At 39.4% G+C, this 248,914-nt stretch overlaps 7 protein-coding genes and 1 long non-coding RNA gene across 14 annotated transcripts; 3 read left to right on the top strand and 5 right to left on the bottom strand.

Moving 5' to 3' along the window:
* Nucleotides 1–5,323: 5,323 nt before the first annotated feature.
* Nucleotides 5,324–14,054, bottom strand: tspan7 (tetraspanin 7). Its single transcript, XM_047352601.1, has 8 exons — nt 13,825–14,054; nt 9,812–10,000; nt 9,658–9,732; nt 9,482–9,577; nt 9,219–9,371; nt 9,042–9,125; nt 6,011–6,089; nt 5,324–5,913 (listed from the first exon to the last, which is right to left on the bottom strand). The coding sequence occupies exons 1-7, from the start codon at nt 13,909–13,911 to the stop codon at nt 6,021–6,023; spliced, it is 753 nt and encodes a 250-aa protein (XP_047208557.1). The 5' UTR covers nt 13,912–14,054; the 3' UTR covers nt 5,324–5,913; nt 6,011–6,020.
* A 2,820-nt stretch (nt 14,055–16,874) lies between these two features.
* srpx2 (sushi-repeat containing protein X-linked 2) lies at nt 16,875–32,293 on the top strand. The gene is made up of 10 exons (XM_047353132.1): nt 16,875–17,133; nt 22,420–22,494; nt 23,157–23,348; nt 25,353–25,529; nt 27,069–27,192; nt 27,273–27,394; nt 27,487–27,666; nt 29,252–29,385; nt 29,468–29,589; nt 31,405–32,293. Exons 1-10 carry the CDS (start codon nt 17,085–17,087, stop codon nt 31,583–31,585), a joined length of 1,356 nt encoding a protein of 451 aa, XP_047209088.1. The 5' UTR covers nt 16,875–17,084; the 3' UTR covers nt 31,586–32,293.
* Nucleotides 31,996–47,172, bottom strand: sytl4 (synaptotagmin-like 4). Of its 4 annotated transcripts, none has more exons than XM_047353127.1 (18): nt 47,031–47,172; nt 46,898–46,946; nt 45,604–45,796; nt 43,844–44,059; nt 40,467–40,576; nt 40,265–40,376; nt 39,993–40,160; nt 39,344–39,455; nt 39,172–39,262; nt 38,997–39,097; nt 37,857–37,949; nt 37,357–37,523; nt 36,904–37,006; nt 36,395–36,556; nt 33,606–33,711; nt 33,410–33,518; nt 33,124–33,332; nt 31,996–32,725 (listed from the first exon to the last, which is right to left on the bottom strand). In XM_047353127.1, exons 3-18 carry the CDS (start codon nt 45,720–45,722, stop codon nt 32,577–32,579), a joined length of 2,127 nt encoding a protein of 708 aa, XP_047209083.1. In that variant the 5' UTR covers nt 45,723–45,796; nt 46,898–46,946; nt 47,031–47,172; the 3' UTR covers nt 31,996–32,576. The 4 variants fall into 4 exon arrangements, with proteins under 4 accessions (XP_047209083.1, XP_047209086.1, XP_047209087.1 ...); XM_047353130.1 differs by having other exon boundaries at nt 39,003–39,097; XM_047353131.1 differs by lacking the exon at nt 39,993–40,160.
* An 18-nt stretch (nt 47,173–47,190) lies between these two features.
* On the top strand, nt 47,191–51,057 carry LOC124860137. Its single transcript, XR_007036277.1, has 3 exons — nt 47,191–47,328; nt 47,742–47,906; nt 50,933–51,057. It is a non-coding gene; the product is annotated as an uncharacterized LOC124860137 (long non-coding RNA).
* trmt12 (tRNA methyltransferase 12 homolog) lies at nt 48,497–57,100 on the bottom strand. 4 transcript variants are annotated; one of them, XM_047353134.1, is made up of 8 exons: nt 56,863–57,100; nt 56,507–56,586; nt 55,768–55,933; nt 53,846–54,044; nt 53,615–53,744; nt 53,427–53,536; nt 51,807–51,964; nt 48,497–51,282 (listed from the first exon to the last, which is right to left on the bottom strand). In XM_047353134.1, the coding sequence occupies exons 1-8, from the start codon at nt 56,911–56,913 to the stop codon at nt 50,929–50,931; spliced, it is 1,248 nt and encodes a 415-aa protein (XP_047209090.1). In that variant the 5' UTR covers nt 56,914–57,100; the 3' UTR covers nt 48,497–50,928. The 4 variants fall into 4 exon arrangements, with proteins under 4 accessions (XP_047209090.1, XP_047209089.1, XP_047209092.1 ...); XM_047353133.1 differs by having other exon boundaries at nt 53,615–53,765; nt 56,863–57,094; XM_047353136.1 differs by lacking the exon at nt 56,863–57,100 and having other exon boundaries at nt 53,615–53,765; nt 56,507–56,600.
* Nucleotides 57,101–60,687: 3,587 nt separating this feature from the next.
* Nucleotides 60,688–103,332, top strand: zdhhc9 (zinc finger DHHC-type palmitoyltransferase 9). The gene is made up of 9 exons (XM_047354010.1): nt 60,688–61,519; nt 75,383–75,543; nt 83,856–84,014; nt 90,468–90,605; nt 90,890–90,938; nt 92,179–92,281; nt 97,396–97,499; nt 97,593–97,689; nt 99,270–103,332. The coding sequence occupies exons 1-9, from the start codon at nt 61,356–61,358 to the stop codon at nt 99,444–99,446; spliced, it is 1,152 nt and encodes a 383-aa protein (XP_047209966.1). The 5' UTR covers nt 60,688–61,355; the 3' UTR covers nt 99,447–103,332.
* Nucleotides 103,333–108,632: 5,300 nt separating this feature from the next.
* sash3 (SAM and SH3 domain containing 3) lies at nt 108,633–119,933 on the bottom strand. Its single transcript, XM_047352780.1, has 8 exons — nt 119,717–119,933; nt 116,773–116,868; nt 114,040–114,174; nt 112,981–113,116; nt 111,206–111,357; nt 110,700–110,912; nt 110,463–110,607; nt 108,633–109,380 (listed from the first exon to the last, which is right to left on the bottom strand). Exons 1-8 carry the CDS (start codon nt 119,771–119,773, stop codon nt 109,121–109,123), a joined length of 1,194 nt encoding a protein of 397 aa, XP_047208736.1. The 5' UTR covers nt 119,774–119,933; the 3' UTR covers nt 108,633–109,120.
* Nucleotides 119,934–125,968: 6,035 nt separating this feature from the next.
* On the bottom strand, nt 125,969–156,166 carry xpnpep2 (X-prolyl aminopeptidase (aminopeptidase P) 2, membrane-bound). Its single transcript, XM_047354521.1, has 21 exons — nt 156,045–156,166; nt 155,491–155,552; nt 155,169–155,279; nt 155,004–155,067; nt 151,031–151,135; nt 148,419–148,505; nt 148,095–148,238; nt 142,397–142,498; nt 142,228–142,309; nt 141,894–142,095; nt 141,718–141,807; nt 141,514–141,623; nt 135,160–135,237; nt 133,397–133,468; nt 133,255–133,315; nt 133,099–133,168; nt 132,820–132,924; nt 130,062–130,121; nt 128,592–128,668; nt 128,393–128,482; nt 125,969–126,469 (listed from the first exon to the last, which is right to left on the bottom strand). The coding sequence occupies exons 1-21, from the start codon at nt 156,088–156,090 to the stop codon at nt 126,272–126,274; spliced, it is 2,016 nt and encodes a 671-aa protein (XP_047210477.1). The 5' UTR covers nt 156,091–156,166; the 3' UTR covers nt 125,969–126,271.
* Nucleotides 156,167–248,914: the final 92,748 nt, after the last annotated feature.

Below are 248,914 nucleotides of genomic sequence, written 5' to 3'. Positions count from 1 at the left end.
CATTTAACTGTGACTCAATTTTTATGTTTCCTCGGCCATTACATTTAAACCCAAAGAGTTGTAAAATTACTTTGTTATACATTACTTATGCTTTACATGTTCAGTCAATATAAGGTGATTAGGTCCAAAATACAAATTTCTATCAATCTTCAAATAAATGGTAAACAGGAAGACATATTCAATGTTATTGCTACTGGCAAAAAAGAAAAGAAAAACCAGCATCATTTAGTATAATAATAGTAAAAATAAAAATGATAAAGCCCAGAACCATAAGTTATAAAACAAATTTAAAATAATTAATTATTTCAGTGGTAACCCAGATATTTCATAAATAAGTTACTACCATTTCTCCTTAAATTTGAATATAATTAAAAGTTAATTTCAAAAAGTGAAACTCACATATTAATCAATCAATCAATAATCAATGTTATTACTAATAAAACCTTCCTCATACTTTACACACAGTGATATATTTCCAGTGTTTAAGACTTGAAGCTACTGAAAACACAAAATTCAGTTTTTCAGGAACATCGAACATCAAGCCACCAAAAGGTCAATGCTACAGAAGCTGGCTGTTCACAGAATGCTGTTGCCAGGCATTTTATTGGAAAGTTTAATGGAAGGAAAATGTGGTAGAAAAGGGCACACATGAAACAGGCATAACCACAGCTTTGAGAGGATTGTGAAGCAAATGCTGCTTAAGAGTTTGAAGCAGCTTCACAAGGCGCGCACTGGAGCTGGGATCAGATCTTCAAGAGCCACCATCACACAGATGTCTCCAGGACATGGACTGTGACTGGCACATTCCTTCAGTCACTCCTGAACCAGAGACAACATTAGAAGCATATTAACCAGTGTTGCTTAGTGGTTGGTCAACTCAAATTTAGAATTTCATTTGGAAACTAAGGTCCCAGAGTCTGGAAGAAGAGGGAAGTTTTTATCGGTCCTATGTAGTACTTTTCTAAGAGACTTTAGGTTTTTATTAGCTGTAAACAAGTTTCACTTCCTGAATTGAATTGCTGAAAAAAATTAATTTCAGTGATATTCTAATATAGCGAGTTAAATACACAGTTAAATAAGGCAGCCTTATTTGTACAAGTGCCTGGATTTTCAGGCAGTTTTTTGCAAATACCCACCAACACTTACTCCAAGATATTTGACAAAAACATTACAACAAATGTACAGGGGTTGGATAATGAAACTGAAACACCTGGTTTTAGACCACAATAATTTATTAGTATGGTGTAGGGCCTCCTTTTGCAGCCAATACAGCGTCAAGTCCTGCACAGTGGTCAGAGGGATTTTAAGCCATTCTTCTTGCAGGATAGTGGCCAGGTCACTACGTGATTCTGGTGGAGGAAAACGTTTCCTGACTCGCTCCTCCAAAACACCCCAAAGTGGCTCAATAATATTTAGATCTGGTGACTGTGCAGGCCATGGGAGATGTTCAACTTCACTTTCATGTTCATCAAACCAATCTTTCACCAGTCTTGCTGTGTGTATTGGTGCATTGTCATCCTGATACATGGCACCGCCTTCAGGATACAATGTTTGAACCATTGGATGCACATGGTCCTCAAGAATGGCTCGGTAGTCCTTGGCAGTGACGCGCCCATCTAGCACAAGTATTGGGCCAAGGGAATGCCATGATATGGCAGCCCAAACCATCACTGATCCACCCCCATGCTTCACTCTGGGCATGCAACAGTCTGGGTGGTACGCTTCTTTGGGGCTTCTCCACACCGTAACTCTCCCGGATGTGGGGAAAACAGTAAAGGTGGACTCATCAAAGAACAATACATGTTTCACATTGTCCACAGCCCAAGATTTGCGCTCCTTGCAGCATTGAAACTGACGTTTGGCATTGGCATGAGTGACCAAAGGTTTGGCTATAGCAGCCCGGCCGTGTATATTGACCCTGTGGAGCTCCTGACGGACAGTTTTGGTGGAAACAGGAGAGTTGAGGTGCACATTTAATTCTGCCATGATTTGGGCAGCCGTGGTTTTATGTTTTTTGGATACAATCCAGGTTAGCACCCGAACATCCCTTTCAGACAGCTTCCTCTTGCGTCCACAGTTAATCCTGTTGGATGTGGTTCGTCCTTCTTGGTGGTATGCTGACATTACCCTGGATACCGTGGCTCTTGATACATCACAAAGACTTGCTGTCTTGGTCACAGATGCGCCAGCAAGACGTGCCCCAACAATTTGTCCTCTTTTGAACTCTGGTATGTCACCCATAATGTTGTGTGCATTTCAATATTTTGAGCAAAACTGTGCTCTTATCCTGTTAATTGAACCTTCACACTCTGCTCTTACTGGTGCAATGTGCAATCAATGAAGACTGGCTACCAGGCTGGTCCAATTTAGCCATGAAACCTCCCACACTAAAATGACAGGTGTTACAGTTTCATTGTCCAACCTCTGTACATTGGAGTTTAAATGAAAATAACTGCCTTTTAGCTCTAGTCAAATCAGTCATTTTTATTAGTGAAAACTGGCAGTTTCTCAGTCATTTTGTATTGTCTTAATAAACACATTTGTTATATCTAAAGTCTTGTGCGCATGCAGTTATTGGACCTGCAACTTCACTCTCTGCAGGAAAAAAAGCCCCAATCCTGAAAATGTGGGCATATTTTAAATCCATAAATAAATTACTAAATCTGTTTGCAAAATAAATTACTAAACCAAATGTTATATTAAATTTGCTTTCACACACACAACAGAAAAATCAATCCTTTTAATTGTGCAACATTGTGCAGTTTTAGGCATTTCTACCAGTGCACAAGTCATTCTGGAGTCTCTGCACGTTTCGCAGCTTGTGTCGGTACTGATGTTTATTTTGCCAACATGTACACAGAGAAATCTCCAATGTACTGAGTCGCTTAGAGTCAACAGGACAGGAAATACAGGTTGGAGGATTTCCTTATTTCATGTGAAAATGTCATGAACTTTGTCTGAATGTTTGACTGGAATAAAACAGGATAAAACGTCCCCAAGATCTTTTTTTTACAGATAATTTAGTCGCCATAAAAACAGGGCTTAGACATTGTTTAAAAAAAACAAACTTCATAACTCTTATTGTTTAATAGCATTCTAGGCATTTTGAGTATAAAAGCTGGCCTGCTTACTAGTGGGGTTTTATAATATACAGGTCCTTCTCAAAAAATTAGCATATTGTGATAAAGTTCATTATTTTCCATAATGTCATGATGAAAATTTAACATTCATATATTTTAGATTCATTGCACACTAACTGAAATATTTCAGGTCTTTTATTGTCTTAATATGGATGATTTTGGCATACAGCTCATGAAAACCCAAAATTCCCATCTCACAAAATTAGCATATCATTAAAAGGGTCTCTAAACGAGCTATGAACCTAATCATCTGAATCAACGAGTTAACTCTAAACACCTGCAAAAGATTCCTGAGGCCTTTAAAACTCCCAGCCTGGTTCATCACTCAAAACCCCAATCATGGGTAAGACTGCCGACCTGACTGCTGTCCAGAAGGCCACTATTGACACCCTCAAGCAAGAGGGTAAGACACAGAAAGAAATATCTGAACGAATAGGCTGTTCCCAGAGTGCTGTATCAAGGCACCTCAGTGGGAAGTCTGTGGGAAGGAAAAAGTGTGGCAGAAAACGCTGCACAACGAGAAGAGGTGACCGGACCCTGAGGAAGATTGTGGAGAAGGGCCGATTCCAGACCTTGGGGGACATGCGGAACCAGTGGACTGAGTCTGGAGTAGAAACATCCAGAGCCACCGTGCACAGGCGTGTGCAGGAAATGGGCTACATTCCCCAGACCTGGGCTACAGAGAAGCAGCACTGGACTGTTGCTCAGTGGTCCAAAGTACTTTTTCCGGATGAAAGCAAATTCTGCATGTCATTCGGAAATCAAGGTGCCAGAGTCTGGAGGAAGACTGGGGAGAAGGAAATACCAGAAGTCCAGTGTCAAGTACACACAGTCAGTGATGGTCTGGGGTGCCGTGTCAGCTGCTGGTGTTGGTCCACTGTGTTTTATCAAGGGCAGGGTCAATGCAGCTAGCTATCAGGAGATTTTGGAGCACTTCATGCTTCCATCTGCTGAAAAGCTTTATGGAAATGAAGATTTCATTTTTCAGCACGACCTGGCACCTGCTCACAGTGCCAAAACCACTGGTAAATGGTTTACTGACCATGGTATCACTGTGCTCAATTGGCCTGCCAACTCTCCTGACCTGAACCCCATAGAGAATCTGTGGGATATTGTGAAGAGAACGTTGAGAGACTCAAGACCCAACACTCTGGATGAGCTAAAGGCCGCTATCGAAGCATCCTGAGCCTCCATAAGACCTCAGCAGTGCCACAGGCTGATTGCCTCCATGCCACGCCGCATTGAAGCAGTTATTTCTGCAAAAGGATTCCCGACCAAGTATTGAGTGCATAACTGTACATGATTATTTGAAGGTTGATGTTTTTTGTATTAAAAACACTTTTCTTTTATTGGTCGGATGAAATATGCTAATTTTGTGAGATAGGAATTTTGGGTTTTTATGAGCTGTATGCCACAATCATCCATATTAAGACAATAAAAGACCTGAAATATTTCAGTTAGTGTGCAATGAATCTAAAATATATGAATATTAAATTTTCATCATTACATTATAGAAAATAATGAACTTTATCACAATATGCTAATTTTTTGAGAAGGACCTGTACATGCTCCATGAAACATCTCTGAAAGTGGCTTCTGATTGGGCAGGGCGGTTAAGGGCTGCTTCGCTGTTTTTTTTGTGGCTTCTGAACAAAAATGTTTTAATTCCTCCAGTAACAACAAATTATTTAAAGATACGGCTGTTTTTTTTGTTTTTAAAAAGCTGTTTAAAATACTTGCATCTAAACTCCTTTTGATGCTTCGATGAGAAACCAGTTTGATGTTTTGAGGACATAAAAGAAGGGACATGATCCCGTTTGTTCTCATACAGAACAAAATACTGATGGCTAAAATGCTAAAGTCAAGCTAAGTTAATCCATCTTTTAAGAGACTTAAAAATAGACCCATGGTTCTGGTTCTTATTGCCATTTGTGGAATAACTGAGCGCTTACCAACCATTTCATTACATTTAAATGTAAGTTTACATGCAGTTATTAGGTCACCTCTTCCATGTTCTTCTACTAATAAACTCAGTTAAATTTCACACTAGAGAAACCAGAAGTCTTTCATAGCTTATATTTTTCCACCGCGTTCTTGATGAACGAGGACTGTACCCCCCAAGTGTTTACGTGAGATTTCACTTTTTCACAACCTCGGTAGCAAACAGACATCCTGAGACAACAAACGCTCAAAGATTTCATCTTTATTTTTTTACATGCATCCACCAAAGAAAAACACTAACACTGAAGACTGTGAAATGGAGTCATCTGAGCTACAGGAATTGGCACATCATGGTTTTCATCAAAAATTGGCCCACAGACCATTTAAGGCTAGTTTCTTTCTAACTCATCCATCACAGAGCAACGACCTCTCGTCCAGCTCTTTGGCTCCCATTAGTTTCACATATAAACACACAAATGGTGTTGGAAGGTTTTCTTTACACTACATAAAGCTTATTAACGACAACTAAGGCAGCTGCAAGACAGGAGACACAAATACTGACAAGTTAACTTAAATGAAATCATAACTACATAGTAACAACTATACTTAAAGAAAATCCCTTATGAAATCAGTGAGCAACAAATCTTTGAAATATGTAGGAGCCTTTGTTTGAGTGTAACAGCACCGCAGATGTTGTCCCTTTACCGTATTCCCTTTCTGCTCGGCGAGAGAGTAAAAGTAGAAGCTCAGTTGTGCTCCCTAAAATGACGCTAACACATATATAACATTAAAATCTGAGCTCAGTTTGCATGTGGAGCTGCCCAACATCCGCCTGCAAACAAAGAAGACAGACAGTGACGTAAAATCACTCAGTAAATGAGGACGACGTGGTTAAATGAAAGGGGAAGTGAAGCCAATAAAAGCCTCACCTTTGAAAGGTTAGACCATCTCATACTGGTTGTTTGTTATGTAGCGAGACAAGCAGCAGGCCAGGAAGATCCCGATGAGCTGAGGGGGAAATTAAAAACAACATTTATCCGCTTTCCAAGCAAGAATACACACAGCGATATGATGAAGCTTCAGACTCATTCAAAGTTCCCCAGTGGCCAAAGTTAGTATTACCTGCTGTGTTCTCTGCACAGCAACATTGAATTTTAACCCTGCTGCTGTAAATTTACAACCTGATGACTGATTATCAACATTAGCGTCAGCACGCTCACGTTTTAACTGATAACACCAGTACTGATCTGGGTTATTGTTACTAGTGTCCATGATGTCCCACGCCCTTTTGTCAATTTGAACCATTATTTTCTATCCATTTATCACCATTTCACACCCCATTGCCCACCAGTTCTCTTATCCTGTTAGTGCCATGAAATCATATTTCCCTGTTCAGATGATTTATGTTTTTAAATATGTTGCCCATTTGTTTTAGTTTCAACAAATCAGACAACCTGGCATTTAAAAACAAGTTTTTAAGTGTTTATTTCATTTATTTAGAGGGAAAAAAAGCCTCTCAACCCCAGCTGGCCCAGTGTGAAACAATAATTACCACTAAACCTAATAACTGGTTATTTCAGCCACACTGGAGGGCTTTTAGTTATGAATGGCTCGTTTAAGGACATGACACAATCACATTTAAGTACGGACTTTGACTAGGCCACTCCAAAGCCATTATTTAGGTTTTTTTTTTAGCCATTCAGAGGTGGAATAGCTTGTGTGGATTTAGATTGTTGTTCTAGTGCATAACCCAAGTAAGCTTGAGTTTAGATAGATGAGTGTGACCAGATTTTCACAAGGCCAACTGGACATCCTTAATGTACGTCGTTTATGTATCACATATTAAAAGACTTAACAGCTCGTGGAACAAATGAAAGTTTTTTTTACCTTGTTGACACACACGCTCCTTGTAAATACCCTCAATACTGGGTAAGACAATTCTAACAGTTTACCTGCTGTTATCACAGTTTTTCTGACAGCTTTTTCTGGGCCTCAGAAGAATTTCCAAACCACCAGAAAACACAGAAGGATAAAACACCTTCAATAAAAACATATGAAGCATCATGCTATGAACACTAAAGGAAAACCGCTTCTTTACAAAGTACATTGTTTATCGAGTCTGTGTACTGATGAAGTCAATCCATACATCCCACTTTAATCTGTGGTAAAGCACAACGCTGAGTTATTTAAAACTTGTGACAGACTGTCAATAGTTGTCCAAGTCATTTCATTAGTTGTGTTTGAGTTTAGCAGATTTTACTTTTTTACAGCAGTTAAGAAAAAAAAAGTCTAAAACTAGACAGTGCTCCTCTTCTTAAATAAAAGACTGACCAGGGCTGTATCACCAGCATACTTAAAGTGGAACTAAACTCCGTGGAAAGAATAACTCCACCCCCAGACAAATGTTGAAAATTGCCACCAAGGTGGGCAGCGCCAAGGGTGGGGATGAAAGGAGGACTGTGGTCAGGAGGACGAGGAGCAATACCAACTCCTGACTCGCTACGGGGGACGGGTCTGAGTGAGACGGTTTTATACCTGAACCGTGTACCAAGCTGTACCATTTGACCAATGGGAAAATTCAACTGCAGTAACCACTGTTCAACCCTAAGAGGTCAGCACTAAGACAGTTTAGGACAAATATTGCAGAATAAGATGAGTTTACATGAAATTAAAGCAATAGCTCAGTAACATGAAGATAGCACTATTAAGGCTCAGTTTACACAGTTTATAAACTTCTTTAAAGTTAAACTTGGTTTAAATTCATAATGACAGCGTTATTGCTATAAAATGATCTTCTCAGACAGGTGACGGTAATCCCGATCAGTGCCCTGTTTTTTTCCTGTCTCCAGCTGCTGGAAGTCAGGACTGACGCAGTTCATTTAAAACCCATTCAACCCTTCACAGTTTAGGGCCGTCTGCGTTTTTAAACGTTAACTGCTATGAAACAAACCGGGATTAATGCTATTTTGGTCTGATTTGACTGTGTCTCCAGATCACAGCAAAGACCCACTTACTTAGCATCACAGTATCCGATCTACACACATTAAGGTCCCTAAAGTGGAAATGCACACAAGAAATGGCTTAGGTAGATAAAAAGGTTTTGGGAAGTTAAGATGAAACAAACTTACAGTATCAATGCTGGTCAGAACTGAAGCAGAAATCAGTCTGAATGCTGCCAGAAGGCTGGCACTTTGTGTCTAAGCTGCTTCCTTCAGACAGCATTTCTCCTGACCTCCTCCTTACTGCATAAATCACCATAATAATCTTCACTTCACCAACTCAAACTGAAGCTGGAAACCTGCTCATCTCCTCGTTGGCTGCTGCTGTGTTACGCACTGATGTCTGAGTTTGGGATGCTACACTTGGCACTGTAACTCTTTACTAACTTTCGGCTGAAACTGAAAATGAAAAGTTGTAAAAATGATGAAATATGTCCTGTAACTGCTCCACCTTCAAACACGTCTGACTCAGAGGATTTACTTGCAATTTTTCTTTTAAACAAATTCAAACACAAACATCAGGTTTTTTTGAAAACATGCTCTACGTGTTTAACAAAAGATAAGTGAAATAACCCTTTAGAGCATTCGATAGAAGTAAACGTTGAACACTTACTGACCAGCGGCAGGTAGACCCAAACCATGTGAACATGTTACACTTAAAACAGTTTTATTTATCTAAAAAAAAAAAATTTTTTTTTTTTTTTTTTTTTTTTACTTGTGACCCCTTAAAATACTGCAAACAAAGTTTTTAGGACTATCCAGTAATGTGTGAGTTTAAACTGTTTTTATGGCTACCGATGAAAATTATTATAATTAAATTAGTGTTGCTTAAGGATGACTGCGAGGAGAAGATGATTGTACTTGTTACATTCAGCTTTAACCCCTACATTGGTAAAAAAAAAAAAAAAAGACATGCTTAAGTTGATATATTGTCTAATATTAGGGAGATGAAGCAACAAACCTGGAAGAAAGCAATCCCAAAAGAGACCCCGGCAATAACTCCTAGGTTGGCTTCCAGCATGTTGGTCACCAGTGAAAAGCAGCCCTAACAGCAAGAAAAGAAACATTTACCATCAACTTAAAGCTTCCAACAAACGTTTAAAGTTGAAACGGATCACCCTGATTCGTCCTAACCCACCGTAGTGTATACTTCTGTCTGAGCCTTGTCCAGGTCCTTCAGGGTCTCCGGAGAACATTTGTCGGTTTTACAGCAGCTAACAGGGATCCCGTTCTCCTTAAAGTAACTGGTGTTTTTCCAGTCCGTGAAATTCTGCTTGCCGCAGCAATGCAGCTGGAAAAATGCAGAAGAAAATCTTTATACAACAGAAACTGATCATATTGGACTGTTTTCTCATACAAAGTCATACAGGAGACGAATCTTCGGTGTGATGTAGCACCAACCTTTCTCTGGAGGTCGTCGACTGCGGCGCTCTTGTCGTCTGTGCCGCTGTACGACGTCACTGCGCTGTTATAGGCAATGCCGATTTTAGTCTTGATCTGACGGATACAAAACAAAGCAAATTAGGCATTTATTTTCACAGATTCTACAGGAAATGTGTCCTGTTTTCATGTTTTACCTCATGTCTGAAGATGAAACCTGAAACCCCGGCAACCAGCTCAGCCAGGAAGACCAGAGTCAGAAACATAGCATACTGGAAAACAGAGGGGAACAACAGTAACACCAGAGTAGAGATGTGAAAACGGGATGTGTCCTCCCACGTCCTCACTCACCAGTTTGAGCATCCATGGACTTCCTCGGCATGTGGCGAAGCAGCCAAACAGTCCAAAAATAACAATGATGGCTCCGGTCCCAATCAGGACATATGGTGCGTTGGTGCCCTTCTCGGAGATGAGGGTGAAGTAGGCCTCCAAGCTGACCTTCCCCCAGACCCCAACAGCCAGCAGGATCACACCTGTGAACTAAGGGCGGCAGCAACGTTTTAATGGCTGTGACTTGTTGTATTTTTAGTCAATTCAAAATATACAAATAATAAATGTGGCTCTTCTACGTTGTTCTGTAGAGATGCACTGATCAGACTTTATGGAAGACACCGATTTCTAGTTTTATTTGAGGTCGGACCTGACGATTCAGATTATTACACATAAAAACCTAAAAATGAAGGAATTAAAAGAGCAGATCACCAACCTTCATCTGAACACTCAAAAACGTTCAAAGTACGTGCTGTTGGTTGGTTTATAGGCTGAAAATAGCGAGTTCGTTTTAAGCCAATTGGTGAATAAAACAAAAAAGATTTGTTCTGCTTTTTAAGGTTTGGAGTATTTGGTAATCGAAGCTAAAATATAAACTGAATGAAAACGGCCGCTCTCCTCACAGTTCAAGTGACCGATCTGCACAAAAACTAATATTTTCATGTGAAATGATCTCAAATGTGAAGATGGCGCACTAAAGGCAAACACTTTTATGAGTTTCAGACATCTGACAGATAAATATTCAGCAGTCTGATTAACAAGCCGAGTTCTTTCATCATGCCGAGCATCAATTTTAGTCCAAAAATGTGTTTCCTTGAGCAGCAAACAGGACTTGATTTCATTTCTTATTTAGTCTGAGAGTACCTCTGATGTTCATCAAGTCTGACAGGGATATCTGGGATCCTTTCATTTAACCGTAGAGCCCAGCATCCAGGGTGAAGGAAACAAAAACTATTTCCGACATCGATTTCCTCAACCAAATCCACACCGTTCCCATGGGAACAAATGCAGATGAGAAAGAGGGAAGATCGGATTTCTCAGACTACAGACAAAAAGGATAAGGTCACCTGCACTGCAAGACATCTGATAATAATGTGGTCCGTTTATCCAGCTGTCAGATATATTAAAACAAGGCCGGGACCGGCTCTAACCTCAGCCTGTAGTTCAATCATCTAAATGTTTTCTTCTTTAAAGCGTTGAGTCAACGGTGTGAGCGGGGACAGCTTAAAACTGCCGGCAGCAATAAATGGCCAGAAAAAAGCTCTCTGACCTGAACTCTGTTAGCAGCAGCTGGTTGTTTGATCAGCACAAAGATTAACACTGGGAGCAAAAACAGGCCCTTATTTTCCTCTAAACACATGGATGTTTTTATCCTGTGTGCATGAACAAGTCATTTTGGCCATAATGGTTTTAAATCAACTGGTTTTGATGATAAAAAGAGGAAATATTCATGTTTATACCCACTGGGTCTCCCTTTAGCAAACAGTAACATCATTATTCTTTTTAGTTTGAACATTAAAACTAGTTAACTACATCATTAGTTAATATAAGAGGGAAAGGTTAATATTCCAGTGACCCAACCACGTCAAACACTTTGTTTCTGCAAATAAACCAGTCATTTCATTCTAATTATGTCTCTCCAAACTTTCTCAGTAATTTCAAAAGGTAATGTAATTAAGTGTTTGCTGTTCTGGAAAAAGAAAAAAATCAGGCCCTAATCATGATAACACCGTCCTTGTGTTTTAAAAATGGGATAAGGCTCTAAAGCTGGAATACGGAGCTCAATTTCCCACATTTAAATTTCTGATTGTTTCCACCTAAATATTTATTCAGGGTCCATCCAAAAAACACGAGCCGTCTTCTGTAATAATCTCCTTTTCTTTTCACCATTCCTTCAGTTTGGTGTTTTCTTGATGGTCAAAGGACTAAAAGGTTCTCCTCCTGGACTGATCTGTACAGGTTGACTAGTTTGATATTTGTCTTGATTTTTCTTTGCTTGTACGTAAGCTCAGACTTACAGAAAACGGGACGCACACACAGAGCTGATCTGCATGGTTGACTGCTGATATTCATCTCACATTTTTTTAAATCAAGCTCTGATCTTAGAGCTTCATGCTTTGACAACCGTCATGACCAGACCAATGAGCATACTAGGTATTAGTCAACCTTTAAGACTTGTGTAAATCAATAGTACATTGTTTTAGGATGTTTAAAGAAAACAAATATTCTAAAGCGGATGTTCTGGGTCGTGATTAAGAGAGGCATTCCGATCTATGCATCCTGACGCTCTGCGTTACCCCGACGCTACACAAAAATCAGCCTGATATTCTGGCACTTTAGAGCCAACTAATTCATGATCAGCGACCTTAGAAAACATGTCGAGCAGACGTTATATCCTAAAATCAAAAAGCTGAAAACTCTTTGGTTTTGTTGTCGTAAGACTACGTTATTCTGCACAACTCACTTCATTTATTTCACCCGTTTACACTTCATTGACTGCTTGAAAAAAAACGTAAGCTTGTTTTTGTAGTTTTTCTGATAATGTGTTAAAACAACAATTGATTATCAGTTTCAAAAAGGCGCAAAAGATTAATGCAAGTTAGCTTTACAATGACAAAATTCTCTGTTAGGGAATCAATGAACGTTTTAATTTTCATTGATTTGATTTTAAACAGTCCCGTTGCTCATAAGAAAAGCATCTAGTTTGATAGTTTCATGCATACTGTTACTTTACATTATATGTAATGCTCTGACTTTTTTTTTTAACCTAGATCCGTGATCTCAGCATTATTTGAAACTTTGGTTTAAACTCAAATGAAGATGATATATATTTGATACAAGCACCAGAACAGGAATGTGAGAAATTTGTTTTTAATTTAACATTTTTTCCACTAAATTGATGTATAGGTTGGGAAAAAAGAAAAACAAACAGAAGTTTTAGGTTTGTTAGACGTATTTAACATTTTAGAACAAAGAATAATCCATGCATGTTTAGAAGAAAGATTAAAACTGACTCAACTAGAGTTCTCTGTCCTTTCTACTCATTTTAAAATATCAAACAGTAAAGTTCTGACATTTGTACAGACTGTAAACAGTACCCAGAAAAAAACAGGAACAAGGGAAGGAAGGAAAATGAAAGGGTGGTATAGAACAAGGAGGGACAAAGGAAGGAAGGGGACAAGGAAGAGAGGACGGACACAATCAGGGAAAGAAGAGGAAAAAAACAGAAGGAAGGAAAAAGGAAAGGAAGGAACTTAAGGAAAGAATGAAGGTAACAAATGAGGAAAGCAGGAAGCACATAAGGAAGTAAAGACAGAAGGAAGAAAATATGATTACATTTAACCAAATGTTTTAATTATAATTAACCATAACAAAGAAGTTACATTCTTTAAAAAAAATTATTTTCAGATTTCTAAATAGGAGTTTTTTAAGGAACTATTTTTGTAGCTAGTTATTGCAAAGTTATCATTTTCAACTACTGCCTCCACTTAACCTCAAACTACTTTAAAACTGTAAATGATCCAATTACATTTAGCCAACAGCAATCTATTTTCATGCGAAAAACTACTTTTCACCCAGCAAAGCGTTCATATTAGGGTTACATTTACATTTTGTACAAATATTCCGAATACATTTGGGTTTTATTTGCATTAAAATGAACGGGTTCTACTTATCTGCAGCTAAACGATCTCCTGTTTTCAGTTAATTACTCGGTTTTTCTATCGCTGCTTTGCGTTATGTGTGAATTTAACTGGGCCTTTTGCAGCTGTGTTTTATTTCCCAGCAGCAGCCGCTGATAATCAACAACCAGTTCCTGCGTCCTCCAACGGTACCGGAGTTTCCAACAAGTGGTTCTTGCGTCGAAACCAAGACAAATAAAACGTGACTTGTTTGATTTTATTCAACATATTGAACTCCTGCAGTGATTTTCGTCTTTCCCCCACCACCCTCTGCGGCTCAGCGGCCGCTTTCACCCCCATTGTTGCTTCTTTTATTCGCCCTCCGTCCGCCGCTCTCTCCCCCCAACGACTCACCCAGAAAATGAGGCTGTAGGAGATGAGGAAAGTCTTCAGGCAGGTAATCACTGGCTTCGTCTGAAGCCGCCGAGACGGTGGCGACATGTTGGAGTTTAGTTTCACAGATGGAAAATGCGAGATAAAGGGGAGAAACAAAAACAGGTTTCCTTCTCTTTGTCCCGACGCCGAGATAGGGGCAAAACTTTTAAGGATTCCTGGGAAAAGGGGGAAGTGTCGTCACTAACACAGGAATCACTTTCCTGAAGAAACAAACTGCTTCTTCCGACTGCGTCAAGGCAACGGCAGCCATATTGGAAACGGCTCAGAGAGGATGCAGCTGCCAAAATAAAAGCCCCGAGCAAAAGAGGGTTCCCTCTGTCTCCATGAATTAGAACATCACTGACAAGTTATTTTATTGAAATAACTCAGTTCAGAAAAATATTCATTACGCACACTGTGATATAGTTCAAGCATTATCTTGTCTAAATGGACTTAAATGTTATTAAACAAGACCAGACATGTTACTCGATAAAGCCTGCCCAATCACTGGGAAACTACAAAGTCTGGCTGTTCACAGAGTTTTGTATCCAAGCATATTGATGGAAAGTTTAGTGGAAGGCAAATGTGGTAGAAAAAAGATGCTCAAGCAAAAGCAATAACAACAGCCTTTTGAGGATTGTGAGGCAAAGCTGTTGAAGAGTTTGGTGGAAAGTTCACTAGGCAGGGACTGTGGCTGCTCCTCACAGATGGATCCAGGACATGGACTACAACTGTCACATTCCTTGCAGTGTCACTGATCTGCCTGTCTGTCTTTCACTCACATGTATAGTCTGTCTGTCTGTCTTTTTTTTAACTGACTTTCATTGTTACCTGAGCCATGCAGGCTCTTCTTCTCCTGTGCCCTACTCTCACCACAGATTACAATATCTCATAATCTTTGGAGATCCTACCTGAATTTAAATGTCAACCTGCCCATCACAACTGCCCAGAGCCACAAGAACTGTCATAGAGCTGATTCCTGATGTCATTCCTAACACACACCTCGCTATCGTGTTTTTTCATAGGTCCAAAAAGAAACCCTGTAACTCAATGACCTTCTCCAACAACACTCCTAAAGCAAACATTGAATAGTGCTCTTTCTCTCCATTAAACCATATGGCTGTTAACTACACCCTCTACACCCACGACTGCACCCCCACCCACCCGAGCAACACCATCATCAAGTTTGCGGACGACACCACGGTGGTGGGGTTCATCTCAGGAGGGGATGAGACGGCTTACAGGGCGGAGGTGGAGCATTTGTCAGCATGGTGCATGGACAATAACCTGACTCTGAACACCTCCAAGTCAAAGGAGCTTATCGTTGACTTTCGGAGGTGTAAACAGGACACACAGCCCATCACCATCAGCGGGGACAGGGTGGAGATGGTGCCGGACTTCAGGTTCCTGGGCACCCACATCAGCGAGGATCTGATGTGGACCACTAACTCTATGGCGATCCTGAAGATGGCGCAGCATAGACTGTACTTCCTGAGGACTCTCAGGAAGAACAACCTGCGACCAGAGCTGCTGTTGTACGTCTACCGCTGCTCCGTGGAGTCGGTGCTGAACTGGGTCATCAACATCACTCAGAGACTGACTGGCTGGCTGCCCTCTCCCCTCCCTGGAGTAGATTTACTCCACCCGCTGCTTCAGGAGAGCCTGCAGCATCATCAGGGACTCCTCACACCCCGGTCACCATCTTTTTCAACTGCTCCCCTCTGGGAGGCGTTTCAGGGCAATAAGGACAAAAACAAACGGACTGAAAAACAGCTTTTTTCCGAGAGCTGTTGTTGCCCTGAACGCCTCATGTGCACTGTAACAACGGTTACTATCAATAACGACATAAACCGTGCAATTTCTTCAACACTAACTGCAATATGCTACCTCATGTGCAATACTGGAACAACCTGTCAATATTCTTGTATATATATATTTTCCACCTGCACAGTCCTTCTTATAACTTTTTTTTATAACTTTTTTAACTTTTTAATATTTATTTTCTTTAATTTGCACTACTTGCCTGCACTGTTTCTGTTCTGTTTTGAAAATTTCGTTGCACCCATGTGGAGCAATGACAAATAAAGAATTCTATTCTATTCTATTTTATTCTATCTATTCTAACCGTCACCTCACTCATTTTGCTTACATACTTACAGCAAGGCTCATCAACATCATCCTTGCTCTAGAAAAGGCTGATTCAGAACCTCCAGTTGTCCCCAGAAATGGATCAATGCATCAATAAAATTATTTCCAAATCATTAAAGCTTTAACCTCAGCTGCCCAGGGTATTGTTCTACTACATTTTATCAGCTTTTTCAATTTCTTTCTAAAACTGCGGCCTATATATGTAGTCAAAACTTTTGGGGGCTAATAGAGTAGAATACAATATACAATGTTTGGTTTTCGGGATTTTAAGGTTACGTATTTTATACAAAAAACAAATTAATTTTAATTAACCACAAATTAGCATTTTATTGCCCTGTGGGCAGGCGCTTTTATTTTGAAAGTAGCATCACTGTTTCCTGTGTGACGAAGCGCGCCTTGACGTCTAGGCTGCGGTGAAGTGACCAGTAAATAAAGTGATTACAACGTGGCACTTCGTGAAACATGGGCATAAAATTAGCGGTTTTCCTCTCTAAGTTTTTATTTGGACCAGTTTTATCCAGCCGGATGTTTTCCAACTGAATAATATCTAAAATAACAACAAAATGTTTCACGAGTTGCTGATTATTGTTACGTCTAATTAGTGTTTATCAACTGCAGATTTTATGTTTGAGGAATTTGTGTATAAATAAATAAATTCATGAACTAGATCATGGTTATAATATTCACGATTTTAGCAAAGTTTAACAGCCTTGTCAGTGTAATTCAGAAGATTCACTTTTAATGTTGATAAGTTAATCTCTGTGCAGACTGTTTATGTGTGGGGTTATTAACGTGCTTCATCATGTTTAATGCAGCAGGTGGGAGGAAACGTGTATACATGTGAAGCCCGATAGCGCCACCTACTGGTGCTACATCCTCTTTACTCTTTTACTGGGAGACTTTTGTTTCTTCAGGAACCTCTTTTTGTCCTCAGCGGGTTTCAGACTAACTCAATATTTCTGAAAGCTTTTTGCCAAACCTTTTTTTTTTTCTTCTTTATTGATTTCATTTAAGCTCTGACTGCCATCCTGCACAAAACACAAAAAAGGGTTTTTATTTTCCGGCCGGAGTGTGATCGTTGTGGTACTGCCATGCCAAACAGCCGCTGTGTTGCTGTGTTCATATTGGTATTCTTCACAGGTGAGTCCAGAAACTAGAAGCAGAAGAAGGGAAACCATCTCACAGCAGATGTACAGCTGCATGCATTGCTTTTATTTATTTCAAAATGCACGAACCCTTTTAGGAAGTGAGACTTTGTGAATAAATAACCGTATTTTAATCCTACAAGAAGCATTATTTTTTTTACTTTGTCTATATGACACAAATACTGAGTGAAGAAGCCCAAATTAACACCTTACTGCCTCATTTCACTACAACAAGAATTTGTAACGTCTCCTTTTCAAGAAAAAGAAACCAGAAAATCTTTTGAAAATGTATATTTTTTATTGGATCATGAACAAAGTTACAGAGAGTACAACTGGTAGGAAATCCAAAAAACATATCAGTAACACTTAAAATGAAATAAGTTACCCATTTAAAAAAAAAATAATTTAGCGTTAAGTAGTTACTGAATAATGTTCTGAAAGTTAAGAAACTGCCAGCTTCTTTTCTGACACAATAATGTATGAAATTCCTAAAGTTCATTATATCTCTCATATAATTTGGAGTAAAAAACACAAATTCATATATAGCTGAATAAAATATGAGTCTTTACGGGTTAATCAAAGCTTTTGTTGTGTTTAAATATGCAGGTTTAATGACATATGTTGTGTGTGGGATTTCTGGATGTAATTAAAGCAACTCGTCATTCATCCCTTGCTACTGGAGTGCTGGAACGCCTTCATCTCAGCAAAAACAACATTTGTATTAGACACAGATGTGCTGACTGCAAAGTGATCTTCCTCGCAGGAATGAGAAGCTGCTCCTCAGCATCCCCCAGCATGCAACTTGCCAGGATGAATTAAACATTAATCCAAATAACATCAAACATACAGTGAAGCCTAAGCCTAATTTAAAAAAAAATGTATACCCTTCTAAATATTCAGTGGAAATAATCTCTATTGGCATTTACTGACCAGCCTTTTGTATGTTTTTCCACTGGTATTTTAACCATTTGTCTTTGGTGATGAGCTCCAAGATGGCCATCATCCTAATCCACAGATCTTCTATCAGATTCAAGGCATTACTCTTGGGGAGGTTGCTTCCAGTCAGAAGAAACACGCTGGTTACACTAAAACAGGGTTGTCCAAGTCAAGTCCTTAAGAGCAAACATCCTGCAACTTATAGATGCATCGCTTCTTCAACAAACACGAATCAAATGGCTGAATTTCCTCATCACCAGTCATTCAGCTCTGCAGAGGTCTGGTAGCCTGTCGTTCATTTCATTTGGAGAAGGGCTGCATCTAAAAATTGCAGTATAGTAGCTGTCCAGGGCTGTACTTGGGCACCTACCTCTGCATTAAAATAGTCCTTTAAGCCTCAATCTGCCAGAAGTATGAATAGTTTTGGGCTTATTGTATCATATTTTAATAAAATATTTCTGGGCAAAAATATTAGTAAACATGCTTGACCTGTTCTCTGTAAAAATGCTGGGTGTACAATAATTCATTTGAAAAAAGAAAAGAAGCAAGCAATGTTTACAAACATTTGAAACTTGAATTTTCTTCCGATTATTTCTTGTTTCAGGCTTTATCGGGTTAATCTGTAGCCGAACCTCCCTGCCTTCCTTCCTCCTTCCCTCCCCCTCTCATCCTCAGGTGCTCCTCTGTGCTTTCTGGCCAGGTGGTTTAATTACAACCCTGCTCCAGTCACTACCAGTTAATTACTGAGGAGCCCCATCTGGTTCTCTGCATTATTTGAGTGCCATGAGAATTTAGGGCCTGTGTCAGTGCTGTTAAAGTTAAAGGATGTGCAGCTTTAATGCCCTCATGCATGATGATGCACACCGCTTAAGGTCTGCTGCTGCTTGAATCTTGCAGAGTATCAGACTGATGAGTGTTTATTTCCTGTGTGACTAATTCTCTGTGAGGAAGAGGGGGGGTATGTTAGGCTAGAGGAAAACGTTACAGAGAGGAACACAGAGCTCATTATGAGGAAAAATGCTGATGACAGCTTTAATCTAAAAATCTTCTGGAACAATTTGCTTCCAGAGCAGGAAGGCTGGATGTGTTGCATCCCTATTAATAGAACATGTTGTTGAAGCGATCTTGTAGCTGGTGAGGTAGAAAACTGACAAAACTCCAACTGAGTTTGCGAAGGAAGTGGAGCAGGAATGAGGCCTGAGACGGGGGTGGAGGGCGACAGTCTGGAAACTCTGGCTTCCAGCTCCAAACATGGAGTCAAAGGGGACCGAAGAATACATGAGCTGTTGTGCAACGAGACAGAAAAGTGATGACTCCTCAAGAGAATAATGAAAACATGCTGAGTTTCCACACGACTGAAGCATTTCATAACACAACAGGCTTCCCTTTATTCCTTACCATCATACAAGTAATACAGTCATATTCAATTAATTAGAATATTATAGAAAAGTGTATTTATCCCAGTAACTCAGTTTACTAAGTGAAACATGTTATATAGATTAATTACACAGAGATTGATGTTTTCAAGCCTTTATTTCTGTTATTTAAGATGATTTTTCACCTCCGGCTTATAAAAACACAACATTTAAGATGAAAATATTACATCACACCAATGAAACAACATTTTTGATAGGGAAACTTCAGCTTAATGAAAAGTATGTTTAATAGTTGCTTAAAGGTTGTGATTTTCAAAAGGATTTTTCAATGTCACAACGAGCCTCAGTGGAATGTACTTTCTGATTTATTGAATATGACTGTACATTTTCCTATCCTCCATGCCTTCAGTGGGATTTAAAGCTCTCCTCCTTAACAATAAACCACAGAGAGTTGACTCTCTATTCTTTAGTTTCTTCCAGAGATTCTGGTTCTGGACTCTTGCTGGGTCCGTCAAAAACTTACATATTAATCATTTCTTCTCTACACTAGTTCTGAGTCAGTATTTTACCCACTACATCAGTGTTCATTGAGCATTTCCTTAGTAGCTGGTAAAAATATTCATAACCCTTGAACATTTTTACATTTCAGCACATTACAACCTGAAACTTCAATGCATTTAACTTGGATTTCATATGGCAGGAGGACATTAAATGTTCTTTGAAGGCCTTAAAGGTTTGTTGGAGAACATTAGTGAAAAAACAGCATCATGAAAACCAAGGAACACAGCAGACAGGTCAGGGAGAGAAACATCACACCAAGAACTGTCCATCATCTAAAAATAATTCTGTACTATATTGTTTGTAATTTTGTTCACTTTTTATTGATGTTTACTTGTTGCTTTTATTATTTATTTATCCTTCCTAATATTACCTTACTAGAGGTGCACCTTTTATCTGTCCTGCCTCTGAAACTATTTAATTTCCCCCTAGGGGGATGATAAAGTTAATCTTTTCTCTATATTAATGATTGTATGCTTGTTATAAAGGTTTATGTGTTCATTTACTCGACTATTAAGGGGGTGGATCCCTGTGCGATCGAGCCGGTAGCGGTTTATTAATTCCCTGTTGTTAATTGTAGGAGAATATCTCTCCGTTCCCTTTGTCTTTCCGCCATCTTTTCTGCTTAAGACACTCTTAAACTCACTAAAATTTCTCCTCACTTCTCCTAACATTTCTTCACGCTAGGAGCTCTCTTAGGGCCTAAGATGCTTAGTGAATCACGTTCATCTTACGGAGGGAATATTCTAAGAAAAATCTTATCATTTGAGAAGTTCAAGTTGAAAGACAGCCATAAGAACTACTGTTTGCAGTTTGCCACACACCGTGTAGGGGACACAAAAAACATGTAGAGGAGAGTCTGGTAAGATGAGATCTAAACTGAACTTTGTGACCTCTACACAAAATCTTATATACGGCGGAAAACTCACTGCCTTGAAATGTCCTAAACCCACCATGCGATTTAGATACGCGGAGGTGGCAGCATCATGCTGTGGGGGTGATTTTCTTTACCAGGGGCAGGGAAGCGGTTTTGTTGGCTGCCCCCAAAGCTGGGCTAAATCCCAGAGGGGAACAGAGACTTTTCTGTGGCAGCACCCAGACTGTGGATCAGTCTCCCTCTGTCTGTCAAGTCCTCTCTGTCCTTAGGTCAATTTAGGTCCAGACTGAAAACGTATCTCTTTTCCCCGGCCTTCAACACTAGCTGAAATATAATAAAAACTATGTATTTTATTGGTCCCAGACTTGGGAAATTCTTTTAATTTAATTGAAATTGAGTATATTTTGGTTTGTTGCTTTTACTGTTACTGTTATTGCTAATTTTATTAAAATTTTTATTTTATTCCCCATTTTTATTTTATGCCTATTTTTATCCGTGATGCAGTAACTGTTGTGCAGCGCTTTGGTCACCTGAGGTGGTTTTAAATGTGCGATATAAATACATTTGAATTAAATTGAAAAAGTAGGTAGGAGTTGATGGTAGGATGGATGGATACTGGTCAGTCCTGGAAGAAAGCCTGTAGGTTCACCATCTAGCAGGACAACAACCCTAAACATACAGCCAGAGCTACAATAGTTTAGTACAGTTGTTTATATCAAAGGATATTAATGTATTAGAATGGCCTAGTCCAAGTCCAGACCCAAACCCAGTTGAGAATTTTTAGCAGGACTTGAAATGTGATGTGACTAAGCTTGAGTTATTTTGCAATGATGTGCAAAGCTAGAGAAGACGTTCCGCATCAGAGTAGTAGATATAATACACAATAAAATGTAATGTAAAGTTTACAGGGTGGGAATACTTTTGTGCATTAAAGTTATGGTAAAAACCATGAGAAAAGAAAATTGATGCTTTGCTCAGACATTCAAGGTCAGGCTGCATGGGACCTTCTCACGAACCATGAAATGTATGAAGCAATGTGGTCAAGAAATTAATAAATGTCCGGATCTCAATTTCATTAATTTTTCCAAACAAATAAATCACCAGTGATGGCAAGAAAGCAATTATAGGTTAAACTCCCAGAGAAGTAGCAAAAGTGGATGTACTATTAAAATTTGGTGACACAGATCCCCAATATGTTAATCTAGGCAGGAGAAACCTTTAAATGAAAACAAAATTTAAATTAAGGTTTTAGGTATAAATATAATAAGGCACTTAGCATGCACATTTATTTCTGTGAAAATGATCTTGAAGCTTTTAAAGGTTTTAAGCATCCATCAGGCTTACTGATTTGAAAACCAGACATTTCCTAACTGGAATTTCTCCAGTAAAGGAACAGGAAATGAGCCAATGTGAGGGAAACTGTTTACCAGCCTGTCTCCATGTTACTCTCATTTTTTTGTTCTCCACTCTGACATGTATCCATTTGAAACATTTTAGACTTGTTAAAAATGTATTTTCTGTCTCCACGTTCCAGCTGGAGCCACCACAGACTACGACAGCTACAGTGACTTCATAGAGGAAGATTACACTCCCCAGCTGGACTATAAAGGTGCGCATGTGAAACAAACTCATATCATTTAAGGCCACATAGTTCTGTGGTACTACACCTCTTCATGCCGTATGTATTTGGTGAGCAAGATTAAAAATGTGATGTTTATGATGGTGTTCACGTCTTAATAAATGCTTTCTTAACTTAATACTGCATTAATCAAACAGTGTCACCAAATGTATTACAGGCATAAAGAGCCTGAATACTTGGGACTAATAAGCTAACATTTGGTTCAGGCAGATCTTCGCACTGTACAACATCTGAATTTTCTTAGAAGATTGTCTCGGTACCATAGTTAGAAGAAGTGTGTGCCACATTTATGCTTTCATTTTTACTTTTTTAATTATAACTTTTTCATAAATTGTTTTGCATAAAACTGAACTTGGCTTGTGGGAAACATACAAACTAGCATAAAATGTGAGTATTTTAGCACTTTGTTTTCTGCAGTTATGTTGCACAGGGATAATGTAGTGCATTGTGCATGTATTAAGACAGTATTGCAAGTATTAAGAAACTTTTTCTTTAGACTCTGGCTGCTTTTTCTGTCATGTTCTCTTCAGGGTTTTTCTTAAATATGGATTTTCTCACCTTCAAAAACAGCAACAAAAACCTTTGTTTTTGTGCTTTTCTTTTCTTTGTGTGCCTTTCCTCTTTCTAAACAGACCCAAATTGGTGTCGTTCTCCGCAGCTGACCAATGGTGAGGTGGCCTGCCGCTCCCCTCAGGGCGGGGCCCACAGGGGCATGCTGGGCACCCTCTGCGAGATGACCTGCGATCGAGGCTACCGACTGCAGGGCAGAAGGTCCATTCAGTGCCTTGCCAACCGTCTCTGGTCTGGGACGGCTTACTGTCGCAGTACGTGGAACAAGTGCAATCTGCATCTGATAGAAATGTCATTATGTTTGCTGAGATTTTCACGATCAAAATCATCGCCCATGAACTACAAATGCTTCTCTTTACAGGCTTTTAATATTGCAATGTACTGTTACTGTTTATTTTACCCTACAGTGCCACAGTCAGCCCTTAAAAGCACAATTATACTGAGCACAAAAATAGGAAAGTTGCATTTGGTTGATTATTTCTTTGTTGTAACAATTCCTCGGGTCAATAAATCTCTTACTATCAGAAAGCCTATGTATTTCCCTTTAAATCATGCCACATTTGTAAGGCAAACACATGTGTGGGTTGAGCAGCAGAGTTGAGTTTGTAGGTTGCACCCAGGAAAATCTTGCTAAATCCTCTCCGCCTATGCCAAACAGCTTTTGTTGGAGGCTGCATGATGGTCTGGGATGATTCTCGCTCACTGGAAAAGCAAGGCTCATATCTCCAGATATTTGTCTAGCAAGATGTCAATGCTCACCCCCAGAGATCGGGGTTTATAAAATCTCCAGAATTTGGGACTGGAAAGGATGGAACAACCTGCCTGCTGTCCAGATAACAACCCTAACGAACACTTGTGAGACATGCTTGGACATGCAGACTACCACACCGGCTGACATGCGACAAATGCTGGTTGAGGAATTGGATGCCATCCCACAGCAGTGTGTGACCAAGCTGGTGACCAGCATGAGGAGGAGGTACCAGACTGTTGTGGCTGTGAATGGTTCTCCCACGCACTAGGCCTGAGCACCCTGTTTGTCTGATGTTATTTTCAAATTGTTAAATTGCCTGTAGCACTGTTTATTTAGAGTTTAATCGTCCAATCCGATAAAAGATACCAAACAAGAGTCAATAGCAGAATATGCCATTTGGCATCAATGAAGATTTGATACGGTTTTCAGGGACACAACCCAAATACTCAACTCTGCTGCTTAAGCCACAGAAGAACTTTCCTTACCAAATGACACATTTTTACAGAAAACAAACAGGTAAGATTTATTACCAAGAAGCATCATTATTACAGAGAAGTAATCAACCAAATACAAGAGTCCTTACTTTGGGTGCTAAGTTTATTGAAGCAAGAACTAAGTAAAAACAGGAGTTTTTTAATTTTATAGGGAGGAAATTCTCAAGTCTACCATTCCAAATACTCTTAGATACGTTTCCTTCAGTTTTATCCAAGTATGCGGTTTCCAGTACATACTGGTGCTTGTCCATGCAATGCTCTAAACGTCTAAACCTGAATCCTAAAGTGGACGCTGAAGTTAATGAGAAACCAGAGCAATGAAATCAACAATGGTGTGACCTGTGACTAACAAGTCAGAACAACCTGCAGGCGTTCCAAGGAGGATAAGTTGGGACAAGTGAGGGATGAATTTTAATCATCCAGATGTGAAAAAATAAGGCCGTGATTTACAATTTCCTCCTCAGAGAATGACATGATGAAACTCATCTCAGCAAAGAGGGAACCAGAAGTTTGACATGTGGGAGCTGATTAGAGAGATCTAGGAAATGAAGCAGCTTAAAGAAGGGTTTGAACTACCTTTGGCACTGAGACAAGGAATTTAGTTTTCTCCTTATTAAGATAAGAGTGCAATGTTTACCAGAGTCACAGCAACTGTGCAGCGTCTGTATCCCAGAAGCATCCATCTGAGGCTGTTTGGATCAGTAGCTGTTAAATTAGATCAGATATTATTACATCAAACCTCAGTGTCTAAAGTAGGTTTGCTTTTCTTTAGTTTGGTTTTGTGAGCTAGAAGAATTTGTAATTACACAATGTTTCTGCTATGAGGAGCTTGAAATGATGAAATCAGCATTAATCACCAAGACAATAACAGCTTTTCAGAGATGATAAGAGCTACTGCAGGGAAATAACGTCTGGGTGTGATTCCATCTGTAAATCAGACGAAAAGCCAGAAACGTGACTGTAACGAGTACTCTGTCATAGTGTTGAGCACATGTTTGTTGGTGTTTCTGCAGGGATCCGTTGCCACGTGTTGCCCCTCATCCCACAGGGCAGATACACCTGCACTCATGGCTTCTTCGTGGACTCCAGGTGTGACTTCACCTGTAGCCCCGGCTATCGCATCGAGGGGGAACACTCACGCACCTGCCAGCATGGGGGGTCGTGGAGCGGAGTGCAGCCGGTGTGTTCAGGTAGGGTTTAATTAAAAGGAGAGATAATGTTCACATTTCAGTCTTTTAAAAATATTCTGTGAAGTTCGGATTGGATCCATTTGTGCTAGTGTTTAACTTCCTGGGATTTCTTTCACAAAACAAATTCAATATGTGTTTGCTCTCACGGTTTCACAGAAACAGACTCATTTCCGGTTCCCTGTTGTTGTAGGAGTGGATCCAAACTGCAGCCTGCTGTCAGTTCTCATATTCTGCTCCTACAATAAAACCCATCTCTGTTCATACCAGGAGTTTTTGTACTGCTTTACAACAACGCTGCTCTTATAAAGTATGGACAGATATTTCAATGGTGTGGTTGGTGATGAAGCTGTGAACATATTATACAACTTTATCCATCAACAGCATTTGGATTATGGTTAGTTAATTGAATAGTTGATATTTATCTGTATTTGTAAGTCTTGTTGCTTACTTATAGCACTTTGTTCTTTAAAGGGGCACATAATGTATTTTAGAGCCATAAATCCTTTCTTATTGAAAGCATGAAATATAAATAAAGCATATTTAGGTCTTGATATTTTTTTAAAAGCAGATAATTAATACTAAAAGCATTTTTTAGCCACGATAAACCTCTGCAGCCCCGCCTCTCTTAAAAACGGGAAGTGCGTGCCATATATGGATGATGACATGTTATCTGGATCTGCAGTTGCTATCGGATTCATTATCTGTATAAGGGACGTTTTATAATCAAAGAACATATTGTGGGGAAACTAACTGCAGGCAGACGGGCAGAAAGTTTAAGTAGGGAAACAGACTCTTTGTACAGACTGATTATGTGGAGAAAAGTGAGACTTACACAATCACTGCATAGCTTGCTAATCTAAAGGAGGCTTTTCTGCCACAGTTGTTGGGAGGAATACTGCTGGTAGAACCTCAGCAGAAATTACATTTTCTATCTGAATGCTCTAAGAATTTGTTTGTTTCCAATCACTCTAGTGAATCACAGGTAGACTGGGCTCACCACAAAGAGGCTTTAAGTCTTAAATCTATCCAAGGATTGGATAGGAATCTGGTCTGTTAGGTCTCTAAACTACAGCTCCAAGACATCATTTCTCCTGACTTCCTCCTTCTCACAGGGTCAATCACCATACAAATCCTCATTTTATGAATTCAAATTTGGGTTAGAGACTTTGCCGTTACTACTGTTTTTGTCTTTGGTGGATGATGTGCGATGCATCGATGCCCGAGATCATCATTATATTTTGGCTGCATTCTACTGACCTTTTTGCATATTTCTCAGACGGTTCTTAGCTATACGCCTGAAAACTACTGAAAAGAAAAAGTTGGTAAAATAATGATACATGCTGTTTTTTAGCATCTTAACGCATTAATGTGACAAGATGACTGACAAACAGGAACAACTAGGCAAGATCAGCAACAAGCTAAATGTTTACAAGATTTACTTGAACAAATAAAAGTAATAAAATGTATAGCCGCAGACCTTGCAAAATAAATGGCCTACAACAGTGTATAAAAAGTGTGGTGATTCATAATTTAATACAGATACTGACCCGCCAAAGATCAAGTGTCCACCATCCAGACTGAAGCTGGCTGATCCTGGAAAGCTCACAGCCAAAGTGAGCTGGGACCCCCCAGCTGCCACTGATACTGCAGACAAATTCCTTAAGTAAGTGGATTTTCTTTTCCTTGCTTCTCCTTCATCTTTTAAATAAATATCTGACCCTGCCCTATCTTTCTGCTGTACAGTGTAGTGTTAGTGGACCAGGCGCCTGGCACTGAATTTAAAGAGGGACTGCATGTCATCAGATACAAGGTGTACGATCAAGCCAGGAACAGAGCTACCTGCAAGTTTCTTGTACGTGTAAAGGGTAAGCAGCCAAACCTCAGAGAATTTGACTCATGTGGTTCTTTGAACTACTACATGTGGAGCTGAGACAGACATGTTTCCACTGTGTCTCAGTAAAAAGGTGTCTAGAGCTACCTCCACCTCTGCACGGTTACCTCAGCTGCTCCTCTGACGGGAATAACTACGGTGCAGCGTGTGAATACCTCTGCGATAGCGGATATGAGCGCAGGGGGACATCTAGCCGTGTCTGCCAGTTCAACCACAGCTGGAGCGGAAGCCCTGCCGAATGTGTCCGTGAGTACAAAGTCACACAAACCTCACATCACCATGTAAAGAGCTAAAAGGTGGAGCTGTATTGCTAAATTCATTGATATGAGTGTTTATCAGAGTTATCAGAGAAATTATTTAGTAACTAATTAAAAATAGTAGAAAGGAAATATTGTTGTTACACTTAAAACATGAGAATAATCAACTGGTTATACAGTCTTAAAGCTTTAACAATTTCTGGTAATCTATCTATTCACTTCCTTGCAAAGGTTTTCATAACTTTAAACATTTTCACATTTCTTTAAGTTAATAACAAAAACGCTATGATATTTTATTGGGATTTTATGTGATCAACACAAAGAAGAACATAACTGTAAAGTGAAAAGTGGAAGTGGAAGATACTTTGAAGGAATACCTTCTATTGTTGTTACAGCTTTTTGGGATTTTTCTCTACCAGATCTTGAGAATGGGATTTCTTTCCATTCTTCTTGGCAAAATAGCTGGAGCTCAGTCAGACTGGATGGAGAGCATCTGTGAACATAAATGTTCAACTCTTGAGAGTTTCTTACATTGATTTGTAGTTGGACTTGGACTTGGCCATTCTAACACAAGACTTAATTGCAGCTGTATGTTTGGGGTCGTTGTCCTGTTAAAAGATGAACCACAGCTGCCGTCTTAAGTTATTGCAACCTTTAACAGGTTTTCTTCCAGTATTGCACTGAATCTAGCTCCCGCCATCTTCCTATCAACCAGTTTCCCTGTCCCTACTGAAGAAAAACATCCCACAGCATGATGCTGCCACCAACATGTTTCACAGCGGGGGAAGGTGTGTTCATGATGATGTGCAGTGATATATTTCCATCATACATGTTTTGCTTAAAAGGTTAATGTTTGGTCTCACATGTTTGCTGTGTCCCTTAAATGGCCAGTGACAAACAAACAGACATGCAAGTCATGCAAATAAATTACTTTGCACTTCTTTCAACAATGGCTTTCCTCTCGCTACTCATCTTTATAGTGCATGACTTGTTCTGTTGACAGATTCATCCACCTTAGCTGTGGATCTCTGCAACTCCTCCAGAGTTACCATGAAGCTCTTGTCTGCTTCTATAATTAATGCTCTCCTTGCTTGGCCTGGCCTGAGCGTTTAGGTAGACGGGCAGATCTTGGTTTACAATTGTGTGATAGTCTTTATCTTTAACAGCTGGTGGCTTGAACAGCTCTCAGTGAGATGTTCAAGGCTTAGGATATTGTTTTATAACCTAACTCTGCTTTAAACTTCTCTACAACTTTATCTCTGACCTCTCTGCTGTTTCTTCTTCTTCAGGATGCTGTTTGTTCTCTGTTGTTCTCTAAGAAACCTTTGTGGTCTTCAGAGAACATCTGGATTTACACTAAGATTCAATTAGAAACAGTCAGACTACTAATTGAGCTCTAAAGAAAATTTGTTGCACTGTTTTAATGAAGGGTTTCAGAGTAACAGAGGCTGAATGCAAATTTTAGGTACAAATACAAAGTTCGAGGAGTATAAATAATTTTGAAAGCTTTGGTAGAGTTGTGAAAGCAAATTATTTGCATACTGTCGGTTATCATTTGACTTATCATTTTGAAGCGATGGAGTTTAAATTCAGTATAAAGACAGCTTCAGCTCTCCTGGACCAGTTCTATGAAAAGAGGAGGCTGCTGATCATGTCGGCGCCCAACATATCCGACTCGGACTACCAGCTACAGAACATCATGATACAAGTGAGGAAACATCGCTTTGCGTTCATGATCCTTTCTACTGTGATTTACATGGGTGTAATGAAAAGACGCTTCCCTTTCCCAGAAATCTGATTGTGGATTGGACCTTCGACATGTCACAGTGATTGAACTCCTGGGCTCTCCGCCTCGTGAGACGGGACGCATCAAAGAAAATCTGCTTCAGTCTGAAGTCATCGAGGGTTTGAGGTGAGGCTGGTTGTGGTTCATTCTGAGAAACCCAGCTTATTAAGAGAAAAAAAAGTTATATGAATACTTGTTTTGTTACAAGTAAGGAGTATTTTTACTTTACCATTTTAATGTCAGGAGACTGCTCCTTTAAAGAAAGAGTCTGAGTGTCTTTAAATGGAAAAAATAAAGTTTTAATGTATGGTATCTACAAAGACACATCATTAAAAACAAGTTTCGGTCTCCTGATGTTTTTTTCTCCATTTTGCACAGAAATACCCAAAAACAGAAGCTTATTCCTCTTAGAAAAACCACATGCACAAATTTCTTTCCAACAACTGTGTAAGTTGAGAATGGAGCCCCTCTCAATTTTTCCAGACTGGAAAATCTCTCTACATTCAGTCTTTACCCTGACTCAGGACTGAACACTGAGAGAGTGTGGTAGTTAGGGGAAGATGCTTGAGAATTAGGAATCATAAAAGGACTAAACTCTGTCTAACATGTCTGAATTGGGGTCATGGGGTCATCAACAAGAAGATACAAGTAGATATTAGGGATGCACCAATATCAAAATTCAGGCCGATATCGGTGTCAGGTATTAATATCGCTTTTATGGCCAATAACTGATAGTTATATATATCTCACAAGCTTTTCAACAAGGTGAAAAAATGACCCCACAAACGACGGTGCCGTGGATGCTTTTAAGGGTTATCTGGGTCTCAAATGCCCATAGGAAGTTCTGTTTACCGGGCTGTTCCTTGTCACTGATCATCATAGAGAGGAAGGCGTCTGGTTTGGGAATCACGGGGTCTCATCTTTGCTTTCTGCAGATTATGCAGGTCTGTTTATGCAGTGGTTTCAAAAGCTTGAGAAGCAGATTATGTTGAGGGCCAAAAAAGATGAACAGGATAAAGGTTTATTCTTAAAAGTAAACTGCGCACCATAAATAACTTTTCCCTAAAGAATGTACCGCTGCAGCCAAGATGTTCTACGTTGGTCTCATATGACTTCAAACCATTTGTTAAATATTGCTTCAGCTTGTTTGTAGGAGCTTAGTCAAATAAACAGGCAGCAGCAGGTGGTGCATTTCTTTTTGCAGCCCTTCCATGCACAGTAAAGCAGGTCAAATTGCAATTGCAATACACAGCACGTGTTCAGGTCATGGTCTTTAATTTATGCGACTGTGAGGATTTTACCTAGAGAAAGTTTTTTTTTTTTTTAAGTACTTATAGAGAGGGTAAAGTTATACAGCATTTTCTCTATTTTCAGTTTGCAAGACTTCAGTGTAAAATATTTAGTCTGCCATCTTAGAGCTACATGATTTCAGGAAGAAAATTTGAGATTCAATTACTGAAAACAGCAAGAAGGTTTATGATCAACTTTAATTTTCTGGACTCCCCATCACCAATTAAAGAATACCCACCACTCTTTGAGCTTTAGCATCTTAGCCACTAAAGAAATACACCCCACGTTGGCCTTAATGGTAGAGATCATCCAACTAAATATATTATTCATATGCACAGCTTCAATACCTGACTGACACTTGTACAATAGTATTCTACTAAATATTGCACCCAAGCAGTCCTTTGCCTTGTGATATTGCAAAGATGATTGTGAGCTCTAAAATGTACACCAATGTAAACAAATGCTGCATCATTAGCAGCTAAATACTCTGCACCAAATAGCTTATTTGCATTTCTAACTTAAATGGCAGGTCATCACCTCCTCCTGCAGCAACTATTTTCTAAGCTATGTCTTGAAATAAGGTGAGACGGATTTCTCAAATCATGAAACTAGACTTTGCTCGTTAACTTCTTGCATTGTTTCCCTCTATAGGCAAGCATACAGAATCTCCCGATCCTATTTCAGCATGGTGCTGCTGGACGAACTTGGTGTTGACAGAGAACGCTTCATTGTCCCGGTATCATCGGAGGAGCTGTTCTCCTACATAGACAGTTTCGTGCTGGAAGAGGAGGAACGGGAAAGGCTGGAGGTCCACAGAGATTTCTGTGACTAACTTATTAAAGCTCTCTGGCTGCCACAGCAACACAGTCATCTTTAATAGTAAGATGAGATGTGGAGGGACAAATGTGAAAACAGCCCAGAGGGAGATTAAAGACGAGGGCAGCTCCTCATGTTTAAATTTGCACAACACTGAAGTGCCGGCACTATTTGCTCAATGTAAAAATCAGCTGAGGGGCATGAAAGAAAGAGCTTATTTTTACCTAATTTCAGCAGAAAATTCAGGTCTAACATTAGTGAAGTAACATCTTTTATTGCAAGAAATCTAGAAAATGAAACCTATTCCACTTTTATGTCATGTTCACATATTAAATCCCAAAGGTAACTCCAGTTTACCAGTAACTGAAGCTCTAAAAGAAAAAAGACCAGTTGGCTACTAATGGATAATAAAAGTGGAGACGAGGACATGATGGGTTTAACTTTTATTGGCTCAACAGATTATTCAAGGCAACCTTGAGTTTAATGTGACTGATAATGCTCCAACACAAAAGTTTAACAAACATTTAAAACAGTCATTTAATTTCTTCAATAAGACCTTTAATTGAATTTGTATAAATATAAGTGTATTAAAGCACAGTTGTGCACATTTAGTATAACAGTTTTATCCAAACCCAGAATTCTCCATATTACCAGTTTATAATGAATTGTTTTCCTTCATAGTGTTCTTCTGTAAACTATTATAAAGACAAGTGTGAAAAATTAAGACACATCTGTGCTGTGCATGTTTTTAAATTGTAATAAGACATGGTCTCAGTTTGAAAAGTGACTTAGTGTTAAGCTTTGGCACATTTTCAAAAGTAACACCAATCAGGAGTCGGCAGGTTGAACTGAATCCAGTACAGGTAGGGAGGTGTGAGCAGACTGTGAATATAGCAGCAGAAGAGCTTCTGCTCAGATAAATTTGGGCTAAGCAGTGAATCCATAGACTCATGTTTGTCTCTGAAGCCAGAGCTTCTCAGATCATTTTCAGCTTCTCAGTTCTGTTCTCATTTAGCTTTGGTCTTTCCCATTGTGGAACGCAGTGGAAGAGTGCCCTCTGCCCAAGAGTCGGGGTACTGCATCATCTTCTGCCACAGATTGATCTCCTCTCCGACAGATTCTGGTTCCACTTCTTCTTTTCCTATTTTTACAGTGCCTGCAGTGTGAAGATTACAGATTGCTGTTATTATCCATGATAGAAAAATTCCTTCAACTCTTCTTATGTTTACTCAAGTAAAACAGCAGTGATGTGCTGCAGAAGTGATGATTTGAACTAGAATGGAAAATTTGGACCTATATACAATGTTCTTTCCATTGTACTAAAAGTAATAAAAAAAAAGCTTGTCTTTAAAAAATGTTCAGGTCTTGGTATGAATCATGAAACAGGTTTTGCTTGTATTAATTCTCTTTTTACATCCTGAAATCATTTGCAACAATGTATGCAACAGTTAATCTGAAGTCTGAGTTGGTAAAACCAAATAAAAAATGAAACAAAGTTCTGGTTGTTTTTCCTGAACTTCCTTGTTGAGCTGAAAACAAACATCAGTTTTTTACCTTTTCCTGAGCTGAGGCAGACTCCTCCCAGGAACTCATTGCTCAGCATGGCCTCTCTGTCCCACACAGTCAGCTCCAGGCACATCCCTCTCAGCTGCTCCAGACTCAGCTCTTTATACACAAACGTGGTGTTATATTGGGGATTCAGGTTCTTCTTCACTATGGCAGTCTTCCTCTTTGTGCTCTTTGGCTTAGCTGGGAACAAGTGCCTGCAGAGCCACGAATACAAAGTCTGTTTATAAAGAAATGTTTGTTTCAAACAAAGTTGTAAGGGCGTATAACGTACCCTTTCACAAAGCTGTCAGATGTGCCTCCTGGTTTCATTGCCATCAAGTTCTTTGCTTCTTTAATCAAGACATGCAGTTCTCCACCTTCTTCAGGTGGCGCCATTTTGCCTGAAGATAAAAAAAACAAACTGATACTAAGAATGTTGAAGCATATTGAAACAGTCTAGAGCTAAAGGCAAGCTTCTGACACTTTACCTTTGACTTTTTCTGCTGTTGTCTTTTTAGGTGTAACATATTTCAGTGAGATCACCAGCTCTCCCTTGTACTGAGCAAACGGTGAAGCTTGTACAGCAGAGCCCATCTGTTCAACAAAAGTCAGATACATTTAGGAATCAGGACATGAAAACAGTCAAACTAAAATATTAGGTTCATCAGCACTGGGTGGCTCAGGCTGGTACAATTATTATTAAACAGAAAAATACACAGAATAAAAACATTAAGTATTAAATATTTCATGTACACAGCTTTACGTGAATTCGGTTGCAACAGTTGAATACTAAATATTCAGTGTTTCTCTGTTAACGCTGTCCTTAAAGCTGATCAGTAGCTTTAGCTTGTTTTTGCTACATTCACTTTACAAGTTAGGTTGTTCAACTCCTGGACTGTTGAGACCAGAGGTCAGTACTATGAAGACAGATCTGGTTCAACCAACCCAAACTCTAAAGATCTCAGTGAGATTACAAAGCAGGTTCTAGAAACTCCTTTAAAGATTCATTTTCCTCTTTTAAATCTTCTGCTCCACGGCTAAATAGCATCTAATAAGATTATATTATGACAGATTTATTTCCAAGGCAGATAGGCCCAAGACTGCGCCAATTCAAAGCGAACAAGGGTGGGATTACAATTAAGAAATTATTTCTAATTGGTTTATTTAAAATAAATGATCTAATACTTTATAAAGACTTAGGTTTGATGGCAGACATTGCTCCATCTAATTGCTCCATTATTCTGCTGCCTGTGATGACGAGCACAAACATACTGAAGGTTCTTCCTCTAACGGAGAAATTAAGCTTAAATCTCAATTTTGTAGTCATACTCTTAACTATTTAAGGTCATATTTACACCAAATAACATGCAAAGATAAAAACAATGTTCAAGTTTATTCTCTGTCACACATGCTCTCAAATATAAAGCATTGTCATAGGTGGCCTATAATTTTAAAGATCTTGGAAGAAGTCTAAATATAACAAAAAAAAAAACTATGGCTGCAGTGAGGAATGGATCACTGGCAGGAAAACCTTGATTTCAGAAGCATTTAATAAGGCAAAAAAAGTACCGTATTTTCTGCACTATAAGGCGCACTTAAAAACCATTAATTTTCTCAAAAAATGACAGTGCGCCTTGTAATCCGGAGCGCCTTATATATGGATCAATTGGTTAATTGGTTGATCCATACTGGTTGTACACGGCGCTCTGTCAAAATGTTTCAGTACGACTGGTAAACTACAAAGCCGCACCGCTTGCAGCATTACGGCTACCGTAGTCAGGGGCGTCGCCGAAGTAATAGCGGTAAACACCTGTACTGTGCTTACTCCTAGTCCAACACCACTTGTGTTTGTATAACGACCCCAAAATTGCACCTTTCAAGAGACACGCTTACGATGCTGAGTTCAAACTCAAGGCTGTCAGCTACGCAGTCGAACATGGGAATAGAGCAGCAGCGAGAGAATTCAACAGTTAACGCTACTATATTGTGAATGTTCTAACGTTTGATTTAGTGCATCAAACTGTTTCTTTTACGTGTTTACTGAATCAGGGAAAAGTTTCCTTTCACGTTTTAACTAACGTTTGATTTCAACTTCAACTTCATAGACTCCAATGCATTCCTAACGTGTGGTTGGCTCTATTCAATAGATTTCTATGTAGAGGAGACCTTACCATGAGAGTGAATGGAGTTATCAGAACGCTGGTTTGTAGTGTATTAATAAAGTTTGACTGACTGACTTATCTGACTGTTTTGTTGATATTCTCTTTAGCACAGCTCCATCTAGTGGATGCATAACGCAACCCCAGTCAAACGTTTGACTGCAGTAGCTTCTATTCTATGCGCCTTATAATCCGGTGCGCCTTATAGTGCGGAAAATACGGTACCTGGTAACCTGGTGGTTAACATGACTGAATTAAAGTCTATGCAGGCATATCTAGAGCTATGATCTCTTCTGAACAAAAGTTCTGTTAATGAGTTAACTGCAGTTGTGTAACTGAGGAAGCTTCGCATCACTGATTTAGTGTTTTTTCCATTTACTCAGGGCAGCATCTGGTTTAAGACAGCAGTTTGTGTGGACATTTTATCTGGGAACCTAATCGGAACCAGAGCAGGTTAGGTCTCCACATACATTAAAAGATTTATGGACTCAAGTAAGAAGTGTTTACTAAGTACTTAGAGCTCCTACCCATGTTTCTTAAGAATATTCTAGACTTTTCCAAACTCAGATTTCCAAATGATCAGACTTTTTTCAGGCAGTAAAAAACTTGACAAAATATGGCAGGTATTTCTACAGTGGTCAGGGTTTGAATAGGAATCGCAAAAAACCAGAGGATGAATGAATGAACGAACAAACGGATGGAACGGCTGGTGAATGGATGGATGGATGGATACAACATTTAGATCAGATAGAATAAGAAAGCCTGGAAATGCAAATCTTTTTTCAAAACTAGTATTATAACCAGACCTGGAAATGTTTTTCAATCGGATTCCATAACTTTCCAGACTGTACAGGAAACCTGAGTATAGGCCTCAGGTCAGCAGCAGGTTTTAGAGCAACCTTAGAAACGGTTGCCCTAAAAAGAGTTGGAGGCTGGTTTCTGGACTTCAGTTTCTTTTGCCACGGGTGTTTTGAGTTACAGGTAGGATGTGAGTTTAAGTCTTTGAAAAACACTTAATTTTGTTGAAGATAAACATTACATTTAACTACATAAACAACAACAACACTATCATTCACCAGAAGATAGGTTTTCGGGATAAAGTCAGTATTTCCGTCTACCTTTCCCATGAGAGCCATTTGTTCCTCACGTCCTGACTCGAGGTCTTTGCAGTCCAGAAGGACTTCCACCTCTCCCAGAAAGGCGTTCCGGCTGAGGCGACCATTATGCCAGACTGATATCAGCAGGGTGCGGGTGACCAGCTGAGAACGGCTGATGGAGTACTGACAAAGAAAAATGCGATAAATAAAGGCTTGTCTGCGGAGGAGGAGATAACAGATTGTGCATATAGAATCACCAATTAAGAGCTCATAAACTTGCACTTAAAATTCTAAATAATTTTTAATTCAAAAACGATTTCTATAGATCATTTCCCTGTAACCAGCTCTGTTTGTGTTTAAGCTGCCTGCAGTGGAAGCTGGACAGAAAATCAATATTTGACAATAGCTGTACTTATCTGCAATGTAAATATAGATTCCAAGGTCACTGTGGGTGCGGTCATTAGTTGAAGCAGGAACAGTGTAAGAAAACTAACCAAGGAGTGTTACTCAAACTACAAGGCAAGATTCACCTTTATAGTTTCATTGTAGACTGGGTTGATGGTGTTTTTCTTTACGCTGGTTTTCCTCTTGCTCTGACGTGATTTGTGTGGGAGCAGATAACATTTCACATAACTGAAACGTAAAAAGAGAAAGGGATAAAAGAAGTTTATATTTTACCAAGGTACAACTACTGGTCTTCTGCATTTCCTGACTAAATGCTAAGACTGTTGACATACAATTTCCTGTGAAGTTTAGCTAATCACCAGTGGGATGCAAGAATCGAGGCTGTGTAAACAGAACAGCCTCTTATCTAAACTGATCAAAGCTGTGTGGGAACATCACTAGGAGGGGTGTGTGCACATCAAAAATGTACAAAGACGCCATCAGTCTTCCTCTTCAACAACTTAGGATAACATTTCTTACATTTTCTGTGCGATGTAGACACACAGCACAGCAATACGTGGCAGAAGTTTAAAACTCACGGGTTGGTAAGCAGCCGTGATGCGTCGCCGTAGGCCAGACCCTGGCACTGCTTGATGAACACATGGAGGCTCTGTGTGTGTTCATCGTATTTCACAGAGAAGATGACATCACCGCTCACCTCCACGCTGTCAAAGTCTCCAGATTCGCTGTAAATACTCATAATGCTCTGCACATACAGATGTGAGGAATCATTAATAAAGTCTGCATTTACTCCAAGCACATTTTAAAATAAACGTTGATTTTTTGATCAGACCTTTCCTAAAGGCCTAATATTTTTTTCTTATTGTCCAAATCCAGTTTAGACATGTTTGAATTGGCCATTTAAGAGTCTTTGTTTTAAAAAAAAAAACAACAAAAAAAGTCTTTGATGACTTTCTACATCAGTTCAGGACTTCTTAACTTGAGACAGGAAATCCTGAGATGAAAGATGCTCATTTAGATTAGTTGAAATCATTAAAGCAACAAGCTGCTCTGCACGCTGTAGGAAATGCACGGATACCTTTGAACTCTGCAGACTGGAGGTACTCATAGCAATCGACATTTTATGAAAGTTAACCAAGCGATCGATATCTTCTTCCTCCTCTTCATCCTCCTGTGTAGCCATAAAAACATTCAAATATACAGAACAGTCACTTTACACTTGATGCCATTATATGTCAGTTGCAGCTTGTATGACCCAGCTTGGGTTGAGTAAAGCTTGAATTTGTGTGTTCATTTATGCTTCAGTTCTATCGGTTAATAAATGACCTCTTAGATTAGAATAAATATTCAAATGACCTTCATCAAGTAAAACAAAACAAATGGGAATGTCCTAATCCAATCATAAGTATTCCATGGCTAAGAAGAAGGCCTTTTTAAATGGTTGAATCAGAGTCCCTGACCAAATTAAACTCCTGATACTTGTTGGAGGACAGCTGTTAGTATTTATGTGAGCTTCAGCCCCTGTGAGCCAGCAGTTAGTCTTGAGCTGATTCATTCATTTCTTTTCAGATACTCTAATCTATTGTTGCTTGAACGGATGGTTTTCTTGTTTTAGATTTCTGTGTTCATTAATGTTATTTACACGTCTTAATGCATTACGTATAATCTTACATATTTTAATACTGGTGTAACACTGTGTTGCTAACCTATTGTGCCATCTCCTATTTTGTTTATGCTTTGTAAAAGAAGGAGAAGCAAGCTGCAAGCTTATTGAGAATTTTTACCCTACTTTGTGTTGTCAGAACACAAAGTCATAAAAGTGGAGAAACTGAACCAAAATGTGGTTAATCAGTCAGTTTGATCTAAGGATAGGGGAGAAAGACTATTTTCACAGCGTCAGCCATGTTGGTTTGTTTACCTTTTTTCTCTTCTTTTTGTAGAATATATTTTAAAAAATGTTTGATCTAAAGCATTTAAATATTACAAAAAAAAAAAAAACAACAACCCAAAAACCAAAAAAAAATAAGTCTGTAAAGGAGTAATTACTTTTTAACAGCACTATAAACCTCAATGAAGACTTGGCAGCAAAAACTTAATTATCCTAAATGATAGAGACTGGTATCATGAACAGAAATACCTGATCGAGACATGCCTAGGATAGAAATTCTATAAAAATGATTCTATTAATGTTGGTAATATTCACATTAGCCTCACTCCCCTGTACCTGCACGTCTAGGCCTGGTACTGAGCGGCTTCGCTTGCCCATTGAGGCCGCGGATTCGTCACATCCATCGCGTAGGTCAAATGTCGATAAACATTCTGCAGAAAACATATAAACAGCAATGCAATAAAAGTATTAAAATCAACAATATTTTTTGTAAATAAAGAAGAACCTGTAGGTTTTGGGGGCAGTCTGACGCTTTTCTTGAAGAGTCGTTCAACTTCCAGGTCTAAGCTCACATTGAGGGGTTTCACGTCCACAGCCTCCAGAGACAAAAACAGGAAGTACTATTAGAGACAGAACAACATCATCCAATCGTTTAAGATGAACAGAAAGGTCCTTACAGAGCTGGTGCTTGAGCTGACGCTTTCTGTGATAACAACGTCTGCTTTAACTGGCACCATCAGACTGGAAGCACTGGATGCTGCTGGGCTGGAGGGAGCTGAGCTGTGAGCTCTGAAGGTAAAAAGAAATCTATTGAAAGAAATACTTTTAAAATGTGCAACTTTATTTTACTCTCTAAACACAAAACAACAAATAAAAACGTCTGAAGTTAAGCATCATTGGTCAAACACTGGGGTTTGTGAGCTCTACTAATAATAAAAAAAATAATTAACAGTCCTGAACTTTAATTAGCTTACCTAGACATTCCAGAACTTTAAGCCTTACTTGTTGTTAAATTTGGGAAATGTGTTGTAGTTGAACCCAAAACTCTGATTGGACTTGTTTTTATGATTCAGCTTAAATTCATGCATCGTAAAAATAGCAACAGTTGTTTGTCACCATCCTTACATTTCAGTGGTAAAATACAGTATGATGCCCTGCAAACCACTTACTTGTACGCCTTGTGGCAAGGCTTCACTGCCACATGTTTGAGTTGCAGGTTAAATCCTATTACCTAAAGTACATTTAGGTAATACGAGTTAAGACTTTAGTTTCTACTTCACGTTTTATTTAGAGGCTAGTCTAAACAGTGTCAGATTGTGAATTTACCTCAGTTGCTCAGGAGTGGCCCGGCCAGATTCAGTCTCAGTTTTACTGCTAATGATACTGACGTTTTCTGCAGACTCTGTGTCACTGTGGGGAGGCTTTGTAGAAACATTATCCTTTGGTTCAAGAGATTCCCTTGAAGCAATAGATCCTGAATGATCACTTGACTGACTGTCAATGAAAATGTAACATAACTGTGAAATATTTCTGTGTCTTCTGAAAACCTTGCTCCAATCCTATAAACAGAAATAAATTGATAAAGAATGAAGACTCACTCTGTGTTAACATGCAGATTTTTCTGTCTGGGCAGAGGCACAGGTTTAGGAGGAGCTGCCAGTTCTTCAGTACTTCTCAAGAGCTTTTCTCCTGTTGTTTCACGCTTCCTAACTATAAACATAAAATGAACTGTTCAGTTAACTCAATCAGAAACAGTCACAGCCATTGAAGCTCATGCCTACTTCCTGTTCTTGTACCAACCTGCTGGTCTCTTTTTCAGGGAGACCCTCACAAGATCATGTCCAGGATTCATAGAGAAACGATTAAGTTTTTGGTCGTAGAACCAATCACTCGTCCTCTTCTTCACCTCCCTGGAATTTATTACAAATACATTTACAGAAGCGTGGAAATAAGAATTTAAACACATTTAACATGAATATAATGTTAGTAAAACAATAGCAGCAAGGCTTCCAATACTAGTAGTGATTGACTGAAGTGCAGCAGTGTCACAATTAGACAAGGAAAAATAAAACATTTCATTAGAAATATGGCAGCAGGGATTGATGATACAACTTCCACCCAACACTCTTTTGCTCTAAACATCCAATAATATCAATGCCGAGTTGCAACATAGCAGCACCTTCTTCAGTGGCTGTGACCAACCATGCTTCCAATTTTTATTTTTCCAAAGATTGTGCTTCTAGCTCAGGCCTCACCTGTTTCTCTCCTAGATGAAGCCACTGACACCTATAGCTGCCTTTAATTCTTTGCTTTTAATTTAACATAGAAAGTACTCCTGGACTAATACTTTATTTTGTGTGTGTTGTGCGTCTGGCTCTGTCCTTTAAATCCCTAAGTCGGGTTTCTTCCTCTTCAAAAGGGAGTTGTTCCGCTCCACTGTCACTAGATGCATGTACCAAAGAAAACTCACCCATCAGTCCTCAATGACTATAGACCTGTTGCCCTGACATCTTACATCATGAAGGTCCTAGAGAGACTCCTGTTGGCCCACCTGAGTAAGCAAACAGTAAACCATCAAGACCCCTTTCAGTTTGCTTATCACTGTGGAGTTGGAGTTGAAGATGCCATCATACACCTGCTTCAACAAACCCACTGTCATCTGGACAAAGTCAGTAGCACTGTGAGGATCATGTTCTTTGATTTCTCCAGTGCATTTAATACAATCCAACCTGATTTGCTTTGTCAGAAACTCCAGAAGACTCAGGTGGAGGCCTCAACAATCTCCTGGATCAAAGACTACCTGACAAACAGACCACAGTTTGTGAGACTGAAGGGTTATGAGTCTAACCAGGTAGTCAGCAGCACAGGAGCACCACAGGGGACTGTACTCTCACCATTCCTTTTCACTCTGTACACCTCAGACTTCCAGTACAAGACAGACTCTTGTCATCTGCAGAAATACTCGGATGATTCTGCAGTCGTGGGGTGGATCAGAGATGGACAAGAAGCTGAGTACAGGAAGGTGGTGGACCGCTTCGTGGCATGGTGTGGAAACAATCATCTCATTTTGAACGTGACTAAAACAAAGGAGATGATTGTAGATTTTAAGAGAAACAGGAATAAGTCAAAAACTATTTCTATCATGGGAGAAGAAGTGGAGGTGGTGGAGGAGTATAAATACCTCGGTGTTCACCTGGACAACAGATTGGAGTGGAGATGCAACTGTGAAGCCATCTACAAGAAGGGACAGAGCAGACTGTACTTCTTGAGGAAGCTTAGGTCCTTTGGTGTTTGCAGCAAGATGCTGCATATCTTCTATAAGTCTGTTGTGGAGAGTGTGATCTCTTCTGCCATCATCTGCTGGGGAAGCAGCATCAGAACCAGGGACTTAAAAAAGCTCAACAAGCTGATAAAGAAGTCTGGTTCTGTTCTGGGGACTCCTCTGGAACCTCTGGAGATCATTGTGGAGAGAAGGATTCTTCATAAAATGAAGAACATTATGGAGAACCCTGAGCATCCTCTTCATGAAACTGTCCTACAACAACAGAGTGTCTTCAGTCAGAGGCTTCTTCAGATCTGCTGTAAGACGGAGCGCTACAGGAGATCCTTCCTGCCCACAGCCATCAGCATCTACAACGGCTCTTTGAAGAAACCTTCATAATATGAGCTATAACAACATTTAATTTCCCTTTGGGATTAATAAAGTATTTTTGAATTGAATTGATTGAATTTAGTGTCAGGGACTAATGGAAAATGAACAACTGGATGCTGTCAGCTGGCCTCCCTTCGATAGAAGACATTTTACCAACTGAGATTACAAATTGAATTTGACTGCGTTGTAATAGGATTGCATTGGAAAGTACCAGCCAAATTTGAACCTGTCCTTATCACTGGTTTGATATTACTTGGATCTTTGTCCTACCTTGAGATGGCATGTGATGTGAAAAGGCGTTATACAAATAAACTGAAATAAAAAGGTAAGACACTATGCTCTACGTTTTTTCTACAGTAATAAAATCTTGTGTCTACAACCGTTTGTATACACATTTAAATATTTTTCCAAGTAAAGACAGATAATACCAAGAAGTAAACACCCATATAAACAGTTACATAACGCCCATCACACTTTGCATGTCAGACTTCATTCCAGTGAATCTTCCTCCACACACAGTGGTAATCAAGACGATAGACAAGACAGAGATCTGCAGAGTCCCAGTGGCTCACATAAAACATGAGGACATTTACTTAGGGTGTATTCACACTTGCCACTTTTGGTCCGCTTTAAATGGACCAGAGTTCGTTTCCCCCCTTAGTCCGGACCTTTTGTGCAGGTGAGAATACACTCAAGCTAACCCTGGTCCGGACCAAATAACCGGGCCGAGAACCACTTTTTGAGGTGGTCTCGGTCCGCTTCCAAACGGACTCTGGTGCGGTTCGCTTATGGTCTGAATACAAACCGGTCCCAATCCGAACCAACTCCAAAAAGCGTACGTCTCTTTGGACATAAAAAGCCACCGTAGCCGGTAGCAAAGCTGTGTGTTGTAAGGTAATCATATCTGATAAGCTGTGTGTTGCTTAGCAACGCTACTGGCTTGTTGTGGGACAAGGCACGTAGAGAACGTCGGCGTTCAGCACGTATTCCCCGACGGGGTTCGAAAATTATAAATGGAACGTCTCAAAGTCTGTGTTGAATGAGCTGCTCTTCACCCTCACAATAATATTGCAGCTTTAATAACGGCACAAATATGCAGAACAGAGGAGCTGCAGGCAGCACGTCTACAGCTGTTTTCCTACATTTCTGGGTCTGTGCTATGTCCCGCCCCCGTCATTTCTGTCCAATGGGAACAATGATTGTCGCCCGCGTGGCTTTGTTTACAAGTAATAGTTCACTTGCAAAGAGTACAATGTGAAAACAAACCGCACCAAATGAAAAAAATAAAGTTCGCTTTTGGTCCGGACCAAACAAGCGGACCAAAGGACTTTCCTGGTGTGATTACACCCTTAATGCACACTTATGCAAAAAGGAGTTAGGTTTATCACTGGTGACACGCCAGTTGGCTAAAAATGTATGTCTTCTCAAATCTTGAGAACGCTGGATGTGTTTTGAACAAGTGCAGTAATTGTAATGACTGCAGATATGTTACAATAAGGGACACTATGAAGAAAACATGTCTTACATTTCTTGGGTGCACACGCTGCACAGCCAGGATCCATTGGACAGGAATGTCTGGCAGTTTCGGCACACATAGTGATTGCACATTTTACACTGGTTGGAGAAAACCGGCAGACGACTCAGAGGCTCCTGGCATCGGCCACAGCTCCGCTCACTGTAATTTCCACTGCCACGTTTGGCCCCTTTCCTTTTGACTTCCAGCAACTCTTTCTTCAGCTTCCTAAGATAAAAAAAAAAAACCTTTAGCTCAACATTCATGGATATGCTTTCAATAAAGAAAAACTAACTATAACGGTATGGGTTTAAAAAAAAAAAATTGTATTACATCCCATTAATAAAAATGACCGTTTCATGGACAGGGAAAAAAAGTACATCCTTTAAAAAAATTGGAACATTGTGAAAGAGTTAAATATTTTGTTAGTCATTTTTTTGTTGTCATTTGATGATTATGAATTACAGATATTAAAAACCCCAAATTTAGGGTCTCAGAAAATTGAATTGAAAAAGAATAAAACAAAGAAACTCATGGTGTCACACCCAAATCAGCTGATTAACTCAAAACACCTGCAAAGGTTTCCTTAGCTTTTAAATAGCCTCTCAATTCTGGGTCAGTAGGCTACACAACCATGGGGGAGACTACTGAATTGTCTCATTGACTTCCTCTACAAGGAGGTGAGCCACAAAAGACCATTGCTAAAGAAGCTGGTTGTTGACAGTATCTTAACATATTCATAAAAAGTTGATGGGAAGGAAAATTGTGGCAGGAAAATTTGCACCTGCAACAGGGATGATCGCATCCTTGAGAAGATTGTCAAGCAAACTTCACAAGGAGTGGACTGAGGCTGGAGTCAGCACATCAAGAGCCACTACACACATCAAATTCTACACACGGGCTACAAGCATCTCACTCGAGCTAAGGAGAAAATGAACTGGACTGTTGCTCAGTGGTCCAGAGTCCTCTTTTTAGATAAAAGTAAAGTTTGCATTTCATATAAAAATTAAGGTCCCAGAGTCTAGAAGAAGAATGGAAAGGCAGAATCACTGTTGCTTGAAGTCCAGTGTGAAGTTTTTACAGTCAATCTTTTTGGAAAGCCATCAACAAAGCCATCTACCAGGAAATTATAGAGCACTTTGTGCTTTCTCCTACTGAAATGCTTTATGGAGAGGCTGATTTTCCAGCAGGACTTGGGACCTGCCCACACTGCCAACTGTACCAAAAGCTGGTTCAGTGACCCTGGTGTTACTATACCTGACTGGCAAACCTGGGATTCCATTGCACCTCAGCAGAACCACCATCCTCAGCTCCTCATCCCATAGCTTCATGCCACCCTGCATTAAAGCAGTACTTCATGCAGAAGGACCCCCAACCAAGTATTGAGTGCAAAGAAATTAAGATACTTTTCAGAAGCCTGATATTTCTGTTGAAAATATAGTCTTTTTACTGACCTTATGTAATATTTAAAATTTCTGACACTCAATTTTCATTTTTTAATTATCTGTAAACCATAATCGTCAAAATTACATGAAATAAAGGATAAGATAAGTTAGACGTTATTGATCTCACAATGGAGAAATTCACTTGTTACAGCAAGCTGAATTAAAAGGGGCTTAAAAATAAGAAAACCATGAACATGAATATTTGTTATGCAAGGTGAAGTAAATATACTAATACATATTATTTCCATGGCAATCTTTAAAATATAATTTATTGTGTTACAGGTGGAGCACAACACTAATGTTTAAATGTCCTTATACTCTTCTCACCTCACTCGTTGGTCTTCCACCATCCTCAGCTCCTGATCCCGTCGCAGCACTTCCAGGATGAGCTCTCGTTCCGAATCGGACAGAAAGCCCAGGTTGATCAAATCAGGAGCCGCCGGCATTGTGTCTTTAACCAAGAACCGTCAGCTCGGGAGAACTTGCTCGACCTTATGGATGGCGCATTGGTGCAGGAACCCTGAAGATAAGATGTACAGAGTTCACTGAAAGTTTGACTGAAACCTGCAAGTCAACTCAGCAGGATGTGGTATAATTAAGTCAAAAAACAGAAAAACAAAATGGAAGGTGTGTTTCATGCTATGAAGATTTAATCTCATTTTAAATTCCAAAAATATTTGTTTTCTGAGAAAATCTTGATATACCAAGACAGATTTGCCCACAACAGACTTGGGTCATAAATTCTTAAAAAGGGTCATACAGGCACACCGAAAAATGTATATAAATTAGTAAAAAGAAGCAGGACGCAGGAGGATTTAAAGATCCCACAGACATCGTCTGCTGAGGTTAAATGTTTTGACTAGTGAAGGCTAAAACAACATGAACTTGGCCATCATGGAGGGTTCCCACCCTTTAAGGATACAGAGAGCAGGGTGGAGTTCAGCAGCTTATCCATTAGTTTAAGCTCAACATCAGGCTTATAATAAGTCATGTCTCCATCTCAAACCAGGAGCTCCATTTAAAGTCTAAATTAAAGTAACAGAAAATGTGCTTGTTCTGTTTTTATTTTAACTGCATTAAAAAAAAAAACAACAAAAAAAACAGACGCCTTTTTCCTCATAGTTTGAATGCCAGCAGTTAAACAGTACCTGCAGAGCAACTTCTACAAGATAAATAAAGACTTTCAGGAACTGGTGGTTATAACAAAGGACAAGCAGCACTGCTGCGATTAATAAAGTTTATCAAGGTTTACCGTGATGCATATAGTACGTTAATACAACTATTGGCCTGTAAATAATGCAAAAAGAAACAGATTTAAACTCACAAGTGATTAAAAATGTTCGCACGGCCTTTAAAACTCGCCGGTTTAGGGTAAACATTTAGAAATGTCTCGATTAAATCCCGTTTCTGAAGCCCACCGTTAGCTTTTAACCGCAACAACGGTCGAATGTTGACGTAAGTTACGTTAGCAACTTAAAACCCAATTTAAGTTACAATAACTGTCCCCAACGACGTCAGGATCGAGTCCCACAGAAACAAGCAGAATCAAAAATCACTACAGTTACATCTCAGCGGTTAGAAAATGTCTAGAGTCGGGATAATTAGTGAGAATGAGACACACCTGTTGGTAAAAGTCGACCACAGTCCGCTGGCAGCGCTGACTCGGGTTACTATGGGAGACAGCGACAGGTCATTAAAAAACGGCTAAAAGCGAGGAGATAATCAGACAGTCCTGTAGCTAAAGGTAACCTTACTCTGCTTCACAGCCACGGTCATAACCGCACCTCCAGACTGATTAATATTCCTTTCTGCTCCAATGCCCCCCCCTCCTTGTTCTTCTTCTTCTCCTTCCTGCGCTGCGGGATCCGAACCACTGCCCGGAAGGTAAAGGAAAGTTTGCTGCACTCCGGTTGGAGCGTCTCTCCACATTTTCCAGGTCGCATTTCTGTTACCACAGAAAGAAAGGCTGAATCGGCCCAATTAGCTTTGTTCCCATATCCCAGCTCTCCTACTTCCTTTTGTTATCCCCTTTGGCTAGAAAAGTTGGAACGGGTAAGCGCTCCCTTCACCTCAAATCACACAAAACACTAAAAGCTTGTAACGGTCACAGCAGAAGCAATATAATTTAAAAAAATCATTCCAGCAATAAGTTCAGTTATTTGGAAAAGTATTCGTCCTCCTGCAGATTTCTTCTGATTGTGCTCTTTTGTAAACGTTTCAGACCATTAAAGTCATTTAAATAACAAAGATACCCTGAGTACACACACACAGTGGCTTGTGCAGACTTATTTACTGACAACTGCTTTTAAACTCAAACATGCTTTTGTCAGTTGATCAAAAGTTTAAGACCACAGCCTTTAAAAGCCAAACTCTGCACAAACATTTGGATTCCCTGTCATTTTCTGTCAAGTATTCACATTGTCAGGACCTCCTGATGGCAAAGGCCTTTTTTCCCTTGCCATCAGGAGGTCACTGTCTTTGAACGTGGTTGGATTGTTGACCTGCATAAGTAAGCCTAATGACTGCCAGACCGGTACAATCAAGGGATATCCTGTCTGACAACATGAAGTAGGCCTAGACATCTCAAAAGCCAACACATCATGCTCTGAACTAAAGGAATTCAAGAACAGGTGAGAAACATTAGCATCTATCAGTCTGGACAGGGTTCTAAAATCATTGTTTGGACTTCAGAGACTACATTCACCCTGCTGGGTGTTGTTGCCTCTCACTAGCAGTCATTGGGCAATTATATTCATCTGTCTAAAACAAAAAAAAACTAAGCTAATCACAGCTCTGTAAATGTCAGAGCTTATTTTGTTTGATAAAACATTTTGGTTTTATTGATCTGAAACATTTAAGTGTGACAAAACCCCCCAAAAGCAATCTGTAAGTACTATAACCCACTGTCAAACAAATAGTCATTGAAAATACTTCAGCAGTCTCTTCAATTGACTAAATGTATTCATTTTTACACAAGTATTATTTAAAGCGTATTAAATATATATATAAAAATAATTGGGTAATCATGTTACAATTTTTTTTGCTCACCTTTGTTTTTAGTCTGGTGCAGTTATAAAAAAGCAGGCGAACATTGCATTAAGAGGAAAATAAAAGTCAACATTTTGAAGAGGGAAACATTCAATGAGAAACTAAAATAAAATGGGCATTCTCAAAAAGGCTGCCTCAATGTGAAGTAAGCAAAGGGAAAGGAGTCTTGCAATTCAATTCAAAAATACTTTATTAATCGCAGTTTAACAGCAATATTATTAAATATACACTGTTTTGTAAAAATATGCAATATTATAAAAAAATCAGAACATTGTTAAATCTTTTTAATAACAGAATCTTAATGCAATAAACTAAAACCGTTCAGTTGGGGCCAAAGAAAATTACAGCAACTCTTTTAAAACCATTTGTTTTAATCCAATTTCATCTAATCATGCTTTGGGTTCTGTGTGGGACTGAAATGATCTGTTTTAATTAAGATATCTTTACAGTAATTGTGAGGTTTATCTAGATTACACATAGTCGAAGGCTTTGTCATTTAGAGATGTAGAAAACTTTGTCATTTTCTCACTTTAACGGCCAATAACAGTTCTGGCCATAGGTTTATAAACAATCCTCACTGACATGCATATCATGTACATTTTCTGGAACTGTTCTTCCAGAGTAAGATAGATATAAAACATTTCACTTTTTTTTTTTAAGCAAGACATGGTTGCACAAATCCTCGTAGGAAGCTGCAGGAAAACCCAACGGTTTATCTAGCAGCTAACGAGCTTCTGGCACAATTTCATTGCTATTTCTTACCAGAAATGATTAAGCTCATTTGGAGCTCAGGAGAAAAAGTCTTGTCGTTGTATGAGAAGGACTGAGATTTTTGGCCACAATGACAAAAAGTATGTCTGCAGGAGTCAAGGTGAAGCTCAAACCAAGTAACACTATACCAACAGTGAGGCATGGTGGTGGAAGTATCATACTAAGGGTCTCTTGCTATCATTTGTACTGGTACAGTATTTATTAAATACTGTTATTTAATAAATAAGAAATAAGCTTTCCAATGAGCCTGATTTGTCAGATTAAAACTACAGTTTGAAAACTACCTTGAAGCAGGTTTTAAACATACTTTTCATTAGGCCCACATTTCAAAGTTTTTTTTATAGATCTGATGTAATATACAATTAAATTCAGTTTATTTATATAGCGCCAATTCACAACACATGTTGTCTCAAGTGCCTCAATATTCTAATCATAAATGTGTTTTCAGTAGCTGTAAGTGGAAAATTATATTAAGATAAAAATGATTTAAATGTTCAGTCTTGTGTAAGAAATCTATATAATTTGTCTCAGGGAGTTACTGAAATAAAGACATTTTTTCGATTATATTCTCAGTTAAACAGCTAGATGGTTAAAACATGGACACACTAGAGTCTACCAACAGGACAAAGATCCCAAATAATTCATAAATCAAGCTAAAACTCAGATTCTGGACTGGCTGTAACCCGAACCCTTTGGAAAATGTATGAACTTTGGTTTAAAGCCATGTTGGAGTCAAGCAACAACCAATTTAAATGAAGCTGACCGTTCTGAATAAGATGAGTGGTTGAGTCCTGGAAAGAACTATGGCAGAAGGTTTATGATTGGTACAACAAGTGCGTGGTCAACGTGCAACTTGATAGGGCACATTTGACGAAATATTAGTGGTGCTTTATAATACAGTGTGTATGTATAATTCTGACCCTGTTTGGATTAGAGAAAATCCACAATAAAATACGCCTGATTCTTCCTATTCCACAACCATTTCACCCTGAAAAACAACAGCTCAAATGCATCAGTTAAGACCCAGAAACAATATGTACATTTCTGTCCACCTGCAGACGAATAAAAAACAAAGATGCCAACAAAGCTTCGTTCTTCCTTTGAAACAATCCCGACTTTGTGCTTCAGCAGATAAACCTTAATCATCGAGAAGTAAAATCCCTTTTTTGGAGCAAATCCTCCTTTATCTGCTCAACCAAACTCAGATAGGATTATTGTGAAGGTCACACCATGTGATTCACATTATATCCACTCTAATAAAAGCATGCAGAGAATCCTCAGTATGGAACCACCACCGCTGATTCTCCTTTCTTTTTGGTGGGCTTGTCTTTGAATCGTCAGTGATACCGGAAACTATTTTAAATATACATAAACAAATTGTCTAAATAATTCTGAGTTTTTAACAGATCTTCACTTCTAGTTCTGCTTAAATATTTGAACTTTTATTTGTAACTTTATTGGAATTTGGAAAGGCTTGGGTACTTTCTGTAAACAACACATGGATTGGTCATATCTCAGTCTGCAGATGGCAGACCAGCCATCAGATATTTGTGGCAAAGTCAGTGAATATTCCAACAATGATGTGTCTTTGTATGAAGGCTTTGTGGGGAGCAGCAGATAAGATTGAAGCTTTCCTTGGGAGGAGCTCATTTTAGCTGGAAGAGTAAGTCTGAGACAGCGAATGTGCTAAGTCCACCTGCCCAGGTTAAATGAAAGGGTTCTAAACTTTGCAGAATTCGGTTGTGTCTGAGCGAGTTTGCACTGGAAATGTTTATTTCTTCCAGAGTAAGAACATTTTCAAACTGTTTTCTTACAATATGTTTCTATTTTAATTCAGAAAGGTCTACAGTCCAGATCCAGGACAACATGGTGCACATGAGGCGCATAAGACTTCACATGCTCTATGTGCTGAATATTTATTACCCACGGTGCACCGGTGAGGTCCCTTAAAAGAGAAGCTATTCGGTTTGCAGTATCATCGGCCCAGGCCTTCCACACCTCTCTGTCAGCGTTCTTTGCAGAAACATTTTGAGGAGCACCGTTCTGTAACGAAGAGGTGATGTTCTGGTGAATGTGCAAAACGCCGCCAGTCGTTCTCTTCAGCAGCCGACATGCGACGGGCCAGCCGTCCTCAGAGCTCGGGATGAGACCCAAGTTCACACGGTCGGCGATATTACACAGCTGAACCTGGGAAGCAAAAAAAGACTTCGTGTAAAGTAAAGCAGTTTTTTTTTCCCATGTTTCCCTGTGCAAAAATATAAAGCAGGCCAGCCAGATTTACATCCAACCTTTCCGTTGTAGACTAAGTGATGCCAAACTACAACCTGGTTATTGTAAACATCTGTTCTAACTAAATGGAATGCCATAAAATGTTGAGTAACCCTAAATCAAATAATGTAAACATTTAAATTCAAAATAATGTATTCTACAAATAAAAGAATCGTAATAAATAAATACGTTTATTTAGACTTGACCCCCTGTAATTAAAACCATTATTTAATTATTACTATTTAATTTTATTGTATGACTTTTTCCCTCATTTCATAAAAAAGTTTGTTGAATTCACTTTTTCTAGATTTACAAACTTATTTAGTCACATTGGGAATTTTCTACCACTAGAGGGTGTTACTGAGCTGAGTTGTAAAGTTTTCTGCACCTTGGAGACAAATGTGAAAGTACAAGAAATAACACAAGAAATGAAGATTTATTACTTGACGGTTGTCTCCTTGATGGATGGTGCAGTGGTCTGACACCCCGTTTACTTCCAGGTTTTTCTGTAAAGCAGCGACAGCGTCAGGGTTCCACTCACAGGAGTGAACATGGCTGGCCTTCGCATGCACCAGATAGGGGAGGGTAAAGTATCCAATACCTGAAAAAAGAAAAAACAAATGGGACGATTACACAGGAGAACGGCAGAACAATTAAATTTAGAGTCAAACTTGCATGAGGCACATATTCTATGAGAACATAGAATAAATAAGCACAAAGTGTACAGATCATTATGTAAAAAAAGTTACCTCAGAATAAAAACCTAGTTTGCAACCTATTGATGAAAAAATTACTTCATAAAAACAATTATTCCTCATATTATTAGTGCCAATCTTTGTGGAAATATTATGCATATATTGCATAAAAACATGTGGCTCTGGACCCTAGAGCAGGTTGCAGACCCCCTAGGGCAGGGGGTCTGCAACCTATAATGTGACACACAGACCCATTTCTCTTTGTCAGTCTTCAAAACAGAAAAGACAAGAGCACATGTCATTAAAGTAAGGCAGATGTTGATGCTGATACTTTAGAAAAGCCCATCTTCCAGTTCTACATATCTGCAGTCAGAGTAATAATAAACACAGGTTTTAAACATGACAGAGTGAAGAGGATGGTAATGTTTATAAAAAGATCTCCAAAGCTTGCTGCAGCATCTTGGGGTCTCCAAGTCTCCATGACAACCATTTATTTAAAGGCCTCTGCAGACATCTCTAACAGGGGTGCCAATAATTTTGAAGGGTGATGTTAGCAGGTAGAGCAACTTTATGGTTTATTGAAATGTCAGAATAAGTCGCAATATCTCCCTGGAAGCTCACTTTATTGTGAGATTTACCCTGAAAGCAAAGTCAACATATGACATGGACTGCTTGTAAAATCTCAAACACCAAATATGAATTTATAAACACATCTTTTCTCAAAGCTTTATCAGAAATAAATTCTTCCAAACTAAGTCACGGAAATACTTTCAAATGTGTTTTCAAAGTTGTTGACTTAAAATGTGATTATTTTCTTTCAGTAGACATGTACATATATACACATAAATATAAGGATGACTTAAATCCTCCGAGTGTGGGAACATGACCTGACTTGATCTTAGTTGTGGCATCTATTATATGTTCAGCCATGACCACTTCCCTTGTTCAAAACCTTCCCATCATTACCTCACACTTCCTGTTTAACTCATTTCTATTCTACTGTTTTTTTCTTCTTCTAGAACACATCAACAGCGGTCTACATATTTAAATAAGTTTGATTAACAGACCTTTTTGCTTAGATACATGTGTTTGGTCTGGTATGAAGTACTTCCACATCAGTCAAAATAAATGCTCTAGGTATAAATGAACCCATAAAATGAATTCACAGCATTCCAGACTAATTTTCCAGGGTTTTCAGTTCTTCTTCCAAAGTGCAAAATGTAAATGCTAAATTTCAAAATGGAATCATTGCAGATATTTCTAGTGATCAGACTTTGAATATGAAACCGAAAACTTGCACTGAAAATACATAATGCTGTCTTCTATACCTCAACATTTCTGCTGAAATGCACAACGTGCTTTTATTACCTGCATATAAGTCAACTACTGTCTCTCCTCTGCAGTCAAATCCGGCCACACGGAGCTTCTCTGTGATGTTCCCCGCTGAGAACATGCACTTGGTTACATCAAACTCATAGCTGAAACAAAGATGGATTATTTATTAAAGGGCATGTCAATAAAATATTAGGAAAGCAAACATTATTATATATATGCACCTAATGCCATTGTCCACATGTTTGACCCAGCTGTTGTCACCTAACAGCATTGTTACTACAGGAGACCTAAATCCATCCTTGGATATTCGACTCATCTTTGCAAGCCGCTTTGCCCCCAACACTTCGGCAACTGCAACCCATAAATGACCACCTATATCGGTGACAGAAAAAAACGTATGTCTTTTTGATATGATTTCTGCATTTTGTACTACTAAAATGAAAAAGTGGTACCTATTTTCTTCCATAGTGGCAGGGTAAAACAGTTGTCACCCAGCAGGATGAGGTCTCCATGCCTCTGGAAACTCCTAGGAAGATCTCTCCTCAACTCAACCATCCACCTTTCACCCAAAGACTCCAACAGATCCTGAAGGGTTCTCTCCATTTTATTTCCACCTGTCCTCCTCTTCTCTTTTTTCGACTGCAGTGGAGACTAAAGAGAGAAGAAGAGAGACTGCTGGAGGCGGAAACCTTAAAGCGACTGTTACAGTTGTGGCCAAAATTTTGGGACCAACAGAAATTTAGCTTTTCGCTCAATGTACTGCTTCATTTTTGTTAGATCTTTCAGCCAGATGTTTCTGTGGTATAATGAGGGTTAATGATAAATGTTTCGAGGGCATTTGTTAAGAAATATATTAAGAATCATCAAACAAAACAATATTTACAGGGTGGAACTTTTTTTACAAGCCTTCAGCGATCCACTCTGACATCCTGGATCTCCGCTTCTGGGCTAAATATGATAGGACTGATAGGTACCAATTCTTGCTTCATCAATGGTTCAAGTTTATCATAACTTTTTGGTGTACCCTCACTTTTTAAGACTGATCACAAGCCCTCAATATGATTAAAATCTGGTGACTTTTCTGGCCTCGGTGTAAAAATTCCTTTGTTTTTAATCAATGGGCCTTCTTAGACATCGCTTTTACTTTATACATGGTACACTATTGTGCTGGAAAAGGTATCATGCATCACTACAGATGCTCTTTGAGAACAGGAGTTACGTCTCTATCCTGGTACGTGTTGGATTTTCTTGGCTCCTCCTAAAGCTTACTTTAGAGAAATAAAGGATCACTTCTTCGAAGTTGTGGATGGTTTATTAAGTGGCTGATTTGAGCGCAACATTACTAGCACAAATATGCTTGCTTCTGGACCCCTTTTGATACAAACAAACAAGATTTCCCAAGAGGTAAACATGGGACAGTCTTTATAGTGAAGCATGAAGGTGAAATGTAATGATGCCTGGCTACATGACTGACAGGGGATATATTATTGGCACAATAAATGTCTCTGTATTTACCAAAGTAGTGGCTGATAGGGGGTCTGTTAATCTCTAGAAGAAGGGTAGAGAATAAAGGTGAATGTAAAGTTTTAAAGTGAAGCCCATAGTTGGAAGTATCATGATGCATGACTAATAAAGAAAATGATAAGCTATTACCAGCACTATACATTCCTCTGTATCTACTGACATAGTGGATGAGAAAGTGACTCCTAATTTGTAGATGGATGGCAAAGGAAAAGTCTTTATAGTGAAGCACAGAGTTGGGAGTCTAATTAGGATGACACCCAGTTTGTAGAAGCATGGCAGAGGATAAAAGTGAATATCTCGTCTTTACAATGAAGTGTGGAGTTTTAAATGTGATAATGCCTGGCTGACAAAGGAAATGACATCTATTACCAGCTTTATAAGGCGGTCTCTGTATCAAAATAGTGGCACAAAATGTATCATCCTATAATAAAGCACAGAGGCAGATGTGTTATAATGGGAGGCTAGGGTAATGGCCTTTAGATCTGCCAAAAATACTGGCTTACAAGGCATGACAAAGGAAGAATGGTTTTAAGCATCTCCCTAAAAGCACCAATTCAGCTCCTCTTATTCAATCAGTGAGACAGAGAAATCTGCTCCACTGTCCTTGTTAACGTGTCCTATCCATGTTATATCTGTTATGTTTGTAATCATAAGACCAATGAAATTATGTTTGAAGATAATTTTGTAGTAGAGCTAAAAAAATCTGCAACTCATAAGATATTTTTGAAAAAAATAATTTAACCTTTTTAAAACTTTGCAATTAACTGCATTCCAACCGATCGGCCTTAATACTAAACATACAATCAACATCTATCCAGATAATAAAATGTGTGAAACCCTTGGTGGTTACCTGACTCCAGGTTAAGTCACAAACATCTGAAGCTAAAGTGTTGCTGAGAGACAGCAGATCCAGCTGTGAGAGGCAGGATGATAAAATGGGAAGAAGGACTGTCCCGTCTGGATGTTTAACCAAGTTAAAACGCTGGTCCAACATCCCTCTGGACTGGAGATATCCCCTATATAATAAAATTTAAAACACGCAGTCAACTTCTGACATTTCGCCTCCAGGCTCGGCTCATCAGATCATTTCTGCTAACTGTTAGCTTATTTAGCTAAGAGATGACGCTGTAAACAGATCCTTACCTGAACTGCTGTGTCTGACAACGAGACACACGAAGACAAGGTACGCCATCCATTTGTGAGCAAGAAAATACACCGCTTGCATTTATTATTTAAAGTTATTATTTTGTTAAAAGCTACATGCAACCAATGGGGTAGCTGCCATTGAATACGGTTTTGTTTCAAGTCGGACTGCTATAAAGAACGGACATTAAGCTTTCTAGTAATAAAATTATATTTCTTTATTTGAAGCGTTGTTTTAAGTTACAGTACAAAACTCAGGATAAGATATAAGAAAAATATAAAAAAAGGGTATATAATTGGCAAGATAGACAATTTCTGGCTAATGCTAGATGGCGACAAGGTGTTGTTTAACATATTTAAAACTAAGGTTAGGCTCGCTATAGCAGCTTTAGTCAATAGAAAATGAAGCAAGAACTGAAAGGCTTTGGTTTAAAAACAAATCCTACCTTTGGTGTCGGGGGTCTGGTGTGGGTACGGGGTTTGTCGGTGTCTGCTCTATTGCGCTTGCGTGCAGTGACCGGGGATGCTAAGGGAAGAAACTTGTGCCATCAGAAACTGAATTTGAATTTCTCAAACTGATTCTGTGTTTGTGTAATTTGAAATTAAATGCATTGGTTTGAAACGAATTTCACTTAATTGAAACTGAATGTAATGGTTTGAAACTGAATTCATTTGCTCTGAAAATGTATTTTGTTGAATAGAAAATTCAGTTTCACTACTTTTACTTTCAGTTCTAAAATTCAGTTTTTTGTGTCACACATCCGGGTCCTTGAAGCCACAGATTAATCAAACACAGATTCACCGATTCACGGATGTCATTCACTATTGCTGTGTCCAAATTGAGGGGCTGCATTCTTTGAAGGACGCATTTGTTGGTCGATTACGTCATTCTGAGGCAATGACGTCTACAGCTTCGCAGGCTCCTCCAAATAGGGCCGACAAATGCGTCCTTCTTTTCCCCAGATATGAAAGATGGGTCCGGTGTATCCTTCGTGGGCCACCCTATCCCATGATTCATTGCGGGTCACAGTAGATTGCGCTAACGGAAGTAGCAAAGCCTGGAGGAGAGGGAAAAGCTGTGAATAAAGTTGGATATATTGCGCTCTCTGTGAAACAAAAATGAACTTGTTTTTAAACTAGAATGTAGCTGTGTAAACCTGAAATATCTGCTCGGTTTATCAAGATTTCGCTTAATTCCACACGTGCGCCGACATGTTCGTAGACGTCTGCTTCTGCTGCCCTGACACCGGGCTCACAGCCGGCTCGCCTCGCCAGCACACAGCTGACCGGGGGGTTGAGGGGCTATGAACCCCGAGAGAACAGCTGACTTCCGGCACGTTGTTTTCAGGCTCCTGCTGGGTTTCCCCAATGGATGGAAGTTAAACACAGATATAATTAAGTCAGATGAAATATAATGTTCACATCGAGAGGAGCCAGTTGAGGTGGCTCGGGCATCTATACCGGATGCCTCCTGGACGCCTTCCTCGGGAAGTGTTCCAGGCACGTCCCACCGGGAGGAGGCCCAGGGGACGGCCCAGGACACGCTGGAGGGACTATGTCTCTCGGCTGGCCTGGGAACGCCTTGGGCTCCCCCTGGAGGAACTGGAGGAGGTGTCTGGAGAGAGGGAGGTCTGCTGAGTCTGCTGCCCCCGCGACCCGGTCCTGGATAAGCGGAAGACGACGAACGAACGAACGAACGACGAACGAATATAATGTTGATGTTTGGTTCTTTTATTTTTATGCTCTACAAATAAACTGATTTAAACGTTGTTCCTAAAGTTAATATGTTAGTGTTTAAATTGTAACATTTTTACAAATAGATTTTTATATATTTTTTTATATATGAACACAAAACTTTAACAATTTAAATGGCTGAATAATGAACAAGATTATAAAACAAGAAAATAAGCCATTAGGGCTCCATTTGTTCGGCTTCACAGCTCTGTGCTTCACGCTATCACTGTTGCTAGGCAACATAAATTACGCTGAGGTAAAGGCAGCGGAAACGCAGACCGACATAACACCGGCCACACCATGCTGATCTGGCATGTTTAGCTAATAGCTACAGGTAGCATAAGTGTTGCTGTTCGACCATCATTTGTTTACATGATTTCTTATAGATACTCATTTGACTTGGTGATGGACATCCGCCAAGCTCATGTATGCTGCACTGCTCCAGCTCAACATGCCGTAAAGGAAGTTTAACCTGATGTGAAACGTAAATCGATGAATCTGTGTTTGATTAATCTAAGGCTATCCCCAAGGACCCGGATGTGTGACACAAAAAACTGAATTTTAGAACTGAAATTGAATTTTAGAACTGAAAATAAAAGTAGGCCAACTGAATTTTCAAAACAACGAAATACATTTTCAATGCAAATTAATTCAGTTTCAAACCATTAAATTCAGTTTCAAATCAATGGATTCAGTTTCAAATCAACAAATTCAGTTTCAAACCATTACATTCAGTTTCAATTAAGTGAAATTCATTTCAAACCAATGCATTTAATTTCATATTACACAAATACAGATTCAGTCAGAGAAATTCAAATTCAGTTTCTGATGGCACAAGTTTCTTCCCATAGGATGCTTCGTTGCCTGGCTGTTGCAGCGGCTGTGTGGTCGGGAGGGCGGGATGCGGGGCTCGCACTGTGTGTGTCTGTGGGTGTGTCTTCATCTTGTGGGGAGGGGATTCATGGCATTTGTGCTGGGGGGGCATGAGTTGATTTCTGTGTCCTGGTTGGGGGTGACCCTGTGGGGGTGACCATGTTGGGGTTCATGGAAGTGGGATGGTTGTGATTGGAGTTCATTGGGGGTTGGGACTGCCCTTTCGACTGGGTGGACCCCTCCTTTTTTTATTATTAATTAAATTTTTTATGTTGGTGGCCCTGTCTCTGGATGGGGTGGGGCAGGGGGTTGGGTTCTTGACCAGGCTCGTTTGGTTTTGGGTGGTGCCAGCTAGTCTGGAGTGGTGGCTTGGGCAGGCTGTCTGTCTCCAGTCTGGAATGGAGGGGACCTCCTCCTGGATACTGGGGCTGGTTAGCCCTCGGTTGTATTGGTACCTGGACCTGGGAGTATAGAGTGTGTAGGGGAGTGCAAAAGAGTGTATGGCGAACATTCTTGTGTGCCTATACATTGGGTTATTGGGTGTGAGTGTTTGTATGTGTAGGCATAAGGGTGGGAACTTCTAATTGTGACCGTGTGTGTGCCTGTTTTTCTGTCAGGTTGGGTCTGGGGCTGCCCCCTCTTCTGGATCATCTAAAGCTCCCCATCAAATGTGGACCTATTTCCCTCTGTGCGTTGGTGATTGCTTCATCAAAGGTTGTTGTGGGTCACTATTTTCTTGCTAAGTCCTCTGCATCTATCAAACTTGCAACTTACAAACTGCTGGGTTGGGGGTTAAGGGTCTATTTTGGGCGCCACTACTTCTCTGCAGCGCCTGATGTGACTTCTCTGACTGTGGACAATGGAGCAGTGAACAGTATTTATGTTTGTATATGAATGCTTGTATTTCTTTAAGTATTTGTTTGTTAAAAACAGACACTAAAAATAAGAAAGTACTTCTCAGCAGACAACAACAAAGAGCAAGTGGACTTTTATCAACACCAAAATAAACACAGATGGACTTAATATGTATATATGGTTAATACAAGTTTTTTTTTTGTCTTTTTAATCCCCTCTCTTCACACCATCTGTCTCTTCACCCCCACACCCCAGCCCACCCCGGAAATAAATAACTAATAATGAAACGGTTTTCTTATTCAGTTCAGTTTATTTTTAAAAATGGGAAAATACATATTAATGAACATTGGCATTTAAATACGTAACATTATAGCTAATTTTCATCTACGTGCTCATCCAGGAGGAGTGAATGCTGCAAATCACTGACTGGATGCAATCTGCTGGGTTTCCTTAGACAGAAAAACTTTTTATCCAATTTGAATAAATAACTGAATCCGACTGCACTGTTCAATGGTTAGGATTAATTGGAATGTATGTACCTGACTTTTGTGAAGTGCCTTGAGACGACATGTGTTGTGAATTGGCGCTATATAAATAAACTGAATTGAATTAAATTGAATTGAATCTCTAGTCCTACTGGCAGGTTGAGGTCAACGGCAAAGAACAATAACAGGAAATAGAACAGGCAGATATTGCACTACTTAGAAAATGTATAAAATACCAACTATTAATCTGTAGTATTTAATTGTAGGGCTATAAAGGAAAAATAATTTTGTAAATCTAAATTTTCCTGTTCATGAACTTTTGATTGTGCTGAATTTGTACTTCCATTTAACTGATATAATCCAAGTACAAACTGACAAATACTTCTTAAGTGTGAAATCTCGGTCAATATAAAATAACTGATTAATTTGAGTAATTAATATGAATAAAATAATCTAATATATTAGAATAAAAAACTTTATTAAAGTATATTTTGAAATGTTTTGGAATTTAATTGATTTAAGTGTTTTTCAGTTGTTAATTTTACATAATTTCTTCTCTGAAATGTTGATTAAAATCAATCTTTTACTTGCTTGAATTCAAACGTATAAAATGCGATAATAAATAACTTCTCAGTCATTTTGCGTGTTAATGTTTAGAAAGGGGAGCTGAATCTGTTTCTTTGTTCCCCTGTTCCACCTGTGCTGTCCCTTTAAGATTAGACATTTCAATCTAGGCGTGTTTCCTGCTGCCATTGACTGAAACCAAGAGCTCATCCTACAGGAAAAAAAAAAAGAGGAGCTCATCACACAGCGCAACGCATTTCTGTCCCACAAAGCCGATAATTCCTCCATTTTTCCTGTGATCTGGTTGATGAGGTTGTCCGTCTGGGCTGCAGCATGGTTTCAGTCCGGGGTTTGTGACTGCAGTGGGGCTGTTCCTGCTGCAGCAGCTCGCCTGCGCGCTCCTTTATCATTTTTCTTTATCGAGATGATATGAACGTCAAGCCCTCAAGGTTCACTCTACCACAGCCACGGGTGGATTTTGTTTGCCTATAGTGGGAAACATCTGTCACAGTCGTTCGGATGGATTTCTAATCATCTACAGCTCTGAGCGGACCGTGGAGGGATTAAAGACCTGCCTGAGGAGAAGGGGGAGCGTCGCTGTGGGAATGAAAACACGCTGCAGTCAGAGTAGGAAGCAATAATGATGTGACCGCGACAATCCTAAAGGAAAATGCAGCGGAAGTCTTTAATACCCGAGCAATCTGCCTGTTTTTGACCGAACATCACTGGCCCTATCGGTTTGTTCCAGTTTAATCAAGTGAAGATATTGGAAAAAGGAGCCACCATGTCGGCGGTGATGATAACGCGAAAGGTGCGAAAATGGGAGAAGCTCCCCGGCAAGAACACCTTCTGCTGCGATGGAAGGGTGATGATGGCCCGACAGAAAGGGATCTTCTACCTGACCCTGTTCCTCATCGTCGGGACCTGCTCGCTCTTCTTCGCTTTCGAGTAAGTCATAATAGTTCACCTGCTTTTGAAAGAGCTCAGAGGTCACTGAATGAACCCAAACATTCTTTGCTGACAGCATATATTTGGAGTTTAACCGTGTCCGACCTTTATCACTGGTAGACTAATGGATTACTTGACAGAAATCTTTGAGTCTTTCGATTATGGATTATTTATGGCACATTTGAAGCCATAAATCTAGATGTGTCTGCTTAAACATAACAGTTTATTGACTTAATTTGGACATCAGACTTTTTCTATAATGTCAAATTATCGTTTTTAATAGGAGGATTTTTCAGACCTCTATCTCTTTTTCAATGGTTTCCAGTTGCCAAAAGAACCTGTTTTGTTGAATGTTTGGCTTTGTATATTTGACCCATTTAAATTTTTAAACAAGTTATTAATATCTTTATAAAATATCTTTAAGTGTGACATGTGTAGCCTACAACATGTATATTTTAATTTTTAATTACGTGTCTGAAGACTTTCTGAGGCTTTAAACAGTTAATCTTAACAAACATACCCTTGATGATACACATATTTCTGAGACCTCTACTACCTTAACGCAGTTAGTATATTGATCAAGAACATGACTAAATATGTTGCTAGCTAGCTGTATTTTATTTTACATATTCTTTGTGGTATCATTATAATAAAGGTAAAAATAAAAATGTCTGCCATGTGGTTTTACAATGCGTACAAAATGTATATTTCTGCTTAATAATTAGATAATATTAACAGGCTAATGTATCACATGCAATATGAAAATAGGAAAAGCACGCAATGTCTCTATTTTTTGTTATGACAATAATAGGACGATTCTCTTAATGTTTGCAGCGTAATCACTATAAAACCGATTTATATCCAGTTGCAATTAAATTTATGTTTGTTCTGCTTGAACCAAAAATATATTTGGTGCTTTGCATGGAAACTGAAATATTAAAGATTGTGTAAAATCATTGAAATTCATATTTTAGTGTCAGTGTCAGTTAATTGCAATTGTCTTAGAATTCAGCACACTGTAAAACTATATTTGTTTATTCAGTATCAGTTGTTAAAATTAGCTGCATTATAATCAAGCATATTTGTTCATAGATGTAATGTTCAACAACATGAACCTATTTTATTTGGACAAAGATGCTACCTAAACATTTTTATTAGAATTTAGCTCAATTGGTGGTTAAGTCAACAGCTAGCTATTCTTTGGGGTGCCTAGGAGAGAACGGTAAGGCCAATATTTGCTTTATATTACAATTTACAATATATAAATGTAATACATGCTCAGAATAGCCATAAGACTTTTTGTTTTAATAGCTTCAGTTTTGAAGCAAGAATTTCAGCTCGTTTCCAGCTTTAACTAGTTTAGCGAGGCTGCTAATGCTAAATTTAAACTTGCTACCAAGCTGAGCTTCTTAAGTTTGAGGCAGACATTTCCAGTTAACAGCAGATCTTAGCTATGATTGTCAGGGAAAACATTTACATGCCACCTTCATAGAACAGATTTGTAGTTTTTAAATATTGTTTCTGCAACGTTTAATGTTGTAATCATAATCCAGTTCAGTTTTTCTTTGGTTCATGTATAACAAAACTGCTGAGAAAATAATACCTCCATATTTAGGCAGAGTTTAACAAATGTATTTAAATGTATTTTAGCTGTTAAATTTACATAATGTCTACTCAGAAATATATATTAAAATCTACCAAAATAAAAAGTGTCACATTTTAACACCAATTTAATTGATAATTTCTAACAGTTTGTTTTAACAGTGCACTCATTTTGTTACTTCTGAATAAAAAGCAGTGGTTTTTATTTTTCACCACTGAGTTCATGTTTTTGTGTCTCTAACTGAGTCAAGGTTCACAGCTGAATAATATTTAATGAGTTGCGTGGCAAACCTTTACCTTGCTTTAGATAAAACCCTCCAGCTTTAATGTCTCAGCAGTTCTGTTTGGCAACATGTGAACCCTTTCCCCATCAGTTCAGGGTGTGTTTATAACATGAGAAACATGAGGCTTATTACTCAGTGTCACTTTTACACTTAATTTTTCCTGTTTCCTGTCAGTTTTTAACCAACACACACAGCTTGATGACTTAGCACAAAATCCTGCAGTGCAACACAGTCTTCCTTCTTAAATGTGGGTGTGTATGCTGCTCTCAGGCCAAATCCATTTGCTGCGTACAGCAAAGGTAGCTGCTCTCTTCCAGAGCCAGGCCCTTCCTATCTTTATGCCCCGATCGTTTAATGGCCTCCTGCTCTCCTCTGAGCCTGGACAGAAGGAGGTCTTGTCTGGCTGGGAGCACAGGGTGGAAAAAGCTGATACCGCTTGCAAAGTTTGCTGAGCGCTCTGAGGAGGCGTCAGGATAACGACTGGTGGGTCGTTAGCTGGGCATGTTCATATTACAGAGGAACATAATTATCGTTTGTGGGTGGGGGGTGATATTAAAAATGAGATAAGGCATAAACAACATGTTGGAGATTTGAGCTGACCGCAAATAGAAACCTCAGTCTCCAATGTTTCTGTAAAACTTGAGCATTTAGATGTTTAATGTTGTAAATGTCCTTAATTTAAGATTGTATTTCCTGATTGGGATTTATAGTTGTTCAGTGAAAGAGTTACATTGCCATTTAAATTTTTTTTTATTTCTTTAATTACAATGTCTAGAACCTAAGATAACTCATTTAGCATCTTTTCAAAATAAGGAAGCCAACACTCTTCAAAATAATAGATTTAGACCTATGTAGGATGTTGGATTAAAATGTGACTTACAAAATAAAGCTTACATGTGACTAAAAATAAGATATTACTAAAAGGAATTTAAATTATTTTACGAGAGCAGGTTTCAAACACCTAATGCGTCAAAAGCATCTTTCAAGGGTTTCAAGAATTAAATAAAAGTAGGTTCCACAGGAAGTTACATGGAAATGTAGAACCCACATTTCAAAATAATTCTTAGAGATTAGATTAGTCCTATGTATGTTAGATTACCATTTGAGTAGGTTTTATATTGCTAAAGAGCCTATAGCAGTGGTAAACAAACTGACTTTCAAAATAAAGCTTACTGATACTATTCAGATTTAGAAAGTTAGTCTTGAATGTGACGGAATAAGACAAAAGCAAGCTACAAAATACATAATGATCCTAAACCTGCAATTAAAAGAGTTAGTAATCTGGATTTTGAAAATAAAGCTTATTTTTCAAAATAAAATAACATTTATCAAGTAGATTGATGCAATGGTAGATTTTACATTACTAATAGAACTAAACTAGTTATGAAAAGGGACATTCAAAGTGCACCTCATGGTGACTCATCAAAATAAAAGTCTTGTTTTTTCATAACTACATCATTACAAAGATTTAACAATGTTTTTATACTGGCTTCAAAGACCGACGCTGATATATATATGGTCTATATACAGGTCCTTCTCAATATATTAGCATATTGTGATAAAGTTCATTATTTTCCATAATGTCATGATGAAAATTTAACATTCATATATTTTAGATTCATTGCACACTAACTGAAATATTTCAGGTCTTTTATTGTCTTAATACGGATAAATAATTTTTAATACAAAAAACGTCAACCTTCAAATAATCATGTACAGTTATGCACTCAATACTTGGTCGGGAATCCTTTTGCAGAAATGACTGCTTCAATGCGGCGTGGCATGGAGGCAATCAGCCTGTGGCACTGCTGAGGTCTTATGGAGACCCAGGATGCTTCGATAGCGGCCTTTAGCTCATCCAGAGTGTTGGGTCTTGAGTCTCTCAACGTTCTCTTCACAATATCCCACAGATTCTCTATGGGGTTCAGGTCAGGAGAGTTGGCAGGCCAATTGAGCACAGTGATACCATGGTCAGTAAACCATTTACCAGTGGTTTTGGCACTGTGAGCAGGTGCCAGGTGGTGCTGAAAAATGAAATCTTCATCTCCATAAAGCTTTTCAGCAGATGGAAGCATGAAGTGCTCCAAAATCTCCTGATAGCTAGCTGCATTGACCCTGCCCTTGATAAAACACAGTGGACCAACACCAGCAGCTGACACGGCACCCCAGACCATCACTGACTGTGGGTACTTGACACTGGACTTCTGGCATTTTGGCATTTCCTTCTCCCCAGTCTTCCTCCAGACTCTGGCACCTTGATTTCCGAATGACATGCAGAATTTGCTTTCATCCGAAAAAAGTACTTTGGACCACTGAGCAACAGTCCAGTGCTGCTTCTCTGTAGCCCAGGTCAGGCGCTTCTGCCGCTGTTTCTGGTTCAAAAGTGGCTTGACCTGGGGAATGCGGCACCTGTAGCCCATTTCCTGCACACGCCTGTGCACGGTGGTTCTGGATGTTTCTACTCCAGACTCAGTCCACTGCTTCCGCAGGTCCCCCAAAGTCTGGAATCGGCCCTTCTCCACAATCTTCCTCAGGGTCCGGTCACCTCTTCTCGTTGTGCAGCGTTTTCTGCCACACTTTTTCCTTCCCACAGACTTCCCACTGAGGTGCCTTGATACAGCACTCTGGGAACAGCCTATTCGTTCAGAAATTTCTTTCTGTGTCTTACCCTCTTGCTTGAGGGTGTCAATAGTGGCCTTCTGGACAGCAGTCAGGTCGGCAGTCTTACCCATGATTGGGGTTTTGAGTGATGAACCAGGCTGGGAGTTTTAAAAGCCTCAGGAATCTTTTGCAGGTGTTTAGAGTTAACTCGTTGATTCAGATGATTAGGTTCATAGCTCGTTTAGAGACCCTTTTAATGATATGCTAATTTTGTGAGATAGGAATTTTGGGTTTTCATGAGCTGTATGCCAAAATCATCCGTATTAAGACAATAAAAGACCTGAAATATTTCAGTTAGTGTGCAATGAATCTAAAATATATGAATGTTAAATTTTCATCATTACATTATGGAAAATAATGAACTTTATCACAATATGCTAATATTTTGAGAAGGACCAGTATATGGTCTAATCCAGTCATGAAAAGGCAAGTTAATCAAGGTGGCAGCCATAATAATTATCTTTTCAGGAATTATTTGGTTACTTATTACAAGGTATAGAACATGAAATTAATTACCTATTAAGTATATTAAGTCAAATTCTTGGCATACACCCCAAATATATAAAAAGACATTCATAGGTTTAAAGAAAATGTAGTAAATTTTTATATTTATACACAACATTCAAGATTGTAATTACAGAAATAGTTTTCCATTCGTCTTCCAAAGAAAAAGATTAGATTTTTCCCCTGAAATCTGACATCAGAAATAAACTGTTGATGCGGGAATTGGAGTTTTCCAAATGCAATGCCAGAGAAAAGAAACCTGAGACCTCGATCACGGAGCGGGGTACACTTTGCATCGACACACTGAAAAGAGCGTACCACTGATGCTGCGTCAGCTACTCCCAGTTACATGTAGTCACGCTATGCAGAAGGAGCAAGAAGCCCGTCTTCAAACCCAAATTATCCTAAATTATCCTAAAATATTAGGCACAGGAGTGTTTACGCATAATTTTAAAATATGTCTGCAGCACTTTGGATAAAGACAAAATAATTTAAGAAGCAGATGGCCTTTCTGAGCAGATAAGTGCTTAATATTGACAAAAAAAAATATTTTTCTTAACACCAAATTGTGTCGCCTGTATTGTATAAAGGCATTTTTTTATTAGTGTTGATTTAAACCTGAATTCCTCCATATGTTGCAAATGTGTACAGAGGTTTACTCCTTGCAAAGTGAGTTTGAGGCTGAGCAGCTGTGATGGCAGAGCAGTGTCCTGTCTACATGTCTCAGTTTTTTTTTCCAGGCGTTGGCAATCCATGCAAGGAAACCTTGCTGCGCTTCAAATTGCAGATACGAGCAGCAGAAGACACAAACGGAAAGGAGACATTAGACACGTGTAAACAGATTAGTCAGTAAAGAGGTGGGGTCTGCCTCGCTGTTGCAGGTTGCTCGGATTATTTCATTTTCCCATTGAATTGAGTAAAACATGCTGTGAAACACATCGTCTGTGTTTGCAGGGCTTTGAAAAGCATACATCTGTAGAGGCTTTCCTGCGGCTTGATGCTTACTGGATTTTCAGGGTAAACATGTGTACAGTATATGAGTGTGCATGCTCGCACACAGCCCCCTTCAGAGCTTGGATGAAACTGGACCACAAGGACAGTGTGTCATCTGTTTGTCCACCGCAGGACACTTCGCTGCAAGCCCAAGGAAGCATATGGACACGCAATGAGTTTTCCTCTGTGTCTTCGTCTAAGTGCAGTGCAGGGCAGATCCTGCAGAGCAAAGTGACTGCAGTCGGAGAAGATTTTGTAACCGAAATGCGAGCCTCCCTCAGCATCCGACCCCACCCTGTCTCCCTCTTCGGCCAGTCAGGAGGCAGCATCCAGCTGAGGCTAAACGAGCAATAACATGATTTATGCCCTATTCAGAGTACATGCTCCATTTACAGTCACAGCGACCCGCAGGCTTTGTTCTCTGGAAGTTTCTGTACCAGGAGGAGAGTGGATGAAGTGATGCATTTTTACCCACATCCTGTTCTCATACTGGGAGATATCCTGTTCTCATACTGGAAGATTTCCTTTTCAAGTTGTTGAAAATGCTCCTCTAAGAAAAATCTATTAAGATGGATGGCTGTTTCATCATTATTATTTTCTCCAATGTCAGATTTTCTCATCTCACTGAGTATTCAATGATGCGACAGCTGTGAATATAGCTTTAATCCCAGTAAAAAGTCCATGACCCTGCCTCTGATGTTTTTGTCTCTGACATATAGTATTAAAATCTTGCGTAACAAGCGAGATTGGCTTAAATTGTTGACCAGTTTGTCAAAATTGGCCCAAAAAATATTTTCATGTAAGCAATTTAAGATCTAAAGAATCATTTTAAGATGTTTTATTTTTTATATCCAACTGATCTGATAAACATTTAATGGTTTAAAGAGTACAGTAAAGATGCACTGTTTAGCTTTATCCTGACTGATGCAGATTTCTGATTTTTCTTTGGTGTCTGACCCACAAAAAACAGAAAATATCTGCTGTAGATAAGAAATTTAAACGTATCCCTCAGAGGTAAGAGATTTGAATCTGGCAGAAAATGAATTACAATGTTGTCCCCATTTATGTGCCAAAGCACCATTAACTGATTTTTACTAAACTCAGAATTGTGTTTGCATCCAAACACAAGTTGTTAGTTGACGCGTTTATAGACTGAAAATGGTGGGAGGACTCAGGTGTCACGAATTGAATTTAAAGGTAAAAAGCAGATTTCTGTATCTGATCAATGCCAATCAAAAAAAACTTGTTCAGTTCAGATTTTTTTAAGCTTGATTTTTTTTTTGCATCTCTGATTAGGGCTGTGCAACTCAAATTGGTTAAGTCCACTTTTTGTTCCATAAGGGATCTGTCAGGTTGAGGCTTGATGTCCTACTAACAGCCACTGAGCTATCTGCAGCCGATCATGTAAGCCCTGCAGGTTCTAACGAAGAGCCTCAATTGGTCAGACCTTTTGTAATAATGTATACATCTATAATGATTTACATAAATACCATGCATGAGCACTCAGGCTGGAGGAGTGTGAGTGGTTTTAAAGAAAAGCATATCAGTTTCATGGAACCGCCGCTGCAGAGGTACATATTGAAGCTCTTCACATATTGATTTTTGCCCCTTTTGTCTCTATACGGTAAAAGACAAGAGGCCAGCAGAGTGTGTGATCTTATATTTTATCTGGCAGCACCCCAGAAACCTAGCAATAAGATACCCAACAAGTGCATAATTCATTTTTAGTTTAATGCATGCAGGGCCACAACAACTTACAGCTGTTAAGTATTGATAAGAAAAGGGCATAAGAGGTTCAATAAAGAGAAAATGTAATGAGTCACCATGTGTGACTCAGTCTTGACTGCAGCAACTGTCTTGGTGAGACCTTTAAATGGATTTTAATTCTACGGTATCCAAATTGTAAGACTTTTTCATCTGGAGCTTATGCCGTCCTGAAGCGTCGAGAACGAAGTTTGCAGCACCCCCCACTATACACACACACCTCACACACAGATGCGTGAGCATCTTATCTGGATCTGGTGTGCAATGGGATGTCATTATTTTATGGACTGTTATTTATGACCTGAAGGTTCCCCAACATTAAACAACAAACATCCACAATCCTCAGGCATGATGTCGGCTCCTCAATATGTTTAAACAGTTTGAATGTCTTGATTCTGATTCTAAGGAAATTCAGCTACTAATGGAGTAAAACACTGAGAGACCTACTATTGTGTTATTAAATATTTCTTCAGATTAATACTTTTTTATTTTTATTCATTTGGAGCTAATTCCTTATTAAAAAACATGTTTACTGATTTAAAAAATGTACTACTTTGAATAAATGGTATACAGATTTTCATACAGTCATACAAAATCGTGCTTTACACGAGTTTGTAAACAAAGAGGGAAGACAAATTACACCGTTAAAATAACTGCTTGTTTTAAAGCAACACGTCAAACCTGTTTCTGAAGAAATCAGCAAGAAAATGGTAGACCTCCACCTCCAAGTTCAGGTCCTTGGGTACAATTTCCAGACGCCTAAAGGTGCCACATTCACCTGTCCAAACATTTCTAAGCATAAAATCCATGGGAATGTGTAAAAAGGTCACACACTGTAATATTTCGTTGGATCGCCTTCAGCCTTGATTACGGCACACATTCGCAGTGGCATTGTTTTGATAAGCTTCTGCAATGTCACAATATTTATTTCCACCAAGTGTTGCATTAATCTTTCACCAAGATCTTGCATTGATGATGGTAGAGTCTGACCGCTGCGCAAAGCCTTCTCCAGCACATCCCAAAGATTCTCAATGGGGTTAACGTCTGGACTCTGTGGTGGCCAATCCATGTGTGAGAATGATGTCTCATGCTTCCTAAACCACTCTTTCACAATTTGAGCCTGATGAACCCTGGCATTGTCATCTTGGAATATGCCCGTGCCATCAGGGAAGAAAAAAATCCAGTGATGGAATAACCTGGTCATTCAGTATATTCAGGTAGTCCACACACAGTCCACACACACACAGTCCACACACACACACACACACACACACACACACAGCCCTGCTCCAGGCACCCCTGCCGCATCCTGCCCCCATCACACAGCGCTCCGTGACGGGCCCTGTGCAAGGCTTCCCCAGCTCCCGCCGACAGCCACTACTGCTGACCTCAATCTTTGAACACATACTGTTGCTGAACCCAGACCTGACCAACTGCTGCAACCCCAGATCATAGCACCGCCTCCACAGGCTTGTACAGTAGGCATTGGGCATGATGGGTGCATCACTTCACCTGCCTCTCTTCTTACCCTGATGTGCCCATCACTCTGGAACAGAGTAAATCTGGACTCATCAGACCATATGACCTTCTTCCATTGCTCCTGAGGCCAATCTTTATACTCCCTAGCAAATTGAAGCCTTTTTTTCTGGTTAGCCTCACTGATTAGTGGTTTTCTTAAGGCTACAAAGCTGTTCAGTCCCAATCCCTTGAGTTTCCTTTGCATTGTGGTTGTGGAAATGCTCTTACTTTCACTATTAAACATGGCCTGGAGTTCTACTGTTGTTTTCCTTTGATTTGATTTCACCAAACATTTAAGTGATCGCCAATCATGATCATTCAGGATTCTTTTCCGGCCACATTTCTTCCTCGAAGACGATGGGTCCCACTATCCTTCCAGTTTTTAATAATGCGTTGGACAGTTCTTAACCCAGTTTTGATAGTTTCTGCATTCTCCTTAGATGTTTTTCCTGCTTGATGCATGCCAATGATTTGGCCCTTCTGAAACAGACTGACATCTTTTCCACGACCACGGGATGTGTCTTTCGACATGGTTGTTTAAGAAATGAGAAGCAACTCATTGCACTGGTTGGGGTTAAATATCTCGTTGCCAGCTGAAACATAATTGCCCATGCAGTAATTATCCAATGGGAGGCTTGTACCTATTTGCTTAGTTTAATCCAGGTGGCGACTTTTTTTTTTGGCCAGGCAGTGTATCATTCTATTTAGGAAGGGAAAGAAAATGCTGTGTGAAGATGGTGAGTGTCAGTGAAACACCCATGTACCAATACGGGCTGCAAAGCCACTCAGCGAGGAAGAAGCCATTTCTTGAAAAGCAACATAAAAACCTAGATTACAGTTTGCAAATGCACTCGGGGATAAAGATCGTTTATCCTGTTGTCTGATAAAACTAAAACGTTTGGTCATAATGACCATTGTTATATTTGGAGGGGAAAACAGGCAGCCTGTGTCACAGATCATTTTGTAGGGATGATTTGCTACAGGAGGGAATTGCACACTTTATTGTAAATATAAAAGCCACATCTCAAGACATCAAACTGGCTTTAGGAGAGCAAAGTCAATGTTTTGGAGTGGCCATCATAAAGCCTTTAGAAAATCTGTGGGCAGAGCTAAAAAGGTGTGTCTGAGAGTGAACCCTGACTCAGTTGCACCGCCTTGTCAGGAGACATTCCTGCAAACTATTGTAAGAAACTTGTGGAGTTTGAATGCAATTCTAACAAATACTCAGAAATTGTATGTATATGTTAGAATTTGAAAAAAGTAATAAAAAAAATCACTAAAATATTCTCTCTCTTCTTATTTTGGCAAATAGAAATTTTGGTGAACTAAACGGACAAAAAAGGAGAAATTTAGTGTTTCATTGTACATAAATAAAAAAAAATGGCTGTGTCTTTTTATGCAGTGTATGTAAATGATTGGTTTCAGTTGTTTGTTTTAAGGTTCTTGTTAACAGTCGCATCATTTCAGAAAACTGCTGAGGTTTTTTTGGTTGAGATTCGGATTTTGAGTTGAACTATGTAGCGGATGAATGAATGGATGAATGGATGTCACCTACTGAAGTGGATCATCTTTTTTGCAGACAACTTGGATCATTCCTGCTTTTTCAGGGCCTCTAATGGACACATACAGCTATGGTTAATGGACAGTTTGGATCAAGCTGTTGCTTCATTTCCCAAGTATGTCATGTTTTAAGTCTGCCGTTAAGTCGGTGAAAGAAGGTGATCTTTGCCTCTTTAAAACAATCATCTGGTGGGCTTTACCATATCTTACTTTCTGGACATTTGTTTCTAGAAGAGTTTGAAGTATGACGGAAGGATGGTTGAAAGGTCAGAGATGCCTTGTGCCGAACAGAGAGATGACGATGTCAACCTGACAGATTTTGCTTTGAATATGAGAGTCCCAGTAACTCTTGGGTACATTTGATCGTCATTATTTAAAAATCAATCTTCTCAAGTTACATTGAAAAACATGCCTGAAGCTCTGCTAAGACTCTAAAAACAACAGTTATGAAAAAGTGTTTCTTGTTTCAGGTTGTACTCATTTGTCCAGCTACCAGGCCTTGTGGAGCTTTACATTTGAAATAGGAAAGTAGATATTTGCAAAGCAAATGATCCATTCAATTTACTATTTGTGTAAAGCTTCCCACTCTACATGGTATAAACAAAAACCGTGTTGTTACCCATTTTGTGTTAAAGTTAATGGCGCTACACACAGCAGCAGCAGCTTTGTTGTACTTAACACAATGAGTGGAAACTGGAAGAACCAGTGCACCTGGTTCTCCAGTAGCTTACAAAAACTGCCCAACAGCTCCTTTAAAGCCTAGCAAATGACTCTAGGAAGCTACTCAGCCCGCCAACAACAGTCCAACACATCAAACTGTTAAGTTAAGTTGAAAATGAGACAATTTTACATGTCCTGGTTGGAAGGTTTGAGGCACAAATAGAGTATAAGTGGAGTGTTATCTGATTGATCGGCTCTGAGAAAGTTTCCACTCATAGTTAAATAAATAGATTAAATCCAGTTTTTCTGGTGTTCCTGTGTTGGGTGATTAACACACCGTGGCTCCTGCAGCACCACCCAGCTCCTCAGCAACTGAAGGAAGCAGTCACACTCAGGAAGGACATGAGGGTTTGATCGGAAGTGAGGATAGAGCGTTACACAAATTCCTGATGGTCATTATTACAGGAATCACCCACTTCGATGTCCTCCTCTCTGCCTCACAGTGGACATTTCTATTGATCTGAGCTCTACTGCTGTTTTCCATTAGTGGTGGGGAGGTACTGCAGAGAAATGGCTCAGACCGGTGGAGCTGGTGGTGTAGCTGATTGTTTCTCAGGTATGTTGACGTACCTGGTTCACAGTGCAGGAAAAAAGATGGACTTAGTTGTTTATGTTGTGGTGATGACTCAGGCCCTTCCTGCCAGCTCAGTTTGTGGTGAAAATGAAAATCCTGTCCAGTTGAGACTGAATATAGGCTGCAGCTTTATCCGCTGTAGCCAGACAGGTATACTGACTAGCCGCTTTATTAGATACATCTTGTCAGTACGCAGTTGGACCCTCTATATGGCATTCTGAACTGTCTTTGCAGCAAATATTCAACAAAGTTTTGGTAACATTCCTCAGATATTGTGGTCCATAATGACTGATGGCTGCACGTCCATAATGTGAATCTCCTATCTATTGGATTGAGATCAGGTGCTGGTGGAGGGCATTAATGTACAGTGAACTCATTCTCATATACAATACAGATTTTGTGTTAAAAAGATTTTCATTTGGTACCAAGGGGGGCAAAGAAATGTACCCATACCATTATATTCTGAATGTAGGCAGTTAAGCAGTTAGATCCTTGAGATGCCGTACAAATGTTTTTCTTCTTCAGGATGTTTTTCCATCCTGTGGAGCATCATTAGCGTTGCATTATGAATATAGAATCACGTCTTCATTGAAGGAAAATGAAGCCGCCTAGTTTAACTATTAATAACTGCATGCTGAAGGCTTTGTAGGTGCTGCTGAACAGCTCTGTTGCAGCACTTTGCTCTGCAGCTCACATCTGTTACTAAGCATCAGGCGGGATCAGAGGAGTCCTGCTGGTACTTAGCCCGCTAGGACTGACTTACAGAGCCGTGCTTATACGTTCCATCTTTTCTGCCAGGGAAGAGGAGTGTGACCTGTTTTTACATAGCTGTGAGGTCCTGTTAAAGGTTCATGGCCTCATGCTTAAAGCAGCAGCTGAGAATATGTTTGCTTCTGTCATGGTGATAAGGGAAAGAGTACAGCACAACTGCAAACCTACCAAAATATGGGCATCCAAATAAACTAACTGGCTGGGCAGGGAGAACATTAATCAGAGAAGCAACCAAGAGATTATTCTGGAGGAGCTGCAGGGATCCATAGCTCAGTAGGGAGAAACTGTAAATCTGGCTTTTATGGAAGAATGGCATAAAGAAAGCCTTTTTTGAAAGAAAGCAATAAGAAGTCCTGTTTTCAGTTTGCCACAAGACGTGTAAGGGACATAGCCGATATCTTGAAGAAGATTCTCTGGTTGGCTGAGACAAAAATGAACTCTTTGGCCAACATGCAAAATGCTATGTGTGTCAGAAAAACAACACTGCACATCACCCTGACGACACACCAACTCTATGATGAACCATGGTAATGGCAGCATCATGCTGTGGGGATGCGTTTAAATTCATCAGGGACAGGAAAGCTGATCTGTCACGTAAAATTCTAATAAAATACATAATGGTTTTTGGTTGTAACGTACATAATTGTGAATAAGTTAATGGGTTATAAAACCCTTTGCAAGCCGCTGTATAAATATTTACTCAGAATTTATTTTTATTGTCAATGAATCTTCCAAAGTATCTCTTTCTCTCCATATCAGATTATCTTGTTTTTTCCAATCCCAGATTTAGTTTATAGCTGAAAGTTAAAAATTCTCAAACTCAGAGTTCATAAATGCACGTATTGTAGCGATTTAAACTAGAGCAATATTTCATCTAATTCCTACTTTTTGTGAACATCCTATTCTGTGCAGATGTCCGTACCTGGCTGTCCACCTGTCTCCTGCCATCCCAGTTTTTGCTGTGCTTCTCTTCCTGTTCGTCATGGCTATGCTGCTGAGGACGAGCTTCAGTGACCCCGGGGTGCTGCCCCGGGCCCTTCCAGAGGAGGCCAACTTCATAGAGATGGAAATCGGTCAGTAGATACATAGAAATTTAAAAATAATCATCTGAAGCTGAAGATCTGCTTAGCTAAAGCCTTTTTAGTCATCTGACCTGCTTGTTTTAAGTCTCGTCATATTTTACCAACAACACACGGGTTTAATCAGTGCTGGATATCGCTTCAAGTCTTTTACTTATAAAAACATTTTAATAAGGCCAATCTGCTGTAACTGATTCAAATTTGCAGTCAGATCCGCTTCAGTCCATTATTAAGCTCTGCTAAAATGTCAAATTCAGAGAGTTGTTATTCAATAAAAAAAACAGTTTACTCAGGAGCTGTGTTTCCAGTCTGCCACAAGATAGGTAGAAAGGAGTGTATGGCTTTGGCCTACATTCAACAGGGCAAAACAAACATGAATAAGTGATTAATAATCTAACTGTTGGATGTGTGACTAGAGACACAAGCCTGCTAATTATTAAGCTTTTAAGGACAAATAGCAGTGAAGTCCCAAGGTAGCAGAAAAATAGCTGTAAATCTAAACAAATAGGCATGTTTAGGCATGTCTTTTCCTGACTATTTTTTGAGTCAAATATACAGGGGTTGGGCAATGAAACTGAAACACCTGGTTTTAGACCACAATAGTTTATTAGTATGGTGTAGGGCCTCCTTTTGTGGCCAATACAGCATCAATTTGTCTTGGGAATGACATATACAAGTCCTGCACAGTGGTCAGAGGGATTTTAAGCCATTCTTCTTCCAGGATAGTGGCCAGGTCACTATGTGATACTGGTGGAGGAAAACGTTTCCTGACTCGCTCCTCCAAAACACCCCAAAGTGGCTCAATAATATTTAGATATGGTGACTGTGCAGGCCATGGGAGATGTTCAACTTCACTTTCATGTTCATCAAACCAATCTTTCACCAGTCTTGCTGTGTGTATTGGTGCATTGTCATCCTGATACATGGCACTGCCTTCAGGATACAATGTTTGAACCATTGGATGCACATGGTCCTCAAGAATGGTTCGGTAGTCCTTGGCAGTGACGCACCCATCTAGCACAAGTATTGGGCCAAATGAATGCCATGATATGGCAGCCCACACCATCACTGATCCACCCCCATGTTTCACTCTGGGTATGCAATAGTCTGGGTGGTACGCTTCTTTGGGGCTTCTCCACACCGTAACTCTCCCGGATGTGGGGAAAACAGTAAAGGTGGACTCATCAAAGAACAATACATGTTTCACATTGTCCATAGCCCAAGATTTGCGCTCCTTGCACCATTGAAACCGATGTTTGGCATTGGCATGAGTGACCAAAGGTTTGGCTATACAGGTCCTTCTCAAAATATTAGCATATTGTGATAAAGTTCATTATTTTCCATAATGTCATGATGAAAATTTAACATTTATATATTTTAGATTCATTGCACACTAACTGAAATATTTCAGGTCTTTTATTGTTTTAATACAGATGATTTTGGCATACAGCTTATGAAAATCCAAAATTCCTATCTCACAAAATTAGCATATCATTAAAAGGGTCTCTAAACGAGCTATGAACCTAAACATCTGAATCAACGAGTTAACTCTAAACACCTGCAAAAGATTCCTGAGGCCTTTAAAACTCCCAGCCTGGTTCATCACTCAAAACCCCAATCATGGGTAAGACTGCCGACCTGACTGCTGTCCAGAAGGCCACTATTGACACCCTCAAGCAAGAGGGTAAGACACAGAAAGAAATTTCTGAACGAATAGGCTGTTCCCAGAGTGCTGTATCAAGGCACCTCAGTGGGAAGTCTGTGGGAAGGAAAAAGAAAACGCTGCACAACGAGAAGAGGTGACCGGACCCTGAGGAAGATTGTGGAGAAGGGCCGATTCCAGTCCTTGGGGGACCTGCGGAAGCAGTGGACTGAGTCTGGAGTAGAAACATCCAGAGCCACCGTGCACAGGCGTGTGCAGGAAATGGGCTACAGGTGCCGCATTCCCCAGGTCAAGCCACTTTTGAACCAGAAACAGCGGCAGAAGCGCCTGACCTGGGCTACAGAGAAGCAGCACTGGACTGTTGCTCAGTGGTCCAAAGTACTTTTTTTGGATGAAAGCAAATTCTGCATGTCATTCGGAAATCAAGGTGCCAGAGTCTGGAGGAAGACTGGGGAGAAGGAAATGCCAAAATGCCAGAAGTCCAGTGTCAAGTACCCACAGTCAGTGATGGTCTGGGGTGCTGTGTCAGCTGCTGGTGTTGGTCCACTGTGTTTTATCAAGGGCAGGGTCAATGCAGCTAGCTATCAGGAGATTTTGGAGCACTTCATGCTTCCATCTGCTGAAAAGCTTTATGGAGATGAAGATTTCATTTTTCAGCACGACCTGGCACCTGCTCACAGTGCCAAAACCACTGGTAAATGGTTTACTGACCATGGTATCACTGTGCTCAATTGGCCTGCCAACTCTCCTGACCTGAACCCCATAGAGAATCTGTGGGATATTGTGAAGAGAACGTTGAGAGACTCAAGACCCAACACTCTGGATGAGCTAAAGGCCGCTATCGAAGCATCCTGGGCCTCCATAAGACCTCAGCAGTGCCACAGGCTGATTGCCTCCATGCCACGCCGCATTGAAGCAGTCATTTCTGCAAAAGGATTCCCGACCAAGTATTGAGTGCATAACTGTACATGATTATTTGAAGGTTTACTTTCTTTGTATTAAAAACACTTTTCTTTTATTGGTCGGATGAACTATGCTAATTTTGTGAGATAGGAATTTTGGGTTTTCATGAGCTGTATGCCAAAATCATCCGTATTAAGACAATAAAAGACCTGAAATATTTCAGTTAGTGTGCAATGAATCTAAAATATATGAATGTTAAATTTTCATCATTACATTATGGAAAATAATGAACTTTATCACAATATGCTAATGTTTTGAGAAGGACCTGTATACTGACCCCGTGGAGCTCCCAACGGACAGTTCTGGTGGAAACAGGAGAGTTTAGGTGCACATTTAATTCTGCCGTGATTTGGGCAGCCGTGGTTTTATGTTTTTTGGATACAATCCGGGTTAGCACCCGAACATCCCTTTCAGACAGCATCCTCTTGCGTCCACAGTTAATCCTGTTGGATGTGGTTCGTCCTTCTTGGTGGTATGCTGACATTACCCTGGATACCGTGGCTCTTGATACATCACAAAGACTTGCTGTCTTGGTCACAGATGCGCCAGCAAGATGTGCCCCAACAATTTGTCCTCTTTTGAACTCTGGTATGTCACCCATAATGTTGTGTGCATTTCAATATTTTGAGCAAAACTGTGCTCTTACCCTGCTAATTGAACCTTCACACTCTGCTCTTACTGGTGCAATGTGCAATCAATGAAGACTGGCTACCAGGCTGGTCCAATTTAGCCATGAAACCTCCCACACTAAAATGACAGGTGTTTCACTTTCATTGTCCAACCCCTGTAGAGCCACTGTTTGACTGTAGTATTGCTAAATTGTAATGGTTCTACTAAAAATAAGTAGAGATGCACCGATTTAGACATTTGTCCTTGATTGCTGTTCCCTATTTTTATTTTTTTTAAAGTTTTTTTTTTTTTGTAGAGAGCTGCTAATACTGATTTTAGCCAATTCTGACTTTTCTCTATGAACTTCAATATAAGAACACTTGAGATTAGTATTCAAAATATGTTTTTCTAGCATTGCCTAGCGATCATTAATTATTTACAAGTGGAGTGCAGTCGACACCACACCAATGTATGTTAGATTGGAATCTGTAAAACAGGGTTTTTATTCATTTAAATGAAAGAGATCAAAGATTTTACATTTCAAACTCTTTAAAGTTTTATATTAGAAATTAGCACAACTACTAAAACATCGTCAAGGTCTATGCCCAATAAAATGTTGAATTCTGTTGTACTCTGCTCTGCCTTCCTGTTATCTGCTAAAAGTCTTGCTCTCTCTTGCTCTCTTACTGCCTGAATGAATCAATATTTCACAGAAAACACAGTTTACAGTGCTTTATCTGACTTCTTTTTTTAAAGACTTTACTGATATTTACTATATTGAACATTGGGTCTTATTTACTCAGTAATAACTTCCACACTAAGGAGATCTGGTGTTACCACGAACAGGCAGCACTTAGATACGGATTTAGAGATATAAGTTTTTTGTCTCTCACTAGCAGGACATGGTTCAGGGCAGATTGAGCTCAAAATCAGCTCATGCCGGCTGCCAGACAGATTATAAAATAAGATTTTGCAGCAAATTGAAGTAGATCTTCCCCAGAAGTATGAATACTCAGTCAGAGCACCTCCAGAGTTCAGTTTGATTACATCCAGTTTTTACATAACTAGTTTTTAAGTCATTCTGTTGTAGTTCAGTGCCCCTCCTGGAGTTTGCCCACTGTCAGTACTGGTAGTACCACAGGCACTGCATGCATTTAAAAGGTAGGACATCTACACAAGTGATATTTTGTGCTGTTACATCATCTTCACCTGGGGAGCTGTCTGGACGGCAATGACAAGCGGAGATGTGGGCAAAACATTTGGACTGTAGTGGTTACAACTAAAAGCAGCTATGAGAAATGAATATTACAGATTGGTTCTTTAGGCAACAAGCAGGCAGAGCCAAGTCTTTTCTTTTCACTTCTTAACAACTACGACATACTCCAAACTAAGTATATGCTGTTGATAAACATACGTGACTCTGTAGTATTTTTGAAGCATCCGTTCTGCCTCCGGCTCTGTTCCTGTGTAGCCCTCTGAACCTCACAGAGACCTGAGTGGAGTCTGGTCTCTGCTCACGATGGAGGAGGGCGGTAAAAGAGCAAGCGGAGGCATTTAGTCCTCCGAGGATGGATTTGCTGCTCTCATTATGACTATGACTCACTCTGCGTGTAGGATGACAGTTCTTCGGGGGTTGAACGCTGTAGCTGTGACCTTGATGACCCTTATGGAGAACGGTAGTGTGTTGCAACTGGTTACATGAACGTTGCCTGCTGCAGGAATTATGACATAAACTGACCTGAGATCCGAGTTGAACCTAGAACTGGAACAATTAGTTTGTTAGATGATTTAAATTATGGATTTTAGGAAGTTTAATTAACATACATTCTTTAATAATCCATCAGTAATTTAAGATGTTTTCAGGCAAGCTCCTTTTTCCTGGGATATGAAACTTGGCTTATTTAGATTTTTATTGTTTTTATTTTTGCATCACAGAAGTGTTATTTCTGCCTTTGTTTGGGATTATTTTATTTTATTGAATAGAAAACATCTTATCCTTTGCACTTTGTGTTGCATCTTAAAGTGGCCAAAAAAGTAAATTTCTTCACTTGTCAAAAAGTGACACATCTTCTAACCTACCACTGACAGAATATTTCTGCTTTGAAAGGACTTTATTTTGTTCCAACATATTATTTTTTACGAGTTAGTAGACACTAGATTCTATGCAGTCTTCAGCAAAAATACAAGTTTCACTAAATGAGAGGTATTGTTATTTTTTTCGGTAGTTACATAAGCAAAAAGTGATTAGGGCTTCAATGTTAACTCTAAAAGTGTATTTATGCCTTGAAATTCCTTTTTTTGTATTCAATTAGGATTCATTCATTTCGTTATTTATTTCTTTAATCGTTTATTAATAAGAGTTTGCATTCAGTTCAAGTGCTAATGTTGCCCTCTGAGTTGTCCCTCAGCAGCTCTTGAAGGTTTTAGGTGAAGCACAGAACAACAGAACAACAGTACAGCTCACATTACCATACCCAGAGGTACTGTCTGTCTTTCTTCCTTACAAACAAAGCCGTGATTATTAGTCACATTTTCTCATAATAATGGGCAAGCTTTCCCATTGGCCAGTTGCTGTTTAGAGGGAATAAACTTCTAAAATACAGCGGGATAAAGTGTTTTCGTGGAGTCTTGTGCACCTGATGCTGTGGTAGAATAATTAGGTGTTATGCTAGTTACCTCAAATTTGCAGTGCAGATGAGGAGGCAGACTGTTGTAGAGTGCTGTGGAGGGTAAATTAATTAACCAGGTCATATACTCGGTAAAGAGTTTTTTTAAGCAACTGCTAAATGGTGGAAAATGGAAATAGGATGACTTAACTATAAATGTACCTTGCTCTCCACCTAAAGTGTTAGGCAGGGCAAGGAGAGAATTAATCAGAAATGCAGCCAAGGTCACTGTGGAGGAGCTGCAGAGATCAACAAGTAGTAGAATGACAGGACAGCTGTTAGTTGTACACTCCACAAATTTAGTATTTATGGAAAAATGTCAAAAATATACACATACAACAAGAGCTATAATGGAATAGTTTCAATCATAGCAATTTTTAGTAGTAGAATGGCCTACTCAAAGTCTGGACCAGAACTATCACAGAAAATCCCAATAAAATACACTGAAGTTTGTAATGTGACCAAATATGAAACGTTCAGGGGGTATGAATACTTTAAAAGGTGCTGCACATATTATTCAGTGTTTTCTCCAGTTCGGGAGAGTGTGCTAAAGAGGATATTTTTAAAGAAGATGACACCATGGTGTTTTTTTCAGTGGCCATTGGCCGAGAGGCAGGGTACACCCTCAGAGGGTCGCCAGTCCATCACAGGGCAACACAGACACACACACACAGGACAAACTACCATGCACACACCCATTCATACCTAGGGACAATTTAGAGACACAAATTGACCATTAGAGGTAGGAGGATAACCCGGTCAGAACATGCAAACTACATTGGAAAAGACCGCTGAATACATAACGCCACCAACAGATCCAGCCAGGGTCCCCCAAGGGAGTGGCATCAATCGCCGTGAGAGCATGGTCACAAATTTATTTCCGCTGGTTTATCCCAAACTCCACTACTCCAGTTTTCTTCGGATGATTAATATCAATTATCTCGTACTGTCAGAAAAAATCTGTTCACCATTTTCATGCCTTATGGATGAGTTTGACTTATTTGTGCAGAAACCAATTTATATCACAGATAATCTCCATTCAAGGCTATAAACAAATGGTAATATGCTATTAGTTTAAATTAGAGTCACCCTTATTCTCTTGTCTGAACACTTTCTCCAACTGAGATAATTAACTTCCCACAAATATATTTTTTCATCTTAATGCATCCCCAGAAAATCGAGTAGGCATGCTTGCTCTTTCCCATTAAGTGCTCCTTTTTGCCTGCTCACTGCAGCATGTTAATGGTTGATTCTCCACAGCAGTTTCTCTCCTAAGGGATCTGAGCCTCCAGCCTTGTGATCATTTGTCCTCCTCTCAGCTGCTGCAGCATAACATAATCAAAAAAATCTATTCTGTCAATCACAAAGAACATGTGCTCCATTAGTTTTTCTTTTTTGTCAAGCTTAAATGTTTCAGATCATAAAACAAATTCAGACACAGATGACCTAAGTAAATAGTAAATGTAGTTTTCAAATGATGTTTTAATTAAGGCAAAAAATATGTTCAAACTAACCTAGTCCTATGCAAAATAATAATGACCCTCTCTTGTTAAATCACAAAATAACTGAGATTAACCACATTTTTTGACAAGCTGAGTTTAATTTCCCCTATGCCTGATTAGTGCCAGACCTGTAGAATCAATAAATTACTTAAATAGAACCTGCTTAACAACATGAAGTAGGCTGAAATTTCTCAAAAAGCAAGACATCAGGCCCCCATCTAAAGAAACTCCAAAAGAGATGAGAGACAAAGTCACTGACAAATATCAGTTTGGTAAAGGTAAAAATGACCTTTCTAAATCTTTTGGATTCAATGGAAAATAATGGATAAAATAATGGAAAAAAACATGGACCAGCGGTGAACCTTCCTAGAAGGCCAGCTTACACAAATTACTCCAAGATCACATCGACAACACATCCAGGAGGCTATAAAACAACCTCTAAAGCTCTGCAGGCCTCACTTGCCTTGGTTAAGGTCACCTTTTATGATTCGATAAAAGAAAGAGACTGGACAAAACGGCATCCATGGGAGAGTCCAAAGCAATTGCCGACCTCCCCAAAAAGCACTCCTGCCTCATATTCTCAAGAAAAAAAATCTTGTTATATTCTTTAGACTAAAGAGACACAAAAGCAAGAACAGAACAAATCTGTAAGACAGACTTTTTTTACAGAGCAATAATTTGGTTGGTGAATGCTGTGCAGAAAGAAAACTCCCGTAAACATGGTAACTTTGTAACATAGTCATATAGTCTGAAGCAACATTGCTCTGCAAATGAATTATATAGAGAACTCTGAAATGATTAAATTCACCATCATTAATGCTGTATAATCTTGTTATTCACCGAAATGAAGGTTTCAAAATTAACACCCTCAATTTTCTTTGTTCTGTGTCATTTAATCCACAGAGGCTGCTAATGGGAACGTCCCTTCTGGGCAGCGACCTCCACCTCGAATCCGCAACGTCCAGATCAACAACCAGATCGTCAAGCTCAAATATTGCTACACCTGCAAGATCTTCCGACCTCCACGAGCATCTCACTGCAGCATTTGTGACAACTGTGTTGGTATGTTGTCTCAGCAGTGTAGCAGAAATCAGCTGCTCTAAGTGACTCTGAAACCAACCAGCCCCCACTGGTTATCAAATTTCAAATCAGTCTCATAACTTGTCAGTTCTGTTTAATCCATCTTAAACATGAATGACACTTGTCTGTTGAGGAAACATTTGCACTGATAAGGAAGAAAATAATTGTTATACTTTAGGGATATTTATTTTTTTAAATGAACATGAAAGGTAGCAATTAATTAAAGTCTGTAAATGAAGTCCATAATGAACCAAGTCATGTCTATTCACTAATTATCTAGAAGATAAAAAAAGCCTACCTCCGAGCTTTACACATAACTGAGGAAAATAATCAAAAGATGGATGCTCACTTGTATGTCCAATGGTGTGTAATCCGATGGATCAGTCTGGGTTTGTGTCAAGTGTAAAGTTTGGTGCAGAGAAGATTATGTGAGGTTGTTTTCAGGAGTTTGGCTCAGACCATTAGTTGCATTGAAAGGAACACTTAATGCTTCAGCCTACAAAAACATGTCATGTTCCCTACTTTGTGGAAACAGTTTGGAGACGGCCGCTTCCTGTTCCAACACAACTACACAGCAAACAAGGTCCATAGAGAGATGGATGAGCGAGTTTGGTGTGGAAGAATTTCACTGACCTGCACAGACTTCTGACATCAATGCAATTCAACGCCTTTGGTATGAATTAGAGTAAAGACTGCGGGCCAGGCCTTCTCGTCCAGCATCGGTGTCTGACCTCATAAATGCACATCTGATAGATTGATCAAAAATTCCTATAAACATGCTCCTAAATCTGGTGGAAAGCTTTGTCAGATCAGAATCAGAATCAGAAAAGCTTTATTGCCAAGTACGTTTTTGGACATACAAGGAATTTGTTTTGGCGTAGTTGGTGCAATACAATAGAAATTAAATTGTATAAACATATCTACAATATAATATAAATATATGTGCACAGTTTTAAGTGAGTGAGAGTAAATATAGAGCAGTATTGGGTGCGAGAGCAGTACAACAGTGCAGGTGATCATTGTGCAAGTATGGCAGTGCAAGTAAAGCAGGAGTCCAAGCTGGGTGAGTCCAGATGAGCTGAAGGTGAGATTCAGAATGGGATCTCAATTAAGTTCATTTATGTGTGTGAAGGCAGATCAGCAAATGCTTTGTGTACAGGACGGAGTATTTCTGATCAAAATAGAAAACTATATTAAACTAGACTGTCATGTCCGTCTTCTTTGATGGGTGAAAGGGTTCTAAAGACTGCTCTCCGACAAGGACTTCTACCTCCGCCCAGACGAGATTAAACAGGTCCATTCAGGACTGGGCAACATGAGGACAGTTTCATTAATACAGTTGGTGAGTTAAAGAGAGTCTAAAAGTGAGATAGTTGCAGAGTTCCTCCTTGCTGGCCTTTGAGACTTTCACAATGAGAGATTTCACCCTGATAATTTAAAACAAAACAAACTCTCTACTAAGAGCTGTTCATGGCATTTTACTCCTTTCACTGAATTAAAACAATTTTACATGTAGAAATTTGACATGAAGATTCAGTATTGAACATAAATTACTTCTGAACTACTCTAATAAAAGAAATTAGATTGTTAGCTTTCCTGATCTTATGTTTGGGCTCATGGAAGAGAATAATGGAGCTGCTGGTGGATTTTATACAAACAAAACAGCTGCGTTATTTTGAGAAAGCTGCTCTACATTTGTTTTGACTAAATCATGAAATCCAGCTGGCTAGCTGAAGTGGGTAGGAGATCATAGTCTCTGGAGATGAAAGGTCAAAATTTAAAGGTTGGTTCACACTGTGCAGTTTTAATAGAGTGAGATAAAATGGGTTTGAGTTAGAAATAGTTTAAGGAAGGAAGATTTGTGAGAAAAACTCCCTGCAGACATATCTAGTTGCATTTATAAATAATTTCAAAAGCTTAAAAAATAAACATTGAAGTGGAAGTATTCAGAGTTCCAGTATGTGCTTTGAACGATGACGGCGGTTTGAACTGTGAAAATTTTGAGTTTGGAGCTGTCAGTGTGTGTCACCTCCTGGCCTGTGGTATAAAAGCAATTTGGCTGCTGATGATTGAGGGATGTGTTTGAAGGAAGCCTTCGAGTCATGGGTGATATGAGAGGAGACAGCGGAGCCTCAGTGAAGGAATAAATGCTCAGTCACTGTGAACACTGGTTTGTCTGTGTGCACCTGCTGTAGAGAGGCCTGGCATTACACAGCGACATGCCTCAGTCCCTCTGTTACTGAAGGTATCAGCTTTATGCTTAATGTTTGTCCCAACCTATGAGGTGCAAATCATTGGCTTTTGCAGTCCAGCCCTGTCGGTTTGAAACTGAATAAATCTTGGGTTTAAGTGCAGGTGAATGTTTAGTCTGCTGGGTGCAGAAGAAATCCCACCTTGGCTTGGTTAAAAAGCAAGTGCAGTGCTTTCAGCTTCAAAATCACCCAAACAGAGTAAATGATTACAGTCCTGCTGCTCGGCATGTGCATCTGTGTAACACAGATAGACACGGCATCAGTCAGCAACCATGTAAGCTGCTCTGTTGGGCTCAATCTTTAAATGACCGCTGTTGCCAGGCGCACTGGCACTGGAGGGCTCTGAGTAAATTAATATTAATGCAATACCAAATACATAAAATAGGTCTTGAGCATATGTTTCCGTGATAGTGCTAATGCTCTAGCTTTTCTCAGTGTTGCTCCTGTCCAGATTCTTCTAACATATCACTCAAACTAGATTAAGGTTTATTTTGATGGATAAAACTGAATGCTACTGAACACACTCAAGTTTTCTGCTTAAATGGCAATAAAATAACCTCCTGCTTTCCAACCTCCGGTTGTAGCTAGCTGTGCTACAATGCTAACGCTTTCTCTTGGGATCCCTATCTGCAGGTCCTTCTCAAAATATTAGCATATTGTGATAAAGTTCATTATTTTCCATGATGTAATGATGAAAATTTAATATTCATATATTTTAGATTCATTGCACACTAACTTAAATATTTCAGGTCTTTTATTGTCTTAATACGGATGATTTTGGCATACAGCTCATGAAAACCCAAAATTCCTATCTCACAAAATTAGCATATCATTAAAAGGGTCTCTAAACGAACTATGAACCTAATCATCTGAATCAACGAGTTAACTCTAAACACCTGCAAAAGATTCCTGAGGCCTTTAAAACTCCCAGCCTGGTTCATCACTCAAAACCCCAATCATGGGTAAGACTGCCGACCTGACTGCTGTCCAGAAGGCCACTATTGACACCCTCAAGCAAGAGGGTAAGACACAGAAAGAAATGTCTGAACGAATAGGCTGTTCCCAGAGTGCTGTATCAAGGCACCTCAGTGGGAAGTCTGTGGGAAGGAAAAAGTGTGGCAGAAAACGCTGCACAACGAGAAGAGGTGACCGGACCCTGAGGAAGATTGTGGAGAAGGGCCGATTCCAGACCTTGGGGGACCTGCGGAAGCAGTGGACTGAGTCTGGAGTAGAAACATCCAGAGCCACCGTGCACAGGCATGTGCAGGAAATGGGCTACAAGTGCCGCATTCCCCAGGTCAAGCCACTTTTGAACCAGAAACAGCGGCAGAAGCGCCTGACCTGGGCTACAGAGAAGCAGCACTGGACTGTTGCTCAGTGGTCCAAAGTACTTTTTTCGGATGAAAGCAAATTCTGCATGTCATTCGGAAATCAAGGTGCCAGAGTCTGGAGGAAGACTGGGGGGAAGGAAATGCCAAAATGCCAGAAATCCAGTGTCAAGTACCTACAGTCAGTGATGGTCTGGGGTGCCGTGTCAGCTGCTGGTGTTGGTCCACTGTGTTTTATCAAGGGCAGGGTCAATGCAGCTAGCTATCAGGAGATTTTGGAGCACTTCATGCTTCCATCTGCTGAAAAGCTTTATGGAGATGAAGATTTCATTTTTCAGCACGACCTGGCACCTGCTCACAGTGCCAAAACCACTGGTAAATGGTTTACTGACCATGGTATCACTGTGCTCAATTGGCCTGCCAACTCTCCTGACCTGAACCCCATAGAGAATCTGTGGGATATTGTGAAGAGAACGTTGAGAGACTCAAGACCCAACACTCTGGATGAGCTAAAGGCCGCTATCGAAGCATCCTGGGCCTCCATAAGACCTCAGCAGTGCCACAGGCTGATTGCCTCCATGCCACGCCGCATTGAAGCAGTCATTTCTGCAAAAGGATTCCCGACCAAGTATTGAGTGCATAACTGTACATGATTATTTGAAGGTTGACGTTTTTTGTATTAAAAACACTTTTCTTTTATTGGTCGGATGAAATATGCTAATTTTGTGAGATAGGAATTTTGGGTTTTCATGAGCTGTATGCCAAAATCATCCATATTAAGACAATAAAAGACCTGAAATATTTCAGTTAGTGTGCAATGAATCTAAAATATATGAATGTTAAATTTTCATCATAACATTATGGAAACAAATGAACTGTATCACAATATGCTAATATTTTGAGAAGGACCTGTATATAATTTCCTTTGCTGTTGCTTGTGTAAAGTTTGTTCAGGTAAGTCGCTAGTACCCTTTAGCCACCACAAGCTGGCGCTGTGACTCTGGTGACGCCCCACTTCCCGTACTAATAGTTGTTCCTCTGAAGTTAGAGTTCAAATGTGTTTTCTACTGGCACACATCAAGCAAACATTATTTCTGTGATGAGTTTTAGCTGGGAAAAAAACCAAGGCGCGTCGGGAAAAAGCGTTTTTAAAACATCTTTAAGGACTCAGCTTCTGTGTCTGTCAACTTGCTCTTGATTGATTGATCGTTTATTTTTTGTTGTTTTATATTTGTCTGAAGAATAAAAGGCTTTTATAAACAACTTAAATTAGAATATAATAGTATAAAGCTGTTTATCGTTATCGTAAACATTTTTTTTTTATCATCATAAGAGTTTTGATAGATGGTCATAATAATAAACTTTGCTTGATGATGTTGGAAACCCCCAGAAAACAAAGTATTGTTGGGATTGATGGTTTCAATATTATTTCCTTTGTTAGTCCAATAAGAGCATCAATAAATATCTATATTTTACAAGATATGATAAAATGCATTTATTTTGGGCTGTTGGGCAATGAAACAGATTTACTTAAGGTAACTGGAGTCCTAAAGTGGCCAATTGAGCAACTGTTAAGTCATGTTCTATTTGGGGAGTATTTGTTTGTGGGTCTTTGACTGCAGTGACGAACAGACGCAGCCACAAAGTCTATTGCTAAAACAGACGATATTTAAATACTTTTCATCACCACTTCCATTGTTGGGGCAATTAATACCAAAGAATATCAGGGTTAAACATTTATACATTTAAGTCCATATTGGCCATTCCTAATAACTGGTGTAATGTCGAGGCCAGTATGGGTATTATAGTATAGTATACTAAATAAGAGTGTGGACCAAAAAATGTATTTCTGGACTTTATTCTTTCCCCCATTTTTGTTCTTGATGTCCTTGCTTTTTTCCTCGTCCTTCCTTCCTTCCTTGTATACTTTCTGGTGCCCTTCCATCATTTCCTACCTCCTTGTGTCTATCTCCTTCTTTCATACCTTCCTTTTTGTGACATTCCTACCTTTCCTCATGTTGTTTGCTCTTTTCTTGCTTGTATCCTTCCTGCCTTTATTTTGTCCTTCTTTCCTTCGTTGTGTCCATCCTTATTTCCTTACCTATTTCCCTCATTCCTTGTTTCCTTCTTCCCCCATTCCCTTCCTTCCTTCTTTTCTTCTGCTGCTCTCTCCTTTCTAATGTCCTCCTTTCTGTCTTGCGTCCTTCTGGCCTTGTGTTCTCATGTCCTAACTCATTTTCTCTTTTGTTTCTTACTTTCCCATCTACCTTGTGCTCTTCATGTCTCTCCCTCCTTCGGTCTTTCATTCCATTTATCTTCCTCTGCTCCTTTCTTCCCTTGTTGTGTTGATTCTTATTTCCTAACCTCTGTCCTCCTATATTTCCAAGGGTCCTTCCTGTCTTTCTTCACTTGTGTCCTTAAATTTGGGGTTTACTTATATGTTTTATCTTCTGAAAATTATAACTATTCTAAATTCAGAAAAATGTGTAAATTCTTGAGGGATGTTCAAAAATATTTGGCTCATTTAGCTCCTAAAAGCCTTTTCCCTGTCTTGTATATTTCAGAGTTTACTGTAATGTGTTGTGAGGCTGTATCTGGAGAGCACATGTGAGTTTGAAAAATAGCTGTACAGTCATGTTTAGCTGTGTTGTTCATTTTGACCCTGCCCTGCTTTCATCTGGCTTCACTCCAGAGCTGGAGCAGGAGAAACGAGAAGGAAAGGAGCTCTAAATTTAGACTCCAGGTTTACAGAAACCCATCCTCAAAGCCAATGTATTTTTTACACATTGGATTTCTATAATAGCACCTTTGTTTTTCACATATTAATGCGTAACACTGTTGTTGTTCTTATTCAGACCGTTTTGATCACCACTGTCCATGGGTGGGAAACTGTGTGGGCAAGAGGAACTACAGATACTTCTACTTGTTCACCCTGACCCTGTCCCTGCTCACCATCTACATCTTCGCCTTCGACATCGTCCACGTCGTCATGCGTGAGTATGGCGTCACTCATTGAGCACGGCTGCAGGCATGTGACAAAGGACGGCGTAAAACACGAGCTTAAAAGTTCAGATGTAAATGTATGTTTCTGTGCTTCAGCTGGCACTCTCAGAAGCAGCCTGATATGATTGGGTTGCTCTTGTTTTACTGAGAGACGGAAGAGATAGTGATGTTTTCTTGTCAGGATGATTAGCGTTTGGGCTCCTTGGTTTTATAATGTTCACCCTTTAGTACAATGAACTCACTGTTTTTTCTCTCTGTGTCTCTTTGTGCTCAGGCTCAGTGGATCAAGGCTTTTTGAACACCTTGAAGGAGACACCTGGAACATATCCTTTTAGATCTGAATACATCTTGAGTTTGTGCGCCATGTTTCAAGGACATCAGGAACCATGGAGATAAAACATCTCATTACTGCTGTGGATAGCACTGACTCATTGTTTTCCTACTTCTTCTGGGCATCCTTTGGTCACAGATGTTTAAAGCACATAAAAGGAAGAAGTTCCCAATCACTGTTTTCAATTACCTTATCTATAACAATCAGTATTAAAGGGTTATTCTGGGATTGATTCATTACTTTGTTTTTTGTTTTTCCATTACAGCCTTCCCATTTTTCTCGCCTCCAGGAGGCTGGAGCTTTACTTGAATTAAATGATGTGGTCCGCTCTAAAATCAATGTTTTGTCAACCTGATGATTTTTGAGTAACCAAACTATATTGCAGGTGCACTCAATATGTTAGATTATCATAGAAAAGTCTTTTTAATTTCAGTAAAAAGTGAAAATCATAAAAAAGTGCCTGTTTGACTTGTGCAGATACACAATGTTCTGTCTCAGGTTAATTTCCCCATATTTGGGTTTATTCTTCACCAAAGTTGACTCTTAAATCTAGTATATATCTGATTTATATCCTACAGTCCTACTGACAGGTTGATCTTTTTTAGACTTCAGAGAAATCCTCTTAGGAAGTTGACATGTTGTTTTGGGGACTCTGTGCCCTGTTTAAAAGTTGCAGCTCCCTTTTTTCATCAATCTGTTCACTCCAAACTGGGCTTTTTGCCTGAAAATAAAGTGGTAAGCATAAAAAATCAATTACAGATGTTTAAAACTACTTGGTTACCACCAAAGGTACTGGGGTTCTTTACAGGTTCTACCATGCAGCCACAGCCACTTGAAGAGGTAGAATATGTCCTTGTTGCTTTAAGTCTTGATGGAAAAAAGTCATAATGTCAGACCCTTCAAAAGTTCCCAGTTCCTAGAAAATAACAATTTAGTTAAAATATGGTTTTAGTCTACCATAGCTGAAGGATCCATTCAATGTTTTCTCATTAGACTGCTCTGAACCCTTCACAAATGTGTCATTTTATTAATTTTCTTAAATTTAATCCAACTTTGTTTAAAAGTATAAACAAAATAGTCCATCCCTTCACTCCTCTTGCTTCTTCCGCTGATGTTCACTAGGCTTTAATCACATTATATAACTTCCCTGCAGTTAACATCACCTTCTGTTCACTCTTTAATCAGCGTCCATAAGTCACACATGCTGTGTTATTGTCTTAACTGGAGCTCACTGTACTGGAGGTGCTGGTGTGCTTCTTCACCTTGTGGTCAATGGTGGGACTGACTGGCTTCCACACATACCTGATCTCTCTCAACCAGACCACCAACGAGGATGTAAGTGCATTTCTTGATTTAAAAAAACATTTTTTTAGCCCTATTGTATTAAAACAAGGAGGTTTTTGAGAAAAACTGTTTCTACGGGGATTTCAGTCAGTCAAGAAACAGTAAAATCTGCATAATGAATAAATGAGACAACAAAGAAAACTCAGCTGCTCTATGAAATATTTGGTTTTGCCTTACAGCAAGATGGTCTTGGGTTTGAATCCCGGCCTGGGATTTTTCTGCTTTGGGTTTACATGTTCTCCCCGTGCTTGCGTGGATTCTTTCCGTGGACGTTTTCTCCAAAAACGTGACTGTTTGGTCAAGTGGCTACTCTAAATTGTCCCAAGGTATAAGTGTGTGCATGCCCTTTGATGGCCTGATGATATGTCCGAGGGGAACTCCGCCTTTTGTCCAATGATCGCTGGTGATAGGCACCAGCCCTCCCATGACCCTTCAAGGACAAGCGGTTATAGATGACGGATGGAACAAAGAAAACCCATAAAAACTGACAATATTAGTCATTTACTATACATTTTGAAGGAGGAATAATGCATACATGTAAAACATGACGGCACAATTTATGAATAATCATATCTCATTAGGAGGTATTAAAAGGGTCTGTAGTTTATAATTTCCTGTATTAAATGTGTCATCCTTGCAACAAAGAGCACACAGCTATCTCTTGCTAAAATGATTAAAGTGGCTAAGACCAGACACCCATCATACGGTGGATAAATGTTCAATATTGTTCCAGGTTTTGGTTATCAGAGCAGTTTGTGGAGATTTGAAGGAACAGAAAAGATAAAAGATGGTTTCAGTTTGTTTTTTAAATGCAGGCTTAAGTGGGTCATTTCTGACTGCAACCTATGAGAGAGTTTTATGTTGAGGGCTGGCAGCGTTTCTATAGATGGCACACAGACTATGCCGAAATAAACAGTAATTCACTGACTACACAGAAGAGCATGTAAAGACACGAGGGCCTCTGTGTTCCTGTGTCATGACTACAGAGGGTCCTTGTTTGGACGCATGGTGAACTCTGTTAGGGGGTCAAATATCAGACACTGCGTCATGCTCGGTACGTCTTTATATTAATAGGTATAGTAATAGTATAAACCCCTATAGTAGATATAGACTTTAAGGTCTGCTATAACTCTTGTTTTTGCAAACATAATAATAATGATCAGAAGAATGAACATAATCATAAGTAGAAGTCTGATTTCTTCTTAGTTAACCTGAAAGGTTTATAAATTATATTTAAAAAAATCTTTTCCAGCTTGATCTTTAAGCAGTTTTTACCTCCTGTTTTTTTTTTTCGCCCAAGTTAAAATGCTGAAACAAAGCATTGGCTGTTATGAGATCAAGGTTTTAAATCAGAAATGTGTGTTTTTGCTTTTTGCTCATATTTGAAATAGAAAAAGAACAATTATTGCTACTAAAATATTATGAAATATTGTTTATTAAAGTTATAATAATGTTATCTACAACATATGTTTACTGTTATTTAGATTTTGATACATATATAAAAAAACCAAATACTGCTCTCAAAATAAAAGCTGATATATGAAGTGTAGTTCCTTTAAGTGAACCACTGTGAACACTGGGGGCACTGTTATGCTTCTAGCCAATTAAGATGAGTTAATTGGTGGTAAAACACAGTAAGTGTGCAGAGACAAAGCAGATTACTGGACTCAGCCTTGCATAGTTTTAGAAGAAACCCAGATGGTTCTGAACAGAACAGGTATGAGAATGATCACTGAGCACAATGCCCTCCAGTGTGGATAGTTTAAAAGCAAATAACAGAGCTGTATTTTTGACGCGCGTCGTAAGCCTTCAATATTTGTTGCACTTTCTTGCAACTGTAAGATTTCCTTCCTTGTCAGCGAGGAAAAAAACATGCCTTCTGTCAGCCAGCTGACGGGCAGTGCACATGAACCTGTGGGGTAGGGAAAGCAGTGCACTGGTGGAGAAAACTACGTACACTAGAGCACTTTCTCTGGCATCCTATTAAACAATAGGAACAGATTTTGAAGTGGTAACTTTTTTTAAACCCGGAATGTGCTTAGCTGGAGCCATAAATGTAAAAGGCTGCAGACGATCTTCAAAATCTACATTAATATTTTATACACATTTATTTGAAGACTTGTTTAACATTTGTTATTTGTGAAATTTCCCTGACAGTTAAAATAATTATTTATGATTCTGAAATCTTGCCTATATGCGTCTGAGAAGGCAAAACGGACACAATCGAGGTGTGAACACTGCAGCCTCTAAGAGGAGTAGCAGTTACCGTGACAACTGCAGCGCCTCGTTCACCCCTGAAGGACAGAGGTGCTTGTAAACTGTAGCTTGTACAACAAGTCCACTGTGTTGTAAAATAAAGTTGTAAAAAAATACGGTTATGGAAGAAATGGAGCTCTAAATAAGATAATAATTTAAAGTAAAAACATCCACATTTGTCTGAGATGTCTCTGCAGTCTGGCCTCAGCTTCTGATCCATTTCACGTATTTTTGCGTAAATCAGCCTAAATCTAAAATGGCTGTTGCTTCAATGTTATCTAATCCTCTAAAAATACATATAAATAGCTTCTATTCTTAGTAAAAGCATAGACACATCTGAGGGGCAAAATAAACTCATCTGTTTATTTCTCTGAACCTCTCAGCTACATTTAGAAAAGGCTTCTGAGGCCCAAATCAGGTAAAAATAGAACAATTGATCACTTTTATTGTGTTTTGTCATTAATTACACACAGAAGTGGGTACAGACTTTGAGGGAGATTTAAAACAGATGATAAGTGCTTGACCTGGTCTGTAAACCTTTATGTTGGTCTTTTAGAGCCAACATCTGACTGCAGGAGCAGCAGGAATAAAGATGTTGGTGGTTGAAGCTTCCAGAAGGCTGAAAGCAGGGGGCTCTTATACTTGGTTAAAGTGATTCATTTATAGTCCCCTTACTTCTTTCCAGTGGGATGTCTGGCCTAATTTTTTTGTTCATTTATTCAGTAATGAAGCATTGCAATGTTCACCTAGTGTGTGATTTTTACTGCAGGAGATGAAGGGATGGCTGTCAGCCCGGTCCTTTCATTGTTTGTGATCGGCCTAATAATAGATGCATCGATACCTGCATGGACTGGGAGCACAGCCAGAAATACTGCTTGGGCAGAGAGGAGAGTGAGAGTGAATGATGGAAGGCACCTTGAGGGGTACAGCTTCTCTGGTTCCCATAGATAATTACTCATAGAGTCCTACAGATGCACAGAAGCATGCAAAGCTGAGGTGCCTTGTTCAGCCTGATGACCTACATATATACCACCCAAAGCATTTTTCTTTCTTCTGTGTTGCCAGGAGGGTCAGTCAGGTCATGCTGTGCTGTACGAGTGATGTTACAGACTACAGATGTACTTCATGCTGGTTTATCTCCCTTTTTATATCAGTGGGCATACAGAAGTGTACATGCCTTTAAAAAGTATTCTTGCTCCTTGAACTCTCATGTGACATCTTTTATTGTTCAATATCAGGGTTTTATGTGACTTACCAACACCAAGTAGTAAATAATCATGATGTGGAATGGAAAGGCTGCAGGGTTTCTTACATTTTTTACAAATACCAATATGAAAACTGGCATGGGTTTATATTCAGCCTCCTTAACTCTGATAACCCTAAATAAAATCCAATGGAACCAACTGCCTTCAGACGTCGTCTACAAATAGCCCATATGTGTGTAATTTAATCTCAGTATAAATCCAGCTGTTCTGTGAAGGCCTCACAGGTTTGTTAGAGAACATTAGCAGACAGTTTAGGGAGGAAGTTGTGGATGAGATGAATTTGACTTTTGTGTTTTGCATGTAAGCCAAATATGTGGCGGAAAACTGACACTACACATCACCATTAACACCACCCCGTGGTGAAACACGGTGGTGGTAGCACCATGCCAAGGGGATGCTTTTCATCTGCAGGGAGAGGGAAGCTGGTCAGAGTTGATGGGATGATGGATTGAGCTAAATGCAAAAAGAAAACCTGTTGGAGGTTGCAGTTGGGGAAAGTCTGGTAAAGTCAGTAAGAAGCTACTTAATGACTTTACCAGACCATTGTGTTGTCCTCCTAAAACATTTTCTACAACAAGCATCACCAAATATATTACTGGCATAGAGAGCCAGAATGCATAGTACTTGTGTACTTTGCAGTCCAAGCAGTGCTTTGTAATATTCATATTGCTTACTGTGATATTTTGATACATGTGCGATATATATTATGTAGCCTTGTTGCAATACACCTGAGACTGGGCCAGAGGTTTACCTTCCCACAGCACATCGACATCAAGAGCTTCAAAGGAATGCCTATATCAAAGCATATGCTTGATTGTCTAGTCCTAAATCCAGTTGAGAATCTGTGGCAAGACTTGAAAATTCATGTTTACAGATGATTTCCGGCTAAAAAGAATGGGCAAAAACAGTCTCTAAAGCTGCAAAGCTGGTAGAGACATTATCCAGAAGATATGCAGCTGTAATGGCTGCAAAAGGAGGTTCTACAAAGTAGAGTTGGGTCTGAATACAAGTGCAGGTCATACCTTTCAGAATTTATTTAAAAGAAATGTTGAAAACCATGTGATATATCCTTCCATTTAATAATTTGCCACTTTGCGTTGGTGTATCACATCAAATTACCTTGAAATTTGTATTTATCTTTAAAATTAGTCAAGCGTTTTCCACCACATGTTCAAATACTGCATTGCTCAGTTATTTGCATCTTCAACAAGGTTTCCTGAAATTAACTTGAGTCCAGTTTTAAACCTCACTATGTAATCAGTGGAGAAGCAGCAGTGATTTTCTCACCTTAAGCATATTCATGAATTAACAAGGTGTTTTTAATCTTTTGACGCTCTCCTTGTTTGTCTTCGTTTGGAAAACAGAGTTGCTGTTAAAGCAGGAATTATTTAATCCTGCAAGATGGATTTTAGTAGGTCAAACCAAAGCCAGTGGGAATAACATCTAAAAATGGAAGCATGCTTTTGAATAACGTATAAGTCGAAGGAGGGAATATGGGAATGAACTGGTTGACTTTTTAGGGTGGGTTTGGATGTTGTTTGCTGCTGTACTGATTGATGTTGTGATGCATTTTGTTTTTCTTAGATTAAAGGCTCTTGGTCTGGAAAGAACAGAGGCCAGAATCCTTACAGCCACAAGAACATCATCAAAAACTGCTGTGAGGTTTTGTGTGGCCCCACATACCCAAGGTAAGTACCTCGACTCTCCTTTTTAACTTTCTTCCAGTTTTTATATGTGAATCATTTCTCTATCTGTTTACTCCATTATTTCTTACCCTCCAGTGTCTTGGACAGACGAGGCCTGATGCAGGAGGATTCGCCTGCTTTTGCAACCAGTGAAGGCCCTTGCTCCTTCGACAACCCAGTGGCGCAAACTACGGTGAGCGCATTAATTCACACTGCAGCCTATGCATCCGCACACACTCCTCCTGTTCAGGATGCAGCTTATAGCCAATACTTAACGGTTTTTTGCCACATAAAGTACGGTAGCTAATTTGAGTTTTGATGTTTAAATCATGTTTTTATTAGTGAACTTTACTTTGCTATAGTCATTTTTAATCCTCCATTGTATTTTTACTGCAAGCAGTAATAAATCATGTATTTTCTGAGAAATAGATGTTCTGAAAGCATTTGAAACTGCTCAAAACAAACGAATTGTGTCCTGCAAAGAGAATTTCTTATTTTAGTATTTCATTTAATTTTTGTTTATTTTTAGGACACAAAACCTTACTGTTGACAAGACAATTGTTGTGAAGGATTTTCTGAGTATTGGTCTAATAAAGAAACACAAAAGATCTAAATGTTGACAGTTTTCCATTATGACTTTTAAGATTTCAGGTCAAAAAAGTTTACTATTTTCTTGATTAGCTTACTTTGTCTCTTGGAACAGCTGGGTCTCCCAGTAGCTGATAAAATTTTTTGTTTTTGTTTAGCAGCCAGATGTTTGTTTTATAATTAGTTTGTTTGAGAAATTGCTCCAGAATTAGTCTAATTTTGTATTTGAAATTTAATTGAAATTGAGATTTAGAAAATACTTTATTGTAAAATTTCTTGCAAAAGTATTCATACCTCTTGAACATTTCCCAAATTTGTCCCCTAAACCCACACGCAATATAGGGGAAGATGGTGCTCTTAGAGGTGAGACGAACATTAAGCTCTTTCATCTTCATGTAAAATGCTATGTGTGGTGCACTAGCACTGCACATCACCCATAGTGAAACATGGTGGTGGCAGCATCATGCTGTGGGGATGGCTTAAACCTGCTAGAAGCTGGAAAAGACTTAAGACTGGGGGAGAGGTTTACCTTCCAACAGGAAAACCACCTTAAACATGCAGCCAGAGCTGCAATGGAATGGTTTGGATCAAACTGTAATATTGACGTTCTGATGCTCTCAATGCTATGCAGAGGAGTCGAACTCCAGTACTCCAGGGCCGGTGTCCTGCAACTCTTATATGTGTCCCTGCTTCAGCACACCTGAGTCAAATAATTAGGTCATTAGCAGGACTCTGAAGAACTTGACTGCATACTGAGGAGGTTATCCAGCGACCACATAAAATCTGCAGGACACCGGCCATCGAGGACTGGGGTTTGACTCCCCTGATAATGTGACTTAGCTTAAGCTATTTTGCAAAGAAGAATGGGCAAAGGTTTTAGTGTCTAGATTTGCAAAGCTGGTAGAGACATCACCTAAAAGACTTGGAGCTCTAATTACAGAAAACGTGGTTTTACAAAGTATTGAATGAATACAAATCCGTGTAAATAACACCTTCATTCCTTTTTCTCCAGACTCACAATTATATGATGTAAATACTTAGTGTTGGTCTACCACATAAAATTAAATACACTAAACCTTGGAAATGTTAAACAGGTATAAATACTTTTGCAGAGCAATGTAAATCATGCACTTGTTTTTTGTGACACTCTTTTCAACAAGTGCTTTTACTGCATGTTTTCTACAGAAATCCACAGCTCCACTCATCCCCAACGAGCTCACACCTGATGATGTCAAACTGAGCTTTGCAGCCTCAGCAGAAAAGAGTCCCTCCACTAAAGAAGATCAGCCCCCGGCTCCAAAGCTACCACCTTTGGCTTCCCCCGAGACGGACGCAGACGCATCCATCGCCAAAAACCATTAGCTGGATGAAGTGGGCGGCCCCGGTCAGAGCCACTCTTCCAGCATTCTGTCGACTCATGAACTAGAAAAATACTAATAATCAACATCTGATGCTATGAGGGTGACTCTGTTAATCTTTGACTCTCATCCCAACTTCCCCAAAAGGAGTGGAGCTCTGGCTACCTCTCCCACTCCTCACTAGTCTTCCCAGCAGTTGCTGCAGAGAAGTTTGATTTAACTCCTAGAGGAGAAAGACTGATTAGATGGAAAATCTGCAACTTCCAGTCTCCTGAACACTGCATGGAAAAGACATAAAGGAGAGACACTGCTTGGGGATCTTACTCTGATTGATTTATTGTTCATCATTTGAAATTGTAAAATGAAATTTATTGTCAGAGGCCAGTTCAAATATACTCATTGTGAACATCAGAGACAAAGGGTTTGATTTCTGAACATCTGTTAAATCAATAGTCATCTTTGTTGTACATAAATTACATACCCTATGCAAACCATTATGAAGCTGGACAAGCAACTTTGTGAAAATTGGGTATAAGCAGTTATGACCTCTGTGAGTAAATGTTATGTCCAGGCAGGAGGAGGATGTGCAAATCCTTAACTGACCAGACTCCTTCCAGGCAAAGTCTATCTTGTCTTTTGATATTGCTGCATTCAGTACTGTTCTCACATATGTGCATTCGTGCATCTTTTTTTTTATCGATCTCAACTGCTGTATTTCTTTTTTTTCATATAACTAAGGATGTAGTATGATATTGAGGCTCCTAAGAGGAGGAAACTCCAGCTGGTGTTGAGCTTCTGAGTCTGAGAAAAGAAAGAGAGGGCCTAATGAGCGCAGACACTCGAATTAACAGTGCCTTATCAATGCAGCTGCAACTCGACTTCGATAGCAGGGAAGCTCCTCTAACAGTGTTCAATAAAAAAATTATATTTAAAGTGTAATTTGACTTTTTGCCAGAAAAAATAGCGACCATCTTGTAGGTTTTTCAGTAGATTGAAGACACTAATAAACCTGGTGGGTAAGGCTAGTTTCTCAGCTTAGCTTTGCTTATTTTAGCTCAGCTTACTTTACCTTTGTGTGAAAATAAGCCCCTACTTAGAAAAATTACTGCAAGACAATGAAAATAAGTTTTCTTTCTGTAAATTTCTGAATGTTTTTTTATTTGAAGGCACTGGGAAGGTGTTTTTTATAAAGAATAAGTAAGCCTTATTTGTATTCTGTTAAGTTTAAGTTAGGCTAACTAGCTGTTAATGCTGAATCGGGTCGATGTAAGGGCATGAATTTCCTCATTTAATGCACAATAAAGTAGAAAAAGGTGCAATAAAAAATAGAAACTGAAAATATATAGTTTGATTTATAACGCTTTTAAAAACACTAAAATCTATCCAGAAGAATTGTTTTTGGCTTTTGTGACTGAGAAATCAGGTTAATTTAATTGCTCATTAGATATTTAAAATATAATTTTAATTTTTATAAATAAATCATTTTTCTGGGAGTTTTTTTTGCACATGACACCACATCTGATTAAAACTTGATGGGACAGCCAAGCGTCTTGGCGTCAATTAACTTAGTTTAGGCTAGTTTCTCAACTTAGGTTAGCCAAGCTCACCCTAGTTTATTGCCTAGCTCACCTTTGTGTGAAAATAAGCCCCTTCTAGAGAAAACTGCTCACAACTCAATTAAAATAATTGGATATGGGTTTCTGTAAAGTAAAAACTAAAGAATTTTTAGTTGCTGGAAGGTGTATTTTTTTGTAAACCCTTTTCAAAATAAAACAAGTTTTTTCACTTTTTTACTAAGCTAAGTTTAAGCTAAGATTACTAGCTGCCAAGGTTGGATCTGTTCTGTCTAGTGGCATAGATTCCTTGATTTAACTCAGTACAAGATCAAAGTAGTGTTTATAATTTCCTTTACACTAAAAAGGGATTTGATAAAATAATTTCTTTCTTTATAATGCTTTTAAAAACACTTTCCACAGAAGTAAATTGAACATTAATTTTTGACAATGTTAAATAAGATGAATCTAATGGTTTTTAAAATATTAAAAAAACTATGTTGCTGCATGATTTAAATTAGATTAAAACCAGTTGTGTCTGATTGAAAATTAATGGGACATACAAGATTCTCACCCAGCCTAGCTTTAGCCTAGCCCAGCTTCTTAAGCCCCTGCTTAAAAAAAACAACTAATAATACCATCAAAAATATTTTCCATTTCTTTAAATTTAAAACGTTTTTGTTAACCTTTGCAGATGTTCAGATGTGTACTTTTTATCTTTGACCAGAATAAATCCGTTTTTTCTGTTTTCTGCTAAGCTAAGTTTAAGCTAAGCTAAGTAGCTGCTAATATTGGATCGGCTGAGTCTAGAAAAACTAGCTTCTTCATTTTACAGCCGAAATACTTAAAATTAAATAGAAAATGGTGACTAAAATTGTGTTCCTTATACAAAGGAAACTGCAAAAATTAGTTAACTTAATAATGCTTGGAACAAATAAATACATACATTTTCACCAGAGGTTAATTGATCCGTTTTAGAGATACAGTATTCCATCTTTGATTTGGTCTCGGAAAAAATCTGATAAGCCGATGTTCCTCTGTCACGGAGAACTGGGAATGGAGTCTATGATACAAAATACAAAGTAAAACCATTATTTAAATGTAAATTGTAATGGGATGTAGAGCTACGATGAAATATTTTAAAGTAATGGATAAAGAAGCGTTGCTAAGGTTTATTGTTCAGCATGTTCTGCAACATCATGGCAGAGGTGTCTTTCCGCAGCATATTCTCTCCTCTTGCCATCCTCTGCCTCTAAAGTCAACTCTTCCTCACATGTCACTGTATCTTTGGTGTGATGGTTGCTCCTGCAGCGTCCCTATGGCTGAAGCACCTAATGCAGCAGACAGTTTTGATGGACTTGTTATCACAGAGAGAAGAACAGGAAGATGAGCTCTATCTTTTCACTCATTAGTATTTAGAAGGTGTTAGCTGATAGAGAGAGTCTGTAGTAGTGACTGTGTTGTATGCAAGACAACAAGTTTGTGTTTGTGAATCCTACTTATGTAGACATAAAGTATTATATGAGACAAATCTGCCGAAAAGAGTTAGATGGGGTTTAGTTTTGGCCTAAACTCTGGAAATCTTAAAGGCGACACTCATGAGAAGGAAACAACTTTTAGGAACCTAAGGATGGAATTTTGTGTAAAACCTGAGACAAATGTAAGAAAGGCACATAAATGAATAAAAAATAGGGCCGGCGTGTAAGCTAACAAAATTTCTTCACTTTGTTAGTTACAAAAATGATTTAAAAGAACAGAGTTGGCCACTACATATTCGTAAATACAATACTAAAAAAATCTGTTGACCTATACAAAAATAGAAAAAGTTTACATTTTGATAGCAGCTTGCAACTCTTGTGTAATGCCAAAATGTTGCCATGATGTGGTTGTATTGTTTCCGCACTCCAATAAATGTTAAATTGCCAGTAAAAAAGTGCTTAACAAAAAGCTGAACTTCTTTACTTTGTGGAAAGCATTTTAAAATGGCTTGGTGTTATCGAGAAGCAAGAATGTATGTAGTTCATATCGGAGAATAGGGATGTTTGTGTTCTGAAAGCACATTATAAAAGGACCGATGAACCTTTACGTTTTATAGCTGACGGTTTGAAGACCAGTCTTAGCTGTTGTATTTATAATTCCTGTGTTTAAAGAAAAATCAGATCTGAATGCTCTGATCAGTCACTGCTTTATATTTACAGATACTTTGATGAAATTATTTATGTTCTCTTTGTTTGGTATCAACACTGTGATTCTATGTATTTCATTCAAATTGCTTCACTTCTTTTTACATGATCTGTGTGTTCGTTGAATAAACCTTGTTGTCTTACTATAAAGGGACATTTTTAAAGACTTTTTTCCTTCCCCAATTTAAATATAGTTTTGTTTGCATATGTGCATTACTGGGTGGAGAATGTCTCTGGTTTTCTGCTGGAGGCTTTCTGTGTGGAGTTTGCATGTTCTTTATGGGCAGCAGTGGGTTTTCTGTGGGAACTTTACCTTCCTCCCCACAGTCCAGAAACCTGCAAGGCTAGGTTAGTTTAAATGTGCGGCTGATCCAAGATGTACTCTGCCCTTTCCCCTGTTCATGGCAAAGATAGTCTTCATCCTTGAACAGGATTAAGTGAATACAGAGAATGAGGGAGGAAGCTTGTTTTACTCTGTAAAACACATACAAAATATACTCCTGGGTGCCTGCTGTGCCACCCACTGTTTAACATTGCCTTTTGGATCATGTTGGGAATTTATTTTAGCAATTTAGAATTGCTTGTTGCAAATTGTAAATGCTGTACATAAAGTTCTGCTGCGTTCTGTGCTCAATATTTCTGTATGTTTGTGATTTAGAACTTAAAATTTTCCTCTTATCTCGATACAAACACCTGCATGCAGAGAGCAAAACTAGCACTGAATCTGTCTCAAATAAGAGGCCGATTGACTGACAATACTATTCTGCTCATTACTCTGATACCCCTAAATGAAATCCAGTGGAACCAAATGCCATTGGAGTTCACCTAATTAGTAAACAGCCCACTGGTGTGTAATTTAATCTCAGTATAAATCTAACTGTCTCATGAAGGCCTCAGGTTTGTCAGAGAACATTAGTGAGCATCATGAAGACCTAGGAACACAGCAGACAGGTCAGGGATAAGATTGTGGAGAAGTCGTAAGCAGGGCTAGGTTATAAAACTGTTGGGATTATGAATCTGAGAATATTATTTAATATTTAATATTAATATTTTAATATTATATCAAATAATATTTCGGTCTGTTCAGGGTTATCCTGTGAATACCAGCCCAGTAAGGTGATGATATTAGGACAAAATAGAAAGGTGTGAGACGAGCTCTGACATTATTGAACAGCATGAACTCTGCACAGACATGGAATTAATTCACATAATTTCTTAAAATACAAGAATTTATTAACAAAAATAAATCAACTCAAAGTCAAACATATTTCAATCAACAAACTCTTTACTATGCTAAAACAATCCAACTAAACTACCAAGCAGAATTAAAGAATAGGGAAGATTAATGGGGTATGTACAATATAAACAAATTGATTAAAGATGATTGAAAATCATGACCAAAAAGAGTGATGCAACATTATCATGCAATGTTATTTATTTTTGAGAACCAAGAATTATCTTGAAGAATCTGGAAGTGAAGTTAAATTAGTCTTGGAACTAACTTAGACAACCCTTCACAATGCAAGATCAGATAAAATATTATTTTAAGAAAATAATGTACTCGTACTCGTCGTCTTACGCTTATTCAGGACCGGGTCGCGGGGGCAGCAGACTCAGCAGAGACGCCCAGACGTCCCTCTCTCCAGACACCTCCTCCAGTTCCTCCAAGGGGAGCCCAAGGCGTTCCCAGGCCAGCCGAGAGACATAGTCCCTCCAGCGTGTCCTGGGCCGTCCCCTGGGCCTCCTCCCGGTGGGACGTGCCTGGAACACCTCCCGAGGAAGGCGTCCAGGAGGCATCCGGTATAGATGCCCGAGCCACCTCAACTGGCTCCTCTCGATGTGGAGGAGCAGCGGCTCTACTCCGAGCCCCTCCCGGATGGCCGAGCTCCTCACCCTATCTCTAAGGGAGTGCCCGGCCACCCTACGGAGGAAGCTCATTTTCAGCCGCTTGTCTCGTTCTTTCAGTCATGACCCAAAGTTCATGGCCATAGGTGAGGGTAGGAACGTAGACCGACCAGTAAATTGAGAGCTTTGCTTTTCGGCTCAGCTCTCTCTTCACCACAACGGACCGGCACAGCGCCCCCATTACTGTGGCAGCCGCACCGATCCGTCTGTCGATCTCCCGCTCCATTCTTCCCTCACTCGTGAACAAGACCCCGAGATACTTGAACTACTCCACTTGAGGCAGGAACTCCCCTCCAACCTGAAGAGGACAAGCCACCCTTTTCCGGTCGAGTACCATGGCCTCGGACTTGGAGGAGCTGATCCTCATCCCAGCCGCTTCACACTCAGCTGCGAACCGCCACAGCGCATGCTGTAGGTCTTGGCTAGAGGGGGCCAGCGGGACCACGTCATCTGCAAAAAGAAGAGACAAAATCCACTGGTCCCCAAACCCGACCCCCTCCGGCCCTTGGCTGCGTCTAGAAATCCTGTCCATAAAAGTTATGAACAGGACCGGTGACAAAGGGCAGCCCTGCCGGAGTCCAACATGCACTGGGAACAGGTCCGACTTAGTGCCGGCAATGCGGACCAAACTCCTGCTCTGCTCGTACAGGGACCGGATGGCCCCTAGTAAAGGGCCCCCGATTCCATACTCCTGGAGCACCCCCCACAGGGCATCACGAGGGACACAGTCGAATGCCTTCTCCAGGTCCACAAAACACATGTGAACTGGTTGGTCAAACTCCCATGAACCCTCGAGCACCCTGTAGAGGGTATAGAGCTGGTCCAGTGTTCCACGGCCGGGACGAAAACCACACTGCTCCTCCTGAAGCCGATTAAATAATAATCTGCTGAATAAAATCAACCTTCTGGATGACTAATTCTCAACGTGGTCTCATTAGCTGCCTTTATTTATTAAAATAATATTTAAAGAAATATTATTAAGGGAAATGGTAAAATATTTAAGGAAATATTTAGGAAAAGAGCCAAATCTGTCTGGAGAAATGGGGCTTAATGGTGTTTTTCTTAGTTATCAAATCTAGTAAATGATGTTCAGGGACTATTATTCACTAGCTTGAAAACTAACAACCTTTCTCTTAAATACTCTTTAGTATCAAGCACGTGTTCTCACCGGTTAGCAGTTGAGCTAACAAAAGAAGCTGATAGCTTAGCACCAGAATCAAACACATACCTTTAAGGGTTAAAATGCATAAGCGCGGACGGCGCGTTATGAGCAACCTTCTGTTTAAAATCCCCCTTTAAATAAAGTTTGTCTTAACTTTAAAAACACACTGACAAAGAACACAAATCTGAACATGTGTGCTGCAGATATTCTGCTAGAACCAAGATAGATGAGTTCAACACAAACAAAACCAAACTTCATATAATGAAAAACGTTTAGGTCATTTCTATCTAAATCCTTCACTATTATTCTGCCCAAACCTAACCTCTTATGTGTTGAGGAGTTGAAGTTTGAAGAAACGTTCACAGTCAACAAACGGTTAGCTTTCAGCTAACCTCCGTAGATGTGGATGAAAGACAGCTCGTTGTGTCCGCCAACCACACTGCACGTTAACTCGGTGATGCGGTCTCTGCTGTCTTCCTTCCAGACTGGGAGACCGAGTCTCTGGAACACCGTTAGCTTCTGCAGGCCTCAGAGAGAGTCAGGCAATGCTTATACCTTAATTTCGCCTTTTTATGAATGAATACTGGGTACGCAAACAGTTATTCACTCGTACTTAACTTGTGCATATGATCGCGTGATGTTATGACACTCTTGGATCCGCTTGAAGAGTTATATCTTTTTGCCAGCAAAGAGACATCAGCATGCTGTTCCTCTCCGGCCAGTCTCTCAGCAGAGTCCCGGGTGGTAGAGGTCGGCTTGTTGGAAAGGGGGTGCTTTCATTTGGCCAGTGATGTCACAGGAAGTCCGCAGTTACCCCGTTTCCTGGCTGTGCTGGAAGTTGGTTAATGCAATTTATTTTGAAAGTTCCAGGAACGTTTGTACTGGCCTTTCACGTTGTAACTCATGGCTGTGGGTCCCAACAAAACAATATCCCAAATGATGAACCTCTCACAGAGCTCTGTTCAATCATAATCTGAAAATATAGCACAGCTGGAAACAAACTGAGTGAAGTTGACCCCACTGCCTGCCACACTCTTCATTTCTAATAAATATGGTGACAAATGATTGTGCAATGTTGAAGAATTTAATTTGTGCCACCATTATTTTAAAGACATTAATAAAAGTTTAAGAGTAGGTCATTATAGGTCAATTAGGCTCCCTTACATCACCAGTCAATCAGTTGTGCTACGTTCATGCTGGTTCGTACTGCTAAAATGTTAATTTGTGTCACTGTCATTTTTGGGCAGAAAAAAGAAACAAAGTTTGTGATGTACCTTTTGTTTGTGGCCACTAATGAACTTCATGATGGTACAAACAAAATGATAGCAGCACAAACTGAGCATAAACTATTGTGGAATGTGAAGGGGTCTAGTTGACCTTTGATGGCCCACCCATAAACCTTTATTAATATCTTCAAAATGATATTGGCAGTATTGAATCAGTATTAGCTACCACTAACAAATATATGACACCTTTTTGTTAGATTTTAAGAGTGCAGGGTGGGGCTGAAGGTAAACTGCACTCACATCTGTAAACCTTCAAAGACATGGTGGCCTAAACCTATAGGACTGGCAAGCAGAATGTTAATTAGAGTAGCAACCAAGAGGCTCTGGAGGAGCTAGCAAGAAGAAACCATTAAAAGAAAGCCATAAGAACTCCCAGTTAAAGTTTGCCACCTTCAATGAAAGCAATGTAGAAAATGAATAGATGAGACAAAAAATTTACTATCTGCATGTCTACACGCAAACACACAGCACACCAACCTGGACACGTCATATCCGTAGTGAAACATGGTGGTGGCAGCATCATGCTGAGGTGATGCCTTTGATCAGCACAACCAGGGAAGCTAGTCAGAGTTGATGGGTAAATGGATATAGCTAAATGCAGGAAGAAAACCTGTTAGACGCTGCAAAAGATGTGAGACTGGAGAGGAAGTTCACCTTCAAACAGGATGGCCACACTGACAATCAGAGCTACAATGCAATGGTTTCAGTGAATGCAAATCCATCTTTTAGAATGGCCCAGTCAAAGTCCAGACTGTAATCCAATGGAAAATGTATGCAGAGACTTTCGATGTTTATATATGATATCCATCCAATGTGACTGATCCTGAGCTCTAATGGGAAGAAGAATGGGCAAAACGTTCAGTCTCTAGAAGTGCAAAGTTGGTAGAGACATACCATTAAAGACAGGAAGCTGTAATAGTGCTGAAAGATGGTTCTACAAAGAATATTGCAAATAAGGGGCTGAAAAAATATTGCAAAAAATATTGAAAACCATGTATCCCTTTAATCACCCTAATGGAAAATAATGCATGCAAAACAAAGAAAATGTTATCCTAAAGTGTAATGAAACACCTAAAAATAACCAACGTTAGTAACACTCTACTGGTTTAAGTTTATTTAATTTATTTACAGTCACAGAAAACATCATACCAATGATATTCAAGATACACGAAAATTGTTAAGATAGTTTGCATTCATGAAGAATATACACCAAAGCATGAGAACAAACATAGTAGAATCCAGAGTAAAACCATTGAATGCTTTAGTTGAAACATTATAATACACCACAACATGCCTCTAGTAAAATAACATATTTTACAATGCAAGAAGTTCATTCAAAATAATGCTGCCATCTGTGGCAGCTGGTAACAGTGTATGCTGCTGGACTGCTCGTGTAAGCAAGCTGTGAAATCATTGTTATCATGCACATTCAGTATTTCAGCCTTCAGCTAATGGAGAACATTTTTGTTCATTATTTTAGCATTAAAGTGGCACTGTCTGCTCTCTTTTGATAAAGAGATGCTTTTATTGGCATCCACAGTCTCTCAGAAATGAGAAGGGAAATGTTTGAGCATGTTTTGCATCACCAATCACTGTCCATCATCCACTGTCAGCTCCTGCAGCTGCTCCTGGACAACCTCAACTTCCTCTGCCTGGACCTCGTGTGTCTCCTCTGACTTTTCTTCTTGTTTCTCTGTTTCCTGGTTTGACTCGTCTTCCTCTGTCTTTGGCTCCTCTCGGCCGCTCTCCAGGTTCTCTGAGCTCTCAAAGCAGCCTGAGTCCCTCGGCTCCTTGGAGTTTTCAGCTAAACTCTCCTCCACCTCTTCCTCTGGTTCAGACTCGTCTTCAGCTAAAAGAGGGAGAATCAGTCATGTTTAAGTAGAGAACATTTCAAATAAATCCTCTTATGTTTGGCTTAGCTTCAGAGAGAGATGCTATCATTGTATCATGTTCACATTCAGTGCTTACTGGCTGTTTTAAGACCTTTTCATTTCCATCAGTTCATTTCAGTTCAGTTCATTTGGACAGGTCAGACTGAACAAGATTTCCCTTTATGCTGACGATCTTTTACTCTTTATTTCAATTCCCCAGATTATTTTACTGTTTGTGTTACGTTTAGTTGCCCAGTTTGCTCACTGTTCAGGTCCAAAATAAATGTGTACAAAGATGAAGTTTTTATTTAAAATCAAGAGGCCCTTACTAAATTTCTTATTTTTTATTAAGTGCCTGTTTTTAACTTCAGGTCCCTTTCATTCTATTAGATTATGATCTCCTCCTCCTCAGTTAAAACAGCTCTCATTTGAAATCCCTGAGAAGGAAAACTGAAAAAAACATTCATCTAACACTTCAGAATTTAAAGACATTTGGTTGACCACACCTAGATTTAAACTAGAATTACAACCAACAACCAAATCATGACGAATGCTATAATAAAATTTGTACAAAAATTTACCACCGACAAAAACATGGAGTTTAAACCAACTTGGGGCCCTTTTAGCTACCATCAGCCATGACAGCTCAACTATTATTCGCCTTTTATCATCCATGTTCAAACATTCATGCATTACACAGTTAATCTCACATCAACCACTATTATGGAGGTTTGTTAATGCCTTAAAAAAGGTTTGCCTATTTCTATAACATTCAATTAATCAACAGCAAAATAATTTACTTAGTCTTTATAGTTTGACTTTACTGATTTACATAGCATTTTAAATTAAGTATCACAAGTTCTGTTTGGCTGATAAATATGTCTAAAACCCACCTATTTGTAATGTTCTTGAGGGTCCCCTGTAAGTGCTAGTGCCATAAGCAGCAGCTGAGTTTGCATATGCCTTGGCCTGGCCATTGCTAAACTGATTTTTTAACGAACAACCGAATCCTTTGCTAGACAGTTGTTTATATAATGGGTTTTGCAGTGTTTAGACCTACAGTCTCTGAGCAGGTCAGCTGCGTTCAGGATCTTGGAGCGGTGGTCTGGGTTTGTGATGTTCAGGTCGTTCAGGTGAGACTCCTTCAGTCCTGTGAAGTCCTCCAGGCTCTGGAAGCCATGCATGGACAGTAAGGAACTCAGCTCCTGAAACACAGGAAAAATGAAAGTCTTAGCAGTCTGTGATTACTGTGCAGACGGCAATCAGTGAGGTGAGTGCTCAGTCCTGTTCATCTTACCGTCAGGCCTATGCTATCCAGGACTTCCTCCAAGGTTTTGGGCTTGGATTTGGATCGGTTGCCCTTGCTGTGGCAGCGTTTCCTTCTGGTTGGCGGAGTCTCATCAGGGAGGAGGTTGACATAGATGAACTTGAAGGAACCTACTTTGTTGTTGAGCTTTCCTGTCCAGGTTCCCACTGGAGGCTTGTCGATGATGTAGATAATGTCGCCTTTCTGTAAAAAGAGACAAAGCATCAAAATGAGAGTTGGTGATCATCAAAGATCTGAAACCTTCATTAAAAACTTTCCTTTTCCCATGTTTTTTTCCTTTTAATGAACCAGAGTGTTTCAACATGCAGAAAGCAATGGGTCTTACAGATTACATTCTCCTCTCGCAGAATGGTAATCAGACTGAGCCGTCTTGCAACATAGAGCTAACAAGCTCCCAGGAGGATGACACAACAAGACAGTAGACACAGCTGAAGGCCAGATAGGAGACACTAATGAAGACCTTCTGTGAGACTCACTTGGAGTTTCAGTGATTCCACATCATAGGGGCTGGGAGTGAAGTCAGTGTGAACCACTGCGCGGCCGCAGAAAGGCCCGTTGTAAGAGCTGTCTTCCAGCCTCATGCTGTCCCTCTGGCAGTATCCACTGTCCAAGCTCTGCCTGTCGCTGCCTGAGGAGGACACACACAAAGCAGGGTTAGATCCTGACACAGAGTCCATTTATACAGATACAGCTAAAACCAGATTTGTACATTTACCGTGTGAAAAGACTCATATGTTTCCTTAACTGTCTGATATTAAGTCACTTTAAATGTTTCCTGTTTTACCTAATGCTTTAAAGTCAGGAATGTTTTATTGCTATGCCTTTAACAAAGTCACAATTTAACAATCTGAAGAAGAGAAGTGTGGATCTCATCAAGTCTGGTTCATCTTTTGGTTCAATATTGAGATGCCTGAAGGTGCCATGTTCATCTGTTCAAGCAATTATACACAAGTAAAAACACCCTGGCAATGTCCAGCCATCATACTGTTCAAGAAGGAGACAGCGGATTCAGATACAAAATGTGTGGATCAACCACAGAACAAAAGCAAAAGACCTTGCGAAGATGCTGGCTGTAGAGTTTGGCCATAATGATCATTGTTTCATTTGGAAGAAAAAAGCGGGAAGCTGGTAAACCTGAGAACACTATCCCAAGGTAAGGGGGTGACAGGATCATGTTGTGGGGTGATTTACTGCAGGAAGGACTGGTGCACTTCAAAAAATGAGCATCATGTGGAAATATTGAAGCAACATCTCCAGACATCAGTCAGGAACTGACAGTGCTTGAACACCGATGAGTCCTTCAAATGGACAATGAACCATGGCATACCACCAAATTAGTTACAAAGTGGATTAAGAAAAACAAAGTCAATGTTCTGGAGTAGCCATAACAAAGCCATGATCTCAGACGTATAAAACATTTGTGGGCAGAGCTCAGACTAAATTACAGAACGTCTGTCGGGAAGAAGGGGGCCAAACTTTCAGCAAACTATGGTGAGAAGTTTGTGGAATACCGAAATGTTTAAACTAAGTCATTGAGTTTAAAGGCAATTCTACCATTATACTACGGAAATGTGTGTAATCATCCCAATCTGAAGCAAGTTTCAAAATGTACCTCTTTTTTTTTTTTTTGCATTTAGCAAATAGAGATGTTGGTAATCCTAACTGATCCAAAGCAGGAAAAGTTTAGTCTGATTTAATGTCCGAATGTGAAAGAAAAGAAGGTTTTCTGCTTCTTTATATAGAGAATGTAAATATCTGGCATCAACTACAAGCAGGATAAACTTTTCACAAACAAGCTCAGACAGAAGGCAAAAGTTACATCTAAACATTTTTATTTAAGAGAAGAAAAGATGAGTTTGGGGGCTTTAAAATAGGGGATAAAATGTTTGGTAATTAATAGATGTGACTGATCAAATAAAAGGAGATTTCACTCACAAAAACTCAGCAAGTAGTTCCCTCTTTTTTCATTCATTGTAAATTTATTACAAAACCATAGCTTTAACCATCTGTCTGCAGATGGCATTTAATTTTCTAATGTTTCTAATCGGTTTTGACTTGACGAAATGATGGCAGCTCCAATTATTTCTGAGCACACACACTGTATTTTAAAAGCAATGAAAAGTTAAATAAAACATAAAAAACTGTGAAGAGTCACATTTTATAAACTATTTTCTTTGAGCAATTAAACTTGACCACATAAGTGTTATACATTTGGGGTTTCTGTCAAGGATTTTAACATTCACAGACTTACTGGCAGAGAGCTGGCGGCTCACTGGGCTGGGAGTTGTGTCCTCTGAGCCAGTGGAGCACACAGACGTCCTCTGTCCCGCACTCAGATCTGGAAGAAAGTCAGAGTAGACAGGGGACAGCTCCTCCCCGCTCTCCACCTGGACACAAGGAAATAAAAAAACAATGCAGTTCAAATAATGTCTTTTTTTTTAGTTAAACTGAATGATAACAAGGGTCTAACACTAAAACTAATATTTAATAAACAACCTGACAAGTCAGAATATATTAAACTAATCAGTTTTAATTATTTGAACAAGAAAATCACATTAATTCTCTTTAGTAACTTCTTGCAAAATCTTTTTTGCGGTCACCTAACTGAACTGTTGATCAAATTTACCATATAATAAATTTACCTAGCGTTAGGTCAGGTCAGGTCAGGTCAGAATCTTAATTAATCATCAGTCAGACTTTAAAATCATTACTGGCAGAAGGGAAGATTTATTTATTTATTTTACATTTAAGGAATTCATCATTGTTATTTGTTTAAAGTAAGTGAAATTGCAAGTGAAAACAGTAGTACAAATGCTATTTTTCCAAACACATGTATATTAGGTATAGCCCTGATAATATATTTTGTGTTTTAAACAAGGCCGCAAATGTATGTGTACAGCCATTGTCATTGGCTGATCTTAAATTCTGTGGTTTGCTTTAATAATTGTAGGTATTTTTCTTTATTTATTAAACTTTTAATAACCACGTTTTGCAGAAGATCTGAAGATCTGAACACAGAATTATATAAAGATATTTCTTAGGTACAATTTATAATTCTAATCTAAGATTACATTGTTGAATTATTATCTGTTAACTCTTTGTGTGTTTTGTTGGAAGATAATTTTAGGTAAAAAGTAACTTTATGCACAAATGATTTATTTGAGATTAATGCAGTGCACATTATGTCCACAAGAAGGAGACAGATAGGTCATATTTACAAGTTTTTAAATATGGTATGATGGTAATGTGGAACAGCAGCTGGTGTATTGTGGGTAATATTTTACTGTCAGGTCGTGTGTGCCATGCCTACCCCTTCCTCAGCAAGGGCCTTCTGCACCATCTTGGATGTTTTCCGGGTCATCGTACGGGAGATGACGTTGCGCCATTTTTTTCCCAATTTGCTGCCACTTTTCGCTGCTTCTTCTACTGCCACAGTGTCTCCCACCTGATATGAGAGAGAGAAGCACCAGAGCTATGTCAACACCTGTTAGGTTGTGGGAGGACAGATCATAAAAAGTATAAAAAAGTGACCCATTATTTTCTAATGTGACAAATGCTGGCTCACAACTCACACAAAAAGGGTTTGATTCTCACAGACTTGAAACCCTGCAGGTTTGTGGTCATGATATTTGAATACCCACAGAGTAACACAGCAACACCTGCAGCCTGGTGGTTCAAAGCAACTGAGGCTTTCACAGTTTCTACAAGGTAGGTATCCAGTAGCATTGATCACACAACATATTTACAGGGCAGCAGGTGCAGTCACACATGGAGGATGCAACAGCTAAGAAATGCTGAATTGTAATTGATCCCACTGGTGGTTATTGGAGGGTTAGTTTTCTCAACCCCAATCTCATATATATGTAGATATATGGTTATTTAATAGAGGTTTCACAAATAAACTGTTTTAAAGAATCTAAATTCAATTTTGAATTGTTCAGTCCAGATTTAAATGCTCTATTTATTGTGGTTTTCACAACTGTCGCAATCTTAGCCAGTTCTAATGTCAAGAAAGTCTTCATTTGAATTTACTTTTTTGCCAAAACTTAAGTAGCCCCCCTCTCTCCTACCCAGGCATTGCCATTTCATCCCATCCTACTGTCATTTTGTTCCTGCAACAAACCATTCTGTGCCCATGTAGTTAAATAACAGTGTATCAGTTTATTTCCTTAAGTTAGGTTTACTAGTTGAGTAGTTTTAGAAATTTCGTAGATGAATTGTAATAAAAATGATCCAATCTCAAAGATAATTTTATTTAATCAAATATTTTTTCTGAACGTTTGTATTCCCCCCTTTTTTCACTTATCTTTGTTCTGAGCCAGTCAATTCTTTTGATATATAATGGATTTTGATGCCTGTTTAAAACAAAATAACTCTAAGCGACATTTTGCAGGTGTGTGCTATTTATTTGCAGCACATAACCACATTTTCTTGAAGTTGACTATGAGTTATATATATAATTGCTTTAAAATACTTGTTGTCAATGCGAGTGTGAAGCGTCCCACTGGGGAGTATGAAAAATCATGCAGTGGATGGCTCCATTTTATATCTATAAGGTGTGTCCAAACCTTAAACTGGGTTTTAAAGAATCTCTGTTCAGCCTGTTAATCATGAAATTTTGAAATACAGATGATCAAATGCAGTCAAGATTTGTTTAAACTGTAAAATTGCCCTTAGGTTTTTCACCTTGTTGGAAGATTCCCATTAGATACCAACTTAAGCTTAATTAGCCAGCTGCTAATGGAAATTCTTAACTACAAACTACCTTGTAAGAACATGGGTAAAAACATGGCTTGTTTCTAGGAACAAGATGGAAGCCGGAAGAGAGGCAATGGCAACCTGTCGGTATGAAGTGAAGGACAAACTGGGGCAAAATGACCATGAACTGCCTGTGCTGACCCCTTACAGGATGACGGCTGTTCCCTGGTCACTCACTATTTTCACCTTTCTGTCTTTCCCGTCTTAATCTCTCTTTTTTAATATTTCGAAGGCACTTGTGGCCTTTTATCACAGTGTTTCAGACAGGAAATGAGCAGAAAGACAAGGAGGTAGAGCAAAGCAGCAAAGCCCTTGGGTGTCAAACCCCAGACGATATCATTAGGGACTAATGGCCTCTGTATACAGGGCGCCAACTCCACCACTACCCCACACGACGCCCTATGTTAGTCTCTTTGTAATTTCCATGGCCTATCTAATTTACTGCCTGAGCCAGATACATCCTGTAGTTACATTAATTCAATTATGTCAATTATACAACAGGAGGAGTATCTAATCTTCCCTATTTTGAAGAGTAAACTGGACCTGACACTTTAAGGCAACCAAACCCACAACACTGTGTACCTAAGTTGCCCGGACAGGACACAAACCTAGTGGTTATGAACTGTACTTCATCAAATTCTTCACTGAATAGATTCACATGTTTCCTTGCTGGCTTAAAATCAGCTGCTGCAGAGACAGAGGAAGTGTAAAATTTGAATCCTCGATCAGATTTCATGCCTAAGTTAATTCGTAGGATTAAAAACTGATAACGCTGAGTCTTAAATGCAGTTTAATCTCCAGGGAAAGGCCCATCAGACTCCTGGGTTAATGATTTCTGCTTCTGCTCAGCCAGTCTGACGCAAAGGCTCTCTGCTTGACTTGCTGTCACCAGAGGACATCCTGTCTGCTCGGTGCTGTCATCTGCACCGCACTGTTTCTCCTTTTTACTTCCTCTCTGTTTCAGTACTTCTGCACGCCTTCGTCCTCCAACTTCTACTCGCTCAACGCTGCTGAGAAGTGATTAACTCATTCTGCGAACTTTACATCAAATGTGGAGCAGACTTTTAAAAAAAAGGAAGCTCAAATAGGGCAGGTGGTCTTTCTGGATGTGGTGTGATTTTAAAGTGCTGGATTAAATTCAAGAGAAATGAGGAACATTATTAAAAATGGTGCCTATTGGAACAACCATTCAGGAACTTAGACAGACAAAGATAAAAGCATCTACTTCTACTTCCCAACCTTTTGTTTTTATGCTAAATTTGGGTGTATGAGAGGAACAACTCACATGCTCCTCTAAGTTGAATTCCTTATCTGGCACAACAGGGGAAGTGGGTTTGTGCTTCATGAAATCCTTGAAGCTGCTGGACCTCTGCAAGGTGAGCTGCAAAACATGAAAAGGCAATGAAGAAAAATTACAAACTGCAACAACAAAAGACCTAACAAAGAGGTGAAAACACAAGAAAGCATCAGTTAAGAGACTGTTGGTGCATGGTGGTTGTTGATTGGTTTTTCGTTGCAGCACTGATAACACTAAACTGTGCACACATGTGCCTTTATCTCATACGTGTCAACACTATGAATCTGCAAAAAACTGGTTTGCTCATAAAACTGAACTTTAAACAAACTCTCCCGTAATTTTTATACATTTCACTGCGATTTTCCTTAATCGACCAACAGAAAGTAGCGTATATATGTGAAGTGGAAGGAAATGATGCACATTTTTTCAATTATTTTGCAAATTACATCTGAAAGGGTGGTGCAGATTTGTAGTCTACCCCTCTGACTCAGTTTGTCAACTTTGTTAATCAGCTTTTGCTGGATTACATTTGTTGAAGGATCTTGCTGGAAATGTACGCCCGTTCTTTGCAGAATAGCTGAAGGTCTGTAGGACTGGATGGAAAGTTTCTGTGAACATCCATTTTCAAGTCTTCCCACAGATTCTTAATTGGATTTAAGTTTGGCCTTTGGGCTATTTTAACATAGATATTCTTTGATCTAAACCATTTCATTGAAGCTCTGGTTGTACATTGGGGTCATTGTCCTACTGGAAGGTGAACCTCCTCTCCAACTGATCATTTTTCATCCCCACAGTAAAATGCTGCCACCACCATTCTTTACTATGGGAATGTTTTGTTCAGGGTTAGTTTTATGCATGTAGGCCAAAAAGTTCAATTTTGGTCTTTTCTGACCCCCCTCCCCCTACATGTGTTGTGTCCAACAATGCCAGACTTGTGGAGTGCTAGACCTCCCCTACTGTCAGTTGGATCTACGTGGCTCCTCTGGAGTTATTGTGGCACTCTTGGCTGCTTTCAGATTAATGCTTGAGCATTGTCTCCATGTTCACTGATGATACATTTTATTAAATTCATTTTCAAATAGGTGGATTTTGTTTACCAGTAAGGGGACTTCTTACAGCAATTAGTTGCACTCGACCTATTAGACCACAGGTATCAAACTCGGATCCTTGAGGACAGGTGTCCTGCAGCTTTTAGATGTCTTTCTGCTTCAACACATCTGAATCAAATAATACTGTAATTAGCAGGACACTGTGGAACTTGGCTTCATGCTGAGGAGGTCATTCAGCCATTTGATTAATGTGCGTTGGACCAGGAACACATCTAAATGTTGCAGGACACCGGCTCTTAAGGACCAGAGTTTGACAACCCTGTATTAGAGTGATTAGTAATTTTTAGTTGCTCTGCTCCTCGGGAATGTGGTTTCTTGCCAAAGCTCAGTAAAAAGCATCTGATGAGATGGAAACCACACTGCATAAAAATGCCAACACCACGTATGGTGGTGATGGTATATTCATAGTTTTAGGCCATATAAAGCATTCTGCAAGTAACCCAGAAAGTTCAGCTTAGTGGTGGGCTTTATTTAGGGGTATCAGAGTAAAGGGGGCTGAATACATGTGTATGGTTTGCTTTTCAGAAATGTATTTGCAAACTTTTAAAAACCAGGAATCTTTTTCCAACCATGACTCTGTGCTCCTTTGTATTGGTCTGTGATAAAAATCTCAGTAAAATACATAGAATTTTGTGGTTATAATGTGATGCAACGTTCAAGGAGCCTGAGTACTGTTGCAAGGCCCTGCAGGTGATGGAGGGAACGACACCATCCAGGTTTCTTCCAGGTTGAATCTTTCCTGGTATGATTTCCACCGTATAGTAATCAGGATGTCAGAAAATAGGAAATACTGATCTGTATACTTCCTCATCATCGATGTTTTACATTTTGTGTTTGTCCAATCCCTGAAATTTATTTTTGTAAAAAATAGACACTTTTTGCATATAATCTAAAATTAGGGCCTACTAATAACCAAAACAGCTGCGATTTTCACTCCTTTGCATAATTTTCCACAAGCAGAGTTTCTTCTAGCTGTGGTGGAAATTCTTAGTCTAAATTTCCATCGAACCGTGTCGCAACGCAAAAGCCTTATCGTGGCTCATCCTTCTGTCTCTCTTTGTTGAAACCACAGGAAATGGGCAAAGCTTAAGCAATTGTTGCCAGCCAATCATTGCAGAAGTGCACTCAGTGTCTGCAAAGTTAAAGCCCTGAAGAAATAAAAACCCCAGTGAAGTCAAACGAACCCAGTGACCTTTAATATCTCGGGTTTTGCTGCAACACATTCAAGTAAACTGAAAAGTTCTGAAAACTGAAGCCACAATGATGAGGTTCTCCAGCCTTGATTGCTCCCTGTGATAACTGTGTGTATGAAAATGTTTTCCGAGAACAAAAATGATGAGATGTGTAAAGACAAGGTATCAATCAGACCGCAGGAGCAGAGCTGAGGATGGAAAATAGGGGCACTGGTGTCGTGTGGGAGGCTTGCTGAGTTGGTGACAGCTGGAGATGAAGCCACCAGAAGCCACAGAGCTTTTTCTGACTCAATCTGCATCTGCAATGAATCACCAGGCCAGATAAGAGGAATTCACGAAACATAAGCTGCAGCACGTAGTCAGAAAATATAGAAAATTACCTACTTTAATAAACATATGAGAGATTTTAAAATTGTGCGGTTGTGAGTTTTTTCAGGTTGACCGCAGAGCTCTGCACTAACTTGAGCTGACATCCTGTGTTTAAAAGACATGTAGACAAAGCCAGTTGAGTGTGATGGTGTTTACTAGAGTTTTACAACAAGAGAGTAAAAAACTTAAAGCTCAGTTTTGTGGACACCAGTCATGCTTTGTTCCTACTTTCCAAAAGCAAAGTCAGAACCAGAAACTCACCTTTTTCTTCTGTGTTTGCTCCTTCTCCGAGGCGTTTGATGGCCTTCGCCTCAGCATCTTCTTCCGCTGTGATCCACTTATTTCTCCAGACAAGAAAAGATGCAAGAAGATCTGCACAGTTTTTAATCACTTAAGGATATCTGTCACTGTGCTGTCTCAAGCCAGAGCGAGGTGAAGAGAAAGAGAAGAGGCTGAGGTGCACTCTGTTGCAGAAGAGTGAAGTGCACAAGTCAGGAAGTCACATGGGTGCGTTGAAACCAAAAAGGCAAACCCTATTTCTGCTGCTCAGGACCACAAAAAGGCTACTGGGTTGGTTACACACATTACTCATGATTGTGGGAGATGTGTCTTCTTCAAAAATTTAACTAACACACTTAATAGCTTTAAGACACCATTACGACAAGTTCTGAAAAGATTTAAGAGTGAATGCAGTTTATCAGAGAAGGTTTTTAAAGTGTAAGTTGCTCAGAATCAGTGTGTTCAGTCAGATAAAAGCTTCATGACATTGTTTAGAGGGTGTTGTATTTATTTCAGTAATAAACCCCTCTTAACATATTCCCCACCTGTTAATTCCTACCATTCAGACCAAAGGACAGTTTCAGGTTTACAGTTTTACAGTCAGGGTGTCTAAATGTAGTCATAATGAGCACATGTGAAGTGTGGAAGTGAAAGACATCCAAAGATTACATATCTGGAAACTGCAACGGCTGTGCAGCTGCAAACCACTGCGGCTACAAGACCCAAAAAATCTCCAGGCCAGGCCAATCCCAGCAGGAAATGTTTGTGCACCAAATAACTTGGGAGATAAATTTGTCGCAAAGTCAGTCACAAGTTAAAGTACTCAAAGTTTCCATAAAAGACGTCCTTTAGACAAAAATACCCGGGTGACTCAGAAAAATGTGTGTGCTTTTTTTTGCAGAAGGCAAAAACAAGCTCTGGTGCAGAGAGGGAAGTTTGGTGCAAGGCAACTTCAGCTTGTTATTTCAGTGGTGTAAAAACCACATGATAAAAGGATGCCCTGTTTGAGTTTCCTGTCACTTGACTGCAAGTTGGCAGCAAACTCCTGCATCTGCCTTAATGATCACAAAGGTATGAAAACAATAAACAGCAGCTGAGTGGAGTTCAAAAGACATATTCACCGTAAAAATATCAAAAGAATGACAGATTACAAGTAAAGGCTCTTCAGTCAAATGTTAAATGTCCCTGTGTCACAAAAATTTACTTAATCTATATGATGTGAAAGTGTATTATACATAAATACCTGTCTGAAAATACAACCATTTCTTCTTAGTTTTGTTGATTTATTGAAATGTTTAAACTGGTTATGTATGTTTAGGTTCATATCTGCAACTAAAACCAACCGACACGCATGGTGTTGACTACAGCATTAATAAAAAATAGAAAATAAACGAAATAATGTAGGTTCAGCCACTAGTTGTGCTGTGGAGCAGCATTTTTTTTTTACTATGCTGTGTCCCCACTTTATTTACATTCTAGATGTAAACATTGATGCAGTTATAACTCAATCTATTTATAGATGAGTGAGGTTTCTCTTTTGCTTCTGCTTTAAACAATAAGGACTCCAGGGTGTCACATTCAGAAAGTTCTGACAGGAAAATTGTCCCAAAACATACAAAACTGGTTGTGGAATCAATGAAGCAGATTTCTCAGCCCCAAGATCAACTCTAATGAAAAATTAATTGACTGACTGGTATTTGTTCCAGGACCAAGCAATTCAGAATTGTGCTGCAAGCTTGTTGATGGCCACAAAAAGCAGATTTAACACAAACCTCTCCAAAAATGTAACATTCAAGCTTGATTGAAATTTGCTTCTGCTGACACAGAATGAGAAGCAGAGAACCCTCCAAACCCCATTTAGTGCAATATATAATGAAGTAGTGGACAGTATGATGACAGGGATAAACACGTGTTTACATCATTACAGAGACAAAAAAGCATTTTGTTTGATTCATTAAGAAATTCTACTTTGACAGATTTCAATCTCTCTCGATTCTTTTTTTTAAGCATAAATGCCTATTTACTTTAGATCTCCACAACAACAACTGTAAGTGTAAGTTTCTTATTCTTTCATGGGTTCCCTACATAATACATCATTTTACACAGAGTAAACTTGTTAAATGGAAACAAGAAGTATGTTGATGCACTACATAACATTATCATACATACACTTTTATTTATAATTCAATTCAGTTCATTTTAATTTATTTAGTGCCAATTCACAACACATGGCACTTTATAAAGTCATTTCAATCAAATCATACAAATTTCAAGTCAGGTACATACATTCCAAGGAATCCTAATTAGCAAACAGTGCAGTCTCATTCAGTTTATTATTCAAATTGGTTGTAAAGTTTTTCTGTCTAAGGAAACTCAGCAGATTGCATCGAGTCAGTGACTTGCAGCATTCTCCCCTTCTGGATGGGCATAGAAAAACAGTTGCTTGCATTGACTTTGCAGCAATCCCTCATACTGAGCATGCATGTAGCGACAGTGGAGAGGAAAAACTCCCTTTTAACAGGAAGAAACCCCCAGCAGAACCAGGCTCAGTGTGAGCGACCATCTGCTACCACTGACTGGGGGTTTGGGAGAACAGAGCAGAGACACAAAGAGAACAAAGAAGCACTCATCCAGGAGTACTTTCTATAGGAAAGAAAAGTGAAACATTAATGGTTGTAGCTCCTTCAGTGGCTTCATCTAGGAGAGAAAGACTGTTAAGCAGATAAACTCTAAGCCAGTTTTCAAGTCTAGAGTATGAAAGAGAGCACATACAGTTAGTCACAGTAAACGCTCAGTCAGTAGCTATGTCTAGGAGAGAGACAAGGTTAAACACTGAAAGACAGGGCCAAGTGTATAATTTGTATAAGGTGAGCATTAAGTTGTTGGCAGCAGCAGCAACTCAGCCCATTTAGAGAAAAGCATCATCACATACTAGTTGTTCCTTTTGTCAATTTACCAAGAAAAAAACTAGAAAAATGCATGAGCAATGCTTTCTAAGCACCGTCCAAGTCAGTTTTAAAGGTTTTTGGTCACAGGACTGTGTAAAAGCGGGGTGGGGCGTGTTTCACATTTACACCTTTAAGATGCAAAAAGAGTTTCTGGAAACGAGGCGACCAGAGCTGTGCAAAGCTGCTGCATGAAGATTAAATATATCTGGCACAACAGGCTGAATGGTAAAAAAATAAGCTGTGAACCAAAAATCTATTCACTGATGCTAGAAAGAAAAATATGAAAGAAAACTATATATTGTCTGTTTGCTGGAACATACTGAAACAAAGCCTGGGTACAACGCGGGCAACTAAAAAATAGGATTTTGTGGTATTTGAAGGAAATTAGATACGTTTTTGGCAAAAAAAGCTTATTTACTTTTCTCATAAAGAGTTTGGGTAGAGTAACTAACAGTGGCTCATCAAGTAAGCATTTCTGATTATGTTTAAATAATGTTAAATAGGTATGACACAAAATTCAGTTAAAAGAGGCAGACAGAGATTATTTGAAACTACAGGATGAATATTGTCTTTGGGAAGTAGTTTAATATTGACTAACATAATCTCATTCTGGACATTTTAGAAAGCTCTACTTTCTAATGTTACAGAGCACTTAGGCCAAACATTACTCCTATCACTGGCAGGTTTATATATTTATGTTTTGAGTGGCCCAACCCGGGTCCCATTGAATCTAATAAAAAAAGTTGGCAGAGGAGTTAAAGATTAGGGATGATAGCAAGGAGGTCTTCCAACCTAAAAGACTTGGAGTTCATATCCAAAGATCAATCACCATTAACCGGTGGAAACATGCAGAAAGTATTGGTACCCTCGCTGTTAAATCTTGATAAACCAGCTTTTTGTCAATAGAACAGTGGTTAGTCTTCGTTTATACATTTAAAAAGATTTGAGCTTTCACGGGAGGTGTTGGGGCCATTCATTTTGGTCGCACATTTTGACACACGCAGCTCTGACGTCACTGGGAGCATAAACTGAGATGCAGAGTTTCGTTGCCATTTCCCACGTGTCTCACAGGACAGCGCACCGGAGGCGCATATCTGGATAGACAAAAGCTCGCAGGCAGACTTTTGCTCCACAAGGCCATTCCCGGAAGAGCTTTAAAGCTGCAAATATGTCTGATACAAGAAGGTCAGAAGATTTATTTGCCAATCGAAGACCACGCCGACACCCGGCGCAGGTGAAAACCTACAGAGGTTCTATGTCCAAGGAGATGAGTTTTCCTCCTTGCAGTCGACTAACGGTTCATCTTTTCCCCTCCTGGACGGATAAGAAATTACAGTTTTTTCCTTTAATTTGATCACGGACGCGTGGTCCCCCTCCCCTCCTTTTTCTTCAGAACTGATCCATCCTCAACCAGTGGAAAGCAGAAATCAACTTCAAAGTAATGTCGTTCTTTTCATATTAAACCATAGTTAGTCTCAGGGATTAACTTGTTGCATGCAATACTGATTGAAGTGTTTTATGCTGAGCTGTGTTTTGATTTGCTACGCAAGCGCTGCTGAATTGTGTGTGGTTAATGTTTTGTCCGGCTGATCTCTAATCTATAGATGCAAATCGTTACCATATTTCAAATGAAAAAGCATTTTCAGAAATGCTTTTTCATTTTAAGAATGTGGTTGCATTGTTTGACCCATAAGTAAAATTAGTAATCAATAATCCTATTTGCATCTTAAAATGAAAAAGCATTTCTGAAAATACTTTTTCATTTGAAATATGGTAACGATTTGCTTCCATACTAATCAGAAGTTGGACTTTTAAAAGTTTTTCATTCAAGGCAGCTGCGGTCTGGGCCTCACCCGACCACTCTTTGTTCCAGTTTTATTGCTGGAGTTTTTCCACCTCAGAGTTTATGACTCTTTGTCAAGATTTGGGGCGATCAGCTGGTTGTGGCTAAAGGGGTGTGGCCCCACGTTTTATCAGCTGATCGCTGCAATCGAGACATCAACACAACAGGAGGACTTCTTTCCATTTAACCCAAATTACACATTTTGACCATAAAACTACTGGTTTGATCTTCATAGACACTAAATGCGCATTTATGTTTTTCTTTTATTACTATTGTTAGGTAGTCATTGTTATTCCCTTTGTGTAGAACGGTGCTTGTTAGTTAGGTGAAGGTTTTTGGACCAGAATAATGGTATATCAGGAATATTTGGCTTCAATAAATCTTCATATATATAATTAAGAGAAGCGTTTGTGTTTATTTCGTGCAAGAGTGATTTATCTGTCAAAACAAGGTCGAAGTTCCCCCAGCTTAAACAGTGACAGTTAGAGGTTTTGGTAATTTGTAAGTATTAAAGAGCTTTGAGCCCATAATCACAACACCAGAGGATATCTCTGATTTCTATTCATAAGTAATGATTTTTGGTTGAGAAATACTCGTACTCGTACTCGTACTCGTCGTCTTCCGCTTTATCCGGGACCGGGTCGCGGGGGCAGCAGACTCAGCAGAGACGCCCAGACGTCCCTCTCCCCAGGTTAAGAAATACATTTTTTTCAAATTATCATTTTAAATTATAATTCTTGATGAATATTAACAATCAATAATCATAATCCTTACAGAGGGTACTTTGATCATTCATCTTTGAACACTCTCTCTAGGTATTCCAGAGTCCTGAGTCCTCTCTTATGCTTTTTTCTCTTCAGCTGAACCTCTGGGTTAATGTTGTCCCGTCTGAAAAGATTCCTAGGGCCATAGACGGGAGGTGGAAAAACAGGCCCCCATCATCATAGATCCTCTACCACGCTTCAGACTGTGCAAGAGGTGCTTTTTCCACATTTATGGCATATTTATTGACGTGTTTATGGCAACTGGAGTGTTGTTGCTAAAAAGCTTAATCTTAGTCTGATTTCATGACAGCACACAAGTAGGGTTTAGCAAACTGGCAAGACATAAAAAGGACTCCTTATTAGCATGCCCCCTAAATGACTGTAGATAAACAACATGTTTAAAGCTTGCAACGGTGACCTTTTGACCCCAGTGTAGATTTCTTTGCGGCAATTCTCTTATTCTGACATTTAGAGATTTTTCTTACTCCCTCTCCCTTTCAATCCTGCTCTCTGTGTTGTGGCAAGATTTACATGCGTGCTCAACCAGTCCATCCATCCATCCATCCATCCATCCATCCATCCATCCATCCATACATCCATCCATCCATCCATCCATCCATTTTAGGTTACATAAAATTTTTAAAAGGTTAAGCAATCAGCAACAACTTCATCCACATCATTGTTTCAAAGTGTGACACTTTATTATTAAAATATCCATTATATTAGCTGGTCATAATTGCCTAGTGTAAAAACTCATAAGCTATAACATCAATAATCAAACAAAATATATTTTTAAACACTGAACAACACAAAATCATACATTTACTCAAGTATTTAAAATAATTAAATATATCTTACAATTTAAATTGAAAATTAAAAAATTATAAATGTCTGTGTGAACCTGGTGTAGCTGCTCAGTAGAGACTGCATACTGGTAAATTTTGAGTGCAAGTCTGTTGAGAAGTGTGATAGGATGTGGTCCTCAGACAATGTTGTGCAGAGCGAAGACCAGAGCGATGAGGGTCAGGGAGGAGGAAGAGACGGAGGCAGAGGATCCAGCTTCGGTGAAAGGCTCTGTGTTTCTGAGCATCCAGTCCTTCTCCTCATGCAGCCCCTGTTTGTCGAGCTCAGGGCCCAGTAGCTGCCGAATTTTCTCATAGTAATTATTCAACCACTGAAGCTGGAGACAGAAATACAAAGTGCTGAACTACATTTGCAAATACACTCAAAGTGTTGTCTTAACATGTTTTTTGCTGACATCACAAACTAACTTATAGCATTTTGTTTCTACCATTGTTTGTTCTGATCAGGTAACTAAAGAACTAGGGAAAATATCTCACTAATAAAAAATGTTTATTATTGTTGCAAAAAAACAACTGGAATATAATGGTTGGTTCATTCTAGATTTGAAAGTTTGGTTCTTGTTCTCTCTTAACAAGAATAGACAATTTTGCCAAATGCTAACATCTGCAACAGGTTTGAACTGTCTACACAAACAAATGGGCAAATTTACATTGCATCTGTTTTTGTAGAACCAGCTTCTTAAAGGAACATGCTATTTCCTAGCTGATCATTTTAAATGCTACTTCTTCTGATAAGAGTATCCTAGGGATAGCATTGGGCATGTGTGTAGGACTAAGCGTAACACTAAACCTGCTGTGACATAGTTTCTGATCTTACCACAAATGTTTGTTTATAAAATAGTTTTTATGTGGGTCAAAACATGAAATCCTGTGACGCATTTAAAGCATATGTGTTGTTCATAATGAGCTGTTGTTTCATGTTATTTTTGCTGTGGCATCCAGACGTGTTTTCTATAATCTTCCTTGTGATCTGACCATCTTGGGATGAAAGTCAAATTCAATTCAGTTGATTTCTATTCTATTCTATAGGTCATAGTCCCCTGTTAAATCAGCCGCACCAAGTATTTGGCATGCTGAGGTGAGTGAATCTTCATTAGAGCAGATAAAGTGTCAGCACAGCAAAGCATAAGAGTAAGAAATGTACTTTGGAGAATCAAAGATAATTTAATTTTGGCTAACAGCAGAGTACATTTAAGAGACAACGTCCGTCTTTTAAAAGAAAAGTAACTCAAAACCTTCTTAAACATTTGTGAAATAGTACACAGAGTTTTTACACCCTGACAACTTTTATATGAGACTGCTGTTTTTTGGTGTTATTTTCATAACTGGAACAAACCAAGGCTGCAATGCTAACGGTGTGTGAAGTAGCTAAATTATCCTGCCATGAACAAGGTGACCCTGTAACTAACAGTTTTTCCTCTGGATAATTTTTTTTTTTTTAACTAGAAAAACAATAGCAACAGCCATAGCAATCTGTCTTTTGTGGCAGTAATAAAGGACATGATGATAGCAATTATTTGAACATCAAGTAATGTTTTGAAATGTAGTTTTATATGGCAACATTCCACTTTTTAATGGAGCCTTTTATAAGCTTGGGTCAACTATTTGAATTTATCAGTCAAATTTAGACAGTCAAACTGCTGGTATATTGCAGGTAAGGTACTCTTGACTCTTAACTACTCATCATAGCTCCAATTGAAAATCCTTTCTATTAAAAGTCAAAACATGTTTGATCTAATTGTAGCACTGGATGCAGAGTGGAGTGAAAAACTGAACTTTGCATTGTGTATGTTGAAATATTTGAATGCCTTTTTTAGCTGTTATTATATATTTCTACTTACGATACCGAAGACAAAAAGATGATATTAAGGCTACCTAAATATAGATTTGTAAAAACATTGACCAGTTAACAATACATTAAAGCTTGAAAAAAATATGTTAGGTTAAAAAGAAACAAAAAAAGAGAAGCTGATTTCACACATGGTTTTGTTTTCTTTTACTTTGTTTCGATCTTAAAGCTGCAGAGAAGCTCACACCACAAGTGTGAGTGGGGGATTTTAGGAGGAAGCTAGAACTCTAGTTTCAGGAAAAAGGAAGACAGGGTCCATGTCACACTAACGTATACCCCAGAGGTATTTACATTTTAAACAGGAAACCGATGCCAGCACGTTATAGTTCATGAGTCTGCATCTGCCTGATGTTTTGTAATTGAGAGATTGCTTCTGTAAAATATTTCTTACCTGTTTTGAACTGAGGAGCAAGGTGTCAACAAGCTTTCTGTCATAAGGGACCAGTGACACAGTGTCAAATGTGAGGAAGTTATGTCCGTACTGATAGACAGAAAGGTCCATTAATGAAAAAGTTACAATGAAAAACATGCGGCGATGCAGAATCACCAACATTTTCCTGATGATCTGCAAAGTTCTGTTTTCTCTCTACCTTCGTGTGAACAGGTATGGTCACGGCGATATCTTCAATCCGTATGCCAAAGTCATTCTCTTTGTAATATCCAGGTTCTGCAACAAAAAAGAAACAGATAAACACATCCAGTGCTCTCTAACAGATTGTTTGTGTTTTTGCTGTTTGTCACACTTAAATGTTTCAGACCCTCAAACAAATCAATATCAAATTCAGACAAAGATAACTTGAGTTAATGCAAAAAGCTGTTTTCAAATAATTTAATTTTTGAAAGCTCAAAAGCTATCCAAAGCAACTTGACCCTGTGTGAAAAATGTATTGCCCCCTGAACCTAATAAGTGGTTGCTCTACCCTTGAGACCAACAACTGCCATCAAGTGGCAGCGATAACTGATAATTAGTCTTTTACATCGCTGTGGAGGAAATTGTTGTCCACATCTCATTGCAGCATTGTTTGGATTTAGCCACATTGAAGGGGTTTCTATGAACACTTTTTAAGGCTTTGACTAGGGCACTCTTAAACCTGCCCTCACACTAACACCACCATGTTTGACTGTCGATAAATGTTCTTTGCTTGTTAGTTTTGAACCAGATGTAAGGGACACAAACTTTCCACTGAGAATGGTTTACCAAAAGTCTTGGAGATCATCAAGATGTGTCTTGGATTGTTTTGTTCAGCTGTGTTTTTTTGAGTGAGGCCTGCTGTGCTTTAGATAATGTTCTTTTGTGACCTTCTGAATGAGTTATCAATGTGCTCTTGTAGTAATTTTGGGAGGTCAGTCACTCCTGGAAGGGTTCACCACCGTTCCATGTTTTTTTTCCATTTGTGGATAATGCCTCTCACTGTGGTTCTCTGGAATGCCCAAGACCTAGATAATAATTTGTAACTTTTCCCTTTCTGATTTATCTCAATAACTTTTTCCTCATCTTGTTCTCGATTTTTTTCAGATCATGACATGACATGATATGTTGCTTTTCAGTTCCTTTAGCTTTCATGTTGTGAGACAGGTACAATTTAAGTGATTTCGTGATCTCACAAGTGTGGTTAATCACAATTTATTCATTAATTTGGAATATTCTCTTTGTACATAATCAGATTATCTTTGTCTGATATTAAAATATGTTTCTCGATCTGAAATACAGTTAATTTCCCTCTCTAGAGTTTCAGACATGTTTTTAAATTACTTGACCTTTAGGAAATGATTTCAGTTTGGTTCATTGGTATCCACCTCTGGTCCCATTGTCCAGCATACACCTGTCCCTGCTCTAACACAATGGATTTATATCCCTGCTTTACCTCTTTAGCATGCCATCAAGGTCAACACTGGCCTTCTAATGAACCACTTATTTATATGAGATATATCAGGAAAACTTGTCAATGAGGCAGGACACCAGTCCTGAATGACTGGAGCTGGGCACCAGTCTATGTGTAACACACAAGCACGTTGGTTTTGCATTATCCTGAGAGGTGATGAATTTACAAAGAGCTCACCAATAGATGTAAACATGCCAGCTTTAAAGGGAATATTGTTGTTCTGAAATCCAACTGGCCCTGTAAACACATCAGAATAAAACATCATGTAAAACATTATAAAGCAGGAAAACGGCAGAAGCAAAACCACTAACATATCTAACATGACATCTCAAACATCTGCTTTTGCAGCTAGATTTAGGGTGTTCCTGTTTTAAACCAGGGTTTAAGCAGAGATTGGAGAAGAACAAATAGGAAAGCTGGATAGTTTTTCTCCATGCTATGTTTGTGATAGAATAAACTTATCTTAATGGGACAAGGTTGGGTTATGTTAGACTCAAAAACCTGCTTAAAAAAGAAAAACAAATACTATAATTAAGATGAAAACATGAAATATTGTAACAGCCAATTACTTTGTTTAATTCAGCCAACATTTTGCTTCCAGTTGACCAAATATGTGTGTTTTTGGGCTGGGGGAGAAAGAATACCCCAAGAAACTCACGCATACAAAGGGAGAGCTACATCCCAGTAGACATAATTTACTGATGTCATATAACCACATTTCCTTACAGCAGAATACAGAACATGTCTTTAAATTGTCACTTGTGAATGCGGGTTGAATTGTCCCCCTGGCAGGTATAAACTGATAAATGATAGATGCACTTCAGTGTGAAATATCCAACGATAGCTTACATTATAAATACATTATATTTAAAATATTTTTTATATCTTCTCTTACCAGTATGTTTAAAAATTATAATTTTATGACTGGCGATTATAAACAAACCTGTAAATTTCGTTCAAAAATAATTAGCCATACAGTGCTACAAAACAGCATTTGCCTTCTTTCAGATTGTTTCATTGTTTTTCTTTTTGTTACATTGAAATCTTTCAGATCATCAGAGAACGTTTAATACCAGATTAAGATAACCTGAGTAAATAAAGAAACAGATTGTAAATTAATTAATTAACTGCGATTGACCACATTTTTCGAACAGCCGAATTAAATTTTACTAGCCCAGCTACTGGTTGGATTACTGCCAGATGTTTAGGATGAAGACCTCCATTAAACAGGACCTGTCTGATGACATGAAGTAGGCTTAAAGTGACACCTCTTACCCAAATCTAAATAACTTCAAGAACACTGGGGAAACAAGTGCACATAGATTTGTGCTATTATCTTCAGGAAGATATTATAGAATACCAGCATCAACTAGAAACATAAGTAAGTATTCCTTTGTGCCAAATGCAGTTAAAACAGTGAATGCTGAAAGGGTTACCCTCTAAGAAATGTAACTTACTGTTTTATTATTACATTTATTGTTTTTATATCCTACATGAGAATGTAAGGATGATGACCTTACAACATACATGTTGCCGCAGTAAATCATTGAACTTATTATATATTTTTAGCTATTTTTATCCTAGGCATATTTGACAATGTTTTCCTTATTTCTAAAATAATGTGTGATGACCACAGATTATGTATGTGTTTTTTGTGATAGTGTTGGGTGTAAATCAAAGACAAAGTTCCAGTCAAATATTTAACAAGTAGATTGATGTCTTTCAATCTGGAAAGTGTAACAAACCCATTTCTAAGGTGTTGGGAGTCCAGTAAAACACAGTGAGAGACATTATCCACAGAAGTAGAACACAAAGAGCAGTGATGATCCTTCCCGGGAAGTGTCTGATTAACCAAAATTACTTTACCAATGCATCAACAACTCATTCAGGTGGTCAAAAAATAACATCCATGCACTGCAGGCCTCAATCTCCTCAGATAAGGTCAGTCAACAGCAAGAAAGAGAATGGGCAAAAATGGCCTCCATGGAAGAGCTCCAAGGTGAAAACCGCTGCAGACCAAAAAAAACACAAAGACCCGTCTCACATTTACCAAACAAACATCTTAACAATCCTCCAGACCTTTCATTCTCCAGATGTCATTTCTTGACCTTAAGTTCAAGCAAACTTGGTTATGCAGCAGGACAACTAATGGAAGCAGACCAGCAAGTCCACCTCTGAATGACTCCATAAAATCAGAAAAAACAAAAAATAAAGGTTGTAGAATGGTATAGTCAAAGTCTCGGCTGAAATCCAATTAAGATTATATACAGAACTAACAGGTTGCTCATGTTTGAAAATCCTCCATTGTTGGTAAATAAAACAAATCTGCAAGGAAGAGTGAGCCAAAGTTTCTCTGAGTTAAAAGATTCGTAGCCAGTTATCGCAAATAATTCCTGGCTGTTGTTACTGTGACACGCTGAGTTTTTAGATTTATGGGACAGTTTTTCACATAGGGGCAGGTTGGTTTAAATCCCTTTTTCTCTTAATAATGAAGTCTTTATTTCACAGCTGCATTTTGTATTTACTCTGGTTATCTTTGTGTTATAATAAAATTGGTTTGATTATTTAAAATATTTATCAACGTAAGTAAAAGCAGAAGAAACTGGTAAAAAGGTAAATATGTTTTCACAGCACTGTAATAAACTCCTTTCCTACCACCTACTGTGGCTTATTCACTTTAGCTGATGTGGGCATTCAGTGATGTAACCACATGACAAGTGCTAGTATTGCAAAATGAACCGTTTGATCTCACATGTGCAATGTTGGCCTGTTTTCTAATGCTCACCTGAACCTTCAGCTATGCAAACTTCAGCTTAATGCAACCTCTCTCTGCATTGGTACTTAACTTTGCAATGCTTTCATGAATCAGTATTTCTGTTTCTCCGCAGCAACACATCTTTTAAATTTATTAAAAACAACTAATGTATTGCCATACATTCATGAACTCCAAAGTAGTTTCCCACCCCGTGACCGGTTCCGTGGCCATAGTTCAGGCCCACCTCCCACAGAGCCCGGCGGCCCAGCATCTCTATCCGCACACCTGTTGGGACACAAAAGGCCTCTTTCAGACATCAAAACGAACATTCTGCAGCAGAAACATGAAGGCAATCATGGTGTGGAGGAAGAGAGCTCTCTAGTGGTGACACAAAGACACATTTCAGGGATGGAAAAGTGTAAATCTAACTCATGATGTGCTTCATTGTTTTCTGCTCACCACTTGTTCCAGAGGGAAAAACAGTTTGCGATATTTCAATGTTCCCCATGAGCACTCGAGTGAAAGCCTCCTGTGAATAAACATTTGGAAAGTATGTTTAAAAAGTGTGATTAAGTGCATGACTTAGGATAAAAATCTATTTAATGTAAATGTCACCTTTTGCATATCTGTGGGTGTCCCCCAGTGAACCGTGCGAGTGATGTCAGTGGTCCCGTCTCTAGGAGTAGTGAGAAACAGCGTGAGTCATTTTGAGCACACGAGACCCGAAGTGAAACTGGAAGAGAGTGCTTTTACTCACAGATACTGGCCACCGGAATCAACCAAGTACATCTCATCAACTGTCAGCCTCCTGCTGGTTTCTTCTGATGGGCTGCAGGGCAAAAACAAAACAGGAAATGATACTGGCAATACACTGATAGTGTTTACTGTTAAGACCTCATAAAAATGTTTTAACAAAAGGAAAATACATCAGAGCTCATTGTTTTCTCTAGAATGTCTTAAACATTAACATGTCAAGTTCTAAACAGAACAATTAAAAGAATAACTTAAGAAACTTTCGATTTTTTTTATTTTTAGACACCGGAGCAGTTGGTTAATCGTCAGTTATACTTTCAGGCGGTTTAACAGACAAGGTAAATTCAGCACTGAGACAACGTGTTTGATCCTATTCCTGACAGACTTGTGGCAAACAGCGTCCATGGTGTCCTCAAACAACATTTAAGCGTGAACTTACCTTGTCAACTAAAAGGAATGAGGTTTTTCATGTTGCAACCACAGACTTCAAGGTATTTTAGTAGTATTCATATGATATACAAGTAGTGCATAATTGTGAAGTGGAAGGAAAATGATTTATATTTTTTAACTTAAAATTTTTTTTTAACGAATAAATTAAATTTGTAGAACCACAGTTTGCAGCAATGTGGCATTGTGTCTGCAAGTTATGCACATCTTCTTTGTAAAATAGCTTAAGCTTAAGCAGATTGGACAGAGAGCATCTGTGAACATCAATTTTCAAGCCCTAGGACAGATTATCAGTACCACATAAATCTTTGCTGTATGTTTAGGGTTAAATGTCCCACTGGAGGGCGAACCTTGATCTGGTCTTGAGTCCCTTTCTAGCTCTATTAAGGATTTTTATCCAAGTATTTACACCTCCCTATCAACTCATATCAACTTCCTGTCCCCACAACATGATGCTGCCTCCATTATGCTTCACAGTGGGGATGTGAAGTGTTGGTGGTTTCCTGCCACAGTTGGTGTTTTTCAGGCAAAAGGTCCAGTTTCTGTCTCATCTGACCAGAGCCCCTTTTTTCACATGTTTGCTGTGTTCTATACTTGGCTTGTAGCAAACTGTTAATGGGAGTTTTAATGGATGTCTTTCAACAATGGATTTCTCCTTGCCACAGGACTAATAGTTCTTTTGTGAACAGATTCTCCTTACCTGAGCTTTGGCTTTCTGCAGCTCCTACAGAGTTACCATGGGACTATTGGGTGTTTGCCTGATTTATGCTCTCCTTATGGTCCATGTCTTAATAGGTTTTCAGTTGTGCCGTACTATTTCCATTTTTGGTGATAGATTGATGATTACCTTCTCCACAGCTTCCTTGGTTCCTTGGTCTTAATTATGCGTTTGTTCACTGATGTTCTCTAACAAACCTCTGAGGCCTTTACTGGACAGCTCTATTTAAGCTGAGACTCTATGTATATAGTCTTTGGGTAACCTGTAAAGGCAGCAATTAATTTTATTTAGGGATGTGAGAAAAAATGAGGTTAAATATTGATACATGCCATGTGTAATTTTCCTTCAACTTCACAGTTATGCCTGATATTGTGATGGTCCATCACATAAATTACCAATAATATATATATAGAGGTTTCTGGTTCTAATGTGACAACATGTGGTCAAGTGCAAGGGACACTTTTACTTGGACCTGATGTTTTTCAGTCTCATTCCTGGCCAACAGTGCCACTATAGTGTAATTTATCAAACACTGCAGACTTGTAAATTTCTCAGTGTATTACAAGGATCATCAAAAAGAGGATGACATGAGTTCGTCTCACCTGTAGTGGGCAAGAGCAGCATTTGGTCCACTTGCAGAGATCGTTTCAAAGCTCGGGCCTCTGTTGTCCTTTTGTTTGCTGCAACATTAATATTAGCTGTGACATCTAACTCCAAAGAAACTGTTTATGTAAATACTTTATTAATACTATAGAGCAAAGTGGTGCATGTTAGAGAATTTAAGTACACCCTTTCATCAAACTTTTTGACAGGTGGGTGGGACTTCCGGTGAGGGCGGGATTTCCGGTGGGGGGCATATGGGCGCCATGTGGTTGCCACGTGGGCAGGAGGTCACGTGGTCAAGCAGGTGGTGTGTCCAAGGGGGGCGTAACAGTGGATGCTGATTGGTTGTCGTCATTAGGGGCAATACCTTAAATGAGTCAATTAAAACACAGGGGTGTGTTTGTTATAAATAGAACAAGACAAATATGGTATTATCGGAAACTGTTTGGCATCAGCACCAATTAAAAATAGAGGGGGTGTGTTTGTAAGCATCGTTAAACCTTGAATAACCCAATGAAAACAATAGGGCGTGCCTTAGTGTTTACTTTAAATACAGAGATAAAACTCTGCACTTTACATGCAGCATTCGTTGGAAAAAAAAAGGACACCCGTTCAACAATGGCTAGAGTTAAGAGAGTTTATCGTCAAGCGGAGGAGAAACGCAACGCGTGCCAAGATGATGATGATGAACAAGCAACTGCATCATATACTTCCTCAACGGAGATACCTATCGGAATTCCCGTCGTGACATACTCTACCGATGATGAGGATCCAAAATCAACTTCAACAACCATGGTTGAAAATCAGACCTCGGTTCGGCCAAGAGGTATGTCAGTTCTGTGCGAAACCCCAGTGACCGTCTACCAGTATTCATCCCGTGAATTGAATGCTCCTAAGAAATCAACATACTACATCTGCAGGGTACAAAGACCCCCGTTCAAGACTCTGCAGGAAGAATGGTCTTTGGAGCCATATGGCCTGGTTGGCAGCTGGGGTTATATTTTCATGTATGAAATAGGAGAGCTTTGCCTGTATCAATTGGATCAAGACGAGGTATTTAATGGATCACTGGCTCTGTGTACACTCACCCACAGCGACTGGGCTGTGTTAAAGCTTGCAATCCCGCACCTTAATGATAGCCCTGAAACAGTCTCAAGGCAGGAGAGGGAGAAAGAAGAAGAAGAAGAAGAAGAAAATGAACTGTCTCCTCGACCTGTAAAACGGGCGAGAATGTTTCATATACCATCCGATGTTGAAATAGCTGAGAGAGAACCTCTCTTTAGCGCAGTGTGGGGGTCAAAAACCACAGCAAATGGCCGCTGGTCTTTTCGGGCAAGCAGACGCAGGAACAACCGGACGAGTCCCTCAGATCTGTTTGTGTTGGAGGCTTTCAATCAGGACTGCGGCGTATTCAAGACAATGCTGGCTCTGCCGTTTGAAGCTTGGGCAGAGAAGATGAGTGAAATTGGACATCGTCTTTCCGACCTTTTCCAAAAGTCACGAAGTTGGATCGATGTCATGTCAGTGAAAAAAACGCTGACGTTTCCTGTTTTACGTTTAGAACGAACCCTCTTCTGAGGACACGCCCCTTCCTATGATATATATATGGGGGGATAACTGCAAGCTCACAGACACTGAGAATCGTATCATGAGAATGAGTGGACCGACACCATACAGGGATCTCTACAACCACCGAGCAGAGATCCACTTCTCTCCTGAGCACGATGAAAGCTTCAACATTGGACCATATCATCCGCCTTCCCCTGACCTCTTCTCACCATCCACCTCAACATCCTCATTCTCAGAAAACCACTACAGTCCTGCATCACCTACAAGATACAACATGAAATATCCACCGCTTTCTCCAGACCTCTGCTCACCATCACCGCTATTCATGGCTGAGTCTGTAGACGCGAATGTCCTGCCTGAAGACATGAAGGTGGTCGTGGAGGAGGAGGTAGCCACCGGCTACTCACCCTCTACCGAAGCCCCTACACAAACCCTGGAACCGATGGAGGACCCTCAGCCTTCAGCAGAGGATGAGAGTAACCAGGAGGACGAAATTGACGGTTGGTTCTCAACCACCCTCATCAATACGGTGAAAACAGCGATACTTCATTTATTCAACATAACCTCTTTGAACTATCTCAGAGAAACCTGCTATGGATGTATAACGAACCACCCAAGCCAGCGTCAACACCATTGCCTGGAGGTACTGGGGGAGGATTATTACCAAGTCAACTTTCAACGCATCGTACGACGACTCGTAACCCCCAAACTCATTCCTGCTATTCAGAATCTTCTGGTACTTCGAAGCATACAAGCGGATGACTTCAGAGTTAAGACGATTGCCAAGACGGTTTTATATGAACTGAAATCGGTACAAGGCATCCACAGTGCAATAGCGCACGTTTATGATCGCATGGTCGATGAGAAACATCTCAAACAACTTAACTCTGTTTCAGAGTGCTATGGACTGACAAACTGATCTCACATGTTTGATGACTTGTTGTTGTATCCTTATTTTCTTTTTATTTTTTATTTAATATAAACAAAAAACAACCAGAAAACAAAATCAGATAAAATGCAGATGAATTCAAACACTACTAGCTTTTTTTAAACAACACTTTTTGGGAAAGGTTACTATGTTCCTACTTTAATTGTATTTAATAGTAAAAAAGAAAAAAGAAGAAAAATCATATAATGCAGATTAACTAAAGTACTGGAATACTAAAAAAAAAAAAAATGATACAACAACAAGTCATCAAACATGTGAGATCAGTTTGTCAGTCCATAGCACTCTGAAACAGAGTTAAGTTGTTTGAGATGTTTCTCATCGACCATGCGATCATAAACGTGCGCTATTGCACTGTGGATGCCTTGTACCGATTTCAGTTCATATAAAACCGTCTTGGCAATCGTCTTAACTCTGAAGTCATCCGCTTGTATGCTTCGAAGTACCAGAAGATTCTGAATAGCAGGAATGAGTTTGGGGGTTACGAGTCGTCGTACGATGCGTTGAAAGTTGACTTGGTAATAATCCTCCCCCAGTACCTCCAGGCAATGGTGTTGACGCTGGCTTGGGTGGTTCGTTATACATCCATAGCAGGTTTCTCTGAGATAGTTCAAAGAGGTTATGTTGAATAAATGAAGTATCGCTGTTTTCACCGTATTGATGAGGGTGGTTGAGAACCAACCGTCAATTTCGTCCTCCTGGTTACTCTCATCCTCTGCTGAAGGCTGAGGGTCCTCCATCGGTTCCAGGGTTTGTGTAGGGGCTTCGGTAGAGGGTGAGTAGCCGGTGGCTACCTCCTCCTCCACGACCACCTTCATGTCTTCAGGCAGGACATTCGCGTCTACAGACTCAGCCATGAATAGCGGTGATGGTGAGCAGAGGTCTGGAGAAAGCGGTGGATATTTCATGTTGTATCCTGTAGGTGATGCAGGACTGTAGTGGTTTTCTGAGAATGAGGATGTTGAGGTGGATGGTGAGAAGAGGTCAGGGGAAGGCGGATGATATGGTCCAATGTTGAAGCTTTCATCGTGCTCAGGAGAGAAGTGGATCTCTGCTCGGTGGTTGTAGAGATCCCTGTATGGTGTCGGTCCACTCATTCTCATGATACGATTCTCAGTGTCTGTGAGCTTGCAGTTATCCCCCCGTATATATATCATAGGAAGGGGCGTGTCCTCAGAAGAGGGTTCGTTCTAAACGTAAAACAGGAAACGTCAGCGTTTTTTTCACTGACATGACATCGATCCAACTTCGTGACTTTTGGAAAAGGTCGGAAAGACGATGTCCAATTTCACTCATCTTCTCTGCCCAAGCTTCAAACGGCAGAGCCAGCATTGTCTTGAATACGCCGCAGTCCTGATTGAAAGCCTCCAACACAAACAGATCTGAGGGACTCGTCCGGTTGTTCCTGCGTCTGCTTGCCCGAAAAGACCAGCGGCCATTTGCTGTGGTTTTTGACCCCCACACTGCGCTAAAGAGAGGTTCTCTCTCAGCTATTTCAACATCGGATGGTATATGAAACATTCTCGCCCGTTTTACAGGTCGAGGAGACAGTTCATTTTCTTCTTCTTCTTCTTCTTCTTTCTCCCTCTCCTGCCTTGAGACTGTTTCAGGGCTATCATTAAGGTGCGGGATTGCAAGCTTTAACACAGCCCAGTCGCTGTGGGTGAGTGTACACAGAGCCAGTGATCCATTAAATACCTCGTCTTGATCCAATTGATACAGGCAAAGCTCTCCTATTTCATACATGAAAATATAACCCCAGCTGCCAACCAGGCCATATGGCTCCAAAGACCATTCTTCCTGCAGAGTCTTGAACGGGGGTCTTTGTACCCTGCAGATGTAGTATGTTGATTTCTTAGGAGCATTCAATTCACGGGATGAATACTGGTAGACGGTCACTGGGGTTTCGCACAGAACTGACATACCTCTTGGCCGAACCGAGGTCTGATTTTCAACCATGGTTGTTGAAGTTGATTTTGGATCCTCATCATCGGTAGAGTATGTCACGACGGGAATTCCGATAGGTATCTCCGTTGAGGAAGTATATGATGCAGTTGCTTGTTCATCATCATCATCTTGGCACGCGTTGCGTTTCTCCTCCGCTTGACGATAAACTCTCTTAACTCTAGCCATTGTTGAACGGGTGTCCTTTTTTTTTCCAACGAATGCTGCATGTAAAGTGCAGAGTTTTATCTCTGTATTTAAAGTAAACACTAAGGCACGCCCTATTGTTTTCATTGGGTTATTCAAGGTTTAACGATGCTTACAAACACACCCCCTCTATTTTTAATTGGTGCTGATGCCAAACAGTTTCCGATAATACCATATTTGTCTTGTTCTATTTATAACAAACACACCCCTGTGTTTTAATTGACTCATTTAAGGTATTGCCCCTAATGACGACAACCAATCAGCATCCACTGTTACGCCCCCCTTGGACACACCACCTGCTTGACCACGTGACCTCCTGCCCACGTGGCAACCACATGGCGCCCATATGCCCCCCACCGGAAATCCCGCCCTCACCGGAAGTCCCACCCACCTGTCAAAAAGTTTGATGAAAGGGTGTACTTAAATTCTCTCATGTTAGTTCTCTGCAGCCTTGTGTATTCACAGTTGAAACCAGGTGTTTACATACAGTGTATAAGAAGAACATTTAGAAGGTTTAGTCTGACATTAAATTAGACTAAACCTTTTCTGTTTTGGTCAGTTAGGGTTACCAACTTTTTTTTCCCTTTCATCAAGTTCAGAAGTTTACATACATTTCCTCGGCATTTCATAGAATTGCTTTTCCTCCTCTAGCTTCTCACAATAGTTTCCTGGAAGATTTGGCCCAGTCCTCTTGACAAAACTGGTGTAGCTGGGTCAGGTTTGTGGGCTAACTTGCTCACATGGATCTTTTCAGCTTTATCCGTTAACTTTCTATGTAACTGAAATCAGGACATTGTGATGGTCACTCAGTAACATCGACTTTGTTGTCCTTAAGGCACTTTATAGATAAATTAGCTGTATGTTAAGTTCGTTGTTCATTTGGAAGAACAATTTGTGCCCAAGCCTTAACTACATCTAAACTATGTCTTCAGATGTTGCTTCAATATTTGCTAATAATATTATTTCCTCACAGTGTCAGTTTGTGAAGTGCACCAGTCCCTCTTGCAGCAAAACAGCCACACAACATGATGCTGCCACCCCCATGCCTCGCAGTTGGTGTTCTTAGGCTTTGCAAGCTTGTGTCCTCCAAATGTAACAATGGCCATTATGACTAAATACTATTAGTTTCATCAGACCGCAGGATATCTCTCCAATAAACAAGATATTTGTCCCTGAGTGAGTTTGCAAACAGTAATCTGGCTTTTTATGTTGATTTTGGTGTAATGGCTTCTTCCCCTCTGAGTGGCCTTTCAGCCCATCTTGGTACAGGACTCACAGCTTACGTCAGCATCTTCATGAGGTCTGTGGCTTTTCTTCTGGGGTTGATCTCATACCCAAACACCTTCATCTCTGGGACACAGAACCAGCCTCCTTTCTGAACAGTATGATGACTGAACATTATTATGGTGTCTATGCTTGCATATAATTGTTTGAACAGATAAACATGGCGACTTAGGGTATTTTTTAATTATACTCAATGAGGAATTGGACGTGTTGTGGTGCATAAATCTCTTTCTGAAATTTTTCTAATTTGTTTTAATATTTTTCATGATGTCACAAAAGAAACTAACCTAAAAAAGGCAAAGTTTTCACTGATTTAATCTCAGAGAGGAATAAAAAATAGTTTTGACTTTTTTTTTATAAAGCATATGTAAACATCTGGTTGTAACTGGATTTGTGGACCCACCTGCGACAGTTATTGACATATTCTGCTGCCTTCAGCTCGGTCAGATTCCCCTGTGGGACGGCCTTCTCCAGCCACATCAGCAGCTGGATAACAGCAACTGCATCCCTCACCTAAACGAAATTTATGTTTTGTGTTAACATTTTTATTCAAGTTGGTATCATGTCAGTAAAATTTGTACAACTTCTATCTGTGTTTGGGACGCACATGAGCTTCCCTCAGTATTCGTTCCTCAGTCTCGTCTTTTACAGCTTTAGTTGTTAACACAGGAGAATAGGAGGAAGTCATTAGTTTCTCCTGAATTAGATAGACAAACAGTCGTTAATATAAAAATACATTTCTATAAGGCTTGTGAAGAGAACGTGTAGACGTTATCTGCATACCTGAGGTGTTATGATCTCATAAAGTGCGTAGTTCGTGTATTCTGTTCCAATCCACACTTTAGCCTCAGGCATAGCCACATAGGTCATCAGATTTTCACGAACAGAGCCATAACTTTTCAGCTGCACACAAAGGGGTCCGGTACAGGATGCAGTCAAGTACTCCTTCAAATCCTCAGTCACTCTGTTTGTGTGGACAAACAGCCTGTAGAAGCCATGAAAGACAAAATGCAACATGCTCATACCGATGAAAGCCGGTTTCTATAAGGGTATTTTGTGCATTTGTGGTGAAATAAATGATTGTTCAATAAAGAGACATAAACAGTGAATGCCTGACCAGATTTCATCTAATGTTAGAAGTGTGTAGGAGTAGAAGAAGGGATTGTAAGGAATGTCATTTCCACGCAAATTAAAGAGCCCTAAACAAAGAAAACAAACATAATTTCTTTTCAAGCTGTTATCAGGATTCATTATTTAGAACATCATCATAGGTGTTTTTTCCTCACAGGCTGTTTCATCCAGAGCTGAGAGCAGAAGAGCTGTGGGCTTGTATGGATTGCTCGTCATCAGACTCCGTATCTGATCCACCTTCATCTGCCATGTCCTTTCTGAAAGATGAAACATTTTATGTTCACGGTGCCTTGTAAAAGTGCATACACTCATTGAATTTTGTGCAATTGACCCATTGACCCATTTTTTGCATTTTGTGATGGTACCACCACACCATCACCAAACATCAATGTATTGCACCTGAGTATTATGTGATAGAACCAACAAAAACACAATTATGAGGGAAATTATACATAGTTTTCTAAATGTTTATAAATAAAAATGTGTATTCAGACCTCTTTACTCTAATACTCCTAAATAAAATCCAGTGCAGCCAACGGCTTTGAGAAGTCAGCTTAGTGGTTAATGCTGTAAAGAACCACAGTCTAGCTGCTCTATGAAGGCCTCAGTGGATTGTTAGAGAACATGAGTGAACAAACAGCATCATAAAGACCAAGGAACACATCAGACAGGTCAGTCGGGAAGTTGTGGAGACGTAACCGCAGGTTTAGGTAATAAAACAATATCCGAAGCTTTGAACATCTCACAGAGAACCGTTAAATCCATCATCTGGCAATAGAAAGAGTATGGCAAAACTTCAAACCAACAAAGACATGGCTGCACATCTCAATGGGAGAAAGAGTCAAAAGGAGCTACAAAGATCCACTGTTCAGTTTGGAGAAGTTTTTGATAGGTAAATTAGTCATGCCACAAATCTGGCTTTCCTGGGAACGAGCAAATATGTGGTGAATGCTATGTTTAGAGGAAAACTAAGCACTGTATATCCCCCAGACACACCATCTCTCCTAATTAAACATGGAGGTGGCAGCATTATGCTGTCAGGATGCTTTTCTTCAATAGGTTCAGAGAAGTTGATCAGCGTTAATTGAAAGATAGATGAAGTTAAATACAGGGCAATACTGCAACGAAACCTGAGACAGCGAAACAACTTGAAATTATAATGGAATGGTTTAGATAAAAGCAAATTAATGTGTTAGAATGGCCCAGTCAAAGTTTAAACTTAAATCAAGCTAAGAATCTTTAGCAATTCTTCAAACATTCCTGCACTGAAAACAGATATTGTCCATCCAATTTGATTGCGCTAAAGCTGTTTTGCAAAGAAGAGCAAAGTATTTCACTCTCTTTTCAATTCAATTCAATTCAGTTTATTTATATAGTGCCAATTTACAACACATGTTGCTTCTAGGAAGAGAAAAGAGAGAGAACATGAAGTTAAAAGCTGAAATAACAGCAAATAATACAAAATTGGAGAGTAGTGTGAGAATGTTGCGAAGAAAGTGAAAGTGGTCATTATGTCCTCCAGCAGCCTAAGCCTATAGCAGCATAACTACAGAGATAGCTCAGGATAACATAAGCCACTCTAACTATAAGCTTTATTAAAAAGGAAAGTTTTAAGCCTAGCCTTAAAAGTAGACAGGGTGTCTGCCTCACGGACTAAAACTGGGAGCTGGTTCCACAGGAGAGGAGCCTGATAACTAAAGGATCTGCCTCCCATTCTACTTCTAGAGATTCTAGGAACCACCAGTAAACCTGCAGTCTGAGAATGAAGTGCTCTGTTAGGAACATATAGAACAATCAGATCTCTGATGTATGATGGAGCTAGATCATTAAGGGCCCTATATGTGAGGAGGAGAATTTTAAAATCTATTCTGAATTTAACAGGGAGCCAATGAAGGGAAGCTAAAATAGGAGAAATATGATCTCTCTTTTTAATTTTCATCAGAACTCTTGCTGCAGCATTTTCAATCAGCTGAAGGCTTTTTACTGCATTTTGTGGACATCCTGATAGTAAAGAATTACAATAGTCCAGCCTTGAAGTAACAAATGCATGGACTAGTTTTTCAGCATCACTCCTGGATAGGATATTTCTAATTTTGGCAATGTTGCAGAGGTGAAAAAAGGAAATCCTAGAAACCTGTTTAATATGGGATTTAAATGACATGTCCTTGTCAAAAATAACACCAAGGTTTTTTACTTTATCACCGGAGGTCAATTTAATGCCATCCAGGTTAAGTGATTGACTAAGCAGTTTCTTTTTTAAAGACTCCGGTCCAAAGACGATAGCTTCTGTCTTGTCTGAATTTAGAAGCAGAAAATTTAAAGTCATCCAAGTTTTATGTCTTCAAGACATGCTTGTAGTCTATCTAACTGGTTGGGCTCATCAGGATTTATGGATAAGTAAAGCTGAGTATCATCAGCGTAACAGTGAAAATGTATCCTATGCTGGCTGATAATTTGACCTATTGGAAGCATATATATATAGTAAAGAGAATTGGATCAAGTACTGAACCCTGTGGTACTCCACAATTAACCCTGGAGTTTAAAGATGATTTATCATTCACATGAACAAACTGGAATCTGTAAGACAAATAAGATTTAAACCAGCTTAGCGCTGTTCCCCTGATCCCTACAGCATATTCCAGCCTTTCTAAGAGAATATTGTGATCGACTGTATCAAATGCGGCACTGAGATCTAACAGGACAAGTACAGACACAAGTCCATTATATGAGGCCATAAGAATATCATTAGTGACTTTCAGCAGAGCTGTTTCAGTGCTATGATGAGCTCTGAAGCCTGACTGAAACTCTTCAAACAGGTCATTGCTGTGTAAATGCTCACACATTTGATTAGCAACTATTTTCTCAAGAATTTTAGATAAGAATGGAAGATTGGATATAGGTCTGTAATTTTTCAAGTCATCTCGATCAAGCGAAGGTTTCTTAAGTAAAGGTTTAATTACAGCTAACTTAAAAGCCTGTGGTACATATCCATTTACTAAAGATAGATTAATTATATCTAAAATGGCGCTGGTAATCAGAGCGAACACTTCCTTAAATAATTTGGTTGGGATTGGGTCTAACATACAAGTTGAAGGTTTAGATGAAGCTAATATTTTTGATAACTCAGGAAGCTCCACAGGATCAAAACAGTCCAAACACAGATCAGGTTCTACAGTTACTTCTAATGTTGTCTCACTTGCTGAGGATGAAGTAATCATCTACGGGAGTATGTCAAAGATTTAGTTTTTAATAGAATCAATTTTATTTAAGAAGAATCCCATAAAGTCATGACTGCTGAGAGCTAAGGGAATGGATGGCTCAACAGAGCTATGACTCTGTGTAAGTTTAGCAACTGTATTAAAGAGAAACCTAGGATTATTCTTGTTCTCTTCTATTAATGATGAGAAATGTTTTAGCTTGGCGAAGTGTCTTTTTATACAACAGTAGGTTATTTTTCCAGATTAAGTAGGAATCCTCTAGGTGTGTAGAGCACCATATTCTCTCCAATTTTCTAACATTGTGCTTTAAAGTACGCAGCTCTGAATTAAACCAGGGAGCTAGCCTCCTATAAATAATTACCTTCTTTTTCAAGAGGGCTGCATTGTCTAATGCACCACGCAATGATGAAGAAACACTATGAACAAGATAATCAATTTGTGAAGGGGAAGAAACAAAATTATTGCCCTACACTGTGTTTTTCTGTGATAATGAGGAAATTAAAAGTGGAACAGATTCTTTAAAGATTGTTACAGCATTGTCTGATAATGATCTACTATAATGACATTTTCTTTCAGGTGTGGAGTACTAGGTAAAATTAAACTCAAAAAAACTTAAAAAATGGTCAGACAGGACAGGGTTATGAGAAAATATTGTTATTTCTTTACACTCAATGCCATATAACAGCACAAAGTCCAGAGAATGAAGACAAAGGTGGGTAGGTTTGTTAATGTACTCGTACTCGTCGTCTTCCGCTTATCCGGGACCGGGTCGCGGGGGCAGCAGACTCAGCAGAGACGCCCAGACGTCCCTCTCTCCAGACACCTCCTCCAGCTCCTCCAGGGGGGAGCCCAAGGCGTTCCCAGGCCAGCCGAGAGACATAGTCCCTCCAGCGTGTCCTGGGCCGTCCCCTGGGCCTCCTCCCGGTGGGACGTGCCTGGAACACCTCCCGAGGAAGGCGTCCAGGAGGCATCCGGTATAGATGCCCGAGCCACCTCAACTGGCTCCTCTCGATGTGGAGGAGCAGCGGCTCTACTCCGAGCCCCTTCCGGATGGCCGAGCTCCTCACCCTATCTCTAAGGGAGTGCCCGGCCACCCTACGGAGGAAGCTCATTTCAGCCGCTTGTATCCGGGATCTCGTTCTTTCGGTCATGACCCAAAGTTCATGGCCATAGGTGAGGGTAGGAACGTAGACCGACCGGTAAATTGAGAGCTTTGCTTTTCGGCTCAGCTATCTCTTCACCACAACGGACCGGCACAGTGCCCCCATTACTGTGGCAGCCGCACCGATCCGTCTATCGATCTCCTGCTCCATTCTTCCCTCACTTGTGAACAAGACCCCGAGATACTTAAACTCCTCCACTAGAGGCAGGAACTCCCCTCCAACCTTAACCTTGTTAATGTTTTGAGTAAAATAATAAATAAATAATTAGTAGGAGTTGACTCTTTTATAGTAACATAATCCTCTTGCTGCAGCCAGGTTGCAAAATAAATCAATCTAATTGTCACAAATCAGGTCAGTAACTAGCAAAGTCTTTGAAGAGAGAGATCTTATGTTCAGTAGGCCACATTTAATTGTTTTATTTTTCTTTTTAGTCTGAGTTGTGTTTATTTTTATGAGATTTTCCTGATTTCTTCCTTTTCGATTTTTTTTTTATCTATTCAATTTTGGGCGAGATACTGTCTTAATAGGGTAATGGGTGGGTAGCAGTACAGAAGCTGCAGAGAGGAGTGTTAACTACAACCCTGCTTTCTGGTCTGAACCCTGGGTTGTCAGAGTTTTGGAGAACTAATAAATTCGACCAGATTCCTAGAAGGAAGAGCTGCTCCATCCAAAGTGGGATGGATGCCGTCTCTCCAGATCAGATCAGGTTTTCCCCAAAATGTTCGCCAATTATCAATGTAACCCACATCGTTTTCTGGACTCTCTTTCAAATTCATGGAACACTTTTGAGTTTACTCCTTTTCAGATTAATCCCAATAAATACACTGAGGTTTGTGGTTGTAAAATGTGAAAACCTTGAAGGAGTACGATTCCTATTGCAACACACTGTAGTGTGCCAATTAATCACCAAAATAACGTTTGCTAAAGAAAAAGTAAACTGGTTCAATTGGATCCTATTTATTTGAGTTGCGTTTTGTGAATATAATTTATCTTCTGATTGTAAAAACAAAGTTGTGCTTTTTCTGTGCTTGTTCATTTGACATTCAAGTCATCTTCCTTTTCTTCATTACTTAATGGACTCTATCCAGTCTGCCAAGAATATAAGAGCAACTGTTCTTATCCTGACTGTCAGACATGCTCTTAAAACCATGGACAGGATGACTTTTCCAGTTAAATGTACAGACCATTAGGTTTATGGTGCTCTCTATTTGTTCCATTTTTCTAATCTGCAGTCATAAAGCCTAATAAGACCAACACTAAACCAACTTCCTTATCTACAGGCTCCTCTAGTCCTTGTGAGTTAGTGGTCAATCTGCCAGCCAACCGTAAAAAACATGAACAGGCTCCTTATGGTAGTTCGCAAAGCTGCTAATTGCTCTCTTTTCAGTTTGCAGGTATTTATCAGCTCACAGATGGACAGATAGACTGCTAGGCTGCAGTGTGTGTGTCTTTCTGAGTGTAAGAAGACCTACGTATGACTCTATCAGGCAGACGGGTCAGATTGTCAGGTGGGACAGGAGGTCTGTCCTTCCACACTTGGTCGACCAGGTTAACAGGAAAGGACTTGAGGATGTGATTGCTGGACTCCAGACTCATGGCGTAGCCTTCCTGGGTCTCTAATGGAGCAAATTGCAGAAGATTACACCCACAGAACAGAATCAATCTTAAGTAAACAGTCTGAAAATAAGTAAATAGTCTAGATGGCGTCTGGTGTCCCTATCAATATTTTCCATCTACTTGGTACTTTATTGATGTTAAATTGGTCTAACAGCTGAGGTAAATAGGTAAAAACTTACTGAGGGAGAAGAGGAAAGGATCAAAGCCGATGTTGCCTCCCGGTGGTACCTGTGAGATGAGCCACTCTGACACACTCATGATGGACACTAAAACATCAAAGAAAACATTTATTAATGACATCACAAAATATGAATAAAATTATAGAGATTATCACAAGGAGTCATCATAAAATGAAAATCTGCAGATTAATTTAAAGTACATTAAATCAACCCCTACTGTTTGCAGTAGATGTTTATTAAAAATAATTAACCATGCCAAAAATGCATGACAAATTATACCCCTGCACTGTAGGCTTAGACACTTTTAAATTTAATTTGAATTTAATTTAATTTGAATTTGCTGAACAACATTTGTAATACTGTGCAAAATTACGTGCTGTTAATGCACGTTATATCACTCAGCCACCTGACATCTCTTGTACAGAAGTGATAGCTCTATTTGTACTCAGAAGTATTAACTGGAAGGTCCCCTCCAATCCCCAACCAACCACAATCCAAAATGTTTGCTGCATGTATAATATACAGTATTGATACAAGTACTGAAAAGTCACTATTTTTTATTATCTAATATATGTCTATAATGGGTCAATGATAAAATTCATAAGAGTAATTACCACATACAAAGAAGAGCTTCAGAAAGACCTGTAACTAGCAGGTACAGCTTTTCCAATGAAAACTATGAGCACTGGCCTCAACCACAATAGCCTCTATGCACACTCAGTACAAGACTCCACTCCTGAAGAAAATGCATGATGAAGGATTTGGTCAAGCCAGTGAAATTCTGGGAGAAATAGTCTAAAGCTGAACTCTTTGGATATCATTGCACACACTGTATTTGGAGGAATAATGGTTCTACACATCACCCCAAAAGAGTTTAAAGAAAAAAAAGTCTGTATTTCCAAACAAGACAATAGTCCTAGATACACAGACAAGGAAAGTCGTAAATGGTTTTAGAGACAGAAAGTAAAGCTACTAGACAAGGCCAGCCTGTCACATGGCTTTTATCCAAATCAAAATTTATGAACAAACCTGGAGATTAGAGATCATTAAAAGGACCATGTTAGGTGTTATTTAATCAACTCAGAGGTAAGGAACGACACAGAGTCAGTTTTACTTGCGGCAAGGGTAGCTGTGCAATACAAACTACGAAGTATTAGCCCCCTCTCTCTTTATTTATACATGCTGGTTCACACACAGTTCAAACAACATTCAGGGTGTGCGTGTGTGTGTGTGTGTGTGTGTGGTCAGAAAGGTTAGGGTTCATTTGTCTTGATTATAAACAAACAGAGGAAGTGGGAAGTGGGAACCTGGTGAATAGCCCCCAGATGCTGCTAATAAAATAATAAAAGCATAAAAGCATAACTCATTCTTGTCCCCATCTCCCTTCCTGTAACATGTAAGGAAGGAAAAGCACTTACATGAGTGATAAACAATACAAAAGATATGAAAACCCTAACGGACCACTAGAACCATCAAAATGTGAAGACAGTTCGAATGGAAGAATGGGTGAAATTCACAACTACAATGTGACTAGTTTCTCTGTATAGGAGACATCTTAAAGTTTTGTTTAGCAATTGGCCATTGTGGTAATTGAGCACCAAGGTTGTGAAGCTAGCTGTTTGCAATGCCAGCTAGTTGTTAGGAAAAATAGTTGCTAACAGTTAGTAATGCTAATTGTCTGTTAGCGGAAATGGTAACTAGTAACCGGGAATACTAACTACTGTTAGCATAAATGGTAACTACCCAGTGGCAATGCTAACTGCCATTAACATAAATGGTGATTAGCCATTAAAAATGCTAACAAGTTATTAGCATAAATGGGGACTAGCCATTAGATAATGCTAGTTATCTTTTAGCATATATGCTAAATAGCTGTTGGCATAAATGATGACTAGTCATTATGAACGTGACTTGGTGTTAGCATAAATGGTAACTATTCAATAATAGTGCTAGCTTGCACTAAGCATAAATTGTGACTAGTCAAAATTAATGCTAATTATTTATTCACATAAATGGTAATCAGCGAGTAGTAATGCTAACTAACTAATGACAACCAGGGTTACTAGAAATTATTAATCCTAAATGGCTTTTAGCATTAATGGTTGCAAGCCATTAGTAATGCTAATTAGGTGTAAGCATTACTTCTTCATGAAACGTTCACTTGTGTAACTGCAGTTACACAGGTGAACAATAAATGAACACAGGTTCATTTATTGTGGCAAGGATAAGAAAAAATTATCAGGATTTTTATTTTACATTTTTAAGTGATTCTGTTTCCATCATGATTTTAATCATAACCTATTTCTTTAAACATATTTCATCAAAATATGAAAAGTTGTTAGATTCATGAACCTTATCCTCTCGAAAAAAAAGAAAAAAAAAAAAAAAAAAAACAAGTACACCAAAAAATTTGAAGAAGCTATTTTGCATGTGAAAACAAGCTTTGTTTGTGTGTGCTTTTTCATTATAAAAACCCTGTAATGACATGTTGAGTGTTTAAAAGGCTATTTTTGAAAACAGAAATAAAAAAAACAAACTCCCCACAATAATTTAAAAGGAATGCCTGCGTGCAGCGTTGCCATCACAACAGGGCACAGTACAGTCATCCATACCATCTTTTTCCAGCTCCCAGTTGCAGTCCATCTGTCTCTCAGCTTGGACCCAGTACCGGCTGTCCGTCCACAGAGCTGCCTTGGTCTGAGTGACAACAGCAGTGCCTGGAAAAATGTAAAAACCTATAAATATCAGACATTATGCAGTACTGTAAAAAACTTTGAAACCACTCCTAAACTCTTTATGCATATAGCTTCCAAGGACTCAGAGGTGCTTGTAATCTTTTGAAGAGGTAATAATCACCCTTCCATTCATTGTGGACTGCTAGTCATTTAAAGTTGGGTTTTGAAGATAATAGGTTTAGGATGGACATCAGTGTTCCCAGCAACAATAACCAGTTCTTTCTTATCTCTAAAGGTAAGCCTGTTCACCCTACAAAGGAAGCTTATTTCAGCTGCTTGAATCTGGTGTATTGTTGTTTTAGTCATGATCCACATCTTATGACTATAGGTCAGGTTAGAAAAGTAGCTGTACTCGTAAATTGAGAGCTTTGCCTTTAGTTTCAGCTTTGATTTTACGACGGGAGACAAGATGAGGGCCCTCATTACTGCTAACAGAGCCCCAATCTGTCTATCCATTTATGATCCATCTTACCATCACAAGAATGTGTTGTAGATTCTTAGTGTTCCAGGTCATGACAACAGAAGGTGATTTAACTTTTCACCTTTCTTGCAGATGTTTAACCTCTCATCCAAAATGCTTCAAGACAGTTCAGTTCTTCACTGAACACAACATTAGCATCCTGGAACTGCTCTACCTGAGGCAGATACTAACCCCGATACAAAAGACCTTATACTGCATCTGTTTCAAATGAATTCATTTCATATTAATATTAAAATGCAGCATTTTACTGCTATCTCCTTGTTGTATAAAGATGTTTAGTTTGGTAGGTAAAATTACCAAAACTAAACAGAGAAAAAATGGTGCCTACTGACATCATCATGTACAATACAGCAAATACTTATTCACCTCATTTACATCTACATTCTATGCATAGTGCTTTGATTATTGTACTTTATCTTGTCTAGAGTTTTGTATTTATGTATATATATCTATATATGTCTACTTTTAAGGCTAGGCTTAAAACTTTCCTTTTTGATGAAGCTTATAGTCAGAGTGGCTTAGGTTATCCTGAGCTATCTTCCTTATTTTTACCTCCGTCTTCTTCCCTCCCTGTTGGATGGAGTAAGGGGGAGTCAGGTTTAGCCTGGACCAGCTCAGTTATGGTTGAGGTGCAAACACACCCTCCATTTCTGCTACCTGTATGGCCCCCTCTCTTTTCCAATGGTTATGGTCAATCTGAAAGAGAGTGGTATCCCAATCGCTGTGATTTTTAGTATAACAATGACCATCAGTGGGCTCTAGATGGACAAACTGTCTACTTTTAAGGCTAAGCTTAAAACTTTCCTTTTTGATAAAGCTTATAGTTAGAGTGGTTTAGGTTATCCTGAGCTATCTCTGTAGTTATGCTGCTATAGGCTTTGGCTGCTGGAGGACATAATGACCACTTTCACCCTCTTTGCTACATTCTCACACTACTCTCCAACTTTGCATTATTTGCTCTTATTTCAGCTTTTAACTTTGTTCTCTCTTTTTTCTTCCTAGAAGCTACACCTGGCCTGACTCTGTGTCTACCTGTGACAACTTTCTGGAGAGGGGCATCGTCCAAGCTTCTGCTGGCAACAACTTAATGCTCACCCTCTACCGATGATCCACATAGCCCTGTCTTTTAGTGTTTAACCCTTTCTTTCTCCTAGACATGGCAATTGACTGAGCTTTTACTGTTACTAATTATATGTGCTCTCTTTCAGACTGTAACCTTGAAAACTAGCTCAGAGTTTATCTGTTCCTTCTTTCTAGATGAAACGACTAAAGGAGCTACATCCATTAACATTTACTTTTCCTTCCCATAGAAAGTACTCCTGGATCAGTGCTTCTGTATTCTTTTTGTGTCTCTGCTCTGTTCTCTCAAACCCCCAGTCGGTCGTGGCAGATGGCCACTCACACTGAGCCTGGTTCTGCTGGAGGTTTCTTCCTGTTAAAAGGGGGTTTTTCCTCTCCACTGTCGCTACATGCATGCTCAGTGTGAGGGATTGCTGCAAAGTCAATGTCAGTGACTGTCCACTGTCTCTACATGTTCATCCAGGAGGAGTGAATGCTGCAAGTCACTGACTGGATGCAATCTACTGGGTTTCCTTAGACAGAAAAACTTTTTATCCAATTTGAATAAATAACTAACTCTGACTGCACTGTTCAATGATTAGGATTAATTGGAATGTATGAACCTGACTGTTGTGAAGTGCCTTGAGACGACATGTGTTGTGAATTGGCGCTATATAAATAAATTGAATTGAATTGAATTATATATTTTTTTAGAGTTTTTCCAAATGTATTTTTTGAAAGCATTTTACAGTCTGTAAATATTTAAGAATTATCTACTATATTGTTTGTAATTTTATTCACTTTTTATTCATGGTTATTTATTATTGTTTCTAATATTTATTTATCCTTCCTAATATTACCTTACTATAGGTGCACTTTAATCTGTCCTGTCGCTGAAATGATTTAACTTTGCCCTAGGAGGATGATAAAGTTAATCTTATCTCTATATTAATAATTGCGTGATTGTTATAGAAGTTTATGTGCTCATTTATTTGACTGTTGGAATGGATCCCTCATTATTCATTGTTCAGAGAATAACTCAACGTTCTCTCCGTCTTTCCACCATCTTCTCTGATTAAATATAAGTAAACATACCAGTCAGATTATAGAAAAACACTAAAAGGAAGAATAAGATAATATATTTTTTAAAAGATCAAAATGAATTCACAATATTTGGAAACAAAAATGGCAAATTACTTTCTATTCTAATGTCTCTCTTGCAGGCTCACAGCAGATGCACTCATCTACGTCTATATTTGATGTTACTAGACCTTACTAGTGGTTGGACCCTCTTTTGGCCTTCAGAATTGCATTAAATCTTTATGGATGGAAAATTACTTTATAATGGATTTTTTATAATACTTTATATGGATTCAACAAGGTGTTGGAAATATTTATTCGAGTTTTGGTCTATAATGACATGACAGCATTGCTTAGTTGCTGCAGAACTGTCAACTGCACATCCGTTAAGTGGATCTCATAACTGTGGAGATTGTTGGACTAAATAGAACAGATTTGAGCTCTGTAACATGGTGCATTATCCTGCCAGAAGCAGCCATCAGAAGCTGGGTACACTGTGGTTATAAATGAATGGACATAGTCTGTACAATACTCAGGTAGACGGTGGCCTTTAAACAATACTCAGTTGATAATAAGGGCAAAAAGTGTGTCAAGTAAATATGCCCCACACCATTTCAAAGGCTGTCTTCATTCTGAACCACTGATACAAAGCATGATGAGTCCACGCTTGTTGTTTATGCCACAAAGCAATGCCAGTTGTTTTTGACCCCATCAACTGACTGCTGCAGCTGAAATCAAAACCCATCAGACCAGGCAACGTGTTTCCAATCTGTGTCTATATGACACCAACAATGATGCTTCAATTTGTGATAGAAAGCAGCTAAACCCAATAAAGTGGCCAGGGAGTGCAGATTTATTTTGGTACCAACTGGGAGTAGACCACTGAAATAAAATGCTGTCATTTTCATCACATTCTGTGCAGCTTTACAGAGGTCTGTTCTGGTGTTAACCCTACTTTACTGATCTGCCATCTCTTATTTTCCCATGAAACAGCTGAGAAAAGACACATGGATCAGATATTCTGTCCGCTGTTATGGACCTCGTGAAATTAGCAGGCAGGTTACTCTGTAAGGACAGGCTCCATGAATGAGAGGATGCAATTAAGCAGTGGGTGAAAGCGTTGAAAACAAATGAACAACGAGTTAGTGAGGATGTGGGATGAAAGCTGAGCTCATATGTGGGGGTTGACTCATGATGAGGAGGAGGATGAAGAGGAGGAGAGGATTGTACCTGCAGAGCCTGTAAAACCAGTCATAAAGGCCATCCTGGCGTCATGTGGGGCGATGTACTCACTCTGACAGAAAAACAAGCAGTAAATTAAAACCACACATATACACACACACACACCAGGTTCTTAAACCCAGATGTATTAATTATGACAGACAGCAGATGTACCAGGTGAGCATCTGTGCCAGGAATGATGTAGGCAGAGATATTCAGGGAAAGCATTCGCTCTCGTAGCTCCTGCAGCTGGAGAGTAGTATTTACTGCTGTGCTGGGAAGATACTGGAACAAACACAGACAGGAAGAAAGATGATATAAACATTTCATTAAAGCCCAGGAAGCTGCTGAATTATCTCCTTCTCTATCATTCTCTGTAATCATTAACGCTGGATGAATCAACTGAGGGCAAAGTTGATACTTAATTGTTGACAATTTTATGAAAAAGTGTAGTTTACTGTTGGGGGTGTTAAAATTGGTCACAGCTGAGTCTTACCGGTGGCATCAGAGAGCAGTTCCTCTCTGTCCGCTCATACGCAACAGCACTGAAAAGGTTTCCTGGAAGAACATGAAGACAGAGCTAAATGACTGGCAAAGACAATTAACTACAGAATGAAGCACAGATCAGTTTTGTCTGACGTTATCCTATATCTTATTCTGCTGAGACAGTTTTCAGCTCTCTGAAACATCTGTGCAGTCAAAGAGTCAAAGATGAACATTTATAAAGATAAAAGGTTAGAGTAAATGATACTCAAGTAGCAAACAAGCTACCAAAATAATCCAATCTGTGTGCAAAAATGACAATTTTGTACGACTACTCCAAAACATTTCTACGCCCACTGAAAGCACATGATACAGTGTGAAAGCAAACATTTTCACTGCTGCTTTGGCCATGTTTAAAATAAATGCACTCAAACAGAATTTTCTGTCAACTATAAACAACTATAAACACATCTTAACAGCCTCAGTTTCAGTATTCATTGCAGCAGAAGCAGTGATCATCTATAAACAGAGCATAGACAGAAAACAGCATGAAGACAAACTCTTTACCCGTCAGAACAGCCACAGAAAGAGTCCACAGCCACATTGAAGGCATCCTGCTCTCAGAGTGCTGGCTGAGCTGATGTGTATGCAGGTTATGTGACAAGGAGTGCCCGGTAATGTTGTGAGCAAGTGTGTGTGTGTTGGGAGGGAGAGCCGTCCTCTCTCTCCCTCCTCCTGCTCCTCCTCTTCATGGACAACACTCACTATTTCCTCTCCCTGTGGCCCTTCCTGGTAGGAATCCTGTACAAAGGCCTTCAGAGTGGATTTTAAGACTCAGGGATAATTCTTTCCTTCCTTACCTAAAACATGTGCCAATTATCTTTTTTCAAATATTTTCTTGATCAAACTATTTATATACAGTTGAAACAAGAACTTTTCCTGTTTTATGCCAGTTAGGATTATCAAAATTATTTGTATGATAACAAGAAACAGAATCTTTTTATTACTTTCTTTCTGATGTGGATGTGTTTAATAAAAAGAAAATCCAAAATATGTCTTGAAGAGAGTTGTGGACCACCACAACTTTTGTTCATCCCTGGCTATAATTCCCAAATACCTAGAGGTGCTATTCATCTGTTCAAATAATAATAATAAATATTAACACCATGGGAATGTCCAGTCATACTGAAAATGTTTTAGTGTAAATGTGTAAATCAACTCCAGACAAAACCCAAAAGACCTTGTAAAGATGGAAGCTGAAGCTGGAAAGACAATGTCATTAACCACATTGAAACAGCTCCTGTACCAAAATGGGCTGGAAGGCCACTCGGTGGGGAAGAAGCCATTACTCTAAAACAACAGAAAACTGTGAAATTACAGTTTACAGGACAAACATCTTGATTTTTGATGACATGTCCTGTGGTCTGACAATACTAGATTTGACAGAAAAAGGCTTGCAAGCATGAGAACGCCGTCCTAACTGTGACATTTGGGGGTGGAGGCATCATGCTGTGAGGGTGTTTTACTGCAGGAGGAGCTGGTGCTTTTCAAATAATAAGATCATGAGGAAAAGAAGATTATGTGGAAATACTGAAGCAACATCTCAAGACATCAGTCAGGAAGTCGAAACTTGGACAATAAATGGATAATAACCGGGCTGCACGGTGTCGCAGTTGGTAGCACTGTTGCCTTGCAGCAAGAAGGTCCTGGGTTCGGTTCCAGAGCGGGGGTCTTTCTGCATGGAGTTTGCATGTTCTCCCTGTGCTTCCTCCCACAGTCCAAAGACATGCCTGTTAGGTTAATTGGTCTCTCTAAATTGCCCTTAGGTGAATGAGTGTGTGTGTGGTTGTTTGTGTGTTGCCCTGCGGTAGACTGGCGACCTGTCCAGGGTGTACCCCGCCTCTCGCCCGTAGACTGCTGGAGATAGGCACCAGCTTCCCCACAACCCACCATATAATACAGGTCCTTCTCAAAAAATTAGCATATTGTGATAAAGTTCATTATTTTCTATAATGTAATGATGAAAATTTAATATTCATATATTTTAGATTCATTGCACACTAACTGAAATATTTCAAGTCTTTTATTGTCTTAATACGGATGATTTTGGCATACAGCTCATGAAAACCCAAAATTCCTATCTCACAAAATTAGCATATCATTAAAAGGGTCTCTAAACGAGCTATGAACCTAATCATCTGAATCAACGAGTTAACTCTAAACACCTGCAAAAGATTCCTGAGGCCTTTAAAACTCCCAGCCTGGTTCATCACTCAAAACCCCAATCATGGGTAAGACTGCCGACCTGACTGCTGTCCAGAAGGCCACTATTGACACCCTCAAGCAAGAGGGTAAGACACAGAAAGACATTTCTGAACGAATAGGCTGTTCCCAGAGTGCTGTATCAAGGCACCTCAGTGGGAAGTCTGTGGGAAGGAAAAAGTGTGGCAGAAAACGCTGCACAACGAGAAGAGGTGACCGGACCCTGAGGAAGATTGTGGAGAAGGGCCGATTCCAGACCTTGGGGGACCTGCAGAAGCAGTGGACTGAGTCTGGAGTAGAAACATCCAGAGCCACCGTGTACAGGCGTGTGCAGGAAATGGGCTACAGGTGCCGCATTCCCCAGACCTGGGCTACAGAGAAGCAGCACTGGACTGTTGCTCAGTGGTCCAAAGTACTTTTTTCGGATGAAAGCAAATTCTGCATGTCATTTGGAAATCAAGGTGCCAGAGTCTGGAGGAAAACTGGGGAGAAGGAAATGCCAAAATGCCAGAAGTCCAGTGTCAAGTACCCAGAGTCAGTGATGGTCTGGGGTGCCGTGTCAGCTGCTGGTGTTGGTCCACTGTGTTTTATCAAGGGCAGGGTCAATGCAGCTAGCTATCAGGAGATTTTGGAGCACTTCATGCTTCCATCTGCTGAAAAGCTTTATGGAGATGAAGATTTCATTTTTCAGCACGACCTGGCACCTGCTCACAGTGCCAAAACCACTGGTAAATGGTTTACTGGCCATGGTATCACTGTGCTCAATTGGCCTGCCAACTCTCCTGACCTGAACCCCATAGAGAATCTGTGAGATATTGTGAAGAGAACGTTGAGAGACTCAAGACTCAACACTCTGGATGAGATAAAGTCCGCTATCGAAGCATCCTGGGCCTCCATAAGACCTCAGCAGTGCCACAGGTTGATTGCCTCCATGCCACGCCGCACTGAAGCAGTCATTTCTGCAAAAGGATTCCCAACCAAGTATTGAGTGCATAACTGTACATGATTATTTGAAGGTTGACGTTTTTTGTATTAAAAACACTTTTCTTTTATTGGTCGGATGAAATATGCTAATTTTGTGAGATAGGAATTTTGGGTTTTCATGAGCTGTATGCCAAAATCATCCGTATTAAGACAATAAAAGACCTGAAATATTTCAGTTAGTGTGCAATGAATCTAAAATATATGAATGTTAAATTTTAATCATTACATTATAGAAAATAATGAACTTTATCACAATATGCTAATTTTTTGAGAAGGACCTGTAAGCGGTAGAAAAAGACTGACTGACTGGACAATAACCCTAATCATAACAACAAATGCAAAAAGTAGCAGAAAATCCCAGATTAAGTTTCTCATGGACACTCCCTCTGAGACCTATGAAAACAGAATCTTTGTTACGATTGCAAAGCAATGCACAATAATTTGTTTTCAGATTCAAAGATAAGGGGCTATTTGTTAACTTTCAGAAACTTCATGGGAAATTTTATCTTTCTAATAATTTTTATAAACTGTAACTCAAACTACATTTGACATAATATCTAAATGAGACTGGAATGAAAAATAAAGTGAGGAAATATGTTATGAGACTTAGTCTGTATTTCTTATTTTTACCTGTTCTAATCCTGTTTTGCTGCCCGTTAAGGGAAGATTAATCTCATACCTACAGATTCCTTATGAATCTACTGTGAGCTCATAGTTCACTTTACAAATGTGAACTCTAATGCCAGGTTTAAATACATCTGTAGTGATGAGGTGTTTTGTTTTTATTGTACAGAGATAAGAGTGACATCAATATTATTACACAGGTACATTCAAGGCCCACTTTATTAGGTACACCTGTCAAATTGCTTTGCAAATCTGCCAATCACATGGCAGCAACTCAATGGACTTTGGCGTACAGATGTGGTTTAGAAGATGTTCTGAAGTTTAAATTAAGCATCAGACACGTGAACAAAGGAGATTTACGTGACGTTTGTTGGGTCCAGAGGGGCTGGTCTGAGTGTTTGTGAAATTATTTTTACTTTTTCAGACCATTCTCTCAAAATGAGATTTAAAATTGTAACAGCAGACCACACCCATAAGCCAAGATCAGCAAACTGCGGTTATAATTAGTACAGGCTCACCAAACTGGACAATGAGAGATTGGAAACCTGTTGCCTGGTGTAATGAGTCTCAATTCCACCTGCAACATTCAGATGGTTGGGTGAGATCTTAAACAAATGAAAGCATTGATCCATCAAGCTCACTATCAATGGTTGCGGCTGGTAGTGGTATAAAGATACAGAGGGGGTGGTATTTGGGCACACATTGGGTTCCTTCATCAGGCATTATTTCTGAAGAACCACAGCCAGCAATCATCTTAAAGCAGCAGGAGATGTTTTGAGCTTTGTGTTTTTGATAATTATTTTTTTTTTTCCAAAAAGGAAAAAAGACCAGGCTTTATTCACTAAAATTAAGGGATTAAAAAAAATCTGAAAATCCATCAATATTTGCATTTTGTAGTGAGAACTGGGATTGATAATCATCTTAAAAAAGAACACAAAAAGATGCAGATACATGATATTTGCATGGCAATTTTTAAAGGATCACTGGAATATCTCCAATGGATCCAGGTGGAGCAATTAATTTAAAAACAACTTTGCACAAAGAGTGAAAATATTGTTTTATGTCTCTGTAAAGCAGTACAAAGTAAAAAAGAATGTTTCTAAGAAAGACTTTAAGTATGTCTTTGAGAACAATTTTATCTAAGTCCTTTTTAAAATTATTCAGATAGTCTTTTACAGTTACTTCTTTTGATTATAGCTAAGGCCATATGTAAAATGCCAAAACATTTGTTTAAAGTGACAGAAAGCAAATAAGAACAGCGGCCCAATTAGCGGCAGAGCTTCCACAGCAGGTTGGTATTGCTGGTTTATTAATGTAGAGCTCCAGATTTAGGCTCTTACTGCACCATATGGACTGAATGTTATTTTTTAGGTGACACCTCTGTGTTGCTCTGAGACCCACCAACTTTGATGATTACTTCCAAACCTGGCAGCTCTACAGACCAAACAGCACTAAAATAAGTTCAGGTTGTAGTCTTTTTCCAGGGATAATGACTCTTCCTGACTGTTTTCTCTTTTCTAACTGTGTTAAATGTATAAAATTGGATAAAAACCTCCAGGTGTGTGGTGTCAGAGTCAAAACATCTTCTTGTTTGTTTTCACCGCACTATTTTTAGATATCATGAGACCCAGACACTAAAGTTGGATTCTAATCAGTTTGCAAGCCACACAACAGTGAAAACATTTTACAGTTTAGAAGGCCTAATCTAATCAGATGTAGCTCAGTTTGGATCTGTTTTTAACCTCCAAGGGGACTGCTAGTGTCAGTTAATTAAGAGGGGGGAAAAGTCCAGTGGAGTTTAAGAGCAGGAGTCAGCCTAAACGTTTCTAGCAGATGTTTTAAAAAGGAGAGATGGTGGTCCGTTATTGTCAAAAAATCCTGCTAGTATGCTGATGTCCAGCAGCTCTGACAAAATGTGCATTCATTCTGATGTTTTTAGGTTGTTTTTGTTCAAAGACCTGAGTACAGATAATAATAAAAAAATGCACACACAAAACAAATATCTTTAATACAAATTACGCAATTATAAAGTAATGTTAGGATCCAGACATGCTACCATACCAAGGACCATCACACAAATACAGATTGCAGAAAATAACTGCTAAAGTATTAGCCCCGGTGGCTTGTACATGATTACAGTCTGTCAGAGTGGCTGTAAGAGAAAACATGACATGCTGTGGATTTCTGCATGACTGAACAGAACAAGGTGGGAAGATAAAGAGCAAATCAAATCACTGCTCAGTCAGGGGTTTATAAACAAAACTGGAGATAAACTGAAATTCTTATGTATTCTAAAGCACAAACAAGTTAAGACTCGGGATCAAGTCATTTAAAAAAATTATTAATTTGAGTTTGCAGAAAGTATTCATACCCCTTATACAAACCCACTTGCATGGTTTGGTTATCAGACAATATGAAGGAGGACTGGCCCCGCTGGCCTAATGCCAACCCAACCATCTCCACACTGGCAGCAGGCTGCAGTAACAAGGATGAGACCCGGACATCACTGGTGTTTTCTCCTCTGCAGCAAGGCTAAAACTGATGATAGAGAGATATATACCTCCCATATGCATGTAGGTAGATTCCACAGATTAGGAGAAGACATTGCAGATGTTATAAAGGAAGCTACATCATTGTGACGGGACGGTCATAAATCTGCAGGGCACAAGAAACAATGCAGTGGAGTAAAAAAAAACAGTAGGGTCACACTTTTCTTCCCACTGAGCAATAACATAAACATTAAAACAAATTTACAAAACTGTGATAAAAATAGATTTAAAAAAAGGGACCGATTGGCCGGTTTTTGAGGTCTGCTTCTTTCAGTTTTTTAGGTAGTCAGTGACATCTTCACAGTCCTGACATACAAGGAATCCATTCCTACTAAATATGTCCAGGAAGTGAAACTGCTTTTACGAAGAGGCCTACGGCATGTCACTGTCAAATGTCTGGTGATGACCATTTTGAAGCTGATAAATGTATGATATTAATAATTAATCTCTAGTTGGAATAAAGCACTATGAGATGCTTTCAGTCTGAGAAAACCCCTGCTGATAGTAGATCAAACTGTTGAGCTTCTCACTCTTCTAAACAACAGGATCTCTGAGATGTTCACATAAGAGCTGGATTTCAACTGATATTAAATTACTCACAAGTTGACTTTTTAACCAATTGGTTGCAGTTGATTTTATTTAGGGGTATCACAGTAAAGGGGTCTGAATGATAATGTAGGTCACATTTTTTTGATTTTTATTAGTAAACCCTGTTGAAAGCCATTCATGTTTTTCCTTCCACTTCATAATTATACTACTTTGTTGGGTTAATCACAATGTGGAATAAGGTATAAGACTGTAGCTATAACATGACAACATGTGAAAAATGTATGAATGAATGGAACATGACTACTTTATCATGGCACTGTGTGTATGTATGTAGTTGTCTTATGCAAAAACAGAGTACAATTTAAAAAAAATATATAAATGTAAGAGATAGTGACAGATATTACAAATGTTGAGCAGCAGCCTGCATCAGTCTCTTTCTTGACACTTTAGAAGCATCTGTATTCTGCTTGCATCGTTGCCCGGCTGCAGTACTGTAAATAATCCTTTCTAAGAGCCTCTTATGTGTAGCTGTGTGCTGTAGACATTTATCATCTGCTGCACAGGGATGAACTGCAGCTCCCAGACCTTCTTTAAAGACACTTTTTGCTGCTGTTTTTCAGAAGACCTTCAGAAGCCTGTAAACTAATGAAAAGACCTCTTGAACTTGGATAAAAACACTAAAAAACAATAGCAACTGGAGAATTTAAAAACAGAAGGGCATTAACAACACAAAAGCCAGCACTAAATGTCTGTCACTGTGATGGGGGAATTACTGCAACAGAAATGTAAATGAAAGTGAATAATTACCAGATGTTTTGGAGATTTCCTACAAACGAAATGAAGACGATAAAAAAAAAAAATGGCCTATTACCAAAATATGAATTATTAATCAACTGTCTGAGGCACTTTTTTTTTTATTAATGCAACCCAGAATCAAACTTTTCAAATTCATTCAAGTTCAAGTGTTGATAAATGGGGTAAGGCTTTTATTATTTATTCCAAGTTTATTAGGCTGTAGGAAATGACTTTAAGAAAATGTTTGGTTAAAATAAAGGGGTTTTTGTATGAAGTTTGCATACATTTGGTAATTATTGTGTAACATTTATATGATTAATGCATTCAGTTGTGTATGCTTGATATTCAGGATATGCAGGATTTTCCAATCACTGCAAAAATAAAAAGACTGTGATGGAAATCTGTTGTTTTTCACCTGGAGCTTACTGTATCAGCCAGTATTTTAAAATGAATTGTTTTCTTTGGTGTCAAAACTTCATGCTCCTCTATGAAAGCTCACATACTGAAAGAGAAATAAAAAACAGTTGCTGTTATGAAATATTGTTTTTTACAGGTTGGAATAATTAAACATCAGACTCCTGTCCTGACATAATAATCACTCATACATGCTTAAATACTTTGTATCTCGGTTTCGACCAAGCAAAACCTGTCAAAATTGTGTAGAAGTGGTCTAAACTTAGACTTAAAATTAAAAATTTTAAGATCCACAAAAATGTCTGAACAATGCAAAAATATGGTTCTCACAGAATGTGATTCAGCCTCTGGTGTGTGTGTGTACAAATAGATAACGGAGATCCCACACACACAGGGACAACTGCATACCAGAGCATGATACAAAGCAGAGTGCAGCTGCACTACAGCACAAAGTTTTTGCATGAGTGATAACAAGTTTTCGCACCCATCCAACAAAACTTTTACTTTTGAATTAAATACATAAACTTAATCTTTAAAGACATTGTTTAGACAAATTTTCAACAAGCAAAAAAATGCTCACTTGGTAAATTAAGCAGCATAATTGGCTGAGTCACTATTTGTGTTAAAAGGCAATTAAACAGGTTTGCCTAAAATAGTCATAAGTTATTGCAGTACAGACATTAGGTTTAATCTTTGAACAAGTGTTGTTGAAGGCCTACTGTGATCTCAGCATGGATCATAATGGATCATGCAGCTGATATATCTAGTTTTGCCAATAGAGAAATTATTTGTTTGACAACAGGCTTTGAATTGACCCTTGAGAAGAACAATGGGAAACTCCTGTGAAGGTCTTACCAGGAGACAAGGATCTTTTTGGAACCATTTCAAAACAAATACAAGCAAATCCACAACCACCAGTTGAAACAAGTGGAACTAAGAGCAAATTTAGGTGTTTTGCCACAATGACAACATATGTTAGAATGAGTCCATTTGAAAACTGTTCCAGCTATCAAACACAGTAGTGGTAACATCATGCTAAGGCCTGTATGCTGCCAGTGGTTAAAAGATGGATTTTTTGCCACAAAACCAATTTAAATGAACCTCACCAACTTGCCCAAGAAGAGTGGTCAAATATCCAGTCAACAGTATGCCAGAGGTTTGTTAATAAGTACAAAAACACGTGTTAACAGTTCATACATCAGTTCATTTAAGCCATTCAAAGCCTAAAATTTATGTTACAAAGACACTGTGTGCAAACGTCTGACTGCAACTGTGGCTCATGCATGAGCAAAAAACTATTGAGCTGCGGTCTGTTCTTGTAACCGTTAACATGTGTTTACTGTGCAGAGCATAGACAAACGTTTGACCTGTGGCTGCCTTCTCAGAAGCTTAGACTTTGGACCACAGTAACATGCAAAGGAGCTGTTAATGTTTGGCCAAATCTGTCCCTGTACTGAAAACTCCTCAAGTCTATAAAATTACACAATTCATTGATAACACAAGAAGATGGAAGATGGAGACACAATGGCAAGTCATGAAAGAGATTACACCATCCCAACACAAAGGTTTAAAATTTGCAGCGTAAAATAAGATTTGATAATAAACATTGGTTATGATATCTACCTCAAAAAGCTCTACAGTGGATTGCAAAGTTCAGCCTTTTTAAACAGGACTAAAGTTTAACACTTCAAGCATAACCTCTATTTAGAAACGTCAAGTAAAATAACATCAGAGAGAAAAAAAAATAAAAAAATCACAGATTGACTTTAATTTTATTTTAAATTGCTGTTTTATCATTGACAATTTTGCACTCATTGAAAAACCGGAGAAGTTTTGGCATCTTCAAAAAACCAACAAAACAGATGATGTTAGCATTGCCCTAAACCTGAAAAAGATTTTTTAGGATCAGTAAGGATGGAGCAAAATAAAAAACTTTACCCCCTAAAACATAAAAAAGAAAACAATCCATTTGTCAATTTAGTTATGCGGGTTTCTCCATAAAAAAAAAAAACAACCTTAAAAAAACTTTCAGGCAATCTCTTTTTAGCTCTGTATGACCATATTTATTTGTCAGATTTCATTTTGGTCTATGACTAGACCAATTTAAAACTTCAACTTTCTTTCACTAACATAATTCTTTTGTTGATTTGGATGTGTGCTTGGCCTCACCATGATGCTAAAAATATTTAGCTTTCTAGCAGACACCTGAAGGTTTTGGGGCAAAACTGAGTGCAATTTGGACCTGTTCATAATTTTATCTGCAGACCCCAGAGCATGATGCTGCTGCCGCCATGTTTTACTGAGGGGCATGGTGATGCGCAGTGATGTCTCTTCTCTGTACCACAGACAGATTTTTGTGAAGACTTTTTTATCTCCACTTTATATATCCCATTTTAACATCTACATTTAAGGCTTAGGTTTATTGGTTCACGTACTGTTGGGTTTTTATGGTTTCTTTGTTCTCTTGTTGTTCTCAGATGTTGAGAGGGATTATTCCACAGCAGTTCAAGAAGCAGAAAACAGATTTAAGTTTTTTTAGTGAGAGAAATCTAGGATCCATTTTGTCTGCTGCAAACCTGCTTTGCTTCTTTTCCTTACAGTGAATGGATTTATAATAACAATAATATTTGAAAGTCACAGTATGTAAAAAAAAAAGCAAATTTTCCTGCATTTTGATCAATAAATGTAGGCTTTATTCATAAAAGCGTTACGCCAGGAATCGTTTGTTTACAAGACATTTGGAGTATAGAACCTCAACTGTACTGTAGCCTTTAGTTTTAGTTGGGGGGAAGAGTAGTATTTGATCCAAAAAATGTTTAACTTAAACAGTACCGATAAAAAACAATAAAGGATGTTAAAAACTGACTTGATTGGTGTTCACGCCAAAAGTAGGGGGAGATAATTAGCCTTCAAAGAGAACTAGGTGGTGAACAGATTTGGCTGGGATATGTTGCTTGTGTTTTGTTCAACACAGAATATAACAAACCTCCACCTCCTGAAATGTTAATCTTAATATTTCAATTCTAAAAACAGAATAACCTCATATGGATATTTTTCGTTGAAATTATATCTCAAGAGGCTAGGATTGTCACAGTTTATGCAGGTTATTTTAACCAACTTTCAAACCTCGAAGTTGAATTGTTGCTAACAGGCGCGTAGATAGACCGGGGCTTCCGGGGTATGGAGGTAAATTTGTCTCAATATTATTCAATCAAACAAAAAACTAATCTCAATCAAAAAATATTAAGTTGTGATCAAAACTTTCAGAGTTGTAACGATTTTTTTTTTTTTTAATGGATTATTTTATTTTGGGGAGAGAAAAAAATTGTTTGAAAAAACTTTTTTTGATTAAAATGACTCATTTTTTCTCACAAAGAGAAAAAAGTTATTTGCAAAACATAAACTTTTATTTGCGCAAGTCAAAAATCTTTGGTTACGACTCTCGCTCTTTTGGTTTTGACGCTCTCTGTTTTTGGTTGAACTCAAAGAATTTTGAGTTCTGGAAACATGAACATCCTGGGCGGGGCCTAAAGACGAACGCTGTAAGACGTTTCCCTATTGGTTAGCGCTGACTAAAGCGGCCGCTCGAACTGCAGGACTTGCAGCGTCGCTTCAGTGAGGAGACATCAACGCTACAGAAGAAAACTGCGGTCAAGTGAGCCGACAGTCAGAAATACGCGGTCACGCCAGCTGACACCAGCTCTCTCTTAAAGATTAGCGTCGCGCATACAAGGTTCATTACGGTAATGGAGCAGAAAGGATCCGATCCTGACAACGGTTGAGAAAATAAGAGGAAAACAGAAAAGTAACCTACAGAACATTTATATTAATTACATTTTTACAACTTTCACATTCATGTTTTATGTAAAAGAATAAATATTTAATATTTTACTGTACAGTTTTGGAGAAATACACAACTCAATGTACCTCAAAATGCTTAACCATTATATGCATTTGTCCCACTTTCAGGAATTTATTTCTCCAAAACCATGAGAGGTGACAACACAATCTCTTCAGATTTTATTAGAGGGTTATCTATATTATAACCAGAATTGGTATTTCATAATTTTACTGTAGGTTTCTGGAGAAATACACAACTACCCCAACAAAGTACCACAAACGCTTCTTTTTGGTGAGGTCGATGAGGTCCTGGGAAGTGGTCTGGACAACTTAAAGTGCAAGAGCATCCAGATCTCCTCTGACCTCTCCTGGACCGGAAACGCCCCTCGCCTGTTGAAGAAGGTACAACAACAGCTCTTCTTCATCAGGAAATAAAAACAGACTGTTCTCTCTCCTCAGCTGCTTACAGATGTCTGCAGGGCCACGGTGGAAAGCACTCTGTGTCTCAGCATGACAGTGTGGTGTGGGAATTGCACAGGAGAGGAAGGAAGTATCACGGGTTGTGAGGACAACACACAGGATTATGGGATGCCGTCTGCCCGACATGGACTCTGTGCGACACTATTGCAAATTCCTGACATTAAATAAAGCTCGTTCTCAACAAGCACAATTCAGCTTGTTTTAACCTAAATGCTTATGAGGAGCAGTTGTCAGTATGTTTCTTACTGAAAACGTTTCATGAGTAAAAACAGTATGTTCTTTTCGAAAGTAACACCAGACGATATTTCATTTGTTGATGTGAATAACCTGCATGGCTCTATTAAACTGCATTGAAATAAATAGCGTTAAAGGTCTTCTTGAAGACTAGAAGTTTTTACATTTGTTTTATTTGCTTTGAAGGCGAACAACCACAAACTAATGAAAAAATTAACCAAATTAATAAATGAATATTTATGTATCTACAAAACTACTGCTCAGACTTTGATGTTTGAGTGATTTATGGAAAAAGAGGAAACTTTTCTTTATACTACCAGATTTATGGCATACATTGGCAGTTAATGGCCACTGGAGGGCGGAAGTGTACCATGAGTATTTTATTTTCATAGTGAACGCATTTCCAAGGTTACTGCACTTCCTGGAGCAACAATGACAATTTGAGGGAGATTGGAATATGTTTCTAAACTTTAAACTCAGTTGCAGAAGCGGTTCAGTAATTTAAAGAATAAAAGAATAAAATGAATGAAAGTTGAAAAACTTAAGGGCAGGCTTGAGGTGTGCAAAACATAGAGCAAAGGCCAAAAACAGGCATGAACAAGAGCTGAAGTGGCCTGAAACAAGCAGTATCCTGCAGCGAGGAGTGATCAGAACAGAACAGTAAAAATAGTGGAGGGCAGAGGAGAAAACAAGGAGACTGATTGGCATGAACCAGGTGGGCAGAATGATGCTGATTACAGTGGAAACAAAACAGAAATACAAGGACACAATCCTAAGGATATCCAAAGGAAATGTTTAACAGACATAACAGAGTTAAAAATGAACCATTACTGGAATACATTAATTAATAAAAAACTAAACCTAATGCAATAAACTAATAAAGCACCACGAGGAGAACATAAGCAATAATGATCATAGGCAAGACCTGAAAAGTAATAAAGAGATGCTGAAAATAACCCCAAAAAACTCAAACCCAAACATCTCAAAATCATGACGCGTAACTGATGTTAATATCATTTGCATGCCTGTATGGGATAGAAACAGCAAAAGTTAAAATGTCCTGAAAACTATTGTTCTTTAAGAAAAACATGAAGGTCAGGCTAAAGCTTGCCAAAGGGAAAATGATAAAGAAAAAAATGTTCTTTGGACTTTTCAAAAGTTTTTTTTATTTTATTCTAAGTAGAACAGACATGTTTGACAGAAACCAACTACAGCATTCAATGAAATAATCTCAAACCAAGCATGAAGCAGGACCTGGCTGGCTCACCATCACAGAATCTACGATGAATTTCACCGTGTATCAGAAGATATTGTGCGACCGTCTGTAAAAAAGGAATAATCTAAAGCAGAGCTGGACACTTCAACAGTACAATGGCCTAAAACACACCAGTAAATACCTCAATGATAGTCTGATAAGTAAGAACGGGAAAGTCCCAGGCCTTGTCAAAGCCCAGCACTCAGTCTAATTGAGATGCTATGGGGTACTTGAAACAGGCTGTACATAGAAGACAATACTCTGACGTCTCACAGCTAAAAGCGAGGAGTGAGACCATCTTTCCCCCGACCGATGTCAAAGAAAAGAAGCATCTCACGGAAATTATTTCAGCCAAAGGGGGTAAAACCTGCTTTTTGGTGTCCTAACCTTTTCCTCAGTTGGAAATGCAAATTTTAAAAGAATATTTGTAGATTTAATTTTATGAAGGCCTACCTCTGAGGGATTTCTTCATGAATAAAAGTGAATTTATCATACTTACTTGCTTTGAGGATCAGTGTAAAGGTGTATTGTCAAGGTTTTTAGGATTTGTGTCACTAAACTATGATACGCTCCTTAAAGACACGTAAAGCACTAAAGCAAACCAAAACCACTGGAAATATGTTAAAACAACAACATTCTTCCTTTTCAATGAAAAACCAAAACCTACGTAATTAATTGTTTAATGATCCCTTTAACACAATATGTGAGAGGTAAACATGTTGAATATCCAAGAATGAAAGTCCTCGTGCTTATCTGGCACATAGGGAAGGACCTGACCACTAGGGGGCACAAGTGTCCTAAGTATGGTGCTTCTACCTCCAGGCCCAGTGAACATCCTGTTCTTCAGAAATCTTGCTCCATCATTGTTGCACCCATTCACAGTCCCCATCAGTCAGACACAAATTCATTTCTCTGCATGTGGGTTCAAGTCAGAGTGATTCATTGGTGGTGTCAGCCGTCAGGCCATGCTGCAGCCTGAAGATGAGGCTCAAAGTTGAGGGCCAGGGTTAATAAATGGTAGCCCTGGCAACAGTGTTGAGTGTGTGAGCCAGAGCAGCTCAGGCAGGGGTGGTGGGCCCGAACACTGACGTCTGGCTGCCACCCATAGTCACATCTTTGCCGAACAAGAGTTGGAGGTCGAACAGAATTACAATCAAATCAACATGATGAGCCTTTCCAGCAGAGGAACCATTTTCACATTCAGAGGTTTGTTAGTTTTTGCTCCACTGTAAACCACAGCAACAGTAAATGACGAGTGCAGCACGGTTTGAATGGTTTCAACAACATGAAGGATTAAAATGCAGTAAACAATGAGGGAGTAACAACATGGGTGTTCCTGCTGCTGCAGCTCTGGGACTATTGAGATGTACTGCGGTGGTGATTCTTCCTGATCTCCGAAGGGTGGATGTTATTTTTAAAGCTTCCACAATGGATACTGGGGTCTTTTGCTTATGAAGTGGACATAAATCAGATTGACTGTAGCAGACACTGAGCACCAACCCTGAAGACATACAGATGGATAATAGTTTGGGATAAACTGACTGATAATGAGGAAATTTGAGGAAAATTATGATTAGCAGTCCTGTTATGCAGTTGCATGAAGGGTTTCTGACTTTGGTCACGTTTACATGGTGCAGTTCTGTATGCAGACGTTGGTCTCTGCATAAAGTAAACATCAACCCACCAAGCTGGGGTCACTCACTTCCAATCTTTGAGCGGCCTTTGTTTGCTGTCCCGCTGCCCAGACCCGAGGAAGCTGATTACAAATCGCTGCACTTCCCCAAAGATAGCATGTTTATTACAGTTAAATGTTTTTGCTCAGCTTTGCACATGTTGTCCTACTTCATATGAAAGCTGGTAACAATAAAAAAGGTGTTTAAAAAGTAAAATGTAATGCTTCTTGGATCCATTTAGCCGTTTTATGTATATGTGCAATTTTCAACCATATTCTGCTAAACAAGAAAGTCAAACATACGGAACTACACGACAATATTTAAAATTTAAACCATTTCATGTCTTCATAAGGTACAAATCATATCAAAGTATTTCATGAACTTTGACAGTTTTATTTCTGGCCCTGACAGCATGATGTGCAGACAGTGTGTGCTTAAAGAAATGAGGAAAGTTATGGAATTTATTACAGTAAAATATACAGGAAAATTAAAGGTCCTGCAAGTCCAAACTAAAACGTCTGTGCAGGCAGTAAACATTTTGATGAAGAATCCTCCAAATCTCTTGAGCACCTCCTCTCTTAATTTCAATTTAATTCAATTCAGTTTATTTATATAGCGCCAATTCACAACACATGTTGACTCAAGGCACTTCACAACAGTCAGGTACATACATTCCAATTAATCCTAATCATTGAACAGTGCAGTCAGATTCAGTTATTTATTCAAATTGGATAAAAGGTTTTTCTATCTAAGGAAACCCAGCAGATTGCATCCAGTCAGTGACTTGCAGCATTCACTCCTCCTGGATGAGCATGTAGAGACAGTGGACAGTCACTGGCATTGACTTTGCAGCAATCCCTCATACTGAGCATGCATGTAGCGACAGTGGAGAGGAAAAACTCCCTTTTAACAGGAAGAAACCTCCAGCAGAACCAGGCTCAGTGTGAGCGGCCATCTGCCACGACCGACTGGGGGTTTGAGAGAACAGAGCAGAGACACAAAGAGAACAAAGAAGCACTGATCCAGGAGTACTTTCTATGGGAAGGAAAAGTAAATGTTAATGGATGTAGCTCCTTTAGTCGTTTCACCTAGAAAGAAAGAACAGATAAACTCTGACCAAGTTTTCAAGGTTAGAGTCTGAAAGAGAGCACATATAATTAGTTACAGTAAAAGCTCAGTCAATTTCCATGTCTAGAAGAGAGAAAGGGTTAAACACTGAAAGACAGGGCCATGTGGGTCATCGGTAGAGGGTGAGCATTAAGTTGTTGCCAGCAGAAGCTCGGACGATTCCCCGCTCCAGAAAGGTGTCACAGGTAGACACAGAGTCAGGCCAGGTGTAGCTTCTAGGAAGAGAAAAGAGAGAGAACAAAAAGTTAAAAACTGAAATAACAGCAAATAATGCAAAATTGGAGAGTAGTGTGAGAATGTAGCGCAGGGGGTGAAAGTGGTCATTATGTCCTCCAGCCGCCTAAGCCTATAGCAGCATAACTACAGAGATAGTATCAGTTTCAGTTTATTTATTTATATAGCGCTTATTTACAACAATGTCGTCTCAAGGCACCCCACAAAGGGTCCGGAACGGCACAGGGCCGCTGGGGAGGCCAGACCAAACCACCGAGTGCCAGAGCCCGGCCACCCCAGAACGGGCCACGTGTAGGGGTACTAAGTAAAATAATAAACTGATAAAGTTTCTCCATCCAGAGCCCACTGAGGGATACCTCTCTCTGTCAGACTGATTATAACCATTGGAAAAGAGAAGGGGTCATACAGGTAGCAGAAATGGAGGGTGTGTTTGCACCTCAACCATAACTGAGCCGGTCCAGGCTAAACCTGACTCCCCCTTACTCCATCCAACAGGGAGGGAGGAAGGCAGAGGTAAAAAATAAGGAAGATAGCTCAGGATAACCTAAGCCACTCTAACTATAAGCTTTATCAAAAAGGAAAGTTTTAAGCCTAGCCTTAAAAGTAGACAGGGTGTCTGCCTCACGGACTAAAACTGGGAGCTGGTTCCACAGGAGAGGAGCCTGATAACTAAAAGATCTGCCTCCCATTCTACTTCTAGAGACTCTAGGAACCACCAGAAAACCTGCAGTCAGAGAGGGAAGTGCTCTGTTAGGAACATATGGAACAATCAGATCTCTGATGTATGATGGAGCTAGATCGCTTTATATGTGAGGAGAAGAATTCTAAATTCTATTCTAATTTTAACAGGGAGCCAATAAAAGGGAAGCTAAAATAGGAGAAATATGATCTCTCTTATTAATTTTCATCACAACTCTTGCTGCAGCATTTTGAATAAGCTGAAGGCTTTAAACTGCATTTTGTGGACATCCTGATAGTAACAAATTACAATAGTCCAGCCTTGAAGTAACAAATGCATGGACTAGTTTTTCAGTGTCACTCCTGGATAGAATATTTTTAATTTTGGCAATGTTCCGGAGGTGAAAGAAGTATATCCTAGAATCCTGTTTAATATGGGATTTAAATGACATGTCCTGGTCAAAAATAACACCAAGGTTTTTTACTTTATTACCGGAGGTCAATCTAATGCCATCCAGGTTAAGTAATTGACTAAGCAGTTTCTTTTTTAAAGACTCCGGTCCAAAGACAACAACTCCTGTCTTGTCTGAATTTAGAAGCAAAAGATTTTAAGTCATCCAAGTTTTTATTTCTTCAAGACATGCTTGTAGTCTATCTAACTGGTTGGGCTCATCAGGATTTATGGATAAGTAAAGCTGAGTATCATCAGCGTAACAGTGAACATTTATCCTATGCTGGGTGATAATTTGACCTATTGGAAGCATATACATATAGTAAATAGAATTGGCCCAAGTACTGAACCCTGTGGTACTCCACAATTAACCCTGGAGTTTAAAGATGATTTATCATTTACATGAACAAACTGGAATCTGTAAGACAAATAAGATTTATCCCAGCCTAGCGCTGTTCTCCTGATCCCTATAGCATATTCCAGGCTTTCTAAGAGAATATTATGATCGACTGTATCAATGCAGCACTGAGATCTAACAGAACCAGTACAGACACAAGTCCATTATCTGAGGCCATAAGAATATCATTAGTGACTTTCAGCAGAGCTGTTTCAGTGCTATGATGAGCTCTGAAGCCTGACTGAAACTCTTCAAACAGGTTTTTGCCTCACACATTTGATTAGCAACTATTTTCTCAAGAATTTTAGATAAGAATGGAAGATTGGATATAGGTCTGTAATTTTTCAAGTCATCTCGATCAAGCGAAGGTTTCTTAAGTAAAGGTTTAATTACAGCTAACTTAAAAGCCTGTGGTACATATCCATTTACTAAAGATAGGTTAATCATACCTAAAATGGGGCTGGTAATCAGAGAGAACACTTCCTTAAACAATTTGTTTGGGATTGGGTCTAACATACAAGTTGAAGGTTTAGATGAAGCTAATATTTCTGATAACTCAGGAAGCTCCACAGAATCAAAACAGTGCAAACACAAATCAGGTTTTGCAGTTATTTCCAATGTTGTCTCACTTGCTGAGGATGAAGTAATCATCTTCGGGAGTATGTCAAAGATTTAGTTTTTAATAGAATCAATTTTATTTAAGAAGAATCCCATAAAGTCATGACTGCTGAGAGCTAAGGGAATGGATGGCTCAACAGAGCTTTGACTCTGTGTAAGTTTAGCAACTGTACTAAAGAGAAACCTGGGATTATTCTTGTTCTCTTCTATTAATGATGAGAAATTAGCTGTTCTGGCTTGGTGAAGTGTCTTTTCATAGAACGGTGGGCTATTTTTCCTGATTAAGTAGGAATCATCTAGGTGTGTAGAGCACCATTTTCTCTCCAATTTTCTAACACTGTGCTTTAAAGTATGCAGCTCAAAATTAAACCAGGGAGCCAGCCTCCTATAAATAACTACCTTCTTTTTCAAGGGGGCTGCATTGTCTAATGCACCACGCAATGATGAAGTAACACTATGAACAAGAGAATCAATTTGTGAAGGGGCAGAAACCAAATTATTGCCCTCCACTGTGTTTTTCTGTGATAATGAGGAAATTAAAAGTGGAACAGATTCTTTAAAGGTTGTTACAGCATTGTCTAATAATGATCTACTATAATTAAATTTTCTTTCAGGTGTGGGGTACTCAGTTAAATTAAAGTCAAAGGTTAAAATGGTCAGACAGGAGAGGGTTATGAGAAAATATTGTTATGTCTTTACACTCAATGCCATATGTCAGCACAAGGTCCAGAGAATGAAGACAAAGGTGGGTAGGTTTGTTAATGTTTTGAGCAAAGCCAATTGAGTCTAAGATAGCATTAAAGCCTATATTTAGGCTGTCACTTTCAGTGTCAGCATGAATGTTAAAATCCCCCACTATAATAACCTTATCTGTATTTAACACTAAATCAGAAAAAAGGTCAGAAAACTGATCTAAAAATTGAGAGTAAGGGCCTGGTGGACAAAACAACAAACAGAAGTGGTTCTAGTAGTGCTTTGCAATTTGGATGAGGAAAACTAAGGATTAAATATTCAAAAGAGTTATAGCTATTGATTGCTCTGGGACTAATCAATAAATTTGACTGAAAGACGGTTGCTACTAATTATAAATTGTATTTATTCGTATAAAAGTATTAGTAAATAATAAACCAGTTGTAAGTATTGCATCATCATTTTAACATTCAGTACAGACTGAATGCAGAGCAGGGCAGCTGCATGCCTGTTTAAATAGGGAGAGCAAATTCAATACATTAAATAAATAAAACCTTTATCTTTATTTCAGCTTCTTGATTGTTTATTTTATCTACTTAGTTCTTGTTTCAGTTGAACTTTTGAAAGTCTGAGATAAATATCTGCAAAGCAAACCCATGCATGAATCACCGGATGACCACCATCAGTGGCAGAACCTGTTTCAGGGTTCGGGGACCTATTCGGGGACCAGGTTATCTTTGTCTTATATGAAAAGATGAAATAACTACAGACTTGTCAAATAACTACAGACTTGTCACCCTGACGTTTGTGGTCACGAAATCCTTTGAGCGACTGGTGTTGAAGCACCTGAAGGTCATCACAGACCCCCTGCTGGACCCCTTGCAGTTTGCCTACTGGGCAAACAGGTCGGCAGACGATGCAGTCAACTTGGGACTACACTTCATCTTGCAACACCTCGACCACCTAGGAATGTACACCAGGATCCTGTTGGTGGACCTCCGCTCAACCCAGAGATCTTCCACCAGAACCTCACCCAGCTCAGAGTCCCCACCTCCATCTGTCAGTGGATCACCAGCTTCTTGACGGGTCGGAAGCAGCATATGAGGCTGGGGAGCATCTTCTCTCTCACAAGAACCATCAGCACCGACGCCCCCCAGGAGTGTGTTCTCTCCCCACTCCTCTTCTCCCTCTACACAAATGACTGCACCTCAACTGACCTGTCTGAAAAACTGAAGTTTGCAGATGACACCACTGTAATTGGACTGATCCAGGCCAGTGATGAGTCTGCATACAGACAGAAGGTGGATCGGCTGGTACACTGGTGTGGTCAGAACCACCTGGAACTTAAACCACTCAAGACTGTGGAGATTATGGTGGACTTTCGGAGAACACCACCCCCACATACCCTCCTCACCATCCTCAACAACACTGTGTCTGCTTCCGGTTCCGATGAACCACCATTTCTCGAAACCTGAGATGGTCCTCACACATAGACAATGCATCTATTGTCGATGCGGAGAACATGGTCCACTCAGACTCTTTGTCTCCAACATCCCTCGGAATCTGGTCAAAGCTCTCCCGGAGGTGAGAGTTGAATACATCCCTGGACAAGGGGTCCGCCAGACCCTCACTATGCGCTTGGGCCTGCCAAGTCTGTCCGGCTTTCTCCTCCCCCAGCGGATCCAACTCACCACCAGGTGGTGATCAGTGGACAGCTCAGCCCCTCTCTTCCCCCGAGTGTCCAAAACATGCGGCCGAAGGTCTGATAATACGACAACAAAATCGATCATTGACCTCCTGCCTAGGATGTCCTGGTGCCAAGTGCACTGATGGACACCCTTATGTTTGAACATGGTGTTCATTATGGACAATCCGTGACTAGCACAGAAGTCCAATAACAAAACACCGCTCGGATTCAGATCGGGGAGGCCATTCCTCCCGATCATGCCTCTCCAGGTGTCACTGTCGTTTGCCACGTGGGCATTGAAGTCCTCCAGCAGAATAATGGAGTCCCCAGGAGGGGCACTATCCAGCACCCCCGACAGGGACACCAGGAAGGCCGGGTACTCCGCACTACCACTCGGCCCGTAGGCTGAAATGATAGTCAGAGACCTCTCCCCAACCCGAAGGCGCAGGGATGCGACAAGCAAACCCACCCCAGCCCACCGACTCTCCCCGTGGGCCACTCCAGAGTAGAAGAGAGTCCAGCCCCTCTCGAGGAGATGGGTTCCAGAGCCCACGCTGTGCGTGGAGACGAGCCCGACTATTTCTAGTCGATATCTCTCGACCTCCCGCACAAGCTCAGGCTCCTTCCCCCACAGCGAGGTGACATTCCACGTCCCTAGAGCCAGCCTAAGCATCCGGGGATGGGCCGCCGAGGTCTCCACCTTCGTCCGCCGCCCAATCCTCTTTGCACAGAGGAACAATCAGGTCTGCAGAGAGAATCATCAGGGGTGACCTTCCCTCTATCCAGGACTTAAACAGATCTAGGGTCAGGAAAAAGGCAGCTAAAATCTCTGCAGACCCAACACACCCTGCACACAAACTGTTTGGGCTTTTACCTTCAGGTCGGCGCTACAGAGCGCTGTCTGCAGAAATCAGCCGCCACAGAGACAGTTTCTTTCTCCAGGCTGTTTGATGAACACTTGACAGTCAGAGTTCCAGAACAACACCATGCATACCTGGACTGATCTCACATTATATTCTATTGTAAAGTCAATCGTGTATATATGTACATTTAAAAAAGATGTTCTTTGTCATTGAGAGTAAAGTGTCCCGGGGTGACATTCTTTGTTTGTTTGTACAAACTTGGCAATAAAGTTGATTCTGATTCTGAAAATATATTTGATGAAACAGAAAGTTGAGACAAAAAACAGAAATCTGTAAGGGAGGCAAATACGTTTTCCACAGCATTAAGTGACCATTAATGTTGTTTCCGCTGCAGAAGATCATCTTTCAGAGGTGTAGTTTCTGTAAATCTGTGCAATATAATCATTCTATAGTGAGTTCAACAGCTGTCCAATAAAAGCATGTTTTATTTGAGATGAGCAGTAATTGCAAACAGAGAGCAAGCTGAAATTGGAAAACTGTAACTTCTTTTCATCTGCATCATAAACATCCCAACATCTTGAAGACATTAGGACATTTCAGCACCAGCCATACATAATATCTCTGCCTCTTTTACTTCACAACACAATGCATAATTTGAGATTGTTTGGCCAGGAAGAAAATCTCCTCCTCTCATTGTGTTGACAAAGCGCTCTGAAATAGAGCTGGGAGCCCAAGTGAAACCAGATTGCTCAGAGAGATAGGGGAAGGCTGGCAATAAAGGGCGGTAAATCAGATGCTGCAGAGACACATTTCTGCATCCTGAGATGCTGTTTCAGGTTCCATTCACACCTTTTTGTGTGTAATGTAACATCTGTAAAAACCAGTTTTGTGAAACTGATGTTTTCAATTTTCCTGACATTTGCAGTTTTAAAACACTGCAGGACTCTTAATGTAAGCTGCAGCAACCGCTGGATTCCCATGAAAACAAGATCAACAGATGAAGGCAGCCCTGTGAGGAGGCAGAGACTCAGCATCAGACATTTTATGATTCATTTTAATTTATTTGTAAGTAGCAAACAAGTAATTTTTATTTGTCCTTACGCTGTTTACCATGTTAAATTTATTAATCAGAATTAAACACAGAGTAGGACTTTAGTTTAACCCCACTCTGCTAGCTTTTCCAGCTCTGCTACACTGTGGTATAAACTATTTATCAACCTTTCTTCCAGTCTGGAGGTTTTTCTGCTCTAAAAGGGCCAAAGCTGTTGTGTTCCTTCACTGCCTAAAAAGCATGATGGATTTTGCTGTGCATCATTTCTGTTTCATTAAATATATTCGATTAGCAGTTGAGAACATCTGTGACTCATGTTGAAATCAAGTTATTTATCACTTAATCTGTGGTTTTATTAGGTAAAAATAAAAACGTCACATTTTGGAGAGGTTTTAATACCTCACTCTGGCCAAAAGGCAAACATAAGATGATTTGTTTTACTTTGAAACTCTCCAGAGTGTCTCCTATCTGTGCAGCTCAGTGCTGTTTGTTCATTTATGCCCTCAGAAGTTTAGCAGCTGCTACTGACCAAATTTAAGGGTTGTTTTAGGTGGTAATTTAAATAAATAGCCCCTGGGCTTAAATGCCTGAAATGTTTAAACACTACTCATGAAGGCTGAATCCAGAGGTTGATTTAAGCTTTATTTCCTTTCTTGTTGGGTAATGAATAAATATATTTCTTTACTAATAGAGAATGAAATAGCACCAGATCATTAAAATCATAACAGTTTGTCCTAAATGTGACATGAATGTCTGGGCCAGATTTTATGCTAATTCAAGCAGTTGTTATCTTAGGCAGTTTCCATCCCTGAAGTGTCTGGTCCCACTATTTGTCTGGGGTTAGAAGCATGTCAGAAAAATAAAAATGCATCAATAACTAAGTAGGGTTTAATTAATTATCTATAAGCAGTGTATGAAGGTTGTTTAATCAAGCAAATCTGGAGAAACTGTGCTGTTTCACATCATTTTCTCAGCATTAAAATATCTTAATCAATAAGCACATCTGCAAGTTTCTTTACCAGAATGTCAACAGAGATCAAGAAACTTCTCGAAAGGAAAATAAAGTGCTGCTGTGAAAGGCAGAGCTGAATTTAAAGAACATATCATGGATTTTACACATTCTTATACATTCTCCTTTTCTTTGTGTTAGTAAAACATAACAACCCGAGCACTAACATTTTGAGCATGCAATACCAAAGAATGAAGACCTGCATATCATAAATACATATGTATTACAATGGTCACCCAGGAATAAAGTAGTGTTGATGTGATTTGCAGCTCAAATAAGAACTTATATAATACTTTGGCCCCTTGTCTAGACAGGAGGAGGCAGCCAAGATAAATGTCTTGGGACCAGTAAGTTGGAGATAAATTACACATTTAATATGTTTGTCAGTGTAAACACTGAACCACTAAACATTTAAGCAGTTGTCCCAGTTTTCTTTAAATGGGAACACTATAATGCAGTTAAGATGTTGTCTTTAGTACATTTAATTAAACCAATGACCTTCTAATTGTTCAGAAGTGCAGCATCCTTATACTCAAAAATTATATTTTGGATTTTAGGATGCAAGTTTGATGCTAAACAGCAGGAGACATACTGTTTTACAACAGCAGACAGTGTTATAATGATCTGACAATATGAACTAAAGCCTTTTATACATATGGGCCTCTGGTCAAAATAACAGACATGAAAAGTTAAAACAACAGAGCCAAATAAGAAGCATTTGAAATAAGTTAAGGAAACACTTAGCTCAAGCATTGATGAGCTATGACAGATTGATAAACAGGCTCTCAAAGTGACGTAACTTCTGTCTCTGTAGTACCTCAAGGTATGATGATCGAATACTTTGTTAAAAAACCAGCAGGCTACTGATATGAGCCATGGCTGAGGAGGTGGAAGCTCATGAGATGCATTGAACCAAACTGAAAACTTTGATCTGCTTTTCTTTGTTTGGTTTGTTTTAATGCTGTTTCATATTTGACTGCAGTATCAGTATTGTTGTGTGTGCTCTTAACATTTTAATGAACTTTAAGCTTTACAAGAGGAACTGAGTAAAACATAAAATACAAACGGGTAAATTCGATAGTAAATGGGTGTCATAAATATGTTTTGGGAAATTCAGCAGCTAAAGCAGAGAAGAGCACAGGTCGAACTGTGCTGTGAGCGAGCAGCGCAGTCACATTGTCAGACTTGTAAACATTTGAGAACAGTTTGTGAGGATCTGCTCATAAGAGAAGCAAACAAGTGTTAAAACCTATACATTTACTCATTCACCTGTCTAAGAGTGTAACTTCTACCAGTTCCAAATCTTTGAGTATTTTCTGCATTGGTTTGCTGTGTCGCTGCAGAGTAGCTACATATCACCTTGGATTATTTCTTTTAGAAAGGTTCTTTTGTCTTAGGCGGCCTCATCTTATGTGTCATCATATAGGGTGGTGCTGGTTCCGGCATTCCTCAAAACCATGGATGTCCAATGTGCGGCACAGGTGCAATAAGCGGCCCCTGGACCAATTTTGTGCAGCCCCCCCATCGCAGTTCAAGAATGGTACATTTGCCCCCCCCCAGCACAGCCAGTTGATATAGCTGGAGACTTTTTTTTTATTAGAGCAACATTTTTACTGACATATCAAAGTCTAAAATTGGAAAATGATATTGTAGCAACAGCACAAAGTATTCATCTTCTAATAATCAGGCTTTTTCCCTCATTTTTCATTTCAGGAAATACGACCACAAACATCCAGTTACTTTTACTCAAAAGCAGACCTAGTTACACCCAAATCTGCATTTATTTGATTTATTAAACTTGGTTAAATATAGCAAACATTTTGAAAGAAAGAGTGACTCAAATCCAGTTTTCGTCTCTGAGAATAGACAAATAAAAATTAGATAACCTCCCCAAAAATGTTAAAACTCTATGTGTTTCTTTTATATATAATTTATATACAATATGTGCAAAATTATTTTCTCTTTTGGATCTGCAATGATTTACATACCCATTTGCCTAAGAAATGACTTTTGTCTCACTAAAATGTTGCATGTGCAGTTTACTGTTGAGCAGGTAAAAGATATAAAAACATTTTGACGTTTTTTATAAACAAACAAACATTTGTGGCCCTTGTCTAATGGGTTGTTCTGAGGACCTGAAATTTCAGCCAGACACAACAGATAAGATTCAAAAGATTTATTAAAAGCTCTGGGTGATGTTCGGCAGGACCACCAGCGGCAGGCTCAGGAACCTCTGAGGGCAGACAGGTCAGTGGCTGAGCAGAAGACTGAGATTAATAATAAGCTCAGAAATAAAGCCACTAACCTTTTCAGAATCACTTGGAGAATACAGACAGTGAATTTTGGCTCCTCAGTGCAGTGGTTTGGTGAAGGCAGGTTAACGTCACACCGGCTATCTGATTTGCACACCCAGTAGACAGGCAGAGTGTGGTGGTGAAAGGACAGGGACTGGGTTAGAGCCGAGAAGACTGATTCAGGAGACAGGATCCGAGAGAGAGGCTTGAATTGGTGGTCAGGGCACAGAAACGATGTCATGCATGGGGGGGCAGATTCAGGCAGTTGGGATCCGAGGGTTAGGCAGAGGGCGGTAGTCAGGAGGCAGAAACAAGGTCGATGTCGAGAATGCAGAAACCAGTGAGATATCCGACGTGGGTAAGGCAGAGCAGAGAAATCCGAGTGGCAAAAACGAGATCAGGATCAGGCAGGCAGACAAGGAAGAAACGCTGGACATTTACTCACACTGTGGCTTTGGATAATCTGGCGCTGTTTCTCTGTCAGCTTGCAGCTTTTAAAGCCAGGTGAGGATGAAAAACCAGAAGACAAACTGACAGAGACCCAACATCAAGCAGAACTCTTTCCAAAACTGTGAGATGAATTGAGGACCTCTGTCTGACACAATGTCTGTGGAGAGACCATGGAGACGGAACACCTCATGAGCCATTATCTCCCCTACTGTTTCGCTGAGTGGAGCTTTTGAAGAGGGACCAGGTGGACCATCTTCGAGAAGCTGTCAACAATAGTAAGGATGACAGTATGACCAGACAAAGAGAGGTTAAAACGTCTCTTGGCAGACTTGAGGTACTCCGAATTCTTATGATCAGTCCAAACAATGAATGGTTCTTTAGCTACCTCCAGCCAGTGCCTCCACTCCTCCAAGGTGAGCTTGACAGCAAGCAGTTCTTGATCCCCCACGTCGTAATTGCCTCCTGCCACAGATAGGGTCCTTCAAAAGAACGTACAGGGGTGAACACAGCCATCAGCGAACCTCTGACTGAGAATCTCACCTACCCCTGTGTTAGATGCATTGACCTCCACAATGAATTGTTTTACAGGATCAGGGGTGCGAAGAACAGGTACAGTGGTAAATAAAGACTTCAATCTGGTGAATGCTTTCTCGGCCTGATCATTCCATTCAAAACGGACCTTGGAAGAAGTGTGTGCATGAAGTCCTTGGATTTCTGTTCTGCTCAAGCCACGTTTTGTCCTGTCAATCAACTTTATTCGGTTCACCTGCACCTAGCAAGTCTGTCTTCTTGCTACACGCACCATAAATACAAACCTGTCCTGTCATTCGTCGCGGAAACATTTTAAGATCATGTCGCCTCATTTTAAGGATCATGCCATGCCTGTCTCGCCTGCCTGTTCAATGTTTTGTTCCTGCCTCCTCTAGTGAGTAAGTTTTTGTTTTTTCCCCAAGATTAAATCTTTACCTACCATCATGCTGCCTGCTTGTCTGCATTCCGGGGTCCTCCGTTGCACTAAACCTGACACTGGGTGACATTCGGCAGAAAACCACCAGCGGCAGGCTCAGGAACCTCTGAGGGCAGACAGACAGGTTAGTGGCTGAGCAGAAGACTGAGATTAATAAGAAGCTCAGACATAAAGCCACTAACCTTTTCAGAATCAGTTGGAGAATACGAAAGTTAATTTCGCCTCCTCAGTGTGGTGGTTTGGTGAAGGCAGGATAATGTCACATGGGCTCTCAGGTTTTCAGGTTTGCAGACAAACAGCCCAGAATCATGATACCTTGAGGAGTCCTGACTTGATGATTGTGACCAATGTGGCAAAGGTTTGGACTCCACTGCTCTAAAGGCGCTCATTGTGTTGGAAAATATATTTTAACCTCTTACTATCTGAATTTATTCAGTCCAATAAAAAGATGATTTGTTTTTGTTTCTGCTGCCAAACTGATTATAAATTAAGTGTAGATTCAAAATCCATGTAGCACATACAAAAGATATAAATTTACATATTGAGCATTGAAATTAGTTAAATTGGGCAAACTTTGGCATACCTGATCACTGGATGGCTGCAGTGCTTCCAGGAGCACTGGGTGTGTGCTGAATATGCATCAACAGCCCTTACTGGTATAGATATGCCACATTGGCTCTATTGTGGTTTGAGGCAAAATTCTTAGATTATTGGTTGAGAAGCTAAATACCTTACTTTCCATGTCTGAGGTCAACATAGCGACCACCACGGCTCAATTGCATCCACTAGGTGCAAGATTAATCTCCACACAGAAACATGACTTTAGGTGTGTGCAGAGGTTGGTCAGTTCAAGAGAGGATGTGGGATCCAATAGGACCCCAGGTAATTACTCCCAACATCTGCCAACCATCTTACTAGAGTCTTTTCAAGATTTTTTTAAACACATTTGTTGCAAAACCAAGGATGCTGAAAGTTTTCTATAATGTTTAAGGTCCCTGAGTAAATAGCTTCTGAAGACTGAAATACCAACAGACCAGGTGTACTAACAACTTTAATAATGAAATGTTCTGTTAGAAACTGGTCGTCCATCGCAGAAAAGCCCACCTCCCACCCTCCTTGAGTCCATATCAGCAGAGCTAATAGGTCAGGTGAGCATGGTGGACCAAGTCATAATGAAAATCCAAAGAGCTGTGTATTGATGTTTTTCACTGATAATAGTTGGACATTTTTTGCATTTATTCCAGAGATCAGAAAGGGAAATAGATTGTGATGGCAAGCAGAGAGTTAAACTTGAGCCCCACATCTTTTCCATCCTTACTCTCAGCAACAGCTTCCCACATTGCGGTCTGTACACCTACGCCTGCTCAGCAACTTATTCAAATAACACCATCATTAAATTTGAGAAGAGACAATCATCTCTGGGCTGATCTTGGGGAGGATGAGTCAGCATACAAAGAAAAGAAACAAAGACAGTCAGAATGGCATTTCACAAATATTCAAGGATCGAAAATAACAACAATAAAGGAGATGATAAAGGATTTCAGAAGAATCAGTCTCACAAAACCACCCTCCCATGTAAACATGGAGTATGCATAGGTAAGATGGGCAACTGGTTCCACTGGATTTTACTTAGAGGTATTAGAGTAAATGGGGATAAATATAAATGTATATACCTTTTTGATTTTGTTTTTTGTAAAAAAAAGGAAAACATTTATGATATCCCTTCCACCTATGTTTATGCACTCATTTGTGTTAGTCTATAACATAAAATCCAAATAAATTACACCAAGGTTTGTGATTGATATGGGACAAATTATAAACAGTTCTACTGGTATAAAAAAACATTTGCATATAACTCTAAACAATGCACTGCTGCAGACTGAAAAGCTCTTTTAAGATTGATCAGGACTGCAGAGCAGAACACTGATTATTCCCTTCCCCACTCATGAAAAACGAAACTAGCCCACCTCAGGCCACCAAAGAAAAGCCAAAAGCATGATTACAGAACCCTCACACTAGGCCTGCCTCCGCTTTAAACTACTGCCTTGTGGTAGACACTAACAAAACATGAACCACTACCAAAACATGAATGAGAAGACTTAGAGACACCCACAAATGTTATTCTCAATCATTTTCACCAATGTCATACTTTGATCCTTGCAAAAATAGACTTAAGCCCAAAACTGCGATACTCTGCGATACTGTCAGACTTAGGTTTCATTAAATCTTTGTATTTTATTAGCATGTTTCTTTTGACATGTATTAACATTATAGTGACCTGAAACTGATAGAGAATCTGGAGGGAGCTAAAAATGCGGGTGATGTTAAGGAGGCCTTCTAACATTAAAGACTAGGAGTCAATCAAGATAAATTGTCAAAATACCAGTGGAAACATGTAAAAAGCGTATCCTAAATTTTAAGAAGGGTTAAAATGCTGTAATGTTAAATAGGTTTTTCCATTTTTTATTGAGAAGGGTGTACATCACTTTTTTCACATTTTCAATAAAAAAATAAAAATTAGTGCACTATTAAATGCAACAAATAATAAAAAGATATTTATTCAATAATGATTAATTAATCAGATATAAATATATATTTCCATTAATTAATTTTATTTTACTTAAATGACTAATTTTAAAATCATTTTTTTCTTGAATTGTATATTTCTCCTTTGTTTATTCAATGCATTTGAATTTCTCGTTGTTTTAGTTTTTGTAGCTCTATTAGTACCCAAATATATTAAAAACATGTTTTTTTCAAATCATTTGACTGTTTTAATTGTTAAAAACTGATATTTCCCCCTCGAATATGTCCCTGATATATTTCTTTAACCAACAGATTTCCCTGAGCCCATTTATATCCGTCTTTCTTTTTTAAACTCCTTGGTCTCTGTATTGTCTTTTCCACCTCAGCATGCAGCAGGAAATGTTAAAACCAAGGGGGCGGGACAGAAACAGATGGGATGGTCTTTGGAACAGTGTCACTGCCTCCAAGAGGCATTCACGTTTACGGACCTGCTTTTACAATAAAAGTATGACTCAATGACAGATTGTTCACAATCTAACCATAAAAAACACATTTTTAAAAAATCATTGTTAAATTTGCATCTTTAAACGTTTACAATTATACTTTCTGAATAAATTTCAGATATACATTTTTTTTTAAAAAGCCTGGAAAATATGACTAATATTATTCATCTTATTATTAATCTTGTTATAGGCAACTGCCATTCAAGGATGATTTCTGTCCTGATTAGGAGTTCAGTCTAAATAAGTATCATTATATTTTAGTTATTTTTAATTTGGGATTTCTAAATTAAAGCCTCATAAAGATGCCTATTTATAATTTTTTTCAAAGATCACAGTGAGAGTAGGCCTACATGTAGAGAGAGCTATTGGATAAACAATCTATACACCATATTTCAAGGTACAGCTGGAACTTAAGTTTGCAAATCTAAGTACCCTATGGTTGTTACACCTCTGGATGAAACATTGCATGTATGCTGAGAAATATAGCTTCAGCAGATATGCACACTTTTAGTGACATACTGGTCAAGTCATGTCCTTAAGGGGAGTCGGTCTCTGATAGACATTTTCTTTTAAGCTGATGAATATAGTGTAAATATAGGATATATTAGAATATTCCAGAGGTACTCGTAGTCGTACTTGTCGTCTTCCACTTTATCCGGAATTGGGTCACGGGGGCAACAAACTTAGAAGAGATGCCCAGACTTCCAACTCCCCAGACACCTCCTCCAGCTCCTCCGGGGGGAGTACAAGGCATTCCCAGGCCAACCGAGAGACATAGTCCTTCCAGCGTGTCCTGGGCAATCTGACGTGCCCGGGACACCTCCCAAGGGAGGCGTCTAGGAGGCATCCAATACAGATGCCGGAACCACCTCAACTGACTCCTCTCATTGTGGAGGAACAGCAGCTCTACTCTGAGCTCCTCCTGGATGGCCGTGCTCCTCACCCTATCTCTAAAAGAGTGCTCAGCCACCCTGCAGAGAAAGCTCATTTTAGCCACTTATTTCCGGGACCTCGTCATGACCCAAAGTTCATGCCCATAGGTGACGGTAGGAACGTGGACCAACCGGTAATTCAAGAGCTTGGGTTTTTGGCTCAGCCCTCTCTTCAGCACAAAGGACTGGCACAGCGTCCTCATTACTGCTACACCAATCCGTCTGTGGATCTCATGCTCCATTCTCCCCATATTTGAACTCCTCCACTTGGGCAGGAGTTCCCCTCCAACCTGAAGAGGGCAAGTCAGAGATGTAATTTTGAATTTCTACATCAGATATGAATGAAGTGACATATAGAGATGATGTAGCTTCATTCTACAAAGCTACAATTTTCTTTTAATGGCGTTAAAACTAAATACTGTCAACGATTAGAAGGTATTGCCAAATCAGTCTCGCTTGAATTCATGAAATTCCACATTAGATGTGGATCAACCTTTTTAATGTTAATAGCAAGTAGAATCAGCCCAAACCATCAGACAGATTTATTTTAAGGGCTTATGGTTATAGTAGGGAACAACTATTTTAACTTTGACTTTATTTTATTTTAACTTTAAATAGAAGACATCTAAAACAGAAAAAGGTGTAGTTTGATTTAATAGACAGCAAGAAAAAAAAGTTTTGGGTCTCTTTGTTAACATCTGGTTTCACCTGTTTGTCCATTTGTAACAAAGCGATGAACCTGCTGACACAATGAAAGAAAAATCTCTGAAGGAACTACAAGCTTAACTCATGGAAAGGAAATCACTGCAGAAATCTGACCCCACAACAATCATGGTGGAGTCCCTCCTTTCACAGCCGACTCAAGACAAATGGCAACAACTCCTCCGAATCAGGCTGGATGGGATGATACAACAGGACTCCACAGATTAAAGCAGGAATGCAGAATGAATGACTGCAGATTGTGGTCAGTAGCTGATGTCGGGAGTCCAGAGTGTGACTGCATGTCGGGACGGCCGCAGATCAAAGCTAACTTTGATGCTGCAGAGGGTGGCAGGCTTTCCGTCCATGTGTGAGCCAGCAGGGAGCAAGATAGTGAGCAATGCTGGGATTACTGGAAGGTTGGGAGCTGTCAGGTAAGATGGATGCAAGACTACCCCGATGGCGGCTCAGATCACACACCAGTACAGTCAGAGGTGGAGGGGTTCGAGTCCCGAGGCACAAATATTTCACTCAACATTCACAGGCACACACGTGTTTAGATGCAACTGCACACATGTACTCACAACAAAACAGATGTATACATGCATACCCCCCACCACCAACACACACAGTTCAGTTGTGCAGTCATCTTGCAAACTGCACACATCCTACTGGGCTGCGCTCCAATCAGCAGGATTAATGAAGAGGTATCACATTTTACAGTACAGCAGCATGTGGTGCTCTGGGGTATAAATGGCGAGAGTCTGCAATTTATCAAGTCTGTCTTCAATAATGTAATCAACTTATAAGTTTTGAGTATGGTTAAGACAGCTTGCAGTGCGCATCTTTACATGGACCATAGAGCTTCATGACTTTCTTATTTGTAAACCACACAGTGCCTTGATATTGCACAGTGATGTCATGAAGTATCTGAAGAATACATCTTTTCAGATTTTAGTCTATAATAACGTTTAATTTAATGATTCTACTTCAACTCAACTATGATTTGTTAGCTTTAATTTCAAAAGCTTAAGTGGGCCTGGGTTAACTTCAATTCAATTCAATTCAATTCAATTCAAAAATACTTTATTAATCCCAAAGGGAAATTAAATGTTGTTGTAGCTCATTATGAAGGTTTCCTCCCAGAGCCGTTGTAGATGCTGATGGCTGTGGGCAGGAAGGATCTCCTGTAGCACTCCGTATTACAGCAGATCAGGGACCAGATCATTTAGTTTTTGTATTCATGTTTTGTCAAGTTTGGTTTTTGGATCTGGTTATGCTTTAGTTTCATGTTTTTCTAGTTTCTGTTAGTTTTTACTCATGAGTCTCTGTTTTGCTCCAGCCACGTTTTGTTTTGTCTGTCATTATCTTTATTTGGTTCACCTGTTCCAAGCTAATCTGTCTCCTTACTCCACCTGGTTCACACTCCATATATACACACCTATTCAGTTATTCATCGCAGAAACATTTTCAATTCATGCTCATGTCCTGCTGTTCACACCAAGCCTGTCTTGCCAGCCTGCCATGTCAGTTTTGCCTGCGCGTTTATTGTTTTGGTTTCTGCCTCCTAGTGAGTGAGTTTTTTGTTATTAAATCTTTTTCCACTGACCATCATGCTGCCTGCTAGTCTGCATTCTTGGTTCGTCCCTTGCTCAAGCCCTAACAATAACAGTTAAAAAAATAAGGGGCCAGAGCATGTGTAGAAGAAGAATAACAACAATGAAGCATGTTTTAAAGAAATCCAGCACATAGAGATCTAATGCAGCAAGCATTACTTCCACAATGGTTTTGCTCCATTTCCAGGTCTGTGCTGTGTCAATTCTGACCAATGGGAGCAACGATTGTCATGCGTTTGGCTTTGTGTACACCAGTACAATATGAAAGAGAACCTCACCAAACAAAAATAATTAAGTATGCTTGTGGACCAAAGGACTATCGTGGTGTGAAAACACCTATAGTGACAGGTGGTTCAATACAAATTTCCCTTTCAATTACGCAGCTGCGTATGTATTGCAAAAACAAATCCTCCATAATACACACAAGTTTTTGTGATACCTTGAAAAAAATTTCCACACTTTTACAAGGCAAAAAGATACAAACCTCTATCTCTTCCACTGAGATTGTTTTGCAGAGGTAGCTGTTGTGTTACAGGCTGCCGTCATCCTCAGGGGGTAAAAATGCTGGCTGATCCAAGTGAGGTGTGTTCACTGAGAGTGGGATGATAAGAGCATTTTGGTGTGAGGCGACAGGTTCTTGCTTCAAAACTGGTCACTCACCAGGGAGACTTATTACGCCTCCATTTGTCTGTGCCAGTGTCAAATTCCAAACCGCTGAGGGAATAACCCGACTAGATGCAGGCGAAAGAGAAAACATGTCAGAGGAGAGTTCAGTAGATGAGTGCTGGGGTAGCAGGTTTTAAAAGATAAAGGCCTGATATAGCTTGAAGAGAATATATGATACAGTAAGAGTCAGCAGGGCAGTTTTGCAAAGGGCTGACTAATCCAGCATTATCTGCTGTTTTTTCTTGCGTTGGCACAAAATCATCAGAGCTTTGGTACGTGTGAGCAGACGCGGAATGATATTGATATCTTGAATAATTATTCTGTCTAGTCAAACCATCCCAAATTTAGGTGGCATTTTGGCAGCAACGTTATAAGACATTTTAGCCTTACCTGCTAGTCAGTGGTCTGCAATGTCAGGGCAGTTGAACTCAAGTTCTCGTGTACATTGCGTACATGTAAGTTATCTTTAAATGGTCGATTTTAAGCCACATTTGAGATTTCAGGGACATTTTTGACAAAAACCTGGCATTGAACAGTATTTTTGCATCTGTCGCCACCACCTCCTCTAACGAACTATTAGCGTAACTTTTGGCGTAAGATCTTTAGGGCCAAGTTCCGGTATGGACAGCAGCGGGGCCTCCTTGAGTCACACTATACAGGGGTCACAGAAAGATACAATATGTCGAGAGAGAGGTTTCTTAAGGAGTCATCAAGTATACGAAGTTCGTGTTTTCCGCATATCCCATTCTGCTGAGCTCTTTCAATATTACGGCATTTTCTGACATTTATTTCCAAAACAGCCAGCGCCTTTGCAGCCACCCAAAGATTGGCAGGCAACAGTTTGGACAGCTCAGTGGCAGCACAAGCTATCCAAATGTAAATTATTTAAGTTAGATATCTAAAAATTTAATTTTGACTAGTCATAATTAAGTTTGAGATTTCTCGATTTGTAATTACCCTTCAAATTAAGGAATCCAATGGGATCAACCAAAACACTATAAAAAGTGTTTGGCTGCAGCAATGCATCTATTATAAGGGTATGAATATTTTTAGCATGCCATTTTTTAAATACAATTTTAATAAAAATAGATAAAGAATGTCTGTGGCAGAACTGAAACTGCTTTTACATTGTGTTATTATCTTCTGGAGATGCCCATCTCACTCACAAAAACCCACAGAAACAAACTTCTTGGTTGAACATCATTTTAAATCTAGATCTGAAGATTTATGCATAAAGTTTAAACATACAATATGTACTACTTTGTCTTGATCTCATAAAATCAAACTTTAAAAACATTTGTAGGCAGAACCAGTTAAAAGGTGAAGAAATTACTTACCTTTTTAGGAAATTAAAGAATCCTGTATTTTTGTTTTACATATATGTATAAATTAAGTAATTATATAACTAAATATATATAGTACGTAATTATTTTGCATCAAAATAAAAAAACATTGCTACTTTTATGAAATTCTCGGCAAATGGGCCTATACATGTCTAAAATCCACAGTTTGGAAAAAAAACAACCTTGTAACCCCACAGGGAGGAAATTAATATTCTTAAAGGAAGTCCTTGGTAGTCATTGTTATATTTGGCATTGAAGGCATTAACAGACCATTACGACTTCTAATGGCTGCTAATGTGCAGAAGGCTGGACCGAGGCTCTAGAAATAGCAGAAACTCAAACAAGCATGGTTTCAAAACAATGCACCGCGGCTCGGACTCAATCGGACTTCCCTAAGCTGTTATTTTGAGCGTTTTTAATGACGTCCGGTAGCCAGAACGGACCGGTGAAGTCAGGCGGGAGGTACCTGATCCACAGGAAGATATTGACTTCAGGGACCAGAAGAAAATACCCAAACAAGCAGGTGGCCAAATCTGTAAACAGGAAGATACACAGGAGAAAAATCCACAGAGGAAGGCACCTGGTTTGAGTGTGCAAAGCCTTCAGGGATGGCAGACACACTCCTGCTCGTGCTCTGTTGTTTCCTATTGACACACAGCATCTTTACTTTTGCACATCCTGTATGTGTGAGTATATATTTGTGAGTCCGTGACACTGTCATTGTGTCAGTTTGTTTGTTTAACAATTCCTATAGCAGGTATAATTAATTTCACTTCGGAATGTGCTGCTTACTGATTACATAGGATGTTGCTCTGTGTGTGGGAATGCTATTGTTTTAATCGTTATGGACGGCTGAACATATGTTTCATGCTGAAACACCTTCTCCTGGAGCCCAAACACACCATACAGCTCAGATGTTGCAGCTTGATTAGAGTTGGATGTTTTCCACAAATTCAATCATGTAAAAGTTTAAAGTAAATGAAAGAAACAGGTTGGAAAAAGAGAAGGAAAATAAATCTAAAAAGAAACTAGAGGAAGAATTTGGTGTCCAGCCTAATTAGTTACAAGTCTGCGCTAATCAGTATTTTTGTAATATCAGAGGATGAAATTACACAGTGTAATGTGCAGGTTCACTTCTTCCAATTAATCCACATGGATAATTTAACTTTCAGGCTTAATTCACACCCCAAAGCAGTTCAGTGTCTGGACCAGTTCTTACATTGTTCATTTTTCTAGCTCTCATTGGCATTATTTTCTTCTACGGCAGGGAAGTATTATCATTGCATAAACAGCAACCCATAAAATTAAACCTAGAAGAGCATTTGCATGATCTGTCTGACACCCCTTAATAAAATCTAGTGCAAACTCCTGTTGATAACTCAATGTCAGTATAATAAAGCTATTCTCTGTAGGCCTCAGAGGTTTGTTAGAGAGCATTAGGAAACAAACAGCATCATGATGACAAAGGACCCAAACAGACAGGTCAGGAAGAAAGTTGTGAAAGGGTTTAAAGCAGGGTGAGCTCATGAAAATTTACCAGGGTTTAAATATGTCAAAAAGCACTGATCAATCCATCATCTAAAGATGAGAAGACTATATGACACAACTGTAATCCAGCAAGAGAAGAATGTCCACCTTAACTGACATACAGGTAAGGAAAAGCAACCAATAGGCCCTTTAAGAAGCTGCAGAGATCAGATGGGAGAATTTGACAACAACTATTAATCATGCACTCAACCAGTTTCTGGCTTTTCTGGAAGAGTAGCAATTAAAAAGCTACTGGAAGGCTTAAAAAGTCCTCTTGCCGTTTATCAAAAACCATTTATGGGACACAGCAACCATGCGAAAGAAGATGCTCTGGTCAGATAAAACCAAAGTTTAATTTTTTTGTCTGAATACAAAGTGCTACATGTGACACAAAATCCCCACATTAGCACATGGTGGTGGCAATATCTTGCTGAAGGATGCTTAGTTGGTCAAAGTTGATGGGAGGATGGATGGAACTGAATACCATGCAATACTGGATGAAAACCTGTTAGAGATGGCAACAACATGAGACTGGGGTAGGGGTTTACCTGTTGGCTGGACAACATGGAGCCAGAGCTACAGTCAAAGCATGTTTATGAGTTAGAATGGCCCAGCCAAAGCCCAGACCTAAATTCAATCGGGAGTATATGGGAATACTTTAAAAATATTATTCAGAAACACGCTCCATTTAATCTGTGAGCTTGAGCAATTTTGTAAAGAAGAACGGGCAAATATTTCAGCCTATTTATAAACAAAGTTAGTATAGACAAACCCCCAAAGACTTTCAGCTGAAGATACAGCTGACAGTGGTTCTACATAGCATTGATGTTAGCGGGGCTATGCCACACTTTTTAGCATTTTATTTGTAAAATCTTGTACGATTTTGTTATGCTTAACAATTATGCCCTACTTTACGTTGGTCTATCACATAAAATCCCAATCAAATACAAGAATGTGTGGTTTATGACACCAAAGTTCAAGTGGTGTCAAGGCTTTTGTAAGGTATTGCATATGTATGTCTCTCTTTTAGGTATAGTCAATGTTGAAGTTAAATGTCAGCTATGTTGTCAAGAAATATATACACTGACACTGTTGTAGTTGCACCTCTAAATTAGATAGCAGACGTTGTCATTTACATTTCATGTTCTTCTGGTTTATAAAAAAACACAAAATGACAACTTATTTTCCCCAAAGACTGACCTAAGCTCTAACAAGTCTAACAAGTCAGTCTGAGCAGAACAAAACCATCTGATTTCCAGTACATTAATTCATGTTATTTTAATATAAACATAAGAACCATGTGTGGTGCTGTAAGAAAAAGTGTCAGGAATCTTGACACATTTTTGAAGTAATATTTTCCAGCAGGAAAAACCCCTGCCCCCTTTTGGTTTTAAAGTCCAAAATCCTCTTCTGAAGATCTCAAACATTTGTGTTGAGATCATCAACCTAAAGCAAGAGAAATAAGGACACTCAGACACCTAACTGCACATAAAGCTTACATGGTGTCTGTAACAGATTAAACAGAAGCATTGCAATGATTTGATGTATTGCACAGCTCTTGTCCACACATTCAGGAGCTTATAAGTGCCTGTGAAAGGATTAGTGTGGTGCCTAACTTGACCAGTTGACCCATCACTGGAGACTTTTCACCACTGGGAACTGGCCAGCCACTGGGAAAAGGCACACACCCTGAGTAGCAGGGGCTTCTTGCCTTGTCTCCACAAATTCCTCTTCCCCTCTGACACTTGTAAACTGCTCTGCCATGGCAGACTGACCCCTATTACAAAGTTAGGGCTGCATGTCAAAAGTTGGTCAGCCTGGACCATTATTTGCACTTGTTGGGGGTTAGGATCTGGCAAACTTTGAAAGAAAACTGCAGTCATAAGAGGATTTAAGCCAAACAACTATTTTAACACAAATATTGCACATTTGGAAAAGGCAATAAAACTTTATGAAGAAATATATTGCCAAATCAAATTTTTTGCTGGTGTGATAGAGTGCAAAAATGTCATTATTAATCTGCAGGCTGCTGTTTAAAAAACATAATGCACACTAATGGGGATGAACTTGGAAAAGATGCCAAAAAAGTAAGAATAAAATCTCACTGATGAATCACTTTTCTTGGAAACTTTTTATTTATTTATTTTCAGAATATGTGAAAGCACAAAGCAGCTAAGAATGTGTAGATTTGATGTTTTATATACATATTAACCACGAATCTGATATGGAGTGACATCTACAGCACTGGCTTTAAAACTTTACTCAGATTGAGCATTTATTTGGCTTTACTTGTCAGTCTGAGAGCATTTATATAAATTTGTGTAAAACTGAATGCATATAGTTTAAAATCTCTCTAGAAGGGAGAATAGAAAGCAAGCCTCTGTGGCTGAACCCCCTGTCTTATGCAGGCTTTTTACAGGAAAATGGATCTGCTGTTGTCGACATGCACTGTCTGACCTCTGTTCACATATTATCCAGAGCGCCTGTTTGCTCAAACACCTTCTTCACCCAACTCTAATGGCAACTGCTATTTATAGCTGTGGTATTACCTTACACTGTACCCTTATCTAATATTTTAAAGTTAATAAGCTGGCCCACATTTTGAAACCCTCTCTTACTATGAAGAAATGTTATACTAGCCTTTAAAAATGCCATCCCACAAGGGTTCGATAAGCCGAGCGTTACTCTGATTACCTGTGATTTATTTTTATATTGATGATGCACAACTTGGATCTCTGAGGATAAAAGAGAAGTAGTGAATTAAACGAGGCACTGAAACTCAAAATGTGACGATTGATAGCATAATAAAACATGACAGCCTTGTCTGTGTGTGATTATAACTGGGTTTGGTCAGTGCTGCACCAGGACTGGTGACAGAGTCAGTGATTAAGTTGCAGCTATTCCATCATGTCATTTACATTTTCTCTTCCAGATGTTTTGGTGATCCTCCATTTGTTGGGATCGAATCTATAGGATTGCAGAGCGAGCATGCAGTTTATCATCAGAGATCACCATCTTGTTATCAATATAAAATGATGACTTAATATTAGGGGTGTAATGACATCTTGAGTAATTGTGATGAACGCTCTCTCTCAAAGTGCTATTGGGTTGCCCCAAATACTGTATAATAAATTTTTGTGGCAGCATTTATAATGCTGTGAAAAAGTATTTCCCCCCTTACATGTGCAGTTTCAGATCATAAAACCAATTCTGACATCAGACCTAATTAAATTCAAAAGTAATTTTAAAATGGGGCCAAGTAGGCCCTGTGGCTCTTGCTGTTGTTCTAGGCAGTCCCAAATACCTAGAAATGGTTTAGCAACCCTTTCCAGATTGACAGATGTCAGTGGCTGTGTTTTCTATCTGTCCATGCATTTCTTTAGATCAGAGCATTAAGCCTACTTCATGTTGACGACAACATTTTCTAAATATTTAATCAGGTTTTCTTTCTCTTACATTAGAATTTGTTTGATGACCTGAAAAAAATGGCTGAATACTTTTCATAGCACTGAGTAACAGATAAAATACAAAGACCTTGGTAGAAAATAGTAAGAAAATATGGCCATACACCACTGCTGACTAATGATGCAGATTCACAGCATTACATTCAGCTGTTCAAATTGCCATGTTACTCTTCATTTAGTAATCTGGACTACATTTGATCATGTCAAAATCAAAAATATTTTGACTGATGAAACATAAATGACATACTTCTACAGAGCAGCAATTAAAAAATACAGTTTGACAATCATAAAGCCATTATGTAGTAGTGAAAACATAGATAGTCCCACTTTGGATTGAGACAAAGGTGAAAACCGCAACCAATGTATCATTGCAACCCTACTTAATATCACTAGTCTAATTTTAGACAACGGTTGGTGTCTATGAATGCACTTTACAGTGCCCACATGCATTTCCAACCAGTAATTGTATTTCTAGATGGTGCTTTAAATAGGAGTTACACCCATTGCTTCTGGAAGGATCTATAAACAACAGCTGGTGATGTAAAAGGCTCAAAGGTGTTTATAAACACAGTCTTACACTGCTAAAGTCAGCTGAAAATTGTGATATTGAATAGCAATCAGCACTAATTCAACATTTTATTAATGTAGACTCTTAGTGATTTATTGCTTTTTTAAAAATCTTAAATTAGGCCAACAAAAGCAAAACTGACTCATGATATGGAAACAAGACCATAACCACACCAACAACTCCTGACAGAAACCTTTCTTTGAGCTTGGCCAAGACAATTGGTAAAAACAAGAACACTGAAATTATACAAGAATTACAAACCTCTTAAGAAGATTAACAAGTCATCATGGTCAGAAACAAGGAAAATCACAGGTTAAAGTTACAAAATCATGCTAGCCAGTGAACAATATGTTAAAACTACCAGTTAGAGGCAATTCTATATTGATATATAGCCATGTTGTATCATTACCTCAACCATCCATTCTCCAACAGAGGGACAGAAATAAGCATGGCATCTTGAGTAAACACAAGTTTGGTGCTAATTAATCTGCCAGAGGCCCCTCTGAGATCCTACAGGTCATCCCTGCAGCAGATCAGCAGGATCCTTTCTGGGTCTGAGGGTCATGCAGAAAAAAAGAAAAGCCATGACATACATTAACACCAGCAGACCATCGCAATCCCTCCAGACCCGCTGTGAACGGTCATGGAGAACTTTCTGATCATACATCTCACCTTTCAGCAAATTTGCTGTTGGCTCTGCAGTGTGTAGCAAGCATACTGACGAGGGGCAACGGGTCTGAGGTGTTAAAGGTTAAAAGTGAGTGAAAACGGTACATGTTTTCAAGTATCCTAAATAACTCACACCTTCATAAAGTTTAATTACAAATGTCATTTTGTTTTAGATTGTGTTGATTTGTCTGTGAAAGGCCGTATTTAAGATATTAAATGCCCAGGCCTTGTTATGATTCCAGAATCAACTAAAGGAAGCTTCATTTGGACTCATGGCATACGTTTTGAAACTCAGAACCAGGTGCCTGTGGAGATGTTCTTTGCATTTAGGTGTTCTTACAGCCTTCACACACATATGTAAACATAAGCCTGTTTCTTCTACTGAATTCTATTTACTTTCATAGGTTTAAGTTTAGAGTCAGAGTTAAGCCCTGAAAACTCCAGGGCTTAATGATTTTAGAACACCAGATTCATCCTTTAGCAAATTTTACATCGGCGTGGAATGAGAGCTTACTGACCAAGAAAGAAGTAAGAAGTAATAAATAGCATCATAATTTTAAATGTTTTTTGTTTTATTGATTCAGGCTATCTTTTCTGACATTTAAATTAGTTTGATGATCTGAAAACAAAGTAAATGAAAGAAGGTATATGTAAGGGGGCAAATACTTTTTCAAAGCCCTGTATAAGTTGCCTTTTTATTTCATCTGTGAAACAAGATGGTTCAAACAACTAAAAGGCCCATAATTATATGATGCCCCTGCAGACGATGAATGTATGCAAACCTTAGCTGTAAATATAGTTTATTTGATGAGTGACATCAAAGTTTTCCTTGATTTATCCTTTGACTCCTGTAGTCATAAATGTTCAAATGCATTTTGGGATTGTTTAAAGCAGAAACCTTTACATATTTAATACTGTAGGCCGTAAGTATATTTGTAATTTTCTATAAGAACCGAAGCAAACAACCTGGGATACGTTTTTTCTGTTTTGCATGTTATTGCTTGTGTGCTTTCTTCATTTAGTCATTGTCAGTTTTCCTAATTAATCAACCGGCACTTTTCCGGATATTACTTGTCACAGATGTTGCCTCAATGTTTAGTTTGGCAAACATTCTAAACACATTCTTTCTTATTGTTTTAATAAACAATAATAAATCATAAATCATTTATCTGCTCTCATTCCAGAACCGTCTGACCTTTGCCTCCACATCCCAGTCCAGAGGATAACAACAACACAATGGAGCTTGAAAGTATATTAAGTCTACAGGTGCTCAATATCAGAGATGAAGAGCCCACTTTCAGTAAACAATAGCTGCATTCTTGGCCATCATGGTGGATGTAGAGGTGATGCTCAAATTGACATTCCTCACTGTTTCCTCAGCGCATGCTGTGGCAGACCTTGGTTGAGCGACCGCTGCTTTTTCCGAGCCGCACATCCTCGGAAGAGATGGAGCTGAGATTGCAGCAAGGCGAAGGCAGCAGGTGTGAGGCCAAGGCAAACTTTCCAAGGATGTTAAGTCAATTGAAGACTCATTCATGTCCTTCCCCTGCCTCTACAAACAAAGGGACTGGAATGCAGGAGGATGCCTGCCGACATGCCACAGATGGAGGAGATATGGCCCTCTGAATAGGATCCTGATCACTGGTTGAGGGTGGTTCATACACTGGGGGCCAAATGGGACTATTTCAGCTGGTCTTCATAAAAATCAAATCTCCAGACTGGAAGAAAGCACTTGTCAAAGGGCTATAGGGTTTCAATGTTTGACTCATGCAGAAAAAAAATCATTTGAGGCCATTCATCAACACAAAAAGAATAATTTAAACAAATCAAATGGATTTTAGGAGGGATGAATTTGTTAATAAAGGTTAAACAAAAAAGAGGAAAAGAAAGTAGACAGGAGGAAAGAAATGTAAAACCACCTACAGCTTCTGTATTCCCTGACACAAATACATTTTAAATATTGCCATGGTGATTGCTGGAGATGGGCTTGAGAGCTGAAATTGCACATAATTGCTCCGTCTCAGCAGGAGTGAATCTTTAGAGGGATTGAAAGTGCAGGGAACAAACGACAATCCTTTTCAACGGCAACAAGGACATGAAAAGGCAGTTTCTGCCAGTAACGTGAGATTCTGTTGCTAAACCCAATCATATGATTTCTGAAATTATTTCTCTGCTTCAACACAGGATTGTCTGCTTCCATACATTGAAAGAGGCTGAAAGTGTGATAAAATTCAGATACAAATCTGAATCAATAATCATCTGTTTACCAGAAGAAACATTAAAGAGAATGGATAATTGAAGATCATTTTCCTTAGCAGCAGATAAACAAAGCCATGCTGAAAAGAACATTAATACTGAGCAGTTTGCAAAAAAGAACTGAAATATTAAGTATATGCAATCTTTGAATGCACAATAAACATGATTAAAATATTAAATACACATTGTTTATAATATTTAAAATAAATTTGTTATTGGTGAGTTCACAATTCAGAAGAACTAGTGGAAGTTCAGTTTAATTAATTCATGTCCACACTGAACACCTGTACATTTTTAGCAAAATGTACAGCCCCAACATTAACAAGTTTATTTGTAGTCTTTTTAGAAAATGAAGGAAAAAAATTTAATATTTCCAAGAGTTAAATGATGGAAAGAAAAAAAAAAATTATGTTATTCTAATAAAAAGTGGCCTATTAGGACTACCTTTTTATTTGTGTGAACTATTAAAGCATTTCAAGGCTCTGATAAAACCCAGGTTTGGTCAACAACTGACAGAATGACTTGCATTTCTTGCATCTTATAGATTGCATTTCATTCAGGTGTGTTTGAGCAGGGATGCATCTAAAAGTTGCAAGACAGTAGCTGGACTGGAATTGGAGACCCCCGTTTTGTCACTAGGAAAAACAGCTCTAAATTGAAGTTAGAGTAAAAAAAAAAAAACATTGCTAAGTTCAAAGCTCCTTTGAAGGTTAGCGCTCATGAACTCGTTCAATTTGATTGCATTTTTTAATGGATCTCTGGGTTGTCTGAAGTTCTTTTGAACTTTCTCTGTGAACCATGGCTTGATATTTTACTAATTGTCTATCTGGACATTTTGTAAGAAGACCAAAACAAAATATTTACAACAGATGGACACTTTCTGAAAAGTCATGTCTTTAAGATATTTCAGTAAATGCCACATGCTAAAATAAGCAATTAAATACACTAGTTTACAAAAAAAGTCATTTACACTAATATTTTATTGGACCACCTTTAGACTTGATAACAGCACTCATTTGCTGTGGCATCATTTCAATAAGCTTCTGCAATATCAAAACATTTCCACTGAGAGCTGCTTTGAATTTTTCACTAAGACCTTACAGAGATGATGCAAGAGACGGGCTGCTGCTCAACGTCTTCTCCATAACATCATAAAGATTCTCAATGGTCTGAACACTGGTGGCCAATCCATGTGTGATGATGAATCATGCTCGGTGAAACATCCGTGCACAAATTGGGCCCGAGAAACCTTCACATTATCCTCCACAAATATACGTGTGCCAACAGGCAAGAAGAAGTTTACTAATGGAATGGCCTGGTCATTCAGTATATTCAGGTAGTCAGCTGACCTCATGTTTTAAACACTTAACGTTGATGAATCTGGACCTGACCAACTGCAGCAACCCAAGGTCTGCCCCAGCAGGCTTGTACTGTCGGCACTAGGCATGTTGGGTGCATCACTTCTGTCATATTGTTTCGAACAGATTTGACCCACATGCAGAAAGCAATTCAGGAGACTGAGTTTAACAGTAATGAGTTTTTTACAGTGTAATGAAATGTGCAGGGAACTGGAACCGAGATACCAACTGTAAAATAAACAGAATGGTAAGCAAGGGATAACTCTGGATCTAAATTCTTAAATAATAATTCTGCCTTACTGGATTGATGGAGAGATCCGCCAGAGGGGATGTTGTTTACCCGTGGGACAGGAGATGGTGAGTACTGGTGTGCCAGGATGTTTAGTAGGTCCAAGAGTTTCTGACGTTGTTACAGTGGATGAAGGAGGGTGGACAGGGTTCATAGAAGGAGATCCAAGGAACGAAGGAATCAGGAGGCTGCCAGCCGGTGTGATCCAACGAAGTAATAAGAGGCTTGAGTCTTTGTTCATGGAGCTGGATCGCTTCTTTCCAGAAGAGGGTAATCCAGGCAGGGTTCAATGCAGAAGGCAAAGTCAGGTTCAGGTAAACCTGCAAGGTAACAAATACAAAATTACCAAACGTACAAGGCAAGGTCAAGACAAAGGTAATGTGGCTTGAGCTGTACCACTAAGGGCAACACTCTGGCAGTGAGTTCTTCTTCTTCTTCTTGTTGGTTTTATTGGCGGTTGGCAACAAACTTTTAGCAGCATTACCGCCACTTACTGGTATGGAGTGTGGTTCGTGTCGGTCTATCTATTTATATATATATATTTAATTCTACAAATTAAATAAATAAATATATCTTACCTATATGTATATATACAAATAGACATACTTACACATTACATTGTATTCTACCCTTCTATATCCTCCATACTTTCACAATTTTATCTACTATAATCAAATTCTATGAAATAATTTTGTTTTCTTTAAAAAACGAATCACTATTTGTATATGTTTACTCCCTAAATTCTTCCTCAAAATATCTAATAAATTAACCTTTTCCTTAATACCTTCAAACTCTCTTCTCATATATCTTCTTTCTCTTTCATATTTATGACATTCTAATATAACATGTTCTATTGTTTCATATTTTCCACAGTAATCACATTTACCAGTATCATGCTTTTGAATTTTAAAAAGCGTATAATTAAGTCCTGTATGCCCAAATCTCAACCTTGTTATCACTCTTTCCTCCTTTCTATTTCGTCTTCCATTTCTTCTTTCTCCTACTATCTTCTGAATTTTATAAAACCATCTTCCTGTTTTTCCTTCATCCCACCTTTTTTGCCATTTTTCCATCAGCTTTCCTTGAACAATACTCTTTCCCTCAGATTTACTTGTTTTAACTATAAAACTAATAGAATTTTGAATTATCCTCTTTGCTATTTTATCTGCTCTCTCGTTTCCTTCTACTCCAATATGTGCTGGAACCCACACAAATATAACTATCAAGCCCATTTTTTGTATTCTGTATAATGTATGAAATATTTCTAATAAAATGTCCATCCTACTATCTGATTGATTATATTTTAAACTTAATAATGCAGAGCTTGAATCTGAGCAAATTACTGTTTTTAATGGTTTTATGTCTTCTACCCATTGTAAAGCTAATAATATAGCCAATATTTCTCCTGTGTATACTGATAAGCCGTCTGTAATTCGTTTTCCTATTTTTAGATTGAATTCTGGTACTACAAAAGCTATTCCTACTTTTCCATTTATTTTTGATGCATCTGTATATATTTGAATATATCTATAATCATTATTTAAATGTATCTGTACTGAATAACTATCTACTATGGAAGATTTATCTTGCTTCTTTTCCATTATTGACATATCTACTGTTGCTTCTGGTAGAATCCATGGTGGTATAATTGATATTGGTGATGTTTGACTAATTTCTAAATCAATCATTTTAAATTATTTTACTTTATTTTCAATTGTCCATCCAAAACTCTTCATTTCTTTCTTTTCTTTTTCCCAACATGGATTTAAAATTTCCCAAATTGGATGATCCAAGTTATTACCTTGTAAATGTAACCAATAATTTATTTCTAGTTTTATTCTTCTTAACTCTAACGGCATTTCTTCCATTTCTATTTTCTATTTCTATTGCTGCTGTTGGTGTAGTTTTAAATGCTCCAGTACATAATCTTAATGCCTGATGTTGGATAATATCTAATTTAACCAGATGTGTTTTAGCTGCTGAACCGTAAACTATACAAGCAAAGTCTATGTTAGATCTTATCATTCCTGTGTAAATCTGTTTTAGTGATTTCCTATCTGCTCCCCAGTCACTGCCAGCCAAGCATCTCATAATATTTAAAATTTTCTTACATTTATCAACAACTTTTTGAATATGTATATTCCATTTTAGTTTTTCATCAAACCATAATCCTAAAAATTTTATATACTTTATTTGCTCTAATTCTTGGTTATGTAATTTTAATTTTATTTCCTTGTTTATTTTTTTCTGATTAAATATCATTACTTTGGTTTTTTCAACTGAAAACTTAAATCCCCATTGTAACGCCCATTTCTCTATTTCAATAATAACCTCTTGTAATTTCTTTACAATGAAATCTACATTTTTTCCTCTTTTCCAAACAGCTCCATCATCTGCAAAAAGTGAACATCCCATTACTTTTCCAATATCTTTAAATACATCATTTATCGTAATTGAAAACAATAACGGACTTATAATACTCCCCTGTGGAGTTCCATTTTCTACTATATATTTTCCTGAGATCACTTCCCCAATTCTAACTTGTATTTTCCTATTTGTTAAAAAGTCTTTGATCCATTTAAATATTTTCCCTTTAATGCCCAGTATTTGTAATTTAATTAATAATCCTTCCACCCACATCATATCATATGCTTTTTCTATATCAAAAAATACTGCCACTACACTTTCTTTATTTACCTGTGCTCTTCTAATTTCATGCTCTAAGCATAGCATTGGATCATTAGTACTCCTCCCTTTTCTAAAACCACTTTGATCCTTTGACATATCTGGCAGTGAGTTGCTGGCAGCCTCCTCCTTAAATACTCCTCAGCAGGTAATCAGGGGGATAGAGAACACCTGTACCTCTCCTCCAGGTTCCACGCCATCTAGAGGCTAAGCACAGTAAACAGCACCAAACAAACCGAAATGGCACAGATCTTGACAACTTCTTGCTCTCTTCTAACCCTGATGCACCCATCAATCTGGAACATTGTTAATCTGGACTCATCAGACCACATGACCTTCTTTCATTGCTACAGTCCAATGTTTATGCTCCTTTTTTCCATTTAGCCTTCATGATCAATGGCTTGGTGGTAGTAATCAAAGTGAGAGCACTTTCACAATTGAATATAGTCGTGAGTTCTGCTATTGTTTTTTTTAAAGTTTTGATTTCACTAAACGTTTAATTAATCACCAATCACAGTCATTCAAGATTGGTTCTTCACTATCTTTCCAACTTTTAATCCCGTTAATAATGTTTCACTGTTCTTAACCCAATTTTAGTTGTTTCAGCAATTTCCTTAGGTATTTTTTTGCTTGATGTATGCCAATAATCTGATCCTTCTGAACAAATTGACATCTTTTGCACAAGTACAGGATGTGGTACATGATATGGCTGTTTAAAAAATGAAAAGTTACTCTCTGCACCAGTTAGGGTTAAATAACTTGTTGCCAGCTGAGACGTAGTCATCCGTGCAGTAACTATCCAATACCAGTCTCTTACCTGTTTGCTTTGTTAAGTCCAAGTGGTGACTTGCATGCTATCACTAGCAAACAGGAAGTTAGTATATCTAGATTGCTTTTATTGTTCAACTAGTTTAACCTGACGTCAGTACTCCACAAATTTAATCAATGCCTTCGGGACGAGCAGGTGTAAAAATCATTGGAGCATGTTCCTGCACTAGGTTTTTTTTGGGGATAAAATGGACATACATGTATGTGTTTTTGAATTATGTTATTTGTTCTATCTCAACACCTGAAACCTATTATCTTTGTGGAGTGCCTATACATGGGCTTATCTCATTGCTTTTCAAATGTTTGGCCTGACGAAGATCCAACTGGGACAAAACCACCTCTCATCATCCATACAGCTATCTCATTTAGAGACTCCAAACTGTCTTGATCATAGTCTGCTATGGGAACTAATCTGGAAGACCGGAAAGCACTGCAGTGGGTGGTAAAAACTGTTGAAACCATTTCTGAATCTGACCTTCCTGCCACAGAGGATGTACAGAGGACGTGATGACAATAGGAACAAGCAGTATCATCAAATAAACTATTCATCAACCTCATAAAATGTTTTTCCTCCTACCCTCTGAGAGGTACTTCAGGTTTTTGCCTGTTCAGGAACGGCAGGCTCAGGAATAGCTTTTCCACAATAGTTGTCTCTTTATTAAACTCTGTAGTATGGGTTCTTTGATCAAACTGGTTCCAGTGCTAAACTGTTGTTAGTGCTTGCTTAGCACTAGTACACTGACTACAAGCAGTGGCTCTGGCACCAATAAACTGGTGCCATATTAACAGAAACTCTGAGCTTGGTGAGATCAGGTGCCTCATGTAAGCACAGAAAACCTTGCGGTGCAAAATGAATGTTATGTTAAAATGTGTGGCAGCCACCCAAACGTTTTCATTTGACAGTATCAATCTACAGAGTCCTAAAACTAACATTAACACACTGAAAAATGACTCCATTTAGTTTTGTTTTTAAGTCAAGGAGCATCTAACCCCATGTTTTTGCATTAGATGCAATGTAACCGAATCACATTTAGTCTCATACAATAATACAACGCACCTCAAAAAAAAACTGTAAACTACCTTTTCCTCTATGTTCTTCACGTGTAGATGTAAATGCACATCAGTCGGTGCGCTGAGGGGGATAAAATGCATATAAAATGTCTAACCGACACTTTCATTCTCACTGAGAATAAATGGTGTCGGATCAGCAGATTAATCAGAAACAAGACAGGTGTAATAATTCCTAAGGTGTATAGGGTGTAGATAATATCCATAAATATCTACATAAAGCGGCATGTATTTGTGTAAAGATGGGTGCTTTGGCACACCTGGAAGTCATATCCAATGGAAGAGGTCAGAGGGAGTATTCCTACTAGTACTACCTGCTGGTAAATGATGATGCAGGGTTTATTAGCTGGTTTAGATTGCAGAGGGCAACTTTTTTGGACCTCTGCATGGAACGTGCGTCGGTGCCAGTTCCAGTTCTTACTACGCAGCAGTCCTTTCAACCGGAGCTCTTTTTAGGGAGTTGACTGACAGGTATTTACCAGTCATCCCTGAGCCGGGCCATGCCAGCCATTTGGGATGGCCTCATCCGTATGTTGCTCAGATACATAAAGTTACCTTAAACTGTGGCTCTCATTTGCAGCGAGGAGCCGATTTTCAAATGTAATCAGAGCTGTAGACTGCGCTCAAACTGCTATAAGGGCCCCATCTGTAAATGAATATGTTTTAGTGAATAGAAAGTATTTTCATTCAGTATATGTGCAACCTATTTGTAATAGGTAGTGGCACATTGGCCTCATGATTCCTTTATACTAAAATATTAATAATAATTATTCTAATTATTATACTTGTGTTGGGAACAAACCTCAATCAAGCTCTGTGGCTTCTGGATAATTATTCTTTTTTTATGTGACGTCCTGAATCGTTTTGAAAATTTATCGTACTTCACATAGTGTGTGTGGTGACAGTATTCCTAATAGAAATATAAGACATATATTCACGTCATTACGATAATCATCGAGCTACAACTGAGCTTAATGCAGTAGCTAGACAGTGTCTATTTGGACTTGATACACACATTTTAAATCAAAACGGCCCCAACTGACCTAAAATGTACCCCAAAAGAACCCTCATATAAACTGAGACAACATGCAAACTCCATGCAGCAAAGTTTAAGAGATTCAAACCCAAGAACTTCTTATTGGTAGGCAGCAGTTCTCAGTTTATGTCTTCCCTAAGTGATTTTACAGCGCAGTTTGAGCCCATGTGTGGCTTATACCCCCATACATTAACCTCAATATTATTCTAACCTCAACCACAACCATTTCTAACCAGGATGTAGTACTGTTGGTAAACAATGGGAGCAATTTTCTCATTTTCAAAGGATTTTTAGAGGCTATTGTGGAGTGAACTAACACAAGACCTGTTCAATGGTAGATGTCCTGCACTTGTATAGCGCTTTACCAATTCTGAGGACTCCAAAGCGCTTTACATTTCACTGGTTACAGGACGAACCCTTACCACCTGAGGCACCGTCACCTGCTTAATACTGAATCTGTCCATTCTGTCACCTTTCTGTTATAATAACAACAGATTTGTCTTATTACTTTTAACAATTTATACAAAAAGTGAATGGAATAAACACAAAGACACATAACAAATCAACCTCTCGTTGGTATGTCTTAAGATCCATGTGATTTTGATCTTTGACATCCCCCTGTTTGAACACCAACATTACTTATTATACTGAAATTAAGCATTTATAAACAGTAACTGGAAAGTATATTTTTAGCATTGTGTTGTGCTATTAACAGTTACCATATTTTCTTATTAAAGCCAGAATGTTTTTGAAAATTCTTGCAGTTATAATCTGTTGAATACAGTTTGTTACAAAAGTATTCATAGTCCACAAAGTTTTCACATTTATCACCAGACAACCACAAACATCACATTTATTTTGACATTTGTGGTAGACCAACAGGAGTAGTGCATCATGAAGTGGAAAGAAATTAAATAGAAATCTGAAACCATGGCTTGCATTTGTATACAGCCCCTTGAGTTAATCGTTTGTAGGACCACCTCTGCTCTGAACCAAGTGCTTTTGGTTTTAGGTCCAACAGCTTTAAACATCTAAAGACTGACAGTTTTCCAAAGTATCCTTTGCACAATAGCTCAATGACAGTCAGATTGTATGGATAGTGTCTGCCTACATCCATTATCAAAACTTCATGACAGATTCTCAACCGGATTTAGGTCTGGACTTTCTATGGCTTAAAATTGACCTTTTAGAACTTTCTTTTAACAAATAATTATAGCCAGCTTCTTAGTCTCTGCTGTAGAAAACATGCCTTCACCATGATGCTGCCACCAGAGTAACCATTAGTCTCTTAATTCCTTCAGTGATTAATGCCTCTTGCTTTGCTGAGCAGTTAAGTGGATGGCCTTGTCTTCATAGCTTTTTAATTGAGCCATACTCTGTTTTCCACTTTCAGACAATGGACTGATCAGTGCTCTGTGAGGTTTTCAAAGCTTGAGATATTGTTTGAACCCGGCTTTAAAATTTTCCACAGCTTTTTCCTCGATCTGTCTGCAGTGTTCATTGGTCTTCTTGATGCTGTTTCTTCACTAAAAAACCTCTGAGGTCTTAAGAGAAAGGTTGGATTTATACTGAGATTAACTGAAACAGATGTGACTGGTTGCACTGGATTGTATTTAAGGGTCTCAGAGTAAAGGGGGGATGAATGCAAATGAATGTCAAACTGTGTTACTTTTCTTTGTTTGTTCAATCAGATCAAATTCCAAAAATATACTTTAAGGTTTGTGGTTGTGACGAGAGAAAATTATTTTTTGCAAGACACTGTTTAGAACAACAGCAAAAAGAAAACATGAAAAAAACATACCTATGAGTTTTATTTTTCTAAAAATAATATCAAACAATAAAGAGACTAAACAATTCACCAGATTTCTTTTACAGCTGCACCTTAGAAACAAACATCAGCCTTTAAACTGGTCACCATGGCCTCTGGAGTGGCCCCAGCTGGCTTGTCATGATGCTTTAATGGAGCTTGTTGATGGATGACTCCATTACTGTACCACAGCTTGCTGTGTCACCTCCAGCAGCACACTGAGCTGGCAGACTTTCCTCCCTATCAGAGGATGTTGTTTCACTGCTCCGACTAAAGGACACAAATATGATTAAAAAAAACAACAAGTAAACAAAATATATCTCCTGGAGGAAAACTTCCTGTTGGCCCGAGACAAGCTTGATTAGAGCAAGTGTCTAGCAGATAAGGCAAGTCATGCTGGCAACGGCGATAACAGTCCGACATCCTTTGAGGGACAATGTCAAAATGATGCTCTGTCTTGAGGAACCAGACCACAGCAGCATGCTGAAAAGGGGTCAGCTGAACCATCAATGTACCGCCTAGATCAAGGTGTTGCCCCACTGTAGTTAGGCACGCTATCTGAACCATGTCCGTCATGCTTGAGACAACGGTTCTCCCCCTGAAGATAGATGAGCAGCAGGATGGTTGATGAAATGCAGGTAAAGGAGAACAAAAGGAAACAGACAGATACTGAGTTTTCCTGCAAGAAATAAAGGTCAAAACTCTTTGTCGACATGCAAAACCACATTGGTTGCAGCTTCCTAATAAATCCCATGTGTTCATGTCTGTGAGGTTGTAAACTCAAGGGTCCTGCCCTCTGTGGCCTCAGGGCAAAGCTGATCTGTGCAGGGCGGAGGACCAAAGAGACCAGACCGTGCAGTCACACAGCATCACCGGTTTTGCGCCATTTTCTTGAACATTCATTTCATGTTTATACAAAATGCTGCACTTTTAGATAATTGCATTCAGTGTGTTAGCGTGTGAGCTTAGATGCATGCCCTTGAAAATGCTTTGGGGTGTTCTCGCACTCAGATTGATACAGCTCCACAGCCCACCATCAGGGGTCCTCTGAAATGGGATGATGAAAAATTTAAGGCGTTACAATAAATTTTTCACTGACAAAAACTTCTGAGCCAGAGAGGAAGGTGTAGCAAAGATGAGGATGGTTCTGTTGCCATCTTAAAATCTCGAACTGATGATGTTTTATTAAATATTATCTGCTAAAATCGTTTTAGTCGTGCATGAATACTTATCACCACTCGATTGACTGCTTGGAAGTGTTGCCATTTCAACAAGAAAAAGAAAAATAGAACATGACTTGAGGGAGCAAACATCATTCAGTTTGCTGATTGCATTGCCAGTGGACCAGGATATGAAGCCTGCAAGAATGTGGTCAGGAGGCTTCCAAATTACCTTTCCATTCAGCACTGAGGCTTACAATAACACACTTTTAACTCGCTCCTTTAGGCCAATCCAACAACGCAAACATGTAAATTAGGATGAGAGACCAATTTCCTTTTCCAATTATGCCTTTCGTTTGGTTTTACTACAGTTTCTTAGACTTGCCAAAAAACTGTCGCTCTAATTCAAACATTATCACCCAGAAATTAATCCACAGTACTGTTCCTGTGTGGCTGCAGGGTGGGAAAAAAAGTCTGCTTCAGACCACAAACTGTTTCATTTTCACTGTAAAGGAATGGGTCGCTTATATTTACTGTTTTTATTTCACAGTCTGATGCAAGAGATTTCCGTCATGTATGGGGTATACTAAGGCCTTGCAATACCCCTTTAACTTTTATTGGGATCTTATGTGACAGAGCAGCAAAAAGTAGTGTATAATTGTGAAGTAGAAGAAAATTGTCAGGGTCTGTGTCTGTGTGTGTGTGTACTGTGTACTTTTATTCATTGTTTCAGTGTTTCTCAGTTGGTGCTGGAGGTTCTCAGGTGCTCTGGATGACAGGTGTCTCCTATCTGGTGATTGCATGGAGGAGTACTTAAGCGGGAGCCTGCCACCACTTTGATGCCAGAGTGTTTGCCTTAGTGGTAACAAGCTCAGCCTCTATTGATTTTTGCTTCTTTTTGTGCTCCTAGTGACTTTGTATTTGCTCCCTCGCAGGTTTCTAACCTAAGGCTATGTTTACCTTGCTGAGGCTCAACTACGCTCCAGACGTTTCTGGGGAATTAAGATTATCGTCTACTGGAAATTGGATCTATGTTTTTGTGGACTTTGTTCCCAACCACCTGTACTTTTCGGACACGGACCAAGTTAGCAATGACAAAAGTGATATATGGCTTTTTAATGTCTTCAGATTCAAAAAATCTGAAAATGCGTTGGCTTTCTATCAAATGCATTTTTCAATGATACCCCTAAATAAAATCCAGTGCAACAAATTGCTTTCAGCAATCAATTAGCAAAAAGAGTCTACTTCTACAGGTCCTTCTCAAAATATTAGCATATTGTGATAAAGTTCATTATTTTCCATAATGTCATGATGAAAATTTAACATTCATATATTTTAGATTCATTGCACACTAACTGAAATATTTCAGGTCTTTTATTGTCTTAATACGGATGATTTTGGCATACAGCTCATAAAAACCCAAAATTCCTATCTCACAAAATTAGCATATCATTAAAAGGGTCTCTAAACGAGCTATGAACCTAATCATCTGAATCAACGAGTTAACTCTAAACACCTGCAAAAGATTCCTGAGGCCTTTAAAACTCCCAGCCTGGTTCATCACTCAAAACCCCAATCATGGGTAAGACTGCCGACCTGACTGCTGTCCAGAAGGCCACTATTGACACCCTCAAGCAAGAGGGTAAGACACAGAAAGAGATTTCTGAATGAATAGGCTGTTCCCAGAGTGCTGTATCAAGGCACCTCAGTGGGAAGTCTGTGGGAAGGAAAAAGTGTGGCAGAAAACGCTGCACAACGAGAAGAGGTGACCGGACCCTGAGGAAGATTGTGGAGAATGGCCGATTCCAGACCTTGGGGGACCTGCGGAAGCAGTGGACTGAGTGTGGAGTAGAAACATCCAGAGCCACCGTGCACAGGCGTGTGCAGGAAATGGGCTACAGGTGCCGCATTCCCCAGGTCAAGCCACTTTTGAACCAGAAACAGCGGCAGAAGCGCCTGACCTGGGCTACAGAGAAGCAGTACTGGACTGTTGCTCAGTGGTCCAAAGTACTTTTTTCAGATGAAAGCAAATTCTGCATGTCATTCGGAAATCAAGGTGCCAGAGTCTGGAGGAAGACTGGGGAGAAGGAAATGCCAAAATGCCAGAAGTCCAGTGTCAAGTACCCACAGTCAGTGATGGTCTGGGATGCCGTGTCAGCTGCTGGTGTTGGTCCACTGTGTTTTATCAAGGGCAGGGTCAATGCAGCTAGCTATCAGGAGATTTTGGAGCACTTCATGCTTCCATCTGCTGAAAAGCTTTATGGAGATGAAGATTTTATTTTTCAGCACGACCTGGCACCTGCTCACAGTGCCAAAACCACTGGTAAATGGTTTACTGACCATGGTATCACTGTGTTCAATTGGCCTGCCAACTCTCCTGACCTGAACCCCGTAGAGAATCTGTGGGATATTGTGAAGAGAACGTTGAGAGACTCAAGACCCAACACTCTGGATGAGCTAAAGGCCGCTATCGAAGCATCCTGGGCCTCCATAAGACCTCAGCAGTGCCACAGGCTGATTGCCTCCATGCCACGCCGCATTGAAGCAGTCATTTCTCCCAAAGGATTCCCGACCAAGTATTGAGTGCATAACTGTACATGATTATTTGAAGGTTGACGTTTTTTGTATTAAAAACACTTTTCTTTTATTGGTCAGATGAAATATGCTAATTTTGTGAGATAGGAATTTTGGGTTTTCATGAGCTGTATGCCACAATCATCCGTATTAAGACAATAAAAGACCTGAAATATTTCAGTTAGTGTGCAATGAATCTAAAATATATGAATGTTAAATTTTCATCATGACATTATGGAAAATAATGAACTTTATCACAATATGCTAATTTTTTGAGAAGGACCTGTATATTAAAATGACTGTCTGAATAAATCCAATTGGTCTGTGAAGGTCTCAGGGGTTTGTTGGAGAACATTGAACAAACAGCATGATGAAGTCCAGGGAACACAGCAGACAGTTGAGAGATAAAGTTGTGGATAGGTTTAAAGCAGGATTAGCTATAAAAATAATAATAAACCAATAACCAAGTTTTGAACATCTCACAGAGTACTGTTTAATCCATCATTTAAAAATGGAAAGAATAAGGCACAACTACAAACCTACCAAAACATGGATTGGCAAATAGAGCATAAATCCGAGAAACAATCAAGAGACTTGTGGTAAATCTGGAGGAGCTGCAGAGATTCATAGCACTGGTGGGAGAATCTTCTAACAGAACTTTTAGTCATGCACTATACAAATTTTGGTCTTAATAGAAGAGTGAAAGAAGAAGATTATTGTCAAAAAAAAGCCACAAGTCTAGTTTAAGCTATAAAAAATGCCACGTCATGTAGCAGACACAACAAACATGTGGAAGAAAGTTTTTTGGTCAGATGAGACCTAAATTGTCTTGGCCAACAAGCAAAACATGTGGGGTAGGATCAGGGGTGAAAGTCGTTTTAAATTCTTGCCGGTACTTAGGGGCGGAGCTAGAGAGCGGGCTAGGGAGGCACTGGGGGCATGTATGCATGCATATATATACACTGCTCAAAAAAATAACTTGGACCATAACTCCAAGTAAATCAAACTTCTGTGAAATCAAACTGTCCACTTAGGAAGCAACACTGACTGACAATCAATTTCACCTTTTGTTGTGCAAATGGAATAGACAACAGGAAGAAATCTTTGGCGATTAGCAAGACACTCAATAAAGGAGTGGTTCTGCAGGTGGGGACCACAGACCACTTCTCAGTATCTATGCTTTGGCTGATGTTTTGGTCACTTTTGAATGTTGGTGCTGCTTTCACACTCGTGGTAGCATGAGACGGACTCTACAACCCACACAAGTGGCTCAGGTAGTGCAGCTCATCCAGGATGGCACATCAATGCGAGCTGTGGCAAGAAGGTTTGCTATGTCTGTCAGCCTAGTGTCCAGAGCCTGGAGGCGCTACCAGGAGACAGGCCTTAAACCAGGAGACGTGGAGGAGGCTGTAGGAGGGCAACGACCCAGCAGCAGGACCGCTACCTCCGCCTTTGTGCAAGGAGGAACAGGAGGAGCACTGCCAGAGCCCTGCAAAATGACCTCCAGCACGCCACAAATGTGCATGTGTCTGCACAAACGGTTAGAAACCAACTCCATGAGGATGGTATGAGGGCCCGACGTCCACAAATGGGGGTTGTGCTCACGGCGCAACACCGTGGAGGACGCTTGGCATTTGCCAGAGAACACCAGGATTGGCAAATTTGCCACTGGCGCCCTGTGTTCTTCACAGATGAAAGCAGGTTCACACTGAGCAGATGTGACAGATGTGACAGAGTCTGGAGACACCGGGGAGAGTGATCTGCTGCCTGCAACATCCTTCAGCATGACCGGTTTGGCAGTGGATCAATAATGGTGTGGGGTGGCATTTCTTTGGAAGGCCGCGAAATTAGAATCACTTGACAATGTAGAATATACTCGTACTCGTCGTCTTCCGCTTATCCGGGACCGGGTCGCGGGGGCAGCAGACTCAACAGAGACGCCCAAACGTCCCTCTCTCCAGACACCTCCTCCAGTTCCTCCAGGGGGAGCCCAAGGCGTTCCCAGGCCAGCCGAGAGACATAGTCCCTCCAGCGTGTCCTTGGCCGTCCCCTGGGCCTCCTCCCGGTGGGACGTGCCTGGAACACTTCCCGAGGAAGGCGTCCAGGAGGAATCCGGTATACCGGTATAGATGCCCGAGCCACCTCAACTGGCTCCTCTCGATGTGGAGGAGCAGCGGCTCTACTCCGAGCCCCTCCCGGATGGCCGAGCTCCTCATCCTATCTCTAAGGGAGTGCCAGGCCACCCTACGGAGGAAACTCATTTCAGCTGCTTGTATCCGGGATCTCGTTCTTTCGGTCATGACCCAAAGTTCATGGCCATAGGTGAGGGTAGGAACGTAGACCGACCAGTAAATTGAGAGCTTTGCTTTTCGGCTCAGCTCTCTCTTCACCACAACGGACCGGCACAGCGCCCCCATCACTGCGGCAGCCGCTCAAATCCGTTTGTCGATCTCCCGCTCCATTCTTCCCTCACTCGTGAACAAGACCCCGAGATACTTAAACTCCTCCACTTGAGGCAGGAACTCCCCTCCAACCTGAAGAGGACAGAATATATATAGATATATATATTTAAATTGTTAAAGAACTGCCATGTATGAAACAAAGATAAACTATTTTCTGATGCATAACTTTTCTTCAGTTTCTGTCTTTTCTTTTGAACAAAGAAGTTATTGTTCTCTCCCAGTCCATTAAATCGAACACACCGATCTCCTTGGCAACCGCTCTGTTTTGGAGGTAAGCGCGTATGCGCTCTCGTGTAGTGTATGTAAAATCTGTGGTTGTAAGCGATGTTTCGAGCTGTACTGTGTTGCTGTAATTCAGCAAAATAACATGAGTCAGTTAATCTCCTTTACTTTTTACTGAGGTATTTAGCAGCAAGCAGACATTAAATGTAGCGGTGCTCGTTTTAAAGGCTGGCCGCAAAGCAGGACCATTGAGGCTCCAGCATAGCAGAACAGTTCAGAAACAATTTGGAATGAGGGGAAAATAACTATATTTATTTTTTTTAACAGATTAAATCATGTTTTAGACTGCCTATTGGTAGTGGATCTGATCTTTGTTTGCTCGTGAATTTTTGCAGCTGTAACTGGTTCTGGATGACAGCTTCATAGCAGACAGCCGTTCTTCCCTCTTCCCGGTACTGCGTACCAGCGCTGAACCTTTTAGTGGTACGCAGTACCGGACCGTACCGGCTCACCTTCACTCCTGGGTAGGATGACTATCACTGCACATTACCCTAAACGCACCATCTCACCAATGTATGACATATGGGGGTGGCAGCATCATGCTGTGGGGATGCCACTCTTTAGCAGGGACAAGGAAGCTAATCAGAGTTTATGGAAATATGGATGGAACCAAGGAGTGGTGGCCTAGTGGTTAGATAGCAGGGCGTTTGCGTCCTGGAGATGCCGCAGGTTCCCTGGTTCTAAATGCAGACTACCACTCTGGTTTTCTGAGCAGGACCTTCACTCCCAGAATGCTCCTCAGGTGCTGCACAATGGCAGCCACCTGCTCTGTAAGGCATGGGTTAAAAGCAGAGGACAAATGTTGTGGAATGTACATTTCAATAAAAAATAAACAGGACTGAAAACTGGAAGGAGGTTCACCTTCTAGCAGGATGAAGGCCAGAACCATGCAGCCAGTGCAACAATAGAATCATTTAGATCAACCAATATTAAGGGTTAGAATGGCTCAGTCAAAGTCCAAATGAGAATGTATGGCAAGACGCTCTGCATCCAATCTGAACTTGAGATATTTTGCAGAAGAATGGGTGGGAGTTGAAAAGCAAGTATTATTTACAGTCCACAAATATGTAGCAACTTGCGTTAGTAACGTAAAATCCCAAAAATATTTTCATGTGCATGTATGTAAAGGTGCAAAAACATGAAACAGCTTGAGGAGTATACATTTTTTTCAAGGCGCTGTACTTGTTACAGACAGAAACATGGGAAATGGATCCCTCTGTGCTGTCTGGGGCACCTATTTCCTGCAAATATCAACAAGCTCCTGCACCTCTTCATCCCCCCTCCTCCTCCCCCACCAGTCAAATCTTATCCCTTGAGGGTTTTTGACTCCTCTTATCACAATTCCATGGATCCCCTTTTGTGGATTATTCTTTTCCTGCTTGTTGACTAGTGGGTGCCAGCATGCCACGACTGCCGACACAGATGGGAGTCCACGCCTGTGATGGCTTCCATATGTCACATCCCTCCTCTGAATATGTGCTTCAGAAAAAGTTTTATTTCCATCTCTCAACTCTTTCTTTGTTTTGATCGTTAAAGCATCCTTGGTGGGGAGGGAGACATGTGGTTGGAAAAGGTCAAACGTGATGTCAATTAATACATTTATCTAAAAGTGGGCACTCAGTGGAAGGATTTAGGTCTACATTTTGCAGAATGATTACTGCATGATTAAAATGGCCACATTTGCAAGCCAAAATGCCACAAAGGAGATAATTTGCACATTTTAGAGAACCCTTAATGTTGACTGGATATTTCCCATCATAAATCCTTCTCCTGTTCATCTGTCACAGGTTAGAGGCATCCTATAGCCGCCCATGCATGGTATATATGAAGCAAGGGGAAGCTGAAAATCCCACTTTGGCACCGCAGCACTGTGAGGTTCTCACATCTTGACTGACACATGAGAACTCTAATATTCCCCGTCTGATTATAATCCCTGTAGCCGACCTCATTAGCCAGGCATCCGCGCTGAACCCTGGCTGAGTAGGGTCTTGGAGCTCAGCTGTCAGTCAACACCTTTTTCTTCAAACAAAGAGCATCATGGAGAAATAATCCAAATCCAGCGCTCTCCCCCCAGAGCTCACAGGCAGACTGTTTTGGGATTTGTCAAGACTTTCAAATGCAAACATGCACATACAGCACCTTGAAAATTTTCAGATTTTGTCACCTTACAACCAAAACCTTTGAAGAACAGTGCAGTATTTGCCCACTCAGAAATTCATTGAGTTTTTTTGTGACGTTTAAATGTTTCAGATAATCAGAAAAATTTTCTAACAGATAAAAGTAAATGCAAAATGCATATTTTAAATTATGATTTCATTTATTAAAGGGAAAAAAACATCTTTACCCTATGTGAAAAAATAATCATGACCCTGTTAATACATTAATTAACTGAATTAAAGAGGAACTATCTATATTGCTGTGCTATTTTTTAAATTTAATTTAAACTTGTTTAATTTTGCAATATTTGTCCTAAAACAGTCTTAGTGATGCCCTCTTGGGTTGAAGGGTGGCTAATGCAGTTGAATTTTCCTATTGGTTCGAACGGTGCAGCTTGATACATGCTCAGGTCATAGACCCAGCGTTCAGGTACAAAATTGTCTCATTTGAGACACCCCCCGATGAGTCGGGAGTTGGTATTGTTCCTCGACTGCCTCGGCAGCGCCGGCTTCAGGTATCACTGAGTCAGCGCCTTGGGCCAGCGGCTCGAACTGATGAGGTTCAGGCCTGCTGGGCTCATTAAAGCGTCTCTTAACCTCCGACGATGAGGGGGGTGAAAAATCCTCCACCTTAAAAGATTTAGCCACGGCTAAATTACCAGCGTCGCTCCGCTCACTCTACATGTTCCAATATACCAAATTAAGCTAGCTGCCACTTTCCCTCGTCCTCCTGACCACAGTCCTCCACTCATCCCCACACTAGGCGCTGCCCATCTTGGTGGCATTTTTCAAAATGTGTCTGGGGGCGGAGTTATTCTTTTACATGGGGTTTAGTTCCACTTTATTCACATTTTTTGGATGGTGGAGTATATGAAGGCTTGATTAGTGCCAGAAAGAAATCACTTAATAGGACCTGTCCCGCAACATGAAGTAAGCTGAAAGATCTCACATCTTGCCCCAATCTAAAAAACCAAGCGACTGACACCTATCAGTCTGGATGGAATTGCAAAGCGATTTCTAAGACTGTGGGACTCTGAACTTCAGTAAGACCCATTATCCAAAATATGGAAAAAACTTGGAATGGGGCTATGAATCTTCAACGCAACCACCTGGGTTTGATTCCCGACTCTGGGACCTTTCCTGCATGTCTTCCCCGCCTTCTCTCTCTGCCCATTTCCTTTCTATATACTTTGAAATAAAGGTCACTGGTGAACATGGAACAGTAATGAGCCTTCTTAGGACAGGCCACCTCACCCAAATTATTCTGAGTGCATCTGTGACTGATGAGGGAGGTCACGAAAGAACTTAGAACAACATCTAAAGCAATGCAGGCATTTGTCTTAGTTACAAGGCCAACACCACAACTGACCGAAAAGAACACAAAGACCTGTCTCACATTTGTGAAAATCATCATGATGAACCCGAAAACCTTGGACAAAATATACTTACAAGAAAAAACCTTACTTTTTGAATGGTGCGGCTCCTGTAACATTTGACACACAACTAACAAAGCATTTAAGAAAAAAAGCATCATAGAAGAAATCAAACATTGTGGTGGTGTGATGGTCAGGAGCTGCTTTGCTGCTTCAGGATCTGTACAACTTGCTTTTACTCATACAACAATGAAATCAGCTCTCTGGCAGAAAACCCTGAAGAAGAATCTCCTGCCATCACTTCAGTAATCTTAGGCTCAAGGTTTAGAAGTGGTTTCCCAACGTCTGGACTTAAATCCAATTGAGATGCTGTGGCATGACATTAAACAAGCTATTTAATGACCCTCCAATGTGGCTGAAATAAAACAATTAAAAAAAGGATGATGTTAAAATATCTCCTTAGCAATGCAGAAGACCCACTGTTACCACAAACGCATGATTGCAGTTGTTGCTGCCAAAGGTGGCACAACCAGTGATCAAGCTTAGCACGAATTCCCTTTTAATATGGAGCCATGCTGGTTTTTCCCTTATAAATTAAGTCATAATTTGACATGTTATGAAATAAAATATAAAATACCAAACTAGGAAACTTTCAGTGTCTCTTATTGTTGTATTTTGAGACCCTAAACATGTGAAATGTTCTCTCTTTTTTAATCCAAAACCCAACCTCAGCGTCATTCAGGTTCACATCCTTAAAGAATGCAATAAAGCCTCCACTTTCCATACTAAAAGACTTAGCTGTATTCCTTCAGGTTCAGATTTTGGACAAAGGTTGGGTTGAGGTTCCTTACTGAACTCTGAACCATGCTGTCTCTCTGTTCAGCCTCCCTTTGGTTCACTACTTCAAGTAAACATCAACACCAAAAGCTATATGAGTTCAAGAGACTTTTCTTTCCTCCCCCTACAACTCAGAGTGAAAAGACAAGCTATAAAATGACACTAGTGTGACGCTCTCAAACATGGAGCTGCCAGCGTGATTTAGGGCACCCTCACTTTTCCTGAGGGTGACAGCAGAGACAACGAGGAAGACTGATTCAAGCCTTTGTGGGGTCTTCTCTTAGAAGGGCTGAGTGATGAGACCCCTGCTGCTCTCATAACATTCCTCTGCTGTTTGGGTAATATGCCAAAACAGAAAATGATACGGCATGCACGCCATTTGCAGTGTCACCAAATACTGATCTCGAGCGTTGAGGTGGATATTCATGGGAACCGCGCAGAGATCATCGGCTTTGAGCTTAACAGAGAAAATAAACACTTGGACTCTTGTAAGAAGCTAAAATTTCTTGTGTTCACTTAAAGATTTTTAAACATTTTCAGGTCACCAATGAGGACCAGATTTTGCCTGTTCTTCAGTAAGAAAGCCGTTTTTGGAAATGCATATCCAGACCTCAGAGGCTGACCCTTAGTTATGTTAATACGATGCTGCAATGCCAGTCGTGGTGCCTGGAGGGCTCTGCTCTGCTCCCTCATGCCTGTGCGTTCAACATAGCACTGCTGGACCGCCGCCTGGGAAACAGATGGCGGAGAATAACACTGTCACCCACCCTGAACACTGACATCCTAGGCTAGTTCTTTGCCACGCACTTTGCTATCTGTCTGTGGCCTCTGAAATCCCCCCTCATCCTCGCAAACCCGTCTCCAGATTAGGAGATTCACATGAGTGAAACTGACCGGACAGCTGAACCTCATTAGCCAAACATAAGCTCCTATTTTACAATAACTCTGTCTGCTGGAGGCTGTCAAAGCGGTGCGGGTGGGTCTGTTGGCTGGGTATGTTTTGGGTTTAGGACAATGGGACTAATGACCAGTGAGCCAGCCCCCATGTGAGTGCTTTAGAGAAAGACAGGCATCCCTTTATTCTCTGATCTGGATTCAAACAATTAGACAATTAACTAGTTAAGAGGGATCAATAGGTCCAGGAATTAGGACCTACAGAATGCACTGAATTTCTTTAGATTAGAGATTAGAAAAGGGAACACTGCATCCTAAACCCACTCAGGAAATTAAATAAGCCTTCTTACCCCAACATGAGGATCACATTTGTTAAATGAAGCTTAAAATCAAGCTGCTAGACAAATTTTAACCATATAGGAAGGTTTACAACATAAATTGTTCAGAATCTCTCTGATATAAATTGGCCTGAGCTGGAATAGTATTGTTACTGAATGCCAACCTTGAGTATAGATACCACTATTTCACACTGTATTTTAAAACAAAAATATATCCTGATCTAATTGATGTAATAAGGCGATACAGACAGGAACATTTAAAATGTTTACAACTCTAATTTGCCTAATTGGTCTATCATGAGCACATTGATGGGCCAAAGAAAAGTGTTGTGCAATAGGTGACACATTCAAACCAAGATTGATTTACAATTGAACTTCACTTTGAATGACATTTGTCATCAAAAAAGGCACATATTGGTCAGTCTACCTGATCTTGGTTCCTTCGTCATTTGTAGACAAAGTGTTTTAGTTTTCAAATGTAAACAATTACTGGGCTCAGATTTACTTTCATGATATTTTCACTTTAAAGCACTGTGATATGGAATATATTTGGTTTTACCATTCAGACTTGTCAGGTCATTTCCAAATCTTACTTTGAAATGGCAAATGATGTCCCAGTTTTATTTCCAGGCTGCAGATGAATTGTTCTGCTGCTGAATCTCAACCTGAAATTTTTTTTCCAACAAAAAGAGACTATGTATATTACTTTTCATCCAACAGGAGGATTGGACTGACACACAAAGTAAGCAATCAAACAAACGCCAAAAACTGTAACTAGACTCTCAAATCCACTTTATCAGATAGTCTTGTGTTTGCAGACTGGTTGAGTGTTACAGCTGTTTTTCCTGGTAGACACAGCATGGTCAACTTTGAGCAAATATTTTGTAGACTATGTATTTTTTAAAGCAATACTGTTGCAACCTCTACTGTTTATAGGTCTGGTTGATTTTAATCTGTCTTTATTTCTTCTATCAGTGTTGGGTTTATTTAAAATGTGTCTGATTCACAGATTGCATGATATCTTTGACCTCCCACTGCCAAACCACCAACTATCAAAAATACACAGAAAATTGTCACAAATCTTCCACAGCTAACCAATAGTCTCGTAACCTTTAAACCAAATAAAATGTTAAGTTCTAGGAACTTCTAGTTTTAAACATAGTAGAAAAGTGGTACATTGACAGAGAGCAATAGGAAGAAAGTGAAACATGGTAAATAAATGTAAATTAGCTCAATAAACCCTTTAAAACAAAACAACAAACAATGCAAACATGAGGAAACCTCAAACTGTATAATGTTTTACTCAAAATTCCCCTTTCCAAAAGATGTTTTAAGTGTAAACTATCCACTTCCTGCCTTGGGATTGACATTTAACAAGTTTAAACACACATCAGGTCTTCTGAATCTGCTGACGTTTAAACCTCATCAGTTACATTCCAGTTTGTGAACTCACCTCTATATATTAACACCTCTAAAAAGTTAAAGGTAGGGTCACATGTTTTCACATGCTCCCTACTCATTTTCATAGGAGCCGCGTTCACTTCTTTGTTGCTGTTTGAACCTTTTCAGAATCACCTGTGGGGTAAAAGTCAGAATACCCCAGTGACAGTATCCATGCTCCACTCTTCCTCTGGACCTTGACCAGAGACCCCGCTGTGTAAACTGTCACGCCATCAGCAAGACTGCCCTCACCTGAAAATCATCACCTACTCAGACCACAGAAGGTGCCCTTCCCTAGAAAATATGTTTTTCCTTGTACACAAATCACTAGGGGAGCTTCAAGTCAAGAGCTATTTTCAGAACGAATCAAATCTGCATCTGTGGCAGGAAAACAGCATCCCATTTTTCCTCAGGTGGGTCCACATCTGGAAGCTCCAGCTGCAGGAGAGTGTAGATCTGCAAGTCCAGATAGATGGATGCACTGGCTGGAGGAAGTCCTCGTTACCCATCCACATCCTCCCAGAGCAATTAATCCTTGGCTGCTTCAGGGGTCATGTGTCACTTCTAGTCCATCACTTCCTTGTCAGCTACGCCATGTTTCACACACACTCTCAAACACACACACACACACACACACACAGAATAATGTCTGGCAGTCCCAGAGAGATGGACTTGTTGTGATGGAGTTGGCCATGCGTGAAGAGCCAAAAGGATGTTTTCATCGCTGAGAGAGGTACGCTGACAACAGACAGAGTGCTGCTATCAACAGGTCAGTTAAATTCGCATTTTAAACCTAAAGCGTCACCTAAAATCAGTCACTGAACATGTTACTCTGAGGTTTTAAATTCATGTTTCAGGGAAATATTTGAATTCACCTCAGAATTTGTTTTCAATCTTCTTCAATAAGGTAAGACAAGACAAAGAATAAATTGTGCTTTTCTAGTCTTTTCAAACTATTCGTATGGCTTTTACAGTAAAACCACATTCACCCACATACAGGGAGATACAGATGAGTAGGCAACTCAAGATTTAATGTCTTGTGCAAGAGCAACATTGTCATGTTGCATTGTAAGAAGTTGGAAACAAACTTACAACTTTCTAAATGCAAGATAACCGGTGTTCATTAAACAGGCTATCAACATTCGGATGGATGCGAAGTATCTATTGTCCTCTGAGTATGTTTTGTTGAAATCAGGGAGAAGGTAAGGTTGTCATGTTTTGTAAGATAGGTGCTGGACCAGAAGGATCCAGTGAAGAACAAAGAGAACCGGTAGATATATATTGAGGCAGGGGGAAGAGAAATGAAAGGCAAACCAGAAGAGCTGATCAGAGGGAATAAGTTGCAGCTGAGGCAGAGAGGAGCTGAAGGAGGGAGAAATAATTGACCAGAAGGAGTAGAGCTGGCAGAAACATAAGAACCCAAGAAGAATCTAACAGAAGTCTAACAGGAAACAACTCTAGATGTGGAAAGAAAAATAAAACACAAAGGAATGAAAAAGTAAGAAAAACACCTAAGAATTAGAAGCATAGGGAAATAATGTAAGAAAGCAAGACCTACAGAACATAATAAACAATAAACAATAGTCTAAACACCTCAAGATCATTACACAGGTTTCCTTTATGTAAAAACAATCATAATAAACATTTGTTTGTTCCTTTTTTACTTAAACTGTTAAATGACTGGTTGGCTGAACAGAAACCAAGATAATTGTTGCTGTGTTTTAAGATTTGTGGGATGAACCTTTTAACATGCATTTATTGTTACAATTAGTGTCGCTTCAAAATGAAGTTACTGTGATAGAATAAAATAGAGAAAAAAATTACATCTTTATAATGTGATAATATTATAACAATTTGATACATGTCTCAATTTTAATCAGTTATTGTATATGAACATCTGATACAGTTTGCCTCTGGAGATTTTAATGGTTGAGGACACAATAACACGGATGAGTCAAGCAGCTGCCGTTTCCGTCTCTTAATGCACACAGAGCTACCTCTCGCTGCTTCCCTGATCTCCTACTGGTTTATGTGCATCTGCTCAAAGAGGACAGTATCATCTTAGTTAGTTGTCAAACATTGTCCATCCAGTCTTATTCATCTGCCCTGCCAAATGTTCAAGCTCAAGTCTTGGAAAACACCATGTCACAGACAGTAAAAACAACAAAAATCAGTTAAGAACTGAAAGACTGTGGGACCTCTTGAACTTGCTCAGTGGCAAAAAGATGATAGTCTCCTGGTTTTTGTTTACAGCAAGTAGCTCCTTGTTTGAAGAGGCGGTAAACATTTCTTTTCCACAGCTGGGGTTAAATACCTCACCACAACATGTTGACTCCTAGGCTACATGTTGCAAGCATATGAGGTCTTTTAACAGACTGAAGGTATTATCTCTTTATTCCTGGCCCAGCAGCATGTGATGTACAGATCTGCACGTAGGCAATGAGTAAAATCTTAAACTCACTTCCTGCAGTTGTTAAAACAGCAGGCAGTAGAGCTCGCTGAAAACTAACATTTGACTCATTTTTGTGTAAAAGAAATGAAAACTGTCACATCTGTCAACAACTTGACCTACAGTGCTTTACAAATGTATTCAAACCCCTTCAAGTTTTACACATTACACATTAAACTTCAGTGTATTATAATGGGGTTTTATTTGACAGATCAACACAAAGTAGTGTATAATGGTAAGTTGGAGGCGAAATAATACCTGTGTGGCATGCATTTGTTTTCATCCTTCTTTCCTCTGATACCCCTTAATAAAATTGAGTGCAACTGACTGCATTCACAGGTCACCTTATCAGTGTATAACATGTCATTTAATCTCAGTATAAATGCAGTTCTTCTGTGAAGTCTTAGAGATTTATTAGAGAACATTGCTGTCCTCCATCTGCCAGTGCATCACCAGTTTACTGACTGAACGGCAGCAGCTGGCGAGACTGGGGAGCATCTTCTCCCTTGCAAGAACAATTAACACTGGTCACGGTCCATCACCGGCACCCTCCAGTGGTATGTTCTCTCCCCACTCTCTCCTTTATCCTTTATCCTGTACACAAATGACTGCATCTCAGTGGATCTGTTTGTGAAACTCCTAAAGTCTGCAGATGACACCATTCTCATTGATCTGATCCAGGACAACAATAAGTGTGCATACAAAACGAAGGTGGATTGTCCATCAGAACCACCTGGAGCTCAACCTGCTCAAGACTGTGTAGAAGATGGTGGACTCCCAGAGAACATTCCCCACACTGCCTCCCCAACAACACTGTATCTGCCCAGCAGATACTGTACTTCCTGCAGCAACTCAAGAAGTACAACCTTCCTCAGGAGCTACTGATCATCTTCTACACTGCCATCATTCAGTCTGTCCTATGATCCTCCATCTCAGTGTGGTTTGGCTCATCCACAAAACAGGACAGGTCCACACTGGAACAAACCATCAGGTCTGCAGAGAGGATTATCAGGTCTCACCTGAACCAAAAAGTGTTTTGCAGCCACCAACTTGTGATTGAGTGTGACCGAAAGTAAATAATTTGTTTGAAAGAATTGGCGAGGGTCTCTAAATTTAGAAGGATTAATGAGATAGAGAACAAAACTGGACTCATTTCAAAAATAAAAGCATCATTCACAACCATTTCTTAAATGGAAAACTATTTTTGGGTCATGCAACCGTTTTCTCTTGCAACACTGCATGGGACACCCTAACAAATCAACTAATTCCCCTCTTCAGCTTTCTTAATACACCTCTGGTCTGCAGGGGCTAGCTTAACCTGCTTAGCATTTATATATTCTATCTGCAGGTATATTTTTAGTGCTTTTTGTCAGGCAGGACAAATGGAAAACCAACACTGAAACTACAGTGCGGAGCTGAAGTATGGGGAAAAGGAATTAGGTTAGGAGCACTACCTTAAAAGTCATGAAAATGAGAACGCATAGAATCGGCTTTATAATTCTACTTATTATAACTATTAGTATTTTTTGTTTCAAATTAGAAAGACTGCACATTACAAATAAGTAAACTCTGAAAGCTGTCGTGTCAGATCTAGTTGCTACAAACAAAAACACTTAAAAACCACTGCACCTAGGAAGCACTGACAACCCAGCTGTCAATATAATGCAATTTCTGACATGAAATGTCAGAGTAACTACAATTTTGGCGCAACTGAAAAGAAAACAACAATGCAACATTAGCAATTAAGGTAACACTTTACTTCTTGCAAGCGTAAATAGTATTTTCTACGGTTTTATTAAATTTAGTAGCAATACATTTAAGAAATTTGCTCTTTGGAAAACACTAATGTGCACAGGGTCATCACTGTAAAAATGACCAAACATTTCAGGCTGTAAAAGCACAAATGATTTAAAACATCAATGACATGCATGTTTTAATTTGTTTACTGGTACCTCTGGTAAAAATTTATTCATCTTTTATTGCACTGCAGTAGGAACATTTCACACTGAAAACATTTAAGTTTCTTCCTCCTGAAGTGTTCCTTCCAGTGTGTTCAAGCCCTCTTTGTGAATTTAGGTACTCATTACTCTGCAAACTATAACCAAACATGCCCTTATCTATGGTCAGAGCAATAATTAAATACTTTAAAATACCTGTGACAAACAACGAACCAGGTTTATCTTGCTACTACACATAGTGAGCAGAATGTTATGGTGGTAAAATGAAAAGCTCGCTTTTATAGGTTGCAGCTAAATCTTCAGTGCATTTATGCATCTGCAATAAAAGATCACATGTAAAGATCAAATTACTATTTTAGGACTGTACACACATTTACAAGGGTTGCCAATAACATGGAAGACACTGTTTGAGGAGTTCAGAAAGAAACCGCTTGTAGGTTCAAGATGGGTTCCTGAGGCTGGTCCTCAGAGCCTATTATTCTAAGCATTTTCAGGTTTCCCTGCTCCAAAACACTTTATTCAAAGGTTTGAATTACCTCCTCAGCAGGTCATCAAGTTCCTTAGAAGCATGTTTATAAGCCATTTATTTAAATCATGTGTGGAGAAGCAGGAAAACATCCATAGCATGCAGGCGAGTGGTGTCCCTGAGGAGAGACGATCTTTCATCAAGGCCATAAGCTGAAGCTTAGTGGTCAAAAATTAAAGTTGCTGAAAGTTTAGCCTCCTTTGATCTTTAACGTCTGGATTCTGTTTGGAAGAAAATAATGATTTAGAGGAACAGTGTCTTGTAAAAGTATTCATACCCCTTCGTACCTTTTTATATTTTGTCACATATCAATGTTCAAGGTGTGTGTATTTTCCCCAAGGGGCGATTTGTTTCACAGCAGACAATAAACATAAAAAAACATTAATTCACAACATAAACACATACTTACATACCGAAATAAAATAAAAAAAAATCTACGAGTGACTTTCTGAACCGGTCAGTTGTGTGTCATGGCAGGATATATCTGCACCCTAATGGGAGCAAAACAATACCGGTCCATAATATTGATTCATATCAGCCAGGAAAGACTGGGCTTTATTTAGTGACCTGACCTTGTACACTTCACTAAGGCCCTGAAATTAAATTATAGTAATTTTGCCACAAATCTTTACAACATTCTGAAAGCGATTCTTCTGAATGGCACTAACACTACGTCCACACTGCAGGTCTTGACGCACAATTCCGATTTTTTGCTGAAATCCAATTTTCTTTTTTTGCGTGGTGGTTTAAACTAATAATTAAATGCGACTGCCGTCTCACTTCAGTCTGAATGGTTCACGACCCCCTTCCACATGCGCAGGAGGAGAAGTAACAAAGATTTTTGTCATCTTTGTGTTATTATTAAGTTGTTGATCATATCCTATTTTGTACCACATATGGAACAGGCATAATCCAGATTTTTATTGAGGTGAAAAGATCCCAATTCAGCCGTTCTGACTGCCATGAAAAGGTTGGATATGGGTTGCAAATGGGCAAAAAAGTCAAATTTGCCTCCAGTGTTAACCATGGGTTGCATTAACCAAATATATTTTCCATTTTTGACTGTTTTTTTTAAACAGTGACGGAAATATCTGAACGCCATCTGTCATTTTGACAGATTGCACTCCCAACCACTTGGTGGCAAATTAGCATATTAATTAGCTGTTTCTTCACTCGATGCATGACCTCATTGGCTTTATTCAGAAAAATGTCACGGCAACTGAGTGTCTGAAGTTTCTTCAAAAAGCCTAATAACGCTGATGGTGTTGATAAAAGAGGTGAAAAACAGTGACTGATGCAGTGGAAGATAAACAAACAAGCGTGGGTCCGCAATTTAGGTTCATGTGGGCTATGGACCTAAATTATGAGACTGTGTGTTCAGGCCACAGCAGGTGATCTGTTCATATTTTAAGTGCAATCATTTAATGTCACTGTTTATGTGTAGTTACTGGGACCACATTCTGGTTAATGTGGATCCTCTGTTCAGCTTGTTCAAACTGAATATTAATTAAAATGAATGAAAATAAATGCTATTGAATGTTTAATTATGATAATTCAAAAAATAAAATAAAATAAAAATAAAGTGACAGGTAAAAATAGATGATGACAAGACTTTATTTTGGTCCTGTCAGTTATAATGACAGACAACGAAAAGTGTAGCGCAACCTCTGGTGTGAACGTAGCCTAAGAGTTATGTACCAGCAGATAAAAGAAAAGGTAAGAACAGATGGAATAGAAAGAGAGTAAAACATTTTCATAAAAGATCTACCAACATCTAAACTGCAAAGTTAATGATAAGAGTGCATGAGCTGGTTTGCCTTTTTACACACAAAGTCGGTGTAGCGTTTAATGAGTCCTAAGATGTTTATTGTACAGCACACTTTTGAAAACCTGGTTATTTATGAAATGGGTGGGGGGTGGCAGTGATAGAAGGGGCCCTGCTAAATACATTGCAGACTTCAACCATAGAAAAAATTAAAAGTGCAAAGGTATTCAGCCCCCCTTAAGTCGATACTTTCTAAAATTATTGTTTGCAACTGTTACAGCTGCAAGTCTAATAAAGTATTCTTCTACCGGCTTTGCACATCTTAGCACTGACATTTTTGCCCAATATTCTTTGCAACGTAGACCAAGCTCAGTCAGAATATCAATTTTCAAATCTTGTCACCATTTCATAGGAGCTTTGGCTGTATGTTTGGGATGTTGTCTTGCTGGAAGGTGAACCTCTGTCCCAGTCTCCAGTGTTTTGCAGCCTCTAACTGGTTTTCTTCCTGTTTTTTGCTCCCATCAACTCTGACCAGCTTCTCTGTCCCAGTTAAAGAAAAACATTCCAACATAGATGCTGCCACCACTATGTTACGCAGTGGGGATGGTGTGTACAGGGTGATGTGCAACATGGGTGGTTCTAGACAGGGGCCAGTGCCCCTGTACAACTGGTCCTGGCCCCTCTTATGGCCCCTATACTGAAGACATAATGCTACATCAATTTCTTATGACCATGTGCGCTGGCACAGAAACTGTAACTAATTGGTCCCTTGGACCAATTTTATTTTTACTTGAACAATGAATTAAAAATTAAGGCGTTCCACTTTTAGCTTCAGCCATATTGAGAGAGGATCACATTTTTCATCTGTTAGATCATGGGTCTGCAACCTGCATCTCCAGAGCCACAAGTGGCCCTGTGGCTCACTTAACATATTAAACAATGAAATATTGCGATGTTTTTATTTGTTTCATTTTGTTGTTCAGTGCCCCCATATATAAACAATGGCCCCATCCTGGCCCCCTGGTAAATTTGGTCTCGAACCGCCACTGATGTGCAGTTGTAGTTTTCCTCTACATATGGTGTTTTGCATGTTGGCCAGAAAGATTGCTGTGTCATCCACATGGCTAGTGGCAAACAGAAAATAAGACGTCTATACAGCTTTAATTTAACATTGGCTTTCTTTTTGCCACTTTTCCATAAAGGCTAATTTGTGGACTGCATTAGTTGTTGGACTGCATTAACGAAGTCTCTCCTCTAGCTGTGGATCTCTGCAGCACGTCTTTTTGTTTTGGATAAAAGATTGAACAGCGTGGCACAAGGGGTTTGAAGTTTGGGATATTGTTTCACAGCCTAAGCCTGCTTTAAACTTCTCCACAAGTTTATTACTGATCTGTTTGGTGCGTTTCTTGGTTTCACTGCACAGACCTGTGAGACATCCCTGAGTGGAGGTTCTAGTATATTAATTTTCTTAAATTTGAAGTTGGAATTTTGAAAATGTTGCATGACTGTGGAATTTTCTCCTAACAAAACTTGAGATGAATCTAACTTCCTGTTCCACTTACTGGAACAAGTGTTACATCCCATTCGCACACTATTCCAGTATATGAGAGTGATTCTTGTTAGATGTTTCTTTACTGGCTCTCTGTGTAAATGGTAGTTACAGTTTTTCTTCAGGAAGTTCAGGGACAGTATTAATGCAGGCTGTACATCAGCTGTTTGCTGCTGGATTAGGGAGAACATCCGATGAAGGGGACAGCTGGACCGTGACTAACACATGAACATAAAGCAACTTATCCTTTTCGCTGTTTAAGAAATGCCTCTTCTTAAACTTCATCCCACCAAAACCATAAACGTTGGCTTTGCCTTTTAAAATTGGATTCCCCGTGCTTTCTCTTTGCTGGTCACACCAAGAAACCAGCCAACTGAGACTTGGTCAGTAATTGGAGTCTCTTCAGCGATTGCCTACAGCACAGATCCAAACGATGCACTCGGGGGAGGCTTTCTGGGGAGAACTCAATAACCTTTTCACACTCAAGTGTAGTCATCATGAGGAATTTTCCACTTTACTGAACAGAGCACAACTTGTTGGCTGTAGAAAAAATACAAGCATTGTTTCTTCTAAGATGCATTTCCTTCATCCCGTTTCTATTTTAAATGATCCATCTATCATTTCCCTGGGCACAGCTTTATTGTTTTAAGGTCAAGGTTCTTTTTCTTCACAATACGGTGTGTTTCCAGTCCATCAGGAGTCTTAAATGCTTAAGTAGATTAAACAAAATCATTAAAAGCGGCATCGTCCTTCGCAACTCAAAACACAGAATCTCCCAGCTATTGAGTTTCATTCCCATATAAAGCTATAAATGAGCTCGTTTGTTGTAGCTGTTATATTTGAGTTTTTATTATGTTTGCTTTACTGACAGTTACGCAATAAACTTAAATACTGGTTGTCTTTTTTTTATCTTGCCTCTTTGGCAAGATTGTGAACGTGTTTTGGTTTGTTGTAAACAGCATCTGCTTTTAGAATGAAATACCTGAGCAGTGACCACTTAGCTTATTTATTGCATCTCTTTTTTTGTCCTCCAAAGAGAAAAGACCAACATCAAGTGCCACAGCATCCAAAAATGAATTCTTTCTTGCTGCACCTGAACCTTTTAATGCATATACAGCTTCATTACATGGGTCTATGCTGAGTGCTTTTGCTGTTAACATCATACCGAAGCTGTCGAATAAAAACCTTGTATCTCCGAAAATTTTACTTTTCAGGAAATGAAGGAAACATGTTGCCTCTCAATGTAATTTCATACAGTTAGGTTAAAGTTAAAGGCTTTTTTGATACTGTGCACTGTAAATGTATCAATAAAACCCCAGACAGATGTGAAAGGTGATCAATTGAGCTAATTTTCAGATAGTTTTGCCTGACAGAGATACTCAGATATATTCCTATGGTCGAAGGATATTTTTTATCAATATAAAAACTCATGTGTTTCTCCTCACTTTAGATAGATTTGTATGTTAAATGAGTAACGACAGAAATAAGAGTAAAAAAGGGAAATGTGTGCAGAAATGATGTTCACCAAGTCACCACTTTAGTGACTTTAGTGCATACCACTTTAGTGACTTGGTATGCATGTTCCATCTATCCATCTATCCATCCATCCATCCATCCATCCATCCATCCATCCATCCATCCATCCATCCATCCATCCATACCTGAAGACCTGAAGAAGCCAAACTTCCAACATAAAAAGCCAAATTACAGTTTGCAAATGCACTAAGAGACAAACACCTATGAACACCTATAGGCTAATACAAAGACCCTAAACAATCTCCACTGCTGTTTTTCTAAAACCCTTTTCCTCTGCCCCAAAACCTTTAGGTGCCTGCTAAAAAGCTGAGGATTTTATTTTCACCATCGGCTACGAGTTCAAACATACACAAAAATTCAACAAAAGAAAGGTTTCACTTGAAGACAATTAAAGTTTTGGAATGGCTCAGCCAGAATCCAAAGATGAAACCAATAGGAGATCTTTGGGGGTCATTTGAAGAGAGCTTGGACCAAACCTTTCCTCACAATATAAAAAAGTTGATGTACTTTAGAAAGGTAATGTGGACAAATGTTGACAAGTCAAAATGTGGGTTAATAGTTTGGTGAAAGACTCCTACTAAAGACGACTGAATGCTAAAACTGAATCAACAAGTGGCCTGGGGTTTGCTGCAGGCTTTTTATGTTTTATATTTTTCCCTCCAACAGTTTTATTTATTCATCAGCTGAATTGTACAGGATATATTACACATGATTTGTAATGGTTTCATTTTTATGGACCACAAAACACAGCTATTTAGCAGGGTGGGCACACTGGTAAGAGCCGTTATAGCAAATTAATGAGAAGGAAGAACCAAATACACAGCGGTTACTTAGATAAAGACTGTAAGATGGGACTGTTACAAAGAAAAGCATAAGTTTGAGTTTTACCCTTCAGTTGCTCTAAAAATAAAGAAAACCTCACATTTTCACCTGCTTATCCTAGTTGGAGCCATGCATACATTTTGTTGTTCAAATCTTTGACCAGGCAGAGATTATATCTGGATCAAAACATTCCCAATTATTTCTTTGTTAAAATATGATTGTGGTCATTTTTATAATATGTGTGCTTCTTTACCTTTAAAAGAAACCTTATATTAATAGACACTATGTTTTAGGAAAAAGGTGAGTTATTTATTCTGTGAGTTTTAGTGGCTGTTACAATAATTCATGTCTGGGATGTCAACCATCAGCTGCATGTTTATCAGACATTCTCTGCTGTGACAGGAATATCTGATAAATATCAGGAATGTCTGAGCTGCACTTGAGTAATAAAGGGCATTAAACAGCAATGCCCCTTCCCACTTTAAGGATCATGTGCTTATCTTAGAGCCCACTGGGTACCAAAGTGAGAGCACAGACAAACTGTTAATTGCATGAGCTGGATTAACTGCCTAGTCAGCAGTATGGCAGAGCTGCTGCTCCTCCACAAAGGTCTAACCCCCTCTGACACTGAAAACAGTCTGCAGGTTTCGTGTGAAGGTAAGAAGATGAAAGGGAGCCTTTCAAACATCTAAATTGCTCTGCCTCCCTGAATCTGTCAAAACTATGGAAAATGAGATCCGGTCTCCATTCTGCTGGGGCCACTGATCCCAGCGGAGCAGGTACAGCTCCCAAGAGTGGGAATATGAATTTCAACCTTCAGATGCTTGCTTCTGCAGTTAAACATTGGTGGTATGACAACCAGACCGCACCATGAATCATGGCTGGATGCGATCATTTCCTGATTAAGAGCCTCTAAAATTCAGACCGCTCTCACACCTGATAAACCGTGCTGAGAGTCTGGACATGCAGGCACTTAAGCGACACTTTGATAAATGTGAAAGTGATGAAACCCAGAATCTCTGTGAACCCACAAGAATGGATCTGTTGCCCTCTCAGGAGAACAGAGAATACAATATTCAGAGCCTTTGGCCTTGGAAACATGTCAGAGACTGCGCTGCACATTCTCCAATAAAGTCTTCTACATTCAACTACTGACAGTTTCAGGTTTTTAATAAGATTTTTGGTATGACATTGAAACCATGTACAAGAAAATGCAACTGAGCTGATGCAAGTCCGGATACTTTCACAACCTGAAGTGAGGCTTCCAAAAGGCCAATTTTTCCTAATTAAGCTGGAGGAATGATGACTTGGCTCATCCTTCTTGACTTGTCATTTTCTGAATGTTCCACCAAGATATGACTCAGCTCCTTTTACATCTTCCTGCAGATAGTGGGACTGTGGCTCAGGCTTCCTGAAACGACAGATCCTGGCATGTTCACTGTGGCGTCACCTCTACAACACACACCACCCACTGCACATCATCGTCAAGACGCCAGGGAGCACATCATGTTATGAAACAGTCATGATGATGCAACATTATGAGCCTTCAAGAGTGTAAACAAAACATTTGGCTGCGGAGCAGTGGATAGTGTGAGTCCCTCAGAAGATGATTTAGTGATCTCTGCAGGAAGAAGTGGGCAACTTTTAGGATTTTTGAGGTGCAAAAAGAATGCTGCTGACTGTAATTTCCTCACTATTTCAGGACTGCATTGGTCTTCATAGAGCTTAAATGGCATATGTATGTCATAATCTATACAGCTTTACCTTTTTAACTGTATTTGAGCTTTGAGCTTATGATAGTTGTAGTCCTTTCCATGTCCAAAAACCAAAGAAAAGAGAATGCAGCCGGAAGCTATAGAAAAGTCATGATGTTATGTTTGGAGTGCCAAATGAGGGCATCAGTGCGAAACAGAAATCAGCCTGAAATGAAAGGTAACGATAGCAAAGTCTAAAGATTAAATTTGACTTAAAAAAGTGAAGATTTATCTCTGAGCTTTTCCAGTGAGAAGGAGGAAGGCAGGAGAAATGCTGTATGAGAGCAGTGACTACTAGACCTAACCAACTTACACCCAGGGATTTGTAATTATCATATTGATAAATGACAAAAACCGTAATTCAAAAAACTAAATCTCATTTTGCTTCTTAATCTGATGCACAAAGGTGCCATCATGTCTCTACCAACAGCTGTGATGCCAGAATAGCCTTCTTTATATAAGCGACCCATGCAGAGATTGTCTCACTTTTTTCCAGCAATATCTTGTTTTACTCATGAGGGCAAAACTATACCACATTAGCTCTCAAAATGTTATTCTGATGACACACTACTCAAGCTCTATGAGTCTGTCTGCAGTTGCTTTTGTCTCAACAAGCCATTGATTCTAAAAAGACACTCCAAGCAAATGCAACAGATGTAATGATTGGAAGGGAAATTTGAATACGACATCTGCGGTCAAACAGTGTCTTCTTCATTTGGTTCAGACACACATAAAAAACAAGTAGCATAGGCAGCTAACTAACGTGGGTAAACAAACCCCGGTAGACCAAAGGAAGGGAGGGATTCATGTTTTCTTTAATAAAGTGATCAGTGGACATCAGGAGATATTTTGTACTGATAGAGGACTGAAAAATAACATGGTAAAATAATGCATTTTCTTATCTGATAAACACCTGCAGTTTCCTAGTTGGTCTGGCTGTTGATTCCTTGCTAGAGCTATTGGCCGTTGCCATGGTGTGAGCTGTGTTGTGTCCTCTCTCCTCCGCTTTGCGTTGTTCCATCCTTTAAATTTTAGATTCAGAATCTGTTATACAATTCTGCTGCAAAAAGTGGGCTCAGTGAAGAGACTGTTTTTGCTTGGGGTGGAAGACTCTGTCTTCATACCTGTGTTTACTTCTATGGAGCTCTCCCACATGTTCAGAGGTGATCTTTACAGCAAAAGGGTTGAGTACAATCTTTTAGTTTATTTTCAATAAGTGACTACACATCTATTCAGGGTATCGATGTTAAAAAGGTATTTTTTGAAAACAATTAGTGTTCTTTGTAGAGTTATAGGCACTGAGAAGCTGCCAGAGATTGCATCACCCGATGGTGGTACATCATCATCCATGTATTGAAGCGCATCTCCATTTTTGAAGGCTGACCCAAAAGGTTTTTTTGTGACAAATATGTGAGTTTTAAAATAACTTACTTATTTGACAAACAAAAAAAGGCAGATATGGATTCTTAGCTTTTTTAGCTCTAAAAATTATAATATTTGGACTTAAATAAGACAGGTTAACCCAATCACATTGATGCAGTCCACTGGTGTAGCACTGAACCGCGAAACCTGACATTAATCCTGAGGGTAATGTGGTTCTTCCTGTAGCTAATGAAATCTGAAGCTTTTAAATGGTTGCACCTAATGACACTGCCTGACAGTTTTTGAATTAAGCAGCCGTGACTGCCGGGACTGGACTAAATAGCACACAGATGGCCCACACAAAAGTTCAGTCCAGCCACGTCCACCTCCCTGTCATTTGTTGCCCTTGGGCTGTTGCATGTGCCTCCATACCTGCTTTACTATTAAAAGAGCTAAATATTTAGACAGTAGCGAGACCTCAGCTTTAAGTTTTATCACAAGGATCAATGTAAGATCAATTTAAGCACAGATTCGTGAACAATTTTACGGATGTGAGCATAGCTGAAAAGTGTTAAAACATGTCAACGCCTAAAAATACCAACAATAAACGTGGGCCTCATTTCAGAAAAGTACTTGGTAATTTTAACCCAAGGGGACATTTTTCATTGAGTTAGATAATTGCTTCAGATTACAAATGTTAGTGTTTGCAGAGGGATCTAAAGTACCAGAAGGATTAGGCAAATTATTCCAATGTCAACATCAGACTGCTGGCCCTCAAACTGAGTAGCTGCTCTGATCTGAACATTCAGAGAGCAATGAAGCTACATGAGAAAAAGAGGAGAAAATACCCATTTTTGGCACCTTTTTGCAGGGATACACTGTGGTGTGTTTCTGGACAGGCAGGAAAAGTGGACATATATTCGTAGATGTACTGTTTTGAGCAATAAAATGTCTTCCTAGTGCCTTCTCTGATGAATGTTCTCCATGTCCATCTTGTCAGTTTAGGAGGATGGCCATGATGAGCTCATGCCAGATGATGAGGCATGAGCTACTCAGAGCTTGTGATATTGTTTTCTAACCTAACCCTACTTTTACCTGCTCCACAACTTTCCCAGTAATCTGTCTGCTATGTTTCTTGGTCTTCATGATGCTATTTGTTCACTGATGTTCTCTGACAAACTACTGTGGCCTTCACAAAGCAGTTGGTTTTATGTTTAATTTACAGACAGTGGACTCAGTTTACTGATTAGGTGGCTTCTGAAGGCAATTGGTTGCACTAGATTTTATTTATAGGTGTCAGAGTAAAAAATAGGCTGAATAAAATTACACACCACAATTTGCTGAATTGTTTTGGAATAAATGTTTAAACCCATGCATCATGTTCCTTCCACTTCACAGTTATGCACTACTTTGTGTTTGTCTATCACATATAATCCTAGTAAAATACATTGAAGTTTGTCGAAAAAGTTCAGAATGTATGAAAACGTTTGCAGAGAAACTGCATATCTCTTACAATTGTAGGTTTGTGATGGAAATGTTTTTTTAAAGAGGCTTAGATAAAGATTAGATATCACAGTTTCACTGGTAGATATTTGGCACCAACACGTTTATTAATCAAACTGGAATTGACAAAAAATGATTGTAAAGCAGCCAAACAAAGTTGAAAATAAAGATATTCAGGGAGGTGTTGATCCAGAGCAATTTAAAAATGTGTGAAAAAAATCTGCATCTTTGGAAGCAAGTTAAAATAAATTAGGAATTCTCCTTTTCATGTATGAGTTCTGCCATATGTAATAGCGTTGCTATTTAAAACAGACATTAAATCCAGTCAGACTTGTCTGATGATAGCTGAGGCTGTCAAAGCTGGACCCAAACATGGGATTTGAAACCACATAATTGCTGATTTGGTTGCTCCAAAAATGTGATGTGTGCAATCCTCCACAACCAAATAAATCAATTAATTTAAAAACTGCCAACCACAGGGAAACAGTCTTTTTGAAGCAGTGCCACAAAGAATAAACAACTGGAGAAAACAGCTCAGACCAATTTTTGTTTCACGCGCAACAAAACAAGCCATTCCAGCAGCCCACAGAGCCACACTGTGACTGCTGCCTCAGGAGACAGAGTGTGAAAATGACTTTATCCAGGCTTAAACGCTTCACAAAACTAGAAAAAAAAAAACCATTATTTCACACATTTGAGCAGGATTTGTCTTTCAGAAATCTTTAAACCATTGACTGTATTATTTAGCTCATGAAGCTAACTCTCTTTTAATTTAATATGAATGGTTTAACAATGGCTGAAAGCTGCGGAAATTTTCCACTAGAGAAGGAGACCCATTTCTCCTCAGGCTGTTGACTCTTCATGGTTAGTTTTACTAACATCACCAAAAGTCAAAAGGCTTTCAGATGACAGCAACATCATTTTCACCACACCGTATGCTTTAAACTGACACCTCAAATGGAGCATACCAGGCTTATCTGAGCTGAAGAGCCTCCCACAGTGCAATGCAGGCTCAGTGTCCAGATAATGAGCGAGCACCGAGGGGCCCGACCGCTCATATGATCACAAACACATCAGGACAGTTGGGGCAGAATCCTTCAGCTGCCTTGCTCTCATTTAAACCAGCTGGAGAGGTGATCAGAGGAGGGAACATAAAGCCATCTACGCTTCCCCTGTGGAGGCTGAGTCACCTGACCTCCTCAGAAAGCTGCAGCACTGGTGCTGAAATCCAGGTATCCAGATACTGACCCACTCAGCTGGAGAAACTTCAGCACACCAACAGAATCAAAAATAAAAGAGACAAAGAATGCATTTGAAACCAGATATTTACATATGCTGTATAAAAAGATGCATCACAGTTCTTTTCTCTTGCCTGACATTTGTTTTTGATAAGAAAAAAAAAAGGTTTTTAGAAATGTTATTACTCTCTTCAAAATTCAGATATTTACATACACCAAGACGACTCTACCTTTAAGTAATATAGGACAGCCGCGATGATGATGTCATGGCTTTGTAACCTTCTAAATGGTTAATTCATCAAATCTGAGTTAAATGGAGGCACTCCTGTGGATGCGTTTTAAGGCAACACCTCAAACACATTGCTTCACTGTGATTTCATAAAAGGCAATGAAGGATACGAATACTCCACAACCCATTCAGCATTCGGTGAAATTATTTATAGTATGGACTGAAGTGGGAAAAAATTATTTGAAAAATTATTTAGTGTTCTATACCATCTCTTAGAACCTCAGAGAAACCTTTTGCATTTATTGCACAGGTTTATACCAACTCACTTTTTCATTAGCCTTCCCTGTTTCCCTAAATATTTGATAATTAAGGAACAGACTGATGACTTAGCTGCATATCTTTCTCTACTTGCTATTCACATTTCTTCACAAAGTTTGGAAGCACGTACAAACCTATCGTGTCAGTTAAAGCCCAAAGTACATGTTGGTGTACGTGTCTGTGTGCTCATCTGCAGAGTCCGCTGTGTGCTGTAATGCTTTGACAGGAATGTTACGTCCCAACAGCTGAAACATGAGGCAGGAAAAGCAGGTGCCAAAGTGGAGCGCTGCCCAGTCCATAAAATACCAGCCTGTTCACAAGTGCAACATTTATATCTGTACAGCTGGATGTCCAGCGAACAAGCATGGGGTTTAGTGTTATAACAAATTTCCTGTGTCACAAAATTAATTATAACCCCTATTGTTTTTTTTGACACATCAGAATGGCAGTGTATTTTATTAGTATTTTGAAAAATAGATCAATTCAAAAGTGCATAATTGTTAAGTTAAATAACAAGGAGATTTTCTGTAAATCTTCTTCAAAGCATGGTGTGCATTTCAATTCAGTCCTCTTTAGTCTGTTAACCTAAAATACATAACAAATTGCCCCCAAAAGTCACATAATTAATAAACAGTCCACCTGCATGCAATTTAATTCCAGTATAAATCCAGCTGTCCTGTGAAGGCTTCCCAGGTTTTTTTGGAAAACATCAAACAGCAAGACCAACAAACACAGTGGACAGGGTTAAAGCAGATTTAGCCGATGAAAACAATATCAGAGTATGGCACAAATACACAACTAAAAAGACATGGCCGCCTTCCTAAACTGACAGTTAGGGCAAGGATCAGGAGGAATCTAAGATGCTGATGTTAACTCTCAAGGAGCTGCAGAGATCCACAGCACAGGTGGGAAATTCTGCCAACTGGACAACTATGAGTTAGGCACTCCAAAAATCTGGCCTTTGTGTAAAATAAAAGCAAAAAGACAAACATAAAAAATCCTGTTTGCAGTTTGCCTCAAGTGCAGGAAACACAAAAAAATTGGGAATAAGGTGCTCTACCATACACAGACCTTAAGTGAAATGACGGGTTTACATTGAAAACATCATATGTGGTGAAAAAGTAACACACTATCTCCACAGTGAAACAAAGCTGGTAAGAGTTGATAGGAAGATGGATGGAGATAAAAACAGGCAAATCTTGGGAAAAAACCTGTTAGAGGCTGCAAAGGACTTGAGACTGGGACCGAGGTGCACCTTCCAGTCAGACAATGGCCTTAAACACACAGCAAGAACTAGAAAAACTAGATCAAAACATATTTGTGAATTTGAATGGCCTAGTCAAAGTCCACACCTAAATCCAGTTGAGAGTCACAAAGGTAAAAAAAAAATTCAAAACCATTTATCATTGTCCTTCCTCTTCTGCTCTGTGTGGGTCTAGCCCATAAAATCCAATTGAAATACATCAAAGTTTGTTGTTAAAATATATTAAAGGGTAAAAGTTCAAGGAGTGTAAATACTTTTAGGAGAAACTGAATATATGATACGAATACAAAGGCCACATAATATGTTGGACCACCAAAACACAAACCGACATTTAAAAAAACCGAAACAACACAAATCGTTAGCCGCATTGAATAAGTCTTATATGATTTTGGTAATGATGCGAAAATGAAATGTAATACTACTATGTAAATCTGACTGTTAGGGTCCTTTTAAAAAAGCCCTCTAAACATGACTCACTGCAATCATTGTAAAAATCCACAATCTGCAAACTTAATCTTTTTCACAAAACGCAGCATCAACAATCATTTTTGAGATTTGTCATGGTGAAAATGTGCTAATTGTGTGTAAGTATGTGTCAGCATCACAGTGCTAAAAGGCTTGGCTCTGGTGTGAAAGACTCCAGCCTTCCTCTGTAGACATGTTCGAGTGGCTGTGTGTTTTTTATGAGTTTTTCTCTGTGTGTAGAAAGAGTTTTTTCTGACGCTTTGGCCATTTGTTGGGCTGTGTTAGATCTGAAGCCAGAGAATAAATAAATAAATAACAACCTTCGGCACTTAGTGAAACCAAATTACAGGAACTGTTCAATTGACCTCAAACATAAACCCAAGAGTTAAAAAAGCAAGAAAAGAGGGAAAATTAATGTTACACCTCTTATTTAATGGAACACATGCCGGCTTTAGATTTATAGTTGTGTGCATTTGTAGATAAAAATTATGTGAAATACGATTCCTTGCACTAAAGTCTTGTTGCTACGTAACTGAGAGAGGTCAGACGTTCCCTGTGAAGAGACGAAGTTTCTTCAGAGACATCCATTCATCAAGTGCTGCCAGCTTGCCAAAAGCACAAAGGACAGCATATCCTTTGCCGGCTCCTTTTCCGCCTTTGTTTGTCTTTCCCGTCTCCATTCTTCTTTTTAAAATCCATTCACAGTCATATTAAACTTCTTTAAAACAGACCAAGCACAAAGAAACTACCATATTTCTTATTTTCTGAAAAGCGGGTAGACTTTGTCATTCAGTTTCACTAAATTTCTGGATGTCACCCATAGATATCGTTTCCTGCTATTGGTCACATAAATAAACCACAAAAAGAAAGAACAATAGAGAAAAGAGAGGATTATGAGCTTCATTCAAGTGTCAGGTGCTCTCCGTCTGCATTTCATTGAGCTACATGTAAAAAAAAGTATGTTTAATGGGTCTCTAAGCTCAACTTGAAAAATACCCCTTCCATACCCCTGTAGAGGCAGGTGGGGACCGGGGTGACTCACATAAAACAGAAACAAATTCAGCTCAAGCTGCTTTAACTTCTGACTCTACCATAAAATATACTTCTTCATTAACAAAGTTTCCTTGTCTTGCACTATTCACTTTTTTGCAGCTGGGGAAGTACTCTCCAGATCTGCTAAAACTTTATTGTCTTGGTGACCATAAATAATTCATTTCGCTTATACAGAAAAAAGGGAACCTTTTAAACAAAAAGGGCTGTGGTTTTTCCGCTCGGAAAGAGCAAAGAGAATTCATAATGTAGGAAGGTGAGAAGAGATCAAAGAGAAATTTTACAGACAGATAGGAGACAAAAGAACAGCGACTTCAAAAAGACTTCCAGAGTTTTTCCCTCTTTGACCTTTATAACATGTTTTTTTTTCTTTATCTGCTAAGATTTTATTTTATATCACATTTATGTGATATACAACTGCACCTGAAAATTTCCCAACCTTAAAATGTGGCAAAAATGTACATGATGGATTATACCTTGTTACGTAACTTTTGTTGAAGAGGTTCAACCAGATTTTTGCAGTTTACCTTCATTTTTGCACATTGTTGAAGATGGAGATAGATGAAGATAGAGAGTTTCTATCTGTGTCAATCTGCACTAGTCTCCTTACAATTTTCCTTACGAAAATATATGGGAGGTTTCTTCTCCTCCACCATCAGTTTTAGCCTTATTGTAGAGGAAGTAACAACGTTTCATTAGCTTACCAGCGCATGAGAAGATGCAAATTTTTCTGCATGCAGAGCTGTGCATTCCTGAGAATGCCGTCAAGCAATACATTTAATCTGGTACAGCACTCTGTGTGCCTGTGACGACTGCAGTTTGAATAAATCCTGCACCTAAAATCTCAAATCGAAGCTTTCTGCTGATCATTCTGAGTTGATTATACAGAGACTCAGAAGCCTGAGGTGGGTTTTTATATTTCAGACTCAGACAACTTTCCCAGTTCCAGTGGACAATTCATTTATAGCTTTTCAGGCCATACATTCACCTCTTACACACATCTTCAAATCAAAAACCATTGTGTCAGAAAGGAGTCTGTGGTGATTTGTGCATCTGCAGGACACCTTCCTTTGTAGATTTTCTGGATCTGCCTCTGGAAGGAGATCCTGAGGCAGATCCAGAACCCAGGCTGGAGAATGTGACTGGGAAGATGTACAGGGGTTGGACAATGAAACTGAAACACCTGGTTTTAGACCACAATAATTTATTAGTATGGTGTAGGGCCTCCTTTTGCGGCCAATACAGCATCAATTCGTCTTGGGAATGACATATACAAGTCCTGCACAGTGGTCAGAGGGATTTTAAGCCATTCTTCTTGCAGGATAGTGGCCAGGTCACTACGTGATACTGGTGGAGGAAAACGTTTCCTGACTCGCTCCTCCAAAACACCCCAAAGTGGCTCAATAATATTTAGATCTGGTGACTGTGCAGGCCATGGGAGATGTTCAACTTCACTTTCATGTTCATCAAACCAATCTTTCACCAGTCTTGCTGTGTGTATTGGTGCATTGTCATCCTGATACATGGCACCACCTTCAGGATACAATGTTTGAACCATTGGATGCACATGGTCCTCAAGAATGGTTCGGTAGTCCTTGGCAGTGACGCGCCCATCTAGCACAAGTATTGGGCCAAGGGAATGCCATGATATGGCAGCCCAAACCATCACTGATCCACCCCCATGTTTCACTCTGGGCATGCAACAGTCTGGGTAGTACGCTTCTTTGGGGCTTCTCCACACCATAACTCTCCCGGATGTGGGGAAAACAGTAAAGGTGGACTCATCAGAGAACAATACATGTTTTACATTGTCCACAGCCCACGATCTGCGCTCCTTGCACCATTGAAACCAACATTGGGCATTGGCATGAGTGACCAAAGGTTTGGCTATAGCAGCCCGGCCGTGTATATTGACCCTGTGGAGCTCCTGACGGACAGTTCTGGTGGAAACAGGAGAGTTGAGGTGCACATTTAATTCTGTTGTGATTTGGGCAGCCGTGGTTTTATGTTTTTTGGATACAATCCGGGTTAGCACCCAAACATCCCTTTCAGACAGCTTCCTCTTGCGTCCACAGTTAATCCTGTTGGATGTGGTTCGTCCTTCTTGGTGGTATGCTGACATTACCCTGGATACCGTGGCTCTTGATACATCACAAAGACTTGCTGTCTTGGTCACAGATGCGCCAGCAAGATGTGCCCCAACAATTTGTCCTCTTGAACTCTGGTATGTCACCCATAATTTTGTGTGCATTTCAATATTTTGAGCTAAACTGTGCTCTTACCCTGCTAATTGAACCTTCACACTCTGCTCTTACTGGTGCAATGTGCAATCAATGAAGACTGGCTACCAGGCTGGTCCAATTTAGCCATGAAACCTCCCACACTAAAATAACAGGTGTTTCAGTTTCATTGTCCAACCCTTGTATGTCTGGGTTTCACTTCTAGGATGGATGGATGGATGGTTAGATCTTGCAGTCTGAATCCAGTTTCAAGAGGGAACTCAAGAAACCATTTGGTATAAATACTGAATTAGCTGCAATTAGGTGTGCTAATTTAGCTGAGAGCAAAACAAGTATGTACAAGTACTTAAAACATGTAACTTTGTTATTTTATTTAGTTTTTTACAGCATACATCTTACATACATAAGTTTTACGTCAATAATGCAGTTTTAGCACATATCTTCCTAATAATCCTTCAACTTGCATGTAGGAGAGGAGAGTACTGCATCTCATAGGGGGACTATCAAGGGAATGAGCAGGCAAATTGAAAAATATTTGATCTTAATAGGAGTAAGGGAGCAGTATTGTGAAATTTATCTAAGACATTTTAAACATGCATCATTTTAAAAAGTTAAAATTTACAACACACTTCATTAAAAAGCTCAACAGAGCAAAAATAAACACAAGATATTATCTTGTTTGACCAGCAATGTCACTCTTGAGAATAAGGTAGGATAAAATATAAAGCACTTTATACTAAAAGTTCCAATTTCATTTTGGAGAAATGGTTATCAAATAACTAATGTTGTAATATAGAGACAATACCTCTACCAGCTAATCTAAAGCTGCATGGTGCCGACAGCCCTGATATTTAAGTGCAGTAATATATTGAAAATGAATGAGAATAAACAAAACAGTGACATGGTAATCTTTAAGCAAAAAGAATAACCACATAAAATGGGAGGGCCTGTGGTCCCTTGGCCCCCCATTTCCTTGATAAAGAAACAATCACTCTGCTGAGCCTCTTCTGCTTTTTTGAACAGACCTGTTAACTTGTCTGATAACCTGCATTTAAACCAGGTGGTTTGCTTAAGAAAGAGTCACTGAGAAAAGAAAAAAAAACATGTTAGCAAGTTCACAACATTCACATGAATGCACAGATTTCTCTCTTATAACTATCTGCAAACCATTTACTCTTTCATTAAGGCAATCATGCTCTGACCTACAAAGGATACAATAAAAGGAGGATCAGTGGTCAAAGTCAATAAAAGGCATACAATGTAGAGTCATTTAAAAAATTTAGCATTCTTGTCGCTTTCATGATTTAAAAGGGAATGAAGTAGCCAGGTGTGGTTCAAATTAATCTGATACTTTTATTATAGGCAAGTTGGACCTCCTTCATAAAACCAGGTGTTTAGACAGTTTGAAACAAATAGGCATTAGTCAACACATGTCAAGAAGGAAAGACATCAGCAATTTCTGGGAGTGGACTTCACAGTAAATTCACCCCATAGTCAAGGCACTCTATCTCAGACTGTAGAGGACTGACATAGCATGTTAAATGTTAAAGCTTATGACAGGAAAACATACTGAACAAATTGTCAACACGAGGTCTCTTCTATCTAAAAAGCACAACAGTTTTGTAAAGGTCCCTCTAAATGAACCAAAGCACTTCTGGAACAATGTCTTTAGAACAGATTTAGGACATAATAAACAATGTTTGGAGAACAAAGTTAGTAAAGTAGCACAAACACCTGTCAAACACGGTGGTAGAAGGGTGATGATTTGGGCTCATTTGTCAGCCACAGGACCTGGCTGGTCATCTTTTCAGTAAGCTGGCCATGAACTCCTCATTAACCCAAAGTATTAAAGAGTAAAATCTAATGTCATCTGTCTAACAGCTGAAAAATCAAGTTGCTGCAATGGCCCAGTCAAATTCTAGACCTCAACCTAAGCAGAATTTAGTGGTGGGACTTTAAAAGAGCTACAGGTCCTTCTCAAAAAATTAGCATATTGTGATAAAGTTCATTATTTTCCATAATGTCATGATGAAAATTTAACATTCACATATTTTAGATTCATTGCACACTAACTGAAATATTTCAGGTCTTTTATTGTCTTTATACGGATGATTTTGGCATACAGCTCATGAAAACCCAAAATTCCTATCTCACAAAATTAGCATATCATTAAAAGGGTCTCTAAATGAGCTATGAACCTAATCATCTGAATCAACGAGTTAACTCTTAACACCTGTAAAAGATTCCTGAGGCCTTTAAAACTCCCAGCCTGGTTCATCACTCAAAACCCCAATCATGGGTAAGACTGCCAACCTGACTGCTGTCCAGGAGGCCACTATTGACACCCTCAAGCAAGAGGGTAAGACACAGAAAGAAATTTCTGAACGAATAGGCTGTTCCCAGAGTGCTGTATCAAGGCACCTCAGTGGGAAGTCTGTGGGAAGGAAAAAGTGTGGCAGAACCGCTGCACAACGAGAAGAGGTGACCGGACCCTGAGGAAGATTGTGGAGAAGGGCCGATTCCAGACCTTGGGGGACCTGCGGAAGCAGTGGACTGAGTCTGGAGTAGAAACATCCAGAGCCACCGTGCACAGGCGTGTGCAGGAAATGGGCTACAGGTGCCGTATTCCCCAGACCTGGGCTACAGAGAAGCAGCACTGGACTGTGGCTCAGTGGTCCAAAGTACTTTTTTCGGATGAAAGCAAATTCTGCATGTCATTCGGAAATCAAGGTGCCAGAGTCTGGAGGAAGACTGGGGAGAAGGAAATGCCAAAATGCCAGAAGTCCAGTGTCAAGTACCCACAGTCAGTGATGGTCTGGGGTGCCGTGTCAGCTGCTGGTGTTGGTCCACTGTGTTTTATCAAGGGCAGGGTCAATGCAGCTAGCTATCAGGAGATTTTGGAGCACTTCATGCTTCCATCTGCTGAAAAGCTTTATGGAGATGAAGATTTCATTTTTCAGCACGACCTGGCACCTGCTCACAGTGCCAAAACCACTGGTAAATGGTTTACTGACCATGGTATCACTGTGCTCAATTGGCCTGCCAACTCTCCTGACCTGAACCCCATAGAGAATCTGTGGGATATTGTGAAGAGAACGTTGAGAGACACAAGACCCAACACTCTGGATGAGCTAAAGGCCGCTATCGAAGCATCCTAGGCCTCCATAAGACCTCAGCAGTGCCACAGGCTGATTGCCTCCATGCCACGCCGCATTGAAGCAGTCATTTCTGCAAAAGGATTCCCGACCAAGTATTGAGTGCATAACTGTACATGATTATTTGAAGGTTGACGTTTTTGTATTAAAAACACTTTTCTTTTATTGGTCGGATGAAATATGCTAATTTTGTGAGATAGGAATTTTGGGTTTTCATGAGCTGTATGCCAAAATTATCCGTATTAAGACAATAAAGGAGCTGAAATATTTCAGTTAGTGTGCAATGAATCTAAAATATATGAATATTAAATTTTCATCATTACATTATAGAAAATAATAAACTTTATCACAATATGCTAATTTTTTGAGAAGGACCTGTATAAACAAAAACCCTGCAAACCTCAAGCAACTCAAGTGTGGGCAAAATTGTTCCCCAACAACAAGAGAGACTCATAGGGTTATGCAAGAACCTGCTATTGAGATTCATGGCTATTACAGGTGGTTGTCCAAGGCACTGAATCTTGGGGGTTGCCATATTCTTTTTCCATAACTTTGTAATAAATGTATCTTTAAGGTCCAAGAAGTGAATAATTTATAGGTTTTAAATGATGTCTGATTTAATTGTATTGCTCTGACTAATCCCCAGAGAATCGTGCAGCAGCTGAAGCAGGACTGGATCTTAACTACATTAGCGTGTTACGGTACACAAAATTCACAGTTCA

Source organism: Girardinichthys multiradiatus, chromosome 23, assembly GCF_021462225.1.
Source record: "Girardinichthys multiradiatus isolate DD_20200921_A chromosome 23, DD_fGirMul_XY1, whole genome shotgun sequence".
Taxonomy (NCBI): Eukaryota; Metazoa; Chordata; class Actinopteri; order Cyprinodontiformes; family Goodeidae; genus Girardinichthys; species Girardinichthys multiradiatus.
This window is presented reverse-complemented; position numbering and strand designations above follow the sequence as displayed.

Coding starts and splice junctions, on each gene's coding strand:
- tspan7 (XM_047352601.1), bottom strand. CDS start 13,911: ATGTCGCCACCGTCTCGGCGGCTTCAGACGAAGCCAGTGATTACCTGC. Junction 10,001..13,824: donor CCTACAGCCTCATTTTCTGG/GTGAGTCGTTGG, acceptor TGCCGCCCTTAG/TTCACAGGTGTGATCCTGCT. Junction 9,126..9,218: donor AGACAGAAGTATACACTACG/GTGGGTTAGGAC, acceptor TCTTGCTGTTAG/GGCTGCTTTTCACTGGTGAC.
- srpx2 (XM_047353132.1), top strand. CDS start 17,085: ATGCCAAACAGCCGCTGTGTTGCTGTGTTCATATTGGTATTCTTCACA. Junction 27,395..27,486: donor GTTTCTTGTACGTGTAAAGG/GTAAGCAGCCAA, acceptor ACTGTGTCTCAG/TAAAAAGGTGTCTAGAGCTA. Junction 27,667..29,251: donor AAGCCCTGCCGAATGTGTCC/GTGAGTACAAAG, acceptor ATCATTTTGAAG/CGATGGAGTTTAAATTCAGT.
- sytl4 (XM_047353127.1), bottom strand. CDS start 45,722: ATGCCGGCGGCTCCTGATTTGATCAACCTGGGCTTTCTGTCCGATTCG. Junction 37,007..37,356: donor TCACGGCTGCTTACCAACCC/GTGAGTTTTAAA, acceptor TTTACGTTTCAG/TTATGTGAAATGTTATCTGC. Junction 33,712..36,394: donor AAATGGCTCTCATGGGAAAG/GTAGACGGAAAT, acceptor TTTGTTGAACAG/ATGGGCTCTGCTGTACAAGC.
- trmt12 (XM_047353133.1), bottom strand. CDS start 56,913: ATGCAGCCCCTCAATTTGGACACAGCAATAGTGAATGACATCCGTGAA. Junction 53,766..53,845: donor GCCACTATGGAAGAAAATAG/GTACCACTTTTT, acceptor TCACCGATATAG/GTGGTCATTTATGGGTTGCA. Junction 51,283..51,806: donor ATCAAGGAGACAACCGTCAA/GTAATAAATCTT, acceptor TTTGCTTCCCAG/GTTCAGCTGTGTAATATCGC.
- zdhhc9 (XM_047354010.1), top strand. CDS start 61,356: ATGTCGGCGGTGATGATAACGCGAAAGGTGCGAAAATGGGAGAAGCTC. Junction 84,015..90,467: donor CATTTGTGACAACTGTGTTG/GTATGTTGTCTC, acceptor GTTCTTATTCAG/ACCGTTTTGATCACCACTGT. Junction 97,500..97,592: donor TGTGGCCCCACATACCCAAG/GTAAGTACCTCG, acceptor CTTACCCTCCAG/TGTCTTGGACAGACGAGGCC.
- sash3 (XM_047352780.1), bottom strand. CDS start 119,773: ATGCTGAGGCGAAGGCCATCAAACGCCTCGGAGAAGGAGCAAACACAG. Junction 114,175..116,772: donor AATTCAACTTAGAGGAGCAT/GTGAGTTGTTCC, acceptor CTCTCATATCAG/GTGGGAGACACTGTGGCAGT. Junction 111,358..112,980: donor GAGCCGCCAGCTCTCTGCCA/GTAAGTCTGTGA, acceptor TGTCCTCCTCAG/GCAGCGACAGGCAGAGCTTG.
- xpnpep2 (XM_047354521.1), bottom strand. CDS start 156,090: ATGCCTTCAATGTGGCTGTGGACTCTTTCTGTGGCTGTTCTGACGG. Junction 155,068..155,168: donor CTGGCACAGATGCTCACCTG/GTACATCTGCTG, acceptor TTTTTCTGTCAG/AGTGAGTACATCGCCCCACA. Junction 126,470..128,392: donor TGCTCCTCAGTTCAAAACAG/GTAAGAAATATT, acceptor TTCTGTCTCCAG/CTTCAGTGGTTGAATAATTA.